The sequence below is a fragment of the Sylvia atricapilla genome, chromosome 2, assembly GCF_009819655.1.
Source record: "Sylvia atricapilla isolate bSylAtr1 chromosome 2, bSylAtr1.pri, whole genome shotgun sequence".
Lineage (NCBI taxonomy): Eukaryota > Metazoa > Chordata > Aves > Passeriformes > Sylviidae > Sylvia > Sylvia atricapilla.
The window spans coordinates 107,416,093-107,704,450 of NC_089141.1; the positions used below are offsets into that span (position 1 = coordinate 107,416,093).

The window sequence follows — 288,358 nt, forward strand, 5'->3', positions numbered from 1 at the left end:
TAGGACTTTGGAAATCAGTTATGTTATATTTTTAAGATTATCAAGTCTATCAAGAGCTTTAAAATGTTTGAAGATTATCAAGTAGGAAGGATTTGAGAAGAATACTTGTTTTAAGGAAAAGGCTTAGTATAGCTGAAAACTTGGGAGCTAAGAAGTTCAAACACTTTCAGACTTTTCTCCTTGCTAAAAATAACATCCTCCAGCTTAGACCACAGCTTGATGACTGGATCCAACACCTGCAAGTGGTTTTAGGGGTTTTTTTGGGTTTTTCTTCTGTTTTTTCTTTTTAAAAAACCTTTTTTATTGTTTTTTGATGTTCTGGTGGATTCTGACCTAGAGGCATGACTTCGCTATGATGAACCAAAAACATTCAAATCGTGTAATAAACCAGTAGGTAAAAAGATGCCGTCTCGATATTTTCACTGCTTGTTGGGATGTTATTTGGCATTCTGATGGATTTGGCCTATAGTTGTACCCGTTTCAGTTCCATTTATTTACTTAATTATTGATGTTTAAATATTCTTAATACACGATCATGAGATTTACTCTTTCAGTTAGAAGCAAAAATCATTTCACAGGACCAAGGTGGAGTTATTCTGCTATTTGTGAGAATGCCAGTCACAAACCTCATGCAATATTTTTATAGAATGTGTATTCTCTTGACAAAAAGTTATTTCACAATTCTGTAAAATCTCCAAGGTAAGAGTTAAGGCAAATCTATTTCAAAGCAATGAGGAAAAAATAAGTGAAGTGATCAAAAGAAGGCTGAAATGTCCATAAACTCACATATCTCCTGGAGTGGGTGCTTTAGCTGGCATACCAAGTGCCACAGAGCTTTTGATGAAAGCCTGAGATCTGACTGTGTGACTCCTAACAAATTTAAACGTGCAAAACCCATGTTTTCTACCAGGGGAAGTTTTATCTTTAATTGAAACCATGGAAAGATGAAAAGGGTGACCCTGGCCAGGCAGACCATGGGTTGGGAACAGGATAATCAGCCTGCTGGATACAATTCCCAGTGCTGTGGGTGTAGTCACTCTTCTCCTCAGGACAGAGAGGGACCAAAGCCCTTGCAGAGGCTGCCCTGGTGGTGAAGCATGTTCAAAGCCCAGAGAAACCCTGTGGAGAAATCTGGCACTCTCCTGGTTGCAGGAATTGCCCTGGGATGGGCTACTTGCTAGCTGACCCAAAATTGGAATGAGAGGTAAATTTCCTTAAAGATCTTTTTGCCTTGGAAAGAGGGGAGACAGTCCTTTTAAAGAATGCCTTTTAAAGAAAGCCATCTGGTGCCCTGTTTTCTCTCCTTTCCCTGGGGAAGCCGGGTGGGCTCAGGGAGCTGGTGGAGCAGGAACATTTCCCATGGGCGGCATCTCCCTCTGTGAGAGCTGACCCTGCTCAGGTGTCCCCAGCCCTCTGCACGACTGCAAGAGCATTGTCACCTTCTTACTGGGGTTACAGGATGGAAGCATTGAAACTCCTGCCCACTTCAGTGGCAGCTTTTTGGGTAAATACCAATATGGACAACAGGTTGCCACTAATGCATGAAGGCTGGAGCTGGGCTGGGGAGAACTGTGCAGGAATTTTCCAGAAAGACTGTGTGTGCTGCTGATGACTTTTATTCATTAGCTGGATTTTTAATCAACTTCAGTTTAACCAGATTAACAGTGACATCAAATCCATCGAGAAAAGAGTGGGGAAAGCACAGCAAAAAACCACGGAAACAACACCCTTTATTACATATTGATAAAAGACAAAACTTGGCTGTTCATCTAAAATTAAGTGGTGTTACAAATGGTGAAATTCAGGGGTGAAATGCTTCAGATTTTGGACAAAGCCTACTGCTGAAGTCAGCAATGTAGGGAAGCACAGGAGTGTGACAGCAATTTCCCCACACCTGTCCCCTGGCAGGTAAGGACAAGGGAATTTCATGTGCCCTGGATAAGAGGGTTGGGACTCAGAACAAGTGGCTTTTATTCCCACTTCTCTGTTTAATGTGCTCCTTACTCCTGGACCATGTCAACAAACTTCCTTCTTTATTTTTCAATCAATGGGCTGAACTCCGTGGAGTGTTGTGATACTTAAAGCAGCTGGACAAAGTGGCTGAAATATGTTATCAAACCTGAAAAGTGCTCAAGTTTTGTAAGATAATAAAAGTGACTGGGAAAACTGAGCACCCTGAGCACTGAGGCATGATGACAAAATTAATGATGGCCATATGGAGACCCAAATAAGACCAAACTCCACTTTATTACCATTGGGAGTGCAGATATGAAGTTTCTGAGAGGGGGTGGCTGTGGTTGTTTCCAGAGATTCTCAGCAGAAATAAATGCTTTTGTGGTAAAACAAAAAATTCTGGGTGAAAGCAAAAATGCAAAAATAAATTTCATACCTGTGTTGAATATGAAGAAGGCTGAAGTGTGCTTCTGTGCAGAAGGCAAGCAGAAACCTGAGCACTATTCAGGTCAGGCTGTAAATCCACTGAAGCCAGGGGTTTTTCACAGGAATTCCAGGGCTAACGGCACATCCTGTTGTAAAACTGAACTTTAGCTTTTACTCATTTTTCAGCAACTGCTCTGGATATTGGCCATTTCTCAACATTCTCTTAAGTATTTTGTCTTGGAATAGAAATCTGGAGATCATTTCCATGTATCTAAATATTTATCCTGAGACTTTCCAATGATTAATGTGCATCTAATCCCCTACCTATGTGACTGAACATGAAAATGCAAATATCTCAGTGACTAATTATATCCTTGAAATCTGGTTATATTTCTTTTTTTTTTTTTTCCTTTTTTGGTCCTCTAACTATTTTAGTTTAGCTCTTCAAAGCAAAACTCTGCTATCCTGGAATTCCCTGCCAGTCCTATCACCCCTTCCAGCTGAAGGGATGCTCAGGCCTTTGGATGTGCACTGACCAAGAGCCAGCCCAATCCCCCAGTGTAAAATTTCTGCCATGAATGAGTCACTGGGTAGAGAGCTCAGCAGTGTTTGTTTTCCCTGCCCTGCACGATAAGGGATGACGTGTTCTGCAAATCCTGAGGCCTCTAATGCAATTAAAACCGTTCATAACGAAGAACAGAGGATCATATCAGATTCCATTTCGGTGCACTAAAGGGAGAAGGTGCCATCTGTTCTTTATGTTGCTGTTAATGAATGTGCAGCAGAGACACGGACCCAGTCACCAGTGGCTCCACGCTGCCACAGGAGCAGCAGCAGAAAGACCAGTCCCCAAAGGGATTTTCTTGGAGTACAGCACCCAGGTATGGACACATTCATGGTCTGGACCCCCAGGAAGGGCACTGACTGCCAGGCAGAGCCTGAGTTAGGACCTGCAATTGCCTCAGCAACAGGAAAAAGCTTTAATCTGGGAAGGGATGGGGGAGGAACCCATTGATGCAGCCAGAACTTCTCAGCAGGAACTAAAAGGCCACAAACTCAGAGAATGGCTGGAAGAGGCTCAGCCACGGCCAAGGGCTACACACAAGCCCTTGGGGCCAGGAAAAGAGCTCTTCAGCTCCTTGCAGTAAACACCTTGTTCCTAATGATCTGCAGTGAACTCAGCTGTGAAAATGCACTGCAGAAGTTTTGGTGTGGGGTGTGTTATGTCAACAGGAAACAAAGGAGATGTACCTACCTCTTTTTGCATGTGCAGGCAAAGGAAGAATAGTGGGCAAGGAATTTCCATCAGCAGAAAACACCTTCATGATTTTAGGAGTAAAGTCTTTTGTCAGACTGTGTTATAAGGAAGGTTTGGAGTGAGACCTTCTGGGAGAGATTAAAGGAAGGCACGGAATTACTGCATGACAAAGAATGAAAGCTTGTCAAGAAAGAGAGGTAAATCATGGAGGGAGGAGGACAGTGCCTTGACAGAAGGGACAAAGTAAAAAATCAAGATGCTGCAGGTAAGGGCTTGACACAAGGGGTCGTGTGAAGTTCAAAGTCAGACTCACAAAAATTGGCATGTGAAGAGGCACAGCCTGTGACAGCCAACATAAACTAACCCCTGTGCAGGTAAAGGTTGTGCAAAAATCAAGTGCATTGCATTGCTGTGCAGAAGAATTGGCAAGAACCTGTGGACTGTGCATAGCCTGGGCAGAGAGAAAGGGAAATATGCTCCCACCCCAAACAAATCCTGCAGTGAAACAAAACCAGTGCAAGCTGACAGGAGTGAACCATCTAAAGACAGAGGAATATCTGTGGATCCTGAGCTGGGCACATGCAAGAGCAGTGCAGACAAACCGTGGTGGGTGAAAAGTTCCAATTTCCAGTGACTGCAGGCAAAAATGCTCTTTGAGTTACAGTGCTGCCATGCCTCTGTTCCCATCAGCAGGATGTCTTTATGCTGGGCCAGAGCGACGAAGGAGGGATCAGAGGGATGTCCTCCAGGGGATATGAGTGCTCTGAACCCAAAAAAGAGAGAACTCATGCAGCAGGGCTTTACAGGGTCTCCTGGCACACAGTGCTGACCAAGAGAAGTTCAGAATGTGAAGCAGAGTCCTTGATTCTGGGTATTTTCTGAAGCACAGGGTATAACCATTTTCTCTCTGCATATCAAACCTGGAGCTCTGGCTTCAGGAAGAGGCTTGTCTCCCAGGATGACTGGGCAGCATCTTGTGCTGTAATTAAACCTCCAAACAAAATGGAAAAGGGCCACCTCTGAGAAGTCCACTGCCATCCCTCACAGTGATAGACATTTCTTTTCCTGCCCAGCAACCCTGAGGTGTGTTTGTGGCAGCACCCTCTGCCCCTCACACCAGCCCTTCCCTCTCTGTCTTCCAGGCAGCTGAATAGCTCTCACTGACATGAGCAGCTCCCCATGAGCAGAGACTTTTTTTCATCAATACCAGCTTCACAGAGATATTTTTTTCTCCCCAGACTGTTTGTTTACTAAAATGCTTACTCTAAAAATGTATGTCTCCTTAATTTATTGGTCCACTAGAGAAAACTCCATCACGTCTGAAACGCTTTAATGAGGATCAACGGCGAGGGATGATCAAATAAATGATAATTACAGTGTCAGAGAGGCATTCCCAGATCCCCCACCCTCCCCAGATGTCAGGGAGCTGCAAGAACCGAGCAGGAGGCTGGTGTTGAAAGCCCACATGAAGCTCCTGCTAGCCACACACCTGCAGTAGCTTGTCCCTGTCCTGCTGCACACACAGAGGACTCCTCAGCACAGCAGCTCTCCCAGCTGTGCTGGTGACTAACACTTCATGAGTCAGAGCACCAGGGGAATCAACAGTTTTTTAATCGGTTTTTCCTCACGTGGGTTACCACCCCGTGTTGGTGGAAGATGAAAAGTTCGTGGTCTCTGGACAGTGGGGGGCTGTAGCAACGTGGAATTTAGATGGTGGTCGCTGGTACCTATTCCCAATAGGGATCTCTTCTGGAAAGGCTGCTTGGGGAGGCACGCAAGCAAAGCAGCCAAGTCCACCCGCCACACACACCACAGCTAGCTCAGCAAAGACAGGCAAGATTTTGTAGGATAAATTCCAGTGAAGGTTCATTCCAACACGCTGAAGGGATCAGGGACAAGAGACCAGGATCAAAGGTGTATGTATTAAGTATGGGGTTAGGAACCAATGGTCTGAGGGTACAAAGGGCAGGGCCCTACAGGGGACACAAGGCTGGCCACCACAGCCAGCGGGGAAACAGGGAAAGGAGAAACCACAAGAACCAGGGGGCTGTGGGGAGAGCAGAACTGGGGTAGGTCACAGTGTTGTGAGGCACCATGGGGGAAGTCTCCTCTGTCAGCCTAGGTGGGGAGAGTCTGTGGTAGATGTTCCCAGGACAATGCCCTGGGGATTCCCCTGAGGGGCTCAAAGGCTTCCACCAGAGCCCAGTTGTGTCCTGAGCCAATGCAGAAAGGAGCCAGGGCAGGGCTGGCAAGAGGGGCTGAAGTTGAATATACAGGCTGCAGGGGCACAGGAGGGTTTTAAGGGTCCCACAGCCCTGTGCAGCATGTGCTGGGGAATGTCTGCATGCAGGGGGAAGGGTTTTCCCTGGTGCTTCAGTATACATGGAAAGTCCCTGCTTTCCTCTCTGTTCCTCTGTTGCCAAGGCCACAGTCTTCATAGGAATCACGTGTTGTCTGAGCTTTGTTAGCACCACAAACCTCTTTCACACAAGGCTTTACCCACAGACTTCTCTGTAGCATACTATACAGCTCCAAATGGGAAAATCTGTACACTACACACCTCAGAAACTAACTCCAGAAATGATGGGTTACATCCATAACCGTGGGTTTGTCCTCATGTCCTGAGAAACACCTTCCATTCTCAGCTTTGCCCTTGTGTCCTAAGGAGAACAGGGATTACCCCAGCAGTGATGAGGGGGAAGAACCTCTGCCTGAGGCGCAATGGAGCAACTCAAAAGGTCCCTCAGGTTTCTCTCGGGGGGGAAAAAAAAAGTGCAAAATGTGAGTTAGGAGACTGGGGAGAAGGCTTCTCTGAGGATTTCCAGTGAAGCTGTTCCCAGACACTGAGCTGGGACTCAGCTGGTACATTGCAGGTGGGGAAGAGGATCTTTCCACCATGGCTCACTGCAGTAGCATGTCCTCACACAGCCCAGCTCTTCATGTGCCCAGGCAGGGCCAAGGGGCTCCCAGGCACCAGTTGCCTCAACCTTCACCTCACCCAGTTTCAGCCCTCCTGAGCTTTGTGGGTGGTAAGGTCTCCATTGAAGTTCCTTCATAAATCATCTCTCTGCCTTTGCCTTGTACTGAGAATCCAGCAGCTACTTAATATTTATAATATGGATGGTATTACACAGTGTATTAAATTATGCAATTTTTTTTATCAACTCTAATGATGCAAGTTGTGTCAGCTCTTTCACCTAGCATTGTGTGCTGCTGGTGAGGAAAAATACCAGGGTTTAACCTACCTGGTTAAAACCTTTGTGGCATAGGGCTGATTTACAGTGTGCTTCATGAGACGCTTTTTCAAAAAGGATTTAGTCTTTTGCAAGTGTTTCTCTTGTTGAAAATATTTCTGGAATGGCACAAGCAGAGCCTGCAGCACTGGCAGTGACCAGAACCCATCTCAGTCACTCACTTCTGACAATCCATATCTAAGGGACTGAGTTTGTCCAACCACAGGGGAAGGCATGGTCTCTGCTTCTCAGGCACCCTGAACCATCACGGTGTGATCAGAACGCTCAGAATCTCGGGATGGGAGCTGAATGTTCAGACTGTGGATGGAATTGCTAATAAGGACCTAAAGATGACACGGTGAATGATAGCAGATCAGTAATTGCTTTGTCCCTGTAGTGACTTAGCAATTAGAAATGGAAGAAGAAAATCCGGGTGAAATTTGAGAACTGTGCTGTTTGGAGTATCGCTTTTGTTTATTTTTAACCCTCTCCTTTGTCCCTCTAATCCCTTCTGCGATGACTTTGCTCCCTCGCTCTGCCAAGCGTTGCATTATATTTGCAATGCCCTGTCACTCGCATCATGTCTGCAAGCTGTCTTCTTCAGGCATGAGCTTATTTAGACAAGTTGTCAGGCTGAATGGGAAAAATCTTAAATCAATGTATTTCAGCATGCAATCATATACGGGCTAATTTATCTGCTGCCCCGTTCAGCCTGCCAGGTTAAAATGAGGTCTTTCAGGCATGGTGCCTGTGAAAGTCTCCTGATTAACAGAGCAATTTTTATTGGTAGGGCGACAACGAGATTGTTTTATGGTAATTGTTATCATTTGGACCTGTGTATATGCAAATAGAGGAGATTAAAGCAGAGAAAATATAAAGATGATGAATATGCAGCACGTAGCCAAGATGGCAGAAGGATAGAAATAATTTCCATGTTATGCTCTCCACCGTGGCTGAGGCGATGAAAGGCTGGCTGCTTTTCCAGGCACAGGGACATCCCCATCCTACAGTGACAGCGAACAGGACACCTGCCTGCAGGGCACAGAACTGTGCCCACCCTTAGCCCCACGTTTCTGTATCTCTGTGCCCTGACACTGAGCAACCTCTCCTCCCAATCAAAGGGCTTTGGGGATGGAAAATAGATAAATGGACAGAAAAAATGAAGCAGTAGCACAGGTCACATCAATGCAAGAGTTCTTGAGGTGGACTCACTACTCCTAAGGGTACAAACCCTTTAAGGGTGGGTTTAAACATATTTCAGTTGTTCTTTTGCTGGCTTTCCTGCTCATTACTTCCTATCACTTCTATTTCTCTTATCTGTTTTTAAGTGAAGTTTGGATGTGTGAAGCACATTGTCCCTACCAGGCATGGACCTTTCTAACCCTCACTGGCACAAAACCACAGAGCAAGACTACCCCACCAGTAAATCTAATCCCTCATCTGGGAAGAAATACCTCTACAGAGTGCTCCAGTCTCTATCCCTCTAGCTCTGCTGCCCCTGAAATGGAAAGTAAAACCCCTGTGGGGAAGGTCTGGGTTGTCAGGCTTTCTTGAGGAAACCAGCAGCAGATCAGGACTGTGCAGATGCTCACCGAGCCTGGACCTGCCCACTAAGAGCTGGACTGAGCTCAGCAACTCTAGATAAATCACTGAGCATGAGATCATATCCTTTTTTTTTTTCTTCTTTTCTTTTTTTACATTACATTATTGAGGCTTGTGGCAAGGGGAGCAGGACAGCAAATTTTGTCTCTATTAAAAATATGTCAGACTTTTTCTGTTTTGTAATATATTTTAGTATCCATGTGGGAGAGCATCTCTGGCTGTTCCCTGCAGTTACAGCTGCACAGCTTGAGCCACTGCAGCCTCCTTTTTTCTCCATCTGCTGAAAATGTGATCAGTGTAGCCCCTCCATTCTTCTTCATGTGCCACCATCCTCAGCTGTGTATTTTTGCCTTGCAAGCCTTAGCCACTCGTTCTCACTGCATCTCTGAGCTGCAAGTGGCTGCTATTTGCCTGCTACACCTTTTTCAGGAATGCTGCTGGTTCATGGACTGACTCTGCCTTGCCCAAAGTCCCCAAAGAAAGGTAATGGCCAGCAAAAATCTGTGCACAGCAAGGGTCATGCCCAAGCCCATAATACATCTATGGGTGAGATTGCTCCTCACTTCTGCAGAGGAACACGAGAGATGTCACCAGCTTGCTGACATCTGTGCCTGAGCAGATCAGGCATGCAGTGCTCCAGTGTCAGAGATGCTCTGTATTCCACCAAGCATTTGCTCAGGATTCTGGTCCTGTCCTAGAGGCCAGGAGGGCACATGGGAAGATTGCATGACATCAAGATTTTGGCACATCTTCGTTGAAGACCAAAAGTTGGGTAGTTGTTAAAGTGAAGTCCTTTATTGTATGGCTAAATCAGCCTCATGAAGGCAAAGGTGTTACAGTTCAGGCCAATTTGCAGAAGGCCTTCTAGCATCAAGTCCCCATGTCCCAGGCAGAAGCGGCAGGCTCTTAGCAGCTGCAGCAGTGACAGCACCATAATCTGTGTTCTGTGGGTGTGCTATCATTCTCAAAGCAGTGCATTTTATTCTATATTTAGCCAATCAGGTACAAACACAGATTTACTACAGTCTTGCTGGACCTATCTGAATCCAAGATTGATGTATAAAAGTAATCATATTTTTTTACACAAATTCTACGTATATAACTCTATCTGTTCTATCTTAGGAATGCTAGCAAGGCTACACTGTTTTCATTATGTGTAGATTTTAATTAACTTTGTTAAAGGGAAAGCTAGTGAATTTTAGGGTTTAGGTCCTTTTCTTACTAACTAATAGAGGTTCTTATTTGTTTAAGGCAATTAAAATATTCTCTCGTTATTTAGAACTAAACCTGCATTTCTACCTCATGTCTGTGTGGATTTATGTATTTTAGTTTCTCTGCGGGCTTTAATTTAGCCCTCACATTTCTGAACACCTCTGGGCCTCTGGGGATGGGGCCCAGAGGGATTTTGCATCCCAACAACTGCACTGATTTTAGCTGGGACAGAGTTAATCTTCTTCACATTATCTTGCATGGGGGTTGATAATTCCTGTATGTTTTAATCGTTGGCTTACAAAAGAGTCAAGGCTTTTCCTGCCTTCAGGAGGCTGGGAGTGCACAAGGAGTTGGGAGGGGACACAAGGAGTTGGGAGGGTGGCACTTTGGGACAGCTGTGGGACAGGGGTGTCCCACAGCACATGGCTCCGTGATCAGCACACAGAGCTGGGGAAAGAAGAGGGAAGTGAGGGACATTCAGAGTGTTTGTCTTCCCAAATCATCACTACATTTGATGGAATCCTGATGTCCTGAAGATGGCTGAGCACTTGCCTGCCCACGGGAAGCAGTGAATGAATTCCTTGTTTCTTTGCGTGAGTGCTGCTTTCCCTTTACCTGTCTTTATCTCAACCCATGGATTTTCTCACCTTTGCTCTTCTGATTCTCTTCCCCACCCATTCCACCTGGGGAGAGTGATCAAGAGGCTGTGTTGGCTTAGCTACCACCTGGGGTTTAACCACAACATGCATATTTTCCTTAAAAGCCTTATTTCCTTAGCTGTCTAAAAAGAGAGCCAGTGCCTACAATAGCAGAGATTTGTGGTGAGTGGGAAAAACTGAATACAGTGAAGACATGTTTCTCTCTGCTCTGCTGTCCTGTTTCATTCCTCTTTTCCTGTGGTTCTGAGTGCAACCAAAACCTGTCATTGAAAACTCGATACACCAAAATATAACATCCTGGCTTGGATCAGCAACTGTGTGACCAGCAGGACCAGAGCAGTGACCACCCCTCTGTACTCAGCACTGGTGAGGCCACACCTCCAATCCTGAGTTCAGTTTTGGGTCTCTCACTACAAGAAGGACATTAAAGGGCTGGAGTGAGCCCAGAGAAGGGCAGCAGAGCTGGGGAAGGGTCTGGAGCACAAGTTCTGTGAGGAACAGCTGAGGGTGTTCAACCTGGAGAAAAGGAGGCTCAGGGGTGACCGTATCCCTCTCTACAATTCCCTGACAGGAGGGTGTAGCCAGGTGAGGGTTGAACTCTTCTCCCAAGTAACAAGTGATAGGACAAGAGGAAATGGCCTCAAGTTGTCCCAGGGAGTTTTTCAATTGGTTGTTAGGAAATATTTCTTCATGGAAAGGGTTATCAGGCACTGGAACAGGCTGCCCAGGGGAGTGCCTGAATCCTCACCCCTGGAGGTATTTAACAGATGTGAAGATGTGGCACTTAGGGACACAGTTTTGTGGTGGACTTGGAAGTGCTGGAATAATGGCTGGGGTCAGTGATCTTAGAGGTCTTTTCCAACATAAATGATTCTATGATTCTATAATTCTGTATTTACCAGTATTTCCTTATGAGCCTCTGTTGTTCCATGACATTTGATTAATGACATTGTTTGGCTTGGCATTCTGTTCAGCCACTGTGTGGGTCATGGATTCAACCAGGGACCTGATTGAGGATATTCCCTCACCACTCTCATCCCTCACACTCCAGCTGGCAGCACAGAGACTGGAAATTTCAAAGCATCTCCACTAAGTGGAAAGGATAATAAAAGTGTTTTGTCATTGAGGGCTACCTCTGATTCTCTTCCATTCACCATCACACAGCCTTTCCTTGCAGGGCTCACTCCAGATCAGCTGAGATGAGCAGTTTCATCACTTCTGCTGCTTTCAATGGTGTTTTCCCCAAGAAGCCATCCCGATAAAGCCACAGCCCAGTTCCAGCATGCTCTTCTCTTTGAGGAGCATTGGTCAAGCATTGTGCTTAAGGACTTTCACTCATGAGTTGCACAGACCTGAAGACATGTCTCAGAGCTGTCCCTGCCCTGTGTCACTGGCAGATATCTGTGTCAGGGATGAGGCAGCAGTCAGGCTCACCTTTGTCCCAGCAAGGGGCTTACTGCAGCTCGCAGTCCAGACAGACTGGAGTTTTTTAAAGCTGAAAGTTAAATTGCCAGAACAAAATCCTACTATTTCAACAGGAAAATCTGTTCAGCTGGAGCTGGGTTGCAGAAGAGGATGGATATCTCATTTTGTGTAAGACACCAGCAAGTAATCTGATGCTTTTCTATGACTAACACAATAGGTCATATTTGAATGGTCGATGGAGAGATGAGAGGGTTCATATTCTATTACCAAATCCCTGAGCCATCTGGTTCCTAATGGCTTCTTTCAAAACAAAGGGAATAAACCTTCCAAATTATGCAATGCGAACTGACATCCTCTCTTAGACAGAAGATGCCCATTGCTTCACATCAGCAAATGAGATCAATGCCTCCATCAATCACAGTTTCAGGTATTTCTGCCCCTGCACTTAATGGCAAATATATCCTCCTCATTGCTCAAGCTGGTTCAGTCCATCACGGGGAACCACAGGTTGGAAAGTGGAGGCAGTGGCTGTTGCCACAGTGAGTGTTTGTTTCCAGAGGAGCAGGACAGGTTTGATGGCAGGAGGATGAAGAAAAGCCCAGCAGGAGTGTGGGGCTTGGCAGGGTGCTGTGGGCTGTGTCACCTGTCCCAGCTGTGGTGACACAGTGCTGCGGTGAGCAGCACACCTGGGGACATGTCTTTGTCCTCCTCCCTGTGCCCTGGGATGGCAGCTGCTGGCTGGGCTCTGCCACCAGAGCCAGGTGCATCCCCATGACCCACGTGGGCTGGAGCTGTAGGTGAGGAACAGGAGCCCTTCCTGTGTCACAGCCTTTTTCTGTGATCATTCTTTGACCCCAGGAGCATGTGCAGTGTGTGCTTTGCTCATGGCCTGGCTTCTGCCGCAGCTTGGCACACTCTGGGGAGGATTCCTCAGAAATGCTCCTATGCTCACAGAGGCTCACCTGCTCAAAGAAGAGGTGCCCCATGCCAACCTAAATTCTGGGGACAGAAATTCCTGAAGAAATAAAGTGTTTTTAAGGGGGAGTTACCACCTTTGCTTCCTGAGGGCAAGGCCCCAGCACAGCCATGAGATGCCATCACAGCCTGGGTAGGTCAGCCAGGCCGGTGCCTTTTAAATTACAGGTCTGGCACAGTATCCATGGCAGTGACAGCCACAGGGGCTCTCAGCAGCCAAGACAAAAGTCTGTGGCCATTGCAGCCCATGCCACACTCACCAAACTGGTAAAATTGCCTGAGCTAGTTTGCTGAAGTGGCAGCTCGGTAATGTTTATTACTTGTGGTCACAGTGAAAATCTGCCCCAGGGAAACCCAGGCCACGAGTTTTTCTATCTACACTTTCACTGTTGCGAAGCATCCCATGCTGTGGGTTTGCCTGTTGTCTACCAAACACCCCGAGCCCCCTCTCCATGCTGCAGCCTCTGCTCCAGGTGCTCCTGGGCCACAGAAGGACGTGTGCAGAGCTGCTGACACGTTCTGCCTTTGGTCCTACACGTCCTTGCAGTTTGAATTAAACCCATGCACAAATGAAAGGGCACAGAATGCATATAATTTATTATTCTGTGTTTATCACTTGTATAGTGTAGCCAAGAACATCACAACACTGTTTGTGTGATGCTATCAGGGATTACATATCCAGTAAGTGCTGTGTATTATCAGCATGCTATAGCCCCATTATGTATAATTATACATGTTTATGGATACCCCATCACAGGCCAGAGTAGCTCTTGGTTATTCACAAATGTTCTGCTACCTCTAATTATGTACATTTATAGATGTATGCTGTACTTAGTGCACACCATCATGCTTGCACCATCAATCAGAGTCATCCTGTTGATAGGGCAGCTGATGTTTATTTGCTTAATGTCTTCTGATTCCTTAAACATCTGTCTTTTAAGTGGTGGGTGCCTCACAATGGATTCATCCTGTAGTTAGACCTGACTTGCACAACTAAATGAGCTGGTGAAACCCTGGTTTCCCTACAAGCTGCTGGCCAAGAGCCTGGCAGCTCCAGGGTTTCAGCAGCTGTGACTGGGTTACACATCAGCTTATTTAGGAAGAGCACTGACTGTGGTGGGGTTTGAGGTTGATGCACACCTGCATTCAGCTCTCAAGTGAAAGGCTGGAATGATGAGCTGCAACACCACCCAAAATCTGGGCTGCCAGCTGTAGCTGCTCTCTATTTATTGCTCAAGGGCAAGAATTCTTGGGTCTGCAAGAAACATTGGTCTGCTCTGCTCCTTTGGTGCTTTTCCTAATGTCTATTGAATTGCTCCTCCCTTTGTACTGTATAATTTAGGTCTGGTAGAGTACAGAGTATTTTATTTATTTATGTATTCAAATTTTTAAAATGCATCTCTAGGCATCTTAGCAGTACACTGGGCGCCTACCACATAAATTAAAAATAACAGCATAAACTTAGACAAAGGACCTTCCATAAATAATTCCTCCTCAGCTCACACCCTTAGCAATAGCCTTAGCTTGGAACAGGGAAATAGATGGGCTTTACAGCCTGTTGGGAAGGTTAATAAATCTGGGCACTGATGGACCAAAAGAGAAAATGAGTTTCAAAATTGAAGCCCACCCTCTCCATCCCCTTTGTAGAGACTCCTTGCCTTGAACTCTTCACCTCTCCTGGTCCTTAGTGGGAGATCAGATCCTGCTGGACAACTTAGGGTTAGAAACATGACTGTCAGGGACATCTCACACTGCTACCATGACACAAATTTGTGCAAAATCACAAAAAGTTGTTTTTAAATAACTCTTGTCCACAGCTTCAAAAAATATTTCATTTAGCACTGTGTTTATGTATCCAGCCTAAGCCATACTGGAGATAGGTGGATAATCAGAAGATGTCTATACACCCTTTTCTAAAGATCACCTTTTATAGATGTCAGATTGAGCACCAAAATCACTGGTTAGATCTGAAAAGGTAAATCTGTGTGTGTAAGTGTACAGGGGAAGAAAACATCCTCTTTAGAAGTAATTTGCTGAAAACAGTTTTCGCATTTTGTTCCTGCCTACGGCAATTTACGAAACACAAATGAGATATTGTACCTGTAGTGATGCTGAAATAAATCACTCTAAAAACAGACCTGAAATTTTATTTCATTACTAAAGTAAATATAAAAGTGCTTTAGCACAGTTTCAAATTAGATTGGGGTTTGGTCAAGCTTGTTATAAATCCAATGATTGTAAAGCAAACGGCTGGAGATGACTCTCAGTAGAGCAGCATTGCAAACACAGCTAATGGGATGCTGTGAGGTGCAAAGCAATAAACAGAGAGAAGCAAAGATGGGGATTCTGTGCCTGCATTGCCAGAACCAAAGGCAGTGATGCAGCCTGCTGTGGTCAGATCTGCTGTCCAGTTCCTAAAAGGATGCTGAGAAAATAGAGAAGGGGACAGAGTATACCTCCAAAAACTGTCTCACAGCCTGGTGAAAATGCCTTCCTCTGAGAATGTGGAGGGGAGAGGCAGCTGAGCTCAACCCAGGGTCCTGCAGCCCAGCTGTAAATGTGCTGGAAGACCATGGAGAGGGGAACAGCCCAGGAGAGAAACACCTGCAGGAGGTGGAGTCCTCTCTAATGGTAAAGGCCCCGTCTTGAGGCACAAGGTGGTGGCTCTACCTCCTTGAGACCCTCAGTGCAGGGTACCCCCACTGGTAGTCTCATCCCCAGGGATCACTGATCATACAGAGGCAAGGAGATGTTCTGGTACCACAGGTTCCTCCTAAGGACCAAAAGCAGGTAATAACATCAGCCAGCTGCTGGGAGCAGATGTTCATACCAGAAACATCTTGCAAAATGTGACAAGGAAGTCACAATTGGCTATGGGAGGAAGCTGAGTAAACTTCATCTGGGTGGACTTTGGGAGGGGCTTGACAAACCACTGTTGCCTCCAGCTTACATGCCAGACATCCTCTTCTTGGTCTCAGCTTGCAGAACAGCTGCCAAGCAGCGATGAGGAACCATCTCAGCACTGCAGCCAGTGGCCCCTCAGAGGGCTGAGTGTCCTGCAGCCTTTCCCCATGGGAGAAAACCCCATGCTGGCAGTCAGTGCTCAGCTTTGTCTCACCTCTCATTTCCCACCAGGGCCAGGTGCCAGCTCACTGTGCAGCAAGCTGGTGGCACCTGAGCCCACAGCAGCTGCCCTTGAAGGTAAAACCCCTTCTTCACCTCCATGGGGCTTTGGTAGCCTCTTGCTGGAAAAGCCCATAGAACAACCCTAAAAGCCCATAGAATAACCCTAGCTCATCCCTAAAACCTGACAGCTCAAACACCAACCTGCCTTCCAAGAAGGCAGGACTGGATCCCATCAGAGACTCACAAACCTCTCTTTAGCAACATGCTTTCCCTCCTCAATATTTTCAACCTTGTAAAAATGGAGCTGCTTTGGTATTATTAAGCTGCTTGGAGGGTTATTCAGAGATATGGAATTTATTGGAAAGATGCCCATTAAAATATAAACCTCTGCATTGTAATGACCAATAAACAAAATCTGTTTTGCTGAAGAGGGAAAATAGAAATTCTAGTTTCAGGTCATTTCTAGCAGGGCAGATGCTGCAATCTGTGCAGCATCCTGGAACTGACATGTTTCCTATATCTGTGCTTTACCCGCAGCACCTGCACCAATGTAACTGAGCATTATGCACGTTCATCAGTGAACAATAACCCCTGGGGAATTAATGATTCATTACTAAATGGTTTCTTCTGGAAGAGAAAGAAGGTTTTGTCTAGTTTCAGGAGTACCCCAGGAAACCTCCATTTATTTATGCCTGCTTTTGTTTGACAATAGTTTCTTTGTTCCCCTCTGCTGTTGCTTTTTCTAGTGGCAGTTAGCAGCAACGGCCATGGGGAAAAGAAAAGGAGAGGCAGAATCTTTGTCAGGAAGGAGAAAGAAATCTGTGCCTAACAAAATAGAATTGAAGCAACATGTTTAAGCAAACCAGAGGCATAGACACTTGAGGGGTTTTTTTTCCCATGTGTGTTTACATTTTCTAGTTATTGGAGTCTGTAATTTCCCACAGCACCTCTGATTTCTCCAGGTTGTCCCTAGCTCATCACCTTACTCTGTCAAAGGAAGTCCAGCCTAAAGACCCAGCTGCTGTTTTGCTGGACAGATGTGGTCTAGAAGATGTTCTTAAGTGGGCACAGGTCGATTTGTATCCGTTAAGGCTTTACTGAACCTGCAGAGCCATCACCAATGGTTATTATCCACCCATACCAGCCTACAGACTGCTTTTAGCCCATCACTGGCTCTTAAATCAATTACTTGTCCTGAAAGGTCATCCCATGCAAACAGACACAGGACCTGATACCCCCTCACCTCCCGTGAGTGTAAAGCCCCAGCTACAGGAGACCAGATAAAGAGAATGTTTCCATGCTAGGGAGGCATTTTTCTTTTTATTTAGCAAGAAATCAATGGAGAGGAGGGGAGAAGTATCCCAAGGACAGCCAAGAAGACACATCTGTCCACTGATAAAATAGAAGAGAGGTTCACTTCCTCTTCAAGGCTTCCTTCTGAAAGTTCTTAAAGTAGCTTCACTAATGAAAGCAATTTGTGGTATATGCAAGAGGTAGGAACGAGAACAGACACACAGAGGGACTCAGGAATATGCCAGAGTCTGCAAATTTCCTTTTACTTTATAATTCAAAGCACAATGGGCATAAATAAAATGGGATGCAGAAAATCAATGTTGGTAAATAGTAAAGATGCTTTGGGAGAGATTGGAGAGGAAAGGTGTAATTGCTGCTGAGGAATGTTTAGCAATAACTGAGATAAGGGGCATTAGGACAAATGGTATATGGGACTGGTGATTCAAATCAGAGGCCCACCCTAACTCTTGGGACAGATTTAAAGGATGTCTTAAACAATCTCCTGGCTGGCATGGCTGAGATAAACCCGGCCCTGCAGCCTGCAGATCCCCAGAGGAAAGAGCAGATTCATTGCTTTGCCCTTTCCTGGGTTTCTCTGCTTCCTCTCCCTCGGGCTCCCCTTGCAGTTTAACCATTTCCTGCTAGCACTGGGAGAACTCTGCGGTGCCTCTGCTCCAGCCCACTCCTTTAACTCCTGTCCAGTCCCTCCAGCTTCAGTGTGGCATTGAGCCAGCCCACAGCCAGACATCCCTACCTCCTGGCTGGGCACTGAGCTGAGTTTGGGGTCAGCCAGGTGCTCCTGGGGCTTGTTGAGGCTGTTTGGAGCTCCCACCTGGAGAGAGGCAGAGCCTGTGGTCTCGCTAAATCCTAAAGCAAGGTGGAAGCAGCTCCCAAACAGGCAGAAATGGAGATATAGCTTCTAATGCAACTCCACAGGAAAAAATGAGGGGAATGGGTGAGTTTGAACCACTCATGGTAAAGGAGAGGAAGGGCATGAAGTGGGCTTGTTACAGTTCTGGTTTCTTTATCTCTGCCAGGGTCAGGATGAAAGACACAGGAAATGTAGATTTGAGTTCAAACTTGGATATTTATTGTTTCTTATCTATGCACAGTCTAATAAGGAGTGAGCTCCAACTAGCAAGTTAGAGAAATGAGGCAAAATGGAGTACCTCTAACTCCCTCCAAGGTTATTTAAGTGATAATCCTCTCACAATGAGATGACACTTATATTATTTGTGGTTTTCACCCAATACTGATCCTCCAAGGCCCACAATGTGACCTTTTTCACCCAGTTACAGAAAACCACCCAAACCCATGAAGAAGAGGGAAGAAGGTGAAGAAGAAGGACCTAGACAATGCTTTAAATCCTCCATCTTGACCCACACACATTACTATGTACTAAAATCTTAAATCTAAGTTTTTTCACCCTGTGAGATCACACAATACTATTCAAACTACCCACCCACAACCCCTGTGCTATCACTCAACCTTGGGAGCCTGTTCCATGGCCTCAAGTCAAATGTGGTGCTTGCCTGAGGGTCAGCACCCCTCAGCTCAGAAAGCCTGAAATTTTCAGCCTCCAGGGTTCCAGCATGGGCTGGCAGAGGATGAAAAGCTGTGGCACACAAATCACAGCCTGTCCACAGGTTTCATGTGCCACACAGGAATAAACACCATGGGAATAAAGCAGGGCACTGTGAATGAGAATGGAAGAGCAGACAATAATCAAGGATAAGGGAGAGGCATATGTGAAGTGTAAAACATCAGCCCAGAGAAGGGAGGGGAGAGAGTGAGAGCAGTAACACGCACGTGTGCACACACATGGACAAACACACAAAAGAAAAATAAACAATAGAAGAAATATTGTGCAAGAGATCAAGGTGAACGTGAAACTCTTCAGACATGAAAAGGGAAAGGTCTCAAGAGGAGACAGCAAATTTACTTGCATGACATGGTAAGGATAATTAATTGATGTGAGCTGGCCACTGGTAAATGGAAAAAAAAATAATTAACTGTTTTCCTTAATATTCCCAAAGGACAGAGGCCAAGGCATATCTCACATTAATTTACATTGTAGGAGGACAAAAAACAGTGGGAGAAAACAAGGAGAGCACGGCCTGACTATCAGAGCACCGAAGAAGTGACAAATCCCTGTGGGGAGGTCAGGGAAGTGCAGGAGGCAGGGGACAGGAGGCAGGGGCAGGGTGACAGGGCCCGAGGGAAGGGTGAGAGAGGTGCTGGCACAGGGCTGGGGGAGCCTCTGCTGAGGGCATCATGAGGCTGGGACTGTGAGAGCTCCTGTGCCTCCCAAATCCACCCTGCTCCATTCCCCTTGCAGACCAGTCTGCTCAGTGGCTGCTTGGAAATTAGAGAGATGTCCACTTGTGAGAGGTGCAGCAAAGAATAGGGAAGCTTTCAAAGTGCAGGAATGCAAAATAAGCTGTTTTATGGTAAGGCAGAGGGGGCAGAGGGATACTGGAAAAGTTACACCTGGACAGCAATCCGTGAAGTGAGGCAGCTTTTCTCACAAGGGATCCACCTCAGATGTGCTGCTGCTCCTGCAGGAGGGCCTAGGCATCTCCAGACCCTGCTGAAACCGGACATTAAAGGATTCTCTGGTTTGACACTGAGATACTCAGCTGCACCTGCAGCATTCCTAGGGTGGGCTCCTGTCCTAAGCACCATCCACGTTCATGTTGTCACCCCAACTGTGCCTTGAGGGCTGGAGGACCAGGGAGGACACACACACTGTGCCAGCAGGGAGCGCAGCTGTAGGGACCCCTGGCACCTCTGCCAACCAGCAGGAACACTGGGCAGCATCCACCAGGTCCTGGGGCAGGCCAAGATGGCGAGAGTGCTCCAGACAGCTGTGGGAAGGATGCAGGGGATGAGGGGAGGCAGGTGAAAAGTGCCATGTGGCTTGGTGGCTCAGCTCAGTGTGGAATGACCATATCACCCTGTTACACACAAATTTAAGAATTAGCAGGATCCAATATTATGCAGCTTTTGTGACCAATGTGATGAGCTGGTTTATCAGTCTCACTTAACTTTCCCCTCAAACCTGCACTGTCAGCCTGTCAGTGTCAGGGTGCCTTTTTAGCCTCCCCTTTCATATCTGTGTAAGCTCCAAGGGCAGATCCTGTACCCAGTGAAAAGGACTGTTTTAGGAAACTGATAAATAACCCATGCCAAGTGGAGGCAGCAGCATCCCTCATTTGGTTTTGGAGGACGACTCCCAGCTGCATCTCTGTGTGAGTGCCCTAAACAGTAAAAGAAGAGTATTCCTGATCTTTGCTCTGAATCTGGGTGCTGAGTCTTCAGGAAGCCCTGTGGCCTGGTGGTTTTCCCTTCTCTGTGGGTCCCTATCAGTGTCAGCACTGGTGGGTACAGGCAGCAGCATTTCTATTGCAAAATGAATATATTAAGTTACTGGGGTGTAAAACAGCTGCACTGAAATAAAGGACTGAAGCACTTCTTGATGCCTGTTCTCCAGGTCAGCTCCTAAGGCTTCTCTCTTGTTTCATCCGGCTAAATATGTGTCCAGTTGCTTGTGTAACCTTTGGTGGTAAGAGGCAATCTGCTGCTTTCCCTGCCAGGATCCCTGCTGCTGGGCAAGCTCTGCTCTTAAAATGTGCGGTTTTTTCCCCCCAGGGCTCTATTTCCTCTGCAGTCTCCTGTGTTTTATAAACTTTACCCAGACACCAGTTTTCACTGCAAGCCCTAAAGACTCCTGGTGTCAGATTCCCTTTGGAAATGCTTGCTGAGCCCTCTGCTTTGCAGGCAGGAAACTTGGCTCTCCCTGGGGCTGGGAGCTTAAAGCCCATCCTGGCACTTGAGGGGACTGTGACCAATTCACATCCTTCCCCACAAATGGATTGCTCTCTCCAGAGCAGCAAAGCAGGTCTTGAGATGTGCCTCAAAACCCTTCACATCCTGATGTTTGTCTCAGAAACGCCTGGAGGGGTGGCCTGGTCTCCCGGGGACAGGGGAGGAGAGTGAGCTCAGCCACTGCTCTGGGGAACACAGCCACGGGAGGGATGCAAAGGGAGGGGTTTGAAGTTCCCAGCTGTCCTAGAGACTGTGGGAAACCTTGAAACCATCCCCTTTTCCTCCCTTATTATGTGATGGCCAGTCTGATGCTGGTCTCCCAAGTCATTCAGCAACATTCTCCTTCTTCTTTTCTTCCCACAGGAGTTTGTGGATCTGCTGAAACCCACAGAGCTCTGACCAGGATGAACGACTGCAGTGATTTCACTTCCATCCTTGTGTTTGTGGGAAAGCTTTTCTAGGTGCAATCTGAGATCCTAACACAGGGCAGCTACACTAACATGCCCTGGTTTTTTCTTTTGTGGTTGAACTTGGGAAAGGAATGTGGAGAAGGCAGCTATACCACAATAGCAGTGTCATCTCTGTTCCTGTGCTGGGGCATCTGGCAAAACTTTCCTGTGCTGGTAATGTTTAGTCAGTTGTTCAGGATGGGGCCAGAGCTAATTGGGGATAATCAAACAGTTCCTACCAGCCTCATATGTCTCAGGAGAGGAAAAATAAACCATAAAGAGATCCCAGCTTTGAATAAGCCAGAAAAGTAAGTGCCTGCATCTTTTCCCTACAGGATGCAGTCATTTCTTATTTTATTTGAAGCTTTCTATTGCATTATATATTTTTACTTTAAAAACATCTCATCGGGGAAAAGCATGTTTTATGCCATATTTTCAGTTTTTGCTGTACTGTTCCACGGGGCACAGGGAGGAAAAACATTGGGGGCTGTCAGATGTCCCCACTGATACAAACCTAACCAGGAGGATGACGAGGTGCTGTGATTGCTGCAGGAGCTGTCTCATACCCAGGAACATGTGTGCTCTGCTCCTGGGGCTGGCTCTCACAGGCTGCAGCCATTCACCAGCCCTGCCTTTGCAGGTGACCAGGGCTCAGCTGAAGGTGTGGGATCTGCTCAGTGTCTGAGGCTCTCTTTCCTTCCAGCCTGCCCTGAGACATCCCAAGGCTCTCTCAAATTTCCCATGGCAGCATTGCTGTGCCCGCTCTGCCCTTGGCACAAGGATGCTGCCGCCCAGAGCCAGGACATCCCTCCTCTGCTGCTCCCCCGGATCCTGGATCTTGAGCATCTCAACAAAACTGGCTTGGTAGGAGCCTCATGGGCACTCGCTCTGCTGGGCTCCTGCTTTACCTGCACCAGGAGCTCTGCGGGATCTGCATGTCCCAGCCTCTTTCAGAGGACCGAGGAGATCCCAGGAGCACAGCAGATTCAGCAGAGAACCCGCCGGGAACCTCCACGCTCCCGAGGCAGCTGCTGGGAATGGAGCTGGATACCCTGGGGCATTTGGGATGGCACCAATCACCGACATTAAACACCGGAATCTCACCTGGTGAGCCAGCAAAGCCCTTTCCCGGGAGATTCCCCTCCCTGGTGTGGCAGGGTGGGGCAAGGCAGATGAAGCAGGACAGATAAAACATGCCAGTACGTCCCTGCCGGGCATGCCCTGAAGCAGTCACAGGAAATTCCCGGAGAGTACAGGAGATGGAGAGCCTCTCAACAAGTTTAATTTTAACCATCCTGCAGAGCTAGATCATTTCCTAGGAATACGACTTTGGGGTGTTGCCATTCTCAAATGAGCTCTTCTAAATAAATAAATAAATAAACGAACAAAGAAATAAAAAATAGCACGCCCTTTTAAATCTTTGCTCCTTATTTGACTAGTGTTGGACGTCCTTTGTAAGTTTAGTTCATTTTTAATTTTGCCGGAGTTATGGAGGCTGCCTGGGGTTTTGTGGGACAGGTAAAAGAGGGTCTGGCACACCCAAAAATACAGCCCAGAGGCTGTGTGTGTGGGGAATACACCCGTTCAGAATGAAAGCTGACTTTACCAGCCTCTGGATGCCTTGAGCATATTGCAGTGAGGGTTTTTTTGTTCTGGTATCCTTGCTTGTGAAGAAAGGATCGACATGACTGAGCCCCAGAGCATCTTAACCCCAGGGAACTGGTGGGTTTCTTTGCTCACATTACCCAGGAAAGGGAGGGCTGTGACACTCTCGATGGGACTGGTCTCTGCCTGAACACTGTTTGGGCTGTGCTGGAGCTGAGTCCTGCAGGGTGGGGTAGCCGAATCCTGAGTGCTCGGGCTTTGTGCCCGAAATGCTCTGATGCACGTCCTTTCCCAGCTCCACAAAGGACACGCACAACTTTTATTTCACCCTTGAGCAAAAGAGAGAAGGCACCAGTGACTTTTTGTTTTATTAAAGCCAGGCCAACTGCTTGAAGGTTTCTTGTGACAGGAATTATCAATCTTATATACATAGGGAACAGGCTGGTCTTGCCAAAAGCCTGAAGGATGAGCTGGGCATTGCGTTGCCATGTGCAATGTATAAACACCCGGTTTTTTTGTGTTCCTGTATCTGAGGCAGGGCAAAACTTCCTGGCCTGAAATGCTGCCTCTTCATCAGAGACACTTTGCCAGACAAAAGGTAACATGAATGACCCTAAATACATCTGATAAAAGGAGGGGCTGGGAGCTGGCACTGTTTTACCAGTTTCCTTGTTGTTCCTGTGTTCTCCTCATGTGGGCTGGCAGCCCTCAGGAATGTGAAGCCCCCCGAGGTCCCTCCTGAGCACCCCTGGGCTTTCAGCTGTGCTGCCAGAGCACTTACCTGAGTGCTGTGGGATCCCTTGGCACCCAGAGCTGTTCCCCCTGGTGATCGGGCACACAGAGACAGGCAGTGGTTCACTGAGGCTCCCCCAGCCCTGAGCTCAGATCAGATCACAGTGGCACAGCAGTGCAGGGCTCTGCCCTGAGCTCAGATCAGAGTGGCACAGCAGTGCAGGGCTCTGCCCTGAGCTCAGATCAGTGGCACAGCAGTGCAGGGCTCTGCCCTGAGCTCAGATCACAGTGGCACAGCAGTGCAGGGCCCAGCCCTGAGCTCAGATCAGAGTGGCACAGCAGTGCAGGGCTCTGCCCTGAGCTCAGATCAGATCACAGTGGCACAGCAGTGCAGGGCCCAGCCCTGAGCTCAGATCAGAGTGGCACAGCAGTGCAGGGCCCAGCCCTGAGCTCAGATCAAAGGGGCACAGCAGTGCAGGGCTCTGCCCTGAGCTCAGATCAGATCAGAGTGGCACAGCAGTGCAGGGCCCTGCCCTGAGCTCAGATCAGATCACAGTGGCACAGCAGTGCAGGGCTCTGCCCTGAGCTCAGATCACAGGGGCACAGCAGTGCAGGGCTCTGCCCTGAGCTCAGATCAGTGGCACAGCAGTGCAGGGCTCTGCCCTGAGCTCAGATCAGTGGCACAGCAGTGCAGGGCTCTGCCCTGAGCTCAGATCAGAGTGGCACAGCAGTGCAGGGCTCAGCCCTGAGCTCAGATCAGATCAGAGTGGCACAGCAGTGCAGGGCCCAGCCCTGAGCTCAGATCACAGTGGCACAGCAGTGCAGGGCTCTGCCCTGAGCTCAGATCAGAGTGGCACAGCAGTGCAGGGCTCAGCCCTGAGCTCAGATCAGTGGCACAGCAGTGCAGGGCTCTGCCCTGAGCTCAGATCACAGTGGCACAGCAGTGCAGGGCTCTGCCCTGAGCTCAGATCAAAGTGGCACAGCAGTGCAGGGCTCTGCCCTGAGCTCAGATCAGTGGCACAGCAGTGCAGGGCTCTGCCCTGAGCTCAGATCAGAGTGGCACAGCAGTGCAGGGCTCTGCCCTGAGCTCAGATCAGATCAGAGTGGCACAGCAGTGCAGGGCCCTGCCCTGAGCTCAGATCAGATCACAGTGGCACAGCAGTGCAGGGCTCTGCCCTGAGCTCAGATCAAAGGGGCACAGCAGTGCAGGGCTCTGCCCTGAGCTCAGATCAGTGGCACAGCAGTGCAGGGCTCTGCCCTGAGCTCAGATCAGTGGCACAGCAGTGCAGGGCTCTGCCCTGAGCTCAGATCAGAGTGGCACAGCAGTGCAGGGCTCAGCCCTGAGCTCAGATCAGATCAGAGTGGCACAGCAGTGCAGGGCCCAGCCCTGAGCTCAGATCACAGTGGCACAGCAGTGCAGGGCTCTGCCCTGAGCTCAGATCAGAGTGGCACAGCAGTGCAGGGCTCAGCCCTGAGCTCAGATCAGTGGCACAGCAGTGCAGGGCTCTGCCCTGAGCTCAGATCACAGTGGCACAGCAGTGCAGGGCTCTGCCCTGAGCTCAGATCAAAGTGGCACAGCAGTGCAGGGCTCTGCCCTGAGCTCAGATCAGTGGCACAGCAGTGCAGGGCTCTGCCCTGAGCTCAGATCAGAGTGGCACAGCAGTGCAGGGCTCAGCCCTGAGCTCAGATCAGATCAGAGTGGCACAGCAGTGCAGGGCCCAGCCCTGAGCTCAGATCAAAGGGGCACAGCAGTGCAGGGCTCTGCCCTGAGCTCAGATCAGAGTGGCACAGCAGTGCAGGGCTCAGCCCTGAGCTCAGATCAGTGGCACAGCAGTGCAGGGCTCTGCCCTGAGCTCAGATCACAGTGGCACAGCAGTGCAGGGCTCTGCCCTGAGCTCAGATCAGATCACAGTGTCACAGCAGTGCAGGGCTCTGCCCTGAGCTCAGATCAGAGTGGCACAGCAGTGCAGGGCCCTGCCCTGAGCTCAGATCACAGTGGCACAGCAGTGCAGGGCTCTGCCCTGAGCTCAGATGACAGTGGCACAGCAGTGCAGGGCTCTGCCCTGAGCTCAGATCACAGTGGCACAGCAGTGCAGGGCCCTGCCCTGAGCTCAGATCAGATCAGAGTGGCACAGCAGTGCAGGGCCCAGCCCTGAGCTCAGATCACAGTGGCACAGCAGTGCAGGGCTCTGCCCTGAGCTCAGATCAAAGTGGCACAGCAGTGCAGGGCTCTGCCCTGAGCTCAGATCAGAGTGGCACAGCAGTGCAGGGCCCTGCCCTGAGCTCAGATCAAAGGGGCACAGCAGTGCAGGGCTCTGCCCTGAGCTCAGATCACAGTGGCACAGCAGTGCAGGGCTCTGCCCTGAGCTCAGATCAGATCAGAGTGGCACAGCAGTGCAGGGCTCTGCCCTGAGCTCAGATCAGAGTGGCACAGCAGTGCAGGGCTCTGCCCTGAGCTCAGATCAGATCACAGTGTCACAGCAGTGCAGGGCCCTGCCCTGAGCTCAGATCAGATCAGAGTGGCACAGCAGTGCAGGGCCCTGCCCTGAGCTCAGATCAAAGGGGCACAGCAGTGCAGGGCTCTGCCCTGAGCTCAGATCACAGTGGCACAGCAGTGCAGGGCTCTGCCCTGAGCTCAGATCAAAGTGGCACAGCAGTGCAGGGCTCTGCCCTGAGCTCAGATCAAAGGGGCACAGCAGTGCAGGGCCCAGCCCTGAGCTCAGATCAGATCAGAGTGTCACAGCAGTGCAGGGCCCAGCCCTGAGCTCAGATCAGAGTGGCACAGCAGTGCAGGGCTCTGCCCTGAGCTCAGATCAGAGTGTCACAGCAGTGCAGGGCCCAGCCCTGAGCTCAGATCACAGTGGCACAGCAGTGCAGGGCTCTGCCCTGAGCTCAGATCAAAGTGGCACAGCAGTGCAGGGCTCTGCCCTGAGCTCAGATCAGAGTGGCACAGCAGTGCAGGGCCCTGCCCTGAGCTCAGATCAAAGGGGCACAGCAGTGCAGGGCTCTGCCCTGAGCTCAGATCACAGTGGCACAGCAGTGCAGGGCTCTGCCCTGAGCTCAGATCAGATCAGAGTGGCACAGCAGTGCAGGGCTCTGCCCTGAGCTCAGATCAGAGTGGCACAGCAGTGCAGGGCTCTGCCCTGAGCTCAGATCAGATCACAGTGTCACAGCAGTGCAGGGCCCTGCCCTGAGCTCAGATCAGATCAGAGTGGCACAGCAGTGCAGGGCCCTGCCCTGAGCTCAGATCACAGTGGCACAGCAGTGCAGGGCTCTGCCCTGAGCTCAGATCAAAGTGGCACAGCAGTGCAGGGCTCTGCCCTGAGCTCAGATCAAAGGGGCACAGCAGTGCAGGGCCCAGCCCTGAGCTCAGATCAGATCAGAGTGTCACAGCAGTGCAGGGCCCAGCCCTGAGCTCAGATCAGAGTGGCACAGCAGTGCAGGGCTCTGCCCTGAGCTCAGATCAGAGTGGCACAGCAGTGCAGGGCTCTGCCCTGAGCTCAGATCACAGTGGCACAGCAGTGCAGGGCTCTGCCCTGAGCTCAGATCAGAGTGGCACAGCAGTGCAGGGCTCTGCCCTGAGCTCAGATCACAGTGGCACAGCAGTGCAGGGCTCTGCCCTGAGCTCAGATCAGAGTGGCACAGCAGTGCAGGGCCCAGCCCTGAGCTCAGATCACAGTGGCACAGCAGTGCAGGGCCCAGCCCTGAGCTCAGATCAGTGGCACAGCAGTGCAGGGCTCTGCCCTGAGCTCAGATCACAGTGGCACAGCAGTGCAGGGCCCAGCCCTGAGCTCAGATCACAGTGGCACAGCAGTGCAGGGCTCTGCCCTGAGCTCAGATCACAGTGGCACAGCAGTGCAGGGCTCTGCCCTGAGCTCAGATCACAGTGGCACAGCAGTGCAGGGCTCTGCCCTGAGCTCAGATCACAGTGGCACAGCAGTGCAGGGCTCTGCCCTGAGCTCAGATCACAGTGGCACAGCAGTGCAGGGCTCTGCCCTGAGCTCAGATCAAAGTGGCACAGCAGTGCAGGGCTCTGCCCTGAGCTCAGATCACAGTGGCACAGCAGTGCAGGGCGCCCAGAGCCCGGCAGTGTTGTGTCCTGCAAAGCCCAGACTCTCTCAGGGAACTCAGTCTGCCGGTTCAGCCTTGCTGTGTGGAGCTGTTTGAAGGCTGTAGGCTGCCAGGCATCCTGAGAGTTCAGGTATTGTCTGTCCTCCCACAGCCCTCACAAAGGCAGCACAAAAGCAGAAAGGAGGATTTTGCTCTTTGGCTACCTCATCAGAAATACCCACAGCTGCTGCCAGGAGAGTTCCTGCTGGAGGGGGTTTGCTGCAGCCATGGACGGGACTGGAAGCCCCTCACTCTTCTGCCACGCACGGGGTCTGTGCTCTTTTGTTCAAGATGCTCAACAGGACCAGAGGAAGAAATTATCCCTAATGTTTTCCCCTGTGAGAATGTAGGGTCTAATTCCTCCCTCCCTAAATCAAAAGCAGGTTGAGAAGGCAAGAATCCAGTTTTGTCTCATCTGAGATCTCTGTCCCAGGATATAGGGCTGTAAGATCACTGTGCCCTAATAGCTTCCAGTGAAGAGAACAACATCCAGAACAAACACCTAAACTGGTTAAAAAGAGCTATTTAGACAATAAAAGCAGGCTGGAGATGACTTCCCATCCCAAATGAAATTATGGTAATTGCTTCAGCCTTTTCCTCTCAGGCCCAAGGTGCTACAGGGCAGTTTGTTTTCCTCTTCCTAATACAGACCATGTGTATTTTGGATTCGTGCTCCAGCCACCACATGACCTGACAGCTGCCTTCCCCTCTGATGCTCAGGCAGCTGTGAGCAGCTGCCTCCTCTGCCACACCCACACCAGTGCCTCCACAACCAGGGGAGCAGGAAGGGCTCTGGCACTTCTATCTCATTCTTTTTGGTGGCTGCACAGCTTTTCTCCTGCCCTGAAAGGCCAGAGCAGAGAGGGCAGGATGCCTGCTGGGCACACCTCTCTTTGCCAGGGCAGCACCTTTTTCTGCAGGACAGATTTCAGCATTGCACACCAGATTTCAGATGGAATTTTGCAGCACTGCTTCCTTTCTGGCAGCTGGGTATGTGTCCCCACTCTCTGTTAGTGCCACTGCTAATTGTCCAGAGAGCCTCAAGAGGGGCTGCTGATAATTGCCCCAGAATTTCACAACTGCAACAAGAACAGACTGTGTCTAACCATGGCTTGAGTGTGCTGCCAGGCCATTAGCTTTTCTTCATTTTGCTGTTTAGGAGGTACCTTTATTTATTTTTTTTTCTGTATTACAAAGCGAGAAATATTTAGCATTTATTTAATTAGCTTGGCTACAATGCAGCCATTCCATGGTTACAAACCAAAGTCAGTAAAATCCCAATGTGAATGGTACTTTTTTGTCCCATTGGAAATTAAAAATCAGTTGTACTATGATTAAATTGATTCCGGGTGGTTTCTTTTTGAACAATTATGTTCAAAACCAGTCTGCCAGTCCAATTTGCTATCAAACCTCACTTTATCACTGACATTCCACATGCAGGTGCACAGACAATATAAACCCAAAGTCCTACAGAATTATCATCCTTTTGTAAGAATGAAATGCTGATTGTTTATTATCTGATTTAATTTCTGGTGGTTAAATCTGAGCAGTCTGATTTAGCAACACTTTCAATCAACCTTACAAATATTTGAATGCATTTATGTAACAATTAATGTGCAAAACAGTGTGGAGCAAACTCAGCTTTTTTTTTTTTTCCTGCTTCAGTCAGGGCACAAAATTCCTGTCCCCTAAAGGAGTGGGGTGTCCCCAGGGCAGCCTGGTGTGGGACAGCACAGTGAAAGGAGCTGTGGTGCTGTCCTTTGGAAAAGGCACCATCAGGAGCTGACAGGTCCTCTCCTCTCTGTGGGGCCACCAGTGAGAGGGGCTGGAAGCAGAGCTCCCCTGGGATGAATTTGGGGCCACAGCCCAGTCCCACATTTGTGCCAGGGCACTTCTAAGTGGGATTGCACCCCTTGGTCTGTGCTGGCAGCTGAGAGTGAAGCTGAGGCTGCCGGGCAGGAGCTGCTCCATGGGACAAAGTCCTGCTGCCCCCCTTGGGCATGGTGAAACCAGGTCACCGAAGAGAGCTCGCTTGTGAATTCAGGTCACGGGAACAGCTCTAACATCACACTGCAGGCCTTTATTTATCAGAGCCATTGGACAAATTCAATAGTGCCCATAAGCTCTCAGCCATCTCTTTTCCAAGCCACGAGGCACCATCCCGGTTTGCAGGCGGCTCCCAAGGGAGTGGGTTGGAGCTGTGCCAGCTGCTGGAGCAGGGAAGGGCACCCTGGGCACCTCTGAGCTTCAGTAGTGACACTCCTTACTGTTAAAGGTGACTGAGTGAAGGCTGGGATGGCTCTGGGGTCATTTCTGCACAGCCATTGCTGTTCTGGATGCCTCCCTTCTCCTCTGCACAGCAAGCTGTAGTTGGTAGTGATGCTGCTGACAAAGAGGTGACTCATTTCCACCACCAAATCTCCCTTGAACAATGCATCTATATCCTGTTTAATTTCACACCTATCCTGTTTGCTTAGTTACACAGCATTGCTGTTGTGTTTGGTGAATTTTAGATTGTATTTTAAGGAGTGAATTTTTATATTATATTATACTGTATGGTAATAGCTCATTTAATTTTAACTTGGTAATATGTTTATACTGCAAACAGTTATGAAAATGACTTATAAGAGTGTTTTAACTAGATGCGCAATTTGAGGATACAGATTTAATATGCTATCCAAACCTTATGGGGCAGAATTGCTGTGCCCTTACTCAGTTAGGTAAATGTGAGCTTACTTGAGCACAGAAGCATTCCCAACCCAGGGAGTATTTTGAGACCACTGCTTAATTACAATAATTACTACCCATAAGTCACAAACTCGGATGTGATGTATCACCAGAGCTGTTCCTGGCTTAGCTGCAGATGGGCAGTGCAATGTTGAGCAAGGAGCAACCCGAGCCGGGAACCTGTTATTCACCCTGCCAGGAGTTACTCATGCCGCTCCTTTTGCCACACGAGTAATGAGGAGATGAACGCCCCTGTTTTCACCTAATACTCAGGAGCTCCTCAGGTGGGAAGATGTTATCAGGGTGGAAGCCACATCACTCCATTATGTTGTCTATCTTTTTGGCCTGGGCTGTAGTGTTGCACCCAGCAGAGCATTGGGAGTTTTGTGCATCTCCCTGCCAGCATCCCACTCCACCTGCCCCTGAACATCCCTCCAAGAGCCACAATCCTTCTGGGTGCACTCTCCTTATCCTCCCAACCCTCTGCTCCTCTTGATCCCACTGAACCAGCACTCTTAAATCACTGCTATCCTTGGTATAGTTTAATGAAGGAGCTGAGGGAATGGACAGGGATGAGGGGAAGATCAATGGGAAAATTCTTAGATGGCACTACAGGTCTTGTCAGCCTCGGGGAGGCCCCATGGCAGGCTGGCTGCACAGCTACCACCTTTCCCAGCTGTGTCTGCCCTATGTAGACTAAAAAGTTGCTCTCCTTCTGTTTCCATAGTGGGTTTTACTACTGTAAATACCAATTGGACGAGTGACAATGAAAGAGACTCTTCAGAGAACCTGGAGGTTTGGTAGGTAAAATAATTTGGCTTGCTGTGAACATTTGTACTTGAAATTTCCAATTTCAGTGTGGAATTAAATTTTGACCTCACCAGCATACCTGACTTAGCACTCCTGGAAGGTTTGCTAACCCTTTATTTAATGTTCTGATCTACTGTTTGTTTCAACTTTAGCAAAAAACCGTCCTTTTCTTTAGCAAAGTGTAGCAGCCAAGCTAAACAAATACCAGAAAATCCTTTTAACTGTGTCCACTTCTTTTGTTTGAATGCCCCGAGCTCCCCACCCCATCGTGGCTCTGCTCCTGCTCTGCAGCCTCACAGCAAAGGCACCTCATTTCTCCTGACCCTGGTGCCCAAAAGCACCTCACTCTCAGCATCTGGGTCCTGCTGTAAAAATCCACCATGTCTTGGCCCCTTGGGTTTCAGGCAGCTGCCCCTCTCCCTCTTTGTTCTGCTCTGCCAACCTTCCCAGGCTTGTGGTCCTGGGGCCTCAGGCTGCAGCTGCAGCCACCCCAGCAGTGCAGGATCACACTCCCCTCCTAAGTCAAGTGCAAAGTCAGAGGTTAAGCAGAGATTAGGGATCAGGTATTTTGGTCAGTGACATCCTAAGAACTTGATCCGAACGGCCTGGCTTAAAATAAATAACCCATTTTCAACCAGGTTTTGCTTCTGACATAGAAAAAAGTAGCAGAAGGCTCTGGAGCAAATGCACCAGAGTCATGCATGGCAGTAACACCATACAAAGCAACAGGGACTCTAATACTCATGTTTCTTGGATTAAACAATGTGTCCTGGTTTTCCATCTATGTAGTGTGCAAGTAGCCAAGTTCCACTGTCAGCCTGGGTTCCTGCTGGGACTATTCCTGTAAAGCCAATCTTAGAGGAGAAAACTCAAGGGATTAACAGGATATTTTTCCCAGTGGCTTCATTGGATTTTGAATGAGGCCTAAAATGTTGCTAATGCTAAAAGTATGTGCACTTTTAGCTGCAGAGACTTAGCCATGCCCTTTAATAATCTTTAATGATCTGATCCCTTTGCAGTACCAACAGTAATAACAGCATTGGGGTGGTGCCAGGAGATGATGAGACATCCTGGTTACGCTTTAGTGCTTCAGGAAGACAAACTTCTACTGCTCTTGCCTAAGAAAAATGGGTCCCTTTGAACTCCAGTATCCAAATCCCACTCCCTCTAAAGCTGCCAGGTGTCTTCTCCCACAAGATCCTACCCACCACACTGTGTGCCATGTGGGGTGCTTTTGCAGCCCAGCTATCAATTTTGGTTTTTCCCCTGACACATCGCTGTCTCATGAGCTGCAGGGATCTGAAAAGGTCTGGAAAACACTCTGGCACTCCAGCCCCTGGAGGCAGGCCATTTGCACTGTGCCTCAGGCTCTGTTTTTGCCAGGCATGTGACAAAGTTGGCTGTCCTGTGTCATTGTGTTGAAGAGGATCTGGACAAGGGCCTCTTCCACGGGCAGCCTGTGGTGCCAGCACACGGGATTGGGGCCCACTGCAGGGAGAATAAAGACAGTGAGCAGTCTGTCCTGTGTTTGCAATGTGGAAAAGGGGCTTCTGAAGGCATCTCATGCTTCTGACAGTTTTTTCAGATATGTTGCAATCCTGCTGAAGCAAAGCCTCCTCAGAGTGCAGTTTCTGCACTTCTCCCTCTGTGCTGTTGCTCTCTCCTGGTGCCAGTGTCACCTCCTTCCCCAGCTGGCAGATGAGGACTTGGCTGCAGTGCACTTACCTTTGGCCAAGGTTCTTTAAAAATCAACTACTGTTCTTCAGCCAGGTGCCTCCTGAGGCAGTTATTCTTACTAATAATTATATGCAATAAAAATTAATAATTTTCCCTTCCACAGACTCCTGGGAAGGCTCTTTCAGACCCACCCACTTATTCCCACCCTCTGCTTGCTGCTGTGGGACACAGCAGCCAGTGCTGCCAGGCTGACTGAGCTCAGCCAGCCAGGGATGCAGGACAGTTCTCAGCTCTTGCTGGAGCCACCAGAGGGTAGTTTATGGCACGACATCACCAGCACAGAGCAGACCTGAGCAGTGGCACAGAGGGGAATTGGGGTTGGATGCCTGGGGGAAGACAGGATGGGAAGAAAGAGACAGAAGAAGGAGATTTGTTTTCTTTTTTCTTCACTTCGAGTGTCAGCAGCTGTGTTAGAGCAGGATCTGTGGTTTTGGGGCACTAAGACACACAGGTGAAAAGGGAAGCCATCACACTGCCTTGCTCCTAATCAAACCCTGCTTTACTGCAGCACTTTCGTTGCCTCCAAGTAGAGAGAAGCTTGAAATCAATTCTGATCTTAATTCGCCATGGTGCATCAGCAGCTCCTCTCCCCTCTGGCACCAGCCTGGGCTCTCCCCAGGGTTCTCTGCCTCTGGGCACCACGCCCAGGCTGCTGTGCCACAGTACATTAGAGCAGCTCTAACCCTGTGAGCCCCACTAATCCCTGCAGGGCAGGAGAACACTGCTCAGTGGGAGAGATGCAGCAGAACGTGGAGACAGTGGAGTGCAGACACCAGGGTTTACCAGGGGTGCCCCAGACTCCTTATCCCCAGGTGTAACTACTGCCAATAGGTTTTGGAGGGGTTCTGAGGACACCTCAGGCCCAGCTGAAGGACTCAGATTTGAACCTGAGGTCTCCAGGGCTGAAGCCACAGCTCAGTCCCTGCTCCTTGCCCACACCTCATCACAACCACCACCTCCAAAGTGTCTCGAGATGCTGTTCCCACAGCGTCAGTTTCTTTTTCACTGATTTATTGAAAAGAGATGGGTCTCCTGGCATCCCTCAGGATTTCTAGGGAAGGTATTTAAAAGAAAAACACTTGGATCTGTAGGTTTCCATCAAAATAACGGTGCCTGTGGTGACAGGCACAGTATAAACGCTGAGGCAAAGATAAGCGTTGGTGCTGGGGCTGCCTATTTCTATCAGATCCCCAAAAAAAGCCCGTCTGGACAGGAGAGACCCAAAGTCTTTCTTGTTCATTACGTGAGCTTAAGCAGAAGACCTTTATTTGAAGCTTATTTCTGCTTTCATATGTCACAGCAGCAGTGTTCTCCAGCAGTGGAGGGCAGCTTTTCTCTAATTTTAGATCTTTCTCTCGGAAGATGGCAGCTGACAAGGGAGACAGGCCTCTGAAAAGGATGGATTTGAAGGCTTGCCTTTTTACTAAAGATGTACAAGCTGTGCAGTGCGGCGGCTCTTGCGAGATCAAACCGAGTGGATTTCAGATTCAAATCCCACCCTACTTTGAGGTCAGACTCCAGGCAATGTGTCCCAAGCTGCTCACCAGCAGAAAGGCAGCCATCGAGGATTTTTTTAGCAAAAAAATACAAATTGTGAGAGTTAAGAAAGGCGAGCAGGAGCAGGGATAAATGATTTACACACAGCAAACCCACTGAGGAAGTCAAACAGATGCTTTATTGTCTCCCAGGGCTCCAGGCTGGATGTATCCATTTCTAAATAGAGCTCGCTGCACCTCAGTGAATCGTTTCAGGCTACAAATTGTCCTGCAAGGTTCAAGGTAAAGCTTCTCTGTTTCCCTCCTGAATAGCTCATTGCACCTGAGAAAAGGCAGAGCCAGCCCACACCACGGGCACAGGTAGGAAAAGCCCCACCAGGCCAGTTGCAATGCCCCTTTTCTGTGCCCACGGTGTGTCTGATGGGCTTTCGAGAGCAAGCTTAGGAGACACCTCAGCAGCTTGCTTTGCACTGTCTGTTTCAGTTATTAAGACAGAGAAATTTGCACAAATAGGGAGTTAAAGTGGGAAAGCAGAAGCTACCAGCTGAGTTACTTATAGGGTAGGTTAATTTTTTTTTCCATGGATCTACTCCCTTATCACAGATTTGTCACCCTTTGTGTCCTCCCTTGGGGCAAGTGATGCATTCTCCCCGGGGCCCTTTTTTGTCATTAGAAGGCAATGTAAAGTATCTATCTGTGTATCTGCCTGATCTCATTCTGGCTGTTGCTGTGATGGCTAGATAACAGATATGAAAATTAGGGCTTGTCTAGCAAGGCTCGGCTATCCTCCTGAGTGACTTCCCATAGGGAGTGACCAATCTTCAAGGCACAGAGATGCAGCAGCCTGGAGATCAAGCTTCCAGCTCCCATATACATTCACATTCACTTCTGTGTGATTTTTAGAAGGAATTTTGTATTGGACTTTGTTCAGGTGCACATTTGTCATAGATCAGTGTGGAGCTGAAAATTTTAAAGGGATGTTGTAAGGCTTAAAATAATCTTGGCCGATTTCCCCTTTGCTAATCAGGTGCTGATGGCCACACAAACTGGGTGGGAAATGCCTGCCTCTGGTTTGCACTCCTTTTGCTCAGGAGATGGAGACAGGGCAGAGCTCAAAGTCCCTCAGCAGGGTTCAGAAACATGGACCATAAGCATATTCCTCTTGGAGTGCTGAGCAATTCCTTCCCTAACTTAACAGACTGAATTTTAAATATCTAATTTAGCTTTCAGCTGCATGTTATTAGCCTTTTTTTCCCCTTTCAGTTTGAATTGTAAAAGAGAAAAAAAAAAAAGAGAGAAAAACCTAGGCTTCCCTCGGTAGCCAGACCCCCAGTTTGTTTTCCTTTTCAGTCTGATGCACAAGGATCCAGTAAAGATTTGCAAATGCTGCTGAAGAGTGTTCATTTACATCAGAACATGCTGTTTGCCACTGATTTTTAAAGACCCACTTTCCTTCTCTATTAATTTTATGCTGTGAAATAAAATCGCACAAAAATAATACATACAATGATTCTGACAGCAAACTAAATAGGGCGCTCTGTAGGAGATGCCATCACTGTTTTTGCCCATTTTGTTTAGCTGAGAACGAGCAGGGGAACGTTTCTTTCTTGCTTTAAGAAAAATCACTCCCCAAAGAACAGCAGCTGGGGAAGCGGAGGCTGGTAAGCAGTTTGCTGCCTGAAGATTCCTAAGCCTAGGAGCATTTACTACAGGCAGTTTTCCCTTTGGAGGGTAGGGAGCTGCGTGTGTTACTCTGCCACCCAAAGGGGAAGAGCTTCTCTTATTCTCTGAAGAGGAACTTTTCCAGTGGCTCGCTGTCCACTGCCCGGAGAAAACCCCACATTTCTGTCTTCATCTTGCTCCTTCTTCTTAAACTGAGAGTGCCTTGCGATGCCAGCCTGCCTTTAGAATAATTTGGGGAATGTGCCTAAAGACACATCTTGGCAAAGGGGGAAAGGAGAGCAGAGCAGCCAATCACGGCAATCATGGCATGACTGTTGTTTTCTACAGGAAGCAAAATGAAGCAGAGACCTTCGCGTGGAAAAAAAAAATAACAAGTGAAAAAAAATTAAGAAAAAGGCTCAACCCGTAGAAATGGGATCACAGAAATCTTACACTGTCTGTGCACTTGAGACCATACGTGGAGGAGAGACTGTTAATATTGTTCAGATAACTATATCCCTCCCTTCCTCTGCTTCTGCTGGGAAAAACACCCCAAGGTGCTGGAGAAGGCAGCTTTCCCAAGAGCTGGATCCCATCCCTGTTCAGCCCCAGTAAGGGGATGCCTGGGTGACCTGTACACCCATTCTTTTCTCCCCATCTGACTTATTGCGAGGTGCCATTCTGCCCCGATCCCAGGGGGGCTGTATTCTGCCCAGTGCCAGGGATGGATCCAGAGCGGTCATTCCTGTCCTCTCCTACAGCTGGTCTTGGGATTCCTCCATCTCCATCTCTCCGCTGCCCCCGGCTGGGGCCCGGCGCTGCTCCGCGGTCTCCTTAGCACCAAGCGCATTACCGGCGCTCACAAATCATTCTCACGATAATTAGCAGCAATTAGTGACTTAATGGAGAGTCTTTAGGGATTCCTAAGCGTGCCTCATGAGCGTGGGTTTTTTTTTTTTCTTTTTTTTTTTTTTTTTTTAGGGCGGTGGAAGCTGAGAAAGCCCTGAGGAATGCTGGTGGCATCTGGCTGTGCCCCTTATCTCGGTGCCTGCCCGGATGGGTTTGTTTGTGCGCGCCCTTCCCAGACATCGCCCCGCTGCGGGAATTCCACCTGCCGGCCTGTGCCGGCATCCCCGGGAGCAATCCCCGGCATCTCTGCCCCTGCCTCGGCCCCTAGCCTTCTCCCGGCCATGAAAACCGTGCACAAACCCAGGCGTGTGCACAGGGGTAAATTCCGAAAGGAGAGGAGCGAGCTCAGCTTGCGCAAGAAACAGGGAAACGCAGTGGGAGCCAGTTTAAAATCAGATTCATTTCCTTTGCCCCAGTAAGTCCTCTGCTGTGCCAAGGCTGGGGCTCCCGGGCAGTCACATAGGGTTTGTTTGTTGAGGGCACAAGGCATGAGCTCCTTCGCCAAAAAAAAAAATAAAACCCTCACCTAATTAAACTTCTCATTCCGAAAACAAATAGGTGCTCTCAAAGGAGACAGCGCGGTCTCCCGGAGGTTGTTACTGTTAGGCAGATTTTTGCAAGTCATTAGCGACCTCGGGAAAATGTTGATCAAATGGCTGGAAATGCAGCTTTCCAGTTTTCCACTAAGCCGAGCATAGTAAGCCACTGCGGCATAAGCATCTTCATAATGATGTTTCTGAGTTAACAGGAGGGGCCTGGGGTGTTTTAATTGCCTTAGTTTCTAAATAAATGTAAAGAGATTTGTACACGTCCTGGATGCAAACGACCTCTTGCAGAAAGGCTGCCTGACTTTCCTTGTGGCTTTTTTGCCTCTGAAAGAAGGAAGAAAATCCCATTAAGGCTGGGCTTTGAATGTGGTACTAGCGTGTGCCCAAAACTATAATTAATGCAGACACTTACCACTTCTCATTTCGAGATACAACCAGCACCTCTGTATCTGTGAACCCCTCTCAGCTGCTAACACAGGTTGTTAAATACTATTTCATCTAGCTGATTTTTTTTCAAGATTTTTGTGCTGTTCCACTGGCAAACTACAAGTGACATGAAGACACATCAATAGAAATAGGACAATTACAATAGATAGACAGTCAGTCAGTCCTTAGGTCAGTATGCAAATTGCTATTTTTAGAAATGACACATTTTTGCCCTGCATGTGAGCTCTCATCTTTCTGTAATTATGGGCATTCTGCTATATAATAGAGTCTACTTCTGTATGACAAGTTATTTTGTAACACGTTGGCAGCAGTTTCAATCGCACAGATCGATCCAGACATTGGAAATTTAAAACAGAATTTTTGCCTTTATTGCCTAGTTTAGTTTCTACCTGTTCTCTGCAGGTGTACAGGGAGCATTAGTCTCGTCCAAATCCCAGATCAGTATTTGCTTGGGGTAATTTTAACTGAGCTGGCTGAAGGTGAAACTCACCCCAATGAATAATAATACCTGCTCTTCTAGAAGAATGACAGAGATGAAAATAGAATTAATTCAGAGATCCATTCCTATGGTCTAGCCACTGGGCACACATCCTCCAAATTAGATTGGACAGAATGGGAACTCCTTTGAATTTACCAGGCAGCCAATTCGAAACAAACACAAAGGAATGCCTTTCCAAAACATACATAATTCAACTGGGCATCTCACTGCCACCAGTTGATGTGGAGGCCCCCAGTATGAACAGGTTCCGACAGGGTTTAACCACAGCTGGGGAGTTGGAATACCCACTGCTGCAGTCCCCACAGGTTTGGCTGCAAGCTGCAGCTCGGACAGTCCTCCAAGTCTCCCATTTGCCAGTGATGGGACACTGAGAAGGTGACAATGAGATGGATCATCTCCTCACCCTGTTCCTCTTACTCCTTCCCTCCCCATCCAGCACTGGCTGCTTTCAGAAATGAGCTGTTAGGCTGATCCAGAAGTTTTGGTCCAGGCCTGTGCTTGGCTCTCAGTTTCTGTGTTGCCATACAGGTGGTCCCCAGGCACAGTCGATCACAGTCAATAAGCACAGAGCCTGGTTGCACCCCTGCTCCAGAGACAAGACTGTTCCACACATTTCTCCTCTTCTAAGTGCTGAGGTTTGCAGAGAAAAGACCATATTTTACTAGAAGGTCCACAAGCAAACCAGAGCATTCAACCCAGAGCTGGCTTTGCAGTGCCTTAGTGACCCTCCAGAGGAATTCAAGGCAGACTGCATTTTTTTGTGTGTGTGCTTGTTATCTTATCTTTGAAGTCCTTTGGGAGGCCTCCATCTGCCTTCAACTGACCTGCACACAGTCTGACTGCAAATCTTTGTTTAAGGAAGCTATTGTGAGATTTTTTTTAGCTCCCATATAACAGGTAGATGTAAAGAGCCTGCCAAGTTCTGGCTTCACAGTGCATAATGTTTTCATTTGCATCACCTCCAGAGACGCCAGGTCAGAGTTCAGCCCTCCATCTTCAGTGGGGCCAGCACAGTCAGTGCTCTCAGACCTCTTCTTTCCCTAATCCACCTACCCCAGGGCTCAGGAGAGAGCTATTTTCCGGCTCTTCCAGAGAAAGCCAGGGATGTGGGGTTCCCCCAGTTCCTCCTTTCAGGACACTATTTCCCTACATGAAATGATTCCCCCTCTTCACTTTACAGCACTGAGCCAAGGACTGAATATGTTCCTGTGGCTCACCAAGGGGCAAGCCAAGACCACTACAAAATACTGTTATTGTGATAGAGGAGACTGACTGCCTGGGTCTCACACGGTGGCTGCCTGCACAGCCATGGATCAAACATTTTCCCCATTCATGCAATTCCATAAATGCTCATAGGTGTCAGTTTTCCACAGACACTGTGGACTGACTCTGCTAAGGGATTAAGACATCAGCTTTCTGTATAGGTGACTACATCCCAAGGGTGTCAGTGGCAGTGTGCTGACTTTTCCTGTTTGCACTGGGGAGGCTGATTTCCATCTCTGCTCAGACTCCTTCCTGCACTCTGGCTGTGTGAAGGAGGCATGAATTGCAGACTGAGTATAGTGGTTCTCCATGAACCATGGGTAAAGTTCACCCTGCCAGGCTTGCTCCAGAAGTTGTGGCCCAATTTAGACAGGAGGAGGGTGGGAGCAGCACATCTGCAGGGAGGCTCTTCTCACTGTGCCATGAGAAGTCTTTCCATGGTAGCCTGAGAGTCAAAACAGAAAACAATGGTCCAGAAGACAGATCAGGAGGGCACACAGGTCTGAGGTCAGTAAAGAACCCATAGGAATGTTAAATGAGTGAGCTGTCACCCTCTTTATTATATGTCTTGCTAGCAGATCTTCTGGACAAGATTTTTTTTAAAATTTTCAAGAGAGATATTGGCACCAATTGACATAAGGCTAATTCCCATCCTCTTGGCTCCTTCTGTGCCTGTGGAAGGCAAGGAAGAATTTTTCAAATGCATGAATGGGGTCTGGATCAGACTCTGCAGGGCTAGCTAATAAACTCCCCAATGGCTCAGCTCTTCATCTGAGCTAGTGCAAATTCCCACCCTGCAAATGGGAAGCACTTCTAACCTAGTACAAGACAATCTGTTTAACTCAGAGTTTTTAAAATATAAGTGCCCCTCATGACATAACTTGACCCATTCACCTTGGCTTCAGGTTTGTTAATAATTGAGAAACACTTTGTGGCACCTACCATGGAAGTACAAACAACTGATGCCAGCAGCAACATTTCCTAAAATAGACAGGAGTTTATGGATCCTTTACTTACAGAGAAGGAATTGTATGAGTAGAGTTAATCTAAAGCGTGTATCCTAAGTGTGATGGACTTAGGTCTCTCCTTCTCCTGAGCCCTCCTCCTACCCTCAGGCAGCAGCTATATCCCCCTGACCAGTGGTCATATTCACCTGTGGAGATGAAGCATTGCAAAAGTGACCCTCAGAGGTGCCACAGGAGGTTTTGCAGTTGGAGAGAAAACGCTTCTCCACGGTCCTGCTCCCTTGGCTGCAGCACAATTATTGCAGCAGTTGGTGTGTGCTTGGAGGGACCTGCAGCTGAATGCTAAATTCATTTATTTCTCAGATTGGACTCTGCATATCTATTTACCAAGCACAACTGTGTGCCTCTCCAGCCTCACATGGGTACTCCCTTGTTTTCTTCTCCCACTGCCAAGAAGTAGTAAAATGTTTTGCAACAGCTGCCTGGGAGCACCCACGTCCCAGGGCAGCTGGAAGACAGAGTATATTGAGAATCTCGTAGTAAAATCAAGTGCAATAGATCACATTCCCCTTGGCTGAGTGGAAGTTTAACCCTAATCTCCCACATCCTGTGTGGATGTCCCAGCCACCTCCTGCTTTTCTTGTTGACATGTAATTAAAAACCACAAAAGTTTATTAGAAATACAGGCCACATTTTCACACAGTGTCATATAAATTGTCCTTGCAAAAAATGTGGATGCCTGCTTTGAGCAGGAGGGGTATAGGTTAGTAATTCTTACAGTATTAAGACTTTTTGTTTCAAAATACTTCACTTTTTAAAATGGTGTGTGTGTTTTTTCCTTTATCCTGTAAATTATACTCAAACAGGCACTTTGTAACAGCAAACATAATCACAGTGACTTAGGAGAAGCAGCAAAGAGGAAGCACGTGTGTGTCATTGGACTTGCAAAGGGACTTTAAGTAAATAAAATCAATAACTTGTGCTGGCGTCAGGACATGATGTAGGCCTGAAGTCAGTCTGGCACTTGCAGACAACCTGCTGAACTGAAGTGGGACATTTAACACCACAATTCGTTTTATTAGTGTCATAAAGTGCCCTGTCCAAACTACTGGTCAGGATTTAGGTGTGAGTTGATATTGAAAAAAAAATCCATTAATTGATTACAAAGTCTTTCAAACTTTCTGCACTGCCAGCTGTGTTGTGTTCAGTCTGTTTGCAGAATGGGTGGTTCTCAGAAACCTTCTTCCTCCTTAACACGTTTCTCATCCAACAAAGGCTGTAAAAAGTCACCTCAAGGCCAGGTGAGCTCAGCCACCAACTGCACCCCATGAGTGTCAAACTCTCCACAACTGCCCTTCTGAGGAGTCCTAGGGACCAGTTTTCAAGGCCTGCCTGTGCTAAACTGTGTTCAAAAGAACCAGTGCCAAAATAAGAGAAAAAAACCACACTCGACTTTGTAACTGAGATCAAGACTGCACTGAAGCTAGAGATTTTCTCACCATTTTTCTTCCAGTGGACTTGCCTGTTTTGGAAATTGGATGATGTCTTCCACAAACATGATGCTTTACCTCCAGTCTTGTCACAGTCATCCCACCTGAAGGTCACCAGCACCCACCTCTTCCCCCTGCAGCATGGTCTTTTGTAAAAACACCCTCTGAAGGCATTGATTTGGCCTCACTCTTTGCCTGAACTGCATCCAAGAGCAGCACGAGGTGGTGCAGCTGGGGGATGATGTTTGGAAAACCTCGTTCATGAAATGTAAATACTTGTAGGTGATTGTATAGATAATGTGGTCTCATGAAGGAACCACTTGATGTGTCAGTGTTAATGCGTGCATCCCTTCATTCCTCCTGTGTTTGTATGCACAGTACATATTTTGCTTAGAGAATACAGAGCAGGGTTGTAATAGAGATGTCTTCAAGCTACATTTATTTGATCTATTTGTTTTTACATTATTTTTATGCTACTAGCGAATGGGCTGTTTGGGAATCAAAATGCCAAAGCTGAGGTACGAGCAGGATCGCTCATCTCCATCCCCCACCACCCGTGATAAAGAAATCAGGCTGGTATTGATTGTGGCAGAGAGGGGAGCAGAGCACACTAGGCATGCAAGTCCATGCCACTCATTTAGCACCTCGGGAAAGGTGATATTTTTGCCTGAACTTCCCGGCAGTTTCGAGCTGTGCTGCGTAGAGTGGGACAGCATCACGTCTTTTGGGAAGGCACAGCAGGAAATACCTTCCAGTGAACATCATTAACAAGCAGCTTCAGCAAATATTGGTGATTATGCATCACTGAAGGTTGGAGAATGGCAAGGGAAAGATGTCTCTTTAGCCAGCACACTGCAGGCATCCAGACCTTGGCAAAGGGGGATCCCAGCAGGGCTGAACCCAGGGCTGTCAGTTCCTGCACTCTCAGTGTCTCCCTGTGTCCCAAGAGCCGTTCCCCTTGGTCCCAGTGACCTTGGCAGGTTTGCTGGCACTGGCCTCAGCAATCACAGCCCCAGGGAGAGGCTGCCCCAGTGCAGGGGCAGGTTAACACCCCAGGGCTGCCACACCCCAGGGCTGATTCCTGTCTTGGAGAATCCCACACCAGGGTGAGTGCTGGTGGTCGGATGGTTTCAACAAACCCTTGTGACAGAGGGTCACCACTTGTAGCTGCTGTTAGGAGCACAAAAGGACAAGGCAGGCAGCAGGAGGTCAAGCAGGAAAGCTTCTACTTTATTTTTCTGACTGCATATATATACAATTTAACAAACAGGCCAAGATTGCCTACACAGGTAGCCACCTCTTGGACCTCACTGGTGAACATCACCATCAATCATCTTTCTCCTCCCAGAGGAGAAGTATGTAAACAAAAGATACGGTTTCTATAAACACACACAGTTTACTTGAAGCTGCATGAGAACAAAATGCAAACAGTGAAAGGCAGGAAAACTTGAGGCAACAAACCCCCACAAAACCTTGATTTCAACCAGGACAAATGTGCACCCTGCCACTTGCATGCTTTTGGCCAAATTGCCATCAGGCCTGTCTCCCCCATGGACACTGTGGCCATGTCTCTGAGATCCTGGAACCCAAACACCTCTCCCTCTTTCAGTCACAGCTGCTGCTTCTTACAGCTTCTCATCTTTTTGTCTTTTGTCCTCCTTGGATGAGGTCAGCCAGACTGTGACTCTCTTTCTGCTGAAGCTGAAGACCCATTAGCCCCGTTGTGCAGAGCTTGAGGGATTTGCATTTATCACTGCCCCATGTGTTTAGACCCTGCTGAAAGTGCTCCTTATCTCTCTCCCCCATTGAGCAAGGAATGTAATAACTTCCAAGCCTTTACCAATACCCAGGATATGAATGCTGCCACCTCCAAACAGCCTGTGACACTGCATCCATCACCTTGTGCCCGCCACATCCCAGCCTTGTGGGAGCTCTGCTTGGACCAGCCTCAGGCAGACACACATGGATTATGTATCTCAGCTTTGAAGCAGAAGATTTCATTGCTTTCTCAATGATCATAAAAAATACATTCTTAGATCTGAGTGTTCTTTGTCTTTCTCTCTTGCTGGGAAATGTGAGAAACAAGGCCTGAGAGCCTAAGAGCAGGGGTATTTTTTGCACATGCAGGTTTGAGGTCAACGTGTGAAAAACCTATCACCAGCTCCTAAAATAAGATTAGAAGGTGTCACCGGTGTCTGATGTACAACTGCCCAAGGAACAAGCTAATTTACACAGGAAAAGGTGGCTGCCAATTGATTTGTGCATGTGCAAATGAGAGTGACTATATGTGGACAGACCAGGAGATACCAAACAGACGAGAAATGGAAAGCTGAAATATGAAAGGACACTGGCATTTAAAAAGTGCAAGTTTTTTGTTTTTATGGCCCATTTATAACAGGCAGTTCATAAGCCTGTACGCTTCCTGGGCTACTGTAAAAGCAAAGTGAGAAATGCAGGGAGGAGCAACACCTTTTATCAGACCAGCTGATAACCCGCTGAGAAAACAGATATATTGGGACACACAAAGCCTTGCTCAGACCAGAGGAGAGGTTTCTGTTCAGATCTGACAAGAAGGCCCTGTCACACTTGTCTGTTTTTCATGCCTTTAGAGGTTGCAGTTGCTGTCAGGCCACGGGATTCAGCTGTCAGGAACAGCTGGGTGCTGGCAAGGGACCCCACACCACCAGGGATGCCTGGATGCTGTGCCCCCCTGCCCTGCCGTGCTGCTCATTCCTGCAGCCACCAGCTCCCTGCCAAGGGCCTCTCTGATGGCCAGGCTGAAATCAGGACGGCCTGTAACAGCCAGTTATTGGAAAATATGCATTTGTGTGGTTAGATGTGCTCTGCAGCAATATAGATAGGACATCAATGGTCCCAAACACACTCCTCAGTTCCTGGTTTCCTCACCTATGCTCTGGAGCTGTCCAGTTTTCCAGTATGCTCCATTTACCAGGATGGAAGTCATCAAGAAGGGCTGGGAGCCTTGAGAGCCTCACATAGTTGGTAGCACTTCCCATCCCTGGACCAAGGCCAATCTGCTAAGAAGGGCACATTTGGAGTACCCTGAACTGGAAGACAGGATAGAGCAGAACAGAACAGAATAGAATGATTTAGGTTGAAAAAGACCTCTAAGATCTTTGAGTCCAGCTATTAACCCAACACTGCCAAGTCCAGCCCTAAACCATGTCCCTCAGTGCCACTTCCATAGGCCTTTTAAATTCCTCCAGGAATGGTGACTCAACCTGGCAGACCCTGGACAGCCTGTTCCAATGCTTGAAAACCCTTTCCATGAAGAAATTTTATTAATATCCAATCTAAACTTGCCCTAGAGCAACCTGAGGTCATTTTCTCTCATCCTGTCACTTGTTACTTGGAAGAAAAGCCACATTCACACCTGGCTACACTCTTCTTTCAGGGAGTTGTAGAGAGCAGTTAGGTTTCCCTAAGCCTCCTTTACTCTAGGTTAAACAACCTCAGATCCCTCAGCCAATCCTTGTAGGATTTGTGCTCCAGACCCTTCCCCAACTCTGTTGCCCTTCTCTGAACCTGCTCCAGCACCTCAATGTCCTTCCTGAGCTGAGGGGCCAAGAACTCGGCACAGGATTTGAGGTGTGGCCAAGCACAGGGGACAATCCATTCTCTAGTGCTGCTGGCCACACTATTGCTGATAAAAGTCAGGATGCTTATCTTGCATCAGGTGCCTAACTAAGGGGTGTTCTGCTCTTTGGGGTTTCCTACTTACCAACTGGTGCACTTCCTGTGACCTGCATAGCCTCAAGGTAGGTTTTAAAAGGTCAAAATAAATTGTTTCGACCTTCCAGGGCTCGGGGGAGAAATTGTTATTTCTATTCTGCACCACATTTTTATTCTGTGGTGGAATGAGATTTTTTTTGCATCTTTCACTGAAAATTGGGGATGTCTTGTGAACTCACCATTCCTCAGCCAGTTCCTTCCACAGCCCGTCCCCAACAGCAGCTTTGCAGACTCCTCTGGGCACATTGCCAGATGGAAGGGATGCTTTCAGAGGAGAGAGGTGAGGAAAGGTTGTTCGATTCTCTCCTATTTCTATATTTGCACCAACAGAAGCTAAAAAAAGAAATGCCTCCGTACCAAATATAACTATCTAGCTGGTTCTATATATACATTTTTAAAAGCATGACATGTGATACTTGCAAAGGGCTGAGCCTGGAAAATAAATTACAATGCCAGAGGGCCAGATCTGTCAGTCACTCCATGCAAGGTAAACCACTGATCGATTTGGTCCTGGAGAATGGCTGACTTTTCTCTTTGTCGTCCTCTGAAATAACAAACTTACTGTGTTTTCTGGTTTACAAGGGGAAAAAAAAAAGGAAAAAAAAAGCTGAAAAGTAGTAATAATAATAACTGATATCTGAAAATCCAGGGACAGCCAAGGATGTGGAATAGAGATTTTGGTTCATCTAGGGTTAAAACCTCCAGTCCGCAGCGCCAGCGATATCAGTCACTAATAGTAACCTTGCGTAGCTGCATGCATTAAGGTGGTATTGGGTGATAAGGCAGAGGAGCGAAGCAATCTGTTGGGCTACAGCTGGAAATAGAGTCACTGCTGCACAGGGAAAAGCTCCATCCCCTCCCCGGCTCTTTCTTCAGAAATGAAAATGCAGGGAGTCGCGCCGAGGGAAGGGAAATCTGATTTCCCACTGCTAAGAGACAGGGTGACACTCGTGAGAAGGATTTCAAGGTCGGGGCGGAGATGTTATCAGCGGTGATGGGGAGGGGGCAGGCAGCAGGTGAAGGCTCCGAGGTGGTGATGCTCTGCAGGAGGAGATCATCCCGCTGCTGTGCCGAGCCGCCTGCTGCCGGCCACCTCCAGCCCTTGTTTTCTGCACAAAGGCACCACAATCCGGCCATCAGGGTGACAGCCAGGGGTAAGAGGTAAAGTGCCTGTAGATAACTGGGGTTACACCGCCACCCACCCTCACACCCACCGGCGGTCCTGGAGCATCCCCTCCTCCACTGCCCAGCATCCCAGTAAACCTCCTGCCGCTGCCCACAGGGCACAGGCAGCCTGGCAACACTCTCATGTTCCCTTTAATCACACATATTCGAAGGCAAGGCAATGAAATATCAGGGAATTGCGAGGTTTGACCAAGGCCAAATGAGCTCTCAGTGCAGTCTTAAAATTGCAGCTCTGTGAGTAAAGGACAAAGATTGAGCACAGGACCCTACCCTTCCACTGGTACCCTTTGTTCCAGCTGTGTTCCACCCACATTTCTAATCTTGGGCAAAGCACTTTACCAGCTTGGCACCTCTGTTTACTCCTCTTGTACAACAAAAAGGAGTCATGACCCACTTCATAGGCTTACATTAGAATTTCGTAACTAACATTTGTATGTGTCTGGAGATATCTGGCTGGGAGGGACTACAAAGGGGTCCTCTACATCAAAAATGCAAATAAGACACAAAAGTGGTTCAGGGAGTATGAGGACTGGCTTTTGCAAAGAGGCTTCTGAAGTGAGGGCAGCAGTGTCAGCAAAGGTTGCACAACCCAGCCAGGTGTGTTCCAAGGTGATACTGAGACCTTAGCTAAGGCCTTTCTAGAGAGCAATGGAAATTTCACCCTATTAAGAACAGGTGCAAGGCATTCAGAATGTCATCAATTTAATCTGGACTATCTTTCCTGGATTATCTGATTTGGATAAAGAATTTAAAAAATGCCACTTAGCTTGGCAACAAGCACTCTGACCTACCACTTTGTTTTTCACCAGTCTTTTTTGTCCTCATTTATTTTTCCTCTCTAAACTCCAGAGCTGATCTGGACACTTGAAAGCCTGCAGTCAAGAGTTTCTCTCATTATGCCAACACTTATCAATCCCACTGGCAGAAATATTAACAGATCATTGGTGCTATTTTGTAATTAGGGAGCAAGTATATTCTTGCAGCTTAAGCACTGCGAAATGTGTGGGAGATGGGGATTAAATTTGCCCAAACAAAACCTTCTTGCAGAAATTTCCATAATGCTGAATCTTTCTGTAAATACTTGTACTCCTGAGTATCACATGGCTCCTATTCCACACACACCACATGTGACACCTAAAAATATATTTATGGTGGCACTGTCTACCTGACCTGCTCTGTGCCCTGAAATCTATGTTGTGTATATATATGTTTTTATGTATATATATATATATATATATATATGAAATATATATATACACTTCTTGTCACAATCATAGGACTATGAGGCTATGGAGAACTAACTAATCTTACAGTTTAAGGGAATTGGAATACATCTTGTATTGTTTGTTATTTTGTTTGGTTTATTTTTCCAGCTCTTTTAATTTCTCAGTTTTCCACTGTCCCTCGCTGGAAAATTGAGGACAGCCAGGGGTTGACAGACAGATGTTTTCCTGGCAAAAAAAAAAAAAGCAAATTAAAAGCAAAGTGAAGCGGATGCAGGGAGGGCTGGTGTGGTTCCAGCAGGGATCAGTGGGAAGGAGAAGTTGTTGCTTTATCCCACACTGGCCCCCGAGAAGTGGGAAATTGAGCAAATAGCTGCCATCACTGCACACCAAAGCTGAACCCTACTGACCTGAAACACCCTGCCTAGGTGAGTAACAACTCCTCTGAGCCAGAGTGTGAAAATGAACTGAGAAAGATGCAACCAAGCCAAAGACAGCCGGGAAAATCCTGCTGTTCTGCCTTCCTTTGCCCATTTCTCAGTGCAAGGTCCTAAAGGCTGTATCTTGAGTTGTGGGAGACCCCAGTGCAATTTCCCTGAGACCACAGCACTGCACTGGCTGCTGCCACTGCTTCTGAGGATGGGGATTGTGGGGGGAAGAAAAGGGTATTGCTGATAGAGCAAGGAGGATCAGAGGAATCATCTAAGAATTGATGTGGGTACAGGTGCCAATATTTCATTGTGACCAGTTTTAGTAGACAGAACTTTATAAACATAAATAGTTAACACAGTCTCCTGCTGGGCACTGAACTGTGTGCATGCTTGGTGAAATAGAGTTATTGTGGCTGCACCACTTTTACTGTTGCTTTCCTCAACCAGAACTTTCCTTTTAGCTTTGGTCAAAAGTCTTTTGCCATTGTAGGGCTTCCCAGTCAGCACTACTATGGTGTTAAACAGGCAGCATCACATTTGAACACTGAAAATAGGTTTTCCTAGCTTCTGAGCTCGGTCAGAGGACACACCACTTCTTGAACACAATAAAATGTTTCAAACAGAACTTTAAATATTTTCTAAAATCCCTGTTTTAACAAATATCACACTATGGCTTTCCACAGTGGCAAATCATGCAAGAAATTCAGGAGTGAATCACTTCCCAAGAAGATGCCTTGCTCAGTGTCTCTGCTGTTGGCCTTTGAAGGCTGTGACTTTCAGGCCATTGGTGACCTGTAAGGCCAGGGGACACAATCTCCAGCCAGGCTGCACACTGCCTCAGGACACCCATCCAAAGAAGCCCTTGTGGGTGGCACAGGGATAGCCCTGGTGCAGAGATTTGGCTTCTCTCTAGCTGTGTGACAGGTCTGCCCCAGCACGAGGCAGTGGCCCACGTCCCATGGTCCATTTGCCATGGTGAATTTTATCATCCATTTGCAGTAATAAAAGGGCTTTGGCCTTCATTATTATGGTCTCAAACTGAGCTGTGTTTCCAGCTCTCCTTGCATGCCGAAAATGTTCAGGAAGGATAATCCCTGGGTCACAGCATGAGACAAAAAATCAGGTGAATTGGTTGCCTTTAGGGATCAGCAGTAAACTCCCTGTGTGACAGGGAAAACAGACATTTCCCTTCTTCTTCGTGGCCAGGCAGCAGAAAAACTTCCCCCTAACACAGACCAGGGCTGTGGGAAGAACCCAAGCAAAGCCAGATCCTTTCCTGGCTGTAGGAACTACCCCAGCAAAGCTGCATCCTGCCATTCTTACTCCTGTGCTGTCTCTTTCTGCCCTGCAGAAGGGAGGCAGAGCTGTAGCACAAAAGCAGGTCCAGCATTCAATCCAGCTGCACACACACACACAGACAGCAAGAAAGCTTGTGGCACTCACTGCTTCCCTTACCCCTAATTTCCATTTCTAGTGCTGCATCCAGATTCTGTGTTTATCTTTCTTGAAGCCATTCAGTGCACTGCTGAGACTTTAATGCCTGGAAGAGGTGTTAAGTAATGAGCCTCTTAAGCACAGCTGCATCCCCTCGGGTATCTCCTGGGTCTCCTGTGGGATCAGGCTCTTCCCTACTTTTGCCACTGGCACGAGGCTGTGCCAGCAGGGTGACTGCTGCAAGGATTAAATTGGGGTCACAATTAGCTCAAGATTTTGAGCACTGAGTCCAGGCCCTAAGGAAAGTGGCAGGAATCCAGAAGGAGGTGGTACCCAGGAGCACAGTGGGTGTCCTGGGATAGTCTGGGCTCTGCAGGAGTGCTGCACACCGCTGCTCTGAGCACCACAATCCACTCAGAGCTGAAACCCCAGGAGGTCTGTGCTATCTCTGTTTTCCCCACGGTTTTTGCATGCAAAAGCAACCCACAAATTTCACTTTTTAAATCTTTATCAAGCTTCAAAAAGAACAGGGGAGAAGCATTGTTAGGGGTAGCCCAGAGGCTCAGGTTAGTGTTGTCAAATCCCCGAGGAAAGGAGCCAGGAAAGGCCAAAAGGGAAGTGGGAGGAGAGCTGAGGTTCCAGGAATTGTGTTAGCTGCACATACAGGAAAAATAATACTGCCCTCCCTTTCTCATTAGCAGCAGTGGAGATGCTTTGCTGTAAACACTGAAAACATGTTTGTCTTTAATCAGATGTCTACTCGTGTCGGTGCTTGCAACAGTGGTCAAGAAAAGGCTGATTTCTCTTAAATCTGAGATGTTTGCCAAGCTGCACATTCGGCAGAGAATAAACTGCTGATAAAAACCTCCATCCCCTCCTCTGCACCTGAAACACTGACCATGGTGGAGCCCCAAGGTCTCAGCATTTTTCGGGCAGTTCCTCTCCCCACCTTGGCTCAGAGAGAGCCAGAAGCTCCCAGGGCACTGTGCAGTGAGCAGAGCTCCACTGACACTGCCTCCTGCTTCCTAAAGATGGGGATGTTTAGGAGCAACAGGAGTGATTCCAGACGATTTGCTAATGAACAGAGGTACGGCAGGAACATCGCCTACCTTTTATTACAATTCATTTCTAGATAAGAAATAAAGGACTGGGTGGGGAGGGAGAGTGGTTTCTTCCCAAATGACATTTTGCAGGACAGAAAGCACAAATTAGCAGGACTGTTCTTTTGGTTAGCAGACTGATTTCAAAATTTCTTATTCTTGATTTCTTTGCAGTCTCCCTTTTGTGCAAAATGTAATGGCCCTGCACCTTGGGGTTGAATTTTGCTCAGTTTCAAGGAGAAAATGATTTTCTGCCTCACAATACTTTATGAGGATGCCAAAGACAATAATTTTATAGATTTTATAAGTCCTAATCCTATCTTCTCCAGAATTTCCAGTAATGTCTGTGAAAAGTTTGTAGAATTGGCCCTATCATCTGCTCAAGAAATGCAAGGCCAAGGCCAGAAGCAATCATTCCAGATCCCTCAGAGCAGCCTAACCCCTGTTATCAAACCTCCTGTTAGATATGCTGGGTCAAATTTAGTCCTGCCATAAACTAATGGTACAGTGTTTAGAGGATTCTGATTTACAGCCATTGATGACTATTTATTTGCCCTTGCTTAGACAAACGACCTCACAACAAAAAGTGTTATTCATCTGGGGGATTTCTTTATGAAAACAGCCAATTATATTTCATACAGGGGTCATAGGTTTAACTCCAATTTTACTGCACTTAACACAGGTTCTCTCACCTCCATGGGCTGTACAGGAGGACCCTTATGGACACTGTGACTGCCATTCCCCACAGTTTTCACCTGCTTCTTTCTTGCAGATTCTTGGCTTGGACAAACCCAAATGTCCAAGAGGAACTCATCTGCCACCTTGCTGAGGAAACCATCAAAACAACAAAATAATTACATTACAATGGAATACTTTAGCAACCAGGGAAACATGATTTTAAACTTTGATCTGCCCCAGGCTCCCAGTGTGACACTGGATAAGTTAACTTAGGTCTGGGTCTATTGCACCTAATTCTTGCTATATCACCAGAAGTTCCTATGGTAGGAGCACAGTCTGCAATAGGAAGTTGTGCTGCTTTGAGGGCCAGGAAGAGAGCTGGAAGTTGGAATAAATTACCCTCCTTTGATACCTGTGTTTCACCATGGAGCATGCAAGATATTTAGTCTGCTTAGTGGCTTGGACACTTCTGCCGCTTAAAGACACCGAGGAAAAGTTCAAGCTTTGACTTTTGGGGTGGTTCCAAATGTGAAGAGACACTGAGCATTTAGTCCACACAGCAGCACTGACAGGAAAAATATTAAATAGAGTGAAGTAATGAGATCCATCCTTCTGCTCCTGCTAGAGAGGGCAACGGCTGTGTAGATTTTAGAAGAAAATCTGGAAGTTGGTTTAAATGCTGACACAGAAGTTGGCCTGGGTCTTTTAAATCTGCACAGCATTTTATGTTTCAGAATACCCCAACCCCCTTAAAATTCTACAGTAATATTAATGAGCCTCTAGAATAATGACATAACAGAGTTTCATAGCCAGGATAATTGAAGGCCAGAAAAGAGAATATTACCTCTTTCCACAAGCCTTGCCTTGCTTTGGAAAAATACAGCTTGAAATTGAGGCTTGAGATTAAATCCCGAAGTCCAGATTTAGGATGATTTGTGAAATTCAATGTGAGCATTTGCAAAATGCCCATGTTGACATTTCTGCAGGCCTCTTGTTATCCTCCATCGTGAAGTGCAGTTGTTAGAGCACAGCTACAACCACGCTTCACTCTCTGTGCTCTTATGAGCTTTTGATCACTTTAATCACTGTGCTTAAGAGTAGCTTGATCTATTTTTTCCAACTAATTTGACATTCTACAAAGTAAGAAGGTAATTAGTGATGTCTGCTCTGCTGAAAGGGTATGGAATTTCACTTATTCCCGGGAGAGCTTTACATTTTGGCTACAGCCATTGTTCGATAGAAAACAATGCTTCTTTCTTAAGGAACTAGAAGTAAAAGACAACTTTGAGTAACCTGATTATGCAGCTTGTTCACGTTTTGTTTTAGCTCTGTCTTTGATGCTATGCAAAGAATGAATTTTAGCTTTCGTTTGCCCACGAAGGTCCAGCTGCTGGAGTAGTCAGTGCTCCTTACCTACACATCTCTCTCTTGTGTGTTTGCTGACTTCACTTGGCAACAGGCTCAGGGACATGGCTGAAAACAAGGTTTTCTTGTTTGGGGCATGGTTTTGCACCCCTAGAAAGTTATAAGCAGGATGTTCTGCTGCTTTTACTGCCTGATCTTATCTGAGTCACTTAGAAGGTACCAGCTGTCTGGGTGTCAGCTAATTGCACAATTTGTGTGTGTTTGTGCAGGCTTTCATAAAAGATAGGGATGGTGTCAGTGGGGTAATGCTTTCCCCTTCCCCAGGGGACTCTCTGGCTGTGTGACCTGACAGTGTTACACGGCTCATTGCAGAACAACACTGGTCTGCTGCCTCCTGAGCAGTGAATCTGACCTTTGTTTAGACAAACCATCTGCTTTCTCTGCTCTCTCTCTCTCTCTCAGTCTCTGATCTACGGACACAAAGGAAAAGGAGTGGCCAGCAAAACTTCAAACACCGAAAAGCATTTCAGTCTGAATCTGCTGAGGTGCCTGGGATCCCAGCCTCCCCTGGGAGGTGGTGGCTGTATCAGAGATCTCCAGCGTGTTCCCAAGGAGGGGATGCTTTTGTAGCCAGACCGGCAATTTCTTTCCTCTGAAAACCAGGGGCGGGCTGGATGGCAGCAGACTGCTGCTGCTTCAGAAGCTCCTTTGCAGGTTTTGATGATCAGCACACTTCCCAGTGCCAGCAGCACTCTGAAACCCAGTGCAGGGCTGCAGTGTTGGGAAAGCACTTGCTCTCTCTCACACAGGTGCCCTCTCACCCTCGCCTTTTGCGGAGGGGCAGGTGATCCATCCCTCCCCATCAGCCCACGGCTGCACTGCTGGGAAATGAGAGGCTGAGAGGTCAGTGCTGAACCCCAGAGCAGCTCCCTGCACTGCTTCACTCTTTTAAAGTGTGCTGGTGGGAAGGCCTTGAATGTACTGGGATTGCCCTTTCCCTGGGTTGCTCTGCAGGGCAGCAGCTGCCATGTGTCCCCTAGAAATGGGCAGGTTTCACCAGGCAGATTCAGCTGAGCTCAGAACAGCAGAGACAGAGGCAGGGGGTCCTCAGCTCACCAGGACACTGCTCTTCCATTCTCTCCAGCTTCCTTCTCTCCATGGATATGGGGTGCTATAGCTGAGAAATCAAAGAGGAAAGAGGATTTAGGTCCATCTCAAGATACCTCAAGGTCCATCTCAAGGCAGGGCAAATGTACACTTCACTCAACTTCAGAATTTTAGTTTCATTTTAGAATTGGAATGGTTACTCCTGCTCATATAAATCCTGCAGCCTCCCTAGCTGGAGCAAAGAGCGTCGTGTAGCACACACAGCTCTTTGGGGCATTGCAGGGCTTTGCTAACCCTCTGCCTCTATTTCACAGTAGTGTGCAGGGTTCCCAGTGAGCTCCCCAGGCCTCGCTAAGGAGATGCTGGACTGCAAATCCAGCCCTAGAGGGTTTGGTTGGTGATGGCTCCAAGTCTTCCGGCTGCTCTCACCAGCCTGGGAGTGACACCTCTTATGCTCCTGGGATCAGGTGATGCCAGCAGGGAACTGAGCTGAGAGGTCGAGAGCTGCTCACTCCCCTGTGACGTGCAGTCCCTATTTAGCTTGTACAGTAGGGAACAAAATGAGGGTTGCCTGTTCTTACTGTAAAGGGTCTGTTATGCAAATTTTGTTGTAAAAAAAATGGCCAAATCCCCAGTGCTCCCCAGATAATAGGATTTCTTCCACCAGCATATTAGCCTGCCCGTGAGAAGGACAGGAGGCAGATGGCTGTGTGAGGATGGACAGTTGCAGTGGACTCTTGGATAAGGATTCTTCTTATCCAAGAGCTGCTGAGATGTTTGATCTTACACTACAGAAACCACATAATTCAAAGGCAGCAGGATCCAGGCCATAAGGAAGGGAAGATGGGGGAAAAAATCAATCCACCTTATCAAATAAACGTGTGTCTGGAAGCACATGCCTAAGATAGAGATGCTATTCCTTTGCATGCACAAAAATTAACAGTCTGGTGAGAAACAGTGCGTTTTCATTATGATGACATCCTGGGGGCCCACGTGCTGTCCCTTTTTTGGAGACTCCCAAAAAGTGACAGTGCCTGCAGTGCCCTCACTGCAGCCAGGGGCTGAGATCTTGGTCACGGCCACCTCGCTGCCCTCCCTGCTCCTCCTCCCTTTGCTCTTCCAAACAGAAATCCAGGCTGCAGTGAGGGCCAATCCACAGAACCCCCATGTGCCCAGCCCCTGAATATCCTAAATGTTGCATAAGGAGCACAGTGGGGCTTTCTGTACACAGACGAGGCTTTGCATTTGCTGGCTTCTCGCTGCAATAAATTGGCAGATGATGCTCTAATGAGAACAATAACGCACCCACCCTACCGCCTTCGATCACTTTCGTGCTCTTTTGCAGCTTGTGAAAGGCTCTAAAAGCTTTCACCAGACACATTGTCTGATTTTTAGGGAGTGTCACTCGCGCTGTTTATCCCAGACAGGCAAAAGCCTGTTTTTATCCCACTTGGTTGCTTCGACAATTAACGTCTAACTGAGTGACCAATAATTAGTCTGACTCGAGGAGCCCTGATTCCAGAGGTTTCCCAACAATTTCAGCAGTCGAGGCTCGCTCATAGCAGTGTGTCCAAACGGAGCACTTCAATAAACTCCTTAATGGGCGGCATGCTGGGCTGCACTCCATTGGCATCAGATGTGCTGTGCCATTTTGCACCAGCTGATGGCCCGCAGCAGTGACTGTGTGTGTGCTGTGCTCCTGTGACAAAGTGGTCTGTGTTCCCCAGCCTTTTCTACTCAGAGATAGACGTGCAAGGGATGGAGAAGCGTTTCGATTTGCTCAGTTGTTTCCACTTGTTCAGTTCTCCAGCTACAGACTCAGGACCGTCTTTGCTCTTTGTTTGAAAAGTTCCTTGGCAGCTCAGATGAACTCCCATGGGTGGTTATCACCAGGTTGTGACTCAGATTATCCACCAAACAGCTGTTTCTTTGGAAGGAATGCATTGTTTCATTAACCTGTAAACCTACAGCAATTACAAATGGGTTTTGAAACTACAACAACAAAAAGCTGTCTGCATGCTATCTCGCTGTTGAGCGTGCCATTTCCCATGTGCTCTGTTTGCTGCCTTTTCCTGCAGCATCTCAGTGCGAGGGGCTGAACTGACAGCTGATCTTTTTCGACTTTCAGCTTACCTTCGTCTGCTCTAGGACCCGCAGCCAGCCTCTACCTATTTATGCACCTTTATCTGAAGGGGAATCGACTCTATTTTAATTGCACATGAACGGGAGATGATAATAAAATGTTAATTACTTTTTCCCGCCCGTGCACTGATCTCTATCTGTTGGGATTTGCCCTTGCTGATCCCAGAGCCCCGGCACCACGGCAGACAAACCATCGCGGACACGCCGCTGGCATGAGAATCCAGGGATCTCCCCCATTGTTCCCAGGCTCCTCAATGCTTTTCCATTTCAGCAGCTGCATGCAGCACCACTGATGTGGAACTGCTCAGCACATATGCTAATACCAATATTCATTATACCAGCAATCCCTGCATGAGAGCTAATGTGGGATTTCTTTTGGATAAAATTCTGGCGTCTTTTTTTTTTTTTTTCTGCAGGCCTGAAATCTTCTCATTGCTTAAAGCGCCTTGAAATGGCCCACTTGTCTACCTCAGAGGAGTCCTGGGCTCATGACAGCCTGTGAAACATGGAGCTGTTCAAACATGTATCCGTCATCCATAGCTTCCTATGTCCTGTAACACACCTACTGCTGGGATAACTGAGCACCTGTCAAGATTCTATATTGCTAGCCACGAAGTCCTCTCGAATTTATCAACAGAGAAGCTTACCCTGCTGCCTGGAAAGCTTTTGTGACTCAACCTTGACCTCTAAGGATCTTCTGAAGATGAGAAAACATCAAATTCTCCTTGCAGATTTAATCACTGTTTCCTCTGCTGTGGGCTCTGACTGACAAGATGGTAGAGATATCCTCAGCTCACACGAAATCACCTGAAAGCGGTCGCTGCTACAAAGACACAGACCACACACTTGTGCCAAATATTGTGTTTGGCATCCCAGGCTCCCAAACAAAGCACACAGCAAAGTGGAAAGGTTCCCACAGCATGAGGTGACCGAGTGACCATCAAGGTCATTCAGTCACCTTCCAGACATGAAGACTCTGGGCCATGCTTGAGCTGCTGGCCCGAGGGGAAGGCACTCTCTGTATCCCCACTGTCCCTTGAGCTCCAGAAGGATGCTTACAACCTTGCAAAAAACCCCAAAACATGTCAGTGAGGCAGCAAGTGACACTAGACTGCCACTAGAAGCCACCAGAGGTGAGTGCTGAAAGATTCCCTGTAACAGTAAATCATTCCATTATAATACTAGTAAAAGCAAATGCAACTTTTCCTGTGCACTGATGTCCTTCTCAAGCACTGCTGCTCACAGAAGCCCAGGTATAAGGCCTCTCCCCTTCTTTGTTTGGATGCCCCCCATTTCCCAGGACACACCTCAGAGCTGGAGGCAGTCTCATTGCTGAGACACTGCATTTCTCCTCTGCTGATTTCAATGCTGGTGAGCTGCTGAGGTGAGCAAGGAGCAGAGACCAGCATGAGGCCTCAGCAGCACATGTGCTGAGAACAAACAAGAAATGCAGCACTGTGTTCCTGAGGTGCCTCCACTGCAAAACAAGGTTCTCAAGGCTCTGTGTGTGTGTCAAAGTCTGTTTTTGGAGGGCTCAGCTTGCTCCTCACACCCTCACACATTGCCATCATGTGTTTGACAGAAAGGAAGCGTGGGGAAATAAAGGTTGCTGTAGATAAAAACAAACCCAACTGTGTTTTTGTTAATAAACCCTCCCATTCACCCCTATCCCAAGGCAGCATCAATCATCTCAATGGATAAATTATCTCTCACTATGGGGGCTGCCTCACTAGGGGACCTCTGAAGGTGGGCAGAGCCACCTCTGTCCCCTGTCCTGCCTGCTGTGTGCTGAGGCATCCTCATGACCTCCAAAGCACAGGTCCCAATAGCCTCCACCTCAGTCTTCACCTGTTTGTAAAGAAGCTTGTAGCAGTACTCACTTATCTGCGGGGGCTGGTGGGTTTTCAGCTCAGATCTCCAAGGCAAATTCCCCTGAAATCTCTGAAGGTAAGTCAGCCTCCTTCCATGAGCCCCAGGAAAGCATCCTGGCATTCTCTCACTTGTTCATTAAGTATCCAACGCAGATGATGCACAGCAGACAAGCACCATGCCATTCCTGACAACATCCAGTGCATGCCTGTTTCAGAGGGAACAGCAATTCTGGCCCGTAGTCTATTCTCTCAAATCAGTGGGAGGCAGCAGCGGCATCTACTTAGAAATGCCCAACAACTCGCAAGCCAAGGTGTTAAGAAAATACATGCTGACAAGGTCTTTCCCAGGACCTATGTCTCCCCTCCCTCATTAAATATAAAAAGCAGGGAGGGTTTGCCTTTAAAGGCAGAGACCAGAGCCAGGGTGGATCTCAGACTGGAAAGAAACTTCACCACCTCCAGCCCCAGAGACCCCTGTATCCCTTCAATACTCCTCACATTGTACCAGTGTAGCATCCCAAAGGGTGCCAAGCCCTCTGCTCCCCTGCTCCTTGGTCTTTAAAGGTCCCTGGAAGGCTGCAAAGGTCTCCCTCACAAACCTGTGCTCTGATCTTAAGGACACAGCTGTGGAAAGGCCACAAAAATGTGACCAAGCCTACCAAGTGCATGCTATGCATGGAAGAAGTCAAGCTATAACTTCCTGTAGATCTGCTGAAAAGGGTCAAAGCTTGCTGGGCTAAAGCAATGCCCTGAAAGACTGAGCTGTGCTACTGTCCACCTTTAAGATTTTTAGGTGGAGTCCAGAGATTTTCAGAGTCCAGCGTCTCCAGTAGGCAAAGGCAAGATGAACTCACACATTTTCAGCTTCTCAGCGCAGCTCTTTGTTGTCTGATTTAATCTGGGGATGCTGCTGCAGCATCACCCTCATTTTGGTGGATATAGAGGATCTGGCTGAGAAAAATTCAACCATTTTTTCAGCAAGTCAGATTTTTTTCTTGGTAATTTCCACCTCTCTCCAGCTCGGCTCCCAGGGGATTCACAAAGGGGTTTGTCATCTCTCTCCGGGTCATTCAGCACTCTGGAATGGGCTGTACATTTATTTGCCCTGAGCAGCATTACAGGAAAGGCATCCATCAGTTAAGTCCATCGTCAGCTTTCTCTTCTGAGGGATGTGTTGCTGATGATGAGTCATAAAGACATTGATTTTAACATTTGCTTTGAATCATAATTGCATTCGTAAGATTACATAGTGGCTCTCAGGGATCTACTGAGTTTTTAAATCTATAGTCAATGCCTATTCCTCTTAGTTAAGTACTATATAATGCATAGAATGACTGGACAATCTTTTATTTTTATCCACATCGCTTTTGGAAATTGGTGTCTTACAACTGAAAAATTAATATGAAAGTAAAAGCTTTCTTTTATTTTTTTTCAATGGTAGTCTTTGTTTTAAAAATTCAGTATAATGGTTCAGTAGGGTGAAACAGTGCATTATAATTGAAGGTTAATATCCATATGGAGTTAATATCAGAGGGGTTCCCATCATGATTTGAGATTCCAGTGTTCTAAGGTGCTATAAATCTAAACCAATGGTTCAAAGTATAAAACTAAAAAGGCATGCTTGGGAATGAAAATGGGGTGCAAGGTCTAGTCACTAGGAATATGGAATGACAGCCCTATCTTACAGTCTATATTGCTGTGCACTCATTATTTTAGATAAATTCTTCATGGCTGTTCTAAAAGGTGATTGGTATTGCTGTCATTATTTTAATTATTATTATTGTTATTATTATTGTCATTATTACTACTACTCCTATTCTCTCCCACTTTGTATTCCCAGAGAGAACTTTCCTTAAAATTTCCTTTGACTTTGTTCCCCTCCTCTGGTCTTTACCTACAGAGCTCTTGGCAGCAGGCTATACCCCAGGAAGCTCTCAGAAACCCCTGCAGAGCAGCTGACTTCTCCAGTCTGGAGGCAGTGTTTTATTCAGGCATCCCACACACATGATGCTGTGCCATTCCTGGAAAGAAATCAAGATGTTTCTCTAACGTGAGCCTAATGGAGAAGGTGAGAGCTCCAGGAACACACCAATGCCCACATTTACTTTATTTGCTGAGGATTTCATGTTCCAGGTGAGCATGAGAACTCTGGATGGGCGTTGACAGACCCTCTGGTAAACAAAACCCCCTCTTCACTTGTGTGATTTGTCTTTAGTGATGAAGAGACCCCTGAGGCACTTTCCACCTTGGTGCTGTGGAAATAAAGCACTGTCACTTTACAGAACGGACACTAAGAAATCTCCCTGGCTACTCTTATGTTCAGCCACTTTCCCAGTAATTTGCTGAGTCAAAATAATAAAATAAAAATCCCAAGGCATTAGTGAGAGCAGCAAGGGACAGGGGAGAAGCTGACCCATTTTAAAACCTCGTAGGGTCTGGTCTCTGGTCTGTGCATTTACTGGTCACTGCTTCTCTTTTCCATGGTTTTTTTCCCAAGTACTTTGCATAATAAACTGGTGAGAGGAAGGAGCCAAGATCTTCCTAAGGTTTAAAAGCAGAGAAGAGGATTACGAAATGTGATGGTAAAAAAAAAAAAAAAAAAAAAAAAAAAAAAAAACCAAACAAAAAACCCAGAAAAACCCACCCAACCAAACAACCAAAAAATAACACCAAAAAAAATCCACCCAAAAAAACCCCCACCAAAAAACCCCCCAACAAACAACCCCCCCAAATAAACAAGCAACAAACAATATAAAAACAAAAAACAAAGACAAAAACCCAAAACAAAAACAAAAACTAAGTGAAACCAACCAAATAAAACACCCAACAAAAAAAACACCCACAAACCACAAACAAATTGAAACCCCTGACTCTCCATGCCACAGCCCTTTACCTTAACAGTACTTTGAATATCATCAAAATCCAAATTGTTCTTTGCAACCTCAATGAAACATTTTTTTCTTCAACTGGCCTATATGTCTGAGTATCCTGCTGGACTCCTGTGGAATATTTCTAACCCTGGCAAGCAAGAGCCCCACAGGGCTGGCTTTCATTGAGGCAGATGAGGAAAGGGGTGAAAGACAAGCTGTAGCAAAGGTGCCCAAACCTGCTGCTCTGTTTGGGCTGCAAGGATTCTTGGTTTGTGGTTCTAGAACTATTAAGACTGCAAGTGCTAAATAGATGCCAAGTAAGGTATTCCTGGGGCTAAAAAAAGAAGGCAATCTTTCCTTATCCTACAGCTGTGAGGTCAAGGTAAATGTGACTGTTCAGAAGCACTGCAGTTCTCAAGCCCCTGGGGGATTTTAATGTGTTTTATAAACTTGTTTCCAAACCAAGCTATTAGGAAAACAAGATATTTCTCCATAAAGCCTTTATTTTTCTCTCTTTAGGGACAGTACTGCCTGCCTTACAGTGCTCTAACTCAATCAAAATCATCATTTTTATAAACAGACCATTTTTCATGACTTGCTTGATCAGCTTGAGAAGGCAGCTTTTCAGAAGTTATAGTCATACACAGGAAAAAAAAAGACAAAAACATTTTACTCCAGCTGCTGCAACCAGAGATGTGATAGAAACCATGTCTTTTCTCTGAAGGTAAAGCATAAGGAAAACCACAGACACATGCACTTGCTTTCTTTTCACATTCACCTGCAGTTATGCAATATTAGAAAGCGAAAAGAACAAGCTCCTTCACAATTAGATTGCACAGAAATTTTTTTTTTCTTTTTTTTTTTTTTTTTTTTTGGTACAGAAGTTTTTTGGGTGGGAGATGTCAATATTTACCCAGGCTTCACCCATATCAGGAGGAGATTTCAGGCTGGTGGCTTTTGAACCCTTAAGTTGGGACAGAGAGGGCCTGGAGGACACACAACCCAAATAACCCTGGGGAGCCCTGGCAGCGCTGGGAGCCAGCTGGTTGCTCAACAGTGGATCAGCTCTGCTAAGACTGAAATATTTATTTACATTGGAGGTTTCAATTGCCCACATTTGTCTTTACATCCACGAGGTGGACTATGGGCATCGAGGGGATTTGGTTTGCTTTTTGTCTCAGCACAAGGAGTGTCAAAAGGTTTGGCACCTGGGGCACACACATGAAGGACTCACTCTAAATGAACAGGATCCTCTCTGCTGACTCTGTCCAGGGGCTGGGAGTCAGCCAGTAACCTCAGGAAACTTCTGAGTGTTCCAGGACTGCAGAGTGATTTCAAGCACTCTCACTGGCCTCATCAGTGCTTTGATTTCTCACACTCACCCTGCCAGCCAGAAGTGAGAGCTCTCTTTCCCCTGCGGTCCTCACACCTGTATTCTAACATGTAAAATATTCAGCAAAATAAAGATTTAGTGCAGGATCTGATAAAAAATCCCTGAATTTATTCTGAGTCACAGTGGTCTCAAAGCAGTGCTGTCCAACTGGGAGTGAAGAGAGAAATCCCAAGAAGTTTTGAGACTGCTGTTATGGAGAAAATGTCACATGCCCCATGAAAAGCAAATATGTGTAAGAGGAAATATCTGCTTATCTGAGAATTAGTACTACTCAAACATGCCTTTTGTGTCAGGAGAGAGAGGCAAGGTCTGCAGATTTAGCTGCTAACAGAATGCCTCCAGCAGGTGTGTAACACTACACAGGAATGGACTTTGCACCACAGCACTGATCTAATTCCACCCCGGCTCACAGGGATGGAAGGTTTTGGTTGTCTCTGAAATGTCTCTTGACAACCCTCTACAGACCTTTCAGGTGGAAAATTCAGCTTCCTAATGAGAGTTGAAACTTTTACATAGTTTGATTGAGAAAAAAGACATACATGTGTAATTTCTTCCCTTTTTTAAGTGTCTGTAGCTCAGACAGTTGGGGAGGCAGTTAGACTATTCCAAGTTTGAAAAATGGGAATAAAATGCTAAAACAAGAACAATAGTTTTAGAAAGTTACTGGTTTTGGCTGAGCCCTCACTGTGTGCCTACTCTGGATTATCCTTTGCAGGTGCTGGTGCAAGTAACACTTTTAATGAAGATTTTTTTTTCCAGTGCAGTGTTATCACTGTTAATGAAATCTAATCAATGTTCTGCATCACTTCCTGAGAAAAAGCTTTAATTGGGATGGTGGTAGTGGTGGTGTTTGCATCAGAAAGGAGCAATACCAAATAAAGCATCTCTTTATTTCTATAAATGAGACAAAATGAATAGAGAGGAGACATTAGCAAGGAGGGAATGGGAAAGAAATGGATTAAATGAGCTACACTGAGTGTGTTTGTTGTTCTCAAAGTATAAGTCAGCTGTGTCAAGAACAGTGCACATTACTCAAATTCCACCAACAGGGCTGGGGACTCCTCTGGGAAGAAGATATGGTGAATAAAGGGAAAATATTGTTAATTCCTTATTATAGACTGTGGACCAGTGCTGTGCTGGGTAATATTCTGGTGAGTCAGAGTATTATCTTGGGATGTAAATTAACAAGTCCACTAGGAAAAAACTTGTGAGGCAGAGAGTGGTTTTTGTTTCCCATATTGCTCAGGGTGCAGCAGCCACCCAACACCAGCCTGTTCAGGCTGGCATGCTTTATGCCTCTCTGAGGCTCAGTTTACCCCAGGAGAACTAAATGACCCATTCAAGGTTGCTCAAGGAGCGTATGAATATCTGCTTCTGAATAACTGAAAGCCTCTCTGTCTCTGGGCCAATTTCCTTAACTACAAACTGTCCTCCCCATTTGCCTTGTTTTAAAGAGAATCCTTGACCACAGCTGTCCTCTCCTCTCTTCCCCCGTGTCATCAGCCTACTGAATCCCTGTTGGCAGCAAACACTTGATCACATTTATCACATTATGGTATTTTTGCCTCCTTGGCCAAACTCTCCAAACTGCTCAGCTTGCAACAAAGCCACGACAGAACAACCTCTGCTGCCAATGCCGGTCCTGTTCCTTGCTTTCCGAGGGTGCAGATGGAAATCTGACCTTCACCTTGGAGTGATTTCCCATTCATCATCAAGATGAATAGCTGTCGATCCACCCTGAGCCGCCTGAGGAGGTGCCTCACAAGCGTCTCCCAGTGAATTTCTTCCCAGCTGCACCAGCAGGGCTGCGGCTCTGCCGCCTCTGCGCCGGGTGAGCAGCGCTCATAATCCGAGACTTAACATCAAATATTTTCTGCAAGGGAAATAAAAATGTCAACAGGAAGTGAAATGTGACCTGATTAACAGTTAGACCTCTGACTCTGCTTCGTTTTTGACTGATGTGGTGTTTTACAAGGATAATAATACCACCGATTCCTCTTAATTGATGGACCCTGATGGAAATATAAATTAAGCAATTAATACGATTCTCTGAGACTCATAAAAATAAACTCCACGTAGAGATAGTCATATTTATTTTTTAAATTACTTTAAAAACATGTGTCATACGAAGCATTACAACATTTTCTCCTAGAGAAAGCCAAGGCAAGTTTGACCTCCTTAAGAGCCAGAATGTGCCAGAGGAGGCAATGCAAATGATCTGCTGCAGACCCGGGCAGTTTGTGATAACCCGAGCTGCCTTTTGTCTGGGGAGTTCTGCAAGCCCTGATTTTCGTGTGTTTTGTTTAAAACAAAACTAACAAAAAAATAATTACAGTTTAACATTTAGAATCACGCCCGGAGGCCCCATTCAGGATCGGGAGCCCTTTGTGCCAGCTAAGAACACAGCAAACACAGTGGGAGAAACACACTCTGCAGCAAATGGCTTGTGATCTGATTCCTGATGCTTTTAATGGTTTCTTCCATGGGAGGTGGTTTTAATAGTGAATAGCAGACCAGTGTGACCTTGAGAGATGCCAGCTTGAAACCGACGGGAGTGTTCAGCAGAGAGCAGGAATTCTGGGAATGCAAAAATTTAGAGATTTGCAATACCCAAGTGATATGAAAGAGTATTTACAAATATTTACAAACAGGCTGCTGTTGGACTCAATCCTGTTTGTATCCCTCCACGCCTGCACTAACGGGCTTTCTGTGACTGATATATTCTCCATGTTTCTCATTTGACTTCTGGTTCCTGAGCAGTGAGAGTTCATGCTCAAAAGCTTTCCTCTGCCACCATGAAAGCTCAGCAGTTGTGTTAATAGAGGCTGGGACTCTCTTGTAATGTCTTCAGGTGTAAAGAAAACAGCTTGTTCACCCAGAGGCGCTCAGTGCTTGCTGTTTAATTCCCTTTGAAAAGTTACTCCCTGACACCAGGAGCAGAAGCCACACCACAAATTACAGGCAGTGAATAAAGCAGGATTGTTGCACATGCGGTCTGCTCCCTGCCTTTGAAATCTGAGAGCAGAGTAATTCGGAAAAGGGACTTGACTTCTTTTAAAATCAAAGTGAAGTAGATGCCTGGTTTTTGACTGTGATTTGAAATGTCTGCAACAAACATTCCTGCGAGCTGGGAACTCACTGTGGGTGCTAGAGGAAGAGTAAACCCTGGGAGCAGCTCTGCCCTGTCTCCATTTCGGACACACAAACGACAAGGCAAGCAGCAGAAGGTCAGGCAGGAAAGCTCTATTTTAATATTTCTGACTCTATTTATATACACTTGCACAGAAGGCAAAAGATTGGTTAACACAGGTTGCCACCTCTTCGACCTCATAGGGGAACATCACCATCAATCACATTTCTCCTCCCAGAGGAGAAATATGTAAACAATACACAGTTTACATGAAGCTGCCTGGGAATCTCCACTACAAAAATGCAAACACTCAAAACGCAAGAAAACTTAGGGTGACACTGCCCCGCCATCCTGCCCTGACAAAGGTGCACAAATGGGGTGAAATTGTGTGAGGGAGGGGATAAATAACATACCTACCTGTGTTTCCACGAGTCACTGTGGAGGTGCCCAGGCTCAGAGGACACAGCTCTTGCTGCTGAGCCTCCTGTCTCTGAGCAGAGAAATGGGCTCCACAACTTCTCTGTCTTCAGGAAAAACACTTAGAGCAAGACTGGGAACCACCCAGCCCGACTGATGTGTGTGGCTTCTGTGCAAGAGCTGAGTCAGGAAAGCAGCTCTGAGGAAGCACTGACAGCATCCCTCTCCTTCTGCCAGCCTACACAGGAGCTGTTGGCATCCTGGACTGACCCCAGCAGCAGCAGCATTAAAACAGCCCTCAGTTATTTGTCCAGGAGAGTTAGCACAACACAAGTTGTTTTGATTATGCAGTGTAACCTGCGAGTGCCACTGGGTTTATATTCTACACTGACATTTCTGTTTGTCTTTCTGTTCTCCATCTGCATCCTTTTCATATGGACAGATTGGACAGCCTGACATCACATAAAACAGGCAAGGTCCCTCTCCTCACCATGACCCCTAGCCAGCTGTGCTCACTGCCCAGCCAGGCCTTTCAAGCAGCCACGAGGGCAGAGGAGGAGTTTAGTGGGGTAAACTTGGAAGGGAGTGGCTGCCAAGCTGCACTGCACTGCAGGAGGTGCTGAAAGGCAGAGATGTGCTCCATGTCTTCACTGAGAATTGTCCCAGTTAGGTGTCTGGGGTTGCAATATATAACCAAAAGCATATATTCTATTCCCCATCTGTTGAAATCAGTTGAAGAGGTGTCTTTTCCTTTTAACTCTAGGGAGGAGGGGATGGCTGTCTTCTGTTAATGGTCCAGCTGTTAAAACCAGGTGGGGCAGTGTCCTTCATCTCTTCCATGACCCATCCTCCCTCTGGGGGTATCTGCTGTTAATGGGCCATTGAAGCTCGCCACATGACTGATAAAATAACATCATCCCATTGGGAGAAGCTCCACACAGTGGGAGGAGCCAAGAATTTCTACCTGGATAAAAGCTGAGATTCAGACCAGCAGGAGAGCCTGTTTGCACTGGATTCCCAGAGGAAGACTGGACCCATCTCACCACCACTGGACCCTTCTACAGGACCATCTCTATTCCAACAGAACTACATCTGTGAATCCAAGAGGACTTATTTGGACTACTCCCAACACTCTGACCAGGGTGTCAGGTCATATCTCTGAATCTGTCAGGGTTTCCAGGATTTTTTTTTGTTGTTTGTTTGCTTGCTTTACTACATTTGTATTTTTTAATATTCCTAGTAAATAACTGTTATTCTTATTCCCAAATCTTTGCCTGAAGGCCCTTAATAGCAAAATCATAATAATTTAGAGGGAGGGTATTCACATTCTCCATTCCAAGGGAAGCTCCAACTTTTCTCTGACAGATACCTGTCTTTTCCAAACCAAGACATTAGATGAACAGAATCACATAATCACAGAATTGTTTAGGCTGGAAAAGACCTCCAAGATCATCAAGTCCAACCTTTGACCAATCACCACCTTGTCAACCCATGGCACTGGCTGAGTGCCACGTCCAGGCATTTCTTGAACACCTCCACGGATGATGGTTCCACCACCTCCCCAGGCAACCCACTCCAAGGCTTAAAAAATCTCGCTGTTAAGAAATTCTTCCTGATGTCCAACCTGAAGAGAAATCAGATGCTTAGAAATTAGGTATATAAAATGTTGTTGCACAAACATCCTTAAATTGGTCATTTTGTGCCTGTATAGCTCTTACACATACGTGATTTAATTCCAACTTACAACTTTTGTTAAAGCAAAACAAGACACCTTTTATGAGTCCTCACTCTACTCTGTAACTTTCCAGCATAACTGAAACTGAACCAACACAAAAAGATGTGACCCAAACAGGTCTCCTTTGGCCAAATTCGACATGAGCTAAGATGTGAGGTGCAGCATCAGCTCACCCTTGGTGTGAGTTCTGGCTTTGCCTGCGCACATGTTGCCAAGGAAAGTGGCTGGGTCTAACTCATACAGAAAATAAAACACAGAAGAAATAAATGTGCATTTCAGGGGTGTGTCTGTGAATGATGCTACAGGAGTGTCTGAATTCACATACATTTCTTTTCTGTGAAACTTTGCCCACTCCTCTTGGCAGCATCTGATAATAATTCAAAATCCCCGGATTAATTCCATTTCCTAGCACAGGAATAAAAGATCTCAGTGAGAACTCTGCTGCCAGACTGCCTGGGCATGGCAGGGGCTACTCAGCTTTCTGAGAAGAGCCTCCACCTTTCAGCTGAGGCAGCACTGCTGCCTTGTTGGCACATCTTTCACTCAAAAAGCAAGGAGACCATTGCTATCAGCTTATGGCAGAGGGGACAGAGCCCCTCTTCTGTGCCTGTAGGGAGGAGAGGTACTGGGAGAGGCTGGCTTTGCTCTCCTCCCACAGCTGGAGCTAGAGAGGTGTCAAAGGGCTCTGCAGAGAGCAGTCAGGCACTGTCATGGGATCCAGCAGGAATCACAGGTCCTGCTGCTCCCCCAGGTGTGCTGGGCTCTCAAGGACGCAGTGTAAATGTTGATTAGACACTGAAGCTGACCCGGAGACTGCTGGGGTTGGACTAGGTGACCTTTAAGGTCCCTCCCAACCCAAACTATTCTATCATTAAGTGTCACAGCTGTTACTGGGGGTGTATTGGATTGCAGGCTGAGAGACCATGTCTCCTATGAGGCAGCATTTTTCAGACCAAAACTCTTCCACACACCACTACTGCTGCTGCTCCAGTGTTAAAATGGTGTTTAAAAAGTAATACAAATGTCCCAGCTTGGGCTACAGCCTGCAGCAGGGGACTGGTCACTCCCCCACAGCTTCTTCTTTTCTGGGAAATATGTCAAGGAGAGGAGTAAAAACACTTCAGCTGTTTTCAAACAAGGGGTCACAGCACGGAAAAGGCTGAGAAACACAGAGGTAATCCTTTTGCAGATGAATTAGCAGCTAATGGAAGCAGTGCCAGGGTATGGGTAGACATATCCTGTGTATGGATAAACATATCCAGGGTGTGGATAAACGTACCCGGGGTATGGATATGTCTGCCTGCAAAGTCTTTCCTAGGGAGACATCCTCACACTTCATAGACACTGTCCCCTCTCTGGAAACTGCTAAATTAGCTTGTCTGCAGTGACCGCCTCAGGGAATTACATATCCATCCTGAAGTATCCCACTTGGGTGGAGCAGGCAGGGTGAAATGTCTGCAAGGTGAAACAGGGATACCAAAAACCTTAGGGCAGGAGATTCCTCTGCTTCCCAGTGCAGGAAAGGGACTGCATTCAGGCTGGACCCTATCAACATTTGCCTTGGTTGCTTTTGGCCCCCTGGGACCTGACAAGAAGATGTGGATAGCAGGGATCTGAGTCCCCATGCTCCTGAACTACACATCAGAGTAGCTGTCACAGGTGTTTAGGAAGTCTAAACACAGCTCAGATATTCCCAGTTGGACTGGCTTTGGCAAGGACAGAGTTAAATTTTCTCACAGTACTGTGCTGTTTTAGGTTTGTGATGCTAAACAGCATTGATAACACACTGATGTTTTTGTTATTGCTGAGCAGCTTCCACAGAGTGGAAGCCTTTTCTGCTTCTCACCCCCCCACCAGTGGGAGGCTGGGGCTGCACAGGGAGCTGGGAGGGTTCCCAGCTGGGACAGCTGAGCCCAGCTGAGCCCAGGGTTATCCCACTCCATATGGCCTTGGATCAGCAGACACAGCTGTGGGAAGAAGGACATGGGGGATGCTCATGTGATGCTGTTTGTCCTCCCAAGTCACCATCAGGTGTGATGCAGCCCTGGGGATGGCTGAACAGCCACCTGCAGGTGGGGAGTGGATTCCTTGCTTGGCTTTGCTGCCATGTGCAGCTTTTCCTTTACCTATTAATTTCCCTTTGCCTCAACCCAGCAATGTCTGCACTTTGACACTCCTGATTCTCCCCTATCCCACCTGTGAGTGGGGAAGAGCAAGTGGCTCTGTGGGGCTGAGCTGCCCACCAGGTAAAACCACAACAGCAGCATTTTTATTTTAGGCCCTTCCCAAATTTACATGAAGCACTCAATCCCCTGATCTGGGTCATCTCTGGGTCAGGCCCCGTATCTCTCCTTCGGTGTCCACAATTCCAGCAGTGAGGATGGCCAGTGGTATGGGCCACCCTCACCAGCAACCTCCCTGGTCAGCTGGGGAGAAGCCACAGAGACTGACAGGAGGACAAAGGAGCAAGCATCCCACTTCCCAGGTCCTTCTGTCTTGGTGTTCAGGATGCATAAAGCAGCTTGAAGGGAGAAATTCCATGGACATTGAGACTTTGGCCTAACATCGTTACCATGAATTACAGTTCATTAGCTCTCCAGTTCAGAAAAGGGTTTTTGCTATGGAATTAAAGTTTCCTAATTATTCCTACATTGCCCAGAGGACAACCATTTTGCATAAATATGACTTACTTTTCCTAGCCATGTTAGGAAATATTCGTGACCTGGCAATATTTATCATCTTCAGAAAGTCTGTATTTGCTTGATCATGGCTTTTTTTTTTTTTTTTTTTTTTTTTTTTTTGGCTCGGGCAAAAAAATCAGTGACAATGAAACATCTCTAGAGCTCTAGAAAAATCCCTGGGGTAGTTTTCTAATGGGGTACATGAGAAGTTTAATTATGAGCTAGTGGTATGTATGCTACCATATTCTAGAGGGTTAACACAGACAGTGTGTAGAGTTTCTTTCTTGAGCAGAAAGTGGCAGATCCCAGTGGCCTTACTTGCCCTCCTAAATAATAAATCATGTTTATGAATTATTCCAGGAGAAGCTACCTGCCTTGCTGAAGTTATTCCGGTGCTGTTGTTGGGAATGGCTTCGGTGTCAGGGACTCAGGATGTGATGGCTGGAACACTGCTGCTTGAGATACTTAGTCAGGCAGGTTGCAAGCAAGTCAGGACTAATTCACAATTTTCTTTATTTATTAAGGAGGTTTTTTTATTTATTAGGAGAGGGGGAACACAATAACAACTTTGGGGCATTTTTAAATTAAACAACAAGGATGAAAAAGAAAACCAAAGTGAATGTAAGTGATTGATGCCGCTTATTTGCTCGTGTGTAGCCAGAGAGCTCCAAGGAGAGCAGGGAACAACCAGTAGCAGGCAGTGGGGGTAGAGGAGGAGGCCTTTTTAATTATATCACATCATATTCAAAAGTAATATTATGTTATCTCACACAGGATCTTAAATGAACATTTTAGAAACACCTGCTACATTTCTGAATGTGGATTTGCCAGCTCAGCTACGGTCAACCACTGACTTCATGCTTAGGTCCCTGCTTAGGTAGGCTGCATTGTCACCCTTACACTGTTGGGAAGTTATAGTCTAGGAGAGACAGGGAATTGGAGAAGACCTGGGAGAAGGAGTTCAGCATCCAAAGGATCCCACACTTCAGGCTGTGTCCATGTGTCTGCAGCAGGAGGAGCAAGCAGTGGGCAGCACAAAGGGCTGCACCTGCAGAGAGCACAAGTCACTTCTGTCACTGCAGAGATGTCCCCTCCCCAGGGGACAGGAAGGACCACACCGCGTGCAGCAAATCAGGCAGAGGTGGAGAATGGCCGGGTGAAATCTGTGGGTGGTTGTGTTAGAAAATGGTTTTCCCCCTCTGCTCCTGAAAAAGTGGAGCAGTCGTTAAACAAAAAAAAAAAATACAAAACAAGGCAAAGAGATCTCTCATCCATCAGTGAAGCAACAGACTGCCAGGGTAGTCTGGGTGTTTGCTGTGTCCCTTGTGGTGCTTTGCTTTGCTGCAGCAAAATCTTTCTTAAGACAGATGGAAGAAGGGAAATGCTTTCTCCTGGCCCTGCCTGGGCTGGAAGTCCCTTGCTGTGTGACACAATGTAGTCTCCAGATCCTGCACCATGCCATGGCACTCACTGTGACAGGCACATGGAGCCTCCTGCTGCTGCTCAGGCGTCTTCTTCTCACACCTGGGCACAAGTTTCAGCAGCTCCAGGGATCTTCTCTCTCAGGCACAGGATGCACGTGTTTAGGTATCTCCATCCTGGCAGGATAAAGGCCAGTCTTGGGATACAGATATACCAAAGCATGTGCCATCAAAGGTTGTGGGAAACAAAGTAACAGATCTTACAGGAGACATTGAGAGAAGAATCACGCAATTAAGATTCTGTTGTGGAGGGATGTGATTAATCCAGGGAGATTGCATCCACAGGAGCATTCTAGGGTACAGCACAGAACATCCCAGCCTTTGCAGAGATCCAGACTGTGTGCCAGCCCAGAGCATATCATTGTCACCATCAGCCAGCACACCCTGGTTTCCCTTCTGTTCAGAAACTGGCACTGTGGAGAGGAGGTGGCAAGGGAAGTATGGGATCAGAATGTGATGGAGCAAATCTGGAACTAGCAACCAATTTTGAAATAAAGACCCGGTTTATAAACTGAGGATTACTGGAATTGTGTCAGTATTTGAACAATCGAACCAGGATTGATTGATCCTGAAGGATCTGATCTGAGGGTCCACAGAAAGCCTTACAGAAATGATTGAACACACCTCAATTATGAGAACTGTCTGTGCCTACAGAAGACCCCACATGTCTCAGAGAAGTGTCAGGACAATGCTGGGCAGGGCAGGGAGTTGGACTCGATGATCTTCGTGGGTCTCCTCCAGCTCCACAGATTCTGTGGTTCTGTGGTTCTGTAATAGAAGCTCAGTGGCTGCAGAGGAGCCACAGCAACACCGACTCCCAAATAAACTCCCGTGAGTAGCAGAAGAAGGCAGTGGGAACAGTTTCATTGCCCTCTCCTGTCCAACCCAGCATCTGCTGAGGGAGGCTTGGTCACTGCAACCTCCACCCAGGCACTGCAGGTCACTTGTGTGGCTGATGTGTGCAGCCACCAGGTGTGCCTTAGGGGCCACCACCACGAGGAAAGCAGGAGCAAGCCCACCTCATGGATATGCCCATGGGTCACTCCGTTTAGGGGCACAAATGATTTTCAACCAGTCCTACACCCAAGGCCTGAAGAAGGTGTCTGTGATAAAAAGAAGGCTGTTGGGGGTCCCAGCTCTTTCTTTTTTCCACTTGTTTATGAAGGAGTGATGCATCTTTCTTCTTGCAGTTAAATCCAGGGGCCTTCTTCCCCTCTATTTTCAGTGATATGTCATTTTCCTTTATCGCATTCCCAAAAGAATTAGAGAAGGGAAAAACATCTTTTCCTGCACAGCAGGCTGACACACTGCCAAGATACTTCTAGGGCCATAAATAAGGGCAGAAATAAGCTTGATATGTAAGACCTGAGACTTTATAGTTCCAGATTTCTATGAGCATCTCCCAAGCCAGAAGGTGTGATGGGATATCAAACTCTACTAACAGATTCTTTTAAAAGCAAAAAGAAAACCATACAGGCCTGATGAGGAAGATGTACATTTAACCCCAGAACACTGGGGAAAAGAAAAATAAAGGGGTGAACTCAAAAAGATTAAAATGGAGACTGACCGGCAAAGTTGGGGTGAGGAGAAGTCCCCATATTTCCTCTCTGGTTTTATGTCCATAGAGTCTGTTTTGCAATGATTGATATAACAAACAAGGGACTCACAAAAAGGCTCCTAATGCACACTGATCAGAAGTATAATGACGTGTAAGCTGCAGCTGTTCTAGTGGATTTCTAAACAGCAGGCTCTTGTTGAATGAGCCCCATGATTATTTATCTCCATCACGGGCTCTTTATTCCAAGGTATTTGTTGTCTTCCCTGCATTTTGCCCGTCTGTCCTTATGCACAGAAAGCTCCCATAATGGATATTTTTTTATTAGCCTCCTCTTCCTTTTCCTGCTTCTGCAAACACAATGCAGCCCCGAATCATCCTGTGACAAAAGGGAAGGCTCTGCCAGTGTTTTAACAAGGGCCTCCCACAGCATTCTCCCCCATTAGCCTCATAAACACAGGGCAGTGCAGGAGCACGTGCTGCACAGAGAAGGGTCAGGAGACTATTTATCCTCCCCATTTAAACAAAAATGCTTTCTCCTGAGCAAAGGGAGAAGCAAACAAATAAATTAAGCTGTGCCTTGATGAAAGCCTTTAAACTGCATCCTTGGGAAATGTACTGAGTGCGGGGATAGTGCAGGGCAGTGTTTAACTTGGCTGATTTGAAATGGTCTGTGAATAAGCAGAGACGTTGCAGGGGCACTGAGTGCATTCTGCCTTTTGGTTTGTGTTTCTTTTCATACCTTGTGCCTGGTGTAACCTGCTCTGTTTCAAGGTAAAGTGCTCCTTCTTTGAGCCTCTTTCTGACAGCACTGTGAGCTGAAGTGACAGGACTGGGGTAGGGAAAGGGAACACCAGAGGTCTGGCTACGCTTGCCACGGACCTGCTACATCCTGCAGGAATGCAGTTTTCCTGACTGCCAGATAAGCATGATATTGAGGCACCCACCTCTCAGCTAATGGATTACTGCTTGAAATGACAAACATTTTTGCTGTTTTCTTGAGACATGCTGCAGGCAGGCACGGCTGAGCAGAGTCTTCTCAAACAGGAAGCCATCCCCCAGTCCCTTGGTTTATCACTGCTGTAAACCTGCACACACGGTCCAGTTGCAGGCTGGAAATTATACTTGGGGATTCATTGGCTGAAAGCAGAACACGGAGAAAGGAAAAGCTCTTTGGATAGTGTGAACTGGCATATAACATCCCTGATGTCAGCAGGGTTATGCTGACTTATACCCAGCAGTGATATGGCTCTACACGGCCATATTTTCAACATTTTAATATGAAAAGACATGTTTCTATTATTGTATTTAATTTTCAGCTGGTTCTTTTTCTCCCTTTTTTTCTCCTGGGATGACATCACTGGAAGCCTGTTAGTATCACTTCTCCCTCTGTCACTCCCTGTACCAACAAGTATTTTATCTCTGTACGAGAGAACTGTGACTAAAAAAGGCTGTAAACTACAAAGGCTCTTTGATTATCATTTTCATGCAAGGTCAGCAGAAAGAGCAGGCCTAGTATTTTTAAGAGAGTTCCAAACATTATTTTACATTTTTTTTCTATTTATGTAAACACAGAAATGAAAGGCTGACACTTTGACACATCCCTGCCCTTCTTCCCCGACGTGCTCTTCTTTCTGGAAACCTGGAAACCAGTGTTACACAGGCTGTACAGAGGAGGGCACCAAGCCTGTGCATTCCTTGAATGGTTTGGCTGCTCTTTAAAGTGGTGGTGAGTGAAACCAAAACCCAATGCACACATGGAGTCTCCAAACCAGTGTCAGCGTGGGTGTGGGCTCTTCACCCATGCAACTTTGGATGAATGAAATACACCTTTTTAAAAGGTGGGCAGCCTGAAGTCAAAGGCTTGCTGTGGGTTGCTGTGACAGAAGGCACAGCAGCGTGCTGTCTCCTGGTCTCAGGTGCAGCAGGCATTAGCCACAAGGTTGTGTTCTTTCACAGCTTGTCTGGGATGAGAAGCAGAGGCAGAGTTGGATGCCTCTGGTTTGGGGTTTTTTGACATTTCCAGGCTGAGTCTGTGACAAAATGCAGCAGCTGAATGGCCCTGACAGATGGAGGTGGCAGCAGACCTAAAGGGCAGTGGAAAACTCCAAAATGACAGAGCGTGTGGCAGCTTTGGCTCACTAGCAGCCCCTCACCTCTGGGGGGAAGGTCATTTGACATCCAAGGAGAGGTCAGTTGAGGCTGTGATGTGGATAGGAGCCTTGGAAAAGACAGATATGACTTCTGCAATGCAGCAGGAGACTTCTGCAGCTCACTCTTCACCTCAGGTGCTTCAGTGGAATCAGCAATGACTGTGCACCTCTCGTGCTCTGCAGATGAAGTCTCCTTTAGCCCTGGGTCTCATTCTCCTACAAGAATCTCTCCTTAAGAGACACTGCATTGGCCCCAGGAGCCAGGGAGCTTCTCCCATACATCCTGACGTTTTTTCTTGTGACATACCAGGTTAAGCCCAGGAAGAAGCCAAGGCTTGCCAGGAGTCAGGGACGAAGCTTGGTCTGCAGCAGGAGCTCTTTGTCTGACAGGGGAGCCTGCCAAGGTTCCAAGGAGGCATTTCAGGTCTGACTGAGCTGCAGCCACTGGAACAAGGGTATGGAGGGACCTGCAGGGTGGGGACAGCAGAAAGTCAGGCTCCTGCAATTGTATTGATTACACCAGGGCCAAATTTTCTCCCCCAGGTGCTGAGGATGCATCATGTTTATTATTAGACACCGCTGTTTCTCTTGGTGCAAACAGTTGCATATATCAATACTCAGAGGAGCCGGGCAAAATCACGTGCCCACGGCTTTTTATAGTACCCAGAGTTCAAAAAAAGCACAGGGTGCTTTTAGCCAGATTGCAACATTTTTGTCTCACACAGCTGACGGGCTGTCTGCTCTACATCCATTCATTTTCTGCTTAAAAGGTCATGTTTAATTTTCCAAATGAGCTCCCCCCACCAGCACGAGTTGCTCATCTCTAGACAATGCCTTTTCTCTCTCCAAGGCAAGACACTGCCGTATTTTTTCCTTTGCTACTCTGCTGAAAGGGTGCTCGTGCTTACAAGGCTTTGTGTGCAGTGAGGGAGAAAAAACATCTGCCACCAGTGACTTCCTAGACATGGTAGATTTACAAACCTTGTTAGTTGCCATGAATACGTCATGCCTGGCTGATGCCCTTATGGGCGAAGGAAAATTGTGTGAAGGGTATTCTCTTTTCTACTCCCCTGGGGGAAAAGGCCTTGTTCTGTAGAGGTAACACATGGGTGTGAGAGCCCCAGGGGATGGGGAAGAACATCCTGCAATTCACTTAAAACCAAACCCAACTGGCCATCTTTACAAGTTCTGCCATAGGTGGGTAATTGCAGCGTCTCTCCTGAGTCCCATGGGGCCTGGCACATGCCAGTTTTGATCTCAGGTCACACCTACAAAATGTGGTTCCAGAGGAATGGTGGCAAAAATCTCCTGTGGTAGAGCTGTGCAGCTGCTATTCTTCAGCCAAGGAAGTGATGGTCTGGTGTCACCATTGCTGTTAGCCCCAGGAGTTCCTCTCCAGTGTTGCCTTCTAAAGCTCTGACACTGTCAGAGTCTCAGGGTTTGCATCCACACTGGTTCAAAATCCCAAACACCAGGTAATGATCAATATGGAAGATAAGTGGCTCTCATAAGTATTCTTATGACTTCTGAAAAGGTGTGCTCTTTTTCCCAAAGCCTCGTTTCAACTGGATCCATTTCAATGAGCTCTTTATTCTGTGTTTCCAGGAACAATGTTCTTAATTTCCTTTAGCCTACTAACACCTCCTGACAACATCTTTTGTTATCAGTCGTGTTATACATTGCAGTGCAAAACTCTGTCCTCTCGTAGCTTGGTTCTGAGGGCTTCACAGAAAAGGAGCTGAGCCTCAGGGTCTCTGCAACACTGATTATTTTGTAACTCTGCAGCAGATTAGCCTCAGAAGTTCATGTAAGCAACAGTTCACACTTAAGAAATAACTCTGACTCGGTCTGAGTGAAACAGATCCCCTGAACATGAGAAATGTGTATATGGCAGTACTCTGAGGGCTGGAATCTCTCTTCCATGCCAGCACCTATTTTTGTAACAAGACCTTTTATCCTGACTCAACTTCCTCAGCACTTGGCTGAAAAACTTGGAAGTACTCAGGAGCATTTCCATTGGCTAAATAATCCTCCCAACAAGACCCAAATAATGAAACCTGGGATTCACTCAGGTACAAAGCTAACTAAGGAATCACTCCACTGCTTTTTATTGGGCTTTAGAATGAAAATCATGCTGTGCCAGTTTTTTTGTGTACATCTGACTGTTCCTACGGCATCTTTTCATAGACAATTGCCTCCCACTTTAAAAGAAACACCTCACTGCTGCCTCCCTGCTTTAACAATGCAACAAGAGCCATTTGTAAAGAATATTGACGCGGTCCTAAAGCTGCATAGGTGGAGTAGCTGACCATTGCCTCCAGCATTCTACAACAGCACTTCAGTGATACTGTCTCGTATTTTTCCCCCCTGAACTGCAGAGCCAGCCTTGGTGTGCCCTCCTGGATGTGCAGGCTGCTCCTTGTTGGGCACATCACCGGAATGTCAGCAGGCCCAATTCCAGTGCTTTTTTGGGGCCTTCTGCACACAGATAGGTGCATTATGCTCTCAGCTGCCCTAAACTTGTATTCTTTTTCCCTCTCAGGCTTGAACTCTTGAGGTTTGCAAACCCAGACCCTGAAGAGTGCTGGGCTCTGGCTCTGCCTACAGCATGCAGCACCATGCCACAGACACAGTGAGCTGCACTTCCCATCCTCTTGCCTTTTAAAGGCACGCTGGGAAGCTGGCAGCCACAGCTCAAACTAAAGCAAATGTAGGAAAATTCGAGTGCATTATAGGCTCAGTCCTTCAAAGTAGGAGCTCACTCAGTAATTCCATCTTCCTGAGATCCACTTCCCCAGCCCTGGCACAATTCAGCGTTAGACCTGAAATGTCTCACTCAAATAAAAGGCATTTTTCAGGGGTTGTAAGGATCGGGTTTGGGAAACACAAAGTGCCAAAGGGCTTTGGGACAGCAAACAAAAGGCACAGGACTGAGATAAGGGATGGGATTAAAACAGTAGTACCAGCAGGGGAAAGGCCATGGTATAGACAGGTACAGAAGGTACCCCAGTTCAGCTCAGTGGGAAAGGATGCTACCAGAGAGAGGCTGAAACACTGAAAAGAGGCTGTTGGTGGCCAGAAGAGAAGATAAAACTGCAAGCGGCAAGAACCAGTTTGTTATCTGGCTGAAGCAGTCAGGCAGCACTCCCTGATAGACAAATTCAGGAAGCAATGACATTAAATAGATGTAAACAAGCTGTCTCAGCAGTAAAATTTTGTTACTAACCAATTAAATTTCATCTTCAACTCTTAGCTGGCGGCCCTGGCTCAGAGCCCCTTCGCTCTTATTGTTTCACAGAGATAAAACATGTTGTATACCATTTCCATCAAAATCAGGAGATGGATGGAAAGCCCTTCCCTTCTCTAATGAGGCTGAAAGACTCCTTACCCTACATATCAGAGAAGCCTGTCACATTTGCATTAATTGATGCTGAGAGTTTTAGGGTTGTTCAGAAAGTGTTCAGGGCCAGAGAAGGAATGGGAGGCCCAGGAAAACATGTGGTTAAAGTGGATCAGGCTGTGTGTTAGTGAGGCCTGCAATTTCCCAATCAAGTGTTCCTTCCTAAGGTTTAGCATCCACACCTCACTGAACAGTGCTGTGTGTGGAGCCAGAGGCCTTCTGGCAGGTGGCTGTTTCAGCCTCCAAGTAGACTATTTTTATTAATGCCAAGGAAAAAGCCCAGAGAGCAGAAATGTGCTGCTGTTACAGCCATCACCTGCCTCATTCTGCCAACGATTTTGTCCAGGCAGGAGTTTTTGTAACTGTAAATGACAACGGAGCTTATAATTCTTACATTTCAGCTTATACCTCTTCAGTCCTTTCAGTGTTCTTGGAGCTAATGATTTCAGCACAAGTTTCATTTCACATCACCCTCACCATTTACTGAAATGGATCTGTCCTGAGGACAGTTTCTTCTTTTTATAGCAGCTGTTACTTCTGGATGGAGCTCTTCATTTCCAGGCATGGGCTGTTGCATAATGACAGACAGTAAAGTTGAGGGGAAGGAAAAAAATAAGTCATGATTTAGAGAAAGCAGAAACTTCTGACACGGTGCAGAGCTCAAGATGTTTGTCTTGGTGAGCCAAATGATGATGGCCATTCTGAACAACAGACATCCTTAAGCAGGGGGTGATTCCTGGCTGGGACAGAGCCCAGTCTGTCCTACAACTCTCCAGATACCTGCTGCATCCTGCAAAATGCTGCTTTTGAAACACAGCCACAAGCACTATGACACACCAGTGAACTTCTCCTTCTTGAAAGTGTTTAAAGCCAGACCGTAAGGAGAGCATTTCCCTGGTCACTGGGGCACAGTGCTCTCCCACAGCCCTGCCTCTGGAGCAGGCAAAGGAGGACGAGGAGGGGGAGATCCCTCAAGGCAGCATTAATCACAGTAATAAAGCTGCCCAGAGATGCTCGGGGCTGGTTGTGAAGGCAGGGCAGGCTGTGTGACTCTGCACTGCAGCCCCTGGACCCTTGCCAAAGCCTCCCAGTTGTCCTGGCCTCGCCAAAGGGGACCTGGGGCCAGAAGAGCCAAGGGTTGTTGGGAGACAAGCAGGGAGTCCTGTCAGGGCTGCAGTGTCTGCGCCTCAGCCCCCATTTCCAATCCTTATTCCATGCCCACCTGGCAATGGATCACGCCCCAGAGGCCACATCCAGCCCCATGCTGCTGCAAACCTGTTGAGAGTCAGGAGGGGAAGGGAATGGCCGTGACTTTTCCACAGTGAGGGCTGTGTGACTCCCCAAGCAGGGGGAGCACAGCTGTGGGAACCTGAGGGGTGGCTGCAGGTAGCCCTTCCCTGCCTTTTGGATGTGGGTTGCTGCCGAGCACTTCCCCCGAAATGAATTCACCTTGGCCATTCATCATCACCACAGGCAATCTAATTACAGGCCTGTCTGAAAAGGAGAGGCTCATTTATAATAGAGACTTTGTTATGAAGGTGTAATACCTCCAACTACATTTTTGCCATATTTTTTAAAGGAGAATTAATTAATTGTCTGGTGCTTTTTAAAATAACCAGCCTCCCGAGGTTGGCGCAGCGGCACCTCTGGTGGTGTTCCCTCCCCACCCAGCCCACCTGCTGTGTGACAGTGAAATGCTAAAATTATTTTGGCAGAGGAATAGTCTCAGAGGCTGTTGTTTATTTTCCACAGCAGAGGGATATCTCAGGATGCAGCCTGCACCTTTGCCCTGTGGGACTGTCACTAATTGCACGCGGCGCTCTGGAGAACCATCCAAAACGCACAGTTCAGAAAGCAGAATTAAACATGGGGAGGGGGCACCCACATCCAGCACGTGCCCAGACTGGTCTTTAAAAGAGAGAAATGTTAGAATATGCTTCCCTGAGAAGCACAAAACCGGATTGTGGGCTGAGGCAGTTAATCTCCTGCTGACATGCAGCACAGCCACCAGTGAATCGCGTGAGAGCTGAGGAGCTGGGCCAGCACGTTCAGCTCCTGCCAACCTTCTTCACATCAGGTTTTGTTCTTTGAGCCATCTCAGTGATGGGACAGCTCAGGTGGGTCCTGCTCAGGAGCAGTTTCAGACCAGCTGCAGAGTGGCAGAAGGCAGAGAAAAGGTGTGTGTCCCTGTCACCAGAGGAGGAGGTGTTGAAAAATGCATAGCATGCACCTCACCAGCTGAAAAGCCTGCAGCAGATTGCAACACCTCTCAATGTGAGGCAGGCTCTGTCCCTAGCTGCTGTTCTTGCCCAGAATAGACCACCCCAGGTAACAAAAAAAGAAAAAAAAAAAAAAAAAAAGTAAAAAGAGGGGTTGGATGGCCTTAACCTGCTTAACCTGTCTCCTTGTTGTTGTTGTTGTTGGTTTGGTTTGGGGTTTTTTGGGTTTGGTTTCTTTTTTGGGGGGTTTTTTGGGGGGGTTTTTTGTTATCTCCAGGGCTTGCTAGACAGTCATAGCTCATCCAACCATGCTTTTTCATGCAGACACACCAAGCATTAGGTGAGGCTTTGATGCAAAGAAGCAATCACAGAAATGATGAGTCAGATCCCCAGGCACCACAAGAGAGGAATGAGCTGCAGTTGCATCTGGGATGAGAGATACTCCAGAAGCTCAGGAAGGGATCAACTGAGTTTGAAGTGCATGGTAGAGAAGTAGGATCTGGAAGAAAAAAGAAATTTTTTAACAAAAGAGGGGGACTATATTTCAAGAATACACTGGTGAATAGTTTGGTTTTTTCCCTGGACAGGAGAGAAGAAATAGACACCTGAAATTCAAGGCAGGTAAGAAAGGAAGGTTTTGGGAAAAAAAGTAAGGATATGGCAGGGACTGTTGGACCTCTTCTGAAATCTTCCTCATTAGCTTGTATCTGTTGGTGGAGTGCTAAGAAAGCAATGGAGCCTGAATAGAGATGATTAGGAACAAGACTTCCAGGAGACAGAAAACTGTGGATGTCTTTTCCAGGCATCCTATAAGTAGCATGATGCACAAATTATGTGTGGTAAGTCATCTTCTCACACAGTGACACTCCTTACTACACCATGAGATCTCTGTTACCCTCATGCTCTCTCAAGTAATGCTTTTAAGGTTAATCTGATCTTTGGACTTGGACAGAGGCTCTTGTTCTAATTGCTTGGAAGGATAAGTCCCAGGACACATAAAGTTCAAACCCATGATCAGCGAGCAGGTTCTGTGAGTGTTTTGCCACGTGCAGAGAGTCTCTGTGCAGAGCAACCTGTCCCTGTAGGTGTGTGGATGAGTGCTGGCAACCACGGGGCTCCTTCTCCCAGGCTCCTCACCAACCAGCACAGACCAGCTGGGGCTGCAACCTGAGCAACCACATTGGTGTGACACCAGGTCTGAGCCAACAAACCAGGTCAGCATTTATCCCACAGGCTCTGCCTCGAGTGCACCTTATGCCCACGCTCTCCATTCAATCCAAAGGCAGGCAGATGTCTGTTCAGCTTGAAGGCCTACATCCCTGTGAGGGCGGGAATAAGTGCAGGACTGGGGACGGGTGGAGAACAAGAAGGACTGCAGTGAAGAGATTAGAGTGTCTGCCCGGCTAAGACACGCCTTCATCTCTGCAGGATTTTTTACTTGCCTGCCTAATGGCTCTTACTTCACAGACTTTTCTTTCCACATTCTTGTCTCTATCTTTGCAGTACTAACCATTGCATGCTTTAGCCCATGGTTTTGCTATTTTGATGTTGAGTTACATGTCTGGTCTAATTAGGTATTCATGCAGTGATAAACACTCATTTCTTATACACATTATGCAGAACCTTGTGTGTTTTCCTGCGTTTTCTTTTATTTCTTTTGTAGTGTTTAAAGAAGGACATGATTCATTTGAAAGAAGAAAAAGAGAAATGCTTATAAAAGGATCCTGCATAAGCAGAAAAAAGGCAATGTGTAATCCTCATAAAACAAGAGGCCAGCCCAGAGCTTGGGACTTCCAGATCTTTTGCTAAGGTCTGGTGAAAAATGTCATGGAGGTGCACTGGCTTTTGCCAGGCTTACAGGATAATTTGATGCAGGTCACTCCAGCAGGCACCTGTGCCCTTGCTCCACTGCAGTTCCAGATCTGCTAAACCCTCCAGGTGCTGTGTTATTGTCTGTATGGCAATGGTGGCAGCCCCCAAGAAATATGGGATCTCCTTCATCAATATGCATCACATATTTGAAGTCTAGGAAGTATTTGGACAACATTTATTGAATTTATTAATCTGGATTTTTTAAAGATGTTTGTATATTCCTGGGCACAACTGGGCAGTTACATTATACCACTCTTGGTGCCCTCCTGTTTGATATTCACTCAGAGTTAACTCTGCAGGCTTTGGTACGGCTACAGCAGTTGGTTTCTCTCTTGCTTGGTAGAAATCTAAAGGTCAGCTGGTCTGACTTTACAAATCCCCTGTTTTGGCCATCTTCTTATGCATGTTTTCACTCCTGCCACTTGGGTAATGTCAGAATTTTAATGGCACAGCCTTTGGACTCAATTTCAGTCACAAGTTCTCTGGTGTCCATCGACAGTGTCTTCAGTGAAGTAACAAACCTGCAGTGACACAAACATGGAATGAGCAAAGGGAAGTCAATCTGAGAGATTTTAGAGGGAAAAAAGTACTCCTGAACTTGACAAAAGCTTGAGTCTTAATCTAAAAACTTACTGTTGTCATACTGTCCTGGGTTGTAGTTTAGGATGTATTCTATCACCATCTTCAGTTAATGGCCCATCAATGCCTTGTGCATGACTCATAGATAACTCCCTCCTGGAGTTATCTCTCTTTAATGGGCCATCAAGGAGCCCCTGTGTGACTCATCATCCCATTGTGAGATGCTCCGCCCACAGGGAGGAGCCAAGCATTCTCACCTGGATATAAGGTGGGATTTGGGAGGCAACTGTCACCCACTGGATTCCCAGAGGAGCAGAACTATCAGACCTTTCTATGGGATCACTGCTTCAGAAAGACCACCTCACCTGGACTGTTTCCATCGCCCTGATCAGGCTGTATTCTGACTCTGTCAGTGTTCAGGTTTTTTTTTTTTTTTTTTTTTTTTTTTCTGGTGTGTGTGTTTTTTTGGGGGTTTGTTTGTTTGTTTTGTATTATTGCATTTATTTTATTTTTTTCCTTTTCTTCTCATTAAATTGTATTTCTGGCTTGGAGCCTCTCACTCGGTTTGTTTTCAAACCACAACACATACTTTATTTGATCAGTTTGGAGTGGGTTTTTGGGGGAAATTCACAGGCACACACACACAAAACAGCTGTGTTAATGGGTTTGAGTGATAAAAAATGGATTCAATTTTTTTAAAAAAAGTAATGTTACTGATTATTACTATATAACATGTATTACAGCCTAAAGCTGTATGCTATGGCAAATGAAAGAGCTTGTCAGCAATAGTCTGAAAAGGTATATGCTGTGCATGGCATTGTTTGTTGGGTTTTTCTGCACTAGACAAAGGATACTGTGACAAAATGCAGTGCTCTGTACAAAGGTAACTACAAGAATTTACATAAAAATGATAGATTTTGCAAATCTATCTGCTGGTCAAATCCTGCTCTTGTTTACAGTCTATATTCAAGTAACCAATTTCACTCTATATACATTAATGCAAAATTCTGTGCTGCACATATTGTACACCTGAAAAGAAAGGGAAAAGAAAATGGAAAGAAGGTCACAATGCTCTTTCAATTTAGATTTTGAGATTGTGTGGTACATGCATTTCTTTCTAAAACCATCATGAGAATGCAGGGAAACAACTACTAAAGCAACCCTGATTTCCAGCCCTATTTCATCCTGCAAACCTTCTCTGCCCTTTAGGTCCTTCTCACCCTATATGTCAAGCAGCCCAAAGATTAACCAGCACCTGGAAGGTTGCTAGCAATGCCAGGTGCATTTTTTATTACAGGTTCTGCAATAATTGCTGCACTTCTTACAGCTCCAGCATCTAGATTCATGTGCTTCCTTCAGTTTACCGGCTAAAGCTTTAATATGCAGTTTCAGGGGCTGTAATGAGCTGAAAATATTGAGGGAAATTCCATGCCCCCTCTCCAGAGTAGGAAGTTTGGTGGTAAATCCCAGAAGTTGTGGGAAAAGCTCAGCCTGTGTTATCATGCTCTCACATCGCTGGGAAGAACACCCACCAGCACCTCTAATGCCATCATGGTGTGATGGGTACTGAGGGTGCTCTGTGTGATGTCCTTTCCATCCATCTCTCTCTCAATGCATGTCTAATCCTGTGACCCTCACATTCCTTCCCTTTAGTTCACTTCTGTACCCCATAATCAGTTCTTTTTCTCCTTTTCTTTCTTTTTCCTTTAGCCCTTCCCCTTCTCAGGGGCCTTTGAGTAAGGGCCAGCCTGATCCTAAAAGGAGAATTGCAAAGAGGAGTGGTTGCCTTTTAAGGACAGGAGCCTCATCAGTGTCAGCAAACACTGAAGCTGCACGGGTGTAGTGCCCATTCTGTGCTCATATTGTCTCGTTCATGGCACATCCAGGCACTTGGATGGAAAAGACAGGAAAACGTTTCTTCAGGTTACGTAAAACTGACCCATGGCATTTTATACTGTCAACTGAGTGTCAGAGGAGTAAAAAGCCACTGTAAGCCACCAGAGGCTGAATGTTTCAAACCAGGAGATCTTTGCATTGTTCAGTGGAAGAAGCAGAAATGTGCTTTTGAGTCACCCTGAGAAGACAATCTCCACTTGCTTTCAGAATTCAGCATTCATTTTTGCACTAATTTCCAGGCAATTAGACTTACAAATTTACAATTCCAGAGTTAGTCTTTCGTTCTGGAGCCTCCAAGAGGCCATATAATAATTGGTATGAATCTTTTCATCCATCACAGAGATGATGTGTCAGGTGTTTGAAGCACAGAATGATGCTATCCCACAGTTGTGGAGAGGCAGTGAAAAATGACGTGTTCTGTGGAGGCAGCAAGAAGGAATTAGATGGACTGGAAGGATTTTCTCAGTGGGGAGCTGGCTGGGGCACGTGCACACTTTGTGAAAAACATGTTGGTATCTTCCATCAGCAGAAGCAGCTGCAGTGTCTCCTTCAGACAATAAGGAGAACAGCTCTCCTCTTCTCTTCCAAGGGAAAACACTGTGCACCAAACACTTCTTTCCCTGATGTCCTGGGCTGTAGTTTAGGATGTATTCTATCACCATCTTCAGTTAATGGCCCATCAATGCCTTTTGCATGACTCAGAGATAGATAACTCCCTCTGGGAGTTATCTCTCTTTAATGGGCCATTAAGGCTCTCTTCCATGACTCATCATCCCATTGTGAGATGCACCGCCCAGGGGGAGGAGCCAAGCATTCTCACCTGGATATAAGCTGAGATTTGGGACAGTAGAAGCAGCCTTCACCCACTGGATTCCTAGAGCTATCAGACCTTTCTATGAGATCACTGCTTCAAGAAAACCACCTCACCTGGACTGCTTCCATCACCCTGATCAAGTTGTATTCTGACTTTGTCAGTGGTTTTTCTTTTTGTATTGTTGCTTTTATTTTATGTTATTTTGTTTTATTTTATTTTGTTCCTTTTCTTCTCATTAAATTGTATTTCTGACTTAGAGCCTCTCACTTCGTTTGTTTTCAAACCCTAACACCTGATCATTAGGATTGGTCTCCAATCGGGCCTGCACAAAGCCCAGAGTTTCACAGGGGTTCCTTGGAGCATCCTGGCTTTACACTGAGCTGTACCAGCTCTGCTTTTGGCCTGACACAACTTCCCATGTTTATTTCCAGATTATCTCCTTCGATTTTTCATCTTTATTGCTGTGGATAGTCAAGCAGTGAAAAACATGTCAGAGGAGTCCTTGTAGGTACTTACTGGAGGAAGAGAACAGCACATCTCTTTTAATGACAGGAGAGAGAACGTGGAGCCATTCAGGGGAGCTGAGAGTGGAACCACCGAGAGACCTGCCATGATTCCAGGGATAAAAAATAAGTACCTGCTTTAGTTTTAACTGCCAGAGCTGAATTTTTAGATTAGAATATATGAGATCTATCGTAATCCTTGGTAGGCTGACGACTTCAGTTGTGTGGGGTCCTTCTCTGTCTTGAAATAGATGAGCAGGGGAGATTTGGAGCGACAGAGCAAACTGAGAATTCAAGGCAAGAAGCGGCCTCCAGAGAATTGCTCAGGTGCAGAAGAATGCAAAGACTTGCCTCATAGGGCACTGCTGTGGGAAGCTTTTAGTAGAGCAGATTGAACAGAAAGAATCAGTGGAGTAGTCTTCTCTTTGTGTAAGTGTTTGGAAATGTATCAAAATTTAAAATAGGAAAATGAGAAACAATTGTCTTTTGACTTTCTCATTTCTCTGTGGTAATGTCAAATTGTTTCATTTATTGCAACTCAAAACATTTCATTCTGATTTCCTCATTTAGATCTGGATTCTTCTATTGCAGCATTTGCTAGTGTATTTACATATTTCTGTCTACATATTCCATGTTTATATTGCTTCAGTAATGCACAAGTACAGAATTTCTGGTTCTGCAGAAACAATTCTATTTTATTTTTTGTTCTGTTTTGAAGTCAATTTTCTTTAAAAAGAGTGATGCTCCCCACCCACCCTATCCCCAAAAACAGACATGCAGATTTTTATGTCATCTCTGCTTCTAATGAGAATTAATTTTTTCCCTCCATTTTGAGTGCATGGCAAAGCTTCTGAAGCTAAAGTGGTTTTATTTTGGATGAGTCCCTGTTCTGAGCTCAGGTTTTGATTCAGAGGACTTAGAATGATCAAGCAGTAATAACCAATCCCTGAATAATACCTGTCTTCCTAATACATCTTAAATTAATTCAAGTTACTTTCAGCTACTTTCCATGCTGTCTTTAGGTCTCCTTCATGTCATATCCTGATGGTGTCAGTCTCAGTTTCACCATGCAGTTAAGTCACAATCCTTGTGGAAATGTGTCCCACAGAAGGAGGAGCTGTCCAGAAAGTCCCCAGTTACCTTTCTCACTCTTTCAGCACTGTTTCCTTCCTCCAAATTTGTCCAGTATTTTGTACACATGGTTTTTTTCAAGCTTGCAATGCTAATCTTTGGATTCTCTGCACCATTGTCTCGTGTTTTGGGTTGGCATTTTAAATGTAATTCTGAACAGTGACATCGGGAGGAATTAAACAGCGATCAGAAATCAACACTTTTCAGGAAATAGCCAGTTGTGAATAGCAGTTCTTGTGTCCTGCTTCCAAATCCTACAGCATCAGTCTGCAATGAAGGAAAGAACAAAGGAGATTCCAGAGACAAAGATGTTTTCCCCAAGAGGGCATGAGTGTGCCCAGGGGGTGAGTGCTAATTGCCCCCTCTCTTTTCCCCTTGTGTCCAAGCCAACCTGGCAGAGAAACTGAGCTGGATTCAGTGGCCATGTAAACCAGAAAGGCAAGATGAGCAGTGCCTTTCCCAGCCTTATGTTCTCCCTCCCCCACTGGGGCCTTGGGAGGTTGCTGCTGCATTGGTGGAGAATGATTGAAACGTGCATTCACAGCAGCAGAAGTCAGTTTTGAAAAATTTCTCAGGTGAGTGTCAGCGAGCTGCTAATCAAATTGGGCGTTGATTGCAAAACTAAAAATGAAGGAAACGCTTTGCATAATTTGTTAGACAGCTGCTGTGTGTGCATGCGTGTGTTTATAGACTCTTCCTCAAGCATTGTGAATTGAATTAATCATGCAGAGAGAAGCACTCTGTGTTCATATTCTTGGTGCCATTCCAGAGATGTTTGGTATGTTCAGGACTGGAGTAAGGGCTGGGTTAGGAAATTAGGGAGAGACCAGGCCTTGTTCTCCAACTGCTGCATTTGTGGGCAAGATTTAATAGCACTTCAAAGTATTTTGCATGACTTGAGAAATTTTAGAGAGCTTTCTGTATTTATTGTGTAGAAATGGAAAGAGATGTTTTATCTCAGCTTGCAGGAATGCTTCAGTTAAGTTAGTCTTTGCCTGCTTGAGTAATCACAGCTATTGAAATAAAGCACAGAAAATCCCAGATCCCGTTACAACACCCCAAAAATGCAGCCTTAATGGATCTGAGAAGTCCCCAGAAATTTCCAGTTCTCAACAAGCATCAGCCTTCCCCCAAGGCCAGGCATACTTACCTCAGCCCACAGTCTGCTCCATGACTTATACACGTGAACCCTTTCTCTCACCAAGACGTCACAAATTCCCAAGCCCTACCTAAGCCTACAGAATTTTTGTCTCAGTTACACTGGTTTGAGTTGGATGAGTTATGATTAAGCAAAGGGATTGCCATAGTAAGAGTTGACCAGCTCTCAAATGTCTTTCAGCTGACCACAAGCAGACTTAGCCCTTGCTCCCTATGAAAGCTTTGTGACTTCAACATCTTCTGGACAGTGCAGATAGGCTGCTCTGTTCAAGCCAGCCCTCTTTTGTTCTGTGAGATGAAACAAAATGACCACAGCTTATCTCACTAGCTCTAGATTCATTGCTTTGACATGTTTTCTCAGTAAAACCAAACCTAACCAATGCCAGTCACCCGGAGCACTGGGCTGGACCCATCATTTTTAATTCTCTTCTTTCTCTGAAGAATGATTGGAGCTTCTAACAGGTTCCTTGAGGCCACCTCATTTTCCCTCCTGTACTAATCCTGGGCTTCAGGATATCCCTGCCATTCCCTGGGAGCTGTCAGGCTGCTGGGCAGAGCTCACTGCCATGCCAGGTCCTTTTCCCCAGATTTGTTCTGTCTCACAAAGCAGTGTGTGGGGATGCTTTGGCAACAGGACAGAAAGGGATTTATAGCTGTCATGGGGAAGGGAAATGCACTGCAAAACACAGGTTCAAACCTCAGATTGCTCTTCCTCAGTGACTGATATCTTAACCTTCAAATATCTACCCTGTCTGACAGGAAAGGGTAAATAGGGAAAAATGGGGGAAATTATATGAACCTACTAACTATTACCTGTAACCTTCTGAAATGATCAGTGCAAATCCTCCTGTAAGACAATCAGTGAACTGATGGGTGCACTGATTCATAGTCTCTTGCAAGCAAGGATACAGGAATACCTTTCTCCCTTGCAGGCAAGGCTGTCTGCAGCTGGCTCAGGGGCTGAGGGAGGCCAGGCAAGCAGCAAGGTGCCCAAGGAAACAGCCAGGAATTGAAAGGAGGAAGGACAGATCTCAAAATCCCACCCAGCCCACAGGTTCCCTGCTGAACTGGTGCAAGAGGAAGGAAAAACATGGTGCTGACCCTCAAAAGCTGCTTCCTTGTTTTCTATGCCTGCCCTCATTTAGCTGCCAGAGGTATCTGGAGCAGCACATCCAGATGCTTTCCATCAAGTTGTCATTCCCTCCTTGCTCAACCACCTTTGCTGTCCCCTGACGCAGTCCTCTGCTCCAGGCAATACTTTGTGCTGTTTCTTTTTCGCCCCTTCCAGTCTCTCACCAAGGTGTAAGTAGTCCTTCCCACGTGAATCTGCAGGGCTCTGCTATTCTCCTGCAGAGCTAGAAACCTTCTGCAGCAAAGCAGCTGCTCTGTAGAATTTATCTGACTAAAAGATGAGACTTCCTGAAATGCATCGAAGGGCCAGATCCTCCCAGCTGGTATAAATCCTCATTTACAACATAGATCACAGCTACAGCCAACATGTAAATCACAATGCTCCCTCCTGACTTGAAAATCTATGAATCTATGAAAATTGGCATAATTGCATTGATTTCAGGAGGGCTCCTGTGATTTACAGAGGCTAGGGACACGGCCTGGTGTACGCCCATCCTGTTAGAACAAATTAGGATTCTCTCTGTGGTGCAGCATCCAGGCAGGCTGGGTCAGCCACAGCTGCCAGCTCCTCCCAGAGCCCACAGAGGAGCAGGGCTCAGCTCTCCCTGAGCTCTGAGCATGTGGCTTTGCTCCCTGTTAGGCTGTGGCTGAAAAGTACCACTGCCAAGTGAAGTGGTTCAGTGTAGAAATGTAGCAGTGGTGGCACTTTGGCCAAGGAAAACCTGCTGGGGCTTTTCACAAGCCAGCTGGTGGTTCACTGGTGGCATGCACCCCACACCCCCTGTAGGTGTTTCCAAATAGGGAAAGGTTTTAGACTCACACTTGTATTCCTTATGAGGTAAAGGACCCAGAAATGTCTTTATTGTCCTGTCAGTCATTGGTTCACTGCCAGCACAGAGGCATTGATTGGGCTTGGAAAGTGTAACGCAAAGCCTGTTACTGATTTAATTGGGCCAAAAGCCAAACAGCCCACCTGAACCATTGAGTACTAAAGAGAGGGAACAAAGAAACTCGGGGCATTTTTGAGGTGTCATAGCAGGTATGGGACCTGTCCCTGCACTGTGCTCGGGTTTACTCTCTTTGTGTTTGTAATATTTTTTTTCCTTATTAAAACCTTTCTGATTTTTCAAGACACACTCATGCCATCTCACTAATTGATATAAGGCACTTCTCTTCAAGGGCTGGTCCCTCAGAGGTACTGGGAACCCAAATAGTTCAGAAAATGCTTTTGCAGAATGCATCCAGCACTTCTGCCCACAGACCTCTCTGAAGCCCTCTGTGCCAGGTTCCTTGGCATAGCAAAGGATGCAGGCAAAGTAGCATCAAATCAGATAAACAGCCATTGAGATTTTCCCTTGTGCAAGGAAGGGATCTTGCTCTCTGCCTGATGCAAAATTAGGAGAAAGTGAATAAATAGCAAATGGGAAATACGGAGAAGAATTTCAAACAGGTCATTTTGTTCTCCATGCAAGTTTACTTTTAGTTTGATTTACATGGGACTATTTTACAGTAGAATGGCAATTCACCTTAAAGTCTCTGGAATAAGAATCAAAGTCATTGGTCTTAAAATGCATTTATTAAAGCCTTAGTTGATAGTGAAAGACCTATTTAAGGCTGCACTTGCACTTGATTTACAATAGTTTACCACTGCTTACAATTTCCTGAAAAAAGTAACTGCTCTGGATTTAATTTTCATTGCCTGGCCTTTGCTCAGTAGCAAAGTGTGTTGGTTTGGATCAGTTTTCTAAAAGAAAAGCAGAAAACCAACTTTTTATCATCGCATTACATTCAGATTCTTTTGCATAGGATTTTATCCTGACAAAACCTGCAAGTTAAAAATATGTAGTTTGCTTAATTCCCAGGACTGGAGCCAAGGTCAATTGATTTTGGACACGTTCAGGGAACAGTTTCAGCTGTGCTTAGAGTCATGAGCATGCAGGTCACAACAAATAAATATTGACGGATCTGTGAAAGCCCAGAATATGGCCAAATTCTTCTTTTGACTACACAGCTGTACTTCTCTGGGGATATTGGTGTTGCTTTTGCATATTTTCATAATCCAGGCTTAGGAGGACTTTCAGGTTTGGATTTTGTTTTAAACTGTCTGGTTATGGTGCTGTGATGGATGTTTAATTCCCCTAAAGACCTGGGTAAATAGGAGATCTCATTTTGGTGGCCAGCCTGAAACTTGTAGCTTCTACAGAGTAAACAGTGGAACCACAGTGTTTTGCAACAGCCATTTACAGTCTAAAGCCCCGAGATGGTATCAGGGCAAGGAGTTTGCCACTAGTTTCAGTCACTAGCAAGGAAAAGAGGTGGATGCACAGCACACAGGGTGTGCACCTCCCCTTCACTGCTTCTCCCAAATGCTGCTCTTTGGTGGGGAGGTGTTGGGGTATATCACATCCTTGGACAGACTGTGACAGGAGAGGTTTGGTAATTCCCCTCCTTATTCCCCGGGGCTGTTCTGTGTCCATCAGGAGGTTTCTCCCTGTTCTGTCCCTGTTCTCACATTTCAGCCACTGCAGCAGAGGACAGGCCTGTGCTCTAAACTGCCCTGTAAAAAATGGACTTGCTTACACACCTCGCAGCCTCATCCCGTATTATTTTGAAAGGAAAGTCAGCCTGGACACATTTAGTACCAACTGATTGCAGGTTTTATTGGCACTTGCCAGAGCTGGCTTGGACACAAGTTTCTGTGAGATAGGTGTGGCCCTGAAAACATCCATCCCACTCATGCCAGACCTGTCCTGGCTTGCTTGCATGAGGAAAAGAGCTCGAACACCCTTTGAGGGAAGGATCTCCTGACACGGCTACAAAGAGGAAAGAGATTTCCTCCCGAGGCACACTCTTGTGTCCTCCTTTTAACCTAATGCCGCTGTGCTCTCTCCATCCTCATTTCCAGGGAAACCCTTTTCCTCTAGAAAACGCCCCTCTGATGTTGAAACCGTGAGTGACATCCCTGCCTTGTCAGAAAACCGGGGTTTGGTGTTTGTTTTTTTTTTTTCTTTAGGGCTGGCTTGCCTGGGAGGGTGGTGACTCAAATTATCTCCGCGAAAAGAGTGGCTGGCATTTGCCTCTGGCCAGAGTCACCCTGTGGCTTGACTTCCACCCTCCCAGACCCAGGGAGCAGGGAGCAGGGCAGGTCCCCGGCCACCTGACGAGTTTCCCTGCCAGCCTGACACTGAGGCAGGTTGTTCTGCTCCTGCTTAGTGGATGTTTTTATTGCAGTGTGAAAAGAAGCAAAATATAGGAGCTGGCTGTGAGACTGTGTTGTGAGGAAATCCTCTGATCTTGCTAGCTCTGCTCAGTGTTTAGCCTTTTATCAGGACATGAGCTCATTGCTGTTACAGGCTAAAGACAGAGCTTTGTATGGATTCTTTGCTTTCACTCCTGAAATTCTCTGTTTGACTTGCAGCTCGTGTCAGAAAGGGCCTGATCATAAAAAAAAAAAAAAAAAAACACTAAAAAAAAACCTAAAAAATATGTTAATGCTTTTACCAGGGAAGTTAGCAGGCACTTACACGTCACTCTTCCAAGGGATACAGGTGTGTAAGTAGAGAAAAGTCACACATCTCTCTTTGAATCGGGTTCTCAGAGCATCCATGGAGATAGTAATTATCTTCTGCTGAAGATCCCCAATTTCTTTTATGTCACCGAGAGCTGTAGTTGCCTGGCAATACCCAGTAACATCCAAGTGCCTCGGAGGACTGGATGTAAACTGCAACATCGGTGCATTGTAAATGGAGGCAGGTGTATTTCAAGGTTTTTACCTCTGTGCACAGAAAAATTTAAACAGACAGTTGAAACGAGGTTTTTTTTATTCACGTGATATTTTATTCCTTGTGATAACCAACTTTTTCTTTTATTAAATAAACTCCAGCAAACCCTTCCCCAGCTTTTGTCTGATGTTTTTTTCCATTTCTGATCTTTGTGTCATACTCACAATTCTGTTGCTGCTGAAATTTTCACTGGAGGATGTCAGACTGGGATGTCCAGAGCCTTGTGAGGATATGCAAGCAGGACTGAAGGACATGGCCAGGGGTATTGGCCTTGGTGCTGCCTGGGCCACCTTGTGGGGTGTCACAGGGCTCCTGAGGTGTGAGTGTGGGCTCCCATTCTCTGTGAAATGACTGTGGGTTTGTGAGCTGACGGGCAGCTGACCAGCAGGACGGCCAGTTCAAGGAGTGGCCATGTCTCTTTCCCCTAGACAAGCTTGCTAAGATCTTGTTTAAAAATGTCCAGGAGACCTGGGAATAGCTTTAGCCTCAGCTTCCAGGTCTGGCACACTGTGGCAGCTCCAGCATGATGTGTGCTCTGCTGCAGGAGAGGCACCCACCCCGCTCAGCACCTTTTCCCTCGATATAATCACTACCTAAGGAGCACAATTCCCCTCATCTGGCTGCCCAGCTCCTGATCCCAGGCTGTACTGCACAGCTAGATCAAGTATCCAGAAGACTTCTGTGACAGAAAGTTCAGACTCTGCCGGTCACAGGACTATTCAGAGCATTTAAGCTACAATTTATGGCTTGAATCCAGGCTCAGCAGCGGGCGGCCGCTCGCATTAGCAGCTGCCTCAGTGTGGGAGCTCTCTATTGCAGAAGCCAGAGAAAACTTGTGAAAAAGCTGGCAGAGTGGTGCCTTTGCTCCGTTTTCTATTCTGTTTGGTATCTCACTGTCAGGAGAGCTGTGGGTTTGTTTTCACGAGAGACTTTGTCCTCATGACGCCTCTGAGCACAGGACAGCAGGTGAAGGCTGTCTGTGGTGTGGCTGGAGGTGCACGATTCAGGCAGCTCAGGTTCTTTCCCTTAGCAGAGGCAGGAGTGAGTTTTAATCAAGCACTGCTTTAATCAACACCTGCTTAACTCAAAAGCAAAGCCTGTTTTCATTATAAAACAACTCAGCAATGGCTGGTTCAAATTGTGCTTTTATTTCCATGGGTTTGTAAAATGGTTGTGCTGTGGACAGCTGGCCCGCTATTTAAGAGGGTTTTTTTGCTCAGGTTGCAGTTTTTCCATAGTCTGGAGTAACAGCTTTCCAGAACATATCTGATGACATGATCTCAATCTCTTTCCTAAGATAACTGGGTTTCTAAACTGATTTTTTTTCTTACTGCTTTTAGCAGGATAGGTGGTGCCTATATTAGGAGAATAAGCTGCTCCATTCCACTCCATTGCAAGTGGGAAAAGGAGCCTGATGCTGCCTCTATTTGTCCACCTGAAAATTTACCATCATGTGCATATTCCATGGCTGGATGAAGAAGAACATCTTGGCCCAGGTGATGCAGTGGAAGGACAGGAATCAAGGAAAGAATAACACACAGGAAGATGTAGAGGTTTTCGTTGGTTTTTCGGTTTTTGGTTTGTTGGTTTGGTTTTGGTGGTGGTTGTTTTTTTTTGGGGGGGGGGTGGTTCGGTTTGGTTTTGGTTTCGTTGTTTTTGGGGGCTTTTTTGTTGGGTTTTGGGGTTTTTATTTGTTTGGTTTTGGTGGGCTTTTTGTTGTTGTTGTGTTGTTGGGGTTTTTTCCTGTCGTCTCTTGAACATCGCAGTCAGCACTCACTTCCCTGCATTCTCCTTCTTTTCCTTAATAACAGGGTGGCCCTCAAGAAGCCGTTGTTCTCTGTGCCTCTGGGTGGTGTTTGGTACAAGCTGAAGAAAATGAAACTTTCGTGGCAGTATAATTCAGTGTCCTGTCATTGCACTGCTCTGTGCATGGATCTCAGGGTTCAGCCATTCCCTGCAGTGTGGCCACTGCCATTCTGGCCATCTCCTCTTGCAGTGACCTAAAGCATGAGTGCTGTTGTAACAAGAAGGTAATTTAGACATTCAGAGAAATTTAGGAGAAGCATGCCAGGGGACTGGGGACTCTAGGCTGAGACTTCACAGCCATCAATTATAGATCATAAGGTTATTGTATTTTTCTAGTTATAACTAATTACTTGCTTAATTTCTACCTTCTAATTTATGTCCTTTTGTGTTTTAGGTACACGTCATGTACATGTCTAATGCAATTTACTGCAATGTATTTATCACATTATGGAAGAGTGTTATCTTCATCAATTACAAGCAAGAAAGGCTCCCAGAATTAATAAGGGGATAAAAGCTAAATTTGTATTTCAGTGGACTCTTGAAGGCTTATCTCCATGGGAAAGCTGTATGTAAATCTGCTGTGTTTTCATCTGGCTTATGTTAAGTCCTACGTTTGGATTTCAGTTCTGTGGTAAGTACAAAGTATCTCTCCACAATAAAAGGGGAGTAAACTGCCTTGGAGTTAGTGAAGGTGCGCAAGATGAGTCACAAACTAGCTAATATTGTCTGTGTTCTCCTCCATCTTGTCTTGCAGTAATGTGTGCGTATTTTCAGCTAATATTTTTATTTATTATCCAACTATTGGTATAATTAGGGTAGCTGTAGTGTTAAGAAATAGGTGGTGCAGTGGAAAAAGCATCGTTGTGCTGCTTTATGTTGTGTGCCTGTTGCAAACCCTCTCAGTGCTTATCTTTCTCTATTCCTGACAAGTTACCTGTCCTATCTAGTCAGAATAAACCCTGATCACAAAATTCTCCAGCACTTAGAACTACTCAAGCCCCCCTGTCAGGTGTATACCTGGATGTGGTGTCTGAGGCAGCTTCTTGATCCTTCTTGCTGTAAACCCTGCCTGGTCTGAAGTGACCACTCCACTCTTCATTGCTTCTGCTTCTCCTGGCACACTTTCTAGAAAGGAGAGCACAAAGCTCTGCTTTTCCCGGGAATCATGCTCACCTCTTCTTCTTGTGTCAGAGTTTTGCCAATGGCATGAGGCCATGCTTTCTCAGAGTCTCTCTTCAAGGTTCCCATCAGGAATATCAGAAGCCAAATTATCCTTTATTTCAGTGGCATAACAAATAGCCTAAGGTAGAAAAAGCAGTGAGTTACCAGTCCTGTTTTCTGCCACACTTTAGCATTCTCAATTGTTCTTTAGGTCAAGGCCAGTTTACAGAAGCTGATGATATGACCTTATACCCCAGAAAATAACTGTGGTTGAACTATTTTTTAAAAAAACTCCTTTTTAACTTTCCATTTTTCCAGAATAGCTCTGAGAGCTTTAATTTTTACACACTGTCATGACTGAAACATAAGATCTTTTCATGGACATAAATTTTCAAAAGGAAAGATGCAATGCAATTGTACTGAACCTGTTTCTATACTTCTCATGCATATACAATTATTTTTACCTTTATCACGTTGGGTGGGAGAGACCCTTGGCTTGGAGTAATAGAGAGTTAAAGTCACTTAGTGCTGGTCTGAATCACTATGTAAATTGCAAGAGGCAGAGAATCTGATACTGTGCCTATAAATTTTATCAAACCAGCTGCTTGTCAAAATTCATTTTTGCTTTATTTAATCATTAGCCATTACTGGAATAAAATTGTACATTCTGCTGTTAGTTCTTCTGTTATAAATCTGCAATAAGAGCATAATTCTTACCTTCTTCTGTCTGGTATCAGTGGAAATCAATTCCAGTGAAATTTACTTTAGATTTAAGCTACCGTATTCATAGCATAACCTGGTCTTTGTGGTTCTTAAAGCAGATGCATGAAAATGCCTGTAGTTGTAAAAAATGATCCGAGTCAGCTGATTTCATGTCATAGCTTTTACTTCTGGGTGATGGACTGCGTTCTGCTGCACTCAGATACTCGATTGCCTGGTCATTGAGCTGACTGTGGTTAAAAACTAGAAACTGGCACATGCAGGCCTCAGCTTTACAGGGAAAGTCAAAATTGCCAGTTGTTGCAATAGTACCTGAAGCAAAGGTGTGGCTGAGTTAGCAAGCATCTACCCTTCAAACAGTGATCAGCTTCCACCACAATGTCTTGGAAGAGCTCTTCGTGTGCTGTATAATCCTTTCTGCACACTTTTACTGCAAATTTATCCTGGGAATGGAGTGGGTAGATGGGGTGACGTGCCCTGGTCAATTTATCCTCCATGGGGCTGAGACCATTGCAAAACAGTAGAAGAGGTGCTTGAGATTAAACACGAGAGTCTAAGTCAGCAGCTGGGAGCACAGGGAGCAGGAGTGGCTGTGGGAAGTGCAGGAGCCAGGCTGACTGTGTGTGAAGTGGACTTGGAGCTTAGTTCTTCACAAGAAGGGACTCAGTGTAGCAGGGGAGAGGCTCAGGTGATTGTCAGCCTCAGAACAGACCCACACTGTGCATGCATGGGGCAATGCCAGCACCTTTTAGCTAAGGAATGTACTACTGCCATGCCCAACAGGGATTTTATCCAAACTGGTGCCATTTGGCTCCTTCTTAGCATTTTCCATGCACAGAGTGTTCGGGGGAAGGACATCTAGCTAGAGGGTGTTAGCTCTCCAATTACCCTTGCCTGGTATAATGGCTCCCAGAGGCACATTCTTCCCTGCTGTAAATTCGAATAACCCTTAAAGTTGGCTAATTTGTCCATGCCCTTTACTAGGGCTGAGGGTAATATGCAGGAGATGTAGAGCAGCCTTCTTCCCTCCCAGCCTCGGGGCTCTCTCATCCACCTCAGCCCAGGCAGCAGTGGGGATCAGCTGTGATCCTGACTTCCTGCTGACAGCAAGGAAAAGCTGGGCAGGATGTCACATGGGCCGAAATAAATCCCTTCAGAAACACACCACCATCCTCATTCTCATATTGTGCTCACAGCCAGCACATGCCCTGAGCAGGAAAAGGAGGGTTCTCCAGTCCTCTGGCTACAGCAGCACTGGGGTTCTGTAGCCCAAAAGATGCTTGCTAAGCATCAGTCATGGGTTGTTCCTTGTCTTGGCTTGTGAAAATGAAATACTTTTTTTTTTCCAGGTTACTCATGGACTTTCAGGTGCCCAAAAGTTGCATTTTCAGCATGGAGAAAAGCTGTTAGGTGCTTTGCTGCATGGTGATCTGCATGCATAATTTAAAAAAAAGGGGAAACATGTTGTGGGAGGAGACCTTCACTTGAAAGGAACTGCTTTGTTCTGCTTTAATCTGTGCTGTTGGATTGACCCTTTCTGGTGACAAGCCTGGTGCACTGCTGCTGTACTCCTGAGGCCAGGAAGCAGAGGCCATTTCCATCCAGGAATGATACAGTGCTAGGAATAAATTTGTATGGTATTACCCCAGCTCTTCCAGTGGAAATCTGGGTTTTAAAAAGGTTCCAGAGGGGCCCCTGTAGCCCCACCAGTGTCTGCTGGAAGTTTGCACATTCATTTGGACAGTGCAAAGCTGTGAGCAGGGGTGTCTATACCAGGTCTCATGTGTGTGTTAAGGTGTGTGTAGGTGCACCTGGAGACCCCTGGGCTTCCCTGTGCAGTCCTTTGCACTCTTTTGGCAGCCTGGGGAAGAGACCCCCTGAAAAGTAACCTTGGGAGTGTGGGGGGACCTTCTGCTGCTTTTCAACCACATCATTTCCCTGATCCACTTTCTCCACAGAGGTGCAAACACTTGTCCCAGTGCAAGTGTGGGATGATGGCAGATGGGTGCTGTGAGGGAGGAGTCAGTGGTGAAGGGAGGAGAGACTAAACCTGCTACCAAATAAACACACCTTGAACTGCAGCTGCTGGAAGCTCATCTGTCAGTGCTGCCTCTTTATAGGGTGATGGGGAACGAGAGCTGAGCCTAGGAACTTAGCTCTGAGAAGAAAATTTATTTCAGTTAAGTCTAAAGAAAGCCAAATATTCTTTTGTTTAAGTTTATCCAGCCAGATCTCTGACAGTTTCCCAATTTCCCTTTGAATTACCTCCTCTGAGTTCACTGCAGTGCCTTGAGTTCACTCTGGAGCATAATTGAGTTATGGCTGCTCATTTCCTTGTGTTTTTGTGATGAAAACAAATCTGTGATGTAGGGATACCTCTTGGCTTAGTCAAAAGGTAAGTGAAGGCATCTAACTGCACCCAGATGCTTGCAGAGTCACTGTCCACCACAGACTGAAAGAGCAGGTGTGACCACAGGCTGGAAGAGTCTGTGAAGGATGAGGAGGCTGTCCCCTCTTTCACTGATGTGTTTGATCAAGAGATTTCTGTAGTGGTTTTACCCTGGTACAAACCAAGCAAACACTGAGAGGGACCAGGCCAAAGCTCAAACGAGCCTGGATTTTCATGATTTCACCTCATCTGACTGCTCCCACCCCTTGTGCCAAATATAATAAATGTTACTGAGTTATTTCCTATGGGTATTGCTGTGGAATTCCAACCTTAACTACACCCTGGTGAGACCCCAGCTTCCTCCTCTCCCCTCCCATCATTCACACACATCTTATATGAGCTGCAGGTGCTGCAGACTGTCAGCTATAAGAGCGAACTCACTGACCAGCACAAGGCTTAATTTTTTTGCTCTGAACTGTACCCCTGAAAACAAAACTTTTATTTTTTTATTTTCTCTCAGACCATTTCCTTCTGTTTCTGGATCAAAACAATGTGGCACCCCCAGCCCTCACACTGATTTCACCAGAACTGGAGAGCGTTCAGCCACACTCAGACCTTGCCTACAATCTCAGGAAGGTCTAGTCAGGTTTCACAGCGGGAAAACAGTCTGCTCCTGTCTCTGAATGTGTGGAATTGCACAAGGGAATGTGATGAATGAGAATGTTTTTCTTTCTCAGCATATCTTCTAAATCTCACTGGCCAGTCTGTGTGACTGGCAAAACTCTCCCAGAATTCTGACTGTTGTAGCCCATCCCAAATCTTATCTCTCATTAAAAGATTAAAGAGCATGCCAGTATTTCTCTATGAAAAGTTTCCAAAAAATCCTGTGAAGAAAGCCTCTGCTTTTCTCACTCTCCCTGGCTGGGAACCAGTGGTGAAGCTGGAACCCTGAACTCTGAGCAGGCAAGTTCCTGTTACCATTCCTCCCTGGCCTGGGGCTGCCACCACCTGCCCTGGGCATGACAGACCCTGTCCAGCCCTGTCTTAGGCAGCTCCAGCCTGGATTCAGTGGAGGTCCTGATTCCTGGACAGTTTTGTAGGCACCAGAGCTGATCTGCACCAGGATTGAGCAAAGGTGGGACAGATCTCAGGTACTGAGCTGTTCAGCAGGGCGTCACCCCACGAGCCTCTTCTTTACTCTCTTTCCTGAAATTTAAAGGGGCAAAGGGAGATTAGGGATCCCTCAACTCCTGCACCATCTGAGAATTCCAGGTAGATTCTCAGATGGTGCAGATCACCAGGATCTGAATTCCAGCCAAGAGCCTGGCCCCACGTTCTTTACATGGAAGCAACATTCAGAAGCAGCATAGGAAAATAATGTCCTCTCTTTAGAGGTAATGAATGTTTGCCCCTGTGGTTTAATTCTTTTACTCGGTGTCCTGTCAAGGAGTTCAGTGCTGGATAATACAAATGAAAGCTGTCCCCACCCTGAAGGGTTGACAACTCGAGAGACAGACATACTGCAGACTGGTTTTGCCAGGGAATAAATTGGTGAGCATGGTTTCATGTTTATCACTTTTACCAGTGATGAAGAGCAGAACAGATTCAGAAATGAGTAAGCCTGAGAGAGGGTTTTTTTTCCCTGTTGATCTTGGGGAAAAAAAATGCCATCCAGTGAAAAGTGAATTTAGGAGAATTCAATGGAGAAGTAGCTAGGGAGCAGTGTTTGGCCATGGAGAAGAAGATAAACTGTTCAGGGCAACGTCTCCCCACAGGAGAAAATTACGTTAAAATTCCCCCTGAAATAAATCAGTTCTTCTCCAAATAATCCCACTTAATGCACATGTACTGCAAACTGAGTAATTCCTTGCCTGTGTAATAACCAAACTGGTGTAGTTGAACCACATTTTCTAATTTAACCAGAAAATTATTTGTCTGATTTATCTGATAGCAAAGGGCTACTGGAAAACTTAAGTACACTTCTTCAGAATTCAGGGACAATTGACCAAAGCTTGCCTTGGCTTTCTGGCTGTATGAAGTCTCTATTTCCAGACATGGGTTAACTGTACAGAAAATATTAGCTGCAAGGATAAGGAAAGGAGCAGCAGCACCCTTTTTTTTGGCTGCATAGCTTTATGCACCTGCACAGGCAAACAAGGTGCCTATACCATTGCAGAATTCAAACACACTCATGTTTAATTCAAGGCTCTGATTCTTTTAGTTACGTTGTCAATTATTGCCCTGCGAAGTTTTCAGGCTGGTGTCCAAATTTGTAAAAACTTCTTATATAAACCTTGGCTGTTCCCTGCACAGAAGTGAAACAGCAGGGATTTACACCTGCCTGTCACTAGGTCCTGGAGGGGATGTGCATTTTTGGCTGCATGCTTTTGCCGACTTGTCAGCATGGCTGTTTACACAATATTTGCCAAATACATTTTCTCAAAATGTTTATCTATTCATAGGTTTTCATGCATTACAAACAGGGAAGGTAAAGGAAGAAGGTAAATATTACATGGAAAAGTCCATATTAAGGGTTAAACACATCCACAGACACAATCAACAATGTGATTACCATGAGATTGAAGACCAAGTGTTTTGGTATTTCTAAAAGCCTTCAGGACCACCTGCACTTACAGCACAGTAATACTTTAATGCAGCTTTTTTATTTTAGAACCCAAAGTGTGAAATTCTCTCATGCACATTTCCCAGGCTTGTGTTCTTTGTATGCCCTCAATCACACTGGCATTCATGGGAATTTTCTATGAATGCAGGGTCGGGGCCTGCTACAAGTTTCTGTTTTCTAAGTCTATTAGGGAAACACAAGAAGAAGCAGATATTACATGTGCAAATTTTTACTTTCATCTCCAGGTGGGTATGAATAGTGTGTCATTAGTTAATGATGACATAAGAGCTGGCATTCCTGATAAGCCCACAGCTCCTTCAGGCTTGCTGGAAGGTTGCAATCCTATTAGCCAGATCCTGTAAAAGTTGGGATTTTAATTACCTTGGAGTCAAGATAACTCTTCCCTTTCTGAGCTGCTCAGAATTACTCAGAGATACATGTTCAGGGGAAGGATTTGGCCTCCAAATTTTAAGTACAATCACTTTAAAACACAGGATGAAGTACAAACTTCTTTCCTATGGTACGCAACAAGCATCTTTCCTACCTGACATGTGTCCTGCCTCCTTGTCATCATCTTTCATGATTCAAGGTTCATGTGACTTCCTTCACATCCCACCCTCAGCCTGACACCTTCCACCACTGACAGTGTGATCACCTGGAACAGGAGACCTGAGGACAGGCAGGGGACAGGTCTGTGCCACGGTTTGGTGGTGTCAAAGTCAGAAAAAGCCTGACTGTGAGGGGGGATGTCAGGACAGCACACTGGCAGGGAGCCAAGGGGAGTGTGTCACTGGCTGTGTTTACTAAACTAGCAGCAACTCTCTTGCCACAGTGGATTGCAAAAACAGCAGCACTGCCAATGTTTATGTGCCTCTGGCACCCTGACTAAGAATCTTTTAGTTACATCATCAGTATGTGCAACAGGCTTTGGAGTTTTGCTGGCTAGTGGTGTGAGTTTTGGCCTCGTGAAGTGTGGCTGGATGTGTAACTGAGTGCTGGAATTACATCTGGGACTAAACCAAAACCACAGGGAGACAGCCTCATGTTGTGAGCAGTGCTTGTGCTCTGTGGAATATTAGTGCAGGAAGAGGGACTTGGCTCCTCTTAAGTCATAAGCCTGACCAGTAGAACTGCATTGTTTTGCTCCAGGTGTTACTCTGCTGGGAATAATTTGACTTTTCCTATGTTGTACTGGGTAGCAGAACTGCAGTTCCTATGCAGAACTTTGCATAGCAAACCACTTTGCATAGCAAACCACTTTTGCTACAACTTTTTTACAGTTTGTAGTTCGTGGCATGGTAGGAAGCATAAGACTGCAGACCAGAGGATGGATTTGTTTTGTTTTGTTTGTTTTTCCTCGTGGTCCATATGTGGAACTTTGAGATTAAATGTGTACTGTTATCCTACTGAAGCTTGTCCTTCTTGGCTAAGGGCTCGTTGTCAATAGGATGTTGATCTGAAAAGTATCAAGGCCTTTTTCTAATCTCTTACAAAGTCCTGCAAACTTTCATCAAAAAATCCCAAGAAATGCAAAACTAGAAAGGCCACTGTTTTTGTGTCTGGAATATATGGGCAGACATCACATTTAATTCTTCTACTGTTTGTCATTTTGTTGTTTTCACCAGCAATACAAGCAGTTTTGCACCATTCTTCTCTACAAAGGTAAGTACTATTTTTTCTGGGATGATCAAGACCCCAGTGGAAGCTGCCATTTTGCAGGGTGGAAAAGATGAACACTGCTTTATTCAAATACAAATGTGATCTTGAGAGATGCAGAGTGCCACGGCAGTGAGGAAAATAGTTGTGTAAAATCCAGACACAGTCTCCTTTCTGCCCTGAGTCCTTCAGGGAGTGACTGAGAGCATCCCTGGCCATTCTTCCCTACCTTGTTGATTCCTCTCCTCTCTGAACAGGAGTTCAGTTGTCTGTAGCAGCCGCAGAGCTACATGGCCTGTGTTGTCCAGCAGAGATTTGGTGGCTGCTCCATGAACAGACAAACCTTTCATGCAGGGGAGAAGTTGCAGCCCTGGGAGCAACTGTAGAAAGTACAGGTGCTGTGCTGCTGCTGACCCATCCTGCTCCTAAGCCAGAACCCTGCACCATCTCTCAGTTCTTTCATCTGTGAAAGGAGGTAAGAGGATTGCTGTACCTCAAAGACATGAAGTTTAGATAATTACAAGTGTGAGACACTGAAATATTACACCAGTAAAAACACCTCAGATGAAGAATTGTTGCTCTTTCAAGGCTAATGTGATTTTCTCCAGGTTGTCCTGTTCAGTGAATTCTAAAGGGCAGGGATATGGTTTTCTTAAATTCTGTGGAATTATGCTGGATTTCTATTTGTTGGCTTTTATTTTCTGTGACAGTCCATAGGGTTTTTCTTCAAGGGATTAAAGTACCTTTATAGACCTTGCTCACCACATCCTTCTTCTTCCCATTCCTTCTCTTTTGAACTTAGATATACACTTCATCCTGACAAGTAGCAGAAAAAAAATCTACCTGATCTGTTACCAGTTTTATGTAATTTAGAACGCAGGGTTACACTGGACTATTTTCTGTGGAGAAAAAAAAGAGGTGAATCATCCTGAGATGAGGGCAATCCCTTCAAGATCTTGTGTCCTAAACTGACAAGTTATTGTGGGCAAGCTGAACCACTGAATTCCCAAATCTTTTCCCAATCATAATTTATAACAAAGAAGGATCTTTTCTTAGCTTAGTTTTTCAGCTTCTTCTCATCTTTTGTGCCACTTTTTTGAAATTTTTTTGAGGGGGGGTGTGAGTTGATGCTGCACATAAAATTTCTCTTTTGCATTCAATGAGGGTCCAGTCAGCCTAACAAACTTCAAAAGGGGTTTCACATTCTATAAAATACTTCACATTTCTTTTTATCAAAGTCTGGGGCTTTTTTTTTTTTCCCAAGGTTGTACAAGCTCACACCACCAACAGAGTCTGTCTGTCTGCATCACTTCCATGTGTTTGTGAATTGCCAATGAAGCTACGTGGGCCTTAAAGCTTGCAAAGGGTTCCCTTCTTGTACTGGACTTGACTGGGTTTGTACCACCTGAACTAATTCTCCTCTAGAAAGCCCAAAGTGCCTTGCCCCTTTTGCTCACTGCTTAAAAGAAAAGGATTCCCTTGGTTGTGAGGGTGAGCTCTTAGAAGCCCAGCAACAACATTGCCAACCAAAGGCTGTCGTTTTTGCTTCGCAAATTATTGATGGGGAAACAGAAGACGCAAAATCCCGGGAGATGTGCTCAGGTGAAAATCCTGGGTTTGCTCTGCTGAGTGGCCTTCACCACTTTTGCTTATTATGTAACATCCCATAACTTCCATACCTGACTGAAAAATTGCTGAGAACCCCAAATGTGCAACTTTACTTAAAAACCACTTTTTTTTTTTTTTTTTTTTTGCAACAGTGGTGCAATGATGCATCTTTCCTTTCTTCTTATCCAGCTTAGCTATAGATCTAGTAGACATACATTCCTCCAAAGGAGCGACATAAGGTGTCCTCCATTCTAAAGCTGTTAGTAGAGATTTCTTCTTAGTGAAAGGCACTTAATTGTTCACTTGTATCCTAAAATGAAAGGTTAAAGAACGTATTTTGTATGCTAGTAATCTTTTTTACCGAACAGTGTAAGATTTTTTGGTCATTCCTTCAATTTCTTTAATCTCAAGAATAGCCAGTGACAATGAGCTCTCCGTGTTGGTAATTTGTTGATGAGAGAAAGAGAGATTTGTCTGTATTATTTAAAATTCTATAATGAGGACAGAAAGAAACATTGAAAGTATTCTCAAAAGGCAATTAATTCTTTATGCAGGTTTTATCAGAAACGCTCTTGAAGCCCTTTGTCCTCTGTGGAAACAGAATGTGAAAGAACCCAAGAAGGTGACAGAAACTAAGAAGGTATGGAGGGCTGATCCCAAAAACGACCTCTGCACATGACGTGGCTTATAACTGAAATAAAGGTGCAAATCTGCATTCCTGAAGGTGTCCACCTCATCCTGTGTTTCACAAACTTTATCCTTTAACATTTTCCAGCTGTGCATCTCTTCATACTCAGGAACCCCTCAGTCCTGAGCAAGCTGAGCAGAGAGAGACCAACCTCACCTTTAACCCAGGAACTCTGCACTCAGGGCTTATTTCCCCAGAGAGATCATGATGCTGAGGATTGTCATGGCACATCTGGAAGGTGGAATCCAGACAGAGTGGAATGGAAACCTTACTTTTCTTTTAAGATTTGGCAGGGACAGATGCCTTCTGTACAATAGCTGCTGGTTCAAGAGCCTCCCCTTCACTCTCAGGGCTCTCCACAGTGACTCAAATCCACACCTTCCCCAGGCATCAAGGCAAAAGCCAGCCTGATCTGAAATGGGCATCTCAGCACAGCCATCAGCTTCTGAGAACAAACTCAGTTGTGCCACGTCCTAAATTATGCCAGTCCCAGCATCCACACACACACTGGATTTCCCTTTGGCAGTTTCTGCAGCAACTGGTGCTGTCACTGTCCTTGGTCACCCACCACATCCTTGCAGTCAAAACAGTACAAACCAGAGGAAATCCTAGTCCACTAGATGTTCAGTTTATCAAGCAAATAAGAAAGCAGTGCACCATCAGAATTAGAATCACATATAGATAAATATTACCCCATATGTATTTCTTTCCTTCTGCAGCCCTTTTCTTATGTTTTCCTGAAAGCAGAGTGATTAATAACTTGGGTGGCATGTGTTTGTTGCTACAGGGTTATAAAAAAGTGCCAGAGCCCTGTAATAAATTATTTCTCTGAAACATTAAATATCTGGACAACTAACTGTCAAGGATTTTCCATGCACAGATGGGTGCTGCAGAACAGCAGATCTGTGGGGTCTGAATCTCATGCAGCACAAAAGGAGCCCTTTCATGTTACATGAAAACACCCTGCAGTGTTTGAAATTAATTCCTTTAGATCAGGGGGAATCAATTTTGGTCAAATTGCCTTCAATCAAATGACTAATGGTTTTGCTAAAAATCTCATTGTCAGCCTTGAAGAGAGATGTTGATCTGGATAAGCTGTGCTGAGCTTCCCTTTGCTCCCTCACTGCTCATGGCTTGAGAAAACTCTTCAGAAAAATATCCCATGCAGCATATTATGATGTTATCACATGTTAGCACATCTCATCCAGAGCTATCCAATCTGATTTTAAATTGCATGTAAAACTTCAACTAAATATAATCCAGATTTCATAATGTTTTATTATTTTCTTCCTCTATACCTGTTCCCAGAGTGCATTCAATAAGACCATATTATTCCTTCCTCTACCATGAATATTCATTATATTCAGGTTTTCATTTTGGGATCTGGGATGGGCAAAGCTAGTGAGGTTTCTTTCTTGTGAAATCTGTTTGATCAGGGGAGTTGTGGTTTCTTAATTCTCTAAAACTCAACGCTGGGCCAATTTCAGTTCTCTTTCCCTGATCAGATTTTGGTGTGGTGTTAGATTAAAAAGAAATGCCATTGTGGAGTGCAGCATCTGAGATTTAAAGGAAGAATTACTTCTGTTCAGTTGTAATGAACATTATTTGCCCTTTGTGTGCAGGTCTTCTATTAGATCCAGCAGCTTTTGCCTTAGATAATAAGGAAGGGATTATGTGAGAGATAAGTTGATTACTCAATAATTCCCCAGGAAAAAATTCTGAAGCAAATTCAGGTGATAAACACCATCTGTGTGGGGAAGAACCGTCTGTGAATGGGTATGGTAAATCTCTTCTATGTGTGTGTGCAATATGTTCTCCATCTCCCAAGCTGAGGAGGTAGTCAGGAGCTGAGGTAGTCAGGTCTGCTTCTTCAGTCAGAAATATCCCACCCCCAGCCCTCCCCACAGGGAGCACAGCCCTTGGACATCCAGTGCTGTATTTCCAGATTTTCCCTTAGTAAAGCAGAGAAAGAGCAGTAATTTGTGTCTCTGAATACTGCCCTTGCTGCTGCTGAGCCCCAGTCTTTTCTTGTTTACTGCTGCAGCTCACTTGAGGATTGCTTATCCAGGTTTGCTTTGACTCATTCTCGTGGTCTGCTTGCTTCTCTGCAGAGCTGCTCAGATCTCTGTATCCATTTCACCGTGGGTAAGCCTTTTGGAAGGCTTTTTATAGTTTCTTTTTTGCTTCCTCACAATTTTTATAAATACACATAACCACTGGAAAGCTGATGCCAGGTTTTGGCTACACATCATTTCTTCACATGAGCTACACAACAGCCAGAAAATGCTCCAAACTGAGTTTATCTTCGTGTCCAAGGTGAATTCATTGTTCCATTGCCAGGCTATCACGTGGAAAATCTCCACTGCTTTATCCTTTGGAAAATCTGCTTATTGGTGGCCTTCAAATCCTGCCCGTGGTGGTTAGAGAAGCAAAACTACGTGGTCTACCCCAGGTGAGGTGCTTTGAGGGGCTCCACAGAGTAGGGACTGCCCTGACTGCAGAGCAGCTTAACTCTTCTGAGCCACCAACCTGCTCCACCAGCCAGACAGGACAGGCTCTGCTGCTGCACCATGCACAGCACTCACACGCGGAGAAATTTAAGGAAGACTGATTTATTCTTATGCAGAGTAGCTACAAAAGGTGCATAGCGTGATGTAGTGAGATTTGCAGCTTTGTAACCTCCTGTACAAGGAGCAAATAATGAAGATTAAAGAACTGGGGTCTTGATATTTCATGTAATGCCCTGTTGAGTCCAGACAAAGTACAACAATCAACTTTATACTGCATGTGTGGTTGTAGTAAAACTGTTCACTGCTCTTTTAAATCGGCCTTTCCCAAGGTAAAATGTCTGTAGGAACCAAAGAATGTTGGGACACTTATCTTTGGGTCTTGTTTCCAAATGTTGGGGAAGTTGATACTAATTTTCTTTAAAGTTTGATTGTCTTCATTCTTTTGATTGCAGTTAATAATTTAGATAATGTTTCCAAAGGGCTGTGAAACTGATCGAAATTTCCTAGTAACAGAGCAAATGGAAAAGATTTGAAAACTGAACTGTCATGAGGTTTTTTTATCAATGTGGCAAACTTTGTTGGAACAGATGTATTTTGATTTACCTTATCAAAGGTTTAAAAAGCATAGTGATAACAAGCTCATTGCATAGACATTTACAGATTAATAAGTTATCTTAAAACTTTCTGCATTATCTCCACACTTCAGTTCACCAAGCTTTCTGTATCTGAACATTTTGGAGAGGCTTCAAATAACTTTCAAGGGGGGCTCACTTGAAATTCAGACCATGCCATGATAAAGGCAAGCTTTTCTGCAATGGCTTTGCAGTGACCAAGTAACCCACTGAACTTGCATTACAGACACAACAGACCTGCCCTCATGAATCTCTGAAATTCTCTTCCCAGTCATGCTCAGAGCTCTGCTCTTGCCTACCCCCACACCCCTTCTATACCTCTCACCAGGAGCTGCTTCTGTCTCCCTGATTCACATCATGCAATGAATGCTTTTCCAGCATTTTGGGAGTGGTGGCTTCACCTGTCTGAGCTCACACTCATGCTTTAAAACGGTAGGAATCCTGAAAGGGCCTGCTGTCAAAGGGATAAAAATATGCTGGGCTTACCATTTTTCATGCCAACACCTCTTTCTCCTTTTTTCCTGTCTTTCTTAGTGTTTTGTGCACTTCTTCTTGAACTGTGAGATTTCAAGGGGAGAAGGCAAGTTCTGTGTGTTTACCTGGAGTCTGCCAGGTTGGGTCTGTGCCCCTCATGGTGTTTGTGACAGAGAGTGCCCAGGTGTTTGGGGTATTTTAGGGCATGGAGTAGGCACAGGTGCTCAGTTGTGCTCAATTCCCTTAAAACAGAGGACTGGAGAAGCATGAAACTATTAATTCAAAAAACAAAGCCAAAAGGAAACAACAACAAAACCAAAAAAAAAAGTGAAAACAGTTTTAAATGGTTGATATTGCAATACTTCCTCCTTTTTCTCAACACCCATTTTAGCTCAGGTTGCCATAAATGAGCTAACCTGAGGGCAGGGGGCCACAGCCCCTGTCTGTAATGCCCTTAGAAAAGGAGTGACCTTTTTTGCCTTGATTAATGTCCAAGGCAAATGAACATGACAAGGATTTTCTTTGAGATGATCTGGGTTCTCCTAAGAAAAAAATTCGGGTGTGTGGTCATCTAGTCTAAAGAAAATAAAATTCTTCCTGAATAGATTGGGTTTAGACTAATTAGATTCATTATGTCTTTTCTTTCTCCTCTGCCTTGGTTTTAGGTAGGTGTGAAATGATGATTTGCACTGCACACAAATTCTCCTCTCTCTAACCTGAAAAAGCCTAGACTTTTAATGGTGAGAACAGAGAGAACAATTTTCCTGGAGAAATGTGTGTTTCCTTCAGCATTCCTTTGGCTGGGTCCATGGTCATTTTGTTGGATCCATTATCTGTGCCTGTCTGCTGACCCACCACACTGCTTGTGACAGACTGTGCTCCCATTCCCAATTAGAGGGTTTTAATGAAATTAATAGTACTGACACAGCTGCATGGTCAAGTGCCACTCAAAAGTGAAGCCTGTGAGCCCTTTTAGTGCAACAGAAAAGGGGCAAATGGCAGGTTTGGGTCCTGACATGAAAAGTCGAGAAGATGTCTAGAACTATGCTATTCAGGCATGAGAAAAACAGCATGTGAAGTTTTCTGGGGATGTGTGTCACGGAATCATAGAATTATGGAATCAGAGAATGGCTTGGGTTGGAAGAGGCCTTAAGGATTATCTAGTTCCAGCCCCATTCCCACCCGCCGTGGGCAGGGATGCCACACACACATCAAGTTGCTCAGGTCCCCATTGATGGGGCCTTCCCCAGGTGTATGGAAAAGGGTGTCTGGGTAGATTGCACAAAAGCCAAGAGCAGCCCTAGTTTTGGCCCCAAGATGCTTTGAGGAATGGTGGTAGGGGGTGTTGTTGCCCTCAGGATGCTCAGCAAGGGTCACCCAGGCTCTGGACTCAAGCAGTCACGACCTCTCTACCTGGATGGGAAGGGAGACAACAGTAGCTCTGGGTAAGATGAGATTCAAAAGGCAGTGGCTGAGAGTTGGTGGTTTTCACTGGTGTCTGAAAGTAATATCTGAGAGATAAACCAGGAGTGACTGCCAAAATGCTCAAAAAACCTGTTCCATGGTGCTACCAAGAGACTTGAATCTCCTGTATTTGCTCTACCTACCAAACATGTTGCAGACATTCCATTCTCACCTGTCACTAGGATGCAGGCTGTGACTGTACATGTGGCTGTCTCCCTCTGTTATGTAGCCAAATGTTCAGCCTTGTTCCAGAACTTATACAAAGACTTTCCATCCTGACCTTGCACTTCTCATGCCCCACTCTCTGCAGTTTTCTGTCCAGTGTAACAGAAAGAAAGAAGAGAGAAACTGGTGGAGGCAGACTGGCTGCAGAAGCAATGCTGGAGCTCCAAAGAGAATTCTGGTTTGTTCATCCTGTGCTCTGTGGAGAATGAGAGCCCAGCCACAGTTTGTGCTGTAGCTCAGACACCCCACGTGGATGGGCTGGCGTCAGTGATGTTTCCCAGCAGAAACCCTGAGCTCCTCTGCTCCTGGGCAGGGTGAGGATGCTTTGAGCAGAAGCTGTGGGTGAGCTGCCACCAGCCAGGTGTAAAGAAAGGGAAGGGGTCAGATGGCCCGTGCTGCTTAACCCAGGGCTCAAAACTGCTTCAATGAAAACTGCCGAGAAGTGGTTCAGAAAAAGCTAAATGGAAAGATGGGAATTCGAAGGCACAGAATACCTACTTCACCATCCTCCCTTTTTCCCATTCATCGGCCCTGAACACTCTCTTAAAGGGAGAGGGGCTGTGGACACCTTGGAGGGCATTTGCAAACACACACACATGCTCCCCTCCCCCACGTTTCTTTTTATTGCCTCGCTTCTACCTGTAATGAAAAAAGGTCCCTGCTGTGGTCAGACTTTGTGTTGTTTGATTTAAGCACAGATCACAGTGATGAGGGCTTAGCGAAGGTCTTTTGTGTGTGTTTAACACTACAGCTGCCAAGGTGAAGAGAAAACCCAACAGAACAAGCAAGATGCTCTAAATACTAATAAAGTCTGAGGGTGATCGGAAAGAGTGGAAATGGGAAAGCCCACAATCCAGGTAATTAAGCTGTAAAGCCCACAGAGGAAGGGCTGTCACCAAGTCATCTGATGTGGGATGAAGACCAAAGCACAGTGTGATTCTTTGTCTCTTAATCCCCTCCTCCGTCCCCAGCATATTCTTATTCCCCTATAAAATCTTTATATGAAAGGTGGAAAAAAATTATTTAAAAAAAATCCTGAAGGATAAATCTTGTAATTCAGAGCACTGAACAGCTGGTAGTTTAAAACACAGAACAGCAGTTTAGTGATTAATTTACCTCTTTAAAATGCTGAACAATACAATGCAATAAAAAATAAAATTTTATTTTGTATGGCCTCCTTCAAACCGACTGTATCCTGGAGCTCTTTCTAAAGTTAAAATGCAGCTACAGAGTTAAATAATCAGTAATAGCAGAAGGGAGAGGTATAAAGCGAGCTGTGCAAGCAATAAAAAGATCAGCTCCGCAGGAGCCCCCCTCCAGTCCGTTTGATTTTACTGAAAGAAAGTAGCCTTTGCGATGGTTTCTACATACTGATGGATTGTCGCCTCACATGCCCTTTTCCCTCTTCTTCCATCTTACACGAGCATCTCTGTGCCGCTGCTGCCACTCCCCGGGGCACCGGCGAGCGCCTGGGACCGCCACGGGCTGTCCCTGCCCGGGTCCCCACCTTGTCACCTCCGGCGGGTCGTCCTGGCACCGCCACCCGGGGGTTCTGGCCTTTTGTCCCCGGACACGGAGCTCCGGCAGCCTGCGGGCTGTTCGTGTGTGCCCTGTGTCACCGCCCTGGGGACAGCGCCGGGGGAAGTTCAGCCCTGTGTCACAGCGAGCTGTGACTGACACGGGTGTGCTCTGTGTGGGTGTTCCATGTGAGTGTGTGCTGTGTGTGTGTGCTCAGTGTGAGTGTGCTGTGTGAGTCTGAGTGTGCCCTGTGTGAGTGGGCTCTGTGTGAGTGTGACTGTGCTCTGTGTGAGTGTGACTGTGCTCTGTGTGTGTGCGCTCTGTGTGAGTGTGTGCCCTGTGTGTGTGTGTGCTCTGTGTGAGTGTGTGCCCTGTGTGTGTGTGTGTGTGCTTTGTGTGTGTGTGCTCCGTGTGAGTCTGAGCATGCCCTGAGTGTGTGCTCTGTGAGTGTGACTGTGCTCTGTGTGTGTGCTCTGTGTGAGTGTGACTGTGCTCTGTGTGTGTGTGCTCTGTGTGAGTGTGACTGTGCTCTGTGTGTGTGTGCTCTGTGTGAGTGTGACTGTGCTCTGTGTGTGTGTGCTCTGTGTGAGTGTGACTGTGCTCTGTGTGTGTGTGCTGTGTGTGTGCCCTGTGAGTGTGAGTGTGCTCTGTGTGAGTGTGACTGTGCTCTGTGTGTGTGTGCTCTGTGTGACTGTGCTCTGTGTGTGTGTGTGCTGTGTGAGTGTGACTGTGCTCTGTGTCTGAGTGTGCTCTGTGTGAGTGTGTCCTGTGTGTGAATGTGTGCTCTGTGAGTGTGCACTTTGTGAGTGTGCTCTGGGTATGTGCGCCCTATGTGTGCGACTGTGTGCTCCGTGTCCATGTGTGCTCTGTGTGAGTGTGCTCTGTGTGTGTGTGTGCTCTGTGTGAGTGTGCTCTGTGTGTGTGTGTGCTCTGTGTGAGTGTGCTCTGTGTGTGTGTGTGTGTGCTCTGTGTCCGTGTGTGTGCTCTGTGTCCGTGTGTGTGCTCTGTGTGTGTGTGTCCTGTGTGTGTCCTGTGAGCGTGAGTGTGCTCTGTGTGTGCGCTCCGTGTCTGTGATTGTTCAGGGTGAGAAAGGTGGAGGGGAAATGGGGCGGATAATGATTTTGGCTGCCGGGAGAGATGCATTAGGCTTGAGGCGGACGCGGGCGAATTCATCCCCGGCGTACCATCGCTGAACTCCCGGAGACAGCAGCAGGGAGTAGTTTACCCACGAAAACAGGGAGCCACGCCACCCTCATCTGTCAAGCGCGGCACAAAGCACAGATATGAAGAGCCCTGCCTTCACAGGGGTGGGGGCTCAGGGGGTCGGCGTGTTTTGGGAATACTTCACATCCACGGTGCTTGGGCTTCCTGGAGTAAAGCTCCGTCTGCTTGTGTTCTTCCACTGGGTAATAATCAGGGAGCTACTTAGCAGACAGATGCTAAACCTGCTCTTGCTGCATTTAGCATTTCAGAATAATGAATAGATTTGCAAATGATGTTTTAAGGCTGCTTCTTTTTCAAACAATGGCATCGCTAATATTCCCAGATCCTTTGACTTTGCAATTGTCTTTCTCAGACAGTAGAACGCTGCAATTCGCCTTCTGGAAAAGGCAGAGGGGAAATGGCATTTCTAAGTAATTTCAAGAAATGCTTTTTATAGGGAAAAGTACGTGCTGATAAGCCACTCGCCTAGACTCACAGCTGAGTTACACCGTGCTGGTGGCACTGCTCTGGTTTTACAGCGTGGGAGTTTCCCTCCTCACCCCCACGGACTCATTTCTTCCCTCTGGTGGGCTTTTACCCCACTGCTGACAAGCTCAGACTCTAGTCCTGTGACTACGAGGCTGCCAGCCTAAACACTCAGCCTGCGATTTGCTTGAATTCTTATGTATTCAGCCTGAAAACTCTTGACGAATCTCGCCGCGGGGATTTGAAGGTCACCCTCCCGAGAGCCAAGGGTAGGGCACCGCAGCCCGCAGCTAAAAGGCACCTTGTGCTTTCCAAGCCCAGAGCGGGGCTCGCCTCTCGCCTGGGCTCCTGCGCTCCCTCTCCGCTAAGCCATCTTTAATACGGATCTAATTCCGACTACATTGCAGCGCCGCGAAAATCACATTAAGGCAGCGCAAGGAGACTCGCCGCCCCTTCAAGCATGATAAACTCTTGATTGCTTCCCCGGAGCTCTAATGAGCCCGCGTGGGCTGGGCGTGATGGAGACAGCGCTGCCGGGGCGTGCGGGGAATAGCGGGGGCCGCTTCTCCTCCGGGGCACCGCAGCACCCAGCTCGGGCTCGCCTTCTTTCCCACTCCCTAGGCTCCTGAGATTCCCCCTGGGAGGCGGTGAGGGCAGGAGAGCGCGGCGTTCCCGCAGCGGGCAGCGCTCCGTGCCTTCCCCGCGCAGCCGGGGATGGGGAACATCCCTGTCCCCCTTTCCCGGGGACGCTGCGCGGAGCCGAGAGCGATGCTTTTATCGCGCCTCTGCGTGAGCCAGACGGAAAGGTTGCGGCAAAGGTGGGAGGTGTTAATGATGGGTTGGCACAAGGCAGTGCTTATCTCTTTAAGAAATGGAAATGAGGTCTAATTAGCATATACTGGTTGCAATTAGCATAGAAGTCCCGTTCGGGGACTTGGAGGAAGGAAAAGGACTAGGCAGCGACTTAATGGGATTTTATTAGGCGAAATTAGCCAGCACTGAACAGTCATAAAAATATCTAAATTATTAGTAGCTCTGGCAATTTATTGTGAGCGCTTCCCGGACATGCTAATGTCTATTGGGTCTGCGCCATGCCTGCTAATCACAAAAACAAACTGAGGGACAAGAGTAATCTATCTGCTGTACGTTGTTCTGCTATTGTAGGCACAACGTGACAGCTCCAGACGCGTGTGAATGTGCGTGAGTGGCGTGGTTCGAGGGGGCGTTTTTGCTAATGCCTTATGAGTTATGTAAATGGGATACGTTCAAGCAAAAAGGACAAACTGGTCTCTCCAGAAACAATCTCACCTATAATACAGGGGAGAGAAGAGGAGGCTGAAGCATGGGGCTTTTGTTGAAGCAGAATGAAATGCAAAGCCCCGATAGTCATGGCAATCACATGCATTCAGAGGCCAGAAGAAAAACCCTTCTGTGTGAGGGGATGATCTGTAGGGACAAAAAGGATATTTTAAAAAACCAACCTCAGTCAAATATATGCATTTTTAACACACCCGTGCTTTCTTTTATCCCCACACAGGTTAGACGCTCTTTTTAATGAGCACCTTCTCCAATATCCACTTAAAGTGAGGTCCAGTTATTGTCTTTCTCCAAATGTGATCAGCTGAGGGTGGAGGCTGTGAAAGTGAGATGATGAAGAATCAACATTTTTAATTTATAATGAAAGATCAGGCACACTGGCCCAAGACAGGGTCTGATAGAAAGTTTGCTGCTCAGACAGGAAAAAAAAGTCCCCATGATAAGAAAAAGTACACGACTCTCCCTGAGCTCTTTCCTCAGTGTTTGAAGCTATATGTGGTTCCCTCAAGCCTTTTCTGTTGTACCAATGTAGGACTTCTGGGCTGGTCCATCAGGGTCTTGGCTAAGCAGCAGGTGTGGGTGCCCTGGCACTGAGAGTGGGATGACACCAAGGATTATGCTCTTAATGTTTTTTATGAAATGAAGTGGAATTATTCCAAACGTTGCCAGGGCCAGCATGAGCTTTCGACACTTGGTGGTGGCTGTGTTTTCACTGCGAGAAGGAACAAAGGATAAGCAGGAGAAATGTTGGAATGCACCTTTTAGGGTCAGATTCCTTGTATTCATTTATAAGTGGTGCATTTTATCATATTACATATGTAAGAAACTCCTGGCCGTGTGTCAGGTTGGCAAAAAAATTATAGAGGGTAATTTAACAGAAACTAGCAAGTTAAGAAACAAAACCAAAATAAACCAACAACAACAAAAAAGATAGAAGTAATCTTAAATGGTTGATATAGCTCACCTGGCCTCCTATTTTGGGAAAGGATTCGGAACAACTTCTGCATTTCATCTGTTTGATATGTTCAGAGCATGGTGAGTGTCTCTGCAATGTTGACTGTGGTGCCTGATGAGGAGTCCAATTTACATATTCTCAATTTAATCTAAAGTAGGCGCTAATTGATTACTGCTGAATGTCAGCACGCTCTGATTATCTGCTCAAGATGCTCTGGAAAAGGAAAAAAAAACCTACAACCCCGAGCTGCAAGTGGGAAGGAGGCGTTTGAATTTAGTCTGCCACGTGTGCTGGTTTTGGCTGGGGCAGAGTGAATTTTTTCCATAGTAGCTGCTATGGGTCTATGCTTGGGATTTGAGCTGGATCAGTGTAGGATAGCACAGGGGTGCTTTTGTTTCTGCCAGGCTCACACAGTCACAGCCTTTTCTGCTCCAAACCCCGTAGTGAGGAGGCTGAGGGTGTACAAGGAGTTGGGAGGGGACACTGCCAGGACAGCTGACCCGAGGGAATCTCCAAAGCATGTGGCATCATGAGCTGCAGATAGAGCTGGCGGACGAGGGAGAAGGGAGCAGCTACATTCAGAGTGTGGTGTTTGTCTTCCCAAGTCACCATCACACATGATGAAGTCCTGTTCTCCTGGGCGTGGCTGCCCATGGAAAGCAGGGGATGAATTCCTTGTTTGGCTTTGCTGGCACTCATGGCTTTTGCTTTTCCTGTTAAACTGTATTTATCTCGACCTATTTTTTTTCCGAGTTTTCTCGTTTTTACACTTTCAATTCTCTCCCCCATCCCAGCACGGGGGGGATGAATAACTTGCTGTGTGGGGCGTAGTTGCCATCTGGAGTTAAACCACACCACCATGGAAAGACTGTTTGCTCTTTTACCTGACATTATAGAAAGGTTTTAATTATCCAGGCCTGAGGCTGTTGAGTGACTGCTGCTTTGCTGTGTCCTTCCAAAGCAAATGAGACAGATACTGAATTGTCCTTGCTTTCTGACTGATTTTTCTCAAATAAGATATATCTTCTACAGGGTTTTCCTCATCTTCTTCCAACCCTGTCCTTAACAGTTTCAGACTTCAACCCTGAACATCCTTTCCCTGACTTGGAAGGCACAGTATGAGGTCAGAGAAGGAAGTTCAGGTGGGCATTTAATATTCCATGCTGAATTTCACGAGACGAGCCATTGAATCTCAGCAGGGTGTGATCCCTGAATCTGGGACTGGAAAGCAAGCATTCCTTAGTTATTCCTACTCTGCATGCAATTTGGGCCAAATCTCATATCTTTAAGCCACAGACTCCTCTCTCATGGCTGAACAGCCTCTTCTTTGCAGACAACAAGAACCATCTCTCACTACAGAGGTGTACAGAGCTTATCATAATGAAACCTTGGCTGATGTAACACAACATTTCCAAACAAGTGCATTACAACTTTTTACTCTCACACTTTCTACGTTATTTTGGGACTCTTTTCTTTTGCTGAGATCTGAGCTTTTGGGGTTGGTTTGTTTGTTTTGGTAAGCCTCCTTATCTGGGCACTGAGCCTAGCATTAATTTGTTTGTGTACTTTGTAGCATGCCCGGTTCTGTACCTGGAGATAGGTATCTATCTATTATTTAAATAAATGCCTACACTCTGCATGTGGAATAAGTCACTATGAACAGGAAATTTAAATAGGTGAGCTAGATGCAGTGAGGAAATGCTCCCTTACTGTTTTCTTTTTCTTTCCTTTCTGTGCCTGGTTACAATTAGGTAGCAAATTGCTGCTTCTTTGAATCACGGTAGGTTTAATCAACAACACTGCAGCAAGGCCATTTTCTCCTGGCTCAGTCTTGGTATGTGGGGCTATTTCCCCAGCAGAAGTACCTTCCAGTTTAGATCTTGTCATGCAGAAAGCCTTTTCTTCATGTCTGCTCTCCCTCTGTGGTTTCCACGAGAGCTCTGCCCTCCAGCTTTTCCAATTCAGCATTCACGGTGTGAACTTGCGTGTTTGGGAAGCTGCCAGGGGATGGGGAGCTCAGGCAGCAGCCAGTGCCGTGTGGAAGTGTTGTGTTTTTTATTTCCTTTGAGCAGTTAATCTCCATTAGATTGCCCAGCTCCTGTTATGCATCTCTGATACGGATAAAGGTCTGTGTAGCAAATGCTGTCATTAAGAAATTTCCCTTCCTGTTAGTGCTGCTTATTAAGGTCTGAATGCTTGAACACTTTAAATATGTCAAGTAGTGGGTCTAAAATAGTTTAATTTTCATTTTTTTTAATCCTGCAGTACTTTGCCTTCCTCCCACAGATGCATTTCTAATTACATTTTGGTCTCTCCCAAACACTTCTCTGCCTGCTTCCAACTCCTTCCAGTTTCCCCTAGATGGGGAAACAACCCATATGGGGAACAACCCGCATTGTCCAGTGCCTGGCAGAAGTCTTGCTGCATCACAAAGTCCAACAAACTCAGTCTTTATCCTGTCCAGAGCTGTCCCACAAGTCTCCCCAGTGGTAGGTTTTTGCACCCTGTACCTGCTGCGCATCTGCTGCCATTCATCTTCCCAGTTCCCCGTTGCACTGAGGTATGTCCATGGCACTGTGCCCTGGACGGCTCCCCTCTCTGTCCTGGACAGCAGGGCTGAGCTTTCCACTGAGGAAATGGAATGCAGACATGCCTCCAACAACCTTGTCCTCCTCCAACCTTGTCCTTGTCCCCACTCAGCTCAGCAACTGACCCAGCCCTCACAAGGAGGGAACACTTCCAAGTTAGCTGCAGGCTGTAGTCCCAATCTGTGCTCCAAGTAACCCAAAGCCAACAGCAGCCAGAGCAGGGAGAGCAAGGAGGAAAAGCAAAAGCTTGGTAGTATTTCCCAAGCATTTCTCCCTTTCCCTCCCCATCCTCAGCTCTGTCCCTGCCCTCTAGAGTCACCTGCCCCCCAGTTTGGGACATGTGTATTCACAGAAGGAATTGCTGGCCTGGGCACAAGGACAGAGTGGCTGAGTGGCCTGGAGGAGCCCTCATTCCTCCTCAGCATTCCCAGCTGTGAGCAGCATGTACAAGTCCCACGTCACTGGGAACCTATCAAATTCAGCAGAAAGGGCCAAGGCATTTTCTGAAGTCATTTGCATATTCTCCTTCTGAATCTTATTCCCCTTCAGCAGGGACACCTAACCAAGCCCTCTATGGAGCAGGGCTCAGCCTTGGCAGGCAGGGCAGCAGCTCCACTTGGCCTGGATGTTCATTCAGGCAGGAAGGTTGTCCTACCTCTCTCCATTTCCTCCCTGTGGGAAAAGAATGAGACACCTCATGCTCCAGGAGCTGCTCCCAGCTTTCCTTTCTTTTCATTTCCCCTCTTATTTCAGTCCCTCTTCTCTGTCATTGTCTATCATTTGCCCACTACCCATGCACAAGGCTGCTCTTCCCTCAGCCTCCTCAACCCTTCTGTCTCCCCTTTGGAGTCCCAGACATCCCATGCCCTGTGCTTCCTCAAAGTCCCTTTTCCTGTTTAAAACCCTTTTTTCTTACAGCTATCTGTCAGCTAGGCCTTCATTTTGAAAGCAAATCAAAGACAGTCTATTGTGAGAAAATGGAGAAGTGGTGAAATAACTGGGGATAGGAGAAAGATGGGATTAGAAAACCCCCATTTTGTTCTCTCTTTCTTTTTCTGGTTTTGGCACAGGTAGTGCCAGAGCTGTAAACTGTATAAATTCTTCTTTTCTTGTCCTAGGAAAGGCCAGTGCCTGTTTTATCACAGAGGAAAATCATTCCAGCAAAAATGGGAGTATGCTATATATTTTGATTGTAAAAATGCTGCATTAGAGGAACTCGTACAAATTTCAACACTGAGCTGAAGATTTCAACAAAATACAAGGCAGCAATTGCTGGAAATCATAATTAATAATTAGTTATTATCCTATAACTATCACAATAATTAATGTGCAGTGTTTCGCTTCACTGGTTTTTTTCAAAATATTTGATTATTTCTGCCTTCACGGTGCGAATTTCAGGTGCTGAAAATGAGTTGCTTTGCACCAGTAGATCTCCTGAATATGCAATGAAGAAACCTGCAGCAGCCAGAGCCCCAGCCAAGGCAGGAGATGAGACGGTGAGCTGGGAAACAAAGGTGAAGGAGAGAGGCAGTGAAAGCGGAGCATTTCGTACAATAGCTAAAATACGAACCTCTGGAGACTTACAGATATTGCATGAACATCAATTTCTCATGCCCATTGTCTGAGCGGTGTTAGCGCGCGTGGGACCGGCCGCCCCCCTTCCTCTGGGCATCATGGCAAATCAGGAAATAGCATAATTGAATCAGCTCCAGCACATGACAGGGCTTAAAACCCACCCAGAGGAGGCTCTGAAATGACCACACATCCCAGGCACCTTGGCATCCTCCCCTGCCAAATCACTGCTGTGAGGGAAGCAAGAAAGATTTAAGCCGCGGCAGGAGATGGACGGTCCAGTCGTGGATTTCATTAGTGGTCTCTCTGGCCATCTGTGAGACTTTATGAGCAAGAAGCTGGATGAATCTGCTTTCTAGAAACTTCTTTAGAGAAAAGACAAGCGGAAAAGATGCAAGTCACGATGCTGATTGTGGAGAGTTTGTTTTGAATTTAGCAATAAGACAAAATGCCAGTAGTCCGCCACTGAGATAACACACGAGAGTCAGAACATGCTGCTGCAGGTCGGAGAGGTACCATCCCCATTCCTCTCTCCCTCCCCTTTCACCCCTACATAAAAGTTGACAATTAGTTTTTACTGCACATACATGAAGGGAGATACATGCTTTGGCCTCTCTGTGAGAGCAATAATTCTCTTAAATTGATGTGTCAGCGAACTAAAACTCAATATTTTTTTTTCGCACGGTGTATTTTGCAGTCAGAGGACCTTCACTAATCGGAATAAAGCAATTTGGCTCCCTGTCATTGCTCACTGAAAACATATGAGCTGGTTGGCACATATGGCCTCCTAGATTTATCAGTGTCTCCCATCTAGTGCATGGGAGGTTCAGGGCTGCAGCTCAGAGGGGAGTGAATTTTTATGAATGCTTTTTCCCCTCCCTGAGAATTCCCAGAGCTAGATTTATTCCTTAGTTTCAGAAATATTTTATTTATTATCCATAGCCCATATCCTCTTAAGGTCAAATCAAAGTCATATTTTACATTTTTTTATTTGCATTACTATGTCTTCATGGCTTTGTTCATGGAAATAAAAAGCACAACAATCCAAAATTTGGGAGAATTACTGTTCCCATAGCTCTTCTTTACATTTTTGCCCTGAAAGTGCTGCAATGTGAACATACACAGCTGTCCTTCCAGGGGGACCAATGTAAAATGGATTTGCTGCGTCTTGCATCAGGTTCATGAAAGGCCAGCTGTGGTGTCATGTCTTTGTCATGCTGTCCCCAAGGAAGACCTCACCTCGCTCCCAGCTGCGCTGGTGCCATTTACAATGCTGCTGTGCTGAGGTAGATGGGATAGGCATGTTTTAACAGTCAGCCTTTGCAGCTTGATTACACCAGAATATGCCCTTTTGCCTCACTGACTCTATGCCTTGCAGTCCCCACACTCCCCTGCCACAGCTCCAGGGATTGCTCTTTGCCAGCTCTTGAACTTGTGCTTTAGCCTAGAGGAACTTGTCTCTGCCCTCAGATAATGTGAACCACAAAACCTTGCTGGGATCCCACTGCAAACACCTCACCACATCTCTGGTTACAACGAAAAGAGTGTTCTGCATGGGGGATGGCAGGTGTTAGTGCACCATTTACATCAATGCTGTGCCAAGGAAAATTATTGTTTGGGGTTGGAGAACTGTTTGAGTGTCCAGGCAACTCTTCCAGTGCGTGCTCATGTGTCTTGGGTTTTGTAACAAAAAAAAAAAAGAAGTTTGTCCATTATATTCTAGATTCTATTCCATCTATTGAAACCCAGGTGGGGAGATTTTTCTTTATCTGTTGTAACTCCAGAAGGGAGGGGATAACTGCCTTCTCTGATAACAAGCCAGCTGTTTAAACTGGGTGGAGAATTGTTTCTTATCTCTGTTCACCCTCCCATTACCTCCATGGGGATATCTTCTGTTAATGAGCCATTAAAGCTCACCAATGACATGACACATTACATCATCCTCTCATAAGATGCTCTATGCAGGGAGGAGAAGCCAAACCATTTCCATCTAGATAAAAAGGAGCCACAAGTCACCAGACATCCAGTGTTCCCATGGCACTCCTGAAGAAAGACTGGACCCATCTCTGGACCCTTTTCTCCACAGGACCATCTCAGCTTCCAACAGGACCACATCTGCCACTCCAGGAGGGCTTACTTTGGACTCCTTCCAACACCCTGACCCACAGGGTGTCAGGTCGTATTTCTGACTCTGTCAGGGTTATCTAGGATTTTTTTGTTTGTTTGCTTACTTATTCTTTTGTACTACAACATTTGCATTTTGTTTCATATCCTTAGTAAAGAACTGCTATACCTATTCCCAAAATCTCTGCCTGACAGCCTTTTAATCACAAATTTATAATAATTTGGAAGGGGGGGGGGCATTGCATTCCAAGGGAGACTCCAATCTTCCCTGGCAGATGCCTGTCTATGTAAACCAAGACATCACGGCAGAAGGGGCAGCTCAGTCAGAAGGAGTGTGGCTGGATTCCCACCCTGAGCTTGGCACAGCCTGGCACAAGGCTGGGACCACACTGTTGGTAGCACCATGGTGACAATCCTGTGTCTATGATGACAGTATCCAAGGCCTTGTTCCTGTCCTCTAAATGACCTTAGGATCAGATGGGGCCTAAATCACAAACAGTTTTTCAGTGGGAACCAGGAGGAGATACTTTAATAGTGAATGAAAAAGATTTGCAATGTATGTGTTTGAGGAGTTCATTTCTTGCTAACGACTCTCCTAAAACCCCCTTTTCAGGCCATTCTCACCTGAAATCAGAAGTATTTTGAGGGCTGGCTGACTGGCTGGTTTGGTAAGGAGCACACAGGCACTGCTGTCTGGTTATGGATTTCTGCTTGCCCACAGGAGGACATCAGCTGACTCCTGATCCATGCAGGAGGCTTAACCATCCAGGCCAAGTCTGGAAAGCGGCAGGTTGATCTCTTCCACACATGAGACACAACATCTGTGCTTGAGACAGAAAGGGTCAGTTCTGTGCCTCCCTTTCAGCCTTTCCCTGGAAGTGACCTGCTGGTCTTAGCTGGAGGAGGACATACTATCTTTGGTTTCTCCTGCTTTTATTCCCATCTACCCTTGGCATGTGGTGGAGGGAACACTAAGAATATTGGTTAATAACCAGAGAAATATCTCAAGCCTTTGTAAGTCCATTTCCCTTTTAATCACACACTCTCTAATGAGCTGTATTTTTCTTACTTATCATTTCCTTTGTTCATGCCCATTACAGAGTTACCCACAATTTTAGCTCAAACAATGCCTCTTAAATAAGGGGATAGTATTAAGTGCATCAGCACAAGGAGGGGAAGCTGATTTTAAAAACCAAAAGTACTGCTTGATTTCCACTTTCAAAGCATTTAATTTCACCTGGTCCACACTTTTAATATTTTCCAATAAAATAACTAGATGGGGGCACATTAAAATGGTCTCAGTTGAGCTGTTTTAATAAAAGGAGAAAGTTTAAAGAGCTCGGCCATGGATGAAAAGCTATTTAAAACAGGCAGGTTGGGTATTTCTGGCATGGATGCATGAGGTATCTGTCTCCACCTCTAATTAAAAGGTCTGTATTGTTCAGTTCTACAGCACTCCACATGACAGACATGTGAAACACCCAAGAGACTACCACATTGTCCTGTGCTGCACCTCACTCTCAGCATGGCCTTGTACACATATGCCAAATTTATCCTGCTGTGGGCCTCGGAAACCTGGGGTTTGGATCTTTGTGCCTCACAGTCCTGTCAGCCTGGCAGGGTGCTTACAGCTTTTGGAAGTGAATTGTTCCAGGTGACAATTTCCTGCAAAAATTACACAATCTTCTGCAGCACAGGCAGAACTACAGAATCCAGAACTGAGAACAGCATTAATGGCATGAAGAAAATTTGCTTTTTTTCTGCATCATTCCCTGCAAAATGTTCCTGTTGGCAGTTCAGGGGGATTTACACCAAGAAAAAAGCAACTGAGTTCTTTTCCTGCAGTTGTTGGCCTACCAGAACTACCAGGGAAATGGACTTGCTTGAATGGGGAGGTATCTCATTTTCTATCTGAGCAATTCCCAGTCTATGGGAATCTGGCAAAACTAAAGGCAAAAGGTCTATCCAATGGGTGAATACACTGGAAACCCACACAAAGCACTCACTCATCAGCCTTGGTGCTAATTGTGACTTGCAATGCCTCAATCCTTTGTAACATGATGCCATATTAGTAAGCTATGAAACATCTAGAATGCTCTCTGACAACTCTCATATCTGAAGAAAGGGAAAGCATAAAAAAATTCTTTCTTTCTTTTTGAAAACCTGGCTTAAACAGGGTGCACATAATGAACAGTTTTCCATTTTGCCATGCACAGCTGTTGTGTACCAACACATAGTGTACATCTTATTTTGGATGTCTCAAAGTGCAGAGGCACAGATTTTGCTGAATTTGGCCAGGGAGAGAAATGAGTGACTATAAACCAGGGTGGAATTCCCTTAAGAATCTGGCAGCAAATACATTTTTATCAAGGGTTTCTTGGTGAGGGATGGCCCCCAAAAGGATCATTCTTCTGCTATGTAAACATCCAATGCAAACCACAATGCTGTTTGCAGGTGACAACACATCCATTGTGCAACTGCACAGAAACTGTATTAGTATCCCTATAAAATGTATCTACTGTCTATGAGGAATACTCAGATGGCAAAAGCAGCATTAGAATTCTTCGTGCACAAAAGAACTAATTAATTCTGACATCAAATGAGGAGTGTGGGAAGTTAATTGTTCTAAACCCCATTTTACAGCTAGGTGTAGGAGCAAGTAGGACTGGGTGCATAAGTGATATTATGGAAAGAATGGTCAAGTGACTTGTGTGACATTCAATAACCAAGGGAGCAGCAGAGGCATGGATTTATCCAGTTTCAGATTCCAGGTTGATCTTCTGTTTATTAGATCATATTAGATCTTGAAGGCTTTGTGGATATTGGTATGCTTTTATTGGCCATTTTCACTGCATTTTATTTCCCCATGGTTTTCAGTTTTATCCTTTAAGGCCAACATTTGTTGTCAAAGATTATAACAGTGTACAACAGATTACATTTTAATGGAGGATTCTGAAATAACGAGGTACACTTTCCTCTCTGACTTGAATCTCATTGCTTCCAGGGTGACCTCCTCCAGGACAAGGACACTGGAAATGTTAACAGACAAAACACTCTTGGGATTTGAGCCACACCACCAAGTAGCAGTGCCAGACACCTTCTTCTGTGTTTGCATCTCTGAGGAGAGCTGCACTGCTGCAGAAACTGCGAGAAAATATCTTTGAAAGGGATGCAGGAGGGAGTGGAGGGAGAGGAAAGGCAGAATCGGGTTGAATCTAGAGGCAGCTCTAGAGTGTGGCTAGTCCTACCCCTGGTCACAGAAGGTCACTTACATGCTCAGAGAATGTCCAGTCAGGTATGAAATATCTGCAGAAATGGAGACACCACACTCTCTGGACAACCTGCTGCACGTGCAAACACTCTTACAGTAAAATGGTTTTTTTTATTACGTTTAAATGAAATTTCTCTCTTGTCCACATTACCATGCAACCCTTCCTTGCCATCCTGTTCCACCACTTCTTCACTCTCCCATGCCAATCCTACTATACCACACTCTTCACCAGGTTGACCAGCCTGTTGACAAAGCTTCTTTGTCCCACTTGATCAGCTCTTCCTATCAGCCCTTGATGCTCAAAGAGAGCCCCAACAATAATAAAAGCTGAATATCTGCTGTTGATGTTACCTGCATAACCAGATGTTGACAGAAAATGTCTGAGTTTTTTTCTTCTCAAGTCCTTCCCCATCGTTGGCAGGGTTGAAGACCAAACCAATTTAATTCAGTGTAGGTTTCCCTGGGTGGGACACAGCACTTTCCCTGAGTCTAGTGAGGCTTATTAGGGGACCTGGGTGGTGTCCAGTGTGAAATGGCAGCTGGAGGATGCTCCTTGTGGTTTTCTTTTGCATGATATGAAAAAAACAATCTGAGGAACTCTGGCAAAACAGTCACTGAATTTGGAAGTCTTTTTTCTCTTATCATTTCTCCTGCTGAAGAGAATCTACTGCAAAACAACCAGTGTCAATACCCATAGCTCTTGAATTTTCCAAGGCAGCCTCTTCTCCATCTGGCACTGCCTCATGCTGCTTACTTTGAGATCTCATGAAACCAGGCTTGCAGGTGGTATGATTGTTCCTTGAGATGCAACATTAGGGAGGGCACCATCCCTTCCTGTACTTGCTGCATATTCCTTATTGCCTCAGTTCTTTGCTCTGTTTAGTGATGTGAAAGGTAGGAATGGAAGTGCTTTGAACAAGTCCCAGGGGCCCCAGAACAGAAAAAGGAATATATCTGAGGAAGGGGAGAGTATCTGAGAAGAGAGGAGTTATCAGCATGAGAGACCTCAAGCTGAGTGACTGAGAGTTGACATTCCTTCTATTTATTTATAAAATTTGTAACTGTGAAAATTAGCCTTAGAAGCTGTAGCCCCATTACTGTTAGTTTTATCGTCCTTCTAAGACATACCCTGAGGCCTTCCTAGAGATTGAATCCTACTGTACTTTGCAATAAGCCCATAATTGATTATGCTATGGAGCTTTTATATGGGTTGAGAAATGGAATCCAGAGTAAATACATTCAGAATTTTGCTAGCAGACCAAAATTTAAAACTGGTTTTCTGAACCTACCAGGATTATTCCTTCTCAGCTTATGATTTAATTTGAACTAGTCACCCTGAGAGGTGCAGTGTGGCTGGGCCAACTGCTTGCTGGGCTTCTCTAAAGAAGTTTATCCTGGACACTTCACCTGTAAATTTGTAAGTCTAAGATTAGATCCTAACATTATTCAGTTGGGGACACTTTAGGTTCCACCTAGTGCTTTCCTCAGAAAAGTTTGTCAACAATCTCATCACACACTCATTTGACTTCTTTCATTTCTGAAAAACAAGCATATTAAACAATATTCAAGGGAGAAATTATTTTGGTGGTGGTGGTCATTTTTCATTGTATTTCTCCATTTTAAAATATAGCCCTTGTAACCTCCTAGACCTTTTTTTTTTTTTTTTTTTTTTTTACTGGTTCACATGTTTGATGATCATCTTTTCTTTCTAAAGGAAATTTGTTCATTTTTCTCAAAAATTGAGGAAAGAGGTGTTGGGCTCTTTCATTAGAAGGGTTCCTCTTTCTTCAGGTGCTAAGGACCATGTTATTTCCTTTGATATGTAGGTGGCTCCTGCTGACTGTGGCTAATTCCAGTAAAGTGGGTTAACTTGTAGACCTGATAGAAACTGAAGTGTCTTAAAGCACTTCTTAGGATGCTTCCTGGGATGCATCCTAAACAAATAAATCCTATGATGTTGGTACAAGCAAAAGGAATTTTGTTCAGAAATTACAGGATTAGCACTGCTTTCTTACCATTTTAAATCCTGGATCTGTTTCTGGACCATAAGTGTCTACAGAAAAATTTGCTTGTGAGGTTCAGGCTTCTGAGTTGGTTTGAAGTTTTTGATTCACAACATATTTTTATTCAAAAGTACCCCTCATGTAACAGTGCTATTGTCTCTGTGTGGTCTTCAGGGAAAAACCAATTTGTTTCATATTTCCCTCTGGAAAAGAACTCTCTCTCTTTCTCTGTCTCTCTTTTTCTCTCTCTTCTCATCCATAGCTAAAAAATCGGTTAATTTCCTCAGAGCCACTACACCTCTGAGTCTGCTCCATTAAGAAATCATACACAAAGGTTTGTGTGTTTCTGTGGATAATGTGATAATTCTGGTGAAGTCTCCTTTCACGTGTTATTACCAAATGTTATGATACTGTACTTTTGTTTTCTATGACCAAGTAAGTGGAACAAATGCGAGGTAAAGAGACAAAAATCCGTCATGCCAAATTGGAGAGAAATGCAATGAAAGGGCAAAATTATTTTGTGGTTTGAGCTCTTCCTTACTCCTCTTCACTCTAAAAGGGCACATCACACCTTTGACACACAATGTTTGCAGCTGCACATAGGTCAAGATGCAGCAAAAGTCATAGGTCACGAGGTGTACATGAACAAAACCCTTTAACTTAAGCTTCTTTAGCAAGCATATTTTATTTGGATCAACTGTCAAGGTAAATTGAAAGAAAAGGGAATATTTGGTAAATCTTTTGAAGACCTGTTCCTCCTAACACTGACCTTGATCAAAATCTAGAAATGCATGCTTAATGTTATGCAATAAACTTAAATTTTAACATCATCCTTTCTCACCTTTTATCTGCACTTGCATTGCTCCAGGGAGACCTTTGCATGTAAACTACCTAATTTTTGCTCTGGCACTGGGAGGTACCTACCTCTGCATACAATAGCTCTCTGCAAAGCTTTGATATACATACAAAAATGTTTATCCCATTTGAAAACAACACTTAGAGCTGTTGGAAACAGGAGTAGATGATGTGATCATTAAAACCTGGGGGTTTCACGTCTGTTAAGGGAGTTTTTATTTCTGCTGTAGAGCAGGGTTGACTGCAGAGCTTCTGGCAGGAAGGGCTTGGTGGTGTGAGCAAATGTAGACCAAAATTTAAAATCATTGTCATCCATTTTGTATAGAGGAAGAACTTGGATTTGGAGGGCAGAGCCTGGCAAAACTGTTCTTTGTAAACTATAATGTTTTGTTGGGAAGAGAAACAAAACTGCCTGGAGGTGAGGGATCAGCGATGTGCTGAAAACCATTCAAGAAACGGAGCTGACATTCTCTAGGACAAGTCTCTCCTGGTTTCTTTCATACACACCCATTTTAACTTTTAAAAAAATCTAGTTGCAAACCCTTGCAGTGATTCTGTTGCCTTGATGGTGTTGATACCCGTTATCAGGTCAGTCTTCCACTTTTCTCCACTGTCCTTCTGGCACAAAAGGAAAAAGAAATTACCCCAGCAGTTGTTTTCTTGGGAATGTGCTTGTGAGGGATGGTGATTCTGGACATGGAAATTCTGCCTTTAAGCTGCCTTGGCAGAGTCTCATGAGATCAGAGCATAAGGTTTTTACCGTGCCAAAGCCATACAGGGACAAGAAACCCTTAAAAGGCTGATAGACTGTGCTGCTCTTCCCTGTGAGAAGCACTCTCAGACCTCAGGAGTTACATGCACACACGGGGTTATCTGTGTGCAAGTGTGTCTGTCTTTAAAATGCACCAATTTGGAGGGACTGTGAGTAGATTCTACTCCTTGATATGCTTTTGTGAGCATCTCCAAGGACTGTCAGCATCTTCTCTAGCATTAAAGAGATTTCTTGATTTTGAAAGAGAGGATTTACTGCTAAGAACTTTGATTCTCATTCTCATTTGTAACCTGACATATTTCCCCTCCCCTTATTTGCTTGAAGTGGGAAAACAAAACTGATGAAAAAAGCCTGTGTTACAATGACATCATCCCCCCACCCCCATACATCTTACTGTAATACATCAGAGTGTTTATGAGGTCTTTATTAGACAGGACAAATTTATTTTTCATTTGTGCTAAATTGTTTATGCCCTTTTAAAGTGCACTGTATCCTCAGCATTGGGATTTCGGTTATCTGCCTGACAATGATGAAGTGTTATGTTCTAACAAGTGCATTAAGATCTTGTCCTGGTGCATATTCTGTGCTATTTGTGAAATGACAGTGATAAGGGGAGACAGACAGACATGGAATGGATAAGGTGTGCATATATCTTAATTTTTAGTAAACTCAAGCCAGTTCAAGTTGGTTGTGACCATTGATTATTGTCTTCTTTGAAAAAACCAGAATCCCCAAGGAGTTTCCTCCTGCTTAGATGATTAAATTGGGGTCATATTTGCAAAAGAACTCATTGCCAATTTACAAATTGTGCTTATGAAGATCTGCTTGCTTATTTTGGTGCCTGGGTGACAGCTGATTGATCCAAGAGAGGGCTGCTACCAGCCCTATTTCTAATAAAGTTATTACTTTACTAGCAAGGAGCTTCTAATTAGTATGCAGAGTCTGGAGTGAATTCATTCATGTTAGGCATGCTGGTCATGTTCCTGGGCTTGTGTGTTCTGGCTAGCCTCTGGCTAGCCTGGGAATGCAAGAGGTGCCTTGCCAGCATGCTGCAGCTTTTCCAAGGGAATATGTAGGAGTAATTAAGAAAAGCCTCTGACTGCACCAGCAGGATCTGTGCCATTCCAAGCTTCTTATGCTTGATGAAAAGTCACTCACCACAAAGGCCAAGGGCTCAGCAAAGGGCTGGGGGATGTCTCCCTGGGCAGGAGGGGACAGCCCAACCCTGCCTACACCTTAAAGTCCAGGCCAGCCAGGGCAGGGGAACTCCTTGGGAAGGGGCAGGGCTGTATCTGAGCTCTCAAGTCTCAAGAGGCATCACACAACACAGGTGGGGGAAAAAAAAAAACCACTGCTGTGTGCCAGTTTTGCAGTATCAGCCCTGCTAATGCTGGTCTCATGAATATTTCTTCCTTTGGGAGGTAGAGGAAAACCTCTGTGCCTCCTAGAGGAATTTCCATTTTGTCTCCCTCAGGAAAATGAGCCCTTTAACTCAGGGACAAGGATGGCAGCAAAAAGAGTCTGTGAACTGTAGTCCTGTGGCCACTTGAAGTTCTCAGCTTAGCTGGTCTTGACTGATGGATCAGATCTGATTTAAAATAAGAGAATAAGTAGATATTGATGTTTCTCAGCTTAATTTTTTCCCCTCTCTCAAACCTTCCAAGAAACAAGGCTATTTTGAATCTTTTCTCCATGTTAATGAATACAGCCTCAGGATTTTTTCTCACCCAGTTCCACACTTTGCCTTGTCATCATATTAGAGAGTGGCACAGCATGGAGAAGAAGTAGAAGAAATCTCACTATATGAAGAACACGACAGGAGAATGACACAGGCTAGAAGATGTCTATCAAATCAGCTCGTTGTCGCAGAGGGGGAAGGGACACACATGGCCATTAATCTGGGGAAAAATAGCTGTGATTTCCCACTCTGATAGAATGTTTGTATTTTGGGTTTTTTTTCAGCAAACCCTTCATGGTTGCAGGGAAGTTTGTATTCACAGCAGAGGAAGGAGGAGAAGACTGGAGGCCATTGTGCTTAAAACTCATCTGACTAGCGAATACAGCCATTGATCAGATACTCATTTTATTGCTAGATTTTGCCTCTTCCTTCTCTGTGTGTGATTTTCCCTGGAAATGAGCCAAAAGAAACCTCCTGACCTGTTGAGAACACAGTGTCATGCACACCCAGGTGACTTTCCTTGGACCCATGTTACAGGGTCTGTGTTATTCATGATGCTGCAGGTAGAAAGAGTCAAGCCCATCCTGCCTTCCCAGTTCCTGTGTCCAAATTATGAAGGGAAAACAGAGGCAAAAGGAACGAGGTCTCTTTCAAAAAACTCACCAGAGGTCCAGATTTTTTTAGCCATCAGCCTGGCAGAGAGTTAATGCCAGCTTGTGATTACTTAGGGTATTGTATTTATGGCAAAGTGACAGGTGAAGCAGGACTTGACACCTCTGAGCTTGTCAGCAGGATAACTGAGATCCTTAAGAGCTCTGTTGGCTGAACTGTGGAGTCATCATCCTCCCAGTTTCCTGTGGAGAGCTGGGATGGGGATCTGATGCCCTGAAGAGGACACCTTGTGCCTTACCACGTTGGAGTCTGGAAATTCTGCCTTTAAGCTGCCTTGGAAGAATCTCATGTGGTCAGAGCATAATTGAAAAATTTGGTTCCAGGGCAAATTTGAAAATTAAACAAGGACTTGAGGGAGTGGCCCCTATGGAAACCATGTCAACGAACAAACAGCATCAGAGGATTTCAGTGATGTTTGTATAAGGGGGATAATGTTTGCTTGATTCTTGCGGGCTTTAGCTGTCTGTCATCCTTCTTCAGAAAAGCAACAGAAACTAATTGAAAGAAACCAAAACCAAACAGAGGTGTGATAAGTTATTTGAAATTTGAAGTTCTAGTTATATGGCACAGTTTTGGCTACACCATGTCACATGGAAGATTTCTGTTTGCTATTGGAACAGTGCAATTTTTAGAAGATAATTTCCATTGCAGACACTTTAGTTTGCCTGCTGAGAACTCATTATTGGAAGGGATATATGTTAAAAGTGAGCAAAAGTGGTAGATTTCTATTCTAAGATTTCTAATTTCTTTTTACTCGAGCTACTAGCAAAAGTTTGTAATGATTCAGTTAAAAGAATTAAAGACAATTTTTCCCTGGACGCAGTTCCTTTAACTTAGAGGGACCACACAAAAAAACACGTTCCCAGGGGAGTCACTCAACACTCTGTTCTTTGCCAAACTTTCAAGCCCTTTTCAGACTCCAAGCATCAATTCTCTCAGATATTTCTCCGGGTGCTGCCATCAGCAGTTCTGTGTCCATCTCTGAGGTTTTCTTTCTGTTCCCTTGTTTTTTTCTCTCTGTATTTGCACCTTTTTCTTTCTCTCAAGCATTTGTGTACACAGAGTCACAGAGCCCTCTCTTACAGCTACACCCAGCACACTCCACCCTTCCATGCAACTGAGGCTCCTTATAACCTTCACACATTTTCGTTTGGGCCTTGACATGAGCCCACGTTTTGGATGGAGGGTGATATTGCTTCAGCAAGTTAATTTAATAAAAGAGCTGATGGCTTCTCACACCTCAAATGAAGGGTAGATGCTTCACCCGAATATGTTTAATCCAACAGAATGCCATTGCAAGTTTAAATACATTTTCTGATGCTTAAATTGGAAATGGAGATTGCCTCTCATTCCTTGGAAGTGCAGTGTCTGGGACAAGGGGACCTTGGTCCTGTTTGGAGTACACAGCTGCTGTTTGTGCCACTGCACAATGTGAATGGTGATAATGCATTCTGAAATGTTTTTTCCGAGTAGGGACTGGAACACACAGTCCTTTCAAAGGAGAAAGCCTTTATGGCTGAACTTCATGCCTATTCTCCGTGAGCCTGAACTCAGGAGGCAGATGGAAAAATGTCAGAAATTCCCGACAGAGAAAACCTTACACGAAGAAGAGCAAAACGTTAGAGAGGCAGTGGGAGAAGTTTCACAGCAAGAACCTCCATTTCCAATCAGGCAGCACTGAGGGCTGACCCCCACCCCAAAAATCCAACTGCAACTTCTCCTAGCCCTCTTTGAAGAGAACACTTGCAGCACTGTTGTGCCTTTGCATGGCCGTGCGTCACTGAGCTACCGTGAGCATTTTCCAGGATTAACTCTGCTCTGCTCCTCAATTGGTTTCAACGGGTTTAGCAAGCCTTTTTTTAGCCAGCGTGGAGAAGCTAATGCTCTTACTCCTCAAGCTTTTTAAAAAGTGCACAGAGCCAGATCATCCCCTCCCAGTTTTGCCACAGAAGGGATGTAGCCAGCTGAAAGCCTCCAAAGAGAGTTTGAAATCTTTTCGAGGAAGGGGAATGGGGCTTAAGAGACCTCAGCTCTCAGCCTTCTCATCCTCAACACTGCAGTGTAGGTGAAGGGTTCTGTCAAATCCCAGAGAAGAGCAAAGGACTATTCCCTGGAAACAAGGGAGCAAATAGGTCAGAAAAAGCATGATTCACAGTAAACAAGTTTCCTGTGTGGACTGTCTTGAATTCAAGACATTTAGGAGGACCTTCCCAAGAGCAGAGTGTAAGTCAGCCCCAACCTTCTCCCAGATATGAGTTTCCTGGAAGCCTGTGTGAATGACAGGCTGATTGTTGTGACTGACACAAGTCATTCATGCTGGGCTCTGTGCAGAAGCACAAGACTCCTGCAGCTATGTAGACTGCAATATTTTACTGTACTAAGGTGATGGACAACATTCAGCATTTTTCTGCTCCTGCCTCTCTCAGATGACCATTTGAAGAGGGGTGAGAGAGGAGAAGCCCCTTGGATTGCAGCAGGCACTTTGGTGGGGAATGCCTGAGAGACACATTGGGGTTCTACACCAAAGCTGTGTTCCTTCTGCAGAGTGGGACAGAGAGAAGGCCTCCTGGATCCTGTTCTGGAGCTTTATTCATGGATCAGGTGGAGTTATTTGTTTGGGTGGCTTCAGTGAAACTGTTACTAAACACATTTTATTTCTTAAGAGTTGAAAGGAGTCAGGCACAGTTCTGCTGCACAGTACAAGGACCCTCAGGAGTTGCTCTGAAAAGCTCACAAGATAAATGAGGTTCATGTGAAGTTGGGGTGTTTCTTTTTTTGATTTTGACATTTTTCCAGTGTGTTCTGAGGCTCTTGAGGAGTAAGAGGTAATGTGTGCCCCCTCACAGGAGACAGAGCAAAAGGACATTCAGAGGGGAACAATCTTGTTTCCAAAGCCATACTCCTCACCAGGAGCACTATTGAACTGAGTAATTCAAAAATTTCTGCAGGAAAGAGAGGGAATCACAACTGGCTGTGGCCAATCATCAGTAGAAACAGTTTTCTGATGTCAGCTTGTCTTGTATGTAATTTTAACTGCCAAGAAGATTTGGAGGAAGACTGGATGACTCATCACACCTCTTTACCCCTTTTTAGGCAAAAAAACCCTTAATGGCTAGTTTAAGGGCTAGGTAATGACTGCTTATATAACCTTGTTAAGTACATAGCAGAGCTATGGAAAATGGCTTTTCATTTTGGCTTTCCACTGACTCAGAGATTTTGTGTTTGTCAAATCAGGCTATTACATAGCAGTGATGGAAGAACTAATGTAAACTAATTTTGAACTGCTGGAGCAGCTTGTCTTCCTGTTTTCCTGCTGCACCAAGCTCTCTGTGCTACTCCATTCTAGGGAGGGTAGGATTGTGTTTTCATCAGTGCTAGGCTCATCTCAGATGGAGGCTTGAATCCCTGTGAAGAGTCCAACATGTGAACAGAATCTGATTGGTCTGCAAAATTAAAAGGGCAGAATTCTCCAGATGCAATTTTGTTAGAAAACATCTGCTGAAAGAATTTGTTGAGTGTTTTTTTTAATCTGAACTAGAAAAATTTTTAAAATATTTCCCTATTTAATAATTTCTCTTCTTTATGTGTTTGGTGGTTGTGGTTTCTTGATATCCAAGTTTAGGTTTATCTTTTCCATTATCCCAACAGGAGGAAGATGATCCCAACAGGAGTCACATGAGCTGAATGAAACTTTTCCACAAAGCCCGGATAGCTCAGAGGATTCAGTTGAAATCTGAGTATTTGGCTTAGGACTGTAGAAGGGTTTGCTGGAAGGTTTGCTATTTCAGGATTATTCCAGGTTGCAACTTTTCAGAAAGGAGCAAAACTGAGTGCAGAACAGCTTTGAATCCGGAAGTCCATTGTCAGAATTTTGTCTGTGTGAGTAGAAGGGATGCTGGAGGAAAACTGATGTGATCTTCTGCATGTGAAACTGCCTCAAGCCTTCCTGCTCCAGAGCAGAGTCTCGTAGATAGAGGTGCACATTCTCCTTTGCACTGTCAGCTTCTGAGTGTTGTCTTTAAAACAGGCACACGCAGAGACACACACACAAGCAAATATATAAATTATTCTTGCCATACACCCAAAAGAAAAAAAAAATCATATCTTATTAACTGATAAAAGACTAAATAGCCTCATTGCAAAGCCCAGAGTCCTCCACCTGGCTGTAAGTAACTGCTTGGTACCGAGGGAAGTGATCCATTCATCCCACACCTGCAGATCAGCCTTTCCCTGCAGCCCTGGGGTATAGAGGAGAGTATGGCTGGAGGAAATCTCGATTTCCTCTCATTTTCATTTTCATTTTGAGATTGAAATTGAAACAATTGTATGCATGAAAATGAATGTGCTCATCGTGATTATTTCAACTTTTTTTTCCCCGCTCATTTATTATTAATATCAGGGCACAGTTTCATATTCCTATATAGCAAAAAGAAATCAGAGTTTAAATAAAATTAATCATCAAGGTTTAAATAAATTTAATTGCCTGTTAGAAGGTGATAGAGGCAAGGAATTCTATTCCCCTCTCTCAGCTGTCTCAGCCTCCGACAGGATGATGCTTTAGGTCCTCCCTGCACAGTAATTCTGGGAAGGGTGTGCTGAGAAAGGCCTTTGCCAGTCCATCTTTTCAGTATTTCTGTGTAACTAAGACTAAAAAGTGTTCTATGACTTTAATTAAAATATTTTCCTTCAGTCAGATTCTTAGTTCTACATTGTCAGTGTTTTCTGAACTGTGTTTCAATTTCACTTTCAGTAAACTTAAAAATGAATGTGGCTTATGTGGGGGTCATTCATCCATGCATGCAACCCACAGCAAAGAACTGTGTGGGAAAATACCTGGCATAACTTTATCATAGAAATTACAAGGACAAAATTTGGTCCAGCTTTCATTTTTTTTTCTACATTTGCCACTTTTTGAGAAAGGAAAGGTAACTTAGCAGCAAAAGGTATGTTTGTTGTTTGATCTCCTGCATTCTGCAGTATTTGCATATATAGTGGCAGGCTTGTCATCTACCTTTAGCTAAAAAGCACTGTGAATTTTGTGTGCAAGGTATTTTTCACTGAGGTACAGTGGCTATGAGTCCAGGCAGGTGATTTTATTTTTCTGTCTTGCACCGAGGTAAATCTGGAGGGTTTTGTTCCCCCAAAGCACCTCCGGATTTAGATGAGCACAGCTGCATATTGAATCTGCCACACCATCTTCTCAGCACAAAGGCTCTGAAATGGATTTGTGAGTCTTAAATCAGTCCCTGGGGCATCCTAGTCCACACTGTAAAACCACCGTATGTAAATTGTCACCGTGAAAGAAGTTGCTCAGGAGGGAGGGAGAACAGGATGGGAACAGGATGGGAGAACAGGATGGGAAGTTACTCGTGTAGCCCATGCTGGGTTTCAGACAGGGCTGCCCTTCCAGTTCAGAAGTCTCTGAAATGCAGGGGAGGAGATCGTATGGCTGCCATATGGACCGTGTGTGCCAGATGGGGAGCTTGCCTCCGTTACTCCCACATTCTGCAGAAAAAAAACAGAAATAAAAAATGAAACCTAGAAGCTGAGCCCCTTTGCATTCAGCCACAGGAAGGGGAGTGCCAGGTCCTCCTTCCAGAGTATTTGCCTGATAATTCATTAGCTGGTGTCCCCCGTTTTTCATCTCTTCAGGGAAGTCTGCTCAGAATTTATCGCTGAGACATTAATGAATTTTTAAGCTGTCAGGGAGCAGCGTAAATAAGTAGTATCCCGGATTGTTACACAGCCATTATCAGGTCAGAATGAATGCACAGGGACTGTTCCTTCAAGCAAAGAGTAAATCTTAACACGGAGTTACAAGGCACTGAGTCCCTCACAGGAATCCCTGCATGGCCCTGTTCAGTGAGACTCCAGCTGTTTCCTCAGCCCTCCTCCCCTCTGAGGGCTGAAACAGTGCCCCCCGAGGAGGATGTTTTCATTTTCAAGCTAGGCCAATGACAATAGCACTTTGTGGCTGAATTGTGACAGAAGGAAAAACATGATGAAAAAGTTAAAGTATTGCAAAAACATAGGGAAAATTTGGCCTTGGCTTTTCCCTCCACTGGCCAGGCAGGCAAAGTTTAATCATATGGCTGTGAGTATTTCTATTAATTTTAATAGAACTGCTTACTGCCTTTATAAACATAGGGAAGAAATGAAGCAGCAGATTTTATGATGGGAGGAATTCTAAGAAATCTTGTCTCCAGTGCTAGGACTTGATTTGTTCAGCACAAGGGGATTGTTTGTTTGCTTTTTACTCTACAGAGGGGTAAAAAAAATCACTTTCCTGGTGCAAAATAGATAGTGCACAAAAACCAGACATGTTAAATATCACGAGCAAGGATTCACATGCCCTGGTGCCTCAAGTCCAAAAAAAGGAGTCACATTAATGTCAATGTGCTTTGGATCATTAGCTCTTAAGCCTCTAATGATATTCCCTAATGACTCTGCTGTTCTTCCTCCTCCATCAGACTCTCTCCAACCTGCAGAAGGTGTGCTGACTTTTCAGGGTTTTGCTGTAGGACAGCCTTGAAAAGACACATGAGTACCCCAGTAATATATGAGACTTTACCTGTTGGGCGTCCAGAATGTAATTTACAGGAGGCTCTTATCCACAATATTCATTATGTGAAGGCTCAAGTTCTTACTCATTTTTTAATTTCATTCATTTATTCTGCTGCAAGAATGAGAATAAAAAGGAACACCTGTCCCACGATTAAGACAACTTGCCATTAATATAAAACTGCAGTATAAATACTGGTTACAGAATTGCCTCCTCCCTCCTCCTCTCACACACACATTTCTATATACTAACCCAAAAGTAAGAGTTGTCCCCTGGTCAGGTCCAAGGCTGGGGCAGACCATCATGATATTGCCTTCAGCTCTCCCTGTGTGAGTCTCCATGTGTTTTGCTTTGCATGGGTAGAAAGCACCCTTCTCTGCAAAGCTACAGTGTACTCTGACTTCATTTCCAGTCTGTCAACACAGTTTATTTTGCTTTCCAAAACAAAGGGTAAGCAGGACCCCAAACTTGCAGCTCTACTAGGGCAATTAGCGTTAACCCTGCCCGTGTCCTGCAGGCACAGGTACAGCCCAAGGGCTTCTTAGTCAGTCACTCTTTCCTGCTTGCACCTTCTCTACCTCTCAGAGAAGTTGTTCTCAATTTAAAGGGGAGCAGAATCTGACCCTCCAGGCTGGCTGTAATTGCAAAAACACAGAGAAAATTTGTAAGCCACATGAAGAATGTGGGAAGTGTATGTATGTACGTAGGAATGCAGGAAGTCCATCAGAGCTGTGCAGTAGGGAGTCCTCAGGACGTTCAGAGGTTTTATAACTTACCTTGCTGTTTTCTAGGTCCTACCAATAAAAAGTACAGAGGTTGGCAGATCTTTCACATTTGGGTGTCTCTGGCCTCACCACTTGCCCATCTGACCTCTTCTTACGTTTTTGCCGCACAAAGGGCACCAGAAGGACCACCATTATTTTGGTAGGTAGATGTATCTTGCTGCCTTTTGACACTGCTGCTGCTCACAGTTAGGGAGCCTGGGGAGAAAACTTTCTCAGCCCATGTCTCAGAGAAAGCAGCAAGGCAGCACCAAGGGAATCCTCCCACTCCTCACACTGATGGAAAAGGCACAAGAAAAAATTATTCATAGGGGAAAACCTGGAGGAAAACACTGGTGAGTGGGCTGAAATATTTTTGCTGAGTGACTGGAGAGAAATGCAGTCTGAGCACCGGCAGCCAGGCCAGTCCCCTTGGGGTGGTTTGGCTCTTTGGCACCTGGAGGTGCCTGAGCCTGCTGCGGCTGCAATCCATGGAATGAATTGCCCTCTAGAGGAACTTTGCTCTCTCTCCGCTGAGCATCGGGACACTACCATGGACGTGAGCCTTTAAAGAACCATTAAACAGCCACAGTTCAGCGAGGTGACTGCTCCATAAACCCCCCGAACTCCCCTTCCTAAGTGGGAATTCACCCCTTTAGGATCATCTGTCCTCCCTCTCCGTCGCCTTGGCTGGGCACTGCAGGAATCATTGTGCAATCAATATTATTAATACAGCAAACCAGCACTGGCTCTAAATATGCACAGACCAAGCAAACAAATCGAAACAGCAAAAGAGGTCTTTGTGGTAGCACAGCTTCAAAGCTGAGGTTGTAATCACACAGAAGCTAAGGAATGCAAATGTGTGGTAATCAGAGTATTGTAACTCATCCATCCAAATGTTAATAGTATTTTCTCACCATATATTACATTAGCATTAATGGCTTAGGTTCAAATTCTGCGCTGTTTTCTACAATTATGACTCATTTTTCAGCTAAGGGGACTATCCATGGTAATAAGCATAGCAGCAGCAGGATTTTTAAAGGCTTATGTGAGCACGCCGTGTGTGTGATTCTCCCTGTAATAACTTTTGAAACCCTCTGGCCAAAGCCAACAAAATGCAAAAGCTCAGAGAGATTGCTTAGGTGATTCAGCTCCTACAGGTCTGTGAAAATAGGGAATAGTGAAGAGAGGAGAGCTGCCACTGGACAGGATGCTGTGCTGCAGAATGTGCTCAGCCCCTGCTGGACACTGGAGACCTCCCACCAGAGAGAATATCTTCCCAAACCAAGGGAAAAACAACTCAGCTCTCAGCTGTCCATGCATTTTGCTCCTTTCAGTGCTAATGTCCACAGGACTGCTTGCAAACTGAATGGTGTCTTAAGGCGAGAGGACACATTGAAACATGTATTCTAGTGTGCCATATTCTGCAACTGTCCTAAAAGGAAGATAAAATAAACATTTGGGATGCTCTTGGTGGACAACCTGACTGCTGCTCTCCCAAACAGAAACACCATCACAGAGACACAAGGCTCTGGTGCACCAAAGCTCCTACACTCTGCCCTTCTCTGGATAATAATAATAACAATAACAGCAACAACATCAGCAATGGATAAAATCCATTCATACGGAAAGCAGCAGCAGGCTAGACAACCCCTTTGCTCTGCATCATGCAGGGAATCTTGTTTGATCATGCTTCCCCACCTGCTCTGGGTCTTCCTCGAGTATGGATAAGGTGCATGCAAAGAGTAAATTCTTAGGCAAATATGAATTCAGTTACCTGAAAACACAACAATGAATATCAAAGGATTTCATTCTAAGGGTTGCTCGAACAGATTTGCTTTTCCTACCCTAAAAAAGGAGTACAGAATAAAAGCATGATTGATTCTGTGTCACAACTACAGTGATTATTAAGGTGTTATAAACCAGAGAGAATTGCCTTTATTTTATTAGAAACTGTCCTAGAAATTAAGTTTATTCCTATCTTGATAAAATCAAGTCTGTCTCCTCCTCCTGCACAACACTCAGGCGTGGTTGTGCAAGCTAGTTTGGTTGATGCTTGCTCCGAATTCCCTGCTGCACTTTGCATACATAAATCCCCAATCACTCAGAGCAAACAGCACAAAGCAGGGAACCTCCCCATGTGGTGAGAGTGTTTCAGTATCTTCACTTCACAGGTGGCTAAAAGCAAGAATGGCAAGAAGGAGTGGTGTGGCTTGCCCCTGAGCCAGCTGGTGATGGAACCAAATCCAGACCACAGGAATTCCCATGCTGGGAACCTTAGTCTAGGCAGGAACCCTCCTTTATCTCTCTCATCTGAATCCTCGGGAGAGTGACCCAGCCCTCGTGGGCTCTGCACATGCTTATGGACGCTAAAACCAGCCCCATTCTGCTTTTGGCATTCATGTTTTTGTTCAATGACATTGAACTTTGAGCTGAACTTCACCTGTTCTTTTCCCTAATCATCAGCTTCCCTTTGCTTATATTCTTAAGCACGGATGAGAGTGGATGGCAGGTCGCTGGGTTAATCTGCATCTAATCCACAGCACAGTCACGATGAGGAGCAGAAGCGTGTTTAGCTCCTGCTGTGAGCAGCTCTCCTGCCTGCTGGGGGTGGGAAATCCAGCAGCTTGATGCACTTCCACTGCTTTTCCATACAGAGCCTGTAACAACAAGGATTCAGCTCTGAATGGGACCGGTTTTTGTGCCCTAGATAGAAGCAAGCCTCCGTAGTCCTTTGTGAGCAGACAAGAATGTTTTCTTCTTGAGTTTTTAGTCAGCTGCATCCCAAGAAACACTTTTTGTCCTGCTGATTTTTTCAGAATGTTTGGAGAAGAGAACAGGGTAGGCAGCCCTGCTCGTCAGACTCACTCCCTGTTTTCTGATCTCAGGCTTGTATTCTTTCCCCCCTGAGTCACTGCTGCTGGAGTGGCCCAGTTTTTCCTACCCTCAGCCCCTGCTCCCTCAGTGACACCGAGGATGACTGTGCAGTGGGAATGTTCTGCCGAGGGATGTTTCCTTTGTGTCAGCCTCTTTTTGTGTTCTGAAGTTTGTGAAAGTTCTCATCCTCCAACACGCAGACAGAGCCTAAATTTCAAAGGTAATCACTGCCTGAAGTGACAGTGTCAGACGAATATGGGTCCTGTGTTCTATCCATCCAGGCCCACAGGTAAATAATGTGGGGGTGGCAGGAATGATGGACATATGACCCAGGCTTCAACATCATTTTTAGCCTGCTTTCCAAAGTAGAAATTTTAAATTTCTCCAATTTCCTGCAATTTTGTGTGAGTTCATTCAACCTTCCCATAATTTCAGAGCCTATTAGCAGATTTCCACTGAATTTGAGAGAGAGATGTCCCAAATATAATTAGGTCTCTGAGTCTTTTTGGACCAGGCAATTGAAGAGAGACTTTACAAATTCTCCGGTGAGGCAGAGGCTGCTCTATGACTCCATCTGTCACAGACATTAACAAATCCACAGGATTTTGCTCGCTCTGGATACCCAAACTGGTGGAAAACCAGACCTCTTCAGGTCACTCACTCCCAAAACAAACTTGTACCCTGAGGATCCACTCCCACGAACATTTATAGAAGTGAGTGCGTTTGTTCTCACAGTCAATCCTATCCCTGGGCAAGGGGCAAGGAGTGCCAAGACATCCTGCTTCTGCTCTGGAGGCACTGGCTTGCATGGCTTCTTTATTATCTGGGGAAACTCCAGGCTGGAGAGGTGCAGATCTCAGGCTGCTTCAGAAAAGGAAAGATGATACATGTTTTTGCCAGCTCTTCGAGAAGCAGTGAACAGAATCACCTCACAGGTATTGGATGAACCTTAAATAAGAAAAAAAATTTGGATTCACTAATTCACTGGAGGTGGCCAGGGAAACATGGAAATGATTAAAAAAATCTCCCTTAGGTCAATAACCAGTCTACTTTTGGAGAGACACAAGGGTTCAGGGGGCGTAAGTTTAATTAAACCAGCCAAAAAACTGAAGGGAAAATTAGAAACCATTTCCAACAATGCTTTACAAAAGCTTCTCATTGAAACAGACACATTAATTGAATAGGAGCTGAGTTGTACTTTGATACATGAGCCCCAGCCCAGGGTGCCTCTTGCTGCAGAGAGCAGCATTGTGAGGTTTCATTCAGAAGCAGCAATCTCTCACCGTTATCCTTTCCTCGTTGGCAAACATCAGCTGCCTCCCTCCCTCTTTTTTTTTTTTTTTTTCCTCTCCCTTCAATTAAATGTTTAATTAAAGTACCATGACTCCCTTTCATTTGGAAAAGTAATTGAAGACACTAGTGTGTAAAAACAGGCTGAGAAACGAGCTGGAGCAGACAGAGCACAGAGCATCATCAAGGCCTACAAAAATGTAGCCCTTAATTTGCCTTGGTGCCACATCGAATTGAGGCGATGGTGAGACGATACAGCTGCAAGAACATCTGGAAGGGGCTGATAAAGATGGGTTGGGTTGGGTCTGAAGCAAGCACTGAGTGCAGATTGCTTTTTTTTCTTTTGCATCCTGAATGGTCAGCTCAGCACAGCTGGGAGAGAAAAGCAGTGTTCACAAAGATCCATTTTCTGCTAAGTTTCCATGCAGTGATTCAGGAGAGCTTGTTGAGTTGCTTGATAAGCAGGCTGGTGCCTAATAAGGATTTTCTGCTGTATCTTGTAGATCAGTCTTTGTCAGGTTACATGGTGGCTCATCACCCTGACACGTTCCAGGACCAGGGAACACCTCTGCTCTGGCTGCACGGCTCTTTTTCCCAATATCTTTAAGAAACCTTAGCAGAAATTTGTGGTTACACAGATTATCTGGGCAGCCCATTTCCAGCTAGTGGCTTGAAGATGCCCTGGTTAACTCTGACAGTTTGGTTTTCTCAAACAGGCTTAAAAGCAGAACACATGTTCTTGCTTTTCTATAACTGGGTAGAATTCCACAGAGTCTGAGCTTTTTATACCTTCTGAATTTTCCATGCCAATAGCATTACATTTCTCTTCACACATTTTTATTAGAAAGTATTTGAGCTTGAATAATTTTCCACGCCATCTTTAATTGCTGCCTCATGCCTCTGACACACCCCTGCACACCAAACAATTTCTGCTCCCTGATGAACAGCTGCAATGGGGAGTTGCTTCCTGCAGGCTGTGCTTGGGGCTGTTTTTACCTGTTATTTCCAAGCTAGATGAATGTTTATGTGGCACACAGTCCTGCTTGATTGATTGAGGCCAAGAACAAGGCAGCTTGATTCATTACTGGAACAGTATATGTGCATGTCTGATTGATAGGGGAGGGCTTGGAAATGAACCTGGGTCAACAGTCAGGCCCAGGGCCTATCTAGAGGAGCAGTCATAAAGTAAAGCCCAACAGCCACCCCTGCATACAGTGGCTCGGAGGGCATCATTCTGGGCTGTGACTGGCTTCCCAAAATCCACAGCATTGCCCACACCTAAAGCCAGTGTTAAAGGCTTCCCAAAATCACCAGCACTGCACTGCTGCCTTGGTTTGGGAAGACACCTATCATCCAGGATAGCTGGAGTTTCCCTTGGAATGGAGAATGTAAATCCCCCTCCCACTTCCAAATTATTATAATTTTGCAATTAAAGGCTTTTCAGGCAAAGATTTGGGAATAACAGTTCTTTACAAGAAATACTAAGAATACAAATGTAGTAGTGCAAAAAACCAACCAAACAAAAAATCCTAGAAACCCTGACAGAGTCAGAAATACAACCTGACACCCTGTTGGTCAGGGTGTTGGAAGCAGTCCAAAGCAAGTCCTCCTGGAGTGGCAGATGTGGTTCTGTTGGAGTAGAAATGATCCTGTAGAAAAGGGTCCAGTGATGGTGAGATGGGTCCTGTCTTCCTTCGGGAATCCAGTGGCAACACTGATGTTCCTACATCTCGGTTTTTTATCTAGGTAGGAAAGTCTGGCTCCCCCCCCTGGGTGGAGCATCTCACAATGGGATGTTGTAATGTGTCATTTCATTGGTGAGCCTTAATGGCCCATTAACAGCAGATATCCCCATGGAGGGTGGAAAGAGATCAGGAGCATTGTTCCACCTGGTTTTAACAGCAGGCCCATTACCAGAAGGCACCTGCCCCGTCCCTCCTGGAGTTACAAGAGGTAAAGAAAACGCCTCCCCAACCAGTTTCAACAGATGGAATAGAATAAACATTTTTGTTGGTTACATAACCCAAGACAACTGCCCACTCCTGAAGTCAGTGCTAAAGGCTTCCCAAAATGGCCAGCACTGCATTCCCCACACCTGAAGAAGTCAGTGGTGAATGCTGTGGGAACTTTGCTGTTGGAGTGGGAGAGCTTTCCCCCCAGGTTTCTGTAGCTGCTTGTTGGGCAGATGGTCGGGGCTGCAGCTGAGAGCTGCTGGCTCTCAGTGTGCACAGGACAGCCGGTCAGCAATTTTCTGGCGTGCTCCTCTGGCATTGCAAAATCTAATACACTGGCATGGAATTACACTGGAAACGTGTCAGTTTTGATGAGATCGTCCCAGAAACTAGGCAGATGCAGAATGACATCCTCCTTGCCAAGCAATTTTTGAAAGCATCCCTACCTCCCCGCCCAGCAGCCCACCTGGCAGGCTAGTGAGGAGATGGCAGGCAGGGGATAGAGTCTGCCAAGGCCCAGTCTCCTGGCTCCTTAGCAGAGGGACTTCCCAAAGCTTCCTGGCTGCTGGACCTCCTGGCCAGCCTTTGAGCCCTGTTAGTGCTCTGGAGAGAGCAGCAGACAGCCAGCCTACTCTGTGAAGTCTCAGGGAATTCCTACTTCAACCCTGCAATAGAGACACAGATTTCCATCTTTATGTGTTTTCCTTCTCCTTTGGAATCAAATTTGATTGAGGCTTGTTTCCTTGGCTGGGTTTTTTATTTTATTGTTTCCTTCATTTTTGAATACAGAATTTCCCAGGACACAGGAAGAGCAGTTTCTAATCATCTCTTCTATGAACAGCTTTTGGTAACAGCAGACTGGGCATCTTACAGGATTTTTTTTTTCTCCTGTAATGTTTCTCTTCCCTGGGTCAGGCAGAGCCCTGGAGTCAAAGATGTAAGGTGGAATGTGCATTTCACTCTTTCTTTCCCAGCACATTTTAACTTTCCAGAAAATCAGTTGATCAGGTACCTAATGATCATTTCTCTTTTTTTTTTTTACTTTTTTCTACTGCATCTTTACCAGAGTGACTTCACCTCGAAAGGTCACTCACTTGCTGGGAATTGAACAGTCAGTGGGACAACAAACAGCATCCTGGAGTCACAGATCCCTGCCCTGCCTCCACCAGGCTGTGTCATGAAGAATCACCCCGGCCACCCTGGCTCTAGGGCACACGTGGTCACAACCACATGGCTGTGCACTGGTTGGGAGGAGGCACAAGAAAGGCTGTCCCAGTTCAAGCTATCCAAGGAGCTTAGCTGATGTGATTGTCCTCGTGCTGCCCTGCTCATCCCGGCAGATCCAGCTCCAGCCTGACACTGTGTGGGCAGTGACACTGGGGTGACCACTGTGTCCTAGACAGAACAAGGAGTTTTCACTCACTGCAGGCAGTGATCCAAAATGCTGCTCACAGGCACTCCCAGGCAATTTGATACAGATCAGTCGGTGGATTTTGAGGATCTGAGTTGAGGGGAAATACTTGAAGGCAGCTCTGAAGCATTCCTCCCTTTGAGAGTCTGCAGCATGCGTCAGCATCTCCTGGCTGCTTTATCCCCAGGGATGGAAAGGGAGGCCAAAGAGGGGACTGAAAGACCAGTTTCCCCAGGCTAAGCTGGGAGACAGAGAGTGCTGCCTGGAACAGCGTCAAGACCCACCAGAGATGTCAGCAGGGTCTCCCCTGCAGTAAACCCTTAGGGGTCATCAGGTGACGTTTCCCTCTTGGCACAGCTGCAAACACAGTCTGTTGCCTCTGTTCTGCCCTGCTGGTGTTGTTTTCCCACTGACTTTAGTGTTGATCTAACATAACCACTGCAGCTCATTCCCATCCTAGGATGAGGTATAATGTGAGGGAGGCCTGTTTTTCATTACTGTTGAACTTGCAGCACAGGAACTTTCTCTGATGCAGTTCACAAGGGGGTGAGGGGCTGGGAGGGAGGGTTAGTTATTACCTCTGTTTCCTCTGTTGGAGCATGGGCTTCTCTATCAAGCTCTGCCACGTCTCGCAGGGGCCAGCAACTAATTCCTCCATAGCCCTGCACACCGGAGCCTCTCGTTACAAGAGTCTTCCAATCATGACAAATTATCTGTGCTGATTTTGTGACATGAACTGTTGCCCATTAGGGAATGAACTGGCATCAATAAATTCATTTCACTTACAACCTCACACTGTGCATGAATTGAAGTTCTAGAGGTGAAAGACATAAATTTACCAGGTGGGCAGGCACACGACTTCCCCCTAAGACTGTGCACTTCACCTTTGCTACGTGCACTGCTTCTGCTGGGCCAGCCCAACATTCATTTTGCATAGAGTGGATTTCTCCTGTTCCACGCACAGCCCAGATGATTTATACCTGCCTCGAGTAGCTATGTGAATAACCTCATCACAGGAAAAAAATCCTGGTTGTGCTTTTACCAAAAAACCACACCAACTTCAAACCAAACATAGCCTTTTGCTTTACAAGATAAGAAGAGTTAGTATTTAACTAACATCTGATTTCCAGCCTATTCAGACTCAGTAATTAACGAGTTCTCCCATTGCCCTGGTAGGGCAAGTGAGACAGCATTATTTATTAGGCAGAAAGGAGTTCCCATACGTGTGGATCTACATCTCAGTCATTCTGATGGTAAATTCATCAGATTGTTCCAGGAGATAAGGCTTTCCTTCTCCCCAAACACCCTTGTCAGTCAAGTGGCTGAAAATTTCACTCATTTAATGAGTTAAATGAAAATCTCACAGTCCCCCAGACAAATAGAGACTTCCAACCGTTTAGTTAAAAGCCTCTTGTCATGTACATCTTGCAGAGAAAGGACAAAAAACCAAAAAAAAAAAAAACACACCAAAAAAAAAAAAAAAAAAAAAAGGAAGAAAAGGCTTTCCCCAAAAGGGGCACACCAAAGTACACACAGAGGTGGAGAGGAATGTAGCTGTCTTTGTTCCTCCACTCCCCTGAGGGCTCCTGATCATGACAGGGATCCTGTTAGGTTGTTCCCTGTGGACACCAAGTGAAGGCAGCCCTCAGCCTGCAGCACTCCCTGACCTTGTCCCCCTGTCTGAATGGTTTGGAATGGCTGGTTTGGAATACAGCTTATTGGATGTAATATAAACTAGGGGAGCTTGAGATCTCTCCTTTCCTTTTGTGGAAAAGAATTAGACATGGTCATGGCTGACAGGGCTGTAAACAGATATTAAAGGAAAGGAGCAGACAGGGATGTGCCCTTCATCACCCTCAGCACATCTATAGGTGTGGGTGTTGCAGGATGGGTGCAGGGAGTGGAGTCACAGAGGGTCTTTAGGCTCACATTCTCTCCTTAAATTGCTTAAGACAGAGCACTGGGCACGACAGGCTGCTCATCTGGCCCAGTGAGACAATTTTTGTGTTTCTGTCTTAAAAGGGAAGGCTGAAAACTGCCTTCAGAAGCCATAGGAGGGGAGGCATGGTTTTGCTGGGTCTTTCAAATGCAGTAAGCACTGGAAACACCTCCAGGGTTTTTGCTGGCTGAGCTGCTTCCTTTTTGCTTTCATCCAGCACTCACACACCATCCCTCTGAGGACCAGGCCTACCCCCAGCAACAGCATGCAAAGGTCACATTTCTTGTGAATGTGCAGGAAAATCTGAACAGCGGCTGGGAAATGAGTCTGGTCAGGAAATAGTCCCTTTTACGTTGTTTTCTTGTATTCTGGGGTTTGGGAGGGGGCTTAGCTTTTGGCAAAAACATCAAGTGTAGTGATTTGGGAATACTGTCTAAATGCATCACAGTCCTTGTTGCTTAAAAGCTTTAGCCTTCTCTTCACTTGTATATTCTGTGCTGCCTGCTTCAACTACATTAATTCAATGAACTGAATCTCATTTTTGGTAAGCATCCTGTTGACCTCTCTGTAGCTACAGGAAGCTCTTCACCACAAACATTGTCTCTCTCCAGTCTCTTGTCAGCTCCACAGAAGAGAGATTGTGGTCCCCTTCTGCCTGGAAAGTATTTATCTTGCTGTCGTAAATAATTGGGACAGGCTGGGAATGGACAAATTGCCCAGGAGGATTTCTGGGGGTGACACCAAACCCTAGACACACCTCTGAATGCTTATTTCCCCAGAGGCTCTCCACTCCACACAGTAGGGATAGCCACATTTCAGCTCCTTCCATGCCTGCTCCCCGCTCAGAGCAGCAGGACCCCAGCCCTGCCTTTGTGTTGTTGTGCTGCCCTCTCCTCCAAGGACCCCTAATGCAGTCACAGAATACTCCGAGGCCATGTGGGGTGGCCAGGTGGTCACTGCCAGGGGCACCATGGGGCAGCCGTGCTGCCATTTCCCCCTCCATCCTCCCACCCGCACCGTCCCCCCTCACCAGTGACCGACCCTCTCCCAGCCCTTCTCCCACGGTCAGAGGGCTTGAAGGCTCCTGTGCCTTTGGGGTCAGAGCCAGGGAAACCGAACATGAGAGAGGTCACAATGAGGGAGAAGGCAGGGAAAGCCACATTCCTTCACAATGTCAGCAGCAGGCAGGACCTGTTCGTATTGAAGCTCCGGTGCATGAAGGATTATACTCCAGTCTGATTGTTTTATAAAAATCTGCTCCGACACCTGTCCAGAGCCATGATCACATCTTCAGTCATGTGGCCAAATGCCTTTTAGTTTTAATCATTTGATCAAATGCCCTAGTGAAACAGCCATTTGTTCAAATGATTGAAAGTTTGTCATTTGACCAAATTACCGGTCTGGCAGGATGACTAACGGGTCATGCCACAATGTCAAATTCTATTAATGTCACCTGGGAGAGACAAGTGAGGAAAGTAAGGGTTAAGGGGGGAAGTTTGTAGAAGTGTTTATTGCCTTGCCATGTACACCTACATGTACACAGGTGTGGTCCCAAGGAACAAGGTCTGAAATCACCAGGACGGCTCCACATCCACCTGAGTGGTTAGAAGAGCTTCACCTGGACATCCCTCAAATCCTGGGGAGAACAACTTATGTCACTGAAGGAGCCCAGGGCTGCTCTATCAGAGGACAAAATGGATCTGGAATGTACACCTGGACTTCAGATGAGAACTGCCACTGCTGGGAGTTGTTGGAGGAGTAAACCTGGCCAAACCTTGAGGCAGGATCCATGGTTCAGTGAGAGCACTCCCAGGCACTTCTAATGCCACTGGTGTTACTACACTTGCACTGCCTGGATCAGCTGAGGACACTGGCATCATTTCCTCTCTCCTTCCCCCTCACATTCCTGGAGCTGCATTTCTGGGATGGAAGGAGAGGAGGGAGTGGAAGGAGAAAGACTAAAATGTAGCTTCTGGAGGAAGTAAGAACTGACAGCAGCCATATAAGGGGGCATTAACCTTTCATAAACCTGCTCTCTGGCCTGTGACTGGAACCAGGGAATAAATATAATTCTTGAAGGAGATGTTCTGTGTGCAGCATGGCTGTTCTGGCACACACACTGGCTTCCTGTGAATTGCAGTTATATTTACAGGGTGTTGGTATAGAGGTGAGATGGATTTTGCTAACATTAAAGAGGCAGCAGACTTCAAGCAAGAGGCCAGCACTAAGGGACCAGCCCCTCTCATTTTTTAGGAAAGATTTGCCACAGACATTCCTGGTGAGTGATGAAGTCCTTGGAAAGCTCACACACCCTCTATGGCCCTGTCCTCACACAGGTGGGTCCTCTGGTGTGGCCAACAGGTCCAGACCTCCAAGAGTGGAACCAATTTCTGCCCCTTCCCTCTCAGCTGCCCATGTTTTGCTTCAAGCAGGGGCTGGTGTGCCACCACTTCTCATCCGGATGTACAATTAGCCACTCGTTTATTCTGATAACAGAGCACTGCCACGTGGGCACAGCCAGTGAACCCTACACTAAGTCAAACATAATAATAGCAGTCTGATTATCTGTCATGAACTCTTCACCTGCAGATGTGACACACACCAGGCCAGGAGACAGCATGTGCAGGAGGTGTCTGTGTGCATGAGCATGCGCACACACAGGAGCATGATCTCTGCCTCCTCAGGCCAGCTCCACTGCTGCTCCCTGCTGCTCCTGGCCCAGACAGAACCCTCTCTATCTCATAATGAACCATCTCACTGTGCAGGTGAATGATGACAGAGGTCATTAGTGCTGTCTGCTCCCAGCCAGCTTCTTTCACTCAGACTGGATCAGCACTTCTGATCAGCATGTGAGGGCAATAAGCCCTGCAGCCAGTAGCCCAGCCTTGGAGGTGCTGGCTTGAAGTGCATGGTTCAGCACTGTGCTGTGCCAGGAGCATGGTGTCAGGTGCAAAAACAGGGTAGGGACTTTATCTGTGTGTCCTGCAGTCACATCTTCCCCCTTCTTGTGACTAGACCTGGGGTGCTTGAGATTTATCTGCTCAGTTTGGTTCCTGCTGCTGACTCCCATCCCTATCCTAAGCTGTCAGATAAAGTTGATTGCAACTCCAGCCTATGCCCTATCTCTCCTTGTTGTTTCTTCCAGCTGGACTGTGTACTCCTTCATTTCAGCCTTCTGCCCACAGGCTCTGTCCTACCTGGCTGCATGAGCTACTTCCACAGCTGACTCCAGAGCCTGTCATGTAAGAGAGGTGTTATGTACCCCCCAATGATCTACATATACTCGAGGACTGTCTGTACTGGGCCTGAAAATGATATACATGGAGGAAGCTGCAAAGAACTATATTGGTCATAAAAGGATTGTCAGTTTAGCCTCAGCTTGAGGTAAATGTCTCAAGCAAACCCATTACGTATTCTGTGTATACACAATGGGCTTGGTTTGAGATGTATTTATGCTCAAGAATATTGTGTATTCCCTTTGTACACCATGCAAGGTTAATTTTTTGTTTAAATTTATATTTGCTTTTTATCATACAGACAACTTATGGCCGGACCTCCAGAATCTATCTGAAAGTGTCCATTTATTCTCAATTAACTCTAAAATTGCTGGAGATCACCAATTCACTTGCTGCTATTAATGTATTTAGGAGCTAGACTCAAAAAAGTTCTACTAAAGTCTTCTAGAGGAAAATGAGAATCTAGATTTGACCTGTTATAGATAGGGTTGATGTTAAAATTCAGCTTTATATTGGAGTTTCTGATTGGGGGCACTTAGATTTATAGCAGTGATTTGGACAAGTCCCTAATCAATTCCTAGACAGTACTTTTTCATCAGATGATCTGACAGCAGGAAGAAGGTCAGGATCATAAATCCCCCCTTCCTGAGTTCCAGGAGAGGAGGTGGGAATCCATCCCCCAGGTGGGCAGCCAAGCCAGGGGCAGGGGCCAGGACTCCTGCCTCCAGCTACCTGGCCTCCTGGGAGCACTGGGTGCCTGTCACCACCCTCTCAGGAGCTCACCTTGCCTGAGGACACTGGAAAGGGTGACCACACACTTTCCAGAACTGGCTGTGTCAGGTGGGAGTGGCTTGTCAGCCTGGGACATCAGCACAATTCTTCCTCATCCAACATGTGTCTCCTCCTGCTCCTGCCCCTTCCAATTTTCCTTACCATGGCCTCTCATGCTTCCAAAACATCTGAGGGATGCCATGCAAGCCAGGCCAAGATGTCCTCTGAGGGGGGGTGTGAGCAGAGAAAATGCTGCTGTTGGCACACACGGAGTGAGCTCCGCAACGAGGTGCCCTGGACACTCATCACCACTATATTTAGCCATCGGCACAAGCCATCTGATCTTCAGCTCTGGGGAGTTTGGATCTAGCTTTACACAAGCTTATCTAACACTGTGTGGGTGGGTTGGAGCTGCAAAGTGCTCAGGTTTGGGCTCAGTCCAAAAAAGACTAAGCTGAGAGGAGGAGAGTGCCTTTCACCCCTGGGCTACCTCTGTGGCTCTTTCCCTTCCCAGGCGCCAGGTAGCTTTCAGCAAACCCTTTTCCTCACACTCTGCTTCCTAGAGCTAAACTCCTGGTCCCTCCCATCTCCTTTTGCTTCTCAGTGTCACCTTTTCCTCCTTGCCTCCTTGTGCTTGCTCCTGCCATGATCCTGTATCCCTCTTGTACACTGAACCATCAACCCCTTCCCACCCCAGATATGGGCAACAAAGGCTTTGAGGGTGTCGTTGTATTTGTTTGTCCCCCTTGGAGGGTTGTCCACATCCTCCCTCCCCACATCTGTGAAGCCTTTGCTGGAGGAGGAACATCAGCAGGGAGGTGTGGTGCCACATCAGGAATACCTGAAGTACTCATGGGCAGGGTCAGGAGGCAATGAGCTCTGCTTGCCCCGGCTGGTGCAGACTGCCACCTCCTTCTCTTTCAGGACAGTGATCTGACCCTGCTCTGTGATGGCAGCCTCCATTTTCCCACTAAGTACAGGAAGTGCAGTAAGAAACCAAATTCACTCACCCCCTGGAGGCTGGAATGAACCAAAAATGATATCTGCATCCATATTTAGGTAATGATATTTTCCAAGTCCTTTATTATCCTACAGCTCCAGCCACAGCTGTCTGACTCCTGCAAGATGTGGGAAGGAAGAGAAAAACTCAGTAAAATTGCTTTGTCTCTTCCAGATCAACATCACATCAGCTGTCTCAAGGGCAAAGCCATGCCATGTCCTTCCCCCCTTGCTCTTATAGGAAGGTTTTATTCAATGAACAGGTCTCTCCTGTTGGATATTTTGTAAAATATTTAGAACACCCTCATGCTAGGTAGCAAGGCTCTCATGTCCACCAGTGATAAAGTTTGCATCTTCTCAGCTTCACTGGTGTGACCTTTTGTGACTTTGCTGCATTGCACCTCAAATATTTGGGTCCCAAGACAACAGTCTAGCACCACATTTCTTAAGATTGAGCTTCAGATTCTTCAGATTGGAGGCCAAAGGAAAACACCCAAGGATCACTGATTCCCATGGGACAAGAAGGTGCTCACCTCTCAGTGGGACAGTGCAGAGGGAAGGTTGCAGGAAGGAAGGAGCAGAGCCCACACAGACAAGACCCTGGGGAGATAATCCCCTGTGCTGAAGGGACCACAGGCTGAAATGGGAGTGAGGCATTCGTGGATCTTTTATTGCCTCCAAGGAAGTGTGAAAAGAGAAATTCATCACTCCTGTGCACAGGAGAGCGCAATTCTGACTGAACCTCACGGAGGTGATCTGCCTGCTGGCACTGCTGCTTGGATTGGGAATGGGGCACAGAGACTCACACTCTGCAAGGCCTTGAGGCTGGTCCAGCCTGGATCTCACCCTCCTTGGACATTGAAATACTCAGAAATTTTTGTTGACATGAAGGAATCATGACCTTTTATTCAATGCAAAATCTGAAATTGCCAAGAGATATTTTTAATGAGTCTTAGCTCAGTGTGGTTTTCCAGATCAGCAGCACAGGCATCTCTGGGAAGTGCTGTAATACATGGTTTTTTTCATCTGGAAAATCACCACTGCTGGTTCTCTGAACAAAAAATTAAGGGGAAGGGCTTGTGATTTTTTATATATACAATATTCTCTTTTTTTTTTTTTTTTCCTTGGTTCCTCATCTGTTATCACGCTACAGGTAAAGCAGCAGACTGTCTGGCCTATAGGAATAATGTAGGATATGGGGAACGGAATAAGGCATTAGAAGTCATGCGATCAGTCTGGGAAATCAACTGGGGAATGCACGAAAAACAGCTTAGTTCTATCAAATATTACTTTTAAAGGACATGGGCAAGAGGGGATACTGAGGAAATCTCCTCCGAAGCATTAAAAATCTGTGCTAGAGAACAGCTGTCCAATGAAACACATAGTAAATAAAAATGCAAATCCTAAAACACAATATAAAACTCCATACAGCCCCAAGACCGAGAAAGGTCACCCTTTTGGGAACAGCAAAATCTTCCAAGTAATTGAGGCAAGGTGGAGCCCCAGCATGTGGGTAAACACTTACTGCAACTCCTGAGAGAGCCTTGTCAGCGTGGAAACCCCAAAGGCACTTCTGCAAAGAAAGGCTGGGGCTGGGGGAGGGACTTTTTGGTAAATATTAGCCTAAGCAAATGTAATAACGGGACCGGAATCAACCCAGAAACCGCCCAAAAAACAGATCCAAAAAGCAAATAGGACTCCCCATCTCCATATAATCACACATGCCCAGCCTCATCCGTGAGCACAGTCTGGCTGGATCGGGCGTAGTGGGAGGGAGCCACAATCCCATCCTCCAGCTAGCTGCTCTCCTGAAGTCTGGCCTGCATTCAGAATAATCTTTTAAATCCCTCTTCTCATCTCTTTGTCTGTAGCTGTGGTGAGCAATCCCAAAATGACTGAGCTTTCCACTCGCCCTCCATTTGTTCAGAGCACTGCCCTAATCCTCTTTCAAGGGCTCCTGGGGTACAGCAGCCCAACCACTCAGCCACCTTCCCAAGGACCTTCCTCCACCGTGGACCCCAGGATTAGTCCTGAAACATGAGACCTACCGGAGCCCTCTGCTTGGCATGCTCCTAGCTGATTTTCCAGGGCCAGCAACCTCATCAAGGGGAATTTCCTTTGACGCTTCCAGTGGGGAAGAAAACACTTTCAAGAGGGCTTTAAAAGCAAAGCTGCTGCTGGCTGATTCACTTGCAGTAATCCAAGGCAGCAGAGGAGCTCACAGCCATGGCAGCAAAGAGGTTGCTGGACCAGGGATGTTCACATGTCGTAGACAGGGCACACGAGAAGCACTTTTAGGATGGGACTCAGCAGGCTGGCAGTACACGGACAGAAATTAAGACTATGGCAGGGAAAGCCAGTGAGCAGGAGCTGGCACCGGGTTTCCTGAGTGTTATGTAGTGCCTGGGAGAGAGACTGAAGGGAGAACAGTGCAAAACATCTCCCTGGGCTTGTAGCAGCAAGGACAGCACCTCACAGCCCGGAATGAAGGGTCAGCAGGGTGGCTGTGTGGGACCAGGGCAAAACACATTGCTGGGAAAAAGTTGAGACGGGTTGCTGGGGAAAAGTTGAGACAGCACAGGAGAAAAGAGCCTTGTGTGCAAAACAGAAGCTCAAAGTGCAAAAGTAAGACAAGGAAATATTTTACGTCCTTTATTAACCCACTTGAAACAGCAGGACAGAGAGCAGTATTGATAAATAGCCGTACTGGGAAAATTTGCAGACCTTTCCTTCTGGCACCACTCCACCACTGGCAGCCATACAGATGAATTAACAGCTCCGGTATCTAACCCTGGTCGTTGCTGTAGCAATTTGGAAAACAAAGCTCTGGGTGTCCTGGCTGCCTCACAGTTGTGCAATGACCCACCACATCCCAGACCCGACACCTACACCTTTGGCTCGCTCTTGCTTTATAAGGAAAAAAGGCCAGTGCCCTTTGCAGCACTTTCCTGGCTGCCTGCCTGCTCGTAGTGGCCCCATGGAAAGGTTACCAGAGGTTGGAGAAGTGGTGGTGGATTCAGAAGAGAAGCTCAGAAGCTCCTGTGCCTGGTTTTCCCTTCTCTGCCTGTCCTACCAAGGCTGCTGCAGCAGAGTATATGAGTGTCTGACAGCACACTCACAAACAGGGCAGGTTTTCTGGAGTGAAAGGTTTTTCGGACAAGCAGGAGCAGTGGATGAGCCTGTCTCTTGGGCAGTGAAAGCAGTGTGTGCCTGCGAGGTCACTGCTCTGCTCATCAGGGCTGGGCTGGTTTCAGTGGCTGTTCCACCCAGTGGTGCCCAGCACTGTTCCTGTGTCACGCAGTGCCCATAACTCACTGGAATAAAGCATGTCCAACACCCCTCGGAGACATGTATTCTATATGAAAATTTGGTTTATTACTGTCAGACCCACAAATCTGGATCCGCTGTGTAATTCTACCGGCGTCCATCAGTCAGACAGACACATTTAATGAGAATGAGAATTTATACTGCTACTTCCTATATTGGCTGCTGCCGAAGTGCAATCGACAGTCAGGATCTTCCCTCGCCAAGAAAATTGTTCCTGAAAGAGTGCTGGCATTTTAACGTTTCAGGAGAGCAAACCCACAGATCTAGGGGTGCCTCTTGCTGGATGCAATTCTCCTGTGCTGGATAGAGAACCAGGGCATTTGCCCTGTCTAGGCACACGGGGGATGTGCAGGCAGTCAGTGGAATGGATAGAAATGTATAATGGATGATCTTGCTCAGCACTTGGGAATGTGTATTCCCTGGTCTTCTCAGGAAGCAGTGTGTTTGATTTCCTTCAGCTATTTTTTTAAGGGCTGTGTTGTGAATATTGACATGTTTAGGTGTATTTGCATTGGCTGTGGCTGTGGGGGCAGGGGAGGCTTCTCCAAATGTGTGTGGGAAGTCAGGTGCCTACCTCTTCTAGAATAACACCACTGAAAATCCCTTTTTCTCTTTATCTTTCTTTCCCTTTCTTCAGAAACGTTTGGCACCATTCTGGCTGCTGAAGAGAAATCAGTGAGGGCTTGAAGAAAGAGGTTTCATGGCATTTCAGCATTTGGCAATGGCCCCTGTTTGTCAGAGACACAAAACCCAGGTTTTTCCCTGCACAGGGTGCCCCTGTTGCAGCTTGTATTTGTGCTCTGGGACTGCTAGAGCATTATTAAACCAAAGCCTTCAGCCTTCAGCTCCCTGTGACTGCACATTCACAGCTCATAACTCCGGCCATGAGCAGGGCAGCAGGAAACCCTCATGCTGTGGTTGTGTGGAATACACCAGCAGTGGGCTGCATCTCCCCTGAACTGAACCCTGATGGCAATTTGTGTTTTGGGAGGCAAAGTTCTCGGCAGTGATTTTGCTTCTGTATTAGATACTGCCTTCTTTGAAAATCAAGTGTCTTACACTTTGACTCAGAACGCAAAAATAGAAAAGGGGATGAGAGTTTTCCTTCAGAAAACACCCCAGTTTTACTTTTTGACTGAATTTAGTAACAGTTTCTTTGGAGCAAAGAAATTTTCACTGTCTGGATTTTGAGCCAGACAAGAGACAGAGAAAACAACCTTTCCTTCCAAAGTCAATTTGGACCAAGATAATTTTCTTTCCTCTGACAGGCAGGTTTTCCAGCCTAGAGCAAGAGTTCTCATGCGCTCTTTATGCTTTACTGAAGGGCAGAGGTCAAGGGAACTAAAAGACCAAAGCTGCATTGGAAAAGACCTGTCAACACCTACTGTTTAATCTGATGCTGAACCACTACCCTGCACGTAATGCTGTTGGCAAAGCCCACACATACACAGCCCTGCAAAGAAAATGGTGCTGCAGTTTTTGCAACTCAGAAAGTGTGTGTTGTGGGTGGTACCTTGCCTGAGCCTTCTTCTCCACAGCATCAGCTCCCCACCATGGGAGAACACAACCAATACCTGTCATGACTCTGTTGGTGGCTCTCAGGCAACACCACTGGAGAAATGCTGAAATGCCAGAAAAGCCTTGAAAGTGCCAAGCACCCTCATTTCCCTTTGATTTATATGGGACCTGGAGGCACACAGCACCTTCCAGGATTTGGCCCTGTTTCAGTGGGTGCTGGCTGAGAAGGGCAAGAAGGAAGACCTTGGGAACTACAGGCCTGTCAGTCTCACTTCAGTGCTTGAAAAAGCTATGGAGATTATTTTGGGAGGTGTTGAAAAACACCCAAAAGACATTGCAGTCACTGCTCACAGCCAGCACTACTTCATGAGAGGAAATTCCTGCTTATCAAACCTGATTTCCTTTCATGACAAGGTAACCCACCTAGCTGATTAAGGGAAGCCAGTTGATGTAATTTTTCTGGATTTCAGCAAAGTTTTCAATATTGTTTCTCACAGAAACCTTCTGGACAAAATGTCCAGCCCACAGCAAGATAAACACATCATGTCATGTGTGAGCAGCTGGCTCACAGGTTGGGCACAAAGAGTTGTAGAGAATGGTGACATCAGACTGGTGACCTGTCACAGGGGGGATTCTGCAGGGCTCAGTCCTCAGCCCTGTGCTCTTCAATATCTTCATAAATGACCTGGATGCAGGACTGGAAGGGACACAGCGAGTTTGCAGATATCACAAAACTGGGAGGAGCTGTCAATTCCCTGGAGGAAAGGGAGGCCCTGCAGAGAGACCTTTACAAATTAGAGGACTGGGCAGTCACCATCGATATGGAGTTCAGCAAGGGCTAGTACCAGATTCTGCACCTGGGATAGGGCAACCCTTGGATGTATGGACACACTGAGGAACGAGATGCTGGAAAGCAGTGAAACAGAAATATTCTCTGATTCTGTGACTGTCAAGACTGTCCTTTCCCCCCATAATTTTTCCCCAAGGAAGAGATTTATTTAGAATTTCCACTTTGCAAAGGCAAGCTGAGGCAAAAGCTATTCTGGAGGCAGAGAAGAGTAACTGCAGTTCTCTTTCTGTTTTCACATTTGCAGCTATAAGGGTCCATTTTAAGTGACTAGAGGAAAAAAATTGTGATGCTATTCCAACAGTGGAGCAGATTATTCTTCACAAACACAGCTAATCGAGGCTGTGGGGTTGCAATCATTCATTATAGATGGGCGTCAGAGGAGAATAAAATGTGTCTTCTAGCCAGCTGCTAACCCCAAAATTAGAGGAGCCAAGTACAAGAACTGAAGCTTCCTGACTTCAGAAAAAGGGTCCTGGATCAGTGTGAGGGGGAGATTCCTGCCCTGGGATCCTTTTGCCAAGGGATCCCTGATGTCCAAGGCTCAGCAGCCCTCCTGCAGGTCCTTGCTGTCCAGCGCTGTAATGTTCAGCATCACCACCCTGGTCAGATTTTGACTGCAGCAAACAGAAATCAGGTACACACAAAAATCAGAGGCGTGCATGAGGACGGTGGTGTTACAACATCCCTGGTTTGTTAAAGCAGCAGCAGGCTCTGAAACACCAACTTGCCGGGGGTACACCAGCAGTTTTCAAACCTGTGAGCTGCTCTCATCAGATGATAGAGCCTGGTTTCATTGCTTTCCTCTGGGAAATCCCCTGAGGCAGGAAGGCGGTTGAACTACCGTGGTTATAACTTTGATATCTGAATGAATATCTGCTAGCCTCAGGCAACCGGGCTTCTGTTAATTTTGACCAGGGAGCATGATACACTGTGGCAAGCCGTGTCACTTAGGATTGTATCTGCTTCGACATGATGCCTCTGAGTAATGTAATTTATATTTCATGCACAATTGAAGCAGCTAATGGTATAATTCTCCAAGGGGGAAACAAGTTGTTACAGCATTAATTACATTGCAGTTGCCTTTTTTTTTTTTTTTTTTTTTTCTTCCACCCTGTGCCGAGCACTTTCGAGTCATCAGTTCAACGACAGCGGTGGCTGGTGTCACATTAAAGGGTCTCTGGCCCTGCAGCCACAGGGGAGGGAGGCTGGGGTCACTTCCCCTCGGGGGTGGCAGGCAGGTGGCCTTGGCCACCAGGGTCAGGCTGCCTCTTGCATGTGAGAGGCACCGGGAGATGGGGTTTGGAGAGGATGAGCACAAACTGCATGGGAAGGTCGGGAGAGGGTGTGGATCCTGGGCATCCCAGAGGGTGGTGAATACCTAAGTGCCCTGGGATTTGAAGAGGCGTGTCTGTGTGTCTGCGCCCTGGCTGTGACCACTACGGAGCAAGGATAATTCAAGGAGCGTGTGACAAGTGGAGGGAAGTTTAAACAGCATCGGATGTCTCTGCTAGCGCAGCTTTCCCCTCCGCACAGCAATCAGAGAGAGGGTGACGTGCCTGAGAGAGCATCTGCAGAGGAGCTGAGCACAGACCTGCAGCAGCACAGCTCTCCCAGGTATTCCAAGGAGCAGGATTGTCAGCAAAGGGAGCTGGCACTCCCAGCACTGGGAGCTGGGCTCGGGGTGACCAGACTGACCCAGCTGGAGGGCAGCAGTGCTGTAGGACATCCCTGTGACATCCCATGGCTGAGCCACAGCCTGGGGCAGGCAGAGAGGCCAAAGCAGCCTCAGGCAGGGCTTTGGGAACCGCTGGCTGTGGGTGGCTCTGGGCTACAACGGGTGCTTCTTTTTGCAGTTTGCATACAGCATCAGAAACCACAGAGCCAGCAGCTGGGCTGGGAGGAGGTGTAAAAATAGAGCCACTGGTACATACCACGGTGTGCTCGGGCTGAATGTAACCCGAGCACACACTGATGTCCAAAAAAAAAAGGGAAGGGGAAAGGGAAGGGCAGAATTACACAACTTTGGCTGCGAGGAAAAGCTCTGAATTAAAAATAAAACTCAGTGTGTGTGTTTTGGCTCGATGGCGTGTCTCAGAGGGAACCAGCACGCTGAGCTGCCAAAGTGCGAGGCCGGGATCAAGAGGAACATCTGTGTCCGGACTTCCCGCACTGCCAGGAGACTGGCAGGGTGGTAGGGATGACATCTCTAACCAGGAGATGCCAGGGCGCTGTGACAAGGTTGGAGGAGGGAGGTGGCCTCTGCCTGCGCCGAGAGCACCGCCCATAGCAGCCAGAACCGTACACACCAAGAGCCAGAAACTCTTTTTGGTGGCCGGGATCAGAGCTCTGCAGAGTCCCACGGAGGGTGCCAGGGAATGTTCACGCTCCCTTTCCTCAGGCACTAATTCTGTGCAGTCGTTTATGCCAAATGATAAAGGAACTGATTGCAGATCCATATGGAAAATGATGCCGTGCGTCTCTGCAGAGATATTCCAAGCGTACCGTGGGACATAAGATCTGAAGGAGGGAGAACTGGAAAATTATTTATTCGCAGAGAAATGCAGCTTGTTGGAAGCCAAGATTATTCAGTTCAGTTGAAGTTTAAACTAGAAAACAGCTTTGGCAAGAGAAAAACGAATGCAGAAATTGTTTCTAAAAATGCATTAATATCTATGTGTTTCATAGTCACTTCCAAGAGGAAACATCTCTGTGGGGAAGGGAAATTCCACTATCATTCACTGGAGGACTCAAGGACCATTCTCCAAGGGGAGGAGCACAAATGCCCTCAAAGTGGTTAAATATAAATCAGTGATTAAATAATATTAGCATATTAGCTATTCATTCATGAGGGACTCCACCTTCCCAAGTGATGCCCTCCTCCCAAAACTGTCAAATCCCTCATACTCTGTCCCTGACTCTGTGGGGATGCTGCTGTTTAGACAGGAGCAGAGTAACCTCCATCCCTGTGGGATGTGCTCCTGCCTAACAGCTGGACACTGTCCAGCAGGATGGGAGACTGTTTCAGTCTCTTTCTGCAGCAAACCCACAACTGAGCTCCACTCTGTAATATATACCTGTGAAATTTAATCCACCATTTTTTTTAGCTTCTTTGGGGTGTGTTTGCACCATTCTGGTGACAGCAGCAGAGGAGTATCACCCAGCTCTGGATCCCTTATCTGAGCAGTGGGACCCTTCTTTCTTGGTCTCCATATAAATCTGAAAAAGACAATCTGATCCAGAGGAAGATGTGACATAGATGTTCTCCTGTGGAGTGAATCCTTTTGGCTGATGCAAGCATGCAGACAGGAGGACGGGCACAGACAGACCACGCTCAGGGCTGGCTAGATACATGCCACCTTCAGCCTGGAAGCCAGATAGCCACAGCTCCAGGCTCATGGGGGGATCTGGACACTGGGGCAGTGTCTGAGCCAGCTTCAAACATCCACCCAGCAAACCTGGGTCTGGCTGAAATCCCAGTGTCAGTTCTGACACTGACCCAGAGTAATGGTCACCAGCTGAGATCCACTGGACCTGTTACCAAATAAAATTTGCATGCTTTGGGATCTTTCTCTGAAAGGCTTTTTTCCTTTTTTTTTTTTTTTTTTTTTTTTTTAACAGACAATTCATGTCAGGTTAGGCAACCTTCTGCAGCTCCTCACCTTGGGAAATCAGGTTAGTGATGTGGAGAACTTCCACATGGTCTGAGGTTGCTGGCTTTAGGCATTATGAATTTCTTTCACTGTTTGCTTAAAATCAGAGCTGGGAGCCAAAGTTTTGAGCTGGAGCTGAATTTCTGCTTAATCTCCACTTGCAAGAAAAGTGTGTCATTTTTTTCCCTTAGCAGTGAGGTAATTAAAGGAAGAACAAGGCAGATTTGCCATTCTGGGAGCTGATGCTGTATATCTGGGCTTCCACAAAGAAGGCTGGGTATCATTATGAAGCTGTTCCAGTAGAAATGTCAGAAATACGCTTTTACTGATGAATAGGCAGAAGCCATGCTTTGAGATAGGAATATTTACCTGCCCTACCATACACCCCAGCTGCTGCTATGTCCAATATATAATAATCCAATCCATTTTAATAACCTAGTGCTCTGCAATAGTCAGGATTCTCTCCATTTGGGAGAAAAGGGCCACATTAACATTCAGACTGTAAACCACAATTCCTAAGAACGTTTATAGCTGCTGCCATACACCCATGGACCTGGATCAGGGCTGGATTCCACATCCCCTCGGGCTGCCCCAAAATTCAGAGGCACTTGATTCCAGGATCTTCCAGGGGCTCCATTTTTCAAATCTTGCACGCTGGTGTGAGCCAAGTGTCTGGAACAGGCTTTGTGCTGCAGCCTGCCCACTGTGCTGGGAGCATCCTGAGAGCTGCTCCCACACAGCCTCGGGGGCAGCTGGACAAGGAGCTGAGCACCTTGTGCCTGTGGGAAATGGTCTGGGAGGAGGGGACATGGCTGTGGCACTGCCCTTGGAGCATGAGCCTCAGTGGGGGATTGCTCACAAAACTGAGACCCACCAGGGCTTCCAGCAACAGGCACTACTGCACACCCTGGCATCGCCTTCCCATCCCCGTGCCGTAAACCACAGGCCAATTCCAAATAGGTTCAGAGGAGAGTGAACAGATTGTTGCTTTCTCTAAGGCTCCAGTGGCTTGTCTTTGCCCTCTACACTCCTCAGTCATGCTAAAGTACAGCCTGGTTTGCATCTTTGCAACTCCTCCGTGGGAGTAAAGCCATCTCAGGCATTTACATCAGTCCTACCAGCGAGTCGGGTCCCCTTGTCCCCTGCCCCAGCTCACCACGCCATTCCAGCTTCAGCAGCACGGCAGGGCCAGCAACCAGCTGGAGAGGTGCCAGGAACATGCAGGGAGCTCTGCTCACATCTGGGAAGGCTGGAAACGAGCAGCCAGAAATAGCCAGCGTTTCGTAAGAGGGGCTGGAGCTGTGGCCTCACACTGCAACAAACCAGCGGAGCTCTGATAAGCTTTGACAAAGCATCCAAATCCTCTTCTAATTCCAGCCTTTTCTCACCTCTGGCTCAGCACCAGCCTTTCGGGAGACACAGCAGAGGGGTGAAGAAAATACTGAGAGTGTGCCAGGTGATGAGAAAACCTACACCTCTACATGTGAGGAAATTATTTTTGCCCCAGCTTCGGACCCTGTTGTGAGACAAGTGTCCATGTCTGCAAACGCTCCCTGGAAAGTAAATGGTGACACATTTGAGTCTAGCCAGCAAAAACTTTCACCCAAAATGTATTCTCTCTCAAAATTAAGCAGGTTTTGTTTTGTTTAAAAAGTTTTAGCCCCCAGGAAGGGAGGGGCTGACCCTCCCTGTCGGGGTACAGGTCCTGCCACCCTCAGTGATGATCTGATTGTGTGACAACTTATCTTACTGTGACATTGGCTTCTTTAATTAGAAGCTGTAGTGTGAAAAGGAAAGGAGTTAAAAAATATCTGCTTAATGTCCCATCAGAAGGATGGGATTGAGTCAAACATTCCATAAAATCCAGGAGTGCACCAGAAAACAGAGTGAATGCCAGGGCCAAGCAGCCTTTGGCAGCTACTGAGTGAATTCATCAGGCATGTAGGACAAGCAGGACGCCTGCATGCCTGTTCTAAACCTACCCAGATCTTCCTCAATGGTGTTAAATGTGTAGCTGGCTTGCAAGTAAAAACTATTGGTCAAGAAGTGCCCTAAACCCACACAGTCATTTCACAAGAGAAGCCCCAGCTTTTGGATGGTCTTTTAATTCTTGCTAGATATATGAGCACTCTTTCCTGTGGCTCAAATAGAAGTAAAGCTTGAGACTGGTTACCTAGAACCCTGTCTCTGAGATGATCTGCTGCTAGAGTAAAGAACTCAGCAGAGAAAGAAAAGTGAGACTCCAGCAGCAGGCTCCTGAAGCTCTGCCCAGGTCTCCATCAGCATAGGACTGAGTGGGCACATATGTGGGTTCACAGAGCCCTGGCCAATTCAGAAATAAAACACCTATGAGCCACAAGAGCACATGCTTGGGGCCCCAAGAGGGCTTGGGGCACCTCTGCAGACAGATCTGAGAGCTGGCAGCTCGTCCAGACCAGCAATTCACAGAAATCTTGGAGTAAGAAAAAAAAAAAAAAAGTGCAAAAAAAAAAAAAAATCCCTCCTGTGCCCCAAAAGTGGTCCCAGGTGAGTCTGCTTTTTAGAGGAATCACCTTGTATTGTATCACCAAGCAGGCAGCCCTGGCTGCCACACGAGCAGAAGGCAATCCTTCCAGATTTAATGCAACAGCCACATGCAATGACACACACAGTTCATCACAGAGGCAGGTAGCAGGGCCCTCTGCTCTCATTCATATGAATATAATGCCTACAGCAATGCAAGGCATCAACATTTTTAGAGCCAACAGTTTGACTTTCATTGCTCCGTTATTTTTAATCGTTTTAATCTGCGTTTTTAGCATTCGGCTTCTTCTCTTTTTTTTTACTGCCAAACAAGACAAAAAGTATGCAGCAGCTAATACCTCTGCTTTTAATGGCTTGAAAAACAATGAAGGAACATTAGGCAGCCCCCGAGCCTTCCGGAGCATTGGTATTTTTAAAGATGAGATTGATCAAAGAGGCTGTGAACTCTAGTGGAGATGGATTGGCTCAGCACTGTAATGCCAGCATGGAGGCTGCTTCAGCGTGGATCCCAGCCTTTCCCTTTCATCTGCTCAGTGCTCCAGTGCCCAAAACTTCTTTGCTGAAACAAGGCTCAGCCAAGGACAAAAAAAAATCCCACATTTCTTCTAAAAGTTCAGGGACAGCGAATTAATTAATTAATTTTTGTACCAGTTGATGGGTTTTGTCACTGCTTCACCTCAAGCAGGGAATAAAAAAATCCTCTCCCTGAGGCTGCTCTGACACGTCTGAGCTATCCCAGCCTGAGAGCAGCAGCTCAGCAGCATGTGAGGAAGGAGAGGAGAAGAGATTTTAGTCCATTTATTGCAACCTGAAGCACACCCCTACTTCTGCCTGGTGTCCTGGTGTCCCGAGAGGGTCTTGGCTCTTTCTGTGCTGTGGGGATGGCAAACAGCCCCTGTGGGAAGCAGCACAGCTCCTGGTCCCTGGAGTAAGGCACTGGAGTAAGGAGAGGCCAGGGAGGAATCTGCCCTGCCATCAGCAGGGGAACAATTCACACCTTGCTGCCTCCTCCTCAGCTGTGCCACAGAGGATTGTGAAAGAATGCCTTGGCTCTTTCTGACTGCTTGCTGCAAGGAGCACAAGTTTCCTAAAGGTTTTGGGTCTGTTTGTTTTTGGTTTTTTGGTTATTTTTGTTTGGTGGATTTTGGTTGGTTGGTTGGTTGGTTGGTTTGGGGGTTTTTGGGGGAGGGGTCCCCTCTTTTTTTGCCTTTTCCTCTTTTTTTTTTTTTTTTTTTTTTTTTTTTTTTTTTTTTTTTCTTTCTGGGTGCTGTGGGGGGTAGAGCAGAGAGGGATGGTGAAAGGTCCCATCAGTTTTCTAGCAGCCTGTGAATCCAGGGGTACAGGAGGGTCCTGATCTCAGACATCCTACACTTGCCAGAACCAAAGGCATGAGTCCTGTGTGTTAAATGAGGTAAAAGCCACCCAATCCTTGTTTCCAGGCAGTAGCAGGACTTTGACAGGGACAATTGCTTTGGCAGGAGACCCGGCATCTGCTGGCACTGACTCTGCATCTGCCTCCTTCTTAAAACGCCCTCTGCTATATTTCCCTGTGGCAATGCTGTTGCTTTCTCCTCCTTGGGTAAACCTGGGTGAGCTTTGGGGTGCAGAGCAGGATGACAAGATGTGGAACTCCAACTGGCAGTAAACCTTATTTTGGTGGGAGAGTCAGGGGCCAGAGCAGCTCATGTCACACACACAGCACCCTGCAGGCGGTGGCACATGTTCTCTGCAGCAGGAGACTGGATCTGAGAGTTTGAAAGGCCAGGTAGGAGGCCCAGAGTTGGGCTGAGACTTTGGGGGGAGCCATCAGCCCTCACACGGCTGCTGGCAGCTCTGAAGCAGTTCTGAACAATACCAACACCGAGCCCTGATGTCCAAGGGCTTCTCCACCCACCAAGGAGGGCGCTCTGGAAACTGGTCTCCAGGTTTTCCCCACTGGCAGAGTGTCCACACCAAAGCAGAGCTGCAAAGCCTCCACATCCCATCCCATCCCCTGAAAATATGCTGCTGCTTCCCCATATCTCCCGAGTCCGTAAACCTTGTCAGGGGACAGCCTTTACTCTCTAGATTTAAGGCAATGTGGTGACTATAAATATTGTGCTTTGAATAAAAGAGTTGTGAATACTAGATGAGTCCATCTATTGTTAAATGTCATATTTAAATGTTTTAACACTCGGAGTCCCAGGTGCAGGTGGGAGCACACAGCCCCCCCAGCCTTTTCACTGCCAGTCTTGCTCAGGTAGGACAAGGAGGCCCCAGAGTGAGGTTGTGGTGGTGCTCTGAAGCTTTTGCCAGCACAGCCACGTCACACATGAATGTGAAGAAAACATCTTGCTGGCTCACTGTGGTGCTAGCACAGTCTTTGGACAGCTCCACACCCTTCTGACAGACCAAACCTTGCACCAGCACAGCCCTGGCTGGCCTGAGGTCTCCTCACACTGATGCTCACTCTTCACCAGTGCCCACTAATTATGTCAGTGGTGATGGGGAGGTTGTAGCTGCCTGCCCAATTAAGCCACAGTGGAGAACTCATGAGCTACTCTGCTCCTGCTCCTTCATTTTGCATTAGTACCTTGTTATCACAATGGTAATGCTTTATTCCTGCCATCATTTTTTCTCATTTTGGAAGGTAGTGATTTATTTATTTTATTTTTGCTCTGCTTTTACAGCTCCTACTCTTTTCCTCCTCAACTGCTTTCACACCTCTGAGTGTGGAAGGCAAGATTTAATGCATTGGAGGATCACAATTAGCCCCATCATGCTAATAACTTAAAGGAGACAAATAAATAGTAGAAATTGTGGCACTTTGGAAATTCCCCTGTGCTGCAGGAAGAAGGCCTGCTGGTCAGGGCACATTGATTTTTTTCTGAATCCATCCCTGCAGGATTCAAGGACAGGACAAAACACTATTAAGTCAGCAAGCAGAATGCAGTAAATAATGAGGGAGCCGGAGAGGACTGAGGTTTTGTGCTGACTGAGCCCAGATATAAATTCTGGTGAGCTGTGCACCTCGGCATCACCATGACGCTGCCTCTGGAGTGCCAAGGAAACCCAGACTGGGAACAGGAGCTGGAAAAGCCCCTTGGGACTCCAGAAGTTTAGCATGTTGTGTTTGCTGTGGAGGCAGAAATAAACTCCTTCCCATCATCCACAGGGTTCCTTGCTGCTCTGGAAACCTGTGTGGATAAACACCTCCTCTTCTGCTGGGGTGCAGTGTGCCTGGGCCAGAGGAAGGCTTTAGCACCGGGGAGGTTTTGGTCATGAGGCGGGGATTCTGCCAGCAGGCTTTAACTGTGTCAAAACACTCCAGCATCGTGTTGCTGTTGTACCTCTGCTGGTGAGGCACTTTCCCCGTGTAGAGATGCTCTCTGGCCTAAGGCTTGTTTGTGAAGGGAGGAGAGGGGAGAGTCCAACAGATAAAAGCTTTTCACAGAGCAGCAGGAGGGAGAAGGCAACCCATTAGCTTTTCCACTTCTTTGTTTGCCTTTGTCATCTCCAACCCTCGGCGTACTTCAGCGAGTGAGCTTCCCTCAGAGTTCACGGGAACTAATCAAGTACGTAAAAAGCTTTGTGCAATCGAGTGTTTGCAGGGCTGGGTCCTGGTTAAGTGATGCTGGAAAAACAGAAAAGAGATGAGATCCCTGCTTGAAGACTGAGCCCTGGTCTGACGACTCCCTGCCTCTCATGCTTTGGCCCACAGAGAGCTGCAACAGTGCCATGCCTTCAGGAGGATGATTCAGAGCATCCCTGCAGAGAACCAAGCACTGCCTCTGACTCATGGTTGTCAATTCTTGTGATTTAATCACCAGTCTTACGCTACACTGTGGTTTTGCTTCCCAAAGTACTGATGGGCAGCAAGAAATCAGCTTTCCTTCACAAGAAGAGAACTCTGTCTTGCCAGCCCTGTTACAAAGAAAAACCTAAAAGAGATTAATTCTTTTGGGCCAGAAATCTGTGAACTGGTGATCACAGAAAGCAGCTTTCCAAAAGAGTTTCATGATGTGCTAACTGATTTTACGGTTTGGGATGCTGATACATGACCCTTGGGTCCTGGGATGGACTGATAACATTAAAAGATTGTGGTGTCTAATACATTTGAAAGAAAGCTGTGTTTATTCACATTGAAAACATTAAAAAGGGATGAGTCTGGAAGTCAATTGGAAAAAATATTATCTCAGTTTACATCAGCTCTGTAAAACAGCGCTGGTCTCTGGCCTAGATAGGCAAAGGGTTCTTTAGGGATAGCACCGAGATTACACCAGTGCCAGTGTGACAAGGCAGCCTGAGACAAACTTTTCCTCTGAAGGGAGGAAACTGCAACTGCTCCTGCCTTGAAGTCATTTTTGTTCACTTCTTTGTCCTTTCTTTCTTCCCACTTTTGTGCTCTTCAGTGCCCCTGGCTACACATGCAGCCCCTGTGCTGGGGCTATTGTCAGCACAGTACCTGGTGGGGAGGCAAGGTTTGATTGAAGGTGACCACCTCTGAGCCCCAGAGCACCTCTGACAGCCATCCAGTCTTTATCCTGCCCTGCCCCTGCCCTCTTTAGGCTGGCCAAGGTGCTCCCAGGGAAGGTGGCTGGTCCTTTGGCTGGCAGGGAACAGGGCAGCCTCCCCTGGACTTGCACCCAGGTCCCACCTCCTTCCTTGCCATGGGACACTGCTGACACTGGTGACAGGTGGCCTGACCCCCAGCATTGCCTTGGGATCTTTGAAGCTCCTTTCCTCCTTTGGTGGAGACAGAGAAAGGCAGGGAGCAGCAGATGCCATTTGGCTTTGGTCCATCTCTCAGAGAGGACAAGAAGCCACCCTCTCCTGTGACAATGACTTCTTGAGTCAGTCCTAAGAATGTTGCCAAGCTGTGCCCAGCAGTCTCACTTTGTTTCATTTCAGGGAATTCTCTCTAAATCTTTCTGCTTAATTCTTGGCATGTTTGCAAACTGCTCATTAGCTCAGTGCCTCTGGTGAGGCACAACAGAGACGCCCCCCAAGTCCTACATTTTGAAAATTAAGTTGTGGAAGGTCAAATCCCAACACATCTACTGCAGTGTACTGCAGCCAAGTGTATTTCTTGTTTCATCTATAATATTTGAAGTATAAAAGAAGGGCAGCAGCATGCAAAATTAAATCCCAAAAGAGTAGAATAACTTACACCATAAAGTGGCCGTGACAGGACTTGAGAGGGCAGCATCAGGTGTGTTAAAGTGGAGGTGTGGGACTTATCCAGATCTCATCTCCCACACTGGTCTCACACTGTCAGGAAGGAGTGTTACAAGTCACCACTGAGCTCTTCTCCTGCCATGCCAATGGCTACAAGCCCTCACCTCTGCAGGAAACGGTGAGGAGTTAGGTGACAGGTCATGGGGCTGCCACTTCACCCATGGAGGAAGGTGGATCACCAAGCTGAAAGAAGAGCCAGTCTTGGGCTTCAGAGCTGGGAATGTGCCCATTTCACAGGAAGCTGTGGAAATGATCCACTATCTCAGCCTTACTCTTGCCTCTTCCAGATGATACTGCTGGAGTCTCCTGTACATCAGTGTTTACATCAGTGTTTCCATCAGACTTCACTCCCTGCCTGGTCTCCAGTCTTTGCTTCTCAAGTGTTTCTGAGCAGGAAAGGTCAGTTCCTACCCTGTGGACTGCAGCAATGTGCCAGCAAACATTTGGACTCAGAGGAAGTTATTTGTTGGCCTGTTCAAACACCACACCCAGGTGAGTTGTCCAGGTGCACTGCAGCTGCACTCTCCCGGTGATAACCAGCAGCAGCACTGAGGGAAGTCCTGACACTTGCAAAATCAGCCTGAAGAGGAGCACATGGCCCGCATCTCCCCATGTGCCAGACCAAGAACATTTTCTGGACCAGGAAATTTCCCCACTGTATTTCCAGGCATCTGTTGCAATGCTGTTATCTTCTTGTGAATTTTAGCCATCTCTGCTTGCACAGGCTATGCTTTTCCTCAGTGCTGGCTTGTGACAAGTTAGCCTTTTTACATTTCATTCTCAGAAATGTAAATGACTGCTGAAACCCTTCTGTGTTATGATTTTAGGAGCATAATTGTTAAACTGCATTTGGAAAAGTAAGGTGACAATTCTCATGATCCAATGATTTCCTGCTCCAGTGAAAGGGACATGTGGTGGGACTGTCACTGAGAAAAGGACAGGATTAAGGAACTCTTTGCTTATCCAATTAGAAATCCCTCTACAAAAGAGAGAAAGTAGGAAGCCTGAGGGAGTCTAGGGTGGTGAACCTGGCTGGATGCCAGGTGCCCAATGCTCTCTGTCACTCCCCTGCTCAACTGGAAAATCTGAGAAGTCCCTAAGGGGTTTACCAGCTTCTTGAGGGTCTAGGTTGAATGTGAATGACTCCAGACAAGATGATCAGGGCCATTCCTCAATGGATTTGAGCAGAACTGGGTCTGAACTGGGAAAGCAGACTTCAAGCCATTTTCTTAATCACAGCTGGGCCTGTAACTCTCCTCAAGACCTCAGCACCTTTTTCCTCTTTCCTTGCTGAGAAATAGGAAAGGAACGGTCTGAGATATCAATATTTTCATGCCCAAAACAATCCCATTCTGTTCCCTGCCCAGCTCCATGACCTGGCTGTGAGAAGGCTAGCTCTATACATCCAAAACGGGCCCTGATTTTGGATGCTGAGTGGGAAGTGTGCATGGAAGGTGCTCACTATGCATCTCCTGTCTCACCCTGCACATTTCCAAGTCCCACAGAATGCCAGCCAGCCCCTCCCCTCTTCTCAGACACCCTTTTCCTAAAACTCACTGACACAGAGCTATACACAGAAAATCATTGCTGTCTTGGAGGCTCAGCCCCTTAATATCTGCCCCTTGTTTATTCTAGGCAGTGGTGTTTAAACTGGAAGTGAAACCTCTCCTTGTCCCTGCTCTGTTCTTGGTGAGGCAAAGCTCTCCTGCACTGGGAGAAGGCAGCAGCTGTGGTGTATCACAGTTGTACATCCCAGCTTGGCCACATCATAGGGGCTCTCTCCATCCCCATATACACCCAGCAGCGTCCTCCTGCTGTGCTTCCCCAGCCCTGGCCAGGATTGAGACCCTGACCTCCTACCAGTCCTTTGCATCCCCTCCTGTCCCCCCATCCCAGCCAGCTGCCCTTGGCATCCATCTGGGGAGACCACAACCTCAGCAAACACAGCTGATGCTCCCACACAGAGAGCAGGGGCAGTAAACTGAGCTCAACCTAAACCTCTCTGTGGGAGAATGAGAGCACCAGAGGGGCTCTGTGCAGACCCACAGTGCCACAGAGCCGCACACTAAGCAGCCCAGGGCACATCGTGTGGCCAGCACAGCCCTCTTGCTCTGCTCCCCCTGGAGCCCAGTTTGGATGAGAAGCGCTCAGCATGGCTGCTAATGCTGCTGCACATGCATTTTGGGTTTTTTGAGCTGTTGCTCACAAACAAAAGTGTTTGGATGAAAAATAAACCTCTTAAAAATCTCAGCCTATTCACTCCTGGCAGTCTGGTATTCCTTCAAACTGTCAGACTTAGCAGATTGTTTACTGGAAACGGTTCAATTGGCAGGACCTTCTGCTGTGCAGATGAAATTTTAAAATCCTGTTTCTTGTTGCGCTCAAAGTCTCTCTTTCCACTACATGGCTTCACAGAATTATTATTCACTTGTTTCCCATTGAATCGAAAAATACCCTCTCTCTTTCATTTCTGTGGTAAAAATGTGGGGGGGATATTAGCCCTCATGCTTCAGGACACGAGCCAAGAGCTACGTGCTTGGGCTGCAGAGAGAAGTTTCCCCGAGGGACACAGTAATGCAGAATGGTCAATTATCCCCGAAGAGTCCCAGCTGGCTGAGATGGGAGTCACGCTGTTCTGCTGGACAGACAAGTGGCACTCTCTGTGGACCACCCAAGGGTCTCCTCATCCGGGGAAATCTTGTTCTGATAGACAGAAGTTCCTCTAACTGCTGATCTTGCAGATTTTGGTGTTTCCCTTTTTGTGCACAAGTGCAGCAAGAGAACGGACTGTAACCTGCTTTCCCAGGTCCTGTTGCTGCCTTTGCTGTGTGTCTTATGAACAGCTAAACCTGTGGGGCCAGGACCTCCTGCTTTGGGGGAAATGTTCTGCTGCCTTTTCCCTCTGGTTTGATCAATGCCTGCCAGTTGCCAGCAGGAAAGAGTACTTCAGTCAACTCTCTAAACTTTGCTGAGGCTTAAGGCAGAAGAACCTGCCGTGAAACAGGCACATTCCCTGTCCCAGCTCCCCATGGCAGACAGGAATCACTCCCCACGGATCCTGCAATGACACCTGATTGTTACAATTTCGATGATCGGTCAAAGAGATGATTGCAGTCCTGATCAGTCAAGGGTAGGGAAATCCCCAAAACACAAAGTTCAGTGGGTTAATAAACACTCAGGTTAAGGTAGGAATGCCCAGATACCTCCCCTGGGCAGGGGGGAGCTTTCAGTCCTTTGCTGGAAAGCCTCAGAAATGAGTCTGGGGGTGCTGGGGGGGGTCTTTGATGGTTCATGACCCCTTCTAAGACATGACAGCTGCCTTTCACATCAGTAGTGGAGCCAGTTAAGCCCCATCAGAAGGGGTGAATCAGGACCTTTCCCAGGAGGAATTTTACAACTGAGTGAATCGTGAGGGAGGACAACTGTGATGATAAAAAGCACCCTCCTGCCTCCGCAGGGTCTGCTTTTTCTATCTGGCTCAAGGCCTGGCTTGTAGCCCTCGGTGGTGGGTGCTCACCTCCTCTGTCTCATGCAGACCAGAGGCTTCACCACCACACACCCAGAAACTCACCTCCTCCCACTCAGGGGGTGCAAGCCCAGCCTCAGCAAAGCGCCCACTGCCTTCACAAATTGGCTCTCGGCTGAGTCATTAACGAGTGACATCCCAGTCTCTCACAGTGGGCGTCAAAACAAGTTGTCCTAGTAAAGTTTCTCATGAAATCAATGAGATGGGGCTGATGTTACCATGTCCCATAATCACTCCGTCAGTAGGTGGAGCAACTTCCTTTATCCTCACCTCCTCACTATTAACCCAACCAGAGCTCCTGTTCCCCTGCTTCCAGCTGCATTTCACTGCTGAACAGATCTCAGCCTTAACCTCGCTGTGCTGAGCCTTTGTGGGCACCTGTGGTTCCTGTACATTCCGTGATTCCTGCTGCTGTTGTCCCAGACACCTGGGAGCCCTGTCCCACAGCTGGCCTTTCAGTCTGATGGACACTTTCTCGTGTTAATAAAACAAAGGCGGCACAAGCAGGCAGAATCAAAAGAGGAAAACCACAGAAATCTCAATTAGCACATTCAGCCATGAGTCTCTAACTTTACTTCTCCCTCATGTCACATTCCTTCTCCCAGCACCTCCCCCCAGGAGACACAGGTTCAGCTGAGTGAGCATTTTGGTTTGCACGGAAAATAAAATGGGGGCCAAGAAGCATAAAACACCAACTTTTGCAGCTTCCAGGCTCTGCACATTGATGGGATAGAGCTGAGGAGCTTGGATATGTCCCACTGAAGCAGTGATGTAGATGGAGCTGAAAGAGTGTGTGGTGCTTGGTTCTCACACTGTGAGAGGAAGGGGATCCTCTCTGCAGTAGGACACAGATAAAAAGGGATTGGGAGAGCAAAGCTGCCTGCTGCCAGGGAGACACACAGAGCAGCGGGGCTCTGGAAGCGACCTGCTCCGTGCTGGGGTATGGCTGAGGCTTGCTCCCAGAGAGGCTCACCAGAGCCGTGCAGGCACGGCTCTTATTCTTGCTAAAGTAGCACAGACTCTTTTTTTTTTTTTTTTTTTTTTTAGCCATTCTTTTAAGTGGGAGTGCTGTGTTAGCCAACAACTTGTAAATCTTCTCGGGTAAAGGTTTGGTTTTTTTTTAATTTTAGCTCCCACACAAAGCGCTGCCCACTGACTTGTGTGCAGTCCCCTCCTCCCCCGTTCAGGCTTCCCTGAACACCTCTGGGGCAGACAGGGAGCGCTGGCACTGGGTCCATATCCCCATCTCTGTGGATGCCAGCGGGAGGGACGCGCTCAGCCTATACAGCACAGCCATGCGCTGCGCTTACAACAAACTCCGCATCTCCTCTCTCCCAGCAAACCGAGTCGTTTGGCACCGATCTCCGCCAAAGGTCGCAGCGCTGGTGTCACCATCTGATGGATGTGGCTGTGTCTAGAGGTCACTGCCACGGGCTTTTTCCTCGGCAGCTCGGGCGGTCCTGCCCCTCCGTGCTGGCGGGGCGAGCTGGGCCCGGGCGTCACGCCTGATGGGCATCACAACTGCCTGTAGGATAGCTGCCTTGCTCTGAAATAACAGCTGATTCCCGGCTAATAGATTCAGTAATCTGACACCCGGGCTGTAATAATTGTATCTGAACAAGGCAGGCTCCAGCCTCTGCCAGCCTTATTAGAATGAGTGATTGTTTCCATCAGGGATGTAGCTCTGGTGCATTCACCTTTCCCGGGCTCTGAAATACAAATTGAGCTTCTGACCTTGGCAGATACGACAGCTGACCTGTTTCCTCCTTTTTAAATAAGGAGAAAACAGGCTTTGGAGAGAAAGTGCTTGCTTTCTGCAGGCCTCCTTCTGCCAAGCTCCTCACTATCATGAGATCTTGGTTAAATATTTGGCTTGCTGTTATTAGCCAGGATGACGGGCTGCCTAAACCGCCGAGCTCTTTCTGTGAGGCACAGAGGCACAATCCTCTCTTTCTGCTGGGTTTGGGCCTATTCCTGCTTTCTCTGCTCCCCAGCACGGCATGGCTGTCAAAGGCAGCCCCTTTTCGTTGTGACTGTGCAGACAAGCCGCCCCAGCAGCTGAGATCCAGGGAATGGCATCAGGGACAGGGCTGGAAGCTGCACCGCTGCTGAGCTGTGGCCCAGCCACCCCTTCCCTGCTCTGGGGCTCAGGCAGCCCCCAAGGGGCTCTGCCGGGGTGGGGGGCACTGAGCCCTGCTGGAAGGGCACTGAGGCTGATGCTGATGGGTTTGGAGCAGCCCCCAGGCTTGCCCTGCCTGGAGAGGGAAAAGCTGCCAGCTGTACTCGCAGCAGCAGCGTGGGAAATGCAGGACCAGGGAGGGGATGAGTGCCAGCAGATTTTTCCCTGGGAGCCGCAGCGCCATCCACTGAAATAAAACCACCTCCCGCCCTCAGCCAGGATCCCTCCTGCTGCCTCCTTTAGTCAGCAAGTCAACAGGCCAGGGCTGCCGATCCTGAATTTCCCTGGTGATGTGGCATGCAAGGCGCGTTTTCCAACGGGCTGCAAGCGCAGGCTGTGGCTGTAAATATAGCTGGGAGATTTAGCCACGGTCCCCTCCTCTCTTCCTCATATTGCTTTTCCTGAGGTTAAATGTCAAACGTGTCTAAAATATCACTCGGGTCTGCAACCCGTATGCACTTCAGGAGCGGGCCGGCCGGGCTCCCCTGAGGGCTCTGTCCTGATTTATGGAGGTGTGTGGCACAGAGCTGTAAATCGGGCCAAGCATCAGATAACGTCATGGGAGAGCTGCGAGCCTTTCATCAGAGCCGGGACTCTAACACGGGCAGGGGTAGGAGCAGGGACAGCCCCGGGGAGTGCAGCTTGCTTTTCTCCCTCCATCAAAGATGGTGAGAAAAGAGCTGTCCCGCCTTGGTGGCTGCGCAAAAAATTGTGCCTTGCCTCATCGGTGGAGGTACTTGTCGTGTCCTGGGAGCTTCCTGCTGTTTCACTCTTCTGCTGCTCTCTAAAGTGAAGAGGAGGGCTGCCTCATGGACCTCAGGCATGTCCTGTAGGTCTGGTGGCTCGCCACAAAAGAGGGAGACGGGCAGGACGTTCGAGTGGTGGGAAGGAGATTTATGTCTTTTACTGTCCATCTGCAAAGCAAAACAAAAATAGCTGAAACACCGGTTTTCTGCTTTATCGGCTCTGTGAATAAGCATATAAATTTCTATGACATTTCTGGAGGCTTGCTGAAGGGGAAAAAAATTCATCCCTTAGGACCTGGCCAGCAGCAGTGGCAGCATATGGTCTGCTGAAATCAGTGGCTGAGCGTGTTTTGTGTGTGTTAGCATTAAAAAGGTGACTTTGCGAGTAATTTCAGAAGCAAGGAGGGGTTTTCTCTCTTTTCTTTTTTTTTTTTTTTTTTCCTTTCCTTTTTTTTAATCCTGCCTAAGCTGATGCAGCTGTCACAGCCAATAACTCTGACTAAGGGAGCTGGCCTGCGTTTCCTTGACTGGGAAGAGCGGAGAGGTGCTGGCTCTTTGCCTCCTCGTGGAAGCAGGTTCGGACTCTCGGAGGCACAGGGGAGAAAGGCAAAGTAGCCGGCACAGAAGAGAGGAGTCGGGGATGCTTTATTTTTCCCAGCAGCTGCAGCTCCCTCTGAGAAGGAGTCAGGGCCCTGCGAGTCCGTGGGAAAGATGCTTCGCTCTCCCGGCTGCAAAAGGATGGCGGGGGAGCGTCGTTTTAAAGATGGAACTCATTGGGGGGGAAAAAACAAATACAAATAGGCAACTGTTTATGGTAGATAAAGTGTGGCTTTTTCCCTTTCATCGCTGACTAAAACCTCATGTTCTTTCCGGTGAGGGAGGCAGGAGCCGTAATGCGCTGTCAGAAAGATGTCTTTCAGCCAGGCAGCACCTCTGGATGTTTATCTCCCTGCCATTGTGCTCCGGCGCTTTGAAATGTAAAGGGAAGACGCTGCTAATCACACTGTTGCTTAAAGATCAACAGCCGGGCGAGATGTACTTTGTCACATTTTCTCTTTGGTCTCTCTTTTTCCGTAATGAAAACGGTGACATTCATTCAGGCTCGCACGCCGGCGCATGGCGGTGGGTTTTTAATGAATCTCTCCTGCCCTTTCCCTGGGCTCTGACGGAGGGGCACAGCCGGAGCTGCCTTTGGAGTATCCTGATTGCCACCGGAGATGCAGATTCAGCCTCTTGGTATCACGTCTGGTTTCCTCTGGTTTGGGTCGGATCCATCCTGTGTTACTTTTGAGTCGCATTGTTGAAGTCAGAGAGGATGGGAGATGCAAGCGAAGGCTGAAAAGAAAATTCTGATGTCGGGTTTCTTATTAGTGGGAGAACAGGGAGCTCTAGGGGTAATGAAAAAAAAAATTTAAAAAAGAAGTGTGGAATAAAGGAAATAAATGCTTATCTGTGGAAAGAAATAAAATTCAATATACAAGACGCCTCTTCCTTCTGTCCTGGTCTAGGCTTGTAAATCACAGAGCAGAAAGGATGAAGTAAGCACGGGAAGCTGGAGAGATAGAGTATTCAAGTGATGTGACTGAGGGAGAGGGATGTTTTTATTTTAAGACAGGAATTTCCCATGCTCCTATTTTCTTCACTGTGAGATTAACACAGAGGTCTCTACTTCCACTTTCCTCTGTATCCTGCATGTGGGGAAAATGCAGCAAGTTAAAGTTGTACCAAGCTCATAAGAAGAGGGAGAGAAATTGAGCTCTTCTAACACTGATTAAGAAGAGCAAACAAAGAAGAGAGCAGAAATGTGAACCACCAGTTATTTTCTAGCAAAGGCTCCACTGAATCCTATTACAGGAATATCTCACAAGCAGTATGAAAATTTTCATCTTTTGCCTGCCCAGTGCCAAGGCAAGTGTCACCAGCCAGCAGTGAAAAGGCTGGGATACACCGCGGATAAAGCTGAAAAAATGCATCAGCAGCGCCTGTGTGTCAGGCATTGAAACACCACCCCCACGCCATCCTATTGGCTTTCCCTGAGCCTTTCTTGCCCCTTTCCCCGTCTCCTCTGGGAACAGCTCCCTGGTGCACAGGCTGGACCTGGTTAAGTGCTTCCTTGGAGCACAGCGAGGGGAAAGCTGTGCACAAGTCACAGTCCCCGGACAGGCCGGGAGGCACGGTGAATTTCTGAGCGGCTTCCACCAGCTTTTCCCGTGTGGACAGTCTCTATCACCGCTATGAGATGGCTCATGGACGCCAGTGAAGCTGTGGGTGCCTCGAGGTGTGGTGCTCACAGAGAGAGCAGCCCACCAGCCGCCGAGCTGATCCGTGTGTGTCCCCGGCAAAGAACATCACCAGCCCATCCCTAGCAGCATACAACTGAGGGGCGAGCTCTCCTTGTGACAGTCAGACAGTGTGAAGCTGATGCAAGGACAAGGGGCTACATGGTGCTAAGCACTGCTTGCCTTCAGGGCCCCTTCCTACATGATAAATACTTATTTAGATGGTGCCCTGCAATGTGCCGTTGTACACGACCCATAAATCCTGGTGTTAAATCGGTAAAATAAAAACCCAGTGCTGCGTCAGCTCGGCCTTTGAGAAGCCAAAGCTGATAAATAGGGTTTGATTGGCTCTTTCTACACCGATGCCCCAGAGCAACACCCTCTGCATGAGTGTGATATTGCTGCAAGCTGACAGTACAAAGGACAGACGCCTACCCGTGCCAGCCATTGAGCCAGCTGCCTGGATTAACCCTGATTTCCTTCCCTGACACTCCTTTCTTCTGCCGAGGAGGGAAGCCAGGCGTAAGAGCAAGTCCCTTTGCCTGTCACGCTGAGAACGTGGTGCTGGCAGCGTAATTCAGCGTGCTAAGCCCGGTTCTCCCCTCCCTGGTCCCCGCTCTGCAGTGGTCTATCTCCATAAAAGCAGAGGATTTACACCGTCTTACACAAGTGGTGTGAGAAGGATCAGGCTGTGGCAGTCCTGACTCGCAGCTTCCTGGGAAAAGCAGAGAACAGCTGCCTTTCAGCTCTCCTTGCATCTTTCTGTCTCCTTGGACTCTTTCTATTGATAAGGATTTCCTAGGATGTGGGTGAGGGGAGGGAATGTGGGACAGCATCTCACACGCACCTTTTCAGGTTTAGCCTAAATGCCTTTGGGAGGAGTGGCGCCGTCGCCGACAGCAGAGCAGCCAGCTCACACCCCTCTAGCCACCCCCAGCACCTCTGTTGACACGACAAACAAGCAATAAATACAAATCTTATCTGTCTAATAAGGCGAGCTCCCGTGGAGCAGGAAGGAGCCTCTCCATCGAGATGGAATCTGCGCCAGCCCGGGTGACTCCCTGAATTCGGCAGCAGCACAGACTCATCTGGGAAGGGAAAATCAAGAGGCAACGATGCTTTTCCCACTGCCTTTTGGGGTGTGCCCAGGCAAGCCTGGCTCGTGGCAGTGCCAGGAGTGGTACCTGCCCAAAAGGAGCCGTAGCTCCCAGAGGATGCTCTGCTCCTCCCTGCCGGCTGTGTGCTTGCTAGTGGCCAAGCTGACGAGAGGCCAGGGATGAGATGCCAAAATGCAAAGCCAGTACACTGCTTTGCTGATCCCCACTGGACACCAGCTGGCCCAGGGCTTGCAAGAAATCAGCCCTGGGAGGGAGGCCAGCTGCCCAGAGCTGACCAGGAAGGAAAGGAAAGATGCTGGCTGCTGGAGGGAGGCTCCTCCAAGCCCCTCATTGCCTCTGGGCTTCCCCACAGGCAGGCAGCCCCTGTGTGTGCTGCAGCTCAGGGCTGCAGCCCTCAGCTGGCTGGCTGGGGATGCTTTCCACCATCTCCAGTTGGCTCGAGGACAGCTCTGCATCCTACTGGGAAATGACCTGTGTCATGTCTTCATCAGCACTAAATGAAAGAGATGAGACTCTCCTGGGCATGAATTCACTGGAAATGTCGTGTAGGTCAGAAATAGACACTCCCAAAACTGGCTTCTTGTCCAGGTGCTGGCATCCCAAAACACGTCAAGTCCAGATCAAAGATGGTTATACCCGCAGCAGACTAGAGATGGGGTGGGAGATGACATATAATCATTCTCTCTGACTGTGGAAGCACAGTGTAGAGCTAAAGCATAGCCCAGGCATCTGTACTTCAGTATATGCTACTTGATATAAGAAGCAAAGGTTAAAGCCATAGGAACATTCTGGTTTTCAGTGATTGACCACCCAAATGGAAAAACTGAAGGTGAGGGAAAGGAAGGATATGTCCTTCAGACTCAGCCCAGCAAAGCAGGGCTTTGACTCAGCTCCTTCAGGGCAAAGGAGATACAAGCAAGTTTGGAAGCAAGACAAGATCTAAAATAAAGAGGCAGAATGATTGTAATTACAAAATCTTTTGAGTTTTTAAAACTCCTCTTGGCTGACTGTTGGTTAAAGACAGCACAAGCGGGTAAACTTCCATCTGCAAAAATCTCAGCCAGTGCTAAGGCTGCATAATAGACTGGAGCTGGGCAGGTGTGGGACCAAATGTCTCTGCTAAATGAGAGAGATGTGCAGGCAATGCTCTGGTTAAAGCATCTGCAGGTAAATAGGCTCTCTTTTGCTATTTGTCCATCTAAGATCATAAAAAAACCCTGTGCAGATCACCCTCGAATCAGTAATTTTCTCTATGACTATATGACCATTTTTTTTAACAAAGAAAATGGCCTGCATCTTAAATCCAAACTTTTCAGACTGCTCAGTTAGACCAGAATATTGGAGCCTTCAGATAAATTTTCTCCCTTATTGCTGAAATTTCAGCTGAGAAAGAAAGCATCTTGTGCTCCTTTCTCGCACATCTAAATTCTGAAGCATCAGCTGTTTTGAGGGGGAGGGATAATAACTCCCTGTTTTTAACATCCAACTCAATACGTTTGTGAAAGGGATTATCCAGCTCCTCGTCCACCCACAGAAAGGGATTGAATGTGATGACCAGGGAGGGCTCCTCCGCGCTCATGTTTAATTCAGGTGATGTTTTCTGTCTCAAAGGCAGGGAATGTGAGCAAGGCATTTACTTTAGGTCGGAATGGAAGATCAGATTTGAGGTATCTCGACTCGGCCACCTGCAGTGTCATCCTGGTCAAAGCTAGAGAAGAGCTTGGGATCAAGGCTGGATGCGATGCAGGTCTAAACAGTCTGCTGAAGTGAAAGGTGTCCCTGCCCATGGCAGAGGGGATAGAACTTGGGGATCCTTAAGGTCACTTCCAATTCAATGACTCTATGAGTCCACCAAGGGTGTTCTGCCCTTGGTGTCTCTTCCTACCCTCAAACACTGAACCCAAGCAGTCTGTAGCACTGCCCCCATTCTACAGAGGGCAAGAACAAGGTACTGGAGACAAGAACCCTTGTCAAAAGCAATCAGTGTGGTGAGAGCAGGACAGGGATGCAAAACAGCCTTCTGCTTCCTAACCATGGTCGTCTAAGAAGATGGTGGTAGGATCATGTGTGTGACCTGGGTGTCTTTGTTTCCATAGGCTTCTGGTTTGAATCAGCATAGAAGGGACACTGACTGAAGAAATAAGTCCCAGGTGCTGGTGGCAAGCTGAGAGGTTTCTCTACCAGCACAACACAAGCTGTGGTAGAGGCAGGGGCCAGGTGTCCTAGTACAGGACATGGGGAAGAAAAAGTGTTAAAGGCTGGCATGGTGGTGGGAAGAGGGGAAGAGGCAGGTGGTCATAAGGGGAAATGAAAGAAATATGAAAAGGATCAAGAAATGGCATAAGGAAAGAGAGGAGAGAAGATTTCCTGAGGACACAGGAGCACAAAGGCAAATAATGGCAGTAATGGCAGTGGTGGTGAGCACGAAGAAAACAAAAAGGAGTGAAAAGCAACGGGAGAAAATGAGAATAAAGCTGGAAAAGGAGAAGCAGAGGAGAAAGCAACCATCCTGCCAGCCTCTGTGATGGCTGTTATTTGCAGATAGGAAATGCTGCCTGCAGAAAAGCTGATTGAGGCTGATTGAGGGAAAGAATGAGCCACATGTGACAGATGTTAGTCACTTTGTGTAATGCCCCACTGGAAGGCACTTGGATTCTGCAGGGATGACAGCACTCGGAGGAGCTGCATGGAGCACAGCAGCCCTGCGAGCAGACGGGAAGGAAGATGAATGGCAGGAGAGCTTGAATCCCCTGATCTCCAAAAGGGAAGAAAAGAAGAGAGAGGCGAGAGGCAGCCTCTGCCTTTTACGTATTTCCAGCCTCTCTCCATGCTCAATTGCTCCCTCATCCAAAGCCAGGCAAAGGCCTGGAGCAGATGGGAACTCACACTCCTTCCTACAGGAAGCAGGGTGTCCTCCCTGCCCCTCAGAGCAGCTGTCAGCACCCATGCAAATTGTTTCTAAAACAACCTCTCCAGCATATAATTTCCTCAGGTAGTTTGGAAAGCAATCTTGGGCAAGAAAAGGAGACAAAATGGTAGCTTAATTGTGCTTTTGTACCCTCACAGAGATAATTTTTGTCTGACAGGGATAATTTTTCTTTATTTTCAATATTGGAAAAAATCACCAAGCAGCAAATGGCACCAGGAGTTTTTGTGTGTAAGGCCCTCATGGTTGCAAGCCTTTTCTTTAACTCATTTGCCCCAACTTTAAAAATGCAAGGGGAAAGCAAAACTTCTCAGGGACTCCTTTACCTTCAGCATCTGCAGTGAAGCAGCTGCCATATTAGATCATATTCAAATAGAGTCCCAAAGAGGTCAGGAGCAGCATATTAGCTGAACTGTTTATCTGCAGCCAGCCAAGGGGGGATGGTGCTGCTCAAATCAATTTTCTATGCTCCGACTGGCCCATCTTCTTGACACTTAGATGTCACTGTACCACTGGTGATAAAAAGGCCTGCCAAAAAAGGATGGATATGGATTCACGCAGGGTCCTACAGAGCCAAATGAGAATTGACAATATTAGTCTTTAGGACAATTTTACAGATAAAATTAACCAGAAGAATAAATTTTCAACAGTTCGCTTAATCTAATCTGCTTTCCATTGCATTGAATCTTGCTCCCATCCACAGTTGCCATTTTAATGCTTGCAAGCAATGTTGGCTTTTTTTTCTTTTTTTCTTTTTTTTTTGTTTCATGGAAAAAAGATCAGGCACATAAACCAGGATACACGTTGCCATGAAATGCCAGTCAAAAAATAACCCACATCTGGTTTCTGTAAAAAGGAGGAGGAAGTCCCTCACATAATTTAAAAGCAAGGAGAAAAAGTATCAGCATGTTAAATTTGGGCCTGAGGTACAGTCATTGATATGATCTGAACCTTAACTTTCCCTAAGTTCATCTGGCTTTGGTCTTAATTTTATTATTTGGATAACTAAACAGCAAAGGCTGAATCTCAGTCCCAGATCTGGTTTTGAATTAAAAATAACCGACAGAAAGTTCAAGATTATCCATATTCTGTCTTACCTTTGTTATAAACTATGCGGGCCCTTGTACATCTGTGACTATCATTCATGGTATTAGAAATCAGAAACTCTCCGAGTTAATAATAATACATAACACATGTGTAACACTTTCCATCCTTCAGTATTGCACAAATGACCAAGTGTCACAATGAGCCTCTGGAATGTTTTCCCTGTGTCAGGGATAGTGACATTTCATCCAGAGGCTGACTGTGTTGGGCAGGGACACCCAGACTATGCAGAAGCAGAGGTTGGGGCTGTGAGGCAGAGCCAGAGCAGGTGGGGATGGCTGCTCTTAACACTGCACTACACATCAGACTCCTTGCAAGCTTTCCTTTTTCATATTTGTACAGAAGTTTTCCACATAACTGGCTGAAAATTTAGGGAAGCGTTTCAAAAACTAATTCAGCTGGCTCTCCAAATGGATCTGGAAGAAAATACTTGGGGTTTGGCTAGGCTGAAACTATTCTGCCAGCACCTCCTTTGAGCATTTGCAGGGCTTCAGTCAGGGATCTCAGCACTTGCCAGGGAAAAAGGAAACCATTCTGTGCTCGTCCTGTACAAATTTACCCCCATGCAGGTCTGCTCTAACCCTCTGAAGGGCAACCTTCATTCCTGCCCCAGCACAGTGGCCACAGTCAGAGATCCATGGCAGCTCTTGGCCCCAGGGCAGTGGCAGCAGAGTCAGATTTTCCCTGCACTTTCTCCTCTGGGATCTCAAAGGGATCCAGCAAAGGAGCTGGATGCTGGAGATGTAAATATCGACAGGATGACAAGGGCTTTCAGTGCCAGCCTCCCTCTGGCATTGCCTGGATAGAAATGGGGAGTGCCCAGCACTGGCAGAGAGAAGACCTAAAGGAAGCACAGGCTGGGGTGGATGAAGCAGGGCATTAACACGGGGAGCAGATGAGGATGAAAGCCACACCAGTCACCCCAGGGGACAAGAGTTCATTTACCATCTGTTAAGAGGCCACAGTCACCTCTGACCCTGGCAATGTGCACATCCCTGGATGCTTGGTGAAGGGTGGTTTGCTACAGCCACCAGCCACACCACCAGCTCAGCTGGTGGAGATCACTGCCAAAAGCTCTGCAGGGCCAAAGCACCGTTTATAGGTTGGCAGCCATTCTTCTGCTTGTCTCTTTCCTTGCAGAGGGGTTTCTCCCTTTTGCTTTCCAAAAGCTGCTGACAGTACATTTGGAAAAAGAAGCAACCTGGACCACGCTGAGGATGCAAAAGGAAGAGCTGTCATCAAACGACCTGTGCAGCTGCATTTGGTGCCTCTGGGTACAAACCCTAAACAAGCAGCCAGGGGCTGGGATGAAGCCTGGGCCACGGGACCACATTCACTGATGAGTTTTACCTCTGCTCCTTGACTCTGACCCAGAGCAGATGACAAACACTACAGCTCCTCCTGCTCTCCCCCATCTATCTCCAGTGCTGCCCCAGCAAACCTTAAGCCTTTAAGCTGTACCTCATGCTATGCCATAAATTTTCATACCATAAAAGTCAGCTCTGGTGTGCTGCAACACAGCCCTCCTGTTACTTCAGGTGCTTTAAACTGGAAAACAAAATGTGCAAGGGGTCACAGTCATATTTTAGGACCACAGGGCCTTTGGGCCCGGAGAAGACCCAAGGCTGTATTATTTATGCACAGCCACTCTGCTTTGCAGGAAATACCGACATACAAACTATTTAGTGTCCCTTGTCTTGGGGACATGAATCAACCCCTGCACTATTTTATTTAGCAATACTGATGTATGCCTAATTTCTGGATTGCCATACTGGGAAAGCAGGAAAGGCAGCCAGACCTCCTCAGCCTCCTTTTCCCCTTGGCTGGGGGCTGGACTGAGTTCATGTCCTCCCTCAGCACCATGCAGAGAGGCAGCAGGCAGAGAAACTGAGGGAGGTCAGACACTGCTATCTGAATCCCATTTATAGAGCCAGCAGTCAAACCACAGGCACTTCCAAAAAGCAAAAACCCAACTTTCAGCCCAGAACTGAACATGTGTTCATTTCTGCACTTGAAAAAAAATGCTGCTGTTAAGGGAAAAAAAAAACAACTTAAAAACTACTGTCAAACAGTTGTCATCCCCTGGTGCTCAAATGGACAGTGCTAGAGGAGGCGTAAGGGTTTGTGCAGAGAATTAGGTTGTTCCTAATTAATGAGGACTGCTGCATCCTTCAGTGCCCAAAATGGCCATTGGTAGTGAGGATGACAGAAGGAGGTCTCACAGCTGTGGGATTAAGGCAAAAGGCTTGTCACACTGATTTGTATCCTTCACCACCACAGAGCTCTGAGTGATTGTTAGGAAAGTGTTTTAATCCAAAATTTGTACAGGTTGTACAAGGACAAGGAAGGACAAGGTTGGACAAGGAAATGTATAGATTACCAAGGTTGTGAGATGAGGGGTTAAATTTGCATTCTGTGCAGTGGTGGGAAGCACGGGAGCTGTAATCTGGACATACAAAGGAAAAACAAAATCAGCCACCTGAAAAAAGAGACAATTTTTCCACTTTTGTCTCCTTTCTCTCTCCTGTACTCAGCACTTTCCAAAGAGAGTCAATAATCCCCGTGGGGGTCAGCCTCTGGCTGCCAGCAAAATGTTTGGGAGCTAATGTGGTGAGCAGCCTGGCTTTCCTCAGGGACAAAGAGAGATGCTGAGCAGCTGCCCACCCAGTGACCATCCCACAGCCATTCCCAGCAGACCCACTGAACACTGTGGATTGGTGCATGATAAGGAACCAAACCAGGAATCAGGGAGAGCTGAAAGCAAGAGACTCCCTGGACAAGGTGGCAGAAAAAGGAAGAAAACACTCTTTGCAGGAAATGGAAGTGATTGCAGCAAGTGGACAGGACAGGCTCTCACTTGCTGCCAGCTCCAGTCCAGTTGACTTTCCTGCCTCTGCTCTGCCAAGGAGCAGCACAGCATTGGACTGTTCAAGTGAAGAATATGCTTGTCCTGGATTGCTTTTCCTGGTGCTTTCTCCTCCTTCTTCTGCCAGCATGTTTTTCCATTAAACTGGAGCTCCTCACAGGTTTTGGCAGCACAGATCACCCCTTCACAGGGGTGATCACAGGGCTTCACCTGTCCTGGTAGGAGCAGTCAGAGGCTTCCTGGGTTGGCAGCTCTGCTGGTACCAGTGCTTTTTGGGAAGGACTCATCTGGAATCCAGCAGTTCCATTCTCCTTATTGCACTTCCAGCCTCCATCCCCCAGGGCAGTTTCCACCCATGCCTCCACAGAACCAGGGCCAGAACAGACAAAAATCAAACTGGGGAGCCTGGTCCTGCTCTAGCAGCTCAGTGTCTGTGCCTCCCATCTTGGGAATAGAGGCAGAACCCTGTCACAGGCATCCCAGGTGCTGGATCACTTGTTTGTTTTGGCTGCCAGCTTCCCAGCACGTTTTTCCAAAAGGCATCTGTGTGTCCAAGGTGCCAACAGGCAGCGTCTGCACGTGGTCAGAGTTCGGAATAAACTGCAAGAGAAATCCATTCAGGCTGGAATAGGTCCCTTACACTTTGACAAGGCCAGCTGGGGACTCAGTCTCTCTTATTCTGCTCTCCTGCAGCCCATGTTAATGCTCAGGTAAAGTCAGAGCCTGCCCTCAGAGAAATCTCTGCATGGCTTGGTTGATATGAAAGACATCAGCATTTCCTCAGGGACAGGAGGGAAAGAGCTGCCACCCAGCTGTACCTTTATTAGTGCAATTTTCTGTTCTCTCCCTCCTGAAAGAGATTTTCTGTCTGCCAGAATAACCCCAAAGTGCTTATATTTAGCAGTCCTGACAGGAGTTAACCAGAGCTCATGCCCTCACACTTTGCCCCACTTTCTGGTTTCCAGCCAGGCTCCAGGCTCAAATCAGTGCATGACAGTGGATGAGGAGTCAGTGCTGCAGTGGGAAGGGGATGGAGACCAGCTCTGTGCCCAGAACATGGACCATGGAGAGAACAAGGATATGAGGAGATGCACAAATGGAAATCAAGCAGGTGGCACATCTGGTTTCTGAGGAAAAACTCGGTATTTTCATGAGGAAGAAGATATTTCTGCTGAAAAATATTCAGGCAGAAGTCCAACTGTCCCACAACATCCAGGCTTGCCAACTGATTCCCACCAATTCTAACCCAGTGTCAGGGATTTTCAGTGAAAGTTCAGGAGACTTCCAACCCAGTTTCATGGTATCACATGGGTCTAGGCTACACCAAGCTCTTCTCAGACCTGGCTGCATGAATCCTTCTGCAGGGCAAGCTCTTGAAGAAACGACAACCACTGCACCCCTAGGGGTACCTAGGCCTTTGCTTTAAACCAGGGAAGCCTGAGTTCTGAGCTCTTGGGGTGATGCCTTAAGTTTTAACTTTCAGGTTTTTCAGATTTTGTGCTGCCTAGGGGTGCAGTTCTGAGCCTCATGTTAAGGTGATAGCTCTTTTCACAGGGTAGGGAGACAAAACAAATCCTTTTCCAGATGGAGACCAAGGACAATGAGTACAACTTTCAGGCCCAAAAGCACAAACAGTGGACTGAAGAGAGAAAACAAGAAGGATGGGACTTCATAACCCCCAATATGCAAATGGACCAAAACTTATAAAAGTGTGAGACCTCGTGACTGATCAACCATTTTATGACCATTTTAAGTCCACCTTGGGTGTAGCCCTGGTCAGGCTCTTGTCCTGCCCAAGGTGTATCCTAAAGGCCTTTCAGTAAATACCTGCTTTATTCTCTAGCTCTGTCCAGTCTCTGTTCCAGGTCAGCCTTCCCAAGAGGGACTCAAATCCTTGCCAGGATTATCAACAAGGACGGTGTCTTAAAAACAAACGAGTTCTTTGCTTCACTTCATGAAAGATCTGGTGTTAAATAAGACACACTCTGTTTCCAACATGGAATATTAATGGCAGAAATATTGCTTTTTAAATTTTTTTTTTAGTTTGTTTTTTTAAGGAGACTTCTCATTCTTCTTTGGTCTTAATTATATGAATACTGTTTAAAGCATAGGTAGAAGCCATTACAGAGTGGGGCAATCTGTAAAGGAAAAATCTTTAAGCAAGGCAGGGGAAACAATGTTAGAAATCCTGTCAGAGGTGAAAAAGAAGACTTAGATGACCACAGATGGAAGGAAAAAGCAGAAAAGAGGAATGGTGCAGTGGGGGGAAATGACAACCAGACAGTGTTGCAAGGCTGCAAGTTGGTCTGGAGGAACTGTAGTCCCAGCCTGATTTATGCTGGGTTTTTGAAAGGGACCACCAGTTAATGGCTCACCTTGGAAGGTGGGCTTGACCCACTGCTGTTGTAGGTGATAGCAGAATTACAATCAAAACCTAGATCCCATTCCCAATTTCGGAGGTGTTCAGATGTGAGAGTTTTATTTAAAGGCTCCCTTTTAATGAAAAAGTGGGCAAACTGTGATCAAGGGGAAGGAATTGTCTCTATTTTCATGATTCACATCTCCTGGCACCCACAAGATATGCATTTCCATGCTCTGATCTGCACCGCTGTGAAGGACACAGCTGAGAACAGAGCAGGGAGCTGCCGACTAAACGGCGTAAGAAAGAAAGAGAAAGGAGAATGCAGTTACATTTTATTCTTCCTAACATTTTTTAAATTGGTTCAGCGAGCTTCCCTGAGTCTGTCGAGCTGGGAAGGGGGAGGCAGAGAAACTTCATTAGGTGAGAGATTCTCAGAAATAATTGGGGGGCCAGGGATAATAGTGGCCTCCGTCATTGTGCTGGGAAAGGAGGGCACTTGCTTCATATTTGTTAATTGAAGAAGCCAAGAGCATCCTTCCGCGGGGCCAGGGCTGCAAGGCTGAAGAGGATGTATAATTTTTCTGGTTTAAATAGACATTAGGGGGCTCCATTTTTTAAAAAATAAGCCTCTGAGTTGCTTTGGCAGCCGATCCAGACAAGAGCGAGCAGCACGGTCTGAATCTTCCCCCACCCTTCTCACCAGGCTCTGCTCCGGGGCTTACTCGGCAAAACGCTTCAGCCAGGGCAGGTGGGGACACAGCCAGGACAAAGTGGCTTCTGGAGAGGACAGAGAGAGGCAGGGAGGGAGAAGAAGGAGCTACACAGTGGAGCAGAAGCACGAGGAATCTTAGGGAGACGCAGCATCTGTTCTGTGCGACGCGCTGGTCACTGCTTGCCGAGTCTGAAAATTAAATTCTCCCTGCAGGGCAAGTTTGCAGCTCTATCGTGCAGACATCGGAGCTTTGTTAAATAAGTTTGCACTTTTGCCCACTGTGGAATAGATGGAAATCGGGCATCTTTCTAAAGATGGTCTTTTCTTGTAAGTACCTCTGCGCCTGGTGATATTATTTGCACATTTATCCACTTGGGCCCTAGAAGTATTCAGATAAAAAGAATCTATATCTGACTAATTAAAAATCATTCACATCATAATGTCTTATTAGTTTTACGAATGCTGCCTCGCCTTTCTTGACTTCTTCATGCAGATCAGAAATATTTTGGGTCTGATTCTCATTTGCCCTAAGGCCCATTTACTCCATGCAGGAAAAGTCAATCAGCCCCACAAGGACAGCAAGTGAGGGCTGTACCCACCACAAGCCTTTCCAGCTCTTGGTATGGCACAGAGAAATTTCACCATGGAAAAGGAGCCCAATTCTTGAGCATGCAATGATGTGCAATAGTCTGAGTCCCACAAACTGCCCAGGAAAGTGTTTTTTTGCCAATATCAGTTATTGTTCCCCCACAAATCGCTCGTATCCTCTAGGCCCATTGTGACAATTAGTGATAAATCACTGCTGGGAGTTTGGGACATCCACTGGAAAAGCTCCCAACAGCCAGTTACCAGGAGCGTGCCAGGACACACAGCAACATTGTGCTTCATATTCTCTCTATTTTTAATGCTGGGGGAGGAGGGTAACATTTTAGTTCTGCATATACTGTGTCAGGGTAAAATAATGTTCTTTTCTGGCAGCACTGAATCAGCACACATCCAAAATTTGCCTTTTTCCGCTGCAGATGCTGCCCCCATGGAAATCAGTGAAAGCCTCAAGCAGGCATACAAGGGCAGGATTTAGCCCATAAATCACAACCCAGATCATAAATACATGCTTGAACCCTCCCTTAATATGATTCATTAAGAAGGAGCTTTTACGGTTGGGGTGGTTTTAATTATCATTGTGTAATTTTATTGTTATTGTTTCCATTAAACATTAACAAACATTCCTTATTTTTGGTTAACAAAGATCTTTCTTAGATTGCACAGTAGTTAATGAAAACCACATAAACACATGCAGAAAGATACCAGGACTCTTATTCAATTATATATGAAACTTAGAGTAGAAGATCTATAAAAATCCAGATTGTAATGAATCATAAATAAATATGGAAAACTAACAACTGCCTTGGGTAGAGGCAGTGAATTTATAGCCCAAAGATTTGCATTTTTAAGGTTTGTGTTTTTGTCTCTGTTGTGTTCACAGAAGATGCACATCCTCAGTGCCAGAGCCCCCGGCCTCAGCTCATTTTCTTGGCTTCTCTAGACAAGCCCAGCAAATGCCATCATGCCCTGAGCTAAATCTGCCTGTGTCAAGAGTGACCTCTGAACCTGAACCGAAGCCACTTTCTGATCAATGAGTGAGAAGTCACAAGCACACCGGGTTTCCCAGGTGTTTGGCCACTGCTGGAATGGAGATATATCCAGCAAAGCTGTTCCCACAACCACTGTGCTGGATACAGCTGGCACTCCCAGGCAAGACTCTCCTCCTAGACATGTTGGAGGAGGAGAAATGCAGGGAGAACAGCTGGTTCCTCATTCTTGGCTTGTCCCACGCCAACAGAGGGGTCTTCAATCATTTTGCTAGGCTGAGGTTGCTCTGGTTTTCCACATTGGTTTGGAAAAATCTGCCTGGAACTTCCAGCCAGGGACTGGCACTGGTAAGAAATGAGATGGATAAAAGGCTGCTTTGACTACTGACACACAGTCCCTGAACCCACTGTACATCCAAATGAATTGTTGTTGAGAGACATGAAGTGAAAAAGGTTTAGCTATGTTAAAATAAACCTGTGGTTGGGTTTACACTTGGAAAATTCCATAAGGCCAATTCCTCGTGGGATAACTATCAAAGCCAAAGCACATCCATGGACTCCTGCCCATTGAATGCGGCCCAGGCACTAGTAACCAGCCTCAAACCTTGTGTTCCAGCCTCTTCCAAGATTAACCTTCACATTTTAGCTTTTGCAATAAAAAATTTGGAAGTTCTTTCAGTACTTCTCCAAGCAACAGCAAAGCAATCTGGTCTCCAGACCAACCAGAGGCTACGTTGGACACACAGGAATGTCAGCGTTGAAAGAGATAATGGGTGAGAAAAGTAAAAGGATTTGGTAATGGCAGAAACTCTGAGGCATCTGCTCCAGCGTTATGGGTGTGTGTCGGTCTGCCTGACATGTTGCCATGGTGGCAGAGTTCTCCCAAAAAAACCACAAAAAGAGGACAAGCTGGATGAGTGCCTGAGGAAAACACAGGAGAGGGGAGATGGCTGTGGGGGGAGATGACTTGGCTTTTGTAGGTGGGGCTTGGTGCTGATACTGGGGGCCAACTAATGAAATAATGAGTCTCGTGAGCTCCATGGTCTTCCAGCTGGACAGATGTTCCAGGGGCTGGAGCCAGCTGTCAAAAAAACTGGAAAGCCCTGGGAGTTTCACCCAACCTAACCTCATTCCCATTGCTCCAAGGAACATGGCATGACGCAGAGAACTGCTGCCTGCGGTATCCATAGGGATGGCTGAAGAGAGCCTTGAGAAACAAGGCTTTCTGAGGCAGCCCAAGGTTTTGACAAATGTGTCCGTGTCTCTGCTGCAGCTGTTTGGACAAGCAGGGGTCTAGATGTGACTACTAAACAAGGAAGCCCCTCAGCTGCTGGAAAGGAAGGGTTGGGAGCCCCAGGCACACCAGGAACTGGGGCCACATGGGCTTTGTAAGGCCCAAGGGGGACCAGGACTGGACATGCTGGGCAAGCAGGGAGGGGTGTGTACACCTTTGGGCCTGAAGGGGCTTGGAGGGATTGCCTGGGGTAATTTGGGGTGAGAGAAGTGGGATGGAGCAACGGGAACCTAGTGGGGAGAGTTTGGGGTATTTGGACTCCAGAGCAGGAGAGAGAAGGACTGGAGGGGCCATGGGTCATGAGTTGCTGGAGTTCCTGAAGACAGGTGCCACTCAGGCCCCTGACACGCTGCTCCATGCAAACATCCAAGGAATTCCTAAATTGGGGCTACTTCAGCACTGACCAAGTGAGAAGCCCCACTTGACCTGATGCTGGCATGGGAAGGCTGCGGAGTCAGATGGGGGATTTGTGGCCCCAAAGCATGAGGAGACCTGGATCACCAACACGTGTCAAATCAGGCCAGCAAGGGAGGTTTAAGCAGGTGGCAACTTACACAACACAGTGGGGTTTGACTGCACTGGGGTTTGCACATCTCGTAGCATGCAGTTTTCAGCGTGTTTGGTTTTCCCTCCATCTCATTCCTCTGGAAAGAGGAGTTCATGGCTCAGTGCTCCCAAACGAGCAGGCTGCTGTGACTGAGGGGGTTCTCTTCCAGCATCCAGCAGGAGGGAGCACTGACTGCCAGCCACGTGAAGCTCTGCAGGCTGAGGCTGGCTGGGCTGTAGCTCCTGGCACCACACAGGCTTGTGTCGTTCCAGCGTGGCCAACAAGCATTACAGAACAAGTCAGAAGTATGCTCGGCAAACCACAGGCTTAAAAATAAGGGAAAACACATTTCCTCTCCTCACCAAGGTAGGAGAAGATAGTGTTTCCTCAGGCATGGCTCTGCTAGCACAGTGAGGTGGGTCTTAGCTGATGCTTAAAAGTGAAGCTAAAGCCAAACAGCTTCATTTGGGAGGGCGGGCTGGGGCCACCCACACAGAGAAACCTCTGTGCTGGTATGCAGTACAAGCAGCAAGTCAGGAGCAGGACGGACATACTGGTGAGTATTCTCATGGGTCTGATGCACACCTGTCACATTGTGGCAATTAACACTTCTGTACCACTTTTATCCCTGTTGTTCAGGTGAAATTTTCTAGTCCTTTGATCAGGTGAAATTTTCTAGTCCTGTTACTTTCCTATTATGCACTAAGTTAATAGAAGTTACCTTGGATGTTTTGCTAAGGAGGTTTTAACTGTTTTCTGTTTTTAATCCAGACCTTCAGCTTCAAAAGGGGACAACATTGCAAGGATAAGTGGTTTACATGCCAAGAGCCTTTTTTTTTTTTAATTGATAGACTATTTGGTTTTGAAGGATTGTTTACAGATTATTTATCGCAGTCTCCAGTGTCCAATTCCAGTATCAAGAAGATGGACTGCAAATCCTTAATTATACTTGCATGTCTTTTATGTGTTAAGAACCCATAAAACAAAGCACATGCACACTTCAGGCTTGTAATAGTTTGACGAAGATTTCTAAATTTTTCAAGCTGCCAGTCCATTTCAAAAGATAGATTACTTCTCTTAGGATTTCATCTGCCTAATTATTTCTGTCCTGATTACGTAACCACCCCATATATTTCCTCCTTCTGCTGCCCGAGTAGCACCCAGAGTTCAAGGGAGATGGTGCTACTGGTTAGCACGTAGGTGACAGGCAGCAATGGCTGAGCTGTATCTGCAGGAAGATGTCCTTAGGGAGGGATAAGGTGCACAAAGCCCAGGGACAACCTCACAACCCCAGAGTTTGTGCAGGTGGCAGACAGACACAAGCACAGAAAAAGTATGTGTCCAGTCAGGTGGGTTTCATACTAAGCTTTCTGCAGCCCAAAGCTATCACACGGCAGGAAGGACAAAACCATAATATGATAGTGGGTGTCACTGTCCTTAGGGTGTCAGCACCTGGTAGGGAAAGTCACCTATTTGATCACAGAATCATTTCAGTTGGAAAAGACCTTTCAGGTCATTGAGTATAACCATTAACCCAGCATTTTCAAGCCCACCCTTAAACCATGTCCCTAAGCCCCACATCTACATCGTTTTTAAATACCTCCTGAGATGGTGATGCTGCCACAACATGCTATGGTCCTACTGCCCTCATTTTTCAGCTGGACTCTGCAGAAATCACAGGCAGCATTTCAAGTGAGACTTGGGAGCAGAAAGCTGTGAATTGGTTTCAAACCAGCCAAGGAAACTGTGGGAATGTTCAAGCAAGAGACCTGCTCCACAGCACAGCCACAGTCCACACAAAGCAGCAGTGTGGTTTGAGCAGGTCTTGCAGCTGGCAGCCTCTTGCTCGATGCTTGAAGGCACACAGATGTGTCAACCTACAAAGGAGGATTTTGTCTGGACAGAGAGGAGGACAAGTGCTTTCTCCTCTGGATCATTGGAAGTCTGCATGGCTAAGGGACAGGAATGACTGTCCCCAGGTTCCAGCTGCCAGCAAGGCTCCCCTGACACAGGGTTTCACACCAGCCCCAAAATTCCCATGTTATAAAATAGAATATGAGAACAAGAAAGCCTTTTTATTAGTACGACACTGCAGCTGAGATAAAATTCCACTGTTGATAAACATAGGCAAGGTTCTTAGTATTTTGTGTAGGAAGAAAAAATATCCCTAACTACCACACTTTTCCTCCCGCAGCAAGCCATGGCATGGATTGAACAACGCAGAAAGATGGTGTTTTAAGATTGCCCTTTTCCCCCTTTCCCTCCCTGCCAGTGAGTGGCCTTTATCAGCATTGCAGCTGAGTAATTCCTCTATTCCATCACAGTCCACACCTGACATTCATTTTTGGAGGAAGGAGGAGTTACAGCAGCTGAAGCCTCCTGGCTGGGGCTGTGTTGGCTGCTGCTCTCCCTCCTTCTTGCACCTTTCACCAGGACCAGCACGAGATTCCCATGGGGTGGGAGGCTGAGGTGCCCACACTCAGGAGAAGGAGGGATGGCTGCTCCAGCTGGCACTGTGGTGCAGAAAGCAAAGGGAGCAGCTCAGGGTACACTGGTACACCCCGGTGAGTTTGATGTGTTGAGGTACAGCCAAACCCAACATCAGTGTAAGATGGCCTGGAGACCAGTTTGCTTTGCTGTTGCTCGGAGAGGTACTGAAAGAACTTCCAAATTTTTTATTGCAAAAGCTAAAGTGTGAAGGTTAATCCTGGAAGAGGCTGGAACACGATTTTTGAGGCTGGTAACTAGTGGCTTGACTGCATTAATTGGGCAAGAAGCGAGTCCACATGGACACAGGTGCCCCACCCAGTGCAAGGGCAGCTTTTGGGAGCTGGTGCGTGGAGGTGCCTAGCTTGACCCTACACCTGCCCTGTCTGGGCACCCTGCACAGCAGACATGCTGCACTTTGGCTGATCCTGCAGCCTGGAGCAGAGCCAGGACTTCCTCCACGGGCCCTTGAAACCCCTGCCCTCCCAGCAGAAGCCTTAAAGCAGTCTAGGGTGTGGAATGGAGGGGAGAGCACAGGACAGGAGCAAGGGGAGAGCAAGAGGGGAAGAATACTCCTCACTGTCCAAGCCACAGGGTCCCCTCCTCCTCTTCCAGAAAGAAGCATTTGTTTCCAGTGGATGAATTGCAGCCCCTGCACCTGTGGTTATCAGCTTCAATATATTTTAAATTTAACCTGCATCATCTATTTATACCTCCAGCAGAGAAATACGTCTTTCTCCAGCCTCGGGGTGGGGACAGCAGCCCAGGAGAGGGAAGCGGGGTTGGCTGGGGAAGCTTTACAGCCAGGCTGATGATCCAATTAAGTCAACAAAGCGCCCCAGTGATGTGATCTGAGGGTTCAGGGGCTGGGAGTAAAGAGGGAACTGTGGCAGAAGGCAAAGCCAAGCAAACATATGGAACAAGTTACGGGGGAGACGGTTGAGGCAAAGTGCAGAAATGAGTTCAAGAGATGCCTGGGTTTTTTCTCAAGAGAAGGAAAAGGATTCGAGGGGGTCTGCTTGAAAAAGCAGGAAGGGGGGATTAAGATAAAGCCAAAAGATGGAAGCCTGCTGTGCTGACTGGCCTTTGCTTGTTCCCGGCGCGCATTTTTTGCCTTCTTTTTTTTCTTTCCCTTTTCATTTGACTGCAGCAGGTATTAATGTAATTAAAAGATGCAGGAACTACTGGAGAGATGATCAGTAAGTTAAGGGCACACAGAAGGGAGTAGGAGTGGGAGCTACCTAGCAACCGATGTACAGGAGCCAGCGAAATGTACACAGAGGCAACATCCAGGGGAAGGAAAACAAAGCCCAGGACCGTGAAAGACAAGCTCAGATATTGCATCCCCAAAGTCCTGCAGTGGTGTGAGCGGGAGAATTGATGGCCATGCAGTGAGCTGAAGGATGTCAAGGCAGCCCCAGGGTCCCGAACCAAATTCTAACCTGCCCTCTGTGTTGCAGTGGCCTCGGGCAGCGCTCCTGCACTCCCTGGGTGAGGGCTCAGCTCCCCTGGCTCACCTGGCTGGGACGGCAGTGGCAAGTGAAGGAGCTAAGAACACAGAGGGGTGGCTGACAGGGCAGCAGGAGTGAGACCTGGGAAACCCTGTCTGTAAGTAGAAGGGCTATTTTGGCCTCTGTGTAATCCTCAGGGTTTACACCACCAGGAGAAGCCTGTCTGGTGGCTCCAAAACCCCACCTCAGTGGGGGTGAGCTGTGGAAGGAAAGGAAGCTGGTCTGCTAAGAGTGTCCCTGCTATGCTTTGACCTGCTTAAGAGCTTTTTATAAAACTTATTTACAGTTAAAGCCACGCGACCTTTTATTTCAGGCAAGACCTCATGTTTGATCCTGTAATTGTGGCAAGATTTGTATTTTAAAGAATGCAGTGTTACAGAAAATGACACTGAAGAAGTGCTCATTCTCTGTCTCACTGTGCTTTTGGGAAAGACAGGAGCCTTTCTCCAGCAAGCCAACCCACTGTTTCCTTTTTGAACCTTAAGTTCATATTTTTATTATTTGATATGAAACTTGTTTGGCTTCAAAGCATGGTGAATTTTTCCAAAAGGTCAAGCAAAACTAGACAAGTTGTCTTTTAAGTCACCAAGCTTTAAAAGCATATCACTTACCCCACTTGGAAAATTTGCCCTGTGTATCCTTTCTTTGATGTGGGACTTTGTTTACTTGGCTGTTGTTATTGTACTACAGAGTTTTTCACCCGGGTGAAAAGAATTCCGAAACAATTTCTAAAAAAAAATGGCATAATTAAAGAGTTGAGGGGTAAAGAGTGAGAAAGAAATTTCAGCCCTCCTGAGACTGGTTGCTGCTGCTGTCTCTCCCAGTGTCACACATGTCACCTTGCCATGGGCTTTCTCCCAAGCCCTTGGCAGAAGCAGCTGGGGGACAGAAAATGAGGGCTACAGCTCCAGTGCACATTTCAGCGCTCAACCCCTCCCTTATTTTTATTTATTTATGGCTATTTATGTATTTTTATTTCTATATCTTGCATGCTGCTCCATATTAACACCAGTAGCTTCTGCTCCCCCTTGGTACTCCTGCATCGTTAAAAATAAGTGCATTCATGCTTGCAGGATCAGGGACTTGTTTTGAAGTAATGGATTTGTTGCAGAATTATAGCTAACTAGCTGTGTCTTCTGCAAAAAAATTTGGAAAAAAATTGGTTATGCTGGTTTTTGAGTTTCAGGCCATTAAAAATTACCCAGAATGTACAGTCACTCAGTAGCAGCTTCGTAGATAAGGATTTAATTATAAGCCCTGCACTCACTTATACTCTTTGAATACCAAATGTATTTTGTGATTGCTTTCAGAGCACACTATTTTTTTTTCCCCAGAAATTTGAAGGCAATTGAGCAATTTTACAGTCTGGAGTCCTGATTCAGCAGCCTTCCCTGCTCAGCAAAGAAATGATGTGCTTAATTCCAATGGGACTTGGGCATATGCTTAATTGGGACCAATGTTTAAGATCACATTAAAATTAATATCTTAATTTTTGTAGCATTTTTGTGCCCCTGTGTGGAACACAATTTGGTTCCATGACTGAAACTTTTATACGAAGAAGGTTTTGTTAAATCTCCGCTTGGTTGCAGGTGTTCTTGCAGGTACTGCATAAAGCCCAGAAGGTTTAATGGAAACAGTAGTTGGTATGTAAAATACCTTGAATGTGTCCCATGTATTACAGCTTATGTATGTATGTATGGTGTTTGAATACCATGTGTGTATTAAAAGGAGGAGGAAGAGAAAAGGAGACTTTGGAGATGCCCTTGGGGGTTTTAGCTGAGCAGTTCAGCATAAGGATAGCTGAGAGCAGGCTCCTAGCTGGAAATTTTCCCTGACTGATGACAGCTTCCAGCTTCTCTCTGTTCTGGGGGTGGGTTTTTTTGTGTGTGTGTGTTTGGGGTTGCATTTGGGCAGCGGTTTTTTTGCTTTTGTTTTTGCAGCACACCTTGCTTTCTTTTGCCTTCCCTGTCTCACATCACAGTTCTTGGGGAGTTAGCACCCACTGACTGTTGGAGACCCAGGTTCCAGTGCAAGCTCTGGTCAGCTCAAAGACTTGTGCTCAGTCTTTCTTTGTCCTAATCATTTGGCTACTGGCCAGGGAGGCCTGATATTATATCTTCCTCCAGCTCTGGCTTTAAGCAGAAATTCCATCCTTTTCTCGGTGAAAGTTTATAGCAGCTGCTGCTCTTCTGGGGAACAAATCAGATCTGATGAGCTTGCACAGTCTCATGGAAAAGCCATTTTATTCAAAAATTTCCAAGCAAGCCAGAGTAAGCACACTGGGCTTTGTCCCAGTGCTCTGGATGATGCCTGATCTGCAGGCACTGGGGACTGTGCTGGGCTGCCAACACCCTCTGACCTGGGGATGACTGGAGAGCAGGAGCCTTGTCCCTGAGAACTGCCCTTTTTCCTGCTTTTCCATCCAGTGGGATCAGGGGAGGAAAGGGTGATGGTAAACAGCTCCTGGAGAATATATGGGGAGATATCATGATCATTTAGCCAGGATGGGTGAAACAAACACCTGTGTGCCAAGCCCCCAGTGCTGCTGGTGCACCTTTGGGGGCACTAATAAAGGTGTGTGGGGTATGCAGAGAATGCACATGGCAAATGGCTCCAGCAGTTTTGTCCTGCTTCCATCATCTCCTCAGCTTCACTGGAGAAAGGGGTGACCAGCCAAGGGATGGACTCTGGTTACAGGTATGGTCAAGAGGGAGAGTGCATCAGGTAAGAAGACCTCCCCTCCTCCTTTAGACTGGAGCTGTGATCTTCCACACCTGCACATTAAAGGGCAGATAAAATTCACCTCAATTTTCCCCAGCGGGATCTTTTATTATTATTTTTTTTTACCAGTGTGAAAGGTAACTCCCCCTAACTCTTGACTTTATTACAACAAAATGCTTATGGGTTGTTTCACATTGCAGAGTCCTTTGTGCCTCTGTTGTCTGTGACTTGCCACAGAGAAAAATGAGGAGGACAGGGCTCTGGAATGTCCCTCTGATTCTGAAGTGGTCCAGCTGCACAGGTTCACACGTGTGTTCACCCTCCCTCTTCCCTTGCTGTTGGGGCAAACTGAGCTGAAATCCTGTGAGACTTCCCAGGAGGGAACCACAGCTCTGAGCCCACACATCACCCCAGAGCCACAACATCTTCAGCCAGCAGCCTCTGTGCTGCAAGTGCCAGTGCACAGCCTGGCATATCTCATGTGTAAGTTTGCTGTGAGCTGGGTCTTGGGCTCTTTCGGAGCACCCTGCTCACTGATGAGTATGCCATTAGGCCTCTAAATCACAGAGCATCTCCCTAGCAAGTGCTCAGACCAGGAGAGTGCACTGCTGCCCAGCTCATTTAATGCCCCTTCCTCTGGAGGACTTCAAGCTTTGAGGGGCTGGACCTGTGACAATCCCCATGGAAATACCCAAGGTAAACTCATCCCCATTCCGTCTCCTTTGTGAAAGCACAGCTGGTGACAGCAATGGATCAAAGGCAGCTTTTCTTTGGGGAAGTTATTGCCAGCACATTCTACCCTGCCGTACTGCAAGGTAGTACCTGGATATTAAATAAGGAGTGTGGAGGTTTCTCACCATTACCATAACACTGCAAACTGCTATGTTATTTATTGTCATATCATTTTTGCCAAGGGCTTTAGCTCGTCTATTGGTCGTTAGAAGCAGAAACATTTGCAAAACAGTTTAAAAAAACCCATCTTGCACACTTATTCCTCGGCTTCCATTTCCAAGCACTCTACCTCAGGAACACGGTGAGACTGCCTGCGCACAAAACACTGCCAGATGTAGAAAGCAAACGAGCTGAGAAAACAAAATGCTTTTTATCATTTCTTTCAGCCAGAGTAATCGTACGTGTTACTCAGAACAATTGCAGGAATGAAATTTTCAGAGAGAAGGGTGATTTAGCTGAATTTCAAATTCCCTTTTTTCTCCTTCAAATTCCTTTTTGCCTGGGCTCTTGTTTTTGGGTTGTTGGGTTGTTTTTGTTTTTGGCTTTTTTTTTTTTTTTTTTTTTTTTTTTTTTGGCGGGGGGGATGTTTGCACTAGCTGGAACTTGTGGCTGTGGCTAGTCATCCTGGAGGGTCTCTTGGGCTTTCCATGACGTGAACAGCCCCAAAACACCAGCTCTGCCCGTCACCCACTTTCCTCTTTAGCAGCAGCCTGTGCCGCTGAGAGCGAGCAGCCACAGCGCGCCGGCGTTCGCGGCGTGTTTGCTTTTCTCTCCCCCCCGCCGGCAATCGAGGCGTAATTGCAGAATATTTGGAGGAAGGGCAGAAATGAGGGTCAGGACCCCGCAGCCCACGTCGGCCAGCTGGCCCTGCCGCCTTTACGTGACGTGAATTGGCAGCGAGCCCGGCCTCAGTCCGGCCCTGAGACGCCTGGGATGGATGGAGGGATGGAGGGACGAATGGAGGGAGGGAGGGACGGAGGGATGGAGGGATAGAGGGATGGATGGAGGGATGGAGGGAGCGACGGAGGGATGGAGGGAGGGACGGATGGATGGAGGGAGGGATGGAGGGAGGGACGGATGGATGGACGGATGGATGGAGGGATGGATGGGGAGCGGGGAGCGATCTCCGCCGATGCTGTTCCCAGGGCAGAGGGATGGCTCTGCTGAGCGAGGCCGGCACAAGCCTGCCCGGCCCCCTGTCTATCAGCAAACCACTGGCTACCGGCTTTTGTCATTCAGATGATGATGTCCCTGTGCTGCGCCGTTATTGGGCTCTTAATATTTAGCAGCCTGTCAGGCGGCTTTAATTAGTTTTTCTCCAGAGCGGTATGCGGGTCGGGGGCTGCTGCAAAAGGCATTTGCTGAGGTTCAAATGCAAGGCAGCTCAGGCTTAAACGCGCAGGATCGTGGGATTAAAAGCAGTGTTAAAAATGTGCCCTTTGTGATACGCCTGGCAGCTCCAGGGGCCGGCGTGCAGGGCGCTGATGAATGCACACAGCTGACCGAGGGGAGCAGGCTGCCAGCAGAGCCGCAGCAGCACACACAGCTGAGCAGGGGGTGCCCCTCAAACCCTGTGTCCCCACACTGGGAGCCCCCAGGTTCCCGCACGGGCACTCCTCCCGGTGTCACACTCTGCCCCCAGATGCAGATCAAACGCCCAGCTCTGCCCACGGAGGACACAGAGCCCAGACCAGCACCCCGGCATTGCTCTGCCACTTTGCTTGCTTTTCCCTGCCCACCCCATGGCTTCCCACCTCACTCCATGGCCCCTCCACTCCCCAGGCCAGTTCCGCTTTCCCTGGCCCCAGGAACAGCCAGGGTAACACCTCAAGACTCATTTGCCTCAATTTTGTCTGTTCCCAATCCACCGAAAACTTTGCACACCCCCACCCCTGGTATGTCCTATATATCCTGTATGTCCCATCTTTTCCAGACCAGTGACATTGGGAAGAGTGGCCATGTGCTTGTGCACAACCCAGGAATAATTCTGCCACGACCCAGGGTGGTGCCGTGAGCCAGAAATAATAATTCCAAATATTTTAAACAGCCAGAGGAGACCGGCTGAGATAAAATGTCACGGGGAATTCCCTGCCAGCACAAACAATGTGAATTACAGAATCAGTAACACAAAGTATCATTAACTGTTCTGGCCCTGCAAAAATAGGCTGTGCCTCAGCAGTCCGAAGGCAGCATAGGGTGGATTGAGAAGGGCAAGACTGGTGGCACAGGGGTAGGGCTGAAAAGAAGCCAATTAGTGGTTTTGTTCATGGCTTTTGTGGTGTTTCATGACCTCCCTGGTGGTGTATATTCTTCAGGGGCCGGGCTGACCTGGATGGTTGGGATTCAGATGTTAATTTTACTTTCAGATAGAGGAGGAAGTGGCCAGCCTGGCATTTGGGGCATATGCATTGCTCCTCAGCAGGTCAGAAAGGCAGCTTGGCACTCAAGGAAGGCACTCAGGTGGCCTAGCCTGGCTGTTTCTAAATTTAAGGCAAGCTTACAGTGGCCAGGGTAGCTAATTACATCAGATTTCAAATATTTAATGAAAAAAAAATAAATCCTGGTATGGAGCAGCTCTGGCTTTCCTCGTATTTCTCAGTCCATGTTCACTCCTATACCATGAGATTTCTACTCTGCCAGACAGAGAATCGTTCATAGGGGCAGGCTTCTCAGTGCGGCAGAGGTGAAAGCCGCACAGATATTTAACAGTAATCACTCTCACTTTCGAGCACTTTGCAGGTGTTTACTGCAGGCAGCAATATCTCAGTTCTACAGCTAGAGAGTTTAACAGAGACAAGGATAACCTGAATTGCCCAAGGTCCCAGAGGAGAAGTGTGGTATGATATCAGAGGTCCAGTATCCTTCACCTTACAGACCCATGCAAATCCTGTTAGAAAAAACCTTTGTATAGTCAAAGAAGTCTCTCTTTGGGGAAACCAGTGATCCAACTCCTGTCCTGTGTCCATTTGGCACATTGCTTCTCACATCCGATGAACTCCTTTTGAAACCTGCTCTGAACACCCGTGGTTCTAAATGTTTATCAGTTCCAGGTGACCGCCAGCCAGAAGTATTTTTAAAACTCGTCAGGAATGAATGGTTTATTTTTTAAATGCTGGAATATTAACAAGATAAAACCCATTTGCTTAGAGACTTCTTGTGCAGCTAATCAGCTCAGTAAGGCATGGTTTTGATAGAAAGCTCTCCCCTCTTTGCTTGGTAAACACGGCATACATTATTCCTTTCTGCATGATGATGTTACATAAGGGAAACATGCTGCAGACAGGGTGGTTTCCTGTGCTGCTGATTTGATCCAGGCAGTTTTCAGATGACAAGGTCTCAGATCCAGGAGGGATGTGGTGGCTGCCCATGGGGGTTACAAGCAGTCCTGCCACTGCCTGCCTTCACGTCCTTGGTCTCACCACTTGGCCTAAAGTCCATTAATTTGGGGCTTCAGGAAGGGCTGTGGGCTTTACAGATTAGGCTTTCTATATGACTCCCATTCTGTGGGAAATGGTCAACGACAGCAAAATCTTGTGTGGACATGCCAAGCTTCTGGACACCTAACACAGAGACAAACAGAGGGGATCCAGGCAGGCAGGATTAGCTGGCAAACACACCCAGTTGTGATGTAGGAAGAGCCAGAGGACGGGAGATTGTGGGGGAACATGCTGGCACAGCTTAATCGGATGCTCATTCCAAGGAGGGAAGGAGCTGGCTGCAGCCTGCAAAGGATGCTGGCAGCAAAGAAAGGCAGGGATCCACTCCCCAATCTGCTCTGCAGAGAGCCAGGATGTGATTTGGGGTATAAAGCTGTATTAGTGTCCAAAGTGCTGCTTGGCTCACACAGGAATCCTTTGTGTCCTTAATGAAGGGAAAAAGCAGGGCTTTATTCCGAAGCTTTGTGTATAATCAGATGCCATGTTGTAAGGCTCTGGAAAACACACCAGAAATAATAATTGGGAGGAAATAAAAGGTTTAGTTCAAAACAGAGTGTGATTTAAATAAGAAGTGAAAAAGAAAGTGCGCAGGATTTGAGCATCGGAAGAATGAACTTTTAATTCATTTGCACTGAGATTACAGGGGGAGGGGCAGCATTTAAACTGGTATAAAAAACTAGTTTAGATGCAAATGAGAGATAATGGTCTTTAGTAAGGAAATAAGCAAGGGGATGAACTTTGGCCGTCAGGAGCCCAAAGAAAGTCCTGGCATTGTCGCTGGAGCTGGAAGCCCCAGATGCAGTAATTAGCAATGAGTTTGCAGATCTCAGCACCGGTGGAACAAAAGGGCATCGCTGTGGAGCTGGGCTGCCAGCTGGGAGAAGGGGAGGTGAGCTGGCATGCCACAAGGGTTCATTACCCAGCAGTTTGCAGAGGGGAAAAGAAAAGATCCAAGGCTGCAGCCTGGGGCAGGCATAAAAGCAATCTAGGGTTTGTGGGGTTTAACAGTTCCCAGAGCCCTGGCATTTTCAGCTGAAAAATTCCCTCAGCAACTGAGCCAAAGGGGTGGGGATTTTTCAATAGGTCTTGCGATGCCCATGGAGACAAGTGCTACTATTCTTTAACCCTTAAAGGCTCAGATTATTAGTTTGGAGCAGGGAGGCACGCTGCTGGAGAGATGTGATTTGGTTTGTAATCATCCCATGCGCCTGTGCTCACCTCCTCAAGAAGGAAGGAGGAGGAGGAAACGCAAGTTCTCCCTGCTACAGCCATGCTGCTTCTTTCTCCCCTCGGCCCAGGATAGTGTTTGCTGCACAGACAAAGTTAAAGCCGTGTCCATCCAGCTCACATGCATCCCACATCCTGCACGAGTGTCATTAGCCAAAGCTTGGCCCGAGATCTGAGGTTTGTTACTGGTATTATTTGTGTTTATTGGAGAAGAGTTCATCCTAGTTTGCTCTGGGAAAAGCCCAGGCCTCCCCCCAGGGTCCCTCAGCTCATGGAGGGATTGATTGATCTGCTTATTACAATCATGTTATTATTATTTAATGCTCTCAAGGACTGGCCTCCCTGGAATGCAGCATTTGTTTCTGCTGAGGCCATCATGGCCCAAATCCTCCAACCCAGGACAGCAGCTCCTGGCGTAGCAACCCCCCTGCTCGAGAAAGAATGTGCCTCTGTTCCCTTCCCTGTGAGTGGTGCAGAGCCTTCACTACAGAAACATCTGATGAATGCTGCCTGTTGCCACCTCTCCACGGCCTGCCTAATCCCAGCCAGATTTGTTATGGATTTACATGCAGAGTGACCTGGTTTCTGGGTCCTGTCAGGGAAAAAATAACTCTGTTGTCATCTGAGTGATGCATGAGGCAGGCAGCCCCCAGGTCAGGCCCAGGCTTCATGTTCCCAGGACCGGTGGAAGAATGCAATTTAGCCTCCTGCTCCTCTGCCATTGCACTTAACACCACACATGGCACCTAAATACTGCCGAAGGTTCTGCCAGCCAAAGGTTCTGAACCCTCACAACATCACTGAGCAAGTCCTCATCCCTCATGCTGGGCTTTCACTCACATTTTGCAAGGTGCCACTCTTTTTTTTAGTTTCTTACCAAGGTGTGTCAAGCAAAGTCCTGAAGCCCACAAGGATCACTTCTCTCTCTTCCTCCCTTCCTTCTCCATGCTAATCCCCCTTCTCTGCAGAACTGCCTTGCAGCTCCTCTGCCCATGCACTGCCTTGCTGTACCCTTGCCCACTGCCACACTACTCTGAGGTCATTGCTCCTGCCCCAGAGTGTCCATGAGTGCATGTGTAAGTGGGAGGGAAGGCTTGCTGCAGTCTTCTGCAGCTCCTCAGAGCTCCAAGCAGCTCTGGCTTTGCAACATGGGTGTCAGGGTCCCATCTCTTGCTGATGGACCCTAGGAAGCACTTCTGTGTCACTGCAAAAGGCATGGAGCGCACTGGCAGGGGTGTTCCAGGGGGAGGAGGAGCAAAGGAGGAATCTCTCCTTCCTCCTGTACACCTTCCCAAACCTGGACTGGGAGACAGCTCACCTCAAACCCGAGGCTGGAGCCTGGGCCCCAGCACAGGTCAGGTTAAGCCCAGCAGAAGGGAATTCCATGCCCATGGCTTCAGAAGAGCCCAGTCTGGGGAGTCTTCTGGGGAGCCATGGGCTGCACCACTGTGTTTTCAGTGATGAGAAGGAGGCATAAGGTCATAACCCTCTGACAGCAGAGCTGGGGAAGGTTCTTCAGATATCCAGTCCCTTCCCTGACACCCATGCCTCAGCATGTGCCTGAGCAAGCTGTTTGGTCTCCGAGGCTGGAAGTGTGCCATATGGTATCCCTGGCCTTGGGGAGACAGAGATGTCTCTGGTTCAGCCCAAGGTTTGCGAGCAAGCTGCTAGCTGAAAACACAGGAGTGGATGGAGGGTTGATATTTGAAATGCAGAGGTGAATGGAGGAAAAGCATGAGTCCCTCCTCGAAAGAGCAACACGCTAACATGGGCAGCAACCATCTGTCCACCGTGCTGGCTGCCCTGCTCCAGGCAGTGTGCAGCTGGCACTGCCAGGGGCACAGCTCCACTGCGCCGGGTTGGGCTGGGATCTATTTAAACTTCCCTTTTACTGAGGAAACTGCAGACATTCCCAGCCAGATTCACTGCTGGCATCGCCCTCAGCCACACGGCTAGAGCAGTGCCAGGAGCAGTGCCAGGAGCAGATTCAGCTCCAGGATTTGACACTCTTCCAAAATGTGGATCGGCACTGGGGAAAGCCACTAAGGTAGGATCCTCCTGGTGTGGAGCAATGCAAGCTGCTGCACCAGAGCTGCCCACAGCTGGGGGAAGGGAAAGGCCATGGATGAGAGTAGAGGGGAATGTAGGGGAGGGCTGTGCATCCTGCAGAGCTGTTTGTAATAACCACTCTTGAAATGCTGCACTGTATGGATTGGGATTGCAGGTGTTTCCCATACCTGTCATGTACAGCTCTATTAATTTGGCAGCATTATAATCGGCTTTTTCTCCCTCGCTTTGCTTTTCCCAGCAAGAGAATTCTGGACCAGCAGACCCAGTTTACATGACACTTCACACCCCTGCCTGTGTGCATTTGGGAAGAGCAGGAAATCTTCAGTCTGGGAGACAGAGCTTGTTTGGAACCTGCATCTAATTCCCAGAAACCCAGAGCTGAGAACCCACCATCCAAGCTCAGCAGAAGCTTGTACCAAGATGGGACATGCTGTATTTGTTGACCTCTCTCCCCCTCCTAGTCCTCTCTCTCGTTGTCCAGGATTTTTAGGCAATTGGGAAGTGCTTTGTCATCCAGCAGGTCAGAGGAGACCAGTCCTTTGTAGCTGAGAAATGTCAGAGCCATTGGAACTCCCAGCCAAGTTTTCCCCTTCCCTCCAGCATACATCTTGTCCCTCACTGCTAAGACAGTGACTCACAGAGATTTTTCCAGCCCTGGGGCAAGGGTAGACCCCTGCCTCCCCCTGGCCTCTTTGCCCATCACTGATTTTCATTTCCAAGCTGTCTCTTGATTGCTAGTTTAAAAATTCCCCACAGCCATTTCTAATGCGTCTCAGGTATAATCTCTCCAGGGAGGCTGCGCCCCCTCACCACACGCTCCCTGTGCTCCTGGAAAGGCCGGGCTGATTGCATTCATGCATCACTGTGCAAACCTACGTACTGCCACTTCCCTCCTGGGAGGATTTCTCTGTCTGCAGGAGGATCCCTGAGGAGAGGAGGGCAGGGGAGGGATGAGCAGTGGAACAGTGGTGTCACCCCTGGCTGCTGGGGGCTGCTGGAGCAGGAGCAAAGGATTCACTGAGGAAGGAGGAGAATAAAAAGGTAAAAAGGAAACAGCTCAGGTCCTTTCTTCATGTGTCAAGTAGACTTCATCATCTATTCACACCTCAGGTGAGTGCACACCTGGCCACACTTATTTTTTGTCTATTTTTAACATATACATATATATGTGTGTGTGTTAAAAATAGACAAATCTCATCCATGTCTCTACCCTGCCTGGGAGTGAGAGCACATCTGCCAACTCACAGTTTCCATAGAGGTTGGAGCAGAAAGGAAGCCTGTGACCATTCTCTGCTGGGGGCACAGCAGGGCTGTGGAGTTATACATAACCTCCTGAACTCGGGGCCTCACAGCAAACTCCTCTCCTGCCCCAAAGGCAGCATGGGCACCATTTGGAGGCTCTGCAGCCACAGCCAAAATAACTCCAAGGCATCCCCCCACCACAGCTGCAGGTCCATCCCCACCACCAGCACAGGCGCACGCCCCGGCTGCTCCCACCCCACTCCTCCATTTTTATCCTACATCAACAGCTGCTCTGCCACGCAGGAGTGAGCTGGAGGAACCACTGGCTTTAAACTGGCTCCTGGAGAGACCTCCCACCTTGTAAATTTTCCAGTTAATGGTGTCCCAGAAGAGAGGACACTCAAAATCAGCAGTGCCTGGCACCCTGGAGCAGCACAGCCTCCTGTGGGTACAAGTAATCCTTCAGAAGAGCATCCAGGGGAGAGGGGGGTGCTTTTCCCTGTGTTCTCCATTTGCAAACTGCCAGCCTGTGATGGCTCTTCCAGCGTCGCTGTTATCACCATTCCTTTTCCAGAGGCAATTAGCCTGCTTCCCCTGCTGTTTGCACAGGCCTCACAGGCAGCAACAGGGAGACAGAAAGATGGGAAGTTAAACATGATTGCGGAGCCACAAAATCAACAGGAGGACAGCAGGGGCTGGGTGTTGCCTGAAATGGGATGTAAAGCCCGTTTTCTTTCATTCAGTGACAGACTGATTCCCAGCCCAGGGAGAGCTGCTGCCTCTCCCTTTGTAGGCCATTTGTAGGTCAAATGGAACATTGTCTTCCCACCTTTGGGCTTTTCCTCAACCAAAACCAGCTTTTATCAAGAGTGATAACAGATCTCCTGGGTCTGGAAAGCAACCGTCCTGCAACACTGTTCCTCTCCAGGATGCAGGTGATACCCCACACACTTGTGGAACATGGGGCAGGGGTGGCCATCCCCTACCCGAGGACCATTGGGTTCCATGGCATGGGGCAGCGCTGTCAGAGTGCAGCACAGGCTGCCCTAAGGCAGTCTGCACGTCCTTGGTCAAAATGTCCCTCTAGTCCCTCTGTCTTCCTTCTCGGGTGTGTGTGGATTTGGGTTATGCAGTGCTGGACCAGTGAGAGAAGGCCAGCACAGTGCCGAGGTGACTCTTTGCATTTTTGTTTTCTGTTTTGTTACTTTTTTTCCTGCTGTCATCCTGCATTGTCATAACCCATGAAATGCATGAAATTACTTGGATCCATGTTGATTCCATCCCAGTCCCACTCCCACTGTAAGCAGCAGCAGGATGTAAATGCTGAGTTTTTCCTGAATTTTAACATTGTTCCTTGGTTTTGTTAGGCTTCTCCAGCAAAGCCAGGGGAAGATTCTCACTTCTTCCAGCACCCAAGGGCCACCTGAGAGCCAGACTGGGACAGTTCTGCCACTTGTCCCACCCCAAGCCCTCAGCAGCCCAACTCCTGTAAGGACTCCAGAGATGCTCACTGCCTCATGAGGAGCCCTTGTACTGGGCTGGAGGGGAGGACAGCCCCCTGTCCTTGCTGCCACAAGACCAAAAGGGAAGGTACCTGGCAGCCTTGGCATCAACCCCATGTGTCCACCGTGGCTGGCTGGGAAAGTCCAGCCTGACACACCATCCCTTAATCCATCACCTATCTGACTTCATGTGCTGCTTTGGGCTGGGCACAGCCCTCAGCACCTCCTCTGGATGCAAAGACTTGCAGAATGCACCTGCAGGCAAATCGAGGGCCTCAGGCTCAGTCCGTGTTGTATTCCAAGCTTGGGTCCCTGTGCCATTCCCCACTGAGACCTCGGGCATGGCTTGTCCTTGCTTGAACCTCTTTAGGGATCAAGGCCTGATGCCAGGATGCTGCTGTCTCCTCCCCCTGCAAAAGGACTTTGCCATTTCTTCTCGTGCAAAGGCTGAGAAGTATCTAATCCCCGACAGGCAGCAGGCCATCGTGGACAGGATGCTTCTTTTCCACTGCTCTCTTATTCCCTTGGTCCAGGCAGGCAGAGGAAGATGTGAATGTGTTCATGCCTGAGCCCACGCTTGCCTGCTCTCTGTGGGGATTGTCCCTCGGCAAGGGGAGGCAAGTCTCCTCCTGTTCTGCAAGGTTAGAGCTGCTGGGACATTCCAATCTCCTCCTGCCAAAAGCATTGCTGCTGAAATCGCACTGCTGCAAATAAAACCATCTCCTGGCTAATTACTGGGGAACAGTTCACCTTCTATTTTTAGACCAGTTTGCAAGCTTGCATTGAAGATTACCCTGCTCCTGTTTTTCTCTCCCTGACTCTTTGCTGTACGTGTTTCTCTTCCTTTCTTTTCCCTGCTGCAAATCATGCTGAACCAAGCTTGGCTTCCCGTGTGGAGAGGGAGCAGGGGGCAGCCTCCTGCCTGCACGCCAGAAACAGTCGTTCAAAACCCATCCACACCAATTGCTTTAGCATTAGGTGGACAGGGAGCAGCGTGTCGCAGAGCCAGGAGCCTCTTCTCAGCCTGCCATGCGCAGCCTCTGCCTGCTGAGTGCTCCCTCCACCTGGCCGCAGCCAGGGACCTGCTTCCATCTGCTCCACACGCTGTTCTAATCGCCCTGTCCAAGCTCCACACTCTTGCAAGACAACGGGGACTGATGAAGAAAGGAAAAGACGAGGCGGTGTCAGAGCCCCGGCGTGGGGAGCAATCAGTAACATGGAGCAGGGGGCAGCCGGACAGGGGAGAGGGCAGTGAAGGGACATCCTTACAAGCCGTAAATCCCGCACACAGCGGCGTGGCAGCCGCAGGAGGGCACGGCCGCGGCACCTCTGCTTGGCACAGAGCCGCCGTGCGAGGAGCCGAGGCTGCTCCATCTGCCCGGGAGCGGGACCGGCTGGCCTGTCGGCGGTGCCGGAGCCGCCCGGGGATGCCAGCCCCGCTGCCGGGAGCCCTGAGCTCACACGGCCTCGGAGGAGCGGGGCCGACACGTTCCGAGGCGCTCGGCAGGGCTGCGGGAGGCAGAGCCCGCCGGGCTTAACCCCGGGCCCCAAAGCCGGTTAGGCAAATTAGCGCCGCGTTCTCCCCGAGCTAATTAACTTCCCTCACAGCGGGACTAATGAGCTCCAGCTCAGCGCTTGGCCGTGGCAGCCCGGGAGAGGGGATGGCCTCCGGGGCTCGCTGCAGCCTGCGGCGCCGGCTGGAATGGGCTCCCCCGGGAATGTGCTGCTCCCCAGCACCCACTGCACAGCTCTGCTGGCCCAGGCCGGAGCCCCAGCCCCTCCACCGGCCCTGGCAGCCACTGCAGTGTGGGGAGGCTGTGGGATTCCCCCCTTGCCCCAGGCGGGCCCGAGATTCTCCAAAGAGAGAGGAAATACCGAGCACAAGCTTTGGCACTTCTGGGCAGCCCCAGAGGGACACGGGTGGGATTCCCAGCTGCTGGGGAGTTGCCTCTCAGCATGTCTCTTGACTTGTGGTGAACATGGGCACAGTCCAGCCCTATGTCCACTGCAGCCAGTGAAGTAAAATGTTTTCGGTATTTTCCTCCTTTCTTCCTGTCCCAGCAAACCACATTTATTTTACCCTCCGTTCGACTCTTCCAGGGATCGATGGGTCATCAAAATGATGAGTTAGTGCCTGTAGTGACAGTGGCACTTTCCATTACTGCTGATATACCTGGGGGACACATGTCTCCCAAAGACTCATCAAGGCCGGGAAATTCAACGCAGAGGCTAAAACTGTCATTTGCAATGAAGCCACCCCAAAGTACGAGACCTGCAGCGCAGGCAGGACCTTCCCAGATCTGCAAAGACCTCCCCTGAACTCCTAGAAAGCTCCAGGGACACCAGCACGGGCAATGTGAACATGGAGAGGAGCACAGACTTGTATCTAGGCTACTGCTGCTTTCGGGGGTATTCCCTGTCCCTTTTCACCGAGTGATTTTCTCACGGAGAGCTGCTTGGATAAACACTTCTAGCTGGGGAATGATTCCTTTTCTTGCGGATGTCTCGTAACTACCAGACACCGTGTCTTTTTTTTTTTTTTTTTTTTTTTTTTTTTTTTTTTTTCCTGAGATTGCATTATTATGACATTTTAATTGGCTCAGGACGATGCAAGTCTCAAAGCCAATTTGGCCCCAAGGTTTTCAGGCAGAACTGTTTTCTGTCTCCATTTTGATAGATACATTTTACATCGGCCAAAATGGCCTCGCATTAAATAAAACAAAACCTCCTCTTATTTTAGAGCTCATGGGTGAACCCTTCCCTTCCTGCTTTAATTTGGGGCTGAAAGCTGAAGCCTACCTGAGGTGACAGGTAGTGCCCCCACCTCCGATGTGGCCGCCCAGGGATGCTGTGAGGCAGCTGGGCTGCCTGTTCCCACTCGCCTTTGTCTCACCGTGCGGGAGCCGGAGCCGAGCCAGCGCACCAAGTAATTACAGGATTCCAGGCAAAGACGAGGCTGCGAGTCGTGAACTGCTAATGAGTGGGTGTAGCTGGAAGGGGGCTGGCGAGGGGACACTTGGGGACGGCGGGGCGACAGCCGGCCGTGTGTCGTGGCAAGGGCAGCGGCTCCAGCGAAGCCGGAGGACGTGTCAGAAATGTGCCACACGTCGTGACGGCAGCGGCAGCCGGCGGTGAGACAAACGCCCGGCGGCAGCAGAGCCCGAGCGGAGCATCCCCGTGCGCGGCAGTGCTAATCTTTAATTTGTCACACCTGCCCGGCTCCCCCGGCCTCCTGCCTATTTTTTTTTTTTTTTTTTTTTAAATTCCTGTCCGAGGCACTGGCTTTGATGACGCCTGACAATCCAATGGTCCCGCTGTCACTCCAGCACCCTCCTGCTCCCGCCGGGCTGCCCTTCCTTGCCACATTCCCCGGCCAAGGGGCTGCCAGCTGCAGACCCCGCTGGCCCCGGGGACCGCTCTGCCGCCCTGTGCCTCACACACACCACACAAATTCTTCGGGCTCCAGCAAAGCCGGAGCAGCCCGTCTGGATTCCGGGTTCAGTGCTCGCCCACGCCGCCGTCCTGCCCTCTGCAGCGACAGTGACAAGTGCCCGCAGCCACCAGCGCGCTGCCCGCCTCGTTGAGGTCACCGCCGGAGGGCTCCTCATCAGTGACGGCCAAAACCCACGGCTCGGAACGGCACAATGGCCCGCGCACGGCTCTAAAGCCGGTGACACAGCACACGCAGGCACCAGCCCAGGGCCACACATCGTTTATCTGCTGCCCTGCTCGGCGCCTCGCCAAGCACCAGAGGCAGCGGGGGGAGAGTTGCCAACTAATAAATACCGTGCTGCTGCCGATACAGAGCCCGTCTGCCCCAGCCCTCCTTGGACTGGAGATATTTTGGCGGATAAAAACCCCTCCAGTTTGTGGCAAGTATCAAAATCTTTTGGGTATTAGCACGTTCTGAGCTGAACTGCTGAGAGGCTCCTGGAGAGGTGCAGGATGCTGCAGTGTCAGGCAGCTGCGATGGGTGTCAGCCCTGCAGCTGGAGGCTGGGTAAGCCCTGCCCTGGGCTTGGGTGTGACACACATGCTGTTATCTGTAAAGTATCATCCCAGGATCTTGTGTCAACAATTTTCCCAGCTTTTCTCGCTTTTTTTTTCACCAACCTGCCAGGTGTTGCTGCAGTTCATGACCCAAGATCCTTTTTCTTTCTTCGTTCTGACTTTACGCTTTCAATATGATTTACAAAAATTGCTCATAATAAGGCTCATTCAGCAGCTGGATAATGGTTGTCAGGAGTTAAGAGACACTGTGGCATGTTTAGCGCAGAAGCATATTGAGTATCTGGGTCCCAAAGCTCTGTGGGTTTTAGGTAGTTTCTATTAAGGGTAGGATGTACAAAGGTACCTATGGGGTACCAAAAGAGTATTCTTGTAAAGGATATGAGGGTTGCAAGACAGAGGAGGGACAGTAAATGGCCTCAGCAGTGAATTCACAACTGTAAATCCTGATTAAAAGAGTTTGATGCCTGGGAAAGGCTGTGTTAATCCTTTCATAACCTTGGCCTTAAAAACTTGAACGACGGGCTCCTGTCCCTGCCGCATCCCCTTCGGGCACTGTGACCTGCCTGCGGGACACTGAGCAGGGCCAGGGAGGGATGGTGACAAAGCAGCTCCCCCATCCCTTGGAAACGTCTTTGGTGTTCCTTTCACTCCCGGAGCGTGGGGAGCACGGTGCTTGCAAAGCCACCCCGAGGCTGAGGGGCTCCTTCTGAGCACGAGGGAAGGTGGATACTTGGCAGTGGGGCTCTTTCCTCACCACCAGCCTGTTCCCCAGCAGGACCCGCCCTTTTGCTCCCCTTTTCTCCCCGGTATCACCTCCACCACCCTTGCTCTTTTTTTTTTTTTTTTTTTTTTTTTTTTTTTTTTTTTTTTTTTTTTTTTTTTTTTTTTTTGAGTAGGAAGAAGAGAAGCTTTTGTGGCTCACAGGTTTTGGGTTTGCCCATTTTTTCTACCAGGCTGGCTCCATATAAGCCAGGGGGAAGTCTGTGGGCTAATTGACTTTATTTATTGCCTCTTTCAAGTCTTTAAATCGCGCAGGGGTTATTCGCTGTTGCTGCTGCTTTGCTGATTTGTTTGGGGCAGGGACTTTGTTTTTCTTTTTGCCTTCCTCTCAAGGGCCTCTGTAATTCTCACCTCAGGCACCAATTACGGCTCAGCAGTGCTTTTTGGCACCGTCCGAGTTTGGGAATTGCACAGCCTTGGGAAGGGGGAGGCGGGGCAGCCTCTGCAGGAGGTGATGCTGCGGGGAGGAGGCCGGAGGCACCGCAGGGATGAGCTCTGGGGTTTCAAAACCGGAGCTGTTGGGAGGTTTGCTGTCGTAAAGGTCTCCCCGCTGAAGCTGAGCTGCATAAACTGCTGGATAATCTGTGTTAGAGGCTTTTCTTCCCCGGCAGGGGAGCTGCTGGATGCCAGCCACATGAGTGTTTCACACTTGCAAACCTCTACTTTGCTTCCCAAATTCAGCTGCTCTGAATGCTGCCAATTTTGCAAACAAGAAATTAGTGAGGGTTTTTTGCATTGTTTATTACTAGCAACATCCTCTTGGGGTTTTGGGGCTTTTTTAATAGCCAAAAAGTGCAAAAATGTTTTATTTCTCTTGAAACAAGCAAAAACCACGCTTTTAAAATTATTATTTGTTTGTTTTGGTGGGTTTTTCTCCTTGTTTTCCCTGACGTGGGGGATTTCCACTGCAGCTGTGCCCTGAGTTATTTTCCTTTCCAGAGGGGGGAGGCTGGATGGAGTTACCTTCCCAGAAAGTTGTCTGAGGTTCAGGGCACCCAGCTCAGTTACACTACCGCAGAAATATCACTGGAGACCTTCTCAAAGCATCACTTGGCAGAAAGAAAAGCTCTCACATCAGCTGTTTTCCCTTTCATCTTCCACTGCGGCGTCTCTTCAGAAAATCAGGGTAATTAACACAGCCCTGTCTTGTCCTGCCTAACGCTTTGCACAGTGCTCAGAGCCTGGTTCCTGGTTAGTGCAGAAGAAGGGGAAAGAAGGCAGAAGGGATGACTAAATGCAGAGTTTGCTGTGCAAAAGACCTGAAATTGCATCTGGGCTGCCCACCACAACCCCACAGAGAGGCACAGCCTGGCCACAGGGATACTTGGGACCCATCTGCTTTGGAAGTCAAGTCCTGGGACTCAAGGGATGGGATTAAGAAGTCAGACAGGCTGCTGTCCACCGGGTGAGATTAGTCCCTGCTAAAGCGTTTCCTAATCCTGGGCGCAATTGAGATAGTCTAAGCACAGATTAACCAGGTCCTGCTGGAGTTAAGCTCCCGCTTCCCCTTTATTTTTGGCAGGAAGAGACTGCTACTGCCTCACCAGACCTTTGCACACCAGCACCACTCAGGAGAACGAGACACAGGAACTCAGTGCAGCAGATTTGCCTTGTGACAGAGACCCCGAATCCTACAGTTCAAACATAAGCTTTGTGATATGAGGTGGTGTTTTGTTCCTCAAGCCCCATGCCTCAGATTTATTTCTCTGATTGAATAATACACTATCTTTTCAATTCTAGAAAAAATGGAAGTCAAAAAAATTACACTGCCACCACCATAAAAAATGTTGGCCCTTAAAATGCAAGGAAAATAATGTAAATGTAAAACTGTCTTCAAGAAAGCCCTTCCCTAAGGCTTTTCCGTGGGGCAAATCAGCGACTAGCTCAGGAAATGTCTCCATACACCTTTTTTTTTTTTTTTCCCCTGAAACGCTACAGGGTTTGGGGAGAAAACAATACTTCATTTCATGAGTCTCCTTTTTACTTTCTCAGCTGAAGGCATGTTTGGGGCTGGAAACTGGAGGCGCAGGACATTCTGTTCTCGGGATCTCCCTGTAGCAGCATCTGGATTTCTCTCAGAGACACTAACAGCAAAGGCCAGTTGGGTTTTTTAATCTTTGAGAATGTTCCTATCATTCTTAGATACTACAAAAACTGGTTTTTCAAAATAAAATACACTCTTTGCCAACATTTCTCAGGAGAGGAGAGGAGAGGAGGGGAGGAGAGATTAGAAGTTTAAACTGGTATTCCTAGATCCTTATAGTTTTTTGTTTGTTCTTTTGTTTTTGGTTTTGTTTTTTTTTAAGATGAAACATCTAATTTTCAGTGTCTCAGACATTTCTGGATCATTTTAAGGTAGCAATGACTCACATTACTGCATTTCAGTACATTCAATGCAGGATGCTTTGCATTTTGGCCAAACTGTAACTTTCTCACAGGCACACGTGTGTCTGTGTCTCTGCACAGAAATCATCCACTGTGAGAAAATGTTGGGTGTGGGATTCTCTTGGAGGTGGCAGCTCCAGTGTGCTGTTCCAGAAGACACAGGGAGCTGCTGGCACCCACAGTGGGGGTGGGCGCTGGATGCCTGGAACACTGCTGTTATGTATCAGCTCTGAGAGGGGATCCTCTGCGAGATGTGGAGCAGCATGGACCTCTCTTTGGAGGAGGTGTCTGCCTGGGGAGGCCAGTGGCAGGCAAGAATGGCTACTGACCACCCCCAGAGGGGTACCCGTGCACCTCACATCTAACCTGAAAAGAACCTCATCCTCCTCACTGCCTTCTCGCTGCTGGCAGCCTCTCAGGCTTGTTTTATTGCTTCTGTCTTAATTTCTCCTGGTAACAATCTGGGCACTTTACTGAGCCGTGTCACCACACTGCATCCCAGAAACTTCTGCACAGGTTTCAAAAACAGGGACAGGTTAAAGTGATTGATTTACTTTTCCCTACAAAGGCCACCACACCTCTAGACTGCAAGATGATTGATCAACTGACCTTTATTCCCATTTACTGCCCTTCCCTGAAATGTGTCGTATCCGTGCGCTGCAGACACCGCTGACAGGATCAAAGAGCCGCATGACACGGGTGGCTCAGGAGCTGCACACCTCAGAATTTGCAGTGCCCGTAGGCAGCCCCATGGAGCAAAGGGCTGGACCAGGCCCACGCTGTCACCACAGTCCCCTGCAGCCGTGGCTGCCACCCGTGTGCCAGCAGCGCTCCTCAGCATCCCGAACACGGAGCTGCCACTCCCACAGCAGCTGCAGGCAGCCGCCAGGATTGCTGCGGTCCCAGCCATCCTGCTTTCCTTTAGGTGCACGCTTCCCTTCTCCAGCGTCTGGTGGGATGAAGCAGAGGACATCCAATCCTGGAGAAAAAAAATAAAACGAGTTTCCCAGGCAGCGGCGCCTTTCCGCCCTTGGGGAGCGCAGCGCCGTGGAGCGTGCTTATTAAGCAGACAGTCCTGAAGGACACTTTAAAATAAATTAAGAGGGTTGTTCCACTCCTGCAGCTGATTACAGGCATGCCTGTTTTGTTGTTTGGTTTGGGTTTTTTGTTTGTTTGTTTCTTCTTTTTTTTTTCCCAGAGAGCGGAAAAGAATGCTTGGAAAATATTCTCTAATTTTCCCTTTTTGCCAGAGCAGGCCTCTGTGTAATAACAAAAGCACAGCGCTCGCCACTCGCTGCTCTCTTTGGGACACCCAGGCTAAGAGAAAGCACATAAATCTGCTGGAGGCCTGGGGCCAGCACACAGCTGTCCTGACATGCTATCCACCCCCTGCCTCCCAGCCACAGCTTTAGCATCCGAAACGCAGGAGACATGCAGATCTGGAGGTAAGCCCTGGTGGGAAGGAGTCCTGCAGGTCACTAGCTAAGCATTTCAGCCCAGAGCAGATCTCTCGTAAGCCACTTTTTGGAGATAAGCTTATCTAGACCCGACAGCTGAATTTAACCCTGAACTCTTGATCTTGATTTTTAGCCTCTGCAAGCCAATAGGTTTCCTTGAAATTATACACACTGGATTTCAGCTCACCCGCTGCAACGGCTCCACCGCTCCCTTAAAAGAGACCTGCCCGGCTGTGCATGACAGCATCATCCAGTAATGCCCTTGGTTTCACAGCCAGCCCTGTGAGTTAGACAGGCCCCCGGCCGGGCAAAGCCTTCGATTAATGCCAGTGGGGCTCCAGCGGGAGAGACGTCGGGATTTTACACTTCCAGTGATAACACATTGGAAGGTAATATCGCGCAGGGGTGGATTATCACCCCGGCACTTCGCCCGCGTGGGTCTTTGGAAATTTGTTTTCATTGCATGAAAGCAGCCAGAAACGCTCTCTTCTCTCGCTGCATGAAAAATGCACTTGGTAATGGTCTTTCTATTGCTGGACAAGCTGCCTGCGTTGGGGCTGTCAGCGCCGTGACAGACTGGCCAGGAAGGGGCTCGCTAATCAGTTTTCCCAGCATCAAACCGGCCTCTGCTACACGCGATCAAGGAAATTGAGGAATCTCGACGGGTTTTTTCTGCAATATTGCTTAGTTGGCCATGAAATATGGGTGGTTCCGAGAGGGACGGCTTGTTTCTTCCCTCACGAAGATAAAGCAAGTTCAGCTAACGATGAAGCATTGCCGCACGATGAAGCCAGCTAAGGAGAGCAGACACACAGCAGCACCCCGGCGGGAGGGGAGGGAGGAGTAAACAGCTCTGCAACTAAGACATTATTAATATGCTTGAACTACAGAGGGCAGAAGGGATTTCTTTTCCCCTCTTTCACTCCAAAAGCAATATTCAGAAAATGTCTGTGTTCCCACATTAAGCCAAGGAATTAAATTCTTAGAAGTTTAACCATGTGTTTTCTAGCTTGATTTTAATTTGCTAGCACATAAGACAAGTCTTCCTAGGCAAGGTGGCTGCCTAGAATCTGGCTGAGGAAGCCACTCTCCTGGCCAAGAGGTAGATAAACAGTATTTAAACAGAGTGGAAGTCCCACTTCTGGAAGTTATTTGGGGCTGTACTTGCCCACGTCACTCCTGACAGTAGGGTCGTAGCTCTGCAGGCTCCCTGTCACTTCTGAAAAGGTACCTTTTTTTCATGTGCCTAAAGAGGTCTTTCAGCTCTCCCCCTGTTTAAATCTGTGACGTTTGCCACAGAACAAAAAGCTCGTGGGGTCAGTGTGAAGCGGCATGACTCCGAGGGGATTCACAGAGACCAAAAGGCTCACAGCAGGTGAGAACCAGGCCCTTCTGCCTCCAGTCAGGGCAGATATTCCCACTCCCAGGCATGCCCCCAGCCTGCCTCTGCAAGGGCAGCACCCGGTTCGCACACAGCTTTCCTCGGCCAAAGTGCTCTGTTTGCTTTTGGCAACACAGCTGTGGTAGCAAAGAGAGAGGAATTTGCTTCCTTCCTCTTCTCCCTCCCCGGCATTTTTCCTAAGGGTAAAAAACAATAATCCCAGAGCCTGCCTATGCCTCCCCTTCCTCCCCATCCAGCGCGGCGCGGGGGGAGCCACTGCCCTGCAAAGGGGCTGGATGCAGGGAGAGTGCACCCAAGGCTGGAGTGAAACAGCACCACACTTGGGCGGCTCAGAAGGGCAGGAACAGTCCGGCTTTTGTGGCCTTTCTGAGATTTTTCAGACCAACTGCAGGCCTTTCAGTTGAGATCCACGGCAAAAAGTGCAAACCTGTTCCCGGGACCCAAAGTGCATAAACCCTTTTTATGTAACAGCCCTGTGAAATAAGCGGCGGCTAGGGATTTATGCTGTCTTTGAAGTAAATTGCATCCCGGTGCACTATAGCATGAAAGTTAAGATTTACCATTCCCAGGACACTAAAGACCCCGGTGGAAGCCAGGGAATAAATAGCACGGTGCTCCCCTCGCTGCCTTCTGCTGCTCGCCCGGGCTCCGCAGACCCTCCTCCCCTCCCCGCCCCTGCCTCTACTCGCATTGTGTCGGGGAAAGCAAATTGGTCACATCTGCATCCGGCCAGGGAGGAACAAATGTGCTGGCTAGGCAGCAAGGCGCTTTCTGAGCGGGGATACCTCAAAGTGAAATGAAAGGCTGGTCATCAAAGGTAGAAAACAGACCAGCGGATGAAAAGGGTTCTTTGCTTAGCTTTGGTAAGGCTACTAGGTATTAATAAAATAAATTTTTTTTTAAAAAAGGCACAAGAAAACTGGGGCATCCAGAGCAGCACGGGTTTTTTCCCCTCCCCTTTTCCTTTACTCATCCCTCTGTCATCAGCGGAGGGGAGGGATCGGCGTCCCCCCATACTGCGGCAAGGACTGTTTATCTTCACTCCTCAGGACGCTGCCATTAGCAGGGCTTCAATGTGTCGTGATGCTTCATCATTAGCTGGAGGTGCTTGATCTGGCTGGAGAATAAATGAGCCGTTCCCCTCAAAGAAACCCTCGCTTTTCGTAGCCAGCTGAGCAAATATTTTGAAATATTCCAGCTCTGCAATTTCAGCGGTCAGATAAAAACAAAGAGGGATCTGATACAAAAGGGCTGAATTCTTCCGTTTGCTCTCCAGCAACCCCACCGAAGTCGGCAGTGGCAATGGGGAGCTGCGGTCTGCACAGCAGGGAATCACGTGCCTAAGTCCCATGGAAAATCCCTGTGGTCTTTACAGTTAATCATGTCCAGTTAATCATGTCCAGAGGTGGACGAGTGCTCAACTGATGCGCTGAATCATGAGACACAGGCAATTACCCTAAATCAGAGCAGTATCTTCAAGTCCCAAAAGGCTCCATGACACTTCACCAGCTCCTGAAGGGAAGGCAAAAAACCCCAAGAGGCAGGACAGCAGAGGAGGAAGGAAGAAACAGCCAGGTGTTCCTCTGTCGCCTCCCCAGTACTTTTCTAACCTCATGAAAAGTTCTGGCAGCTCTTTAAATCCAGGCTGTGGAGATTTACAGTTCCAGACCCTCCGGGCAGCTTACTGCGTTTACTCTGGGTTCCGCCCAGCTGGCTGGCTCAAACCCCACAGACAAGGTTTCACAGACAAGTTTCAGGGTTTCAGAGGCTGAGACTTATGGGCCGGGCAGTGTTTTGCCTCCTCCTTCTCACTGACTATAAATTAGTGTCTTCTCCCCTTCTGAGGGTCCTGGCCCCCTTCTCAGGCGCTCTGCTGAAGCAAAGCCCTCTTGCCAGCCTTTCATCACCTGGGCCCGGTGTGACAGTGGCATGCTTTATCCACTGATGGATATCCAGAAGAAGTTGCTGCCTGCTGGGAATAGCCCCGTGTCACTGCCAGGAGCTGCGGCAGCCACTGAGACTTTGGCTCCCAGGGTATCCCAGCTTCTCCTCGCCCAGACCCTTGAGGAAGGTTGCCTTTTAGCTGCAGCATCTCTCCCGCTGGTCAGGCTCCCGTGGGAGTCCTGGGAAAGCCGCGTTTGTCTGCCCAGGGACGGCAGCGCTTCCATTGCCTCCGGGCATTTAACTCAGCGGGATCTCCTGCTGCGCCGCTCTGGGATTGGGAGCGTTTCCCAGCCCACTGCTTGCTAGGAAAAGAAAAATGCCCAAAATGGGAGGCTTTGTGGGGAGAAGACACAACGCTGGGGTGGATGGATGGATGTCTGGGCAAAGGAAAAGGAGAGCCCTTCCTGTGCTAGATACACTGTCTCTAAAACAGGTGTTCCTCTCCCGGGAAAAGGTTTGGCATTCATTTCCAGGAATAGAATATTATCACACATTCAGATACAATCTAAGCCTTATTTTTCATGTGTGCACAGGGGGAAAGGAAAGGCAGGAGGAGGGCCTGCACATCCTTTTTTAGGAGCCAAAGACTAATGTGCCCAGCAAAGCAAAATTAACCCAAATACCGTGATTATGCAGAAAAAATATCTGCCAGAGAATGTCGTTTCACCGGCGACATCCTGCAGCTCTCCACCGGCGAGAGTTCGAGAGGTGGCGTAGTAACAGAGTACATCAGGGCACGCATTTGACTGGAAGCATTAAATACCTCGGAAAGGTGAATGGCCAAGGTCTTCCCGATAATTAAAATGTGTGCAGTCTTCATAGACCAAGGAAGGGACAGAGCTATTGTTTAAACAGGTAATTAGAGCTGTATTTTAAGCAAACTCGAGGCGGTAACAAGCTCCCTCAGACGGGGAGAGCAGCACTCCTGCTCCTGGTCCCAGCATGAGTAATTACTGCCCCCCAACCTGCTGCTGGAGACGGCCACAGTGTTCCCAGCCCCACTCCCTGGTGACTGCGGCTGGTTGGGAAAAAAAAAATCCCATTTGATTTCACATTTTTCACTCCCTGTCTCCTTCCTTTTGCGTTCAGGTTCAAGAGAATTGGCTGAGCCACTTTTTTTTTATTAGAGCGGCAGCAGAGGGAAAAAAATGGGACCCAGTCAAGCCCCAAGGGAAGGGAGGAAATAGCATGAGCCAGCGCTCCAGATCGCTCACAGAGACACACACACAGCCACTCTCCTCATCCACACAGGAACAGAGGGCAGACATCTGGTGGAGCTGGCACAGAGGCAAAATCAACCACCCCACAACCCAGCTCTATGAGACTACAAAGTCTCTTCACCGGCCAAATGCGGAGGAGTCCCAGAGATGTGCCATGATGTCTTTCTGAACAGCCAAGGATGCAAATTCTTCTGCCGAGGGGTCTGCACTGGAACTATGCAGGGAACGACCCAAACCCTCCCCGTGCTAAGAATGGGGCTGGGAAGCCACACTCCCTCTGCCCTGCCTCCTGCAAGGGATTAATCCCCGCCTCACCTCCCTCTCTGCTGCTGGCTCCTGATCAGGTTTCCACACCGGCTGCGGGGAATTAACAGCTTCTTATTAACACCCTTGTGCGCAAAGCTGGAGGAAACAATCAGACCTGGGCAAAGACAAGGAAGTGCCTTTGCACCAGCAACACAACCTTCCACAAAAATATATAAGGGCTAGACACCAGTAATGAGGAAACGAGAATTCAAAGAATTCTCTGCTTGGGGGTTCTCATTGCTTGGCTTTGCTGCCCGCGTTAGCTGGGTTGCTCTGACAGGTTAAAAAAAAAAAAAAAAAAAAAAAAAAAGCCTAAATCAAAACACTTCAAGCTGCGAAGGGCTTTGGGAACAGCAAAGTGAGGGCACACTGCTCTGACACAGTGCAAGGTGAGGAAAAAGCCCCTGGAAGGCAACGAGCAGGTGACACCTGGGAACAGCCCACGAAGGTGTACTGGCCATAGGCACAGCCTTGTACCCTGGGTTGTCTGCAGCCCAGCTTCTGAATGCTGCATACCCTTCCTGAGTTTTGTACAGTAAAGCCATGCAGGATTTTTGCTCTGTATTTTGCTCCAGAGTATTGCTCCAGAGGAGAAGACTGATACCAAGGAGTGTGGAAAGACCTGTTTTGAACCTGGCATTTCTCACTCTTTAGGGAGTAGAGCTGGGAGATAGGGCACAACACGAGGAAGAACATCCTTACTCCTTAAACAAGTCACCACACTCAGAGTGCCCTCTTTGACAGTCAACGAGGGGTTTGGCCAGTTACCTGAAGTAGATTTGTTTGCTTACATTTTTTCATAAATGCCAGGTGAACTTATAATAATGACAATACCTGCAACATGCAGAAATCTTTCTCTTTTCCATACCATATATATATCTTGAACAAACTTCAGTACCTTTGTAAACTTCCTATAAATCATCATTAATACGGCCAGCAAAATAGCTATTCTAATTCATGCCTCTCTTTTGTAAAAGCTATGTGTTAGAGACAATACTGGAATTAACTCTGGATAAGAAAATAAGTCTAGGGACCAGAAAGGTATTAAAACTTCAAACAGGCCTAAGGACCAGAGACACATGAAGGCCTCCACCCAGAGAGACATTATGAATTCAAGCAGCATGGCTATTGACTGCTTTGTCCCAATACAGAGTAAGTACAACCAAAATGCAATTAAGTACAGGGGTTTTTTTCCCCTTTCCTTATAAGTGTGGGAAAGAGGATGAGTGAGAGTGTCATTGCTGGTTCCAACTGCCCACACAGTGCTGCGTGAGCTACAAGATAATCTCTGTATCTTGTGTGACTTGCGATATCAGGAGGTTTTGTTGCAGCCCCAGTCCCCGGAGCCCTGATAATGTGAAACTTGCTGCTCCTCGGCTTCTCTAGCCTTACTTCTTGTGAGAAAGCTGTTAAAATGTTAATGGTGGAGGGAGAGCAGGGGGGGAATACTCATCTGCGTAGTCTTTTAAGAGCAGTTAAGGTCAGATTTTCTGTCCTCCATGCCTGGAAGGGCTCAGCACTGCTCCCCAGCCAGGGCTGTCGTTCAGGGTGTGGCAGGACCCACGCTGTTAGTCGGAGCCCGCAGCGCTCCGGCTGCTCCCACCACAAGGAGCAGGAGACGATGCAAGGTTAAACTCAGGTCTGGAGGAAAACTTCCCTCCTGCCTGCTTGACTAAAACATCCCTTCAGGAGCTGTCTTGTAGCTGTCGGTGTGACAGCAGCGAGAGCGTCTGCGGCTGTCGGGGGTCTCACGCCGAGCCCGGGGGAGCCGCGGGCTGAGCACATGGGCGGAGGGGAGATGAGCTTCATGCGGCTGGATTGCATCACTCGAGCATCTCGCAGCATGACCGGGCAAACCCTGGGCTTCTCCCAGGAGAGGGGCCAGCCTTGAGCAGCACCGAGCAAAACAGCTCCATCCCCTGACCTCCACCATGGTCTGACTTTTAAACAGCTCAGAGCACAGCCGCTCCGGTGACTCATACTGCGAAACTGGGGCTTTTACTTTTTCTTTTTCCTTTTTTTTTTTTTTCCTTTTTTTTTTTTTTTTTTTTTTTAAGTATGAGCGCGGCTCCATCAGTCAATTACTTGAAGAGCCGCTCTAATTTGGCACCCAATTGTTTCCCCAGCTGCCGCTGCGTCTGATCCCCGCTGTGGGCGGCAGGAGCAGGCTGCCTGCGCAAGGGAAGGAGCCCAGGCGCCCAGGGGAGGAGGAGGAGGAGGAGGAGGAGGAGGAGGCAGCAGCGGCAGGGAGGCAGGGCCACGCTGCTTGGCTGAACAGCCCCGCGCCCGCAGAACAGCAGCGCTAAAAATGCAGGCATTAAAAATATCTCAGGGTCACAGGTGATCGCTGGATAATAAAAATTACTTCGGGAGGCGGCAGTAGGAGGGACAGAGCCTGGCAGCAGGGGAACAACCTGCCAAGGCTGGCCCGGCCACAGCGACTCGCTGTGAGCCACGGCCGCAGCCGCCGCTGCTCAGTAATGAATGTGATGTGACATTTATGGCTTTTTCCACTGTGGATTTTAAATCGCTCCACAAAGGTTGCTTAATAGCACTGTCCTCTTCTTCTCTTTCCTATCTCTCGTCCTATATAATATAAAAAATAAGTGACTTGCCTCCCATTACATGAGAATTCAGCGGCTGAGCAAGCAGCAGAGCGCAAGTACCCGACCTACGTCTCCTGCCCTTTAGCCCCCACAAGCATTCCCTTTTTTCCAAGAAATCCAAGAATAGGATCTGTACTGAGACAGCTGTTTTTAAGTCAGCGAGGATGTTTTTTTATTTCCCTGCAGAAGAGGACGCTTGCATTCAGCAAGGAGCCTCGATTAAACCGCACGGGCACTGAAAGGGGCTGCGGGTGCTGTGGTGAGGGAAGCGGTGCGATGCTCCCCGCTCCAGGACGGAGGTACCCAGGAGCAAGAAGAGGTGTGGCTGCAGCCAAACACGTGTCCCCAGGCTGCAGCTCCTCTCTCACTCCTTTAGCATTTCCATATTCTGTGGCACGGACGCACACGTGCATTCACACACACACACACACACACACACACACGCAATCCCTGCCTCAGCCTGCGCTGCTGCCATGGAACCAGCTGCACCCGCAGGCAGGCTCCCCGTGTACCCCGGCTGGGAGCACTCCCTGCCTGCACAGACTGCACAGCTGGGCTCCTGCCCCTCGGTTTTAACCCCTGAGGCCTGTTCAAATTGAGACATAGCAGCGGGTCCCAGGGCAAAGAAGCAGCCCGCTCATTTTGGAGAAAGCCCACCTGTGCTGTGTGCAGCACAGGAGGAGATGCTTGTGGATGAAAAGGCTGCAGCAGGAAGGCAGAGGACAGGTATAATATTCCTGCCCTTTTCTGCACTCTCCAGTTCTTGGACTATGCAAGTTTTTTTATCATGTACTTACAGTTCATAAACTGACTTATGGTACGTGGTGGTCTTCTACTTCTTGGTGGGAAAAATAGGATTATTCAAGGTACACACATGCAGATGTGCACTCACACAGGCACGTACACATACACACAAACACACATATCTGCACTGGTGCTGCCTGTAGCAATGCATCAGCTCTCAAAAGTCATTCCTTCAAGTCTGTTCCACCAGGCTGGACCTTTCCTCTTTATCAGGACATTGCTGAAACAGCCAGCATCCCCCAGATGCAGACAGGCCATTGCACCTCAGTCACAGGTGAACCCCCTGCAGTCCTGGATCAGGGCCACTGCTTCTGTAGCAGTGAGACCTGAGATTCAGGAGTTGCTTTGACATGCTCAAGGCAGCTCCTGCTTGGAGGCACTTGTGCTCACCATCACCTGGCATCGCTGGAGGGCAGGTGGCTCCCTGCCAGAGGGGAGGAGACACTGACCCATGCCTCTGGGGCTGGGTCACTCTCCACCAGGCCAGGCGAGAGAGTCCCAGCCAGATGGAGCCAGGAGAAAGCACTACCAAGTTGTTGGCCAACTTAGGGTGTGATGTTGGCTTCACAGGAAGCTACTTGGCTGCCTCTCCCTGAATCAAGATTCAGTGATGCCAGGAGACAGGCACAGCGGGGAAACTGAAAGCAAAAAATGGCAGAGTGGATGGCAACTCGACATTAATTCATTTTTACCATATGTCTGACTATTCATTACACTCCACCATTCTGTTCTACAAGACTCCTGGGGGTCTTCCATGCCATTTTATGGCTAGCAGGGTTCCTCTCCACTTGCAGCACAGCTTCACCACAGTGCCCTGGCTAATGGCTCACGAGATCCTGTGGTGGGAGCAGCGCCATCCCCTGCACAGGCAGCCCCTGGCATCAATGAGCTCTGGCACTCACAGCCCACCCCCAGCACACCACGGACCTGCCAGCTCACCTGGCACAGGGGCCTGTCCCCCAGGAGCACACACAGGCACCTGCTACAAACACGCTTCGGCACCTGCCGAGAGACCCGCGCTGGGAAGCGTTTGGGGTTTTTTATGGATTTGCAAATTATTCCGTGTTTCTCTGCGGTCTCCCTCCGGAGTGCGTTCCTGGCATGGGACCAAGCCCCGGCTCCAGCAGAAAGCGTGACTCATCCTGGCAGGCAGCAGCCCGGGAGGGGGAGGATCACCAGGCTGGGTGATCACACCACGGCTCTGCTGTGTGCCCTGTCTGCACTGGCAGCTGTTTCTCCTCATAGGTGGGAAGGTTGAATTAGCGGCCCCCTTGCCTGGATCCAGCTGTCCAGCCCCTGTACACCACCGTGGCCTCTCACCCTGCTCCTGTCACACGCACAAGGAGTAGCAGTGAGCTCCTGCACTCTGCACTCTGCCTGCTGTGCCCCCCGGGCTGAGCTCCTGTCCACAGAACGAGCAAACCCCAGTCTTCTTCAGACTGAAAGAGCCTGAACCAGCTCCTCATGAACCAGCTCCCTGAGGGATTTCAAGGGGCAGCAGAGGGCATTCTGCACAGGGACGTGCAGGGGTCTCTCTGGATGTCAATAAGGAAGGCACAACAGCAGGTAGCTTAATAATAAAAATGCTTTATTTATAACATAAAATATGAAGAGGAATGTAAAGTAATTGTTATGTCCCTTCAGATGCTGGAACCCCATTTACAAGCTGCCTTAGATGGCCTCCAGATGAATTGCCACAGCTATCATCACTGAGGTGATGGGTCTCCCTCCTGTACCATAGTGTATTTAATCTCCTGTGACAAACAAAATCATATCTCTTTTTCTGACAGATGGGGAGGTTCTCTCCTTAAGGATGCCCCCCAGAGCACAACGCCAACAGCACAAGGCATCTCAGCATGTTCCCTCACACTGCTGTGTACACAGTCTGCAGCCTGCCCAATACAGGCCCCTGTAGTGCAGACATGGCCTGCCCAGTGTCACTAACAAATGTCCTCCACAGGGAGAAAACCCTTGTTTTTCTTTATGCCAGACATGTCCTTTTCCTCTTAAGTTTTTGTGCTTGCTACTGACCACAGACTGAAGTCCAATCAATGGAGCTGTTGTCATTGCTTACCCCAAGGGGACATGCAATTAAAATCATCAGTGTCGCTCTGCCTCAAACACGAGGACAAACTCTGCCTTCACAAGCAGTTTTGTTTCATCCCTTAAATCAGAGCATCAGAATCCTCTCACAGGAAGGCTTCAGGTCCCACATGTAGTACAGATGATCAAAATTTACTTCAACATGCTGTTTTTTCTCTTAAGAGGTACCAGGTGGATGTACTTGCAGAGGTCAAGCATGGACTCAGCACAGCAGACTGAACACAGGTACACACATTTCCTGGAGCACCCTGGGGATACTCAGATTGCATCTGAGGTGGATGACCATTCACTGACAACTTTATCAAGGCAAACAAGGCTTCCTGTGTCTGCTTCCTTTGACCTCAGGGACAAAACACAGCTCCTCTCAGTCTGACACTCCTTGAACTTGGAGAAGAGCACCCCAGCAGCTATGTGGGAAGAAGTCCTAGAGTCTCCATGGTGAGATCTGACTCCCAGTTGTATGACTGTAAGATGTCCAAAGCCCAAAACATACGTGCTCAAGTGAATAACTGATGCTTCTGGAGTCTGTCCATCCCTAAGGCCACTCAGTCACCCTCTCCTGGAAAACTTTTCATCTCCTCCTTCCACTCTGCTGAAGTGTCTGCAATCCTTCATGGCCAGTTTTCCAAACAGTTGGTGTTCTGCTGCAGAGTGCTTTTATTTGAGATCCTCATTCTGCTCCAAACGAGGAACTGGGGCAGGATGGAGGGCAGAGAAATATTTAAATGCAGTATTGATGTTATGCTCTCACATACAGACTTCCGTGGCATTAGGACAATCTCCAGAAAAGGAGGAAAAGGCTGCAGTTACTCCCCTCAGTTTTCCTGCCCCATAGACTTCTTTAGCTTACCTAGGAACCCAGAGGCAGACTTCCCCTGAATTTAATTTTTTGCATGATCACCTCCACGTAGGAACGGCTTTTTCTGCTGCAGGAAAGGAAGTGTCCCTGTTGAATTCCTTTAGCATTCCCGTCCCGCGCGGCTCCTTGTGGCTCCCGACAGCCGGCAGCCCTTGGGGCAGCGAGCCAGCGGCGCGAACCGGCCGCGCTTCCCTGCGGAGCCGGGAAATCACCGCTGCGCTGGCGGGGCTGGGGCTGTCCCCCGGCTGTCCCACGGCTGTCCCACGGCTGTCCCACGGCTCCCCCGCCCTTCCTGCCCGCGGGATGGGAGCTGCTGATCCGCCCAGGGAGGGCTTCACCGAGCCAGCGCTCTCCCTCTTCCAGGTCGCAGTGTTCACCAGCAGCCTGCAACCGCGGCACGTTTATTAAATTTATAATGAAGGAGTTTCACCGAGGGGCGCTGTGAAAATTCCACGTCTGAATCAGTATTTGGGTTCGTATTGGCACATTTCCTAAGGAACCTGAAATCATTTGCGTTGCTTTATTGGCTGCCTGCTATAGATAATTAGCAACACAAATTAGCGTGGAACATTCCCAAATTCAGTTTTTGGAAAGGCACCCCCTTTTTGTCCCTGAGATTACAAGATACCAAATCACATTTGCAGCATAATGTGTATGACACATACGATAGATATATGGGTGATGCACATACACCACATACAAACCTAAACAAAGATAAGAGCTTGCCAATATTAATCCACTTCAAATCATTGTTCCAGCTACTTGAGAAATAAACATGCATTCAGTGACCTTGCAGAGGCTGCATTTCCTTGGCTGACGTGATACAGAGAGCTCCTAAAAAAAGTGATGACTGAATTCTTACCAGAGAGATACACAATAAAGGTGGGTTAGAGAGGTACACAGATGAACACAGCCACCAAGAACACAGGAAAGGATCACATCACTTACTTCTTCCAGTGGAGTAATGGTAGTAAGAGCAATTAACAAATATCTGAGCAAGACTTTCACGAAAGATCTGCTCCTGAGGATAATTCTTGCTCCTGGAGGAGCCACTGGGGAGCAGCCCTGAAGTCAGCCCGTGCCAGCAAGAGGGAGACCTGCAGTGTCTGCAGGAGACCTTGCCAGTGGGAAGCTGAGCACTGAAGGGAGGGCCGGGAGAGTGAACACTGACCAGTGTGACACGGTGCTGGGACAGGCTCCGTGTTAGAAGCGTCTGTCAGTTCCTTGGAAACGACCAAGAACTGAAAGCATCAAAGAAATAAAGCTGTTGCCAGCTGGAGGAACAATAGGCGAGCCAGAGCTATCTTTAGCTCATGGGATTAAATTCAAATTGCAAATGCAAAGGCCTGGAAGAAAAGGCCTTCCCGCACTACTGAGCGCCAGCCGAAGTGCACAGCACAGCCCGGCACTGACGAGCATCTGCAGCCCCTTTGTCATCCCGTGTCATCACCTCACCCAAAGGAAGGGCAAAAGGAGAGCCAAAGAGGGGGATGAGTCTGTCCCTGCCTGACTGCAACGCTTCCAAAACAGCAGATTTTTCCCTGGGAAGGATGCTCCTGGGAGGGTGCCATGCCTTGGCGGCTGCCCGGCAAACTCCTGCATCAGTCGCCATCCAGCTGCAGCCGCACAGACCTCAGCACAAGCCAATTTCTCCTGCTTCTCATTCATGATGGGTAGAGCAGGCAGCAGCTGGATGTACAAGCAGTCAGCACAGCCTCCTGCAAAATCATCAGGGGATGTGTAGTGGCTCCAGGATGGCAGCACGGGGCCCAGTTTCATATTTAGGTTTGATGAGAGATGGTAAAAACTGACCTGGTGTACCACTTTCCTCTGACACCTTCACTCTGTGTGGTAACTTGTGCCTGCCCATCCTATAGGCAGTGGCTCTGAATCCTTGGCCCACCAATTGCTCCTGAGAGTCCCCCACATCACAGCCAAGGAAAGCAAGTCCTCAGCAGCAGTTTTCAGGCTCTGCCCCCTCACCAGAAAACCTATACAGACTGAAAATTTAAAAACAGCCCAGTACAGCTCTGTGGAAACCAGGACATAAAGGACTGGTGGGAACACATCCTTGCTGCTGCCCCCTGAAAGGAAGTGTTGATGTGCAAGCCTAAGCCAGATTTGGCTGGTTTAGGTTGCATTAAGGAGCACAATGTCTTTCCTTTAAGACCTTAGGATGTCTTAAAGCATTGTCTTGCTTTAGGATGTTAGCTCGTGTGTGTTGGCTAAGGGGCTGACAGCTTACTTAGGGCTGACAGCACACATCAGGCTGCCTGACCACAGGGTACATCTGCACCGTGCCCTCCAGACAGCTAAGCTCTCTCTCAGCCAGCTCCCACTGCTGCCAGCTGCCAGCTCGGCTGATAACCCTGCCATGGAACACGGGACACGGTCCCGGCAGAGCTCTGGCCGCTGCAGCCACACCACTACCCGATTTGATTCATTTACAGCCGTCCCCAGAGGCTGCAGAGAGCTTGGTGAGGCTGAATCCACAGCACTGAGGGCACCACTGCCAGCCCCCGCTGGCAGAGAGACTCACACTCAACTAATCGACCTGCTGGGGCATCACGGCCCCACATAAAGGGACCCAGAATCTCCCTCCTGCTATACCGAACTGGAAAAATTCCAAGCTGCGAGTTAGGGATTGCAGGCATGCCACAGAGAGAGCAGGGGAGGCTGTTGCCTGATAACTTGCTTAATGAATTGCAGGCTTCTGGGCTGGTCTGTTCAGCTAGGGAAATCCAGCAAGCATCTCACACCCGAGCGCTCGGAAATTGGCTTAATAGTTTCAGTGCCGTAATGAAACACCACTGGGGAGCAGAGGTCCCAGCTCTCACCTGCATGTGCAGTTTTCAAGTTGTAAAAAACGAACTTCTTTCTGGTTCCACCAAGTGTTTTGAGGTGTTGTTATGGAGTCACAACATCGACTTTTAATGACAGTGCAAATGACAGTTGCAGAAGATCAAGTGTGTACCCGCCCAGCTACGGCTTTCTGCAAAACCTACCAGCAGTGCAGAGATTTTTAACTCTGTGCTGCAGTCATCTGTGGTTTTGTGTTTGTTATTTTGTTTTTAAGCAGCTGCTTAGTGGTATCTGGAGGGCATTTGCTACTCTAATACTCAGCGTGAAAGGAAGGCCTTGAACAAGTGGTTGAGCTCTTGTAGGAGAAGAAAAGGAATTGCTGTCGGCTGCTGCAGCACTGGAGCAGGGTGACAAGGCAGTGAAAGCTGCACCTTCAGCCTTGCCCTGCTGGCCAAGGGAGGGCAGGGGTGCAGGGAAAGGCTCTCTGAGCCAGGCAAGTTGCAGTTGTGACACAGCCTCCATCCCCGGACCGCCAAGGCAGAGGCGCCGGCACACAGGGGGTTACAGTGAAGTTATAACTTTAGCTGTTAAAATTCATGAGGTGTAAAATACAAATTGCACGTGGTGGATGAGCTGCCTTTAAAGTTTATATATTACTCTCCCCCAGCCCGCTCCAGTTCAAACCTCTGTTGGCAGGAGCTAATTAGAGCTCACCAAAGTGGGAAGCACAGCCCTGGTGGGGCAGAACAGGTTAGGCAGGGGGTCAGCCAGGACCCGTCCAGACTGTGTTTATGGATGTTTGGCTACAGGAAGCTGGGGGAAACCCGTGACCAATGCATGGATGAACAATCACAGATCAGAATTAATCCTTTATTCTCATCTCTTCATCTTTGTAGACTTCTCAGTTTGAAGACATGAAGTTCTGCCTTTGAGGTTCATTTTTTTTATGTTTGTTTGATTATTTCCACAGCTCAATTTATGTAATTTTCCTGTAAAAAAATGCAAAATATTTTTAAATAGTTTCCACAACACTAAAGCTTTGCATGTCTGGGGTTTTTTTACATCGAACTCCAATCTAATTTTTTATGCGCTCCATACAATTTGATACACATACATCTTCCAGAGCCAAGCTTTTTTACATTTTTGCTCACACTGTTCCCTTGTCCTCAGTACCACTATTTTCACCATCCCAAGCAGAGGAGGAGTAAATAAAAAATAGAAGCATTTGGGAGCACCAAACCTGTCTGTAAGGGTTTCTTCATGTCCTGGATGACCCTTATGTATTCTCACCCAGAATAAGAAAGACTTAGGGATCAGAGATTCAGTAGAAAAAAAATATGTAAATATCCAGAGCACAGAGAACGAGCATCAGCTTATGCATAGCTGACTGAATTGAACACAAACAATGATTAAGAATAGGATGGGCTGGAAGAGGAAATTTAAATATTTATCCTAAATGCTCTTTCTTTGCATTTCTTGAAATAAATTACTCCCAGCAATTGCAGGCAGAGATTGTTGATTAATTCCAGCAAAAGCAGAGAGATGGGAAAAATTACTGTGCATCCTCTATTTCTGAGTTTTAGACAGTCTTTTCATTTTTCTTTGTAGTCTTTGTGATTGGGCTTTTTGACTCCAGGGTGATTTGTGGGCGGTTTGCAGAGGAGTTCGCTGCTCACGTCACGTGTGTAGATACAGATCATGAAGCACCGTCACAAATATGAGAAGGAAGTGCTTTCCATACAGCGAGGTGGAAACACAGGCTGTATGGAAACACAACCTGGCCAGAAGATAGCAGGGTGAGCAGCACAAGTGTCCTGAAGACGGTCTGCTGAGAAGAACCCACCCTGGGGCCACTCACACCCTGATCCCGCTCAGCCACTGGCAAAAGGAGCGGAGCACCAAGAGGAGAAGCAGAAACCAGGATGCTGCTACAGCTGGTTGAGCCTCGGCTGACAGAAATGCCCCGGGGCTACTGGCAATTGGACATAAATTAAACCAGTTGTGAAGCTGCTTTAGTTTATACTTGGGCATCAGGCCAGCCCCAGCTGCCTCAGCGGCAGAGGAAGGTCTTAAAGCTGCGTGTCCTTCCCCGCACGCCTGGCCCGGAGTCTCACACAGACTGCCAAGCAAAGGGCCATCCCTGTCCCGTGTGAGTGCTCCTCCTCCCCTGGCCAAAACAGGTCCACGTGTGTTTCAGCAGCAAACCCCAGACTGGCTGTGCTGCTGTCTCAGTGGCTTCAGGGAGGCTGCAGGAGAGACTCCGGTATAAGGAATATCCCAAGTAAGGTGTTGTGATTCACTCCGTGTGAATTCACTGAGGGAAAATGTCCACACAGTTGTGGAAAAAAGTGATTTGTGGGGTTTTTTCCGGCTCCGGGAGTCAGAGCAGAGCTTTGCACACCCTCTGAAATTCCATGAGCAGCTGCACTGCAATGCACTTAATGAAAGACTGAAACAGGTTAGAAATGCTGCCATGCAGGAAAATCCCGTCGAAAACCAGGGAAAGAGTGAGGTGAGGCCTCACTTGGCTGCTCCCTCCGTGTCCATTGACTGCTCCTTATGCAAGGCGATTTCCTCATGTGCCTGCTCAAGGCTGCTGCTGAACCACCTCTGTATGACCTGCAGCAGGACCTCCACGGGCCACCACATCAGCCGTGAGCACCGAGTGACACCTCCGAAAGCAGCCCAAAGGCAGGGCAGGAAATCAGCCCCTGTCCCCAGAGCCTCGGGGCTGCCCTTAGAGCCCAGCTGCAGCAACACACCCCGGGCAGGCACAGAGTGGGTGGCTCTCTCTGCTGCTTCAAGTGGCACTGGAGGCTTGGGGACCAGCCAGAATGGTGGCCCATGGATGGTGGCACTGGTACGCCTCCCTCCCTGGGGCTTGTCACCAGTGCCACAGGTTTGTGCACTGTCTGAAAGGGAGCTGAACCAAAGGCTGAATTTCCCTGTGTGGGATCTGAAGCTTCAGCAGAGGATATTAGAGAAGCTCTACAAATTCAGGAAACCAGAGGCACCGATTGTGAAGAGCAGTTGTGAACAGAGCAGGTACGTTTTGCTGGCAGCTCTGCTAATCATCTTGTAGGTAAGCAGCAGCACACACCATAACTGAGCCAGAAGATGGCTGGAAGGGAAATGGACCATCTTCCTTGCCTCGTAGCCACTGGGATTCAGGGAAAGTCACACTTCCATTTGCAGCCAAGCCTTTGCAGGCAGTTCCATTCCACACAGGAGGTCTGGCAGGCTCACAGTGACACAGATAAAAATCCCGTCCCAATAGCTGAGACTTTGCAGTACAAAACAGAATTCCCACACTCCCCCCAAAACATCATTGCCTGTATAGTACATGCGGGAGTCTCACTGGTTTCTCTGTTTAAAGGCATTTATAACGTTTCCCTCTGATCCAGATTTCTTCCCCATAATCAGTGAGAGCGAGACCCTGGAGTTTTCTGGAAATCCAGTCAGAGGCTTCACTGCAACTGTGGACACTCTGTGAGGCGTGGAAGTCCACCCTGCCCCTTCCACCAAACGCTGTCGGGGGACAGCGATTCCATGTAAATCACTTGCCTACAGCACCTTGCAGAAGGGAATTCTTTCTGGTTTGGGCAGAGCTTAGAAGCACTGTTGTTACATTAGCAGCACATTGGGGCCAGGGCATTACGTCCTTCATTTTCTACCCTTTGTCTTGGTGCTTTTAGTAAACAAATAGATGGACCAGGGAGGTGATCAGAATGTCCCCACACCGGATACCAGGACCATCACTTGACATCAGGCAGCTCTAACATACAAGACAGTGCCTTTGCCTCTGCCTCCACTCAAAATCCTACACTGCTTTTCCAGTCACAGTACATGTTGAGCTCTCCTGCCTTCCTCACAGCTGAACTCACAGCCATCGCCTCCTCCAGCAGACAAAGAGTTAGACACCAAGCACTAGACAACAAAAGCATAAAGCATTTGGAAGCCCCCGAAAGATTTCCATACTGGCAGCTGTGGCCACAGCAGCTGCTCAATTAAGACATTTGAAAGGAAAAATCTACTTTCCTGTCCAGAGAGACTTCCATTACCACATCAGGACAGGACTGTGGCTGTGGGGTGGCCAGCAGCGGGTGCCAGGCACATCTGGGCTCTGGTGGCATGAAAGCTCAGGTGAGTGGCACAAGCACACCCAAGGGACCAAGGATTTTCAGAAAGCAGCCCTTGCTGTCAGAGCAAGCGGCCAGTGGAGAAGGTGCCCGGCTCAGCTGGAGAGCCAGAAGTCATTGCTTCCCCATCGGCGTTCTTCACATCCAGCTTGGTAAGGCGGGGACTTAAGAGAAACAAGAGGCGATTAAACTGCCAGCAGAGCCTGAGGGGAAAGAGTCTTGCAGGTTCAAGATACACAGAGGGACTTTAAAACCCAGACTTAGGAATAAAAAGCAAAAAGAGGTTGCTCAGAGGCAGCGCTTTTCAAGAACCGTGCAATGTAGTGACCACCTGAGGTTAATCCAGGCAGAGTGGGTGGCAGGCATACGGAATTACTTGATGGCAGGGAGACGGATCAGCTGAATAAGGGATTTACTTGTGAGAAGGGCAGAAAAGAAGGGCTGGAGGAGTAAAGCGAGTTGGTGGTGAGCCTTTTCACAGCGAGTGATTAACCGCAGTTTCTAATGAGCAGAGGGAGACTAAAGCTGACTGCTTTTTTAAAGCCATTTCGATAACATTGGCCCCGATGTAATAAGCTATTTGTTTGTGCCTACTGGCAGGGACAGCAAGTCGCTACTGAACATAATCCTCTAGAACCGGGGCTGTCAGCTCGTTTAAAAGTGTCAGCAACAGCATCCAAAAGGGCCCAGGCCCCATCACAACAACCATCCCAAGCGCTATTTAAGTGCCTCAAGCTCTTTTGTGCTCTCTCTCTGTTTCTGCCCTCTCTTTACCCTATTCTTCTCCCTCCCCGGGCGGCGGTGGGGCTGATTCCCAGCCCTGTGCCCCTGGGCTGGCCGGGGGGCTCGGGGTGGGCTGGCCCGTGGCTGGGGATCCCCGGGTGACCTTCGGGAATCTCGTCCCTGCCAGTTCACTGAGCTGCCCTGTCCGATAAGCGTCACGGCTGGCCAAAGCCGGCAGATTATTGATGGGGGGCACAAGGAGGGCAGGGGAGCTGTAGGGAGGGGCAGCCCATCAGCCTTCCCGCTCGGCATCTTTGGCGAGGTTTGTCCGCTCCTTTGCGGCGAGGGGCGCTTCTGGGAATCTGTGTTTCCCTGATAATGTTGATGAGTACACACGCTTTCTTAGAATAGCATGGAAACATCGTGCAACAGCGCAATGAAACGCGACCCGCAGGACAGGCTGAACACAGAGCTGAACTCGCAGCCCCGGCCGAGCCCTCCCGACCCGGAGCGCAGTGCCCCTTTAAAGCCACGGGTGCACAAATAAACGCCACTCCTTTTTAGACTCCTCTTTCTACTTCAAGGCCAAATCATTCCTTTTTCAAGAAAATCCCCTATCACTCACGAACCCAAAAAAAATATCCCAGATTCTGTTTTCCTGCTGTGCCAAAGCCGTTACCATCACAGTGCCTGCAGGGATCCTGGCATCACAGGGAGCTGATGGTGGGACATGATGGCTTGGCCCAAATCACTGGGGAGCAGTGGGACCACTTTCATGCCTCTTTCAGGCCACAGAGGACAAGGCTGCTTCCCTGAAACACTGTCAGAGCCTGGGTGGCTCTCAAGTGGGTGGACACTGGGAGTGGCAGTATTTTATTTTTGCTAACTATTATTTATATTACAATAATTCCTTCTCCCAGCAATTTCTACAGCTCTCTCTCCTCTCTAGATATGTGCCATCTATAACTGGTGAGTGTGACAAGAACTCATAGGAGATGGTGGTCTTTGAAGAGGCACGCTCAATTTTCTTTTCTGGATTTGCAAAATTCCCTGTTGCAAAACAGAAAGTCAATTTCTTATGTGATCCCAAGTTCAAAACCTACTAAAAGCATGCAAAGTACTCCATGCCAGTGTTTGTACACTTGAATCCACAGTGCCTGATTTGTCCGGAGACTTTGCACATACACTGACACATAATCTCTGCCTCTGGGAAGAATTGCCCCCTCTTCCTTTAGCTCCCTTGATAGTTCCTGGTATATCCTTCCCTTCTCCACAGGCTCTCTCTTTTTTGCTTGTGTCCCCAAATCATTCTTCATCCTGAATCACTTCATTTTAGAGTGCTGCCAGCTTCCTAGTGCTGGCAGATGCCCAATCCACAGGACTCCTGTGAAAATGGGCAACTGCAAAACAACCTGCTAAGAGCCACCTTCTCAGGGCAACCCTGATGGAGCCCAGACTCCCTAGGCTGAAGTCAGGGCAGAAAGCAGAAGACTTTGTGCTTTTAAAGGCATTTTTGTAGAAAGTTAATTCAGATTTAGTGCCATTTAATCCCATGGCCAGAGAGAACAGCGTAGCTGACGCTGTGCCAAGCGAGACCTCACCAGGGAATTACCGAGGTCACTCAGCGCTGGCAGTCTGGATATAAATAGGCCTGCCCGACAGCTGCTGGGTCCCCACCCTTTTTTCCTTGCATGAACTTGTGTTTCCTGTTAAAGTTGCAGGATTATTTGAGGTTTGGCTAGAAAGGAGCAGATGTTCTGCAAACGACACCGAGAGCCACACACGGTAGGGTGGCGTGGACCTCCCAGGGCAGCCCCTTAGCATGCACCGGGCTGGAGGGGAGGGTTTGCAACAGGGCAGGGTTCCCTCTGCTGAAAAACAAATTCTCCCACAACAAATTTCATGAACAGAGTCCAGCTCCTAGGGGTATTTTTAAAACGAGGCCAAAAAAACTCGGGCTGAAGTTTATACATCCAGCTGTGGAGAATAACTCTGTAAAATTATAAGTGGGTTTGTTTCTCTGGCTGTGCCTCCCTCCCTCCCAGCAAAAGATCCTCACTTCAAAGGGAAAATGCAAGCCTCTCCCCCTCTTCCTGCACTATTTTTTTCCCCTGAAAATATTTTTCCTCCACATTTCCAAAGCATTGCCCAATTAATTACTTCTAGACGGCATCTCGCAGCACGGCTGAGCAATAATGAATGAATCCTTGTGGCTCACATGCTGGTGGCTTTAAAAAAAAAAAAAAAAAAAAGATTACTTTTAATCAGTGGAATGAGCACAGGGGCAAAGCCTATTGAACTCAAGCATACTCAGGGAGCCCAGAGCAGCTCCAGGAGCAGAGTGTGACTGCACTCTGCTCAGTCTGGCCTGTGGCAGAAAACTTCCCCTGGGCAAGAATGGCCAGGGCACTATCCCATGCACATTGCAGCTGATCCTAGGCTGCTCCTCAGGTAGGTGAAATGGTTTGTAAAACATTACAGTTTTCATTAGAGTTTTTCTCTCTTGCTCGCCACCTCTTTTTTAGACCCATCTTTTGAGCTGAGTGATTCCAATGAAACCAATTTTCATAAGTTTCCCCTTCTTCACCAGCACAAGGAGAAGTGCAGCAAAACTTCAGCTCTGCCTACAAAAAAACCCCCATGAAGCAAAAGTCGTGATTTCCCTCCAATATCGTTATTCCTTTTCATTACAAACATTTTGGGACAAGCACTATCTTTTACTCTCTGTAAAGCATTAAACAGCAAGATCAGCATGCTCTCTATCTACTACTGTAGTCCGAATAACAAGGAGTAGCAACAGTTCCCATTCCATTTTCCAGTCTGGTTTCTGAGTAGGATGGATGAAGGCTTCTGTGAAGCACACAGCTCTTAGTTCCTACCTTCCCTTGAGGTGTCTAACAATGAGATCCTTTAACAGTGCCTTGCTACCCATTTCAGATGCCTTTTCTAACCAGGACCTGCCATCAGGAACCAGCTCCTGACTCTGCATACCTCTCTCACTCGTGTTATAGTTTGGTTTTTACCTGTGTACTGTTAAGGCACAATTTACTAATATTTTGACAGTTAGCAACACCCAGAAAATGCCCCAAAGACCCCTACAATTTCACTTACAGACTGCATCTTCCTCAATCTGATTAGTGAAATTTACTATACCGGGATAGTAGGAATTTTATACTTGGAGTAAATTCTGAGAATTCTTTAGCAAAGGAATTGCCCATTCCTTGCTAAAATTTCAGCACTCTGCAAATGTTGACTCATGCATATGCTGAAGATGAGCAACTTATGATGACATTGTCACGTTTTCCTCCTCTCAGAATTTCAGTAGACTTTTCTGTCAGCTCTAGAAAAAATTACAGCTGGCTCCTGTGATCAGCAGTGAATCACCTGGCCCACACAACAAGCATTGCCTCCTCCAGAGTGGAATGCAGCATGAGACGTTATGCAAAATTAATTACTATTGCACAGGAAGATTAAAAGCACTTCCTAGGACAACAAGCTGCTTCTGCTCTTCCCTATTTTATTTTTTTTTTAACAGAAAAGAGTGGATGAGTTTCCCCCCAAAAATGACCGATACAAACAACACTGTGACTTTGGTGAGAGATTTGTACCAGCTGCTGTTAAAGTTGATCTCCACTTGACAAATGATAGCTCTCCTGTGAGCCATAGGCATTTCACTCCCAGAACTAGCTGTGATCTTTCCCATGTTTCTGGCACTAGCTGAGCATGATAATACCAAGCCTTGGACCTCCCGTTTGAGAAATTGCTGGTATTGTCTGCAAGTGTCACAATCACATTATCATCTGTAAATGGTGCTGTACAGAGGAACTTCTTGGGGCCCTTCTAGCTCGCCACGGTCTGTCCCTTCTGCTTTGGTCGTGCTTGATGCTGTACAGGGAGTACAAATGTGGCTTGATTGGATTAAGGCCTTTATTTCTGTGAGGTCTGCTACTATTCACTGAGGTTTAATTAAATTTGTGACCTCCAAGTGGTCAGGGAATGTGTGTCAAGTCAGGCACATAGGAAAACTGATTCATTCTGCAAAAGCTTTGTAGGTGGACAATGCCATTTGAATCTTTCATGACACCGATACCAAGAGAAGGGCCACAGCATCATCAAGTATTATGCTTTTGCTGAGCCTCCGGGACAAAGGTTTAAGCTGGCAAGGTCCAGGTGAAGGCAAGTCTCATCTTTTATCCCTCCCTAGTTCCTACTGTTTAGTTAGTTCACAGGGGCAGTGAAACCCTTCCTGAGAGACTGCATCACCTGGCAAAACCTGTGGAGCGTGTGGCACTGGAGGCTTGGTGCAGCCTGTCCTTTCCCTCACAGCCCAATCCTCAGACACTGGCAACTCCCTTCCTCAGGATAATCCTCTTCCTCACCCACTCTCCTCTTGGTCTCCTGCCTGCCCATGGGGTCTGCCCACCTCCAACTTTGTGGGGAAAAAGAGGAGCAGCAGAGGCCCGTCTCCATGCTGATAAGAATTCCCTATTGCTGGAGATAGGGGCAAACAGAGTTGGCAGAGGAGAGACACAAAGCAGAACACAAAATGACTCCTGTGAACTTTGTGGCCTCGGCACCCAGTAATTTTGGTAGCATTGAGTAGGGCACAATTTTCAGATTGCAACCCTGCCATGGTCTAATTGCATTGACCATCACTACTTCAAACACCGTGGCAGCATTGGGATGAGTTTGGTAGTAATATTTTCCAGTCAACTAGTTTGGAAGTATTCTCTTACTCTGGCAGCAGGTAGCTCTCATATCTCAGCTGGAAGGAGACTCTCTGCCTGGTTTTTTAGACAGCTGATGTGTGGCCTGTTACTGTTCATGGCAGTGTGATAGGGCCCTTCCAGTGACTGGAATTCCACCAGCAGGAGAGACAGAACAGGGATGTTGCTTCCAGAAAGATGGCTCGAAGCCTGTCCTGTCTGAGAAGACTCCTTGAGTGGAAGAGAGGAGACAAAACAAATGTATCTCAGGGAGGAAGCAGGAAAATTGTACCTCAGTGTGTCTTTGCCAAAAAGGGTGAAAGAGATGTAGGCCCTGGTATTTCATTAAGCAAAATAATATATCTGAGGAAAACAGCCCAGCCTTAAGGAATACAAGCGCTCCTTCAGGTCTGAAATAAAAGCAAGAACCTCCCCAAAGTAAATAGGGATGAGATCAACTGGTTTATGTTGATCATCCAAATAATCTGAGGTAAATGGTAGCTGGTATCTGCAGGGCAGGCTGAGGATGTGAGGAACAGCAACCAGGCAGAGGTGACAAACCTGAAAAGAGCCAGCTTGTCTTTCATTCCTCTTCACCTTAAGGTCCAAGGCCAGGAAGGTCCTTCCTTGTGCTGATGGGATGGGGCTGCATCCTCCCCCTGAGCCTGCAGCTCACACAGGGACTGAGGGATGGTGGGGTGGCTTTGCCTTTGATCCAAGGGAACAACAGACATTTTAGAGTATTTCTGGTAAGGGCCAAGAGAAAATAAGAAGTCAAGAAGACCTACAGAGAGTAGCAAGTCAGGTAGTTCTGGGACATAGTCCAAGTGCAGAGGGGAAAGGAGGAGGCAGAGTCACAAGAGGGATGCTGTGACGGCGAAGGAGGGAAGCAGAAAATACAGAAACAGAGGAAGAGCTAGGGAAGACAAGGAATGACTGACAAAAGCACAGTGGAGTGGGATGAGAGAAAGCATGAGATGAGAGGGAGTTGTAAATGGCTGACAGATTGGAAAACGATCTGTAGGTGGCAAAAGGAAATTATAGAAAAGAGGCATGCTTTTCTAGGAGAAAGGCAAAGATATTGCAGCTAAGAGAGAGATCTTGTAAATACTGAAAGGGTTGAGGGGAAGACACCTAAGCAATGATCCCACCAAAACAAGGCTCTGGTCTGGTTTGCCACAATAGAGATATTTTCTCTATCAAAAATGCTAACAAAAAGGAAGGAGCAGTTTAATCACCAATAAATATCTAAGAATCCATAAATATTTTTTAGTCTAAAATGAAAGGCAAGAGAGCTCTGAAAAGAAGCCACAAGAGGCACCAACAGAAGTATTTCCAAATGGGATAGGATAGGATCACAAAGGGGTTTTTATTCCGAACGTAAATAAATGCCCCCAAAATGCATCGTCCAGAGCATCCTGCAAAACAACAAAGGACACTGTACAGTTTCGAAACACTGACTTATATGTGCAGGTAGCCCCTGGGCAGATTTCTTTTTCCAGCTTCTTTGAACAGCTATGGTATTAAAGGAAGAGAATCTGTGCAAATATCATCTCATTAGAAGACATTCAGGACATGCACCTGTCATTTAGTATGAATTAAAACCTTGGAGATTAAATTGTCTGCTATCCCCAGGCACACACTGAGGAACATCTCAGCAGCATTTTCACCCTGCTGATGTTTAGTGGAGCCATTTTTTTGTTTAGATAGTCAAGAAAAAAATAGTCTTAATCATGGAAAATTTGTGAAATTGCCATTTTGTATTTGTTGTAATATGGGTACCTCTTCTCCATCTTTGGCTTTATGTCATTATTGAGTTGGAGTTTTTTAAACTATGACACTAAATCTTACTGTCCTTACTCCTTAAATACTATAATCACTCTTAATGTGCAGAAGGAGGCTTAGCAAATGGGCCTAGAGCTTTAAGACTTCTCTTCAAGGATGTTATCAATAGTTTCTTGGCAAAGGAGCTCATAGCTTTCCTTCTGATGATGGTGCCCAAGTGACTCTGTAGTTTAAGCGAATAGCTCAGCAAATGTATTTATAAGCAGTCATCCTCTACACCATTCCCTGAGCACTGATGTCAGAGAAACATAGTAAGTGCCCCTAGTCAAAAGGTCTGACATATCCTCCTTCATCCTCCAGAGCCTGCAGTTTTTAGTAAAAGTCCAGTGCCATTGATTCAGTACCTGCTCTTTCCCTCTCTCCCCATTGCTGGAGTCCTCACAAAGAATACCAAAGGGCTGTGGTCGAGGCTTTTTGGATAAGTAAGTGATTCCATGGCTTTTGGTAATAAGGAGAAGAGCCAAGATAGTGCTTAGACCTCTAACCTAACATTCTTCCTGAGCAGCAAAACATCTCACCTGTGGCTTTGATCTCCATCGTGTCCCAGAGGCACAGAAAATAAGTCCATGTCTGAGCAATTCCTTGAGACCATCTGTGCTGAACCCGCAGACCTTCCCCACTCTTTCAGGGGCCAGGCAGGCACCAGCCTGTTTGCCAGCTGGGTCTCACTCAGCTCCCCCATGTCTGTGGCAGATGGCCGGATCCACAGCCTGCGTGGAGGCTGCCAGCACCTTCCCCATGAGCAGGAGATCAGATGGACTCTCACACATTGCCCTTCCTGCCTCTCAGTCTCACTGGATGCCTCAAGGTCAGGGATGGCTGGATAGGAACCATGGGGACACCTGTCTTTTGATCTGGTTGCTGTGGTCTCTCTTTTCCCACTGTCCCTGCCATGGGGGCTCTCCCCAGACAAAGCACAGGAAGGGAGGTGGGCTGTGCCTTTTGGCAGTGAACTGGGGAAAGGAACACGAGAAGGCATTAGAGAGTTTTGTGATGAAGTCCATCTTCTCTTCCTCCTGGTGCCTTGCACATGGCTGATCTTGTCATTGCGTTTTACCAAGACGTGCCCTTTTGCTTGGCTGAGAATTCATTCTTTATTTAATAAACTTTAACATTAAAAGCCACTTAGCTGCAGATGTAAGAGGTTCATCAGGGCAGAGTCACGTCTGCTGACTGTACAAGGATACATCCTGCCATGTGATCCACAGCCCTCTGTGAGAGGGCACACAAGGGACAGACACAGGCTGCAGTATCATTTTGCAGGTGGCTTGTAGCCACTTGTGGTTTTTCACCATTGTTTCTGGATAACATTAAGGAGGATGTTAATACATAACATGCCCAAGGTTTTTGAAGGCCTGTTTGGCCTTCAGCAGCAAAAGGGCTCTGTGCCTGTCCCAAGTTGTGTAGCATGGCAAACGAGTAACCTCTCCCTTAGTGCCCGTCTCATAGTTCATAGGCTGAGGAGAAAGATTATTCTCTCCACTGAATAATACCTTCTATTTTTATTTCTGAGAAAGTTTGGAGGTTACATTCTCCTTAACGACCCACTGAAGTCCAAGGCCTTCACTCTGTGCTTAATAAATCTTGCTGAACTTAAAAAAACTTCCCCTGAGTAAAACCAAAATAAAATTTGAGTAGAGTCTTTGGGATTTACTTCTCTTTTTTCTGATTTTCCTATAACTGTCTGTGCCATTTTGCCTTTGACATATTTTTCCATATGCCGAGTGTCATAGGAACTTCTGCATTCTTCCTATAATGAGTCCATGTGAAGAAGATCAAGCAGTTCAAGCAAAGTTCAAAGAAGCCTTGTGCTGTTGTCGTGATTTCAAGTCCAGCTGAAAATTAAGCACTCTTTATTGCTATCAAGACTTCTTGTAGCTGTGAAGCTCAGGGCTAATGTCTTGAACCCAGACAAGTCAAGGGTGGCTACAGAGATGTGGTGACCCAGCATCTCCATGCCCTGCAAGATCAGCCTGACACCTCGGGAAAGGTGACCTGAAATAGAGACTGGGCAGAGCTAGAGAATAAAGCAGGTATTTATTCAAAGGCCTCCAGGATCCACCTTGGGCAGGGCAGGAGCCTGATTAGGGCTACACTCAAGGTGGACTAAGAATGGTCACAAAAATGGCTGACGGGTCACAAGATAGTAAATTTTTGTAAGTTTTGGTCCATTTGCATATTGGGGTTTCATTGTCCAATTACAGCTTCAGGTTGTGAGATCCTTCTCGTTCCTCTCTTCAGTCCACCACTGAAGACCAGTCCACCTTGGTCTTCAGCAGGAAAAGAATTTGGTTTTTCTGCCTACTCTATGAAGAGAGCTTACTAGCACTTAATACAAAGTCCAGAACTACACACCAAAGCAGCACAGAATCTGAAAAAACATGAAAGCTAAAACTTACAGCATCAAGCCTGCAAGCTTGAACTGAAGCTGGCTCTGGGAGTTTGTCTTCTCCTTCACTGGTGGTCCTCCTCTTGGGACTGGCTGGCACTGTGCGAGCTGGCCCTGGCAGGATCAGCTCCTGCAGAGGGTACTAAAAAGGAAATAGGATTGTTTTTCTTTCAGCTGTCCCTTATCCTGATGAAAGCTGCCAGCTGCAGGGTCGGCAGCGGTGCGGTGGATGCTCCTCTGCTGGGAGGAGAGGTGTTGAAGGCCAACATGACTGACCGGGCTCCGGCTGCTGATGAGCGCCGTCAGTGCCCCTCAGATAATGATGACTTACCTCTCCCTGCACTGGAGAAGAGCAGGCCTGTGAAAAGCTCCAACGCTTGTAAGTAACTGCTCCTTTCAGCTTCAATGACATGTCACATCCATCCTTGAGCTCTTCCAAAAATTCCCTCCTGGGACGTTGCTTTCCCCGTATAACTCGGAGTGACACGCATTGGCAAGGGGGGAGCCGAGGGTCTCGCTCAGCTCGGTCCTGACGTGTGTAAATGAAAAGGCTGGGTGCCGGGGGTGGGGTAAGGAGAGCCCCGTGGCAGAGTAAATAAATTGCACCCTGCCTGTGTTATGCCAGCAGGGCTCCAGAACAGTTCCACGGGCTTTTGTAAATGGGAATTCGCCTCCTCCATCGCTCAGGGCAGTGCTGTCAAACAGCGTTGCCAGGCTTGTGCCTCATCCGGAGGTCTCAAAACATTTCCCGGGCCGCCCCACTTCAATTCACTATCACAAAATGATGTTCCCCTTTTGGGGAGGGGGTGAAAAAAATCCAGCAGAAAAGTGAGCCCAGAAAGCCCACGGAGAGGCTGTGGGAGACAGGGAGGGGACTCAGCAGGTGAGTGGGAAGGGATGGGAGGCTGAGCAACACAAGGGCTTTCACAACACAGGAATTCAGGCTTTTCCCCCCTCGGCTCCCCCTCACACCCTTGTTTTAATTTACCATGTGTCCTCCTATGGCGTCGTAATTACTAAGATTACCAAATGAATCTTTCCTTCTGTACACACCGGGCATTCAGCGGAGCTCTAATAGTTGTCATTAAGTTTTCAGGGAGGTGGGAGAAGATAGATTGAATGCGCGCACTCCAGCGCTGCGCAGAGCCCCATTGATGGCTGCTGAGTAATGATTTTTTTCTAATTGGTGGAGAGCAGCGGCCCTAATGGATGGAGCCTCTCTGTGCATTTGCACTGTCTCCTCAATCAATAACCCTCGCTGTGCCTGGCACGGAGGAGTTCCTGAAAGCCCCTTTGTAATAATGGATCGCTGGAGGTTACACAAACCGCTGTCTCCCGCTGAGTCAGCCCTCTGTCAGGCACCTCTCCTTTCCCTGGGCCCCAGCTTTCCAGACGGGACAGCCGCAGCGGGGTCCTGCCCCCGGGTCTCGTCCCGCGGCTCCCCGGCTTGCGGCAGGGTTTTGTCGCCTGCAGAGCCCGAGCTGGCCTCGGAGGAGCGGGAACAGCTGGGGAGCTTTTTATGGCCTTTGGCTTGGGAAGTTTGGCTTTTTATAGGAGGCTTTATGTGGGGGGTTCTTCCTCCCCACCTCCAGCCTTGTCTCATCTTCTTAAAGAGAAATCCCCAGGTCAGATGCTGAGTACGGAGGGTGAAATGGCAGAGGTCAGGCAGTGCCAGGCAGGGCCCTTGGCTTGCTCAGGGACAGCGAGCTTTGACCACCCGTTAACCACCAGGCTGTTTGCATCCCGACCCTCAACATCCTCCCGCTTCCTGCTTTCTTTTTGAGGAACCAAGTGAGAGCCACAAGAGAGCTCTCGAAATTCAGCCTTGCCAGTGCGTTTCCAGCAGGCAGGCAGGTCTCCGGCTGGGGGTAGAGATGAGAAATGGGATGCTATAAGGGATCTTAAAAGGGGTACCTCAACACTGAGATCAACAGCTCAGCCTTCCTCTTCCCAACACAACAGAGCCTTTTACTGGAGAAAAAGAAGGGATTGCCATGGTTTGATGAGATTTGCAGATGGCTGAGGCTTGGTTTCTTTAGTGTTACTCTGCTTCAGCCCTGTGTCCTCACAGCCCACTGCAGAGTATTTCTGAGCGGCAGCCTCTTGTCACTGTAAACTCTAAGCCCCCCAGAAAAGATTCCCATTGCTGGGACCTTCTGGAAGTGAACCTGACCTAGCTGTGTGATCCAGACCCCCACAACTCAGGGCTCCCACGTGCCCTGCACTGTGTCTGCTCTTGTTTACTTTCTAGTAAGGTTTTTACATCTCATTGTGTACCTGGGTTTTACCCAGCTGCACAACCCAAGCCATCATCCACCCCAGTCTCTGGAAGGGACATAACTCTGGGTGGGAGAGTTTGGGATTGCCCAGATTGCACGGCTGGCTGCTGTCAGCCCCACTGTGAATGCAGACAGTCTGGATCTCCTCCAGCATTGAGATAATTGGCATTTTCTGTTGTCTTCTCCAATGTTTTGGGGTATTCATAGCTTGTAATGATCTCCAATCCTTCTCCCTGAGACCAAAAGTGAATTTAAGGTCTGCTCCCAACTTGCTTAAGTCAAAAGCTGAAAACACAGAAGGGTAGGGTAGGAGAGCTGATTTTGCTGGTAGGGAGGATCTGACCCCAAAACTTCACATTGAGTCCCAGGCTGAGTCCCTGGAAAGTGGGTCTTTGGGTGGCAAAGGGCATCTCAGGATGTGAGCAGCATGATCTGCTGATCCCTCCAGGGCTCAGGGCATAGCAATGAGCAGGTCCCAAAGGATCTGCATCATGCTGGGAACACGTGTGGGGGCAGGAGGGTGATCTGAGACTCTGCAGTGAAACCTCGTGCCCTTGCTTGGCAAATGACCACTGGAAAACATCCCCCAGGACTGGCCTCAGCAAAGGCTGCTTCTATGTTGCCAGGTACACCTCAGTTACAGCTGAAGAAGTGGCAAGTAAAAGGTTGTAGAAGAAGAAATATATTTCTCGGTTGATGCTCTGGTGAGGGAAACACTGTGGAATTGTTTTAGGAGGTGGAAGCCCGATTCATCCTCATTGTCACTCCTGACTCCATCTGAGTGCAGTGAGTGACTTTCTCTCCCTTTCACAGGAGCAGTCAGTCATACATAAGCTACTTTCTCACTGAGCAAGGAGTGTCAGAAGGAGAAGGAGGCAGGTGGCTTTGAATCTCTGTTTTTCAGCAGTGTCTTTCTCCAGGATGTGCAGAGATCCAGGCAGGAGGATGGTAAATTCTTCCAGGATCTGTGTTCACCCCAATGCACCATAGCCACAACTTTCCCACCCTTTATGAGATCATCCCTCAGATCCTCCTGATTGCTGAGCTCAGCCCTGGGATGATTGCCACAGAAGGAACCAGCCTTGTCCAGAGGCTTGTGGCTGCTCTTTGCCAGTGCCCATGTGCCCAAGGTGACAGTGTGCACTGGGAGGACAAAGTGGTGAAACCCCAGCCTGGGGAGGGAGGCACAGGCAGCAGGCAAGCAGGCACAGAGGGGATAAAAAGTAAGAAGGGGCCGGGGAGGTCCTTCTGTAGAGCACCTGGGACAGAAAGTCTTGGAAGGGAAACCAGAATAATTGTGAGGCAGAGGTGCAAGAGCTCAGATGTCCCAGACAGAGACCCACAGCAGAGCACAGCATCTTTCCTCCCTGCTGCTGCCTTGGGAATGAGGGAACTCTCCAGCCATCAACAGGGCAGGGAGACCTGGTTCAACAGAGCCTGGAGACCAGACAGGCAGGCTTAAAGAAAATCTGGGTGCAAAGTTTCGAGTTTATGTTTTTCTGTCCTTTAAGAAGATGGTTTAGAATTCTTTTCAAGGCTTATTATCACTTAAGCAAAAGGGCAGGCCACTTCAGCAGTGTAGTTTGAGTTGGAGAAGGAAGCTGTGCCCAGGTCAGGGGCACTGGAGCCCCCAATAGAATCCTGCCCCTGCAGCATGGGGGGAAATGTAGCAAGAACCTGGGATTGTTGCTAAACAGGGCTCCCTAAAGCGAAATCAGGAAAAGCTCCTTAGCTGGCAGAGAGTGGAACCCAAAGCAATGGCAAAGGATTGACATTCAGGAGCAGGATTTGGCCCAGCTGTCCGTCCTGGCTTGCCAGTGCAGATAATGCCAAAGTAAAAGGATTTGTCTCATCCACCTTCTGTCACAGCTGTGTTAACTCTGCAGTGTTGCAGGAGTTTAAAATAAAGTTTTCAGAGCAGGACCATGTTTCACCTGTGGTACAACCGAGGAGTGGATTAGGGCAGCCACTGCCCCAGTCCTGTCACAGCCAGAGTTCCTGGCAGTGGGACCCTGGTGCTCTCACAGCACAACTGTGGCATGTCAGAGCACAAGGTCACGGGGCCACAGTGGAGCCTGAAGTCATCCAGCTGTTCATTATTCTGCTGCTTCTTCACAATCCACTTAGTGGAGGGTGTCTCATATACCTCAAACTGGAAATATTTCCATAAACTCCACTTTCTGTGTAGTTTTGGAAGCAGAGGAAACCTCTAGACTCATCCAGGAGCCCTGGCAAGGGGGACTGCAATGGCTCGTGTGGAAGTGTTTCCTGTTTTCCTGCAGTGCCCACCTGCCTGTCTGTGAGGCAAGTCAGCACACAAAGCAGTGCCAGATGCCCTCTTTTGCTCTCATGGACATAAACTTTTATTCTTTGCTTATTTGTAGTCCTGCTCAATCTAGAGGAAACCATCTTCATTTGGGAAGTATAGCTTTCTCTTCATTTACAAAAACGACCACCTTCTCACCTGCACTTTGATTTCTCACCTGCCCTGACAGCTCCTCAGGGACTCCAGACCTGTCCTCTGCAGCTCCTTTTCCTGATTTTTCTCTATGCTTTAGGAAAAAAAAAAAAATATTTCATGCAAATCAGACAAACTAGGATCTTTCCAAACTGTCCCTATGAACAAGTTCCTTATTGCTATAATTTCCACAAAAGTGCTAACAATGAGTGATGTGAGAATACCTGGTTCTGTTATTAAAAAAAAAAATTAAAAAGAAAAAAGAAAAAGCCATGCAACAAAAAAACCCAGGAGCTGTCTGAAAGAAAATTGTCACAAAGGAAAGGAGCGAGGGCTCAGTTTCTCTGACAATCACAGTGATACTGCTTGCATGAGAATTTATTTCAGTATGCTTCTTCAGCACACACCAGACTCCCAGGAGGGTGTTTCAGATCTCATTTCCTAACTTTCCTGATTGGAACTGAGGCTAGCATTTACTTGCCTTTTTCATTTTATGCTATCATTTGGAGTCTTGCTTGATTTCTTACCTGCCTCTTGTGCCTCACCCTCTTCACCAGACCCCTCACCACTGCCCAGAGAGATAAAAATACAGAGGACATGCCAGTGGCCACAGCTCCAGCAAACTTTAGTTAATCCTGCTCCTCTCCCAGCAGGACACAATCCCTTCCCAGAGGGGTGACCCAGCCCAGGACTATTTACAGCAGTCAAGAGTTCAACTTGTTTTCCCAAAGCATGTTCTCATTATAGCTCAAGGGAAAGGCTTCCTAAGAAAAGCAAAAACGTCTCTTCCATACTTTCTAGCTCTGGAAAAAACCACTGAACTGGCCCCTCTGATGGTCTCCAGAGACTCCTAAAACATGGAATTATAGAGTCAAGGGAGGAGCCAAGGGATAAGGATCCTGGTTGAGTTTTGGAGGCACTCTCATACACAGCAGCTTTTCACTCTGCACAGAATCACTGGCCAAAGGACTGCAGCATCCAAGGCCCACAGCTGGCCTGAGGGTCTGGGTCCTGGCATCTCATCCTGCTTTCTCCCCAAGTTACTTTAATTTGACACAGGAAAATTTCTTCTTCCAAATGCTGTTTCGGTTCAATCTTGCTTCTTTCAGGCTTTTTTTTCAGATGATGTAGAAATACCACTGGTTTGGAGCGAGAGATCCCTGTGTGCGATTACACATCTTGGAGCAGAAGACCAAAGCGGTATTTAATAAACCACCAGCTTTGCCAAAAGCAGCATAATCAAATCTTGTGAAATGGGCAATTGCTGCAACAGAGATAGCTTGAGCTGGTGTGCTGGCAGAGCGACAGCTGCTTGTCTCTTGGCTACTGCTGAGCCAGGTTCAAGAGCTTGAACACGGCTTTGAGCTCTGGCAGCGAGTCTCAGAGGCACTGCAAGCTCAAGCATCCCAAGGGCAGCAACCCCCCCTTTGCATCAGTGCCTACCACCCAGTCTGTGAAGTGGTTTTGCATCAGCTCCAAGAGCAAGAGGCAAAAGAGTGAGTGAGAAAGAGAGATGTTCACTCAAACTGGCAGCTGCCTTTTGTTTCACGATGGCAGCTGCCAGCAAGAGACAGGCAGGGCAAAGGAAAAACACACAAGAGCAACACGCTAGATGCAAAGCATATTACACGCTAGATTTAAAATAAAATAGCATGCATGAGGGGTAAATATTCAGCATAATGCATGACGACTCAGCCCCGTCATTCTCCTTCTATTTCCTAGGAGCTGTGGGACTGGATCTCCCAGGGCAGCACTGGCCATCCTGGAAGAAAAGACAGGGCCAACACTCAAATTGTATAAGCAAAGGAAGCAAGTGCCTAAACATTGACTTTTTTCATCCACTTGAGACAGGTGAAAGGAGAAATATCACTCCAGTGGAGAAGGGTGGTCTGTGGATGATCCTGTACAGTGGGCTTGTTGTTTCTCTCACTTCTGACAGCTCGCTCGCTTCCTCTCCTTGTGGGACTTTATTTCAGTCAGTTTGATGTTTTTGGCAGGGTGATGGCTTTGGAGCCTGATCCCCCCCTCCTCTCCAGAGGCAGTGCTGGCAGCAGCACTGCACATCTTTCTCCTCCTCCATTTCAGTCTCCCAGCATCACCTCCTGCACCAGGGGAAACCTGGATCCACTGTCCACACCAGGATCTGCTGTCAAACAGCTGCTGGGACCTGGGCAGTGCTGACCAAGGTCTGTATCTGCATCCTTCAGGGCTGAAGGATCATCCCTGGTCCTTTGCCCCCTCCACCCACCCCAGTGTTGTTCCTCAGTCAGGGATGCCAGCAATGGCTGGCACACATTTCCCACTCCTTTCCCAAGTGCAGAATTTGACAGCACAGGGAGTGTTTCTGGGTGCCCTGACTCCGCAGCGAAAGCACTTTGGCCATGTGGCACTCACTCCAGTGGTTTGAATTTATTTTAATGGTTCTGACAGGCCAACTTTGTACCAGCAGCTTCTTCTGCCAGATCAGATATTGTTTACCCATCCCACTTTAACTTTATGCCATGTTCAATATCTCCTCTGCACACCAAGCTCACTTGATGCCACATCAGGTATCGTCTGTCCTCCCGCGGCCAGCGCAGAGCATAAAGCTGCCATGTGTTCCCTGTCCTGAGCTCTGGCTAACTCAGCAGAAATGTGAGCACACATTTCTGTGTGCCTGCACCTGATCCGGGGCTGCTCCTCCTGCTGAATGCTCCGGTGGTACCTGGACCTGGCATTCCCTGGCCAGGAGCACCGGGCACACCGTGCAGTGCAAGCCCAGCCAGGGCACCTGGTGGCTGTACAGGTGAGGCTGGGACACTGACAAGCCACGCCTGAGCTTGTACACGTGCTAGTGAGTAAAGGGAAGGAGCAAGGGGAAAGGAGAGAGGAGGGCGGGGGCAGGAACAGGAACAGGAGGGGAAAACTTGTGCCTTGGGTACTGCAGGTTAAAAGGAGACTGAGGTAAGATGAGGTTTACCTGAGTCTGAATCCAAGCTGTTAGCCCCTTTAAAAAATAGATAGATAGATAGATAGATAGATAGATAGATAGATAGATAGATAGATAGATAGATAAAAATATGTTAATATGGGTTTTTTCTGACAGAGCTAACTCTAGTCAAGGCACACTAAAAAAAAAGGCATCTTTTATTTATTTACATTTTCTGATCTGGAAGTGTAAATATACCTGAAACAGATCTGGATTCCTTTTTATGCAAGGAAATATTTCAGAGGAATCCGAGGAACTGGGACTTTTTTGCATGCAATGTAGAGAAAGAAACGTATTGTCTGAGAGCAAAGTGACTCTGAATGTGGCCACGGAGATAAAATGGGGTGTTCAGCTCCTGCATGCAAGAGCAGCATTTCTCAAAGACACCTCTTTCCTGTTTGATTTTCTTTACGTTTATTTTAAGTGAAGCTCTTTCCTATCTCCTTTTTTTTTTTATTTTTTCTTTTTTTTAGTTTTTAATCTCTGTATGGAACACACTCTGTGACCCTGACAGAGGGAAAGCGGCAGAGCCCTACCTCCTCTATGAATGTGTTTAGGAACAGGAACTGATCAAAGTCAGCGCCGTGCGAGCCGCGGCTGAGTTACTCCTCTTGCCACGCGTTCCCGGGTTTGACAGACTGCATCGTTTGGTGTGTTGATGTATCAGGATTTCATACACTATGAATATTCACGGCGCACATTAAATTAACCAGGTGAGAAAGCGCAGGTTTGTTTTGCATGTTAACTCTGTGTTAACGCTGCCCCTAAGTGGTTAAGTTGGTTTATTGCAAGTTAATTAGCCCTCATTTCGGGCAGTTATTTATTTATTTACTTGCGGAAGACCGTCGTGGCTTTTTCTCTTCCAGCTTCGTGCCTAGACCTTGCCTCTCTATCTAGTCTGTGTTTGCATCCGACTCTGTGGCTTTCACAAAACTGCAACATTTTCGGTCAGCTCAGCTTGGAAGACACACCTAGAGGAAAACACGGATGCCTACTACACATTTATTACTCAATCCAAGCAAGGCTGTGATCCTGTTAGCAGGCTCCTCTCCCTCTGCTCGTTTTAATTAGCATTTCAAGGGATGCTTGGTAGCACGAGCTGGTGAAGTTATGATGGGCTGCCTTTTGCATTTTTCCTCCTTCATCAATGTGCCACTTCACGGACATTTCATCACCCAGGCAAGCCTTTACTCAACCTTGATACCTTCTCAAGCCTTGATATTCAGCCTCCTGTTCCCATCCTTCTGCATGGATCCATGCAACGTGCCAAGATCACACCTTCTTCTCCAGGGGCTGCTGGTTGTTGTTGGAGAGGTGTGTGGGCACACTGAGCAGAGCAGCTCCAGCTTACAGTGAGCCCTGGAGCTTCCCTTCTTCTCCTGTGTTCCCCTCCACCTGCCCCATGGGGAGAAGCAGGAGAGGAAGGAGGGCAGCTGCTTGCAGCTTGTTGGCTTTGAAGGGCCTCACACCAACAGAGGAGACTCGACAAAACCTCCAGCTGAACAGCTGATATGCTGGGCTCTGAGGGGCCTTTTAAAATCTTCCTCCTTGCTTTAGTTTTTTCCAGGCTATGGTTGGGGAGCTTGTCTCTGCTCCCCAGTTTGGTTTTCTTACCAAACTGCCTCCCAGAGAAGTGGGGTGACAATGGTGACACCTTCAAAGCAAATTTTCATTTCTGAAGTTCTTCAGCTCCTTTTGGGATGGTGGGGAGGAAAAGTGCCTCATCCTCCTCAAGGGTGGGGTCCAAACAGGCAGGGTTAAGCCAGCAGCAGGCAGAGTGCTTTGCACACTGGGCTTGCACCTCCAGAGACGTGGAGGTAATTCACAGTGCAGTCTCCAGCCGAGGAAAGCAATCCTGGTCAATATTGCAGTAGCAGATGCCTGCACTGCACCAGGCAGCAGAACAATCCATCCCCGCTCAGCCTGTGTTGGCAGCACAGGGAGAGGAAAGTGAGGAAGGGCAGGGGCGGTGCAGCTCAGGATACCTGGATATATTAGCAGAATCTCTCTCTTGATTATCAGCCTCTTCTTTCCATAAGCTCTGAAATAAGAGCATATAAAGAAAAAAAATTAAAAAAAAAAAAAAAAAACCAAACTGAAGAGCAGTGAATCTTCAGGAAGGTCTCCAGTCTTTAGCAGAGAGCACAGGCTGCTTTTCCGTCATGCCAGCACTGCCCTTCACCCTGAATGAGCGACATGAGCTCTCCTTTCCGCTCGGCTCAGAGAGCGCAGCCCGGAGCCCTGAGGCCGCCCGGAGCTCGGAGCGGCCAAACGCAGCACATCGCGGCGCCGGGGCTCGCAGGGAGATGCCTGGCGAAGCAGGGGCTGGGGAGGCGATGGGGCCGAGCAGGCATCCATCCTTTCCCCAGTGCCCTGCTCCTGCAGCGGAGCGCTCCCACAGCCCGGCCCTGCGCGGCGCGGCTGGACACGGAGTTAAGGAGTCCGGGAGCCGGGATACAAAAGGAGCCGCGACACTGCGAGAGGAGCTTCGATCTTCTGAAAGAGTCTTTGGGAGGGCAGTGACAGTGGCACGTTTATAGGATCCCTCTCCTTCTTAAAAACCCCGCGGCCGCATCTCCTCGGTGCTGTGTTTTCGGTCGGAGGTGAAAAGTCTGCATGAAAACTCGGGGACTACCTTAAATACCCCTTACTAAGCCTTCTTAAAACTCCTATTAAAATACGGACGCCGCAGTCAGGACGGCAGGCTGGAGGTCTGCCCAGTGGCCAGATAAATCAAAATATTCCAGATATCCTGTTCGCGAGCGCCCATTAAAGCCTGAGAACTGGCTAATACCAAAGGCAGCATGGTATCTGAAAGACAGAGAAAACGTGACCCTTCCTGCAAAGGGTTTATTTCTTGCTGTTTCAAAGCAAGGCTTCACTGCTTTAACGCCGTCCTCTTCCCGGGGGCTGTGGAAAAGGGTTGCTGGGGCTCAGTGAGAGGCTCAGGGCAGCTGGGCTGTAAGGGCTGGGGGCTGTGTAGCCACAGTCCCTCACGTCCCCAGCCCCACAAGCAGCAGCAGCCACCAAACAAGTCCTGCCAGGCACCTCCGTGCCCAGGACCGTGGCTCAAAGCCCGCTGCCAGCGCTCAGGCCGGCGTGAAAAACAGCCCTTTATCTGCATCCGCTGCCTTGATGACGTCCGCGGGCACATTCTGTGCTCTTTATCTGTTTTCTCAAATAAATTAATAAATAAAAGACGGAGAGGCTGGAAATAAGGACAGAGAAAATGAACAGATTTTGATCTAGTAAGCAATTTAAATCTGGGCTGGCAAGCTGCGTTCGTTCATTCATTAATTCTCAGAAAACCCCAGCAGGACTCTCTTCCAGCGCAAGAACTTCCGACTGTGAAATAAACCCCGTGTAACCAGATTAGCCATGAGGTATGTATCAGCCAGGTCCTAGGCATTAATTCAAGCATACTTTCTCTGCACTGTACGTTGCCAGAGCCTGATTTCTGGATCAGGTGTTGCTCACTGGAGGGCATAAACTCTCTGAAGTTTCCTGTGTTCCACCTGCCCCTGTATTGCCATTTCTTGCTCAATTAATAATAATAATAAAAAAAATATTAGGATATGTGCTATCAGTGAGTCTTGATTCAGCAGTTAATAGCAACATTATCAATACCTTGTCTTTCAGTGTCACATAAATCAAAAGTGGCTGAAGGGTTTTGTTCTGGCATTACAAAAATTAATCACTTTGGGTTTAGCCCAAGTAGAGAAAATATCACCTTAAAACTTCAGTATTCATAGAGTCAGAATATATTTAGCATGCAGAAACTGATGGGCAAGATAGAAATCTCTGCATAAGCTTAGTGCAGTCTTCCACCTCACAGGTCTGTGTTGTACTGAATCACGAGGTGATTACTGTCTGTATGAGTGACCTCAGTTATAATATTATCATCTTATTTATCATTTGATAAATGAAGTGGGATGGGGGCCTGTTTGTGTCAGGTGCTCTGCAAACGCTCAGATGTGCTCATACAAGATCCCGAGGACATCCATAAAGTGAATGGGACACAAGTGGAAATCTTCAGACAAGGAGCCCCTTCCTAGAGCTGCCATAGGAAAAGCTGTGGTCTGGCTTGTCAGCAAATTCCTGGTTCTCTCTATGTGCTCCTGTGGTCTGAACATAGATCAGTCAATGTAAAGTCGATGATAAGTCTGTTTGTACTGACTTTTTGGGAAGTGGAGACTGAGCAGGCTTGGGTTGCTTGGGATTTTTTTTTTTTAAGACAAAAATCTTCACCTTATCTGGGTCTCAAACATTTTTATTATTATAGCCATCTAAAGTAGGGTTTATGACATAGTTAAAATTCATGTATTGTCTCCACTGCAATTTCAATACTTTATTCCAATTTCAATATTTTATTTGCTATGGGAAAATCTAATACATGATAATGGTAAAGCTTCAGTCATGAAGTGAGTTGGGATGATACTGTGGGTACCAAATCTCTCCTCACAAGCACTAAAACAAAACTTGGCCAATGAGTTTTCCACCCTGTGGAGAAGCTTCAGCTGCCAGCACCTTTGACATACCTGCTCTGAAGATGAATGTCTTGGATTTCCCATTTGTATCAGTCTGGCACCTTTCCAATATATCAGCTCCATTTCATTTTTTTTCAGGGAGTGCCTTTGTACACAGCATGTCTATGTGTTCCTGCTATCATTCTCAAGTGTGGAAAAGTCACTGGCCCAACTAATTCCCAAACTACCACTGAACTGAAATTTGGAAACAAAAAGAATTCCTTCAGTTTGCCCTGCAAATCTCACTTATTGAATTAGATCTTTCCATACAAAGCTCTCATCAAGACAGTTTTTCTCTGGTGACATTCATCTGCTCAAGAGCCATGTCATAGAGAGCAAGGATGAAAACACACACAAGCTACTTTTTTCTCTCATCTGTCCCAGTCAGAGAAGAAGGTTCACAGGCTGGAGAATTTAGCTTCATCAGAGCCCTCCAATTCTATTTATCAAGTTTTAGTCCAAATAATAGCTGTGAAAATGTTTAATTTGTTAGCAATGAAACTGCTTAGCTGACATTGATTTTGGAGCTACACATTGCTGAATATAAGCTGGTGCTTTTGCTCCTGAGCCATCGGATGAAATGCAAGAGCATGCTCAGATGCTGGCTGAGATGAGAGTCTCCAAGGTGCATGTGTTAACACTGCAGCGAAGAAAGCAGCCTCATCCCACAGACTTTGAAGAATACACATGGCTTTTTAGTTCTTAGACAACTGTGAGCATCATATTTGCCTGTACTAATATATTCTGTTTTCTGTTTTCACAAGACTTCAAGGGACAGCGAAATTGCTTCAAACCAATTTCATCATGTGAAAAAACAATTAACAGCGTTTCCAGGAGAGGAACATTCTAGATATTCATCACGGATTCTGCAGTCACAAACAGACCACGGGCACTTTTCCCTCTGACAACATCATTTAGAAATGTATATTGTATAATATTCTGTAATTCTAACTTTAATTTATAAATCTTTCTAAATTCCATGGGCAAGGGACACACAGGAGTTTTTGTTTTGGAATATATATGTATTTGATAGATAAAAGACAAAGAGCCTTCTAGCATCAGACTAGATGCCACTGCCTGTGCTCAAGTTAAGTCATACTTCAAGATTTCTTTTTCTGAAGCTTGATAGGACGAGCTTCTTCATATTCTCCTTCTAGAGCAGGTTTGGCAAGTTGCAAATTGCTCTACCAGACATTTTTTTAACCCTTTCCACTTTCACAACAGCCTTTGCAAAGCAGGCAGAGAGGAGAGAAGGAACTAAACCCCTTTGTTGCCTACTTTATCTTCTCTCCTGAGCCCTGCCCAGCACAGAACAGGAGCTGCCGTTTGCATGATCCTCAACACTCAGCTCCCTGCACCGATGGTGCTCCTTGTATGAGCGGATGTTTTTTGAAGTCATGGCACATGTCTCTCTTGGAGCTTCTACTTTCAAAAACAGTGTCCTTGCTCTCGAAATGTGACCAAATGCTTTCTTTCTCCCCTTACTCTTTCAGATCTCTCCAGGTGCTGTAAGTTCACTTCATCAAGGGATCCAGGGGCTCTGTAGAGGTGGCTGACATTTCCCTCTCTTCCTTGTGCCAGCTGCAAACTCCTACACAGTGAATGTTTTCCCTGACACACAAGACAAAGTGCACTGACCTCAGTAGTCAGGATGGTGCATAGAAGAGGAGAATATGACTTTGTTCTTCTAGACAGATGTAAACAGACTTCTTGCTTCTGCTGCTGTGAGAGTAATGTGTCTCACACAGTTCAGATCCACCACTTCAGCTCTGCAGCCCCCTGGACTTCAACCCTCAGATGCAAACACAGCAATGAAGGTCCAAGTTACAACTTCCTTTATGGCTTCTGCTCACAATATGGCTTAAAATGTGGGAAACCATTAAGCGTCATTTTTCTGTACTCAGACTGATTTCTTGAGCTCCCTACCAACAGCAGAGGCCTTGATTGCAGTGGCTCAGAGCGCTGGCAGAATATGACACAGACCCAAACTCTCGTTTCAGCTCATACCTGAGGACCAGATTAACTCAAATCTGTGTCTCAACACTGCTAACACATCCCACGGGCAGCAGCCCCCATCCACAGCCCCAGGCTCGAGAGGAGCTCTGTGTGTCATTTCCTTGAAGGGTAGATGGGGATGAGGTGTTTACGGTGCAATCCCACACTACAAATTTTACTGTGATTGTGCAACAGCAGGAAACACCACCAGAGCCAGCAGAGTATTTCAAAACACATCATAAGTGACGGAATAAACACATTTTTTCTTTTTACTGGATCAGAATGAAGTAAGATGGGTATTTCAGTTGCTTACACAGACCGAAACCACAAAGATATGCACCAAAACTGTTAGCTTCATCCTTAAGGCTTTACAACATTTCAGGTTCTGCAGGACTCCAGAGAATCCACATAGATCTCATCTCCTGGTATATGGGTTTGCTTGTGAAAACTTCACTTTGGAGCCAAGAGAGATAGCCAGACATGTCCTGCATCCTAGGCTAATTGCACAAGACTATTATTTATTCCATTCAGTAAGTGTGCATCTGGTAGTGATGATTGCAAAGCCTATAAGAAGGCTGATACTTCCTAGCAAGTGACATTTTTATGGTTAATAGAAACTGTCACAGAAACCACTTTGGAGGGGGATATGTACAGGCTTGATTTTCAACTTAACAGTAAATCACTCCAGATTAGAATTAGATATCATGACAAAATCCTTCATCCTGTAAATTTCCAGAAAGCAAGTAGCAGTGGGTCTGGGAAAAATTGTGGCAAAACTAGAAGAAAAGTTTCTCATTTGGTTTTGACATCCAGTGTGCCCTAGATCATGTCTTCTCTGTAAGTGGTACCACATAACAAATGTGCATGCTCTTTCATTTGTGGCTATTGTGCTAATAATAGGAAGTGGTCCTTCTTGTAGGCCATGACTCCTTGGGCAAGAGGCAGTGCAAAGATGGATGAGAAAAATGGGCATCATGCCAGAGAAATCCCAGGCAGCATCACACCTGCAGTGCTGCCAGAGCCATCCCAAGACCCTGAAAATACCAACAACTCACCAGCACCTAGTGGTGTTCATACCATCAGTTTACTGAGATGAGGACACAAGGGCTGATGCCATAGGTGAGGCTGTCTCTACCTAAAAAATTCTTATTCCTGGTTTTGAGCAGTTGCAGACATCTGTAGTGTTTGTGCCATTGATGTGCTGCTGAATGCCATAGCAGCCTCAGAGTAGCTTTGTGGTGACTGCAGTGGTCAAAGGACATAGGTAAGACAAAGTCTGTCTGTAGAGACAATGTCTTTTTTAAGATATTAAAAAATTTAAGATATTAAAAAACCAACTTATTACAGGTGGGAAAATTAGAGCAGCTTCTTCTGGGCATAGGAAGTCCTTATTCAGGACTCCAAAAGGCACTTCTTGAAATGCATCCAGGTAGAAAACAATCAGCACAAATGACCAGTGTCCTCCTGACAATTAGAGCTCAGGTTTTCCCATCCAGCAAGGGACTGAGTCAGGGTCAGTTTTGTACCATCCATTCTTCAGATGAGCCCATTTTCCCCCAGCAAGTGCTGAGGTGCTTCTAGAGACCCAGGGTGGTTCTGTCACTGAGCTGTCCCCCTGTTACATAAGTGCTCCTGACTCTGCCCTCCTGGATGTAAAATCTTGTTCCTTTTGGGCATCTCCCTCGCATGACATGGAGATGAGGCCTTCTTTCTGCCCAGCATTGTGTTTCTCATGGAGCTGGAAAAGCCACAGCACCATAGGACAGCATGCTTGGGATGGAGCACACGCATGAAGCAAGGTAATACCCCAACATGCAAGTGTCCCAATTCCACCCTTCCATGGAGGAGGCACATTCTCTGTCTGGTCTTTTTCAACTGAGCTCTCCTTCCAGTAGCCAGAACAAATAACCATTTCAGCAGCAGTGACACTGTACTGTACATCCCTCAGCAGCCCTTGCCAAAGCCCCAGTCGCACGCCACTTACCACAAGCCAGAGGATTTGCTAAATCTGGCCTATTTTGGTCAAGCAGGGCAGTTCCAGCCCTTAGGAGGACATCCCTGCCAGCTGCCCTCCCTCTTGCACAATAGGGAGAGGAAGAAGACATCCATCTCCAGAGCCCAGGCTGAGAGCAGCAGCGGCAGTGTGTGCAAGGAGACAGGTGGCTGGTGGGGAACCACAATGGAAAGGCAATTGCACGGCACCTCTTACATAGTACAGGCACGTGGAAAAGGCTGCTAGCAGCCTGAGCCAATTAATTTCCATATTCCCTTTCAGTCAGATCTCAAAACGAAGCGTGTTGCATTCAGCACTGGGACACTCCAGAGGGGAAGGGGGGGAAGGAAGGAAAAAGGAATAAAAAATGACACAGCAAATTCAGAGAAAGGGCAGGAGGAATGGGCCTGAAGACATGAATCAGCACTGCCTTCAGGTGATGGAGGGAAGGAGGCATTTCTGCTCTGCTGATTTGTGCAGCCTGATTGAAGCCAGCCCAGCACTGGCTCTGCATTGGAACGGGAGCTGCCTGATAGGCTGCGAGGGGAAAAATCCAGCACTCATACAGACCACATCTTTATTAAGTACATTTGTGACCTCCCAGCTGATTGCACATTTTTTTACTTACTTGTAGTAGATCTTCTAGATGCTGGGGGAGGTGGTGGCAGGACTGTTGTGTGGGGTTTTTTATGCTTATGGTGATGGGGTGTGGGGTAGTGAATTTTAAACAGGGCTGCATGAAATTCAATCACTTAATCTTAAATTACAAGCCACTGCAACTGCCAAAGCAGTTTTTTGAGATGGAAATTCTTCTGATTCACAGATTCCTTTGCCTCTTTTAAGGAACAAATGAGTAAACAAACTATGAAAATGTTTGCTTTTTCAGAATTTGCTAGCAGAGAAATATTAATTTTTTTTCTGTGGCATTTGGTAGGGCCTCCTTTCCTGTCTGTAGCAGGTAGCTAGGAGAATGTGATTCATGATGAACAGATATGGTCTCCAACACTTCTCCATTGTTTAGCCAAGAGCTGAGCCTATTGGTTAAAATGTCCTATGGATGTTAATTAAAGTTTACCAGAGATTAAAAAACCCATTCCAGTCCCCTTGAAAGCCCTAGTGGGAGCAGTGGGCCAAAAATATTTGTAGAGGATATATCCAATGGTTTGGTAAAATGCTAAGAGTCCTTAGTCAGCCCGGCAAAGCCTCCCGGGATTACCCAAGGATTACTCACTGAGTAATTGTTGCAGACTCAAACTCTTTTATGCTCACTCTCTGACAATCAAGTTGTTGTAGGAAGAGCACTCTTCAAAGAAGATAAGTAGCCAGGCATGACTGCTGGAGTGGGTGCTAAGAGGTTCTGAAAACCCAGCCCTGGGTCTCACACCAGCACCGGGCACCCAAAATGAGTAGATGGGTTTGGGAAGAATGACCTGCTCCTCTCTGGGATTTATGCCTCTGGGAGCAGCACATTTTCCCGCTTCACTTCATGGGGCTGTGATGAGGCCACCCAGCGCACCAGACACTGCAGAGCTCTCTCAGGTGCCCTGCTGGCGGGGCTGCATTAAGTGCCACTGGACCAGGCAATCTTTCACATCAGGAAGTGCAGAGAAGAGAGGTGTTAACCATCAGCACACTTATTCCCTCACATTAAGTCACCAGGAGTGTTCTGCAGAATAAACACCATGAACTGAGTCATTACAGGAGATTTTTGTTCATTTGTTTATTTTCTAGATACGTCAGATCTGCCTGAAGCAGTCATACGCAGTCATTGTAGTTAAAATTATTCTTCCAAAGAAATAATTACCACGCAGGTAATCTTCTCTTAATAAATAATATGTACACGATCATTATTTTCAACTCAGAAGAAAATTCTATAAAACAAAGGTTGCTTTCCTGTTCCCTCCTCCCCCTTATTTTGTGGATCAGGACATCCATGCATTATTGAGGCCTGCTCAAAATGGAGCTGCTTTTAAAGCAGAGTCTCAGTATTGAGGATTATGTGTGGATTATTGCTGAGAGATCATTCAGCACCGGAGCTAAGCATTTACCCAGAAATGATTTGTAATACCAGTTGCCCCCTTATTTTGGCTAATAGCGGCTGTAAGGACAATTGGATCAGCGCTGTGTACCTGTCAGCTGCGCCGAAATTCCCCGCGCAGCCCCGAATTGTGAGCCAGGCGCGATTACCGAGGGAAGCTCGGCGCTGTGCCTTATCTCCTCTGCAAATCCTCTTAATGCGGTGGCTGCCGGCTCCCCGCACCTCCCGCAGACACCGGGGGGGCTCTGCCTCTAGTGAACCCATCTCTGGGCTGGGGACCACCTCCTCGGGAATGGGATCCACACCGGCGTGAGGCAGGAGGAACAACGCGGAGGAGCAAAACAGGAGGGCAGGAGATGGAGGGCAAGGGAAAGGCTGCCTGGTGTCCATCAGCTCCTACCCGTGCTGATTCCCAGAGGGGTTTTCGGTGCCCCAGGGGCACATTTCCTCCCCACCCCAACTTTCTCCGTCTTCTCCTCACTCAGAGTGAAGGGGACAGGTTTCCCAAATGGGGCAGAGGGCCCAGCTTGCCCACCCACACCGGGGATCCCGTCACCACGAGCAAGCCACACACCAAGCCTGCCCTTTGGAAAAAGCCAACCTTTCCCATGCCACAAAAGAAGGATCGCTACAGACCTCAACCCACTGCATCTCCCTGCCGCAGCAGCGGGCGCTTTTAAACAAATTCCTGCCTGACAGAGGGAAGGGAGGAGGAGGGGGAATAAAAAAAGGTTCCTCGGGTTTTATCCATTTTGCATGCACATAAAAGATGAACTTCCCTTTGGAAACAAAACGCACAGAGTTGCGGTTTGAAAGGGGCCCCAATTTGGCTTCGACCGGGTGCAGCTAATTGCAGTTGCAAGCACCAGCAGGTGCGAGCAGAGCAGGCAGCTGAGGAGCCTCCTCCTCCTCCCCCCAGCCCTGCCTGCCCCCGGCACAGGGCATGGCCAGCCCTTGTGGCAGCCAGGAGATGGGAGATGTGAGGTACAGGACTGCAGGGGCAATGGGGTATTCACCACATACATCCACCCTGCTCCTGCAATTCTGCCACCACTCTGTTCAATGTCAGCACGGCTGGAGAAGGCCCTGGAAGGTTCTGAAAGGTCACAGAAGGTTCTAGAAGGCCTGCAAGGTTATAAAAGACTGTTGGTGCCAACCTGGGAAAGGATGATGCTTGCAACTTAAGAGCCTCTCCTGGTTCCTCTGTCCCTCAGCTGTAGTTGCATTCTGCCACCATGTCTGGAGGGAAAATTGCGGATACAGCAAAACTGCAAGCGCCTCCAATCTTTTCTTGATTTTACCCATTTCATGGCTGGGGAGAGGCTGTCTGTGCCCTGTGTTTCTTGTTGGCCTCCCCTCCATCTGCCCTGAACTGGAGCACACAGAGGTTTCACCACGGACTGTGCAGGTCCAGGCCAGGCATCCATCTCCATCCACCACAGGCTCCCAAGCCAGGCACTGTGCTTCACTTTTGGCTGCTGCACCAGAGCATCGCTCATGCTGGGCTGGTTATTTTCTTACATGGAATGTCCACATAGACCTGGCAGCAGATGGAGGCAGTTTCATGGTCTGTCCCTGGTGGGCCAGGAGCCATGCCTTGGCTCACTGCTGCTCCCCCCGGGATGACTTCACTCCAGACAGGGGTTGTTTCTTCCCATTCTGATTTTGGGATGTTGCTTGCCCTGGCCAAATTCAGCGCAGCACAGCAAGAAGGACACAAAGCACACTTTATCAGTAACTTTCCTGAAAGCTCATTTTTCCTGCAATGCTTTTAGGAGGGCAGAAAATTACATTTGCCATCTTAATTCTTTCATTCTTTTAATTCTTTAGAGAAGTAACTGAATCACCGAGATAATGCACAGGCTTGCATGGAGGGAGTCTGTGATCCTGTAACCCACACCTTCTCCTCCCACTCTTACCAATTTGTCCCTTTACTACTGAACAGCCCAGGGTATGAAATGAAGTGTCATGAGTCAATTTGGGCAAGTGCTGCAAGTTTTCTGCAAGGTGTCTATGTACTTCAAGGGCCTGTGAATCACAGGGGTATTCCAAAGGCAGAGTGAGCTGGGCTTGATAATCTAAACCGAGCTCCTGAGTAACACACGCACTGAAGGACATCTCTGAATTCATTCCTGAATGAACTAGAGCAAATCTCTGCCAGGGGGAGGAGGAGGAAATCTGATTTAAAGTTGTTGGTGATAGTCCCCATAGTCCTTGGTAATTAGTTCCACTGGTTAATTACCCTCACTGTTAAACATCTGCACCTTATTTGTAGTCAAAATTTGTCTGGCTTCCAACTTCCAGTTGGATCATATTATAGTTGCGTCAGCTAGATTGAAAAGCCCTCTATTATCACATTTCTGTTCCCTATGTCAGTACTTAGAGGCTATGATCAAGTCATCCTCTCAACTTTGTCTTCGTTAGGCTAAACAGATGGAGTGTCTTCTCCAGTCTGTCGCTTCAAGCCACATTTTCCAGTACTTAGTCATTTTGTTCCATGGCCTTTCTTAGATTCGTCCTCACCTCATCCACAACCTTCTTGAACTGTTAGACACGTTTATCTTTCTCATCAATCCTCTCTAGATGTGGTGTTCCCTGCAGTCATAGGACCGTTGTTTCTATTCTGCTTCTGGATGCAAGTTCTGGTGTTTGTCTACATTGGAAGACACAGTTTTGGGTTTGTGCCCATCTCATTAAGTGATCCTGATCATGCTGCCATTGTGATCCATCCGTTTCACTCTTCAGCTGGTGTTCCCACTGGCAAGGAGTTTTCCTCATCCATGGCAGGGCTGGACATGCTGCCTTCCTTTCCCTTTGCTGAACTTTCCCACTGCAGCACTCTGAAAGAACTGAGGTGGGAGATAAGAACTGAGGATGGGAAAGTCCAGCACTCATCTTTTGCCTCAGCAGAAAACAGATGTGTCATCTTTTCCATTGTAGTCCATAGTGCCAGCTGGTTTAATTTATCGATGAAAGAAGTTATCCCTGTGGGTGCAGTGGGTTCTGATTTCCCGTCCCCACCGTGTATGGCAGAGATACCTTGCCTAGCTTTAAACAAGCTGGGAATCAAAAAGCACCATTGCATCTCAAAGCCCAGCCACAGCACATGAGCTCGGCTCTCAGCAGCTCAGCCCACACAGAGGTGGATCCTATTTCTTCTTAAACAGCACTCAGCTGAGGAATCAACCTCTTCCATGGATTCCCAGGGAGCAGTAAGCAGGCTATTTATGGTGTGCAAACTGCTGTGAGGAGGGCCACCGAAAAAACATCCAGACCTTTTTTTTTCCCCTAAGGGGAATATGGAACAGCTCTCCTTGTGCCTGCACGCAGGTTAGAGCTGCAACTGTGGCTCTGCAGACAGGTCATTTCTGTTTGCACAACCACACACAGGACACAGCTCAAAAGCATGGAAAAATGCAGCAATACAAGCAGTCCATGGGCATCCATACCTGTTTCCTGGCTCAGGGAATGTGACTGCAGTGTTATTTCCCTGTGATTCCCAGAGGTTGTGCACTGAATCCCCTGGCTCATGTCATGGGTGAAATGCCACACAGCAGGGTCAAGGTTTACAAGTCTCCAGTCCCTAAGCATCTGGTAGGCAGCCAGTGGGAAGCTGAAAGTTAATGCAGTACTAGCTCTTCTTTTTTCCTTTTCAATACTAAAGTGCCTCAAAACCAGATAAAGCTTTCCTTGCCAACCCCAGCGACTTCCGTAGGTGTTACACAGATGTTGCAGGATGACAGAAGAGAAGTAGTGGCCAGAAGTGTTTCTGTGGCAATTGCCCCCACTGATTTGCCCATCATGTGCAATTGCCTGAGGATAGCAGTTACAGGAGCACATCCTATATGCTCATCCTGTGTGCACTGTGTGTACAGTGCAAATTCCTGACCGTCTTGTTCCTGAGTTGGGAAAACAGTCATGTTGTAACTGAGGATGACCTGTGTTTTGGGTACCTCACATGGAGCCTAAATTGTGCTGAGCAAAGCCTTGGGACCATCTGAATGAATGGGAGTTTTGCCAGTGACTTCAATGGATCTATGATTTCACCACGGCATCTGTCATGCATTAGCTACATCACTATTGATGTAACAGGCTGAAAACCAAGACCTGCCCTATGCCGCTTCAGTCAGGGGAGGAGTGCTGATATCAGTATTTGGGGTGCAGCCAGACACAGATATGATACTTTCATTTTTGGTTTAACTGCAGCCAGGTTTGGGGGTTGTGGGGCTTTTATCAGCATGGTAAAAATTATCTCCCCCCTCATCAAAATAGCGATACTGGTGCAAAGACATTTGGGAAGCAGACACATTTTTCATGTCTCTGTAACTGGGGAATGTGCCTAATTCACAAGTGTACCCTAACATTTATTTCACTAATGCCTACAAAGTACTCTGAACAAAATAAGAGTACTGTATTGTATCATGACCACATGGACTGAAACATTATTTTTATAGCACAGAATATTATTTTCATACCATAAAAATAACGTTTAAAAAAGCAATGTAAATAATTGATCGCAGAGATCTCAGTAAAATTAACCACACACAAAAATCTAGACTAGTCTCTGCACAATTCTAATATATACCCCAAATATCTGGACTTAATGACAGAAGCCTGGTAAACATTTCAGTTGCAAAACAGAAAAAAACACAGTTTGAAAATAGTGTCTCCTTTCTACGATTTTTTTTTTTCCCTCACAGTCCAAATAACAGTGAAAAAGAACTCAATCCAATTCCCATAGGTCTCATTAATGAACCTGCAAAGGGAATGTGCTGGAATAGCTGAGGGCTCTCACTCCATTTAAAACACGTAACAAACCCAAAAATCACTTATCTTCGCTGTTTTCAGGCTACACAAAGTTTGTGTTCAGCACTCTGCAGCTGGAGATTTCTGGCACAGACAAAATGCTAAATCTTCCAGGCTTTCCCCTGCACCCCTTGCCAAACTCTTGGTGCAAAGCCAGAGCCATGTCCTGGCTGCCCACAGAAGGTGGGGACCTCCTCTGTTCAGCCCAGTCCTACCAGTGAGACCACTCATAGCCAGAGGCTGGTGGCAGCTGCCCCAGGGGCTGAACTGTCCAGGTGTTCTGTGCTTCTTTGTTGTGCATCCTCCATCCTGAACATGCTTTTCTGAAGCATATTGACAGTGGTTTCCATATCTCTGCTTAGTTTAGACCTGGGATCAAGAGCTGAGGGGTGTGGTGCACGGGCTGCTCTCCCCCAGCAATGGGCAGGAGATGCTGGGCCTGGGGCACATCTTGGTTTTCCCCCTGCTGGGGAGGGAGTGGGAAGCATTTGATGGATGTGGTGATGTTGCTTTGGGAACTACTGCAGCCATTCATCCCTGGGTGTGGGAATTCAAGTTAATCTACTTGCACATGAGCCTCACCTTCCCTTGCAGTGCTGTGAAAAGGTGCAGCCTAAGCTACAGAATGTCTCTCCAAGCTGTTGCATTCTTCTGTCTGTATCGATTTGGCCCTTAGATCCTACATAACACCGACATGGTTGATCCAAAATGAGTTATCTGGGTTGGGGATCCTGGCTCAGCACAGCACAACACAAATAGAGGACCAGATGCAAACCTTTACTTTGGGTGCCTGCCATCTCAAATACATACATGAGTGAAGCTAATTCTATTCCAAAGAAAATTGAAATTGTCTGGGTTTTTTTTTTCCTCCCATGTCCTTTGCATAGTCTGTTTTTGTTTATTAAGACAAGGGTTACTGGGCTTTTATCTAGGCCCTATTTTGGGTGACTGAGTTGCTAGGTCCCTCCTGCTTCACCAAATCCAGTCCTCTGCTCTTTTAGGCAACCACTTCATATAATGTCACTCATAAAGTGAACAAGTACTGTCTAAAATCTAGTTGCATTTTTTTTTTTTGTTCTTGTTCCCTCTGCTCATACTGAAAAGATGCTCCAGAACCCCCTGTTTCAATCATGCCTTTTTCTCAGCACGATGGCAACTCCAAATAAGGGAAGGCAGTCCAAAAGGAATAAATAATATTGTGTGGGGAAGAAAAGCAACTAACCTACACATTATCATTAAGCAACAGGACGTGACAGGCAGTGTAATGTTTCTGGTTTTGTTGTGAGTCAGGAAGATGAAGGTCATGTGATATCAGCTCTCTATGTAGCACAATAAACCTTATTAACATTATAAGATAAAAATAAATATTCAACAATTAAGGGGAAAAAAGGTCACACGTTTGCATCTGCTGGGGATTATTGACAGCAATCTGACATTACCGTCAGCTAAACCCACTGCTCTATTTTGTCCAGAGTTTCTAAAGCCATTATATAGTGATCAGTCTAATAAAGTCTAGATTAGAGGCATTTCTCTTGTGTACAAAGAGATTGGCTTTTGGGTTGCCTTGTGGAAAAGCAGCATTATTCTTAGGGAGAGAAAGGGTTAGTTGTCTCTAACAGCAATCCTGATGAAAAATGTAAACTGTCTGAGGCCATTTCAGACCTCCGGCAATATTTTATGCTAACAGGTTTATGTCTGAATTAACAAAGTTCTCTAACCACTTAGTCTGTTAAAATGCAGTTATTTTTAGTCCCCTTGCTAGGAAAGCATGTGCCAACCTGAATTTGGATTCTATTTATTACCATTTGCAATCACCTGGTGTCAGAGGCCACGTGAATCCTGTGAGTTTATCTGATTTGAGTCCGAAGCATCCAAATGTACCTTTCAACTTGTTTCTTCATGCTGTGCATGTCTAGAGTGTTTTGCAGTAATACCATAAGCCCCCACAAGTGCACAGAGTGATAGGAAGGAGCAGAGTAAGATACTGTCCCTTGGGTACCACATAGCTCAGAGGAAGGTGCTGAATTTGAATTATTCCATATCCACTGACCCAGCATCAGAATGCAAGCTTCCTTCCTTTCCTTTTTTTTTTTTTTTTTTTTTTTTACCTGAGAAAGGGTAGTGGGAAAATGGTGGAGAGGAGGACTGGGGGAAGATAACATCGAGGATGTTTATCAAGCCAGGTGTCACTGAGGTACAGCTCCTCTGGTTGTACAGTGCACATGAAGATTAGCAGCATGGGACTGGCATCCAGCAGCTGCTGGTGCTCCAAGTCCTGAAGTGTTGGAGTCCAGGACATCCCCTTGGATGACCTGGGACCTGAGGAAGGGAATTTGAGCCCTGGACAGGGGGGTGTGGAGCCAGTCCAGGGGGCTCAGAGACCTTGGCACAGAGCCCAGGAAAACACCAGGTTTGATTTTAGTCCATGGGAGAGGCTTCTGACACAGAGAGAGGAATTGCAAACCACCGGGATGTGAAAACAGTAGTTTAGCACAGTAGAAGATACAAAATTCCATAGTTCTAGGGTTCATAGAATAGAGGTAAATGGGGACAAAATGGTGGAATTTCAGTGATACCTCATGTACTTCTTCCTCTCCTCCATCTTTTGGGGTGGTGATGGCACAAAGTAGTTAGAGTGGATTGGGTCAAAGTAGAAATGACACTTTTAGTGTGGGCACTAGGCATTGGTACAAAATAGTAAATAACCAATACGTAGTTACCTGTATAAATGTAAGGGGAGGTCCCATCGTGGGCAGTCACCTCATGTCCCAGCTGCTGTTCAGACCTCGGCTGGGAGCAGAGAAAATTCTGAGATACCAAATAATAAACAACACGAGAAACCTGAAAACAAACCTTGAAGACTCTGCTTTTTATACCAACGTAACTCAGGGCTTTTAGAGGGCCAAGGACTTTAAATAATAATTGAAACCTCCGGTGAGGAAACCCTCCCCGAGACTGGAGCAGAGTGAGGATGAAGGACCGTGTGGCAGCTTCAGCTGAGCTGGCTCAGGACTGGTGTGGGAGGTTGTCCTGGGCTGCAAGGGCTGTTGTGGTGTCTGCAGTGACACAGCTGCATCACCTCCTCAAACTGAGCCAGCCCAGAACGATGCTTTGCATTTCTCAGTGTTCATTTTAATTAAAATCTTCCAAAAACTTTAGTCAGCTGTGACATCCATTCTATTTCTGCTGGCTTTTTAAAAACACGGGGATGATTTCAGCCCTGGAGGACAGTCTACATCGGTCTGCAAAATCACACTAATACTTTTCAAAAACATTGCTATAAACACTTTTCTTGCCTCAGAGATAATAGCAGTTTCACTTGGCTACCAGAGGTGGGACTCAGCTATTCTTTAAAACTGGTTTGCATGAAGCAGTTTCACAAACTGTGTTAAAAATAAGCTAAACCCTGTCTGCATTATCACCCTTGTCACAGAGATTGTGATTAGCTCCAGAGCATTAGAGAGATGGCAAGACATTTCTCCTCTTGCCAGCTCAGGCCAGGCCTGAGATTTGTGCCACAGACTTTGGTTGAAAAGCCAATACTGGATAACTTCAGTCCTGAAAACACCTTGCTGTGCCACACCAGGGGCTTGTCCACAGGAAGAGACTCCTTTGCAATGGGTAGGGAAAGCCAGTTTGGCTGGTAAAGGCTCCCAGATCAAAACATACCCTGCACTGTTCCAGGCAGCTGTTGCCTTTTCTCCAAAGGTTCTGTCTGTACCCAGAATATTTTGCAGTTGATGTTCCTCACTGGGTCTGGCACAGTCACAGCCTCAGGAGCTCTGTGAGCCCTGCTGCAACACCTAAGATCCTCAACCACTCTCTGAGTGGGAATTTCCTGCACCCAGGACCAATTATCAACCCCAGACAGCAGTGAGTGACTTCTGTCAGCCAGACCTGTGAGCACCTGGCATTGTTTTAAGCTCTTTGCTAACCAGATGAAGGCACAGGCAGAGGGTTCCAGCATCTTTAAGAGCCCTTGTACCTGCTGCTTCTCCCCTTTATGATTCTTGCATTTGCCAACAGGAATGCTGTTGGAAGGCAGGGAATAAAATAAAAGCAAAAATTCTGAAGTTCTGCAGGGTAACCATAGTCCAAATAAGCTTTGACCTGCCTACATTAGCAATGAAGTGACTCACTGGTCACTCTTATGTGAGCCATTTTTGCATCTCTACTCACAGGTGGCTCACTACCACTGCTCTTAGGAGCTGTGGCACTGGTTCCCAGGAGTAGCTCTCCAGAACTGGGGCACAACTAGAAAGTTGTCCAGGTAGGGGCACAGACCATGCCCAAATTTAAATTTGTAATGTATGTCTGTAGGCTTCTGTATCATCTAGAAGTTGAGAGACAGACACATGGAAGCATATGGACTTGGTCATTAGCCAGTGCTGGATATGCCTTTTAAACCCTGGTACAATGTGATGTGGTATGAAATACCCAATTACATACCCCGTTTAATTTTACTCCCTGTCTTCTGCACAAGTGCACACATGTAATATAAGGTTCAGAGTTGCTGCCTTGCAAAATTCATGAGGGGTCTATGCTGATAATGTCACATTCTGTGGCTGAGGGCCTGGAGTCACCAGGCTGGGCACAGCATGGAGCACAGAGAGCTAAAAGACTGAGCCAGGATCCAGCTGTGCTGCTGTCATGTGCTGTAAGGGTGACTTCTTGGTTGCTTTTGATTCCATCCCTTATGGAAAGAAACAACATTTGTTTTATTTTCCTTGGAGGTAAGGTACATATTTGCCTTGAAATTTCAAAAGAATTTTGTGTCCCAATTTGCTCTTAGTGCATTTGGACTGTACCTGTGTAGCACTTATGTATAGTGCTTTTAAATCCAGGTACAGATATAGGTTGTGCTTGTGCCTGGAGGCTGGACATGCCCAGGAATTCTTCCACACAACCCTGGCAGGTTTCTTTCTTCTTTACCTGACACAGTGCAGCCCCAGTTCAAGGTACCAGGCACCAGCAATTAGTACTGGAGGGTCAAGGGACTTCAGAGCAGGGAGAGAAGGGGTGTATTTTCAGGGCAAAAGTTGGCTCTTCTTTTTCTTTATGCAAAATTCATTCAGGACTTAACCATTCAAGCATGTCTTTTCCTCCTTTACAGTATGCAAGAGAGGTCCCCTAGCCAGTGCTAGTCAGTGGAAAAAACATCATTCTCTGCCAGCCTTCTGATACTTGCTCTCAGCCTGAGCTTCCCTGCTTCAGAAAGACACGTTCATTTAATTTTAGATCAGTGATGTTTTGCTCTTAGCCAGTTACTATTGAAACACCCTCACATCAGGCAAAAGTGAAATGTGGTGGTTTTTTTTACAACCCCCAAAACAGGCCACATAATTTAAGAAGATGCACTAGTAGAAATGCTGAAGTCTTTCTGTAGCCGTCCTGGTAGGCCCAGGGAGATTCAAAGCTTCCCATCAGAATATATTCACTTCTTTTCCTCCAAAAGCTTAACTACCTTTAAATGTTTCAAAAGGCAGTCTTGCTGCTCTTTCAGTGAAAACAAGCACTCTCACTCAGAGATGCAAATGTCAGTGCACTAGACCGATGTGTCTCATCCTGTTCTTGACTTGACTAAACCAGCAACTCCTTCAATCAGTGGGGGCTAAATCCTGCCTTCCCCCACCAAAAAAATAAAGTTGTGATGTGACTCTTCTTCACTGCAAGTGTGTCTGTCTGTTAGATGCTTTATTTTATTTCGCTCCAAACCTTAGCCAGCATAGTGCAAGCATCTTCTGGGGACAAACTTGGGTAGTTTATTATCCACTCTTGGCTGAGACCAGCCACTGCAGTCATTGACTAGTGTGGATGGTGACAGAGGGATGTAGGACTGTGCCTACTCTCTGCCAGCAAAAATAGAGTGAGTGAGTGGTTGGTGCAAGGGAAAACTTCCCTGAGACATTGTTGACCCTTTGCAGAGTAGGTGCTTGGCTACCAGGAGGGGAGTCAAGGCACACAGGAAGGCAAGAAGAGGATAATAGTAGGTGCTGAAGCAAATGGGGCTCATTCTTCAGGTTGCCTTCAAGGAGCCTCTTGTAGGTGAGACTGCATCTCTTCCATTTGTGAGCTCTGAAGACCTTGCAACTCAGTTTCTCCTCTGTTCTGGAAAATAATTTGAGGGAGTTTTTGTTCTCCTTGGGACAAGCAGGTACTTCCAAGCCCTCCCTTTGAAGGTTGATTTACTTATTTTCATACAGAGAAGGGAAAACACCCGATACTGAACGGAGTGCTCTCAAATGTGATGTTTAGGAGGGAGCCAGGCATAAGAAGCCTGGCTGAGTCATTTTGACACGCTTACAACTGGCTGACCTTTGTTCTTGAGAGTCTCACTCTACTCCCCATCCCTAGACCTGTGTGGGACACGAAAATAATCCAGCTGCTAATTCACTACCGCATGCTGAAGGCCTTCCACACATCGCAGACTTCCTCACAGTAAAGACACAAATCCTCACCTGACCATCCACCAATCCCTCTCTTCCCATCTGCAGCTGCCAGTTACAAGCATAACAGACATGCCTTGCCAGAACCTCTCACAGTTTATTCTGGTTTTCAAGAAGCCCAGGCTTTTTTAAAAGCCTCTCTCAAGTCTGATGGAAAAGTCTGCAGCTATCTACATCCCTGGCACAGGGAAGAGTGCTTGCCAAGGCAAGGCTTTCTATCCAACATGCATAAAATTGCAAGAGACTCTCCAAAACCTCTCATCAGAGATGAATTAATTTCCTGTATTCTTCTCCAAGGTCATTTTTTAAATTGCCTGCTGGAGGGAGACCTTGCTAGCAAGTTACTTACCTCCTGCCAGAACTACAAGTCCATGTTTTCCACAGCAGTCGGTTCCTCCTTGATTGCTCTCTCTAAAATTACCTTTTTCTGTGTGGTTATTTCTCTATGGGGCTACCACGCTCAGCTTTCTCAAGTCCAAGTCAACCAAGTTTATGGGGCCTGTGCAGATCCACTGTGGAACCAGAAGGGTGACATGCAGATGCAGGAGTTCCCCTGTGTGCAACTCAGCTCAGGCTCAGCATTCCCACCTCTGCCCTGGTCCAATGGCTGAAATCAGAACCATTTCTGAGCCTCCTGCTACAACCCTGCAAGGAGGGGATGGTCAGTGTTTCTTTCTTCTCCTGGATAAAATTCACATCTCCATGCCTTTGTCTCTATAAAATGTATTTTGAAGGACAACTTCATGATTTGGAATGATAAGGTGGCATCAGGTACTGCAGAATGATTTCATCAGGCCCACCAGCCTCATGGCACGATGCAATTAACTCAGGCTGCTGTCCTGAATATCTTCACTCTTATGCTGGTTCCCTCAGTGAATGCAAAGTTCACCCTGTCCTTCCAGATGAAAGACACATACAGGCTTACCATTTCAAAAAGGAATAAATATCATTTCTGGCAAAATGTAGCACAACAGCGTCTTGATTCCACAGGGACAACTTTAAGAGAGCCCTCCTCATGTGTTTGTGGTGCTCCTCACACCTAGAGCTGCAAGGAAATGATGTTGAAACTCCATTTCCAAACTCCAAATGCACTCCATTTCCATCTCTGCTTGCCTGGCCTCTGTGGCCTCTCTCCAGAGGAAGAACAGTATGTTGATCACTCAGTAAGAAGAGAGCTACTTTAACAAGCCACAACAAATTTTTCCAACTTCTGGTGTAGTGCAGTGTGTCAGACTTTGATCCAGTCAATTCCATGACAAAGACTTCTTTGCTTTTTCCTTCTGCTTCTGTCACAGTTAACAAGGTATCAATAGATAGGCCAGAAATGAGCAATTGCCCTGTGCATGTGCTTCAGGAACAGTCTAATTCCTACCCTAGCCAGTGAAAGGGCTTTTCTTTGAAAAAAATCATCTGACAGCAGAGAAAAAGCACCAAATCTTAGTATTAGAAAAAAGGCAAAGACAAAATCCCCCATAACAGGCCATATACTGCTCATACCCACTGCTCCTAGACAGGAAGCCTCTTAAAAACCTCTGCCAGTTCTGGTTCTTTGAGGCTCTGTAGATGTACGTGCATGTGTGAGAGGAGGAATGTCAAAGTGTGGCTTTCTCTCTACTGATGGCTGCAGACAGAACCAACACTTGGGGCATGAGATAGCATCGGGCTTGATTTGCATCAAAGCTGCTGCTGCCTCCTTCACAAAGGGAAAAAATCCATTTCAGTTATTTAGTTCTCAGCTGCACGCGCAGCAAAAAGCAGCATTCAAATCAAGGGTCTTTGTGTCCTGACAACACTGTGTTGGTACTTCCTCTTCAAAATGACCCTGTTGTGGCCTTGTGTTACCCATAAGGTCCTCAGTTCTTTGGTAGCAGTGCATTTACAGACTTCCACAACTTCCTTCTGCATTTTGATCATATTTCTGCACGGCTCCCAAACCTCTCTGAGATTCTTAAGCACTAGCAAAGACCTAGTCCCACTCCAGGAGCAGAAGACATCCCACACCTGCTTTTGTCACAGCAGTGATGCTACCTCACCAGTACAACAACTCAGGAGATGTCACATGTGTGGGGAGGAACAGTGCACTGTTCCTCCCCACACATGTGGCATCTCCTGAGTTCATACTAAGGTAATCTGTGTTTCCTCATCCCTTCCATGTTGTTGTAACATTGATGCTAATTTTTCTAGGCTATAAAGGGAGAGTACAACTTTCTATGTAAAAAAAAAAAGAAAGAAAGAACACCAACCACCAGGTTTTCTTGGTTCATTTCCATAAAGCCCAATGCATTATGCATTATCTCATTCAAAGGTAAATAGTGGATACACACATGGATGAAAGATTAAATCCTGGAAATTCTAAACAATTGGCAGGAGGCATAACCATGGCAAATTGATTCTGTTCCCTCTCTGCAAAAAAAGGAATGAAAGACTATTTGTGCATTTTTAAATGACATGTAAAATTTAAACACATTTGGGGGTTGATTTCTTCAAAATTTTAAACTTTTTTTTTTTTTTTTTTTTTTTTTTTTTTTTTTTTTTTAGCAAAAGTACATAGCAATTATTAGAAAGTTCCTTGAGTTCCAAGGATTACTTTAAAACAAAATATCTGGTAACCTTGCTATAGCCCCTTGTATTAAGGGCCTAAGCTCCTGAATGACAATGCTGCATCTATCACAGCAGTGATGTGCGGGGGAAAACGGTGCCAAACAGAGTGGCATGAAGAAAAGAACAAAATCCTCAAAGAAAATAATATTTCCCCGAAGAATACAGGTTAATTTAAATATGTAGGTGGTCTTGCTTGATTGGTTGGGTTTATGTCAACCCTGACCCTACTCCAGCCTTGCTGATCAAAGGTGTTTATATGTTAAAGCTGCAGGACTGGGTTTGTAGTCTGTGAGACTTTGCTATTGCTCTGTGTATTGCCTCTGACAGAGCTGTAGTTTGATATCCGAGGGCACCATGAGCAGCCTTGCTGTCCTTATTGACCTTCATTTGGACTCATTTGGTCTTTGTTTTCTGTCCTGTGTCTTCATTTGGACTCATTTGGTCTTTGTTTCCTGTCCTGTGTCCCAGCCTGGCAGTGAGGAAAGCAGTGACAGCACCATCCCCAGAGCAGAGCTGTGAGCACACCAGGAGTCCTTGCTGTACCCACACAGATTTGATTCCAGCAGTGTCTCAGCAAATTTCTGCTACTTCTCCACTCAGAACATTCAGAGCACAGCTCTAAGAGCACACACGATGAAGAAAGCTTTGCTGCCACTGTCCATCTTGGCCAGCATGGTCTCAATTCTATTTTATGGCCACTGGGGCCAGATAAGCCTCTTTTTTTCTGTCTCTGTTCATTCCCTATCACACCTGGCTGTACCACAGCCTCTGTGTGTGTGCACAGGTGTACCAATGAGCTCATGTTGGCCGTGGGGGTGAGGAAGGTGCCCCTCAGAACAAACCAGCAGCCTCCAGGGCAGCTTCATATCCCTTACCCTTTGCTAAGAACCAGCTGGCTTTCCCACAGGCAGATGTTTGCTCTTGCACAGTGGCCTGGCCATCTGCAATCCAATTTATTCTGCGTTCCACCTGAGGAAGTCTCTCCCTTCCCTAAAATACAGGAGCTACGAAGCAGCCTGGCATTTAAAACAGCTCTAGGTAAAGGAGCAGAGGAGCTCATGTTTGCATGGTCATACCAGACAGGCTTTGTTGTCGGCCAAGACCAACAGAAACTGTCCCATCCTCCACTTCCAGACACACATTTTCTTTGCTCCTTCATGCTGCTGGTAACATGTGGGTGGCCCAGCAGAAAGCTAGGACAAGGGACTCATCTGGCTGAAAAAAAAGCCCAAGCTTTTTTTTTAATGAGATATAGCCCATTTCTAGACAACCATTCCTCTCCCCCAAGGTCTGCCATGCTGTTGGAAATGGTCACCAGCAGACACAATTCTAGGTTCAGTAAAGAGCTCAGAGAAGTAAAAACCCCTTTTTCCTCTGCTTCCTTCCTCAAAGGTGCTGACAAGACCTCATACAGGCATCTGTTTGAACTTTAACACAGTCTGAGCCTTCTCAGGCCTTCAACACCTAATTAGAACAGGGGACTTTGGTCACACCTTAGCAGATGGAGTGGTGTAATCCTCACAGTTTTCTCTACACCACTGCAGTTGTGTCAGGACTCAGAGCAGCCCCACCAACGTTCAGCTTTTTGTCTGCCACTCCTAGAGCATTTCATTATGCCCTCAAAATGGTTTTTTGCCTGCCAAGATTTCACATTGCCAGATAAGTTCCCTCATTGCCTGAAAGCCATGGAGATTTTGTGTCCCACAGCTATTGGATATAAAGCAGCAGGGTGGTAGGGGCTGTCCAGTTGTTTTACTGTCACTATGTTCGTGAGGTGGTTTTGGGGTTTTTTTTAGTCAGTATTCTTCTCATTGAAAAATGCTTTCTCCGTTGTCCTGAAATGATTGTCAGATTCAGTGTGGACTTACCAAATTGCTTTCCTGGAAAAAAAAAATGTCAGGATTATATTCACAAAGCTGTGAGGAAGACAGCCACTTTTTATTCATTCATAAAGGATGTGGGAGTCCTGGGTTTAATTTCCTCGTCTGCCTGGGGGAACTTGAACCAGCATCACTTATCTCTCAGGAGAATACCATAAGGCTGTGCTGTGCTGCATACTAAGGTGTGTTTGTTCTCACTCTCTGCAATTGGTGTGTCTTGGTCTGCAAGAAGATCTTTCTAGACCCTCAGCTGAGGCCCTCATATGGGAATGGTTCTCCTGGCTTCCCTGAGTTGTGCTAATGAGTCCTGAACTATTAAGGAACACAGGAATCAACATTTACCCCCACCAGGAGCCCCCCTATGCTCAATACTCTCCTCAGAAATCAGAAGGCAGACACAGCAGCAGCAGAAGGCATTGCATGTCCTGCACAAGCACTATGCCAGCCAAAGCCGTTTAACAAAGCTCATAAGGTAAAAAAAAGAAAAATACAGAGCTCTAAATGCCAAAACCAATGGACCAAAACAGGTGTGTCAAGATCTAAACCTAACTGGTGGCTATTGGCATGCTCATCATCTTCTGGAAACATCTATTTTGATACTGATGATAGGACAGGTTGACAGAAAATAGAAATCTGACAGTTGTCATTGCCAGCTTTGAGACCTAACTTAACACTGTGACACTGTTGGCACCTAGTTACCTGATCTGATCAGACCCTTTGGCCACATTTTGGCCAGGACACACACAGATGTCACTGCTAGCTCCACCAGCTTCAACTCACTGGAAACCCACCTGGAAGATGAGATCCTGACATGACCCATAAACTGTTTTGTCATTTCCTCACATGCTTCTTTCCTTGTTCTCTCTCCTTCACCTTCTGTTTAAACAAACTTGCCTAGACAGGAAGGGTAGGGGTTGTGCAACCCAGCTGTGAACAACAGTCAAAGAAACTCCTAAAAACAGTCCCCAGAAGAGGCAGACACTGGTACAAGTCTCTTAGATCTCAGAGGGGCTAAGGCCAGGTTTTGTGCTTGTCCTTTTCTATCAGCGAAGCTGCCAAGTAAAAGTCAACACCAGAAAAGGAAGTAACTTTTTTTTTTCTCTGCTATCCTTTTCTCTCCCCCTGTGCATATGTGTGTCTTCAAGTGAGCAGAGCCCAAAGTGAGTAGCAACAACAGATCCAGTCTATCTCGATGAGTGTCTCTCTTTCCCCAAGAACAGTTTCTGCTGCTATGAACTTAAATAAAGGGAAGGAAGATTGCCACAAGAACTGCCAGACAGCTAAGGGAAGAGGAATAATGGATGCTTTTTAAAAGGAAAGTCTTACTTAATACTTTATTTTTCAAGTGCTTAAACTGTTTTTCCTCCTTTTTGTGTATCTTTAATTAAAGGTTAAAAGACTTCTACTGGTGATTGTTTGCCATGGTAACCAAGTAGGCTGAGGTCTCTGAATTCAAAACCCAAAACCTTTTTAAGTGTTTAATGTTGCACCGTGTCGGGGTCATGTTAGCATCTTTGACTCACTGAGGCTGCTTCTTCCCCTGAAGAGAACACGACTGTGCCCTGATGGCCAGGCCTCCAGACAGGAGAGGGACAGCCATCTCACCTCCACATTCCCCCTCTGAATCTAACCCCTTCCTCCCGCTTCTGTGGGTGTTTGAATGTTTCACTTTGAACTAAAGGCAATTTTCATTTTGAAACCAAGCTATTTTTTTTAGCAGTTTGTCAGCGAGAGAAACAAAACCTATCTAAACTCCTGTGTTCCTACTGAGAGGTGTTGTTTTCTTCTTTCCTGTTGAACCAACCTGCATTTATTCATACCTTGCTGCTATTTTTAAGTGTGGGCACCAGCTTTATGTTATTCAGAGACTTCAGCAGCAGAATACACATCATGGTACTTTTTAGTTAGTTAAGAGAAATGACTGGCAAAGTAATTTTTGCACTGTGTACTGTCTGTGTCAATGCACGTGTGTGTCTGTCTTACGTTAGTCACCTCAGCTGCTGGAATGATTTGTGATTAAGATTGCGGTAGTACCTGAAATGTCACATTGCTTGTCTCTGTTCTGCAAGGGCCAGTGTCTACCAGCTAAGGCAAAGAAAGACACATGAGGACATGACCAGACTTATCCCTATGACCGTGTTATAAAGGGCTAAAAATGCTACCACACCTAGCAGAGAAATGCCTCGTAGCTGATGCAGTCACTGGCCATCTGCAAGTCCTCAGTTTCTTGTACTGCAAAGTAAGATTAGCTTCTGACATGGGAAAAGACTAACCTGTTTCACTTTGCCTTTGCAGTAGACCAGGAGTGCACACAGTTCTCAGATCTTTCCAGGAGCCAGCCCTCTCCAGCCACAGTGGCACACATCTCTAAAGTTATTGTGCTGTGACACACAGCATAGGCTGAGTTTGAACGAGGTGCAAGACAACTAGCACAGGAGAACCCACATGGCTGATGTGTTACATCACTTTTGCCTGTGGACAGAGGCAGGTGTGAGTCTGCACTTACCTCACAACCAAACCCAGAGCTGGGGCCTGCCCCTTCAGCAGGATGTGGGTGGGTAGACACTGCTTGGATGCTCTGGGAATTCCACACTGCCTTTGGAGCAGGTCTTTTTGAACCACAGACCAGTGCTTCCCCTGACTTTGCCTCTCCTGTGCATTTTCCATTGCTTTCTCATCAGTAGTACAGCCCTGGTCTTTGTTTCCAGGGGCCATTTCCTTCATTCTGCATAGATGAGCAATTCCATCTGTTCCTGTAAGCAGATAAATCAATGAAAATAGGAAAGAACAACAGCACCTAAAAATGAATGTTGGGATGGATAACCAGCATATGCAGCCACCCAGCTCTCTCCTCACACTTGTCTAACTAACTAACATAGGTGGTCAAACTGTGGCACAGAAACCCAACCACATGTGTTTGTTCACAAGACTCACTCACTTCAATCAGCAGCTTAAAACAAAATTTAAAACAAGTTTCTCCAGGAGACGAAAAGGCAATGAGTTTATGTTTGCTTTTATCTCTTCCTCTTCAAAGTTTTTCTCTTTCATAAATTACTCTCACCACAAATGTTCTCATATTAAGTGTAGAGAAGAGAACAAGGTTATCTGCTTTGAATATCAGCAGACATACTAATTTGGACACATTCTCATCTGCCAGATGCTGGAAGAGCTTCTTTCTCTGAAACTATGTTGAAATACCCAAGCCAAAGGTTTAAACTTTTTTTTTTTTTTAAAGAAGTACTTGCAGTGACTTATATGCTAGTCCACGCTGTGTGTTGGTTTGGGGTGAGACACAAACCTCTTTTAAACATTTTTTTCTGAAAAATTGTCTTGTCAGTTCCCAGTAGTCCTGCTCTGCAGGGCTCTATGGACAGCTTTTTTTTCTTTTTTTTTTTTTTTAACAGTCCTCTAATTGCTATCTTTCCTAAGCCTTTTAATTTGTCAGAGTATAAAGTTTTCCATGGTTGCAGAAGTCCTTATTAAATGTCAGTGGTACTCCCTGAAAACACCTGACTAAGTAGGAACCATCTAACCCTTGGGAGTTATTGACTGCTGCCTCCAAGGACATAATTAACAAGTGGCAGAACTTGCCACGTGGGTCATGTTTTACAAGATCCCACAGTATCAGTATTGATTATGATTTGATTAGATTAGGTTGATGGTAAATGCTTATTTAGGTTATGAGGTTTTCAGGCAAATAGTGAATATCCTGTCATGGGCAACACCAATCACATTTTGAACACAAAAAAATAAAAACCTTTAAAATTATGGTTATAATCATTAAAAAGCCATACCTTGAGGCATGTATATTTGCAAGGGGCTGAGCCTGCCAGAGAAAAGCCGTATTCCTGCATTTAACACCTTACAAGCTAAAGGCAAAAATGAGTTTAACACACTAAGAGGTAATTTTACATTAAAAAGAACAGCTTATGGAAACCTCTGTTCTGTGCATGCCTGCCAGCTAATGGCACATTTATAGGAGGTGGCAGCAAATGCAGCTGGGCTGGCACACCACAAGTTATTGCCTTGACGCTGATTCTAAGGAGACTTTAATAAACTTGTACAAGGGAGAATGTTATTTTTCAGTCCCTCAGAATATGTGGGTGTTTCTTTGAATCCTAAAACTTCCATGCATCCATCAGAAAAACCTCTGTTCTGTTCAGCAAGGACAGAAGAAGCCAAGGTGATTTTGCTGCCCAGGCCAGGGCGTGTGTTGCCCTTGGGATGTGGTGGAGCACTGGAGACATCTGCACACAGCTGCAGACACGACAGGACCTAACAGAGACCATGCCTTTACAAAGCTGGGGCTGAAGGGAGTCCTGAAGTATCTCATACATCTCTTGTTGCCTAAGGTTAGGTGGATGAATCTCACTCATTTTTTATTTTCATGTGCCATTTGAATTTTTTAATCTCTTCTGACCCTTTTTTCCTCCTTCTATGTCTTGCTTCATTAGTAACAAAACTAAATAAATCAATTACCAATTTCCTTATATAATTCTTAACTCCTTACTAACAGCCTTCAGGTACCTGAAGGGGGCTTACAAGAAGGCTGAAGAGGGACTTTTCTAAAGGACCTGCAGTAATAGGACAACAGGGGATGGCTTAAACTGAGGGAGGGCAGGTTTAGATTATATATTATGAAGAAATTCTTAACTGTGAGGGTGGTGAGGCACTGGAACAAATTGCCCAAAGATGCTATGAACTCCCCACAAGTGTTCAAGACCTATCTGAGTAAGTTGGTCTCGTGGGAGGTGTCCCTGCCCATGACAAGGAGGCTGGAACTAGAGGATCTTCAAGGCCCCTTCCAACACAAGCCATTATTCTATGATGCTATGATTCTATAAAGTAGGAAAAGTCTTACAGGAAGAGAGATAAAGAAGAAATAAAAGAAAAAAATAAATTTGAACCTTTTTTAATTTTAAAAAGCCCAAACAAAAAGAATCAGAACTATAAAAATATTTACAACAAAACAACATTTTCTTTGGTTTAAAGTGACTTGGCAGTTTTTGTCTGATCCATTCTGCCCGCTAATGCCGGGAAAACTCCCCAGCTCATCTATGAATGCTCTTTTCCCATGTATAAGCAACTGGCAGATTGATTCAAAAGCTTTGCTGTGCCACAAGCGATCAGATGAAGGAAACAGTTCAGTGAAGCTTCTCACGTCAACCCAGGTTAGAGCCTCCTACATGGTCTGGAAGGCAAACTAGAGAGCCATGAATGGTGATGC

At 47.1% G+C, this 288,358-nt stretch overlaps 1 long non-coding RNA gene across 1 annotated transcript in view; it reads right to left on the minus strand.

The window, feature by feature from the left end:
- Positions 1-282,990: 282,990 nt before the first annotated feature.
- The window catches only part of LOC136374677 (uncharacterized), a 6,623-nt gene continuing 1,255 nt past the window's right edge, over positions 282,991-288,358 (minus strand). The window contains exons 2-3 of the long non-coding RNA XR_010745958.1: positions 285,638-285,884; positions 282,991-283,131 (exon numbers count right to left, since the gene is read on the minus strand). This is a non-coding gene — a long non-coding RNA (uncharacterized lncRNA). The remainder of the gene's footprint in view (positions 283,132-285,637; positions 285,885-288,358) is intronic.